Source organism: Citrus sinensis, chromosome 2, assembly GCF_022201045.2.
Source record: "Citrus sinensis cultivar Valencia sweet orange chromosome 2, DVS_A1.0, whole genome shotgun sequence".
NCBI lineage: Eukaryota > Viridiplantae > Streptophyta > Magnoliopsida > Sapindales > Rutaceae > Citrus > Citrus sinensis.
In genome coordinates, this window is record NC_068557.1 from 2646553 (window position 1) to 2932186 (window position 285634).

At 33.9% G+C, this 285634-nt stretch overlaps 31 protein-coding genes, 3 long non-coding RNA genes, 1 other non-coding gene and 2 pseudogenes across 46 annotated transcripts; 19 read left to right on the top strand and 18 right to left on the bottom strand.

Moving 5' to 3' along the window:
• Positions 1-6147: 6147 nt before the first annotated feature.
• Positions 6148-8785, top strand: LOC127900244 (probable leucine-rich repeat receptor-like protein kinase At1g35710). The gene is made up of 3 exons (XM_052434828.1): positions 6148-6766; positions 7026-8144; positions 8368-8785. The coding sequence occupies exons 1-3, from the start codon at positions 6340-6342 to the stop codon at positions 8724-8726; spliced, it is 1905 nt and encodes a 634-aa protein (XP_052290788.1). The 5' UTR covers positions 6148-6339; the 3' UTR covers positions 8727-8785.
• Positions 8786-18030: 9245 nt separating this feature from the next.
• LOC127900246 (uncharacterized) lies at positions 18031-19648 on the top strand. Its single transcript, XR_008052337.1, has 2 exons — positions 18031-18270; positions 19184-19648. It is a non-coding gene; the product is annotated as an uncharacterized LOC127900246 (long non-coding RNA).
• Positions 19649-26421: 6773 nt separating this feature from the next.
• LOC127900245 (MDIS1-interacting receptor like kinase 2-like) lies at positions 26422-29390 on the top strand. The gene is made up of 3 exons (XM_052434829.1): positions 26422-26852; positions 27113-28596; positions 28800-29390. Exons 2-3 carry the CDS (start codon positions 27642-27644, stop codon positions 29156-29158), a joined length of 1314 nt encoding a protein of 437 aa, XP_052290789.1. The 5' UTR covers positions 26422-26852; positions 27113-27641; the 3' UTR covers positions 29159-29390.
• Positions 26495-27636, top strand: LOC112497241 (LRR receptor-like serine/threonine-protein kinase ERL1). Its single transcript, XM_025095044.2, has 2 exons — positions 26495-26852; positions 27113-27636. The coding sequence occupies exons 1-2, from the start codon at positions 26495-26497 to the stop codon at positions 27634-27636; spliced, it is 882 nt and encodes a 293-aa protein (XP_024950812.2).
• Positions 29391-32353: 2963 nt separating the features above from the next.
• LOC112497184 (probable leucine-rich repeat receptor-like protein kinase At1g35710) lies at positions 32354-35255 on the top strand. The gene is made up of 3 exons (XM_052434827.1): positions 32354-32917; positions 33179-34516; positions 34719-35255. Exons 1-3 carry the CDS (start codon positions 32467-32469, stop codon positions 35075-35077), a joined length of 2148 nt encoding a protein of 715 aa, XP_052290787.1. The 5' UTR covers positions 32354-32466; the 3' UTR covers positions 35078-35255.
• Positions 35256-37804: 2549 nt separating this feature from the next.
• LOC112497185 (probable leucine-rich repeat receptor-like protein kinase At1g35710) lies at positions 37805-50582 on the top strand (annotated as a pseudogene).
• LOC102617925 (MDIS1-interacting receptor like kinase 2-like) lies at positions 48000-50136 on the top strand. The gene is made up of 2 exons (XM_052434830.1): positions 48000-48373; positions 48609-50136. Exon 2 carries the CDS (start codon positions 48995-48997, stop codon positions 49958-49960), a length of 966 nt encoding a protein of 321 aa, XP_052290790.1. The 5' UTR covers positions 48000-48373; positions 48609-48994; the 3' UTR covers positions 49961-50136.
• A 3148-nt stretch (positions 50583-53730) lies between the features above and the next one.
• LOC102619069 (zinc transporter ZTP29) lies at positions 53731-61041 on the top strand. Its single transcript, XM_006470519.4, has 12 exons — positions 53731-54215; positions 55031-55089; positions 55297-55389; positions 55493-55582; positions 55719-55800; positions 57026-57081; positions 57792-57848; positions 58405-58445; positions 58900-58967; positions 59812-59868; positions 59965-60082; positions 60732-61041. The coding sequence occupies exons 1-12, from the start codon at positions 54152-54154 to the stop codon at positions 60775-60777; spliced, it is 831 nt and encodes a 276-aa protein (XP_006470582.1). The 5' UTR covers positions 53731-54151; the 3' UTR covers positions 60778-61041.
• Positions 61042-63776: 2735 nt separating this feature from the next.
• LOC107175922 (uncharacterized) lies at positions 63777-64232 on the bottom strand. Its single transcript, XM_015527827.1, has one exon. The coding sequence runs from the start codon at positions 64230-64232 to the stop codon at positions 63777-63779; it is 456 nt and encodes a 151-aa protein (XP_015383313.1).
• Positions 64233-78191: 13959 nt separating this feature from the next.
• On the bottom strand, positions 78192-80893 carry LOC102619365 (zinc finger protein WIP2). Its single transcript, XM_006470520.4, has 2 exons — positions 80173-80893; positions 78192-78931 (listed from the first exon to the last, which is right to left on the bottom strand). The coding sequence occupies exons 1-2, from the start codon at positions 80740-80742 to the stop codon at positions 78485-78487; spliced, it is 1017 nt and encodes a 338-aa protein (XP_006470583.1). The 5' UTR covers positions 80743-80893; the 3' UTR covers positions 78192-78484.
• An 11019-nt stretch (positions 80894-91912) lies between these two features.
• On the bottom strand, positions 91913-97728 carry LOC102619664 (outer envelope protein 80, chloroplastic-like). The gene is given in 15 exon segments (XM_015527867.3): positions 91913-92365; positions 92514-92587; positions 93707-93854; positions 94045-94160; positions 94234-94316; positions 94445-94515; positions 94877-95013; positions 95113-95266; positions 95788-95823; positions 95942-96023; positions 96370-96463; positions 96978-97047; positions 97137-97234; positions 97377-97459; positions 97581-97728. Coding segments are annotated over 15 exon segments (1398 nt in total). The 3' UTR covers positions 91913-92361.
• On the bottom strand, positions 97580-98458 carry LOC107175945 (outer envelope protein 80, chloroplastic-like). Its single transcript, XM_015527866.3, has one exon. It carries the CDS (start codon positions 98456-98458, stop codon positions 97781-97783), a length of 678 nt encoding a protein of 225 aa, XP_015383352.1. The 3' UTR covers positions 97580-97780.
• A 1030-nt stretch (positions 98459-99488) lies between these two features.
• LOC102619955 (mitochondrial protein pet191 homolog) lies at positions 99489-101722 on the top strand. 2 transcript variants are annotated; one of them, XM_006470521.4, is made up of 4 exons: positions 99489-99646; positions 100170-100259; positions 100388-100492; positions 101463-101722. In XM_006470521.4, the coding sequence occupies exons 2-4, from the start codon at positions 100191-100193 to the stop codon at positions 101502-101504; spliced, it is 216 nt and encodes a 71-aa protein (XP_006470584.1). In that variant the 5' UTR covers positions 99489-99646; positions 100170-100190; the 3' UTR covers positions 101505-101722. The 2 variants fall into 2 exon arrangements, with proteins under 2 accessions (XP_006470584.1, XP_006470585.1); XM_006470522.4 differs by having other exon boundaries at positions 100388-100487.
• Positions 101723-105525: 3803 nt separating this feature from the next.
• On the top strand, positions 105526-111592 carry LOC102620411 (copper-transporting ATPase HMA4). 2 transcript variants are annotated; one of them, XM_006470523.4, is made up of 9 exons: positions 105526-105815; positions 105973-106277; positions 106540-107285; positions 107412-107883; positions 107966-108133; positions 109140-109394; positions 110079-110201; positions 110478-110963; positions 111084-111592. In XM_006470523.4, exons 2-9 carry the CDS (start codon positions 105978-105980, stop codon positions 111492-111494), a joined length of 2961 nt encoding a protein of 986 aa, XP_006470586.1. In that variant the 5' UTR covers positions 105526-105815; positions 105973-105977; the 3' UTR covers positions 111495-111592. The 2 variants fall into 2 exon arrangements, with proteins under 2 accessions (XP_006470586.1, XP_006470587.1); XM_006470524.4 differs by having other exon boundaries at positions 105976-106277.
• A 1840-nt stretch (positions 111593-113432) lies between these two features.
• On the top strand, positions 113433-115856 carry LOC102621074 (uncharacterized). 2 transcript variants are annotated; one of them, XM_006470527.4, is made up of 2 exons: positions 113434-113717; positions 114281-115856. In XM_006470527.4, the coding sequence occupies exon 2, from the start codon at positions 114397-114399 to the stop codon at positions 115639-115641; it is 1245 nt and encodes a 414-aa protein (XP_006470590.1). In that variant the 5' UTR covers positions 113434-113717; positions 114281-114396; the 3' UTR covers positions 115642-115856. The 2 variants fall into 2 exon arrangements, with proteins under 2 accessions (XP_006470589.1, XP_006470590.1); XM_006470526.4 differs by having other exon boundaries at positions 113433-115856.
• Positions 115857-117284: 1428 nt separating this feature from the next.
• On the top strand, positions 117285-119820 carry LOC102621533 (ADP,ATP carrier protein 1, mitochondrial). Of its 2 annotated transcripts, none has more exons than XM_006470528.4 (4): positions 117285-117406; positions 118266-118786; positions 118880-119251; positions 119342-119820. In XM_006470528.4, exons 2-4 carry the CDS (start codon positions 118271-118273, stop codon positions 119636-119638), a joined length of 1185 nt encoding a protein of 394 aa, XP_006470591.1. In that variant the 5' UTR covers positions 117285-117406; positions 118266-118270; the 3' UTR covers positions 119639-119820. The 2 variants fall into 2 exon arrangements, with proteins under 2 accessions (XP_006470591.1, XP_052291202.1); XM_052435242.1 differs by lacking the exon at positions 117285-117406 and adding an exon at positions 117445-117694.
• Positions 119821-120086: 266 nt separating this feature from the next.
• On the top strand, positions 120087-124472 carry LOC102621837 (pentatricopeptide repeat-containing protein At2g22410, mitochondrial). The gene has a single exon (XM_006470529.4). The coding sequence runs from the start codon at positions 120272-120274 to the stop codon at positions 122255-122257; it is 1986 nt and encodes a 661-aa protein (XP_006470592.3). The 5' UTR covers positions 120087-120271; the 3' UTR covers positions 122258-124472.
• Positions 124473-127892: 3420 nt separating this feature from the next.
• On the top strand, positions 127893-134390 carry LOC102622125 (E3 ubiquitin-protein ligase BIG BROTHER). Its single transcript, XM_006470530.4, has 9 exons — positions 127893-128428; positions 128907-128991; positions 129078-129232; positions 129501-129738; positions 130682-130716; positions 131767-131811; positions 132585-132712; positions 133658-133766; positions 133874-134390. Exons 3-9 carry the CDS (start codon positions 129092-129094, stop codon positions 133946-133948), a joined length of 771 nt encoding a protein of 256 aa, XP_006470593.1. The 5' UTR covers positions 127893-128428; positions 128907-128991; positions 129078-129091; the 3' UTR covers positions 133949-134390.
• A 1717-nt stretch (positions 134391-136107) lies between these two features.
• Positions 136108-137565, top strand: LOC107175921 (extensin-2-like). Its single transcript, XM_015527825.3, has one exon. The coding sequence runs from the start codon at positions 136151-136153 to the stop codon at positions 137225-137227; it is 1077 nt and encodes a 358-aa protein (XP_015383311.2). The 5' UTR covers positions 136108-136150; the 3' UTR covers positions 137228-137565.
• A 3793-nt stretch (positions 137566-141358) lies between these two features.
• Positions 141359-142988, top strand: LOC102616260 (extensin-2-like). Its single transcript, XM_052435453.1, has one exon. It carries the CDS (start codon positions 141385-141387, stop codon positions 142606-142608), a length of 1224 nt encoding a protein of 407 aa, XP_052291413.1. The 5' UTR covers positions 141359-141384; the 3' UTR covers positions 142609-142988.
• Positions 142989-160071: 17083 nt separating this feature from the next.
• LOC107175920 (extensin-2-like) lies at positions 160072-161653 on the top strand. The gene has a single exon (XM_015527823.3). The coding sequence runs from the start codon at positions 160097-160099 to the stop codon at positions 161306-161308; it is 1212 nt and encodes a 403-aa protein (XP_015383309.1). The 5' UTR covers positions 160072-160096; the 3' UTR covers positions 161309-161653.
• Positions 161654-170067: 8414 nt separating this feature from the next.
• Positions 170068-170679, bottom strand: LOC102616550 (putative F-box protein At5g55150). The gene has a single exon (XM_006470689.1). The coding sequence runs from the start codon at positions 170677-170679 to the stop codon at positions 170068-170070; it is 612 nt and encodes a 203-aa protein (XP_006470752.1).
• An 11815-nt stretch (positions 170680-182494) lies between these two features.
• Positions 182495-183306, bottom strand: LOC102616847 (hypothetical protein). Its single transcript, XM_006470690.3, has 2 exons — positions 182954-183306; positions 182495-182863 (listed from the first exon to the last, which is right to left on the bottom strand). The coding sequence occupies exons 1-2, from the start codon at positions 183108-183110 to the stop codon at positions 182676-182678; spliced, it is 345 nt and encodes a 114-aa protein (XP_006470753.1). The 5' UTR covers positions 183111-183306; the 3' UTR covers positions 182495-182675.
• Positions 183307-189692: 6386 nt separating this feature from the next.
• LOC102617156 (extensin-2-like) lies at positions 189693-191212 on the bottom strand (annotated as a pseudogene).
• An 11681-nt stretch (positions 191213-202893) lies between these two features.
• LOC107175926 (extensin-3-like) lies at positions 202894-203595 on the bottom strand. Its single transcript, XM_025095045.2, has one exon. It carries the CDS (start codon positions 203593-203595, stop codon positions 202894-202896), a length of 702 nt encoding a protein of 233 aa, XP_024950813.2.
• A 3663-nt stretch (positions 203596-207258) lies between these two features.
• On the bottom strand, positions 207259-208278 carry LOC127900457 (uncharacterized). The gene is made up of 4 exons (XR_008052620.1): positions 207954-208278; positions 207754-207871; positions 207545-207640; positions 207259-207444 (listed from the first exon to the last, which is right to left on the bottom strand). It is a non-coding gene; the product is annotated as an uncharacterized LOC127900457 (long non-coding RNA).
• Positions 208279-215252: 6974 nt separating this feature from the next.
• LOC107175928 (disease resistance protein At4g27190-like) lies at positions 215253-217539 on the bottom strand. Its single transcript, XM_015527833.1, has 4 exons — positions 217380-217539; positions 215746-217273; positions 215387-215606; positions 215253-215297 (listed from the first exon to the last, which is right to left on the bottom strand). The coding sequence occupies exons 1-4, from the start codon at positions 217537-217539 to the stop codon at positions 215253-215255; spliced, it is 1953 nt and encodes a 650-aa protein (XP_015383319.1).
• Positions 217540-219125: 1586 nt separating this feature from the next.
• LOC102622737 (xanthine dehydrogenase 1) lies at positions 219126-230424 on the bottom strand. Of its 5 annotated transcripts, none has more exons than XM_006470532.4 (14): positions 229849-230421; positions 228829-228928; positions 228635-228743; positions 226913-228421; positions 225840-226082; positions 225219-225533; positions 224400-224639; positions 223382-223666; positions 223043-223264; positions 222059-222220; positions 221218-221352; positions 220870-221106; positions 220047-220220; positions 219126-219534 (listed from the first exon to the last, which is right to left on the bottom strand). In XM_006470532.4, exons 1-14 carry the CDS (start codon positions 229985-229987, stop codon positions 219292-219294), a joined length of 4113 nt encoding a protein of 1370 aa, XP_006470595.1. In that variant the 5' UTR covers positions 229988-230421; the 3' UTR covers positions 219126-219291. The 5 variants fall into 5 exon arrangements, with proteins under 5 accessions (XP_006470595.1, XP_015383350.1, XP_052290780.1 ...); XM_015527864.3 differs by having other exon boundaries at positions 228833-228928; positions 229849-229899; XM_052434820.1 differs by lacking the exon at positions 220870-221106 and having other exon boundaries at positions 229849-230424.
• Positions 230425-234469: 4045 nt separating this feature from the next.
• On the bottom strand, positions 234470-238023 carry LOC102623223 (hypothetical protein). Its single transcript, XM_006470534.4, has 3 exons — positions 237772-238023; positions 236892-237090; positions 234470-236257 (listed from the first exon to the last, which is right to left on the bottom strand). Exons 1-3 carry the CDS (start codon positions 237947-237949, stop codon positions 235465-235467), a joined length of 1170 nt encoding a protein of 389 aa, XP_006470597.1. The 5' UTR covers positions 237950-238023; the 3' UTR covers positions 234470-235464.
• A 468-nt stretch (positions 238024-238491) lies between these two features.
• On the bottom strand, positions 238492-242055 carry LOC102623515 (1-acyl-sn-glycerol-3-phosphate acyltransferase 3). 3 transcript variants are annotated; one of them, XM_015527824.3, is made up of 12 exons: positions 241704-242055; positions 241475-241576; positions 241170-241292; positions 241034-241073; positions 240850-240923; positions 240489-240548; positions 240133-240210; positions 239889-240047; positions 239711-239806; positions 239197-239289; positions 238937-239023; positions 238492-238839 (listed from the first exon to the last, which is right to left on the bottom strand). In XM_015527824.3, exons 1-12 carry the CDS (start codon positions 241791-241793, stop codon positions 238591-238593), a joined length of 1251 nt encoding a protein of 416 aa, XP_015383310.1. In that variant the 5' UTR covers positions 241794-242055; the 3' UTR covers positions 238492-238590. The 3 variants fall into 3 exon arrangements, with proteins under 3 accessions (XP_015383310.1, XP_006470598.1, XP_006470599.1); XM_006470535.4 differs by having other exon boundaries at positions 239681-239806; positions 241704-242050; XM_006470536.4 differs by lacking the exon at positions 241475-241576 and having other exon boundaries at positions 239681-239806; positions 241704-242051.
• Positions 242056-243544: 1489 nt separating this feature from the next.
• On the top strand, positions 243545-247644 carry LOC102623992 (polyadenylate-binding protein RBP47B'). The gene is given in 9 exon segments (XM_052435328.1): positions 243545-243746; positions 244209-244692; positions 244869-244942; positions 245038-245168; positions 245538-245571; positions 245573-245623; positions 246001-246159; positions 246901-247001; positions 247123-247644. Coding segments are annotated over 9 exon segments (1272 nt in total). The 5' UTR covers positions 243545-243599; the 3' UTR covers positions 247214-247644.
• A 394-nt stretch (positions 247645-248038) lies between these two features.
• Positions 248039-254939, bottom strand: LOC102617445 (origin of replication complex subunit 1B-like). Its single transcript, XM_006470692.4, has 16 exons — positions 253959-254939; positions 253739-253874; positions 253167-253316; positions 252929-253069; positions 252688-252839; positions 252514-252613; positions 252276-252398; positions 252026-252187; positions 251870-251927; positions 251577-251755; positions 251320-251434; positions 251092-251162; positions 250321-250416; positions 249723-249799; positions 249037-249120; positions 248039-248497 (listed from the first exon to the last, which is right to left on the bottom strand). The coding sequence occupies exons 1-16, from the start codon at positions 254777-254779 to the stop codon at positions 248434-248436; spliced, it is 2529 nt and encodes an 842-aa protein (XP_006470755.2). The 5' UTR covers positions 254780-254939; the 3' UTR covers positions 248039-248433.
• LOC112497370 (small nucleolar RNA snoR28) lies at positions 253179-253256 on the bottom strand. The gene has a single exon (XR_003064168.1). It is a non-coding gene; the product is annotated as a small nucleolar RNA snoR28 (small nucleolar RNA).
• Positions 254940-256644: 1705 nt separating the features above from the next.
• Positions 256645-262674, bottom strand: LOC102624275 (aldehyde dehydrogenase family 3 member F1). Its single transcript, XM_052432938.1, has 10 exons — positions 262370-262674; positions 261661-261729; positions 261436-261527; positions 261099-261310; positions 260132-260256; positions 259896-260000; positions 259586-259758; positions 259148-259238; positions 257858-258007; positions 256645-257128 (listed from the first exon to the last, which is right to left on the bottom strand). Exons 1-10 carry the CDS (start codon positions 262553-262555, stop codon positions 256874-256876), a joined length of 1458 nt encoding a protein of 485 aa, XP_052288898.1. The 5' UTR covers positions 262556-262674; the 3' UTR covers positions 256645-256873.
• An 879-nt stretch (positions 262675-263553) lies between these two features.
• On the bottom strand, positions 263554-266517 carry LOC127899436 (uncharacterized). The gene is made up of 6 exons (XR_008051279.1): positions 266166-266517; positions 265810-265874; positions 265336-265704; positions 264807-264906; positions 264240-264345; positions 263554-264099 (listed from the first exon to the last, which is right to left on the bottom strand). It is a non-coding gene; the product is annotated as an uncharacterized LOC127899436 (long non-coding RNA).
• A 4764-nt stretch (positions 266518-271281) lies between these two features.
• Positions 271282-278360, bottom strand: LOC102625125 (hypothetical protein). Its single transcript, XM_015527868.3, is given in 14 exon segments — positions 271282-271751; positions 271942-272188; positions 272473-272623; positions 272937-273130; positions 273533-273694; positions 274387-274569; positions 275205-275257; positions 275260-275291; positions 276175-276314; positions 276720-276971; positions 276973-277014; positions 277171-277255; positions 277488-277556; positions 277873-278360. Coding segments are annotated over 13 exon segments (1611 nt in total). The 5' UTR covers positions 277490-277556; positions 277873-278360; the 3' UTR covers positions 271282-271683.
• Positions 278361-278450: 90 nt separating this feature from the next.
• LOC102624843 (uncharacterized) lies at positions 278451-284395 on the top strand. Of its 2 annotated transcripts, XR_008052352.1 has the most exons (11): positions 278451-278911; positions 279162-279236; positions 279593-279646; positions 279957-280035; positions 280121-280248; positions 280739-280822; positions 281610-281693; positions 282203-282354; positions 282642-282792; positions 283121-284028; positions 284155-284395. XR_008052352.1 is itself a non-coding variant. In XM_006470540.3 (10 exons), the coding sequence occupies exons 1-10, from the start codon at positions 278594-278596 to the stop codon at positions 283571-283573; spliced, it is 1578 nt and encodes a 525-aa protein (XP_006470603.1). In that variant the 5' UTR covers positions 278451-278593; the 3' UTR covers positions 283574-284395. The 2 variants fall into 2 exon arrangements, 1 of the variants encoding a protein (XP_006470603.1); XM_006470540.3 differs by having other exon boundaries at positions 283121-284395.
• The last annotated feature ends 1239 nt before the right edge of the window (positions 284396-285634 follow it).

A 285634-nucleotide genomic window follows, 5' to 3' on the forward strand; every position in this document is an offset into this window, starting at 1 on the left:
TCTCTACTTCAATCTGTGGAAAATTTTGATACAATTAAGTTCTAAATTTTTCCACAAGATAATTGTTGTTGGTGGTGTCTGGCTCGTTTTAGACGTTTAGAAATTGTTAGAAATTGTTAAGAAAAAAAAAAGAATATTCTGGATTAAACCAACTTGGAGAGTTTGCACTTATGTAATATCTATCCTTAAAAAATTTTAAAAAAAGATAAATTATATAGCCCGAAAAGACCTTGACTCCAAAAGTAGTCTCTACTTCAATCTGTGGTGTACACAAAATATAAATTATTAACCAAATTTTTTATTTTTTGATTATTTTTATCGCCAGAATGACACAAAATATAAATTTATAGGGTAGAAAATAACAAAACAAATAAAAAATTATAGTACTAATTATTTTACAATGGTAATTCTGTCAATTTGATAGATAATTGATACAAATAGTAAACTTAAGGTGAAAAATAAAAAATTGAATAAATTTAAATTTTCAAAGTATTTTTTTCTGTGTGAATTGCAAGTGCAAATAAGGTCAGCAAGTTTTGCTATTGTGCTTAGGAAATCTTCTTCCATCCACATTATTTTTATAAATTAATATCGTGTGCAATAATTATTGTAACTCATGAGTTCTCAGAACTGTAAATAAGAGTGGGAATATTTCCATATTGTGGCATGACATGGGCTTTTCTTCCCAATCAAATTTTAAAAAATTTTGAATTCTCTATTTCACTATTTAATTGAGTAGACTGCAGATATAAATGTAGACAAATTATTAGCCTAACTTCACAGAAGTTTCATTGCAAGTCGTTTTGCATTGGCGCATAAGAGTGATCAATTGAATAGGAACGGCAATGTTGAAGTTGATATGATAAAAGTGAAAATGGCTAGATATTCCGCAAAGTCTAAAATTCAAGAAATTGAAGCACCAATCAAGTGATCAAATTCTCTCATGTAATTAATTATCATCAATTGGCTTGAAGGTCATCAAGAGTTACTGGATTGACAAATTAAATACATTGCTTCTTTCATAAATGGTAAAGAAATAAAATATAAGACTTAGGTCATGTTCAGTATTTAGGTATTGTAATTTCTAAGTTATAACCATTGTGAAACAAAAGTTGTAACTATAAAATAAAAGGTGGGAGTGTATAATCAATATAACTTTTAACTATAATTTTGATTAAAAAATTATAAAGATATTATAGGCTTCTCATCATATAAGTGTGGGATCAAATCAACTTAACTTTTATACCACAATTGGCAGTACTGACTATATAATTTTGTGCTATAACTTAGAAAATTATAACTACCCAACATCGATACCAAACAAGACCTTAGTCTGCAAGCATCTATCATTTCCTTCCTTGTTTTAAAATACTAGTCGTATTAAGTCTTGAACTTGAATCAATCTAACGGTACAGAGTTTTTTCCAAGTTCCATCAGCAGCAAATTTTCCTTTGCTTCCTCTGTTTCTTCAGATAAACGCCACTAAAGATATCAAAATTATTGCTTGTTTGTTTCTGGATTTTAGCTATCGGTATGATACATCCGCTGAGACCCCGGGTGCATTTTTTCCTGCTCACTAACCAACCAATATGAATTCTTGAAAAAGAACCATAAAAAAAAATGATTCTTTTATTCATATTTCTCCAGAGAGAAAGAAGAAACAAATAATTAAGAGCTGAAATTATGTAACAGTAATTATCAAGAAGTTAAATATGGCAATACCTAATATACAAGTTACCTACGGTTGATCACTTGTAATATTATGATACAATTATCTACGGTTAATCCATGCATGGTTCACTTGTAATTTATTGTCTTTTTATTTTAGTTTTTCAATTATTATTATTAATAATATTTTAGTTTCTTTAGTAAAAGAGAGGAATTATTTAGTCCGGAATCCTAGAATTCGGACGCACGGTGGGTTCCAACATATATGCAGTAGATAAATAAAGAGAGCAAAGGCTGTTGGATTGCAATACAGAGTTTTCTAGATAATTTCCTAATAAAGTATATTTATCTCATCATAATTAGTTTTGGTGGTTTATAAATGTTGAAAGTGTAAATTTTGAAATTTCACCTACTTTTAATTAAATTTTAAATAACCTAAGATAAATTTTCATGATCGAAAAAAGCAGATAATTATTTGAGGAACCATGTTATGATACATTATAATGTATCATATATTAACCTATTCCAACAATGTAAAACTTGATTCAATAAAACTACGATTGAATTTACAAAAATAACTTTGGATTTGATGCATCATACATTATCATTATAAATTATCCTAGCAACATCCTAATTTAATAATCACTTTTAGAATAAGTTTACTATTTATTTTTTGTAAAAAGATTTTTTTTATTCCTTTACATACAATAAATATATAATTTATTCTAGCTCAACCAAAGATGTCTATTCTTAAATGAAATAAGATTTCATAATGTCGTTATCTAAAATTTCTGAATTATTTAAGAGTAAAATTAATAAAATAATTTACACAATTGAATGCCAATAATATTGTAAGGTTATATTTATGATAACGATTAATAATCTCATTAATTTCTGATAAAGTTATAAAAAATTATTTAAAAATTTAGAAAAGCTATTACAAATAGTTTTGTTTCTAAAGTTAAATTTATTTATTTTTAAATTAAATGTAAATTTTTAGGGAGATAATAATAAAGTAATTTAGAAAGGAAAAATGAAAAGAAAAGGAAAGACGACCATAACCGTTTGGACCTTAGCGGCTAGTTTGTCAGTAAAGCAACTGAGTCAAAATTTTCTTTAATCAACGAAACAACAGCACAACGACTTTTGAAGAAGGTAAGTGTAAGTTATATTACATGTAACTTAAGGCTTCCATTGAAGAATTAAAACTCACTACTGTGCGCCACGTGTCGGCCTATGTTCCTCTTTGTCGGTTACGTCGCTCTGCTCTCAACGATCTTTGTGTTTTTCATGTTTTATTTTTTCGAAAGACTTAACGATCTTTGTTTACTTTATGTCTAAAGAGCAAGCTCTCCTCAACTCACAGCCGTTAGATTAGATTATTTTAGCTATTCGACGGCCAAAAAGGTAACAAGACTAAAAGTAAAGGGAGACGTTGTGGGATCCGCTTGAATGATGGAAACCCGACACGTCGCTATCAAATTTCTTTTTAAAATATGTGGTGGTAGTTAAGTCCCTAAATTTTTGAAACATCATAAGTAAAGACATATCTTGCAAAAATATTCATAGAAGTCCTATCCTTAGAATTTGTTAAAGAATCACAAGTAAAATCAATCATTTAACCGTTAAATATTCGAAAATCGGCTTACAGATAAACTTATTTATCTCCATGTTTTGAGAAACATATTAGTAAACTTTCAACAAAACTTGACAATATATACGATATAATTCATAACATAACTTACTAATTCAACATGAAAATGATATAAATTAAATTAATAAATTTAAATTAATCTCAAATTACACAAGTATTAATCTTATAAAAAATATATAATTTATTTACTAACATGTTTGGCTTTAGATTTTTTTTCAATATTATATATGACATGATAACTATGGTAATAATCATATAAGTCCTCAATAATATTTAAATAAAAAATATTAAACGGGTGAAAATTAAAACAAAATCCAATTTAAAGATATGTTAATCATGCTTTTATCAATCGTGTGCTAAATTAGTGTTTTAAGCTTTTTAGCTTGGCCGAACTTGTGCCGCCCAAAATTTTCACGAGGAAGAATACCATAAATAATCCAACCTAAACTACTACAACAGGGACTCTGCAAAAATATTATCTTTCACTTATAACCTTTTATTTAAATTTTTGTAGACATTAGGGACCTTCTTGCTATTATCTCAAAAGAAATCAGGTTCTTCAAGCCTATAAATACAAAACCAAAACAAGATATAATTTGGAGAAAAGAAGATTCATATCACAAAATCAAAATCTCTCACACTCTTTAAGTTCTAATACAGCGATGGCGCAGGTTAGTATTTGCAGATCTGTGGCTTTGATTCTCTTCATTGCAGCAGTTCTCTTAATGACAGCTATCGTCAGTGCACAGGATGTCGACCTGGCACCGTCGCCGAGCATGGACGCCAGAGCTGCGTTCCCCGTGACTGTTTCCGCTGGCTTTGTTTGCTCCTTACTCTTCTTCTCAGTCATTACTCTACTATTGCAGTAATAGGTTCTTGAGAGACTTGAGAGACTCAGATTTTATATTTTATATTTTATATTTTATTTTTATTATTAGGATATTTATTACTTTTGAAATTTTGGGTATTTTTTTAATTGCTATTTGGTGGGAGTGCCGAGTCCATGTGTTTGAGTTGCTGTGAGTGAGAATATTAGTTTTAATAATTCGATTATTTTTCCTCTAATCTTTGGTTAGGATTGTATTTTCTTTTTATTTTTTTTACGGTCTTGATATTATATTATATTTTAATTATAAAAATTGGATTTATTATTTATCATTTTGCTTCTCTCTTTAAGTATATTTAGATGGTTAAAATCTAAAGTTAATTGAAAATCTATTGCAAATTAATAATTCAAAATCCGTGTCATTATTTTAAGGCAAAAATTTATCAAGAAAAATTGAACTGGGATAGTTTTATGTAGTTTCATACTTTCAATTTCAAATGGGCTGGTTTAATAATTAGACCATCTACTTTCATCATACTTATCTTGAAATTCAAATCTTTCCACACATACTTTTTGTGCTTTTTCCAAAATCTGATTTGGATTCAACCATATCTGTTTTTCTTTTTCTTTTTTTTTTTCAGGTTTCATTTACACCAAATTTTCTCCATTATCCATTCGCAAATGAATATTGAATCACCTTAGGAATGTGCAAAACCTGTGAAGTTAACAAATCTTGGTTTGCAGACAATTGATTGTAATCAGTTCCCAACTCTTTTCATTATCTTCTGAAAGCAACTTGCATCTTTTGAGGTTAACTGATGAAGAAGATACTCAAAAATACAAACAAGAAATTAAAAACAAAGGCAACAAGCAAGAGACATGCAAATTTACAGTGCCCTCTCTGTGTGGGGCTAATGGTCAATTTTGGAATTATCGTTCGAATAGTCAAAATTGATTGTTTGAAATTAACTACAAACGTGCTGTTCGGTAAATTATTTTATTTGACTTCAGCCCGAGATATATTAATTTGGCACTTAAAAATTAAGGAAAAAAAAGAATATTCTGGATTAAACGAAACTTGAAAATTAAGAAGCTACACTTGTAAACCAATTATATAGCCCGGAAAGACCTTGACTCCAAAAGAAATCTACTTCAATCTTTGGAAAATTTTGATACAAGTTCTAAATTTTCCACGAGATATCCCAAAATGTAATTTTCAAACAATTGTTGTTGGTGTTGTCGAGCTCGTTTTAGACGTTTAGGAATTGTTAGAACTCGTATAAGGACAATGACTTCTTGAGTCATGAATCAGTCTTCGTTTACTGATTATTTGATTATTTTTATTGCCACAATGACACAAATTACCAATTTATAGAGTAGAAAATAACTTGTCATGAATAGAAGAAGACCATTTATTTATACATGGAATTATGGATTAATAAAAGTCTTTGCTCCTCCAAAACCAATTTTTATTGATTATTTTATTATTTGATTATATATGTTGGACCAAAAATAAAATAAGCCTAATAAAACCCAAATAAATTTAATCTCAATAAGGCTCATTTAATAAATTTTCTCTCAATTAAACGCACAAAGTGCTGGACAAATCACCTAAAATGATCCTCCTAATTAATAAGATTTTAAAGCCCAAAAGATGTCAACAATAATAATAATAGTATTTAATTTTTTTTTTTTGGTGGATGATTGATACCAATTATAAACTTAGAATAAAAAAATTGAATGAATTTAAAATTTTATATTACTTTTGATAACAAGATAAATATAAATAGATGACTAATAATTTTTCTACAATTAATCCTAATTCTTCATTTTTGAATTTGAGTGGCCAACAAATAAAATTATTTGAAAACTACTCTATCCTGAGAGTTATTGGTAGATGTGTGATTGCTAACCACCAGAAAAAATAACAAAAAAGAAATTTAATTGAGGAAAATCAAATATCTATAAAGATTTGTACCAATCATGTACACAAATCAAACTCCCTCAGTGTTCTAAAGTGTAAAGGCCAGAGAAGACCTTGACTCACTATTGTGTTTGAAAACGAGTGTTGCTATTCAACGCGGGAAGAAGATGATTATGGGCCTGCTCATGGTGTCCTTTTCCTGGGTTAAAGTGTCTATATGAACTTTATAAGAACTTGCAGAATCCAATCAACCGAAAATTTACAATCATGGATCCGACTTCCTTCATTTTCAGATTGGCGGCCCTTGTATGGGCTGTAATATTTACATGCGATAACGCTGCTGTTAGAAGTGGTACAATTGTCACAGCATCTGCTTTGTCACCCATACAGTTAGAAAAGGAAGCTTTACTCATAACAGGCTGGTGGAACAACAGCTTGGCACCGGCCGACTACTCTTTGGACCATTGCAAGTGGGATGGCATCACTTGCAATTCAGCAGGAAGCATATTCGAGCTATACTTATCAGGGTATTATGCTGGCTTCAATTGGCGGCTTAGCCAATTAAACTTCTCTTGCTTTCCGAACCTCGAAATTCTGACAATCCAGTTCTTTCGTCTTACTGGAAGCATACCACCAGAAATTAGTGCTCTTTCAAAACTCCAACTGCTGGACTTGTCCTCGAACGGACTTACAGGTAACATACGAAATTAACTTCATTACTGCATATTATTTGAGCAATCATATTTAAATGGATTAAGTTTGAGAGAATACTGACAAAAACAAAGGTAAACCAGCCCTATTTTATCATATTAATTGAAAAAATGATAATAATAATTAACACGGTAAATACATCTGTTTGCCGTTGTTTTTACTTATGTTCTATCAGCGTTTAAATTTCTTTAACATTTTTTTTCATTAATTTCGTAAACTAATGAAATAAATGTACAAAATAGGTATAATCCCTCCAGAGATTGGGAATCTGAAAAATTTAATCAAGTTGGACGTGGGCAGCAACAGCCTAATTGGGCCTATTCCTTCAGCTCTAGGGAGTTTGACCAATCTGAGCAATTTGGATCTTTCCTCAAACAAACTTTCTGGGAAAATTCCTCCAGAGATAGCAAGTATGAAGTATCTAACCCAGTTGGACCTATCAAATAACAACATACAAGGTTCAATTCCCGGTGAGATCACCAAGTTATCTCGACTTGATTATCTAAATCTTTCCTCAAACAAACTTTCTGGCCCAGTACCGTTTTCAAATAATGATCTCTCAAGCATGCATACGGTAGTAAGCCTCTCTCCTAACAACGGTTTATGCGGCAATATTCTTGATCTTCCCTCATGCGATACAACCAAACCTGCCACACTCTTTGTTGAAATTTTTCTTCCCCTCACCATAGTCCTCTCAGTCATAGTCTTTGCATGCTTACTACTTGCTAAACGTAAGTACAAGAAACCCAAACTCGAGGAAAGAGCAACCAATAACATAGATGTATTTTCAATATGGAATTATGATGGTAGAATTGTCTACGAGGATCTGATTGAAGCCACGGAAGATTTTGACATTAGATATTGCATTGGTACCGGAGGCTATGGCAGCGTCTACAAGGCACAGCTTCCCAACGGCAAGGTATTTGCATTGAAAAAGCTTCACACTTCAGAGGAATTGGCGTTCATCAAGAGTTTCAAAAACGAGGCTCAAGTGCTTTCTCAAGTACTGCACCGTAATATTGTTAAATTATACGGTTATTGCTTGCACAAAAAATGCATGTTTCTCATTTACGAGTACATGGAGAGAGGAAGCTTGTTCTGCAATTTACACAATAATGAGGACGCCGTGGAGTTGGATTGGGCTAAGAGGGTGAACATTGTAAAAGCCATGGCACATGCTTTGGCGTACTTGCATCATGACTGCTCACCATCAATTATTCACCGCGACATATCGAGCAACAACATTCTACTTAACTCAAAATTGGAGGCATTTGTTGCTGACTTTGGCACTGCCAGGCTTCTACACGCTGATTCGTCCAATCGAACTCTATTAGCAGGAACATATGGATATATAGCTCCAGGTTTACCCTTATGATATCTATTCTTCTGATGATCGATCCTTTATTTGGTTCAATTTTATTTTCTTTTACTTTATATTGCAGTCATATCCCATAACATCTCTCTTAAATAGATAGCCAGCTGGCTAGAGAAACTCACATATGGAATTATGTCTTTTATTAGTGGGAAGCTACATTCTATGATTACTTTGCTTCATTTAAATCTTCATTTTTTTGTTTGGGGCAGAACTTGCCTACACCATGGTTATGACGGAGAAATGTGATGTTTATAGCTTTGGAGTAGTGACACTTGAGGTATTAATGGGAAAGCATCCAAGGGACATTCTTTCATCATTGTCATCATCATCTGATCCAAAAATCATGCTGATTGATGTTTTAGACCAACGTCTTCCACCTCCAGTTGATCGAAAGGTTATTCGAGATATCCTTCTTATTTCAACAGTTTCATTTGCATGCTTGCAATCAAACCCAAAGTCTCGACCTACAATGCAATCAGTGTCTCAAGAATTTCTCATCACTCGCAAGACTCCATTGGTAAAGCATGCTGCTATTCAAGATATTTCCATCTCAGAACTTAGAAACTAATAAAGGATGTATTTGATTGAACAATGTGATTTGCTAATCTTAAATGTATTTCATTGATAGATTTTTGGTAGATTATTTTTATTTTATAAAAAAATTTAATGTATAAATAAATTAAATCACAAAAATGAAAAAATGTTGGATAAAATATAATTACCAAAGTGCAGATTTACGAGACCATGATGGAATGGATATTTTACATTTAGATGAAAAATTAGGGGTATTATTGGTATTAAGAGTTAGGTATCTAAGCAAATCCGTTGAATATGTGCGCGGAGTGATGTAACAGGAATTAAAAACGTGACAGTTGACAGTTACCAACTGATTGAAACTATTAAAATGACTCATTTATAACTGAAAATGGCCGCTCAACTAATTTGATAACAAACCATGGTTATCAAATTATATAGCCCGGAAATCTACTTCAATCTTTGGAAAATTTTTATACAAGTTTTAAATTTTCCACAAGATATCCCAAAATGTAATTAATAAAAGTCTGTGCGGCTCCAAAACCAATTTTTACTGATTATTTGATTATTTTTATTGCCAGAATGACACATATTACAAATTTATAGGGTAGAAAATAACAAAACAAAAGTAAAAAAAAAATTATAGCACTAGTTATTTTACAAGGGTAATTCTGTCAATTTGATTGATGATTGATACAATAAAGTTAAGGTGAAAAATTAAATAAATTAAATTTTTTGAAGTATCTTTTACAATAAAGCAAGCTTAAGGTTGACAATCGATAATTTTTCTATCATTATTAGTCCAAATCCTCCATCTAAACTAGCCAAATAAAGTTATTTAGAAGCTACTCTACCAAACCGTTACTGGTAAATTATAGAGCCTTACTATGGAATGCTCAATGTTGACTTGGGAAAAGGGTTTGAGATCTATTTTGAGTCTTGATCAAGCTTACAATTTCAGCATAGAGATTACACACATATATGGTAAACTATTAAGAGTAAATGGAAGGTCTAACAACAATTTGGAATTTTACAAAACTGGGGACACATGCACCAATTAATTAGACTCCAAAACAAGATTATTTGGAAAAAAGTAGAAGAGTTAGAAAAATTAGAGATAATAGGTAATAATCCAATTATAAAAAATAAAAAAGTATACAAATAACAAATAATTAACCTACAATTTTACATACATAAATAAATATCAAAATTGTTAATTGGATTAAGCTTCAGATTTGGTACTGGTTTGTGAAAATTGAAAAAATTGAATATTACATAGTATTCCAATAGTTACTCTAATAAAGTGTGTTTGGAACACAATATTAGTATTATAATACTATCCACATTAATTTATTGTTAACTTATGTTTTGGTAATTTTAGAAGTTACGTCGCAGTGCATAATGCGCCAACTTTTGCTTCAATTGAGGCATTAAATATTTTTTATTATTATTTAATTTTTACTATAAAACAGTGGCCCAACACTTGGCATGTCAAACAAAAAAACTGTTCACGTTCTTGGACACACGCTGGTGCCACATCATCACTCATTGTAAACTGAAAAGAAAATTTTTGAATAAGAAAACAGTTGAGTAATTGTATTTCGAGTCTTTGGTAGACATTATTCGTTTATACTGGGGCCAGTTTTTCATTTAACTACAAAATTACTTTTATGGAAACCCATAAAATAATTTTTTTTATTAATTAATTATATTACGTCTTCAACGATTATCAAATTCTTATTCGAGTTCATTATTTAAGTGGTAATGCGTTATCTAAATAATCTCAAATGATGTGTTAAACAAATATTTTGAGGAACAAGACTTATCATGTTTCCTCTTATTAGTTGTATTTTTAATTTCTTATTAAAAAAATTCTCTCATATTCGATTTAAAAAAAAAATTCAGCCACCCACATAAAGGTTGTTAGCTTCGCAGTTGTATTTTTGGATCCCTTATTCTAACTTTTATCATGACATGGCAGTGGTGACAGCAGAGCTTGTTCATATTGGTAGAAGTGAAAGCAAATTAAGGAGAGAAAAAGAGACTAATTAAGGTAACTTTCATCCTATTACGTTTTCTTGAAACCCATCCACATAAAATAACTGCTTAGTTAAACTCTTATCATATCTGCCAACATGCTGCTTCTGGATCCCTTTATTCTGACTTTTATCATTTACATGGCAGTGATGGGAGCAGAGCTTGTTCATATTGGTAGAAGTGAAAGCAAATTAAGGAGAGACAGAGAGACTAATTAAGGTAACTAAATACATATGTCCACTAAGTTTAATATAGCGAAGTCCTGGATCAGTCGATTTGCTGAAATGATTTCAAGTAATCGCCCACTGTGATTGGCAATTTTCTCTTATTTAAGTTTTGGTGAAATGAAGCCCATCCACATAAAATAATTGACAGGAAGTGTTAAGGAGAAAAGATCAGTCTGATTCAATGCCTAGGGATGTTACAATCATTTTTTGTTACTAAATATTTTTAAATTAGGATAATGTATTAATGTAATAAAACTTTTCATAATCTGACAATTGATATACAAAAACCAGAATCCTAATTAAATTCAAACAATCATTATAATCAACATCTATAGGAAAAAGAAAAACGAGAAGCATATGCAATAAAAATCAATTCGTGAGGGAGGAAAATTTACCTTAATTATTGATGTGTTCTCTTCTGGAATTTTAATCTCTTGGTACTGAACTTAATTTTTGCTTAATTTATTTCTGCCTCACGAGAACTTACTATCATAGAACATATATATTTTGAGGTCGGACTATTGGCACCCCTCTAAAATTCTATTGAAATCCCTTTTTTAATTATATTCCATTTAAAACCAAAAATACCTTTTTTAATTTAACACTCTTTTCATTTATGAATTTTTTTAGTTTCCTCTCTTCAAACTTTCTTTATTATTTAATTTCTAAAGCAAAAAATCTAAAAGAAAAACTAAAAGAAAATAATGAATATTTTATGGGTTTAATACAATTATCCTACCTATAAATTTTGGGTTCGTTGGGTTCAAAAATTAGTTTGAGAAGCCTTAAGAAATTAATTAAATTAGGGTAAAATTTTATTTAATTTATTTTTCCACTATGTTGTATCTTAATTTAGTTTTTTTTTTTTTTTTGGTTACAAGAACTCTATTTTGGCTTAGAGGATTACTTCTTAAATTCAAATTATTTTAATGATAATAAAAAATTTGTGCAAGAAAAAAAATGAGGAGAGAAAGAAAATATAAATGATTTTAATTCTATTTATATTTATCCTTAAACGTAATTATAATGTAGCAAGGGTTTTATGAGATTAATGAAGGAGTGCCAATAGTCCAACTCATATTTTGATGGTAAACTTGATCAAATTTTTTAGCGGGAAAAAAAAAAGATTTGAAATAATAATATTATATTACTGCAGGAAAAAAATGTCGGTAATTTTGATTTGGTATATCTTGGGCCAAGTACGCATTTTGGATTGGAGCCAGTATCCGGACAAGGGAAGTGAGGGTAACAATAAAATTATATTGTTGCAGGAAAAGAGATTTTCCAAAATCTGTCCTCTGACCGACCGATCCTATATGATCATTGCTCAAATTGGCCCCCGAATGTGCCACGTCAACATGTCAAAACTCCGCCACATCATCTCTCAACCGGTTATAACGGATGATAATTTGTATAAGCAAAATAGTTGAATTGAGTCTCTTCACAAGGTGAGAATACTAAAGAGAGACCAAAATAGCGTGAGCTCCGCTTATTTGCACCAACCAAGTACTTGAATTTTAGTTGAAACAAAAGTAGGCCCATAATTATAAAGAAAAATGGCCCATTACTATTCACATCATTGACAAAACTCGAAGCAGAGCACAGTTTCAAACTCGAAACAAAACGCCAGCATTTTGGTGGTGCAGCCATTGCTCAAGAGTTTTTTTTCCGCAAAAGTGCTTATTTTCCAAATATATATCCCTTCTTTCCATTTATTAACCTGCATTCAAATACCCCCATTTGTGAATTACAGGTTAATTTTCATTTCTGACTCAAAATTTTCCTCCCGCTTTCCCAAAGTTAAGGTCTCATTGTTTCATTGCGTGTAATAAAGTGAAGGTGATTATATTGATTTAGACTATCCCAATATTTATTTTGATTCCTTAAAAAATTAATTTAATGGGTCTTAAAATTATCTTTTTAATTGTCGTAGTTCTTGTAAAAACTATTCATCAAGTATGGCGGGGTGAGATTTTGTGTAGTTGAAAATTTACTCTACCACAGTCATGTACAAATAAAGTAATAGTCAAGTTTTTGAGAAATTATTCTGTCATAGTCACGCACAAGTCGGGTGATCATCGACTAATTGAAATGGTCAGGCACAAGTCAAGAGTATAATTGGGTATGAATCCAAGTGTCATAAGAGTGAGATTAAAATGGCCATGAGATCCTAATTTATAATATTGTCAATTTGTCATCAACAAAAACATGCGATAGATAGCGTACACGATAAACGCGTCTGCCTTGGACAGGTTTGTGGAAAAACTTGGTGCTCTAAGTCTAAAAGTATTACATTTAATTAGATTCCCCCTTCAGTGGTGTGAGTAAAGGAGATGGCTACAAAAAGCTTTTTTTGGGTATAAGGTGGACTCTTAATTTGGAGAGTCTTACATCAATAACTTTCAACTTTTTCTTAACCTTCCCACGAGTTTCGTTATCATAGCCGCGGAAAAGAAGTCTAGACTTTTACAGAATTGGTCAAAATATTAATTAAGATTATTGCTCCTTAATTTAAGACTTGTGCTCAAAGTCTAAAAGTATTATGAAGATCGACTTGGTGCATACTCCCAAGTCTAAAAGAATTATAATTAATTAAGATTATTCTTATTGGTCAAGCTTTCAAGTAGATCACCCCCGGGTCGCTGGTAGATTTGTGATTGCTAATCACTAATAAACAGAGAAAATAACCAAAAACAAAAAGGAATGTTATGAAGGATAATCAAAATATACATGCAGACTTATGCCAATCATATATAAAAGTCAAACTTCGTCAAAGTCTAAAGGCCGAAGAAGACCTTGACTCACTATTGTGATTGAGAAACGTGTGTTGCGATCAATGTACAGGAGGAGGATTTAACTGGGGAAGAAAAATAGAAGATGATTATGAGCCTGCTCATGGTGTCCCTTTCCTGTAGTTAAAATGTTTATATAAACTTTACAAGAGCTTGCTGAATCCAATAGCTCAATAAACCTTGACTCACTATTGTGATTAAGTTATAAGCATGATTCCGGCAGCCTCCATTTTCAGATTGGTGGCCCTTGCATGGGTTGTAATATTTGCGACAGCATTTGCTTTTTCACCCATACAGTTAGAAACGAAAGCTTTACTCGATACAGGCTGGTGGAACAGCAGCTTTTGGATGGCCAACTACTCTTCGGATCATTGCAAGTGGATTGGCATCACTTGCAATTCAGCTGGAAGCATAATCGGGCTAAACTTATCATGGTATGATGTTGACCTCAATGCGCAGGCACAGCTTAGCCAATTAAACTTTTCTTGCTTTCCGAACCTCGAAAGTCTCAGAATCCAGGCCTATTATTATGGTTTTACTGGAAGCATACCATCAGATATTAGTGCTCTTTCAAAACTCCAACTGCTGGACTTGTCCTTGAACAGGCTTTCAGGTAACCTACAAAATTAACTTCATTACCGCATACTATTTAAGCATGATATTTAGATGGAAAATTTTGACACAATAATGAGAAATACAAAGGTGAAACTTGGTCCATCTTGCCATGTTAAATGAAAAAAAATGACAATAATTAACACAGTAAATGCATCTGTTTACCATTATTCTTATTAAAGGGCTCTCAGCGTTCAATTTCTTTATAATTTTTTTCATTATTTTCGTAAACTAACAACATAAACATATAGCAGGTACCATTCCTTCAAATATTGGGAATTTGAGAAATCTCGTTCATCTTGATCTAGGTAATAACAACCTTACTGGGCCGATACCTTCAACTCTAGCTCGTTTGACCAATTTGAAGTATTTGGATCTTAGTTTTAACCAATTCAACAACTCAATTCCAAATGAGCTCAGCCAGCTAATTAAAATTTTTCATCTTGATCTTTCCTCTTAACAAACTTTCTGGAAAAATTCCTCCAGAGGTGACAAGTATGAAGAATCTAACCTGGTTGGACATATCAAATAACAAGATAGAAGGTTCAATTCCCGGTGAGCTCACCGAGTTATCTCGACCTGATTGCCTCAGTCTTTCCGCTAACAAACTTTCTGGCCCAGTACCATTTTCAAATAAACAACTCTCAACCATGTATATAGTAAGACTCTCTCCTAACAAGGGTTTAGGCAGCAATTTTAGTGCTCTTCCTTCATGCGATACAACCAAACCTGTCACTCTGTTTGTTGAAATTTTTCTTCCCCTCAGTTATAGTCTTGGCATGCTTACTAGCCGTCAAACGTAAGTACAAGAAACCCATACTCAAGGCAAACGCAACCAATCGCATAGATGTATTTTCAATATGGAATTATGATCGTAGCATTGTCTACGAGGATCTGATTGAAGCCACGGAAGGTTTTGATTACTTGATTCAGTTTCCAAAATTCGAATCTTTTGCTTTGTCATTTCTCTTCCGCTCTTCGACTGGTACGTTTCTTATTATTATTTTTTATTTATAATTTTGAATTATTTCATTTTTATTTTCATTTATACTTTAATTGATTTAATGCGGTGGTACTATGTCTATCCTTACCGGTACTTCAGAATTTAAATCAATTTTTGTGATTATTTTTGCACGCGAGTTTTCAGTTTCGATATTTGTAATCACCCTCTTAGGGTTTCTGATTCGTGCATTGATGTTTCAATTGATTCAATCAAGTAGATTTCTGTTATAGTGTTTTTTTCCTTTATGAAATCAGAGAATCAAATGTAGGTATCATTTTGTAATGTAGGTATATTTGGGAAATGTTTTTAAATGAATTTTTTTAAATGCCCGAGTTATCAATGTATTTCATTGATAGTATTTTGTAAAACTTTGGTGAGGGTGAATTTTGGTTTCATGAAACCGTTACCTTTCTTGAATAAAAATGAAAGTAACGCTTCTAAAGTGAAGTTGGTGCTTCCAATCTAAACGATTACATCTTTATTTATTTTTTCTGTGCGAATTGCATGTGCAAATAAGGTCAGCAAGTTTTGCTACTGTGTTAGGAAATCTTCTTCCACTCACATTATTTTTATAAATTAATATCGTGTGCAATATCTGCCTCTCGTTATCATCTTTCAACCGGACAAATAAATAATCATAACAAATAGCAATAATTATTGTAACTCATGAGTTCACCGAACAGTAAATCAAAGTGGGAATATTTCCATATTGTGGCATGACATGGGCTTTTCTTCTCAATCAAATTTTAAAAAATTTTGGATTCTCTATTTCACTATTTAATTAAGTAGACTGCAAATATAAATGTAGACAAATTGTTAGCCTTGCTTCACAGAAGTTTCATTGCATGTCGTTTTGCATTGGCGCATAAGAGTGACCAATTGATTGGAACGGCAATGTTGAAGTTGATCTGATAAAAGTGAAAATGACTAGATATTCCACCATGTCTAAATCCAAGAAATTGAAGCACCAATCAAGTGATCAAATTCTCTCATATAATTAATTATCATCACTTGGCCTGAAGGTCATCAAGTAGGTACTCGGTTGACAAATTAAATTACATAGTTATTTCATAAATGATAAGGAAATATAACCTAAGATTTTGGTCATATTTGGTATTAAGGTATTATAACTTTTAAGCATAGTCATTGTGGAACAAAATTGTAATTATGAAAAAAATTAAGAGTACATAATTAATTTAACTTTTAACTAATAATTTTGACAAAATAATAAAGATATTATGGACTTCTCATCATACAAGTGTGTGATCAAATCAACTTAACTTTTATACCACAATTGACAGTACTTAGTAAATAATTTTGTGCTATAACTTAGAAAACTATAACTACCCAACATCGATACCAAATAGGACCTTAGTCTGTAAGCATCTATCATTCTTTCCTTATTTTAAAATACTAGTCGTATTAAGTCTTGAACTTGAAATCAATCTAACGGTACAGAGTTTTTTCCAAGTTCCATCAGCACCAAATTTTCCTCTGCTTCCTCTGTTTCTTCAGCTAAACGCCACTAAAGATTTCAAAATTATTGGCTGTTTGTTTCAGGATTTTAGCTATCTGTATGATACATCCGCTGAGACCCCGGGTGCATTTTTTCCTTCTCAAATATTGAAAGGCTCAACGATCTTTCTTGAGTTTGTGTCTAAAGAGCAAGCTCTCCTCAACTCATAGCCGTTAGATTAGATTCATTTAGCTATTCGACGGTCAAAAGGTAACAAGACTAAAAGTAAAGAGAGCCGTTGTGGGATCCGCTTCAATGATGAAACCCGACACGTCGCTATCAAATTTCTTTTAAAATATGTGGTGGTAGTGGAAATAACATTAAGTCCCTAAGTTTTTAAAACATCATAAGTAAAGACATCTCTTGCAAACATATTCATAGAAGTCCTATCCTTAGAATTTGTTAAAAATTCACAATTAAAATCAATCATTTAACCGTTAAATATTTGAAAATCGGCTTACAGATAAACTTATTTATCTCCATGTTTTGAGAAACATATTATTGAACTTTCAACAAAACTTGACAATATATAAGATATAATTCGTAGCACAACTTACTAATTCAATATGAAAATGATATAAATTAAGTCAATACATTTAAATTAATTTAAGATTACACAAGTATTAATCATATAAAATATGCATCATTTATTTACTAACCTGATTGGGTTTAGATTTTTTTTAATATTATATATGACACAATAATTATGGTATTAACCATATAGGTTCTCAATAATATTTAAATAAAAAATATTAAATGGGTGAAAATTAAAAAAAAATTAATTTAAAGATATGTTAATCATGCTTTTATCAATCGTGTGCTAAATTGGTGTTTTAAGCTTTTTAGTTTGGTCGAACTTGTGCCGCCCAAATTTTTCGCGCTAAAAAACATGATAAACAAATTTTTGTAAAATTTTTGGACTATTTTTTGTAAAATTTTTGTAAAATTTTATATCATTTTTGTAAAATTAAAATTAAAAATTTTGTAAAATTTTTGGCTACTATAACAGGGTCTTTGTAAAATATATTATCACTTATGCCCCTTCATTTAAATTTTCGTAAACATTAGGAACCTTCGTGCTATTATCTCAAAAGAAATCAGGTTCTTCAAGCCCATAAATACCAAGTGTCATTCACACTCTACTCATATTACAAAACCAAAACAAGATATAATTCGGGGGGAAAAAAAAAATCATATCATAAAATCAAAGTCTCTCACACTCTTAAGTTCTAATACAGAGATGGCGCAAGTTAGTATTTGCAGAGCTGTGGCTTTGATTCTCTTCATTGCAGCGCTTCTCTCAATGACAGCTGTCGTCAGTGCACAGGATGTCGACCTGGCGCCGTTGCCGAGCATGGACGCCGGAGCTGCGTTCCCGGTGACTGTTTCAGGTGGTTTTGTTTGCTCCTCACTCTTCTTCTCAGTCATTACTCTACTATTGCAGTAACAGGTTCTTGAGAGACTCAGATTTTTATTTTATTTAATTTTTATTTTTATTTTTATTATTAGGATATTTATTACTTTTGAAATTTTTGGCTATTTTTTTAATTGCTATTTGGTGGGAGTGAGAATATTAGTTTTAATAATTCGATTATTTTTCCTCTAATCTTTGGTTAGGATTGTATTTTCTTTTTATTTTTTTACGGTCTTGATATTATATTATATTTTAATTATAAAAATTGGAATTATTATTTATCATTTTGCATCTCTCTTTAAGTATATTTATCATTTGGCTATTATAAGTATTGTTGATTTTAAGTATATTTAGTACAAAATCTAGCTGAAGGAAATTGACTTTTAAATAAGAAAAAAAAATCTATTTGGGTGGTTAAAATCTAATAAAGTTAATTGAAAATCTATTGCAAATTAATAATTCAAAATCCGTGTCATTATTTTAAGCCAAAAATTTCTCAAGAAAAATTGACTTTAAATAAGAAAAAAAATCTAATTAGGTGGTTAAAATCTAATAAAGTTAATTGAAAATCTATTGCAAAATAATAATTCAAAATCCGTGTCATTATTTTAAGCAAAAAAATTTCTCAAGAAAAATTGAACTGGGGATAGTTTTATGTAGTTTCGTACTTTCAATTTCAAACGGGCCGGTTTAATAATTAGACATTTTACTTAAAATCATCATACTTATCTCGAAATTCATTTTTTTTCCTCGCATACTTTATATTATTAATCAACATATATAAAAATTTTAATAGAAACACGATGCTTTTCCAAAATCCTAATGGCATACGAAGTCTTCATCTCGATTTGAAATTCAACCATATCTGTTTTTCTTTTTCTTTTTTTCAGGTTTCATTTACCATTATTATCCATTCGCAACTTGCATCTGTTGTGGTTAACTGATGAAGAAGATACTCAAAAATACAAACAAGAAATTAAAAACAAAGGCAACAAGCAAGAGACATGCAAATTTAGAGTGCCCTCTCTGTGTGGGGCTAATGGTCAATTTTGGAATTATCGTTCGAATAGTCAAAATTGATTGTTTGAAATTAATTACAAACGTGTGTACCTTGCTGATCGGTAAACAAATTATATAGCCCGGAAAGATCTTGACTCCAAAAGAAATCTACTTCAATCTTTGGAAAATTTTGATACAAGTTCTAAATTTTCCACAAGATATCCCAAAATGTAATTTTCAAACAATTGTTGTTGGTGTTGTCGAGCTCGTTTTAGACGTTTAGGAATTGTTAGAACGTGTGTAAGGACAATGACTTCTTGAGTCATGAATAAAAGACCATTTATGGATTAATAAAAGTCTGTATGGGGCTCCAAAACCAATTTTTACTGATTATTTTTATTGCCACAATGACACAAATTACCAATTTATAGAGTAGAAAATAACTTGTCATGAATAGAAGACCATTTATTTATACATGGAATTATGGATTAATAAAAGTCTTTGCTCCTCCAAAATTAATTTTTATTGATTATTTTATTATTTGATTATATATGTTGGACCAAAAATAAAATAAGCCTAATGTGAAGGCAGCTCATTATTCAAGTAGCTCAATAAAGCCACGTCAGCAGCAGATTGAAAGTGAAGAATGACAGCTCAGCATGATTGATTAATAGTCAATAATCCAGCTCATGTAAACTGTGATGTAACGAATTGTAGTTGGTTTTGGTTGTTAAGAAAGTTAGTTAGTCACGAGTTATTCTCACGTGTAAGTGATTGTATATAAGCTTGTGATTGACTTATGAATTAATAAGAATTGAATCTTTTGGAAATCAATCTTCATTTTCTCTGTAATTTTCTTCCAAGCCAAACAGCATAGTTCTGTTTTCTTTCATGGTATCAGAGCCACAAATGGCTAGCTCAAGTAATACAACTTCAAATCAACCAATCATAAACTCAATTCCAAACTCGCAAACTTCATTTACCTTTGCTGCAACTGTGAAACTTGATCGATCAAATTTCCTACTTTGGCGTAAGCAAGTATTAACGTCAATCAGAGGAAATCGTCTTGAACATTTTATCTCGGAGCCACAAGTTGTTCCAGATCAGTATCTATCTGGAGGATCTGGTGAGAGCATTGAAAATCCAGCTTACATCAACTGGAGAGCGCAGGACCAAACACTTCTCGGCTGGCTACTGTCAACTGTCAGTGAAGGTATTCTAAGTTATGTTCTCAACCATGACACCTCCTTTGATATGTGGAGATCTATTGAAAAACAGTTTGGAGTTCAATCTGAAGCTAAGATAATGCAACTTCGATATGAAATGAATATTCTGAGAAAAGATTCAATGAATGTTGAGGAATACTGTGCCAAAATGAAATTGCTTGCTAACAAATTAGCTTGTGCTGGTGATATAATTACTGAGAAGGATCTGTTAATGAGAGTGTTAAATGGTTTAGGTCCAGGATATCTAGATTTAGCCTCAATAATCACTGCAAATAAGATGAGCTTTGATGATGCTTATGCACTATTGTTGACACATGAGGCTAGGCTTGAGCAAAATCACAGTACCAAAACTATGTTTCATGCAAATTACAGCACAGTGAATGTGAGTCATCCCTATATGAGAGGAAATTTTAGAAGAGGTGGTTTTGGAAATGGACATTATGGTCGATCTATGAATAGAGGTTTCAATACTGGCAGAGGCATGTTTCATAACCAATATCCAAGAGGTGTTTCAACTGGTTTTGGTAACTTTGGGGGTTATGGCAGAGGACAAATGATGCAATCTTTTAGGCCACCTGTGAAAACAAATCCCTCACTTAACATGCAAGCAGATGAATCAACAGTTATATGTCAGATATGTCACAAAACAGGACACACAGCAGATGAATGTTAGCATAGATATGATGATCCACCATTACCTAAACAGTTTGGAAGAGGCAAATCCTTTGGACCTAAAGCTGCTTATGTATCTAACTTTGATCCATATACCAGTTATGCTGCTCCTCCAATTGAAGAACAATATGCTGCATCTTATCCATGCTACAATCCTATATCCTATTCATCATTTCCAGCAGCAGATTCAACTGTTGCTGAAGCTTATCTTTCCAACTATGATGGACCTGCTGATGAAGGGCGGTACCTTGACAGTGGTGCCACACATCACTTGACCAACAGTATGGCCAATATGAATGTCAGAGAGGAGTTCAGAGGAGCTGATCAATTGGTCATTGGCAATGGACAAGGTTTGCCTATAACTCACATTAGTAATGCATGCTTTACTTATAAAGGGTCAAATAATGCATATAAACCAGCATATATCTTGCTTAAAGACATGCTATTAGTGCCTGATATCACAAAGAATTTGCTAAGCATATCAAAACTGACAACTGATAACAATCTTTCTGTTGAATTTGTTGGTAATGTCTGTTATGTGAAGGATTCTCTGAAGAAAGGATTGTATAAGCTGCTTCTAAAGCCATCTGAGTCTTCTCATTGTGCTTACCTGTCTCATTTCTCTCCTGTTCAACCTTTGTCAATGTTGTCTGCATATTTCTCTGAATCAATTGTTCCCAAAAACACTCAAAATAATGATTCTAGTTGTGTCTCATCTTGTAATGCATCAATCAATAAATTTTCCAGCTACATTTCATCTTGTGATGCATTGAATAATAAAGTTCAGCTTTTAAACAGACGTTTTGGGCATCCAAACTCTCAAATTCTGATGCATTTGCTAAAAAGTGTTCCCTCTGTTACTCTCTCCCACAATACCATAAAGCAAGCACTTGAAAAATTATGTGAAGCATGTCAAATGGGTAAAACTCACATATTACACTTTCCTAGCACAGAAACCAAAACAACAAAACCCCTGGAACTTATCCACACAGACTTATGGGGGCCTTCACCAACACTTTCTAGAGATGGATATAACTATTACCTAAGTCTTGTTGATGACTTTAGCCGATATACTTGGATTTATCCACTTAAGCTGAAATGAGAAGCCTTAGATGTCTTCAAGTTATTCAAATTGCAGGTTGAAAACCAATTTGACACTACTATTAAGAACCTGCAATCTGATTGGGGGGGAGAATATAGATCATTTACACAATTCTTAAACCAATGTGGAATCATTTTCAGACATTCTTGCCCCTATACACACCACCAAAATGGGTTGGTAGAGAGAAAACATAGACATATTGTTGAGCTAGAACTTACTCTGTTAGCACAAGCCAAGCTACCATTTAAGTTTTGGTGGGATGCCTTTCACACAGCTGTTTATCACATCAATCGATTACCATCAACAGCCTTGAAACTACTCACTCCTTATGAGAAAATTTTCAAACTTAAACCTGACTACAGCATGCTCAAGTGCTTTGGGTGCATATGTTATCCTTACTTAAGGGATTATAACAAACACAAGTTTGATTATCACTCAAGCAAATGCATTTTCCTTGGCTATAGTCCAGCTCATAAAGGATACAAGTGTCTACATTCATCAGGAAAAATATACATAGCTAGACATGTGGTATTTGATGAGTCAACATTCCCTTATTCCATTGACTCAGCCTTTAATTCCAATGAGTCATCACTCAGTTCAAGTTCATCCTTGACACCTCAACAAGTGTACCAGTTATCTACATTGTCTGTAACCCCAATGTCAGATGTGAACAGCTTATGCAATTCTCAGCAAGCAATCCCTACCAGAAGCAGTTCACAACATTCAGACAATTCTTCTCACATTGACAATCAACATTCCCAGTTGCAAACACATCTACCAGCCATTGAACCATTTGTTGAGCCTCAAACTTCATCATATCCACCTCAAACTGTACATCCCACATCAACTTCTATTCAACCTAATACACATCCCATGACCACCAGAAGTAAAGCTGGTATTTTCAAACTAAAGCTTTATACAGCAACTCTTGTTCACAAAGAACCTGACTCTGTGTATGAAGCAATGCAAAATCCAAAATGGCTTACTGCTATGAGAGAAGAATATGCAGCATTGATGGAGAATGGTACATGGTCTTTAGTCCCCAGAATAGCTGACCAGAAAGTTGTCGGAAATAAGTGGGTTTATAGGGTGAAATATAACACTGATGGAAGTGTGGCTAAATACAAAGCTAGGTTAGTGGCAAAGGGATTCCAACAGATTATGGGAGTGAATTGTTTTGAAACCTTTAGCCCTGTCATAAAACCAGCAACTGTGAGAGTAGTCTTAAGTCTAGCTGTGATGAGTAATTGGAAGATAAGACAAGTCGATGTGAATAATGCTTTCCTTAATGGAGAGTTATCAGAAGAAGTATTCATGGATCAACCAGAGGGGTTTATTAGTGCTGAGAAACCAGATTATGTGTGCAAGCTTCATAAGTCTCTTTATGGACTCAAACAAGCTCCAAGAGCTTGGTATGATAAGCTGAAAGGATGCTTGCTGCAGTGGGGTTTTACAAATTCCAGTTCTGATACTTCCTTGTTCTTAAAAAGAAGCAAATCCTCAATGATTTTAGTACTGATATATGTTGATGACATCTTAATAACAGGGCCAAATAGTTATGAGTTGGAAAACTTCATTGCTGAATTCAGTACAAAGTTTGCTTTGAAAGATCTTTGAACACTTTCTTATTTCTTAGGCATAGAAGTGCTATATGGTACAGACTGTATCTTCTTGTCTCAGAAGAAATACATAAGGGATTTACTGTTAAAGGTTAACATGCTCAGCTGCAAAGACATTGATACTCCCATGAGTACAGGGATGAAGTTGCAGAAGGAAGCTCAAGGAACCCTTGGTCATTATGTTGAAGATGCAACACACTACAGAAGCTTGGTTGGTGGAATGCAATACTTGGTATTAACAAGACCAGAGATTGCTTTCAGTGTGCATAAACTGAGTCAATATGTATCAGCACCAACACTGCAACATCTTATGGCTTGCAAAAGGGTACTTAGATACTTAAAGGCAACACAAGATTATGGACTCAAGTTTATTAAAGATGGTCATCTAAAATTAACAGGCTTCACAGATGCAGATTGGGCAGGGGATTTGGATGACCGAAAATCAGTTGGAGCCTATTGCATCTATCTTGGTCATAATCTAATTTCTTGGTCTTCTAAGAAGCAACCAGTTATTGCTAGATCTAGTACCGAGAGTGAGTACAGATCTTTGGCATCAGCAAGTGCAGAGATAAGTTGGCTGCAGTCATTGTTTTCTGAACTAAAATTACAGTGCATGGAAAAACCTATTATTTGGTGTGATAATCTTAGTGCTACTGAGCTAGCTCATAATCCAGTGTTTCACTCAAGAACAAAACATATTGAGATTGATATTCATTATGTTAGAAACAAAGTTCTTACTGGGGATTTGAATATTCAGTTCATACCAAGTGAAGAGCAGGTAGCTGACATCATGACTAAACCACTCTCATTCACTCAATTTAGCTACCTAAGAGCCAAACTCAATGTCATGCCATGTCCCTTGAGTTTGAAGGGGGCTGTGAAGGCAGCTCATTATTCAAGTAGCTCAATAAAGCCACGTCAGCAGCAGATTGAAAGCGAAGAATGACAGCTCAGCATGATTGATTAATAGTCAATAATCCAGCTCATGTAAACTGTGATGTAACGAATTGTAGTTGGTTTTGGTTGTTAAGAAAGTTAGTTAGTCACGAGTTATTCTCACATGTAAGTGATTGTATATAAGCTTGTGATTGACTTATGAATTAATAAGAATTGAATCTTTTGGAAATCAATCTTCATTTTCTCTGTAATTTTCTTCCAAGCCAAACAACATAGTTCTGTTTTCTTTCACCTAATAAGACCCAAATAAATTTAATCTCAATAAAGCTCATCTAATAAATTTTCTCCCAATTAAACCCACAAAGTGGTGGACAAATCACCTAGAATGATCATCCTAAGTAACAAGGTTTCAAAGCCCAAAACAAGTCAGGTCCTAGATTCCTATCCTAAGACAAACCACCTACGATAAATCAACTAGGTGGCAAGGATTTGAAGTCTAAAACGTGTTGAGATTCTAGGCTCTTATCCTAGGACAAACCTCCTAAGTTTGAGGGCTCTTATGATCACAAGGTTTTAGTAAAAATAACCTAAGGATAAAACTTTTCTTCCTTTAATCCGTAAACAAGTCTGTATATCCATGTGTCAATCAACATACTAGAGGGCAACTGTTGCAAAATGTCATAAGAATAATGACATTTGTCATCAAAATAACTAGGACCCAAGTCAAATTAGTTTGGCCGAAAAATACGTCTTTCATTCTCACTAAAAGATAAGAAAAAAAAGAGACTAAAAAGGAGAAAAGACTAACTTTCTCCCTCTAATCTTTCTCTTTCTAAATTTATATTTCCAAAAGTCCGGTTACTGACTTGATCGTCGGAGGGCCCTATGATCATTTTCTTGTATTTACAGAGTATCACTAGACGAAGACATTTTGATTGCCTAAGGAAGTGAACTGAGAAGAGCATATATAAAGGCCCATTAAGATCAGCCCAAAGGATAAACTCACCATCATCAAATCTAAAAAAGAGGAACCCATGTCCTAAGGGGGCTATCCTCAGTCAGAAATTTCCACATCATAAGTTGGGACAAAATTTGCACCAACAATATATATTGCCAGAATGACACCAATTGAAAGAAAGCTTAGGTCGAAAATGTCAATAATAATAATAGTATTTAATTTATTTTTTTTGGTGGATGATTGATACCAATTATAAACTTAGAATAAAAAAATTGAATGAATTTAAAATTTTATATTACCTTTGATAACAAGATAAATATAAATCGATGACTAATAATTTTTCTACAATTAATCCTAATTCTTCATTTTTGAATTTGAGTGGCCAACAAATAAAATTATTTGAAAACTACTCTATCCTGAGAGTTATTAGTAGATGTGTGATTGCTAACCACCAGAAAAAAATAACAAAAAAGAAATTTAATTGAGGAAAATCAAATATCTATACAGATTTGTACCAATCATGTACACAAATCAAACTCCCTCAGTGTTCTAAAGTGTAAAGGCCAGAGAAGACCTTGACTCACTATTGTGTTTGAAAACGAGTGTTGCTATTCAACGCGGGAAGAAGATGATTATGGGCCTGCTCATGGTGTCCTTTTCCTGGGTTAAAGTGTCTATATGAACTTTATAAGAACTTGCAGCATCCAATCAACCGAAAAATTACAATCATGGATCCGACTTCCTCCATTTTCAGATTGGCGGCCCTTGTATGGGCTGTAATATTTACATGCGATAACGTTGCTGTTAGAACTGGTACAATTGTCACAGCATCTGCTTTGTCACCCATACGGTTAGAAAAGAAAGCTTTAATCAATACTGGCTGGTGGAACAGTATAATCGAGCTACACTTATCACGGGATGATGCTTACTACTTCAATTGGCGGCTCAGCCAATTAAACTTCTCTTGCTTTCCGAACCTCGTAAATCTGACAATCCAGTTCTGTCGTCTTACTGGAAGCATACCACCAGAAATTAGTGCTCTTTCAAAACTCCAACTGCTGGACTTGTCCTTCAACAGTCTTACAGGTAACATACGAAATTAACTTCATTAACGCATATTATTTGAGCAATCATATTTAAATGGATTAAGTTTTGAGAGAATACTGACAAAAACAAAGGTAAACCAGCCCTATTTTATCATATTAATTGAAAAAATGATAATAATAATTAACACGGTAAATACATCTGTTTGCCGTTGTTTTTACTTATGTTCTATCAGCGTTTAAATTTCTTTAACATTTTTTTTCATTAATTTCGTAAACTAATGACATAAATGTACAAAATAGGTATAATCCCTCCAGAGATTGGGAATTTGAGGAATGTTGTCCATTTGGATATATCTGATAACTTCCTTACCGGACCTCTTCCTTCAACTCTTGGTCGTTTAACCAAATTGAATTATATGAGCCTCTCTCGCAACATGCTCGGTGGTATACTACCTCAGGAAATTGGGAACCTGAAGAATTTGATCGAGTTGAATGTGGGCAGCAACAGCCTAATTGGGCCTATTCCTTCAGCTCTAGGGAGTTTGACCAATCTGAACAATTTGGATCTTAGTTGTAACCAATTCAACAGCTCAATTCCAATTGAGCTCACCCGTTTAACTCAACTTTTTCATCTTGATCTTTCCTCAAATAAACTTTCTGGAAAAATTCCTTCACAGATAGCAAGTATGGAGGATCTAACCTCGCTGGACCTATCAAATAACAACATAAAAGGTTCAATTCCCGGTGAGATCACCAAGTTATCTCGACTTGATTATCTAAACCTTTCCTTAAATAAACTTTCTGGAAAAATCCTTCACAGATAGCAAGTATGGAGGATCTAACCTCGTTGGACCTATCAAATAACAACATAGAAGGTTCAATTCCCGGTGAGCTCACCAAGTTATCTCAACTTTGTTTCGTCAATCTTTCCTCTAACAAACTTTCTGGGCCAATACCATTTTCAAATGAACAACTCTCAAGCATGCATTCCGTAAGCCTCTCTCCTAACAAGGGTTTATGCGGCGGCAATTTTCTTGATCTTCCTTCATGCCCTACAACCAAATCTGCCACTCACTTTGTTGAAATTTTTCTTGCCCTCGCCATAGTCCCCTCAGTTATAGTCTTTGCATGCTTACTAGTCGTCAAACGTAAGTACAAGAAACCCCAACTCAAGGAAAGAGCAACCAATAGCATAGATGTATTTTCAGTATGGAATTATGATGGTAGGATTGTCTACGAGGATCTGATTAGAGCCACGGAAGATTTTGACATTAGATATTGCATTGGTACCGGAGGCTATGGCAGCGTCTACAAGGCACAGCTTCCCAACGGCAAAGTATTTGCATTGAAAAAGCTTCATCCTTCAGAAACAGAGGAACTAGCGTTCATCAAGAGTTTCCGAAACGAGGCTCAAGTACTTTCTCAAGTACTGCACCGTAATATTGTCAAATTATACGGTTTTTGCTTGCACAGAAAATGCATGTTTCTGATTTACGAGTACATGGAGAGAGGAAGCTTGTTCTGCATTTTACACGATGATGATGAAGCCGTAGAGTTGGATTGGGCTAAGAGGGTGAACATTGTAAAAGCCATGGCACATGCTTTGGCTTACTTGCATCATGACTGCTCACCATCAATTGTTCACCGCGACATATCGAGCAACAGCATTCTACTTAACTCAAAATTGGAGGCATTTGTTGCTGACTTTGGCACTGCCAGGCTTCGACATGCTGATTCGTCCAATCGAACTCTATTAGCAGGAACATATGGATATATAGCTCCAGGTTTACCCTTATGATATCTATTCTTCTCACGATCGATCCTTTATTTCGTTCAATTTTATTTTCTTTTACTTTATATTGCAGTCATATCCCATAACATCTCTCTTAAATAGATAGCCAGCTGGCTAGAGAAACTCACAAATGAAATTATCTCTTTTATTAGTGGGAAGCTACATTCTATGATTACATTTTTTTTTTTTGGGCAGAACTTGCCTACACCATGGTTATGACGGAGAAATGTGATGTTTATAGCTTTGGAGTGGTGACGCTTGAAGTATTAATGGGAAAGCATCCAAGGGACCTTCTTTCATCATTGTCATCATCATCTGATCCAAAAATCATGTTGATTGATGTTTTAGACCAACGTCTTCCACCTCCAGTTGATCAAAAGGTTATTCAAGATATCCTTCTTGCTTCAACAGTTTCATTTCCATGCTTGCAATCAAACCCTAAGTCTCGACCTACAATGCAATATGCGTCTCAAGAATTTCTCATCACTCGCAAGACTCCATTGGTAAAGCATGCTGCTATTCAAGATATTTCCATCTCAGAACTTAGAAACTAATAAAGGATGTATTGATTGATCAATATGATTGCTAATCTTAAATGTATTTCGTTGGTAGTATTTTGTAAAACTTTGGTGAGGGTGAATTTTGGTTTCATGAAACCGTTGCCTTTCTTGAATAAAAATGAAAGTAACTCTTCTATAGTGAAATTGGTGCTTCCAATCTAAACTATTACATCTTTAATTATTTTTTCTGTGCGAATTGCAAGTGCAAATAAGGTCAGCATGTTTTGCTATTGTGCTTAGGAAATCTTCTTCCATCCACATTATTTTTAGAAATTAATATCTGTGCAATAATTATTGTAACTCATGAGTTCTCAGAACTGTAAATCAGAGTGGGAATATTTCCATATTGTGGCATGACATGGGCTTTTCTTCTCAATCAAATTTTAAAAAATTTTGGATTCTCTATTTCACTATTTAATTGAGTAGACTGCAGATATAAATGTAGACAAATTATTAGCCTTACTTCACAGAAGTTTCAATGCTTGTCGTTTTGCATTCCGCAAAACGACAATGTTGAACCATCAATTTAAGTGGAACGGCAATGTTGAAGTTGATATGATAAAAGTGAAAATGACTAGATATTCCGCAAAGTCTAACATTCAAGAAATTGAACCACCAATCAAGTGATCAAATTCTGTCATGTAATTAATTATCATCAATTGGCTTGAAGGTCATCAAGAAGGTACTGGATTGACAAATTAATTGCTCTACTATTGCAGTAATAGGTTCTTGAAAGACTTTAGAGACTCAGATTTTTTTTTTTATTTTATAATTTTATTTATTATTAGGATATTTATAATTTTTTAATTTTTGGGCTTTTTTTTTTAATTGCTATTTGATGAGAGTGCATGTGTTTGAGTTGGAGTGAGTGAGAATTATTAGAGCATCTTCAAAAGGATCTTTAAATTTACTCTTTAAATTTTACTCTTCAAATTTTAATTTGCTTACTGATATGGCAAATAAGTGTATAGAAAAATATAATTCCCTCCAAAAGACTCACCAAATAAGAATAAATTAATATTATTTTAATCAAATCTTTCCCACTATCAAATTAAATTGTTATTATATTTTTTAAAAGAAACATAAATAATAATTATTGCAGTCTTATCTTTTCAATAAATAATAATAAAATATTAATAGAAGAGGGAGAAACTCACTCGGCAATATTGAAGAGTGAGAAACAAATCTTATTTGAAGAATCTAAATTAACGTGTTTTTTGGAGTGTTTAATATTGATATGACTCTTCAAATAAGAAGTAGAATCTTATTTGAAGAGTCTTTTGGAGATGCTCTTAGTTTCAATAATTAGATTATTTTTCCCCAACCTTTGGTTAGGGTTGTATTTTCTTTTTTCTTTTTCTTTTTTTTTACGGTCTTGATATTATATTATATTTTAATTATAAAAATTGGTATTGTTATTTATCATCTTGCATCTCTCTTCTTCGCTTCCAAATTCTGCTAGTGCTATTTGCTTGGCGACTAAACTGAAAAACTCCCAGAGACCGTTTCTATTATAAGTATTGTTAATTTTAAGTATATTTAGTACAAAAACTAGCTGCAGGAAATTGACTTTAAATAAGAAAAAAAATCTATTTAGGTGATTAAAATCTAAAGTTAATTGAAAATCTATTGCAAATTAATAATTCAAAATCCGTGTCATTATTTTAAGGCAAAAACTTATCAAGAAAAATTGAACTGGGGATAGTTTTATGTAGTTTCGTATTTTCAATTTCGAATGGGCTGGTTTAATAATTAGACCATCTAATTAAAACATCATACTTATCTTGAAATTCAATTTTAGTCCTCACATAGTTTCGGTGCTTTTCGAAAATCTTAATGGCATTCGAAGTCTTCATCTTGCTTTGGATTCAACCATATCTGTTTTTCTTTTCTTTTTTTCAGGTTTCATTTACACCAAATTTTCTCCATTATCCATTCGCAAATGAATAGTGAATCACATAGGAATATGAAAAACCTGTGAGGTTGATACAAAGTAATTAACAAATCTTGGTTTGCAGACAATTGATTGTAATCAGTTCCCAAACTCTCTTCATTATCTTCTGAAAGCAACTTGCATCAGTTGAGGTTAACTGATGAAGAAGATACTAAAAAATACAAACAAGAGCAATAAATTAAAAACAAATGCAACAAACAAGAGGCATTAAAATTTAGAGTGCTAGCTAGGTCTCTCTGTGTGAGGCTAATGGTCAATTTTGGAAAAATTGTTCGAATAGTCAAAATTGATTGTTTGAAACTAACTACAAACGTGTGTTTCGGTAAATTATTTTATTTGATTTCAGCCCGAGTTATATTAATTTGGCACTTTAAAAATTAAGAAAAAAAAAAGCATATTCTGGATTAAACAAACTTGGAAAGAAGCTACACTTGTAAACAAATTATATAGGCCCGAAAGACCTTGACTCCAAAAGAAATCTGCTTTTCAATCTTCAGAAAATTTTGATACAAGTTCTAAATTTTCCACAAGATATCTCAAAGTGAAATTTTCAAACAATTGCTGTCGGTGCCGTCTAGCTCGAATTAGACGTTTAGGATTTTTTAGAACTTCTATAAGGACAATGACTTCTTGAGTCATGAATAAAAGACCATTTATGGATTAACAAAAGTCTGTGTGTGGCTCCAAAACCAATTTTTACTGATTATTTGATTTTTTTATTGCCAGAATGACACTAATTACAAATTTATAGAGTAGAAAATAATAAAAAAAGAGTTAAAAAAAATCATAGTACTAGTTATTTTACAAGGGTAGTTCTGTCAATTTGATTGATGATTGATACAATAAACTTGAGGGTGAAAAATTAAACAAATTTAAAATTTTGAAATATTTTTTATAATAAAGCAAGCTTAAGGTGGATAACCGATATTTTTCCTGTCATTATTAGTCTAAATCCTCCATTTTTTTTTTTAATTTGGAAGCTACTCTACCAGGCCCAGGGTTATTAGTAAATTTGTGATTGCTAATCACGAATAAAAAGAGAAAAACAACAAAAAAAGCAATGTTATTGAGAATAATCAAAATATATATGTAGATTTAAACCAATCATATTCACAAACCAAATTCCCTCAAAAGCCTTAAAGGCCAGAGAAGACTTTGACCCACTATTGTGATTGAAAAACGTGTGTGGCGATTAATGTACGGGAGGAGGATTTAACGCGGGAAGAAAAATAGAAGACGACTATGAGTCTGCTCATGGTGTCCTTTTCCAGGGTTAAAATGTTTATATAAACTTTGTAAGAGCTTGCTGAATCCAATAGCTCAATCAACCGAAAAGTTAATTATAAGCATGGATCCGGCATCCTCCATTTTCAGATTGGCGGCCCTTGTATGGGTTGTAATATTTACATGCGATAACGTTGCTGTTAGAACTGGTACAATTGTCACAGCATCTGCTTTGTCACCCATACAGTTAGAAACGAAAGCTTTACTCAATACTGGCTGGTGGAACAACAGCTGGACGACGGCCGACTACTCTTCGCGTCATTGCGAGTGGATTGGCATCACTTGCAATTCAGCTGGAAGCGTAATCGAGCTATGCTTATCAGAGTATATTGTTTCCTACTTATTAGGGTATGATGTTGACTTCAATGGGCAACTTAGCCAATTAAACTTCTCTTGCTTTCCGAACCTCGAAAATCTGACAATCCAGTCCTTTCCTTTTACTGGAAGCATACCACCAGAAATTAGTGCTCTTTCAAAACTCCAACGGCTGGACTTGTCCTCGAACGGACTTACAGGTAACATACGAAATTAACTTCATTACCGCATATTATTTGAGCAATCATATTTAAATGGATTAAGTTTGAGAGAATACTGACAAAAGCAAAGGTAAACCTGGTCTATTTTATCATATTAATTGAAAAAAATAATAATAATTAACACGGTAGATACGCCTGTTTACCATTAATTGTTTTTACTTATGTTCTGTCAGCGTTTAATTTCTTTAACATTTTTTTTTCATAATTTTCGTAAACTAATAACATAAATGTATATAATAGGTACAATCCCTTCAGAGATTGGAAATTTGAGGAATCTTATCAATCTTGATCTATCTGCTAACAACCTTACCGGACCTGTTCCTTCAACTCTTGGTCGTTTAACCAGCCTGAAAAATTTGATCCTTGCTTACAACCAACTCAGTGGGCTGCTACCTCAGGAAATTGGGAATCTGAGAAATTTAATCAAGTTGGACGTGGGCAACAACGGCATAATTGGGCCTATTCCTTCAACTCTAGGTCTTTTGACCGATTTGAGCTATTTGAATCTTAGTTGTAACCAATTCAACGGCTCAATTCCAAATGAGCTCACCTGGCTAACTGGACTTCTTGGTCTTAATCTTTCCTCAAATAAACTTTCTGGAAAAATTCCTCCAGAGGTAGCAAGTATGAAGAATCTAACCTGGTTAGACATATCAAATAACAAGATAGAAGGTTCAATTCCCGGTGAGCTCACCGATTTATCTCGACTTGATTATCTAAATCTTTCCTGGAACAAACTTTCTGGCCCAGTACCGTTTTCAAATGAACAACTCTCAAGCATGTCTAGAGTAAGACTCTCTCCTAACAAGGGTTTATGCGGCAATTTTATTACTCTTCCTTCATGCGATGCAACCAAACCTGCCACTCTGTTTGTTGAAATTTTTCTTCCCCTCGCCATAGTCCCCTCAGTTATAGTCTTTGCATGCTTACTAGTCGTCAAACGTAAGTACAAGAAACCCAAAGTCAAGGCAAGAGCAACCAATAGCATAGATGTATTTTCAATATGGAATTATGATGGTAGGATTTTCTACGAGGATCTGATTGAAGCCACGGAAGATTTTCACATTAAATATTGCATTGGTACCGGAGGCTATGGCAGCGTCTACAAGGCACAGCTTCCCAACGGCAAAGTATTTGCATTGAAAAAGCTTCATACTTCAGAAACCGAGGAATTAGCGTTCATCAAAAGTTTCCGAAACGAGGCTCAAGTACTTTCTCAAGTACTTCACCGTAGTATTGTCAAATTATACGGTTTTTGCTTGCACAAAAAATGCATGTTTCTGATTTACGAGTACATGGAGAGAGGAAGCTTGTTCTGCATTTTACACAATGATGATGAAGCCGTAGAGTTGGATTGGGCTAAGAGGGTGAACATTGTAAAAGCCATGGCACATGCTTTGGCTTACTTGCATCATGACTGCTCACCATCAATTATTCACCGCGACATATCAAGCAACAACATTTTACTTAACTCAAAATTGGAGGCATTTGTTGCTGACTTTGGCACTGCCAGGCGTCTACATGCCGATTCGTCCAATCGAACTCTATTAGCAGGAACATATGGATATATAGCTCCAGGTTTACCCTTATGATATCTATTCTTCTCATGATCGATCCTTTATTTCGTTCAATTTTATTTTCTTTTGCTTTATATTGCAGTCATATCCCATAACATCTCTCTTAAATAGATAGCCAGCTGGCTAGAGAAACTCACAAATGGAATTATCTCCTTTATTAGTGGGAAGCTACATTCTATGATTACATTTTTTTTTTTGGGCAGAACTTGCCTACACCATGGTTATGACGGAGAAATGTGATGTTTATAGCTTTGGAGTGGTGACGCTTGAAGTATTAATGGGAAAGCATCCAAGGGACCTTCTTTCGTCATTATCATCATCATCTGATCCAAAAATCATGTTGATTGATGTTTTAGACCAACGTCTTCCACCTCCAGTTGATCAAAAGGTTATTCAAGATATCCTTCTTGCTTCAACAATTTCATTTGCATGCTTGCAATCGAACCCAAAGTCTCGACCTACAATGCAATATGTGTCTCAAGGATTTCTCATCACTCGCAAGACTCCATTGGTAAAGCATGCTGCTATTCAAGATATTTCCATCTCAGAACTTAGAAACTAATAGAGGATGATCAATATAATTGCTAATCTTAAATGTATTTCGTTGGTAGTATTTTGTAAAACTTTGGTGAGGGTGAATATTGGTTTCATGAAACCGTTGTCTTTCTTGAAAAAAAATGAAAGTAACTCTTCTATAGTGAAATTGGTGCTTCCAATCTAAACTATTAAATCTTTAATTATTTTTCTGTGTGAATTGCAAGTTTTGCTATTGTGCTAAGTCATATTTGGTATTAATGTATTGTAACTTTTAACAAATAACTATGTTAGAACAAAAATGTAATTATAAAATAAAAGTTGAGAGTGTATAAACCAACTTGGAGAGGTTGCACTTATGTAATATCTATCCTTAAAAAATTAAAAAAAAAAAAATTATATAGCCCGAAAAGACCTTGACTCCAAAAGTAGTCTCTACTTCAATCTGTGGTGTACACAAAATATAAATTATTAACCAAATTTTTTATTTTTTGATTATTTTTCTCGCCAGAATGACACAAAATATAAATTTATAGGGTAGAAAATAACAAAACAAAAAAAAAATTATAGTACTAATTATTTTACAATGGTAATTCTGTCAATTCGAGAGATAATTCATACAAATAGTAAACTTAAGGTGAAAAATAAAAAAATTGAATAAATTTAAATTTTCAAAGTATTTTTTTCTGTGTGAATTGCAAGTGCAAATAAGGTCAGCAAGTTTTGCTATTGTGCTTAGGAAATCTTCTTCCATCCACATTATTTTTATAAATTAATATCGTGTGCAATAATTATTGTAACTCATGAGTTCTCAGAACTGTAAATCAGAGTGGGAATATTTCCATATTGTGGCATGACATGGCTCATATCAGTGACTGTTTCCGCCGGCTTTGTTTGCTCCTCTCTCTTCTTCTCAGTCATTGCTCTACTATTGCAGTAATAGGTTCTTGAAAGACTTGAGAGGCTCATATTTTTTTTTAATTTTATAATTTTATTTTATTATTAGGATATTTATAATTTTTTTTTAATTTTTGGGCTTTTTTTTTAATTGCTATTTGATGAGAGTGCATGTGTTTGAGTTGGAGTGAGTGAGAATGTATTAGTTTTAATAATTCGATTATTTTTCCCCAATCTTTGGTTAGGGTTGTATTTTCTTTTTTCTTTTTCTTTTTTTTTACGGTCTTGATATTATATTATATTTTAATTATAAAAATTGGTATTGTTATTTATCATCTTGCATCTCTCTTCTTCGCTTCCAAATTCTGCTAGTCCTATTTGCTTGGCGACTAAACTGAAAAACTCCCAGAGACCGTTTCTATTATAAGTATTGTTAATTTTAAGTATATTTCGTACAAAAACTAGCTGAAGGAAATTGACTTTAAATCAGGAAAAAAAAATCTATTTAGGTGGTTAAAATCTAATAAAGTTAATTGAAAATCTATTGCAAATTAATAATTCAAAATCCGTGTCGTTATTTTAAGGCAAAAACTTATCAAGAAAAATTGAACTGGGGATAGTTTTATGTAGTTTCGTATTTTCAATTTCGAATGGGCTGGTTTAATAATTAGACCATCTAATTAAAACATCATACTTATCTTGAAATTCAATTTTAGTCCTCACATAGTTTCGGTGCTTTTCGAAAATCTTAATGGCATTCGAAGTCTTCATCTTGATTTGGATTCAACCATATCTGTTTTTCTTTTTTTTTTCAGGTTTCATTTACACCAAATTTTCTCCATTATCGATTCGCAAATGAATATTGAATCACCTAGGAATATGAAAAACCTGTGAGGTTGATACAAAGTAATTAACAAATCTTGGGTTGCAGACAATTGATTGTAATCAGTTCCCAAACTCTCTTCTTTATCTTCTGAAAGCAACTTGCATCAGTTGAGGTTAACTGATGAAGAAGATACTAAAAAATACAAACAAGAGCAATAAATTAAAAACAAATGCAACAAACAAGAGGCATTCAAATTTAGAGTGCTAGCTAGGTCTCTCTGTGTGAGGCTAATGGTCAATTTGGAAAAATTGTTCGAATAGTCAAAATTGATTGTTTGAAATTAACTACAAACGTGTGTTTCGGTAAATTATTTTATTTGGCTTCAGCCCGACATATATTAATTTGGCACTTAAAAATTAAGAAAAAAACAAGAATCTTTTGGATTAAACGAACTTGGAAAGAAGCTACACTTGTAGACAAATTATATAGCCCGGAAAGTCCTTGACTCCAAAAGAAATCTACTTCAATCTTTGGAAAATTTTGATACAAGTTCTAAATTTTCCACGAGATATCCCAAAATGTAATTTTCAAACAATTGTTGTTGGTGTTGTCTAGCTCGTTTTAGACGTTTAGAAATTATTAGAACTTGTATAAGGACATCGACTTCTTGAGTCATGAATAAAAGACCATTTATGGATTAATAAAAGTCTGTGTGTGGCTCCAAAACCAATTTTTACTGATTATTTGATTATTTTTATTGCCAGATTGACACAAATTACAAATTTATAGGGTAGAAAATAACAAAACAAGAGAAAAAAAAAATTATAGTACTAGTTATTTTACAAGGTTAATTCTGTCAATTTGAGGATAATCAAAATATAAGTGTAGATTTAAACCAATCATACTCACAAATCAAACTCCCACAAAAGTCTAAAGGCCCGAGAAGACTTTGACTCAGTATTGTGATTGAAAAACGTGTGGGCAATTAATGTACAGGAGGAGGATTTAACGCGGGAAGAAAAATAGAAGACGACTATGAGTCTGCTCATGGTGTCCTTTTCCAGGGTTAAAATGTTTATATAAACTTCGTAAGAGCTTGCTGAATCCAATAGCTCAATCAACCGAAAAGTTAATTATAAGCATGGATCCGGCATCCTCCATTTTCAGATTGGCGGCCCTTGTATGGGTTGCAATATTTACATGCGATAACGTTGCTGTTAGAACTGGTACAATTGTCACAGCATCTGCTTTGTCACCCATACAGTTAGAAACGAAAGCTTTACTTAATACTGGCTGGTGGAACAACAGCTGGACGATGGACTACGATTCGGATCATTGCGAGTGGATTGGCATCACTTGCAATTCAGCTGGAAGCATAATCGGGCTACACTTATCAAAGGATAATGTTAACTTCAATGGGCGGCTTAGCCACTTAAACTTCTCTTGCTTTCCGAACCTCGAAAGTCTCAGAATCCTGGCCTATTATGATGGTTTTACTGGAAGCATACCATCAGAAATTAGTGCTCTTTCAAAACTCCAACTGCTGGACTTGTCCTCGAACAGGCTTAGAGGTAACCTGCAAATTTAACTTCATTACCGCATGTTATTTGAGCAAAGATATTTAAATGGATAAGTTTGAGAGAATACTGACAAAAACAAAGGTAAACCAGGCCTATTTTATCATATTAATTGAAAAAAAATTAATTAACACGGTAACAACACATTTCTACTATTGTTCTTATTAATATCAACGTTTAATTTCTTTAGTATTTTTTTTTTTTTTGTTATTTTCGTAAATGGATAACATAAATGTATAACAGGTACTATCCCTTCACAGATTGGGAATTTGAGGAATCTCGTCCATCTGAATGTATCTGATAATGTCCTTACTGGATCTGTTCCTTCAACTCTAGGCCGTTTAACCAATTTGAATTATATGAGCCTCTCTCGCAACATGCTCGGTGGTCTACTACCTCAGGAAATTGGGAACCTGAAGAATTTGATCGAGTTGGATGTGGGCGATAACAGCCTAATTGGGCCTATTCCTTTAACTCTAAGTCGTTTAACCAGCTTGAAAATTTTGATCCTCGCTCAGAACCAGCTCAGTGGTCTACCTCAGGAAATTGGGAATCTGAAGAATTTAATGTTGTTGGACGTGGGCAACAACGACATAATTGGGCCTATTCCTTCAACTCTAGGTCTTTTTTCCGATTTGAGCTATTTGGATCTTAGTTGTAACCAATTCAACAGCTCAATTCCAAATGAGCTCACCCGTTTAACTCAACTTTTTCATCTTGATCTTTCCTCAAATAAACTTTCTGGAAAAATTCCTTCACAGATAGCAAGTATGGAGGATTTAACCTGGTTGGACCTATCAAACAACAACATAAAAGGTTCAATTCCCGGTGAGATCACCAAGTTATCTCGACTTGATTATCTAAATCTTTCCGGTAACAAACTTTCTGGCCGAGTACCGTATTCAAATAAACATCTCTCAAGCATGCCTACGGTAAGACTTTATGCTAACAAGGGTTTATGCGGCAATATTCTTGATCTTCCTTCATGCCATACAACCAAACCTGCCACTCTCTTTGTTGAAATTTTTCTTCCCCTCGCCATAGTCTTCTCAGTCATAGTCTTTGCATGCTTACTACTCATTAAACGTGAGTACGAGAAACCCAAACTCAAGACAAGAGTAACCAATAGCATAGATGTATTTTCAATATGGAATTATGATGGTAGAATTGTCTTCGAGCATTTGATTGAAGCCACGGAAGATTGACAGTAAATATTGCATTGGTACCGGAGCCTATGGCAGCGTCTATAAGGCACAGCTTCCCAACGGCAGAGTATTTGCACTGAAAAAGCTTAACAGTCCAGAAACAGAGGAATTAGCTTTCATCAGGAGTTTCCGAAATGAGGCTCAAGTACTTTCTCAAGTGCTGCACCGTAATATTGTCAAACTATACGGTTTTTGCTTTAACAGAAAATGCATGTTTCTCATTTATGAGTAGATGGAGAGAGGAAGCTTGTTCCGCATTTTACACAATGACGCTGAAGCTGTGGAGTTGGATTGGGCTAAGAGGGTGAACATTGTTAAGGCTATGGCACATGCTTTGGCATACTTGCATCATGACTGCTCACCATCAGTTGTTCACCGCGACATATCCAGCAACAACATTCTACTTAACTCAAAATTGGAAGCATTTGTCGCTGACTTCGGCACCGCTAGGCTTCTACATGCTGATTCGTCCAATCAAACTCTTTTAGCAGGATCATATGGATATATTGCTCCAGGTTTACCCATATGATCTATTCTTCTCACGATCGATCCTTATTTACTTGGTGCAATTTTATTTTATTTTACTTTATATTGCATTCATATTCCATAACGTCTCTTTTAAATAGCTAGCTTCCTGGCTGGCTACAGGAACTCACAAATACAATTCTCTCTTTTTTTAATGGAAGCTACATTCTATGATTACTTTGCCTCATATAAATCCTCCACTTTCTTTTGTTTCCCGTTCAGAACTTGCCTACACCATGGTTATGACAGAGAAATATGATGTTTATAGCTTTGGAGTAGTGACACTTGAAGTATTAATGGGAAAGCATCCAAGGGACCTTCATTCGACATTATCATCATCATATGATCCAAAAATCATGCTGATTGATGTTTTAGACCAACGTCTTCCACCTCCAGTTGATCGAAAGGTTATTCAAGATATCCTTCTTGTTTCAACAATTTCATTTGCGTGCTTGCAATCGAACCCAAAGTCCTGACCTACAATGCAGTCCGTATCTCAAGAATTTCTCATCACTCGCAAGACTCCATGAAGCATGCTGCTATTCAAGATATTTCCATCTCAGAACTTAGAAACTAATAGAGGATGTATTTGATTGATCAATATGATTGCTAATCTTAAATGTATTTCATTGATAGTATTTTGTATTACTTTGGTGAGGGTGAATTTTGGTTTCATGAAACCGTTACCTTTGTTGAATAAAAATGAAAGTAAAGCTTCTAAGGTGAAGTTGGTGCTTCCAATCTAAACGATTACATCTTTAATTATTTTTTCTGTGCGAATTGCATGTGCAAATAAGGTCAGCAAGTTTTGCTATTGTGTTAGGAAATCTTTTTCCACTCACATTATTTTTATAAATTAATATCGTGTGCAATATCTGCCTCTCGTTTTCATCTTTCAACCGGACAAATAAATAATCATAACAAATAGCAATAATTATTGTAACTCATGAGTTCACCGAACAGTAAATCAAAGTGGGAATATTTCCACATTGTGGCATGACATGGGCTTTTCTTCTCAATCAAATTTCAAAAAAATTTGGATTCTCTATTTCACTATTTAATTGAGTAGACTGCAGATATAAATGTAGACAAATTGTTAGCCTTACTTCACAGAAGTTTCATTGCTTGTCGTTTTGCATTGGCACATAAGAGTGATCAATTGAATTGGAACGGCAATGTTGAAGTTGATATGATAAAAGTGAAAATGACTAGATATTCCGCGAAGTCTAAAATTCAAGAAATTGAAGCACCAATCAAGTGATCAAATTCTCTCATGTAATTAATTATCATCAATTGGCTTGAAGGTGATTAAGAAGGCAGTGGATTGACAAATTAAATTACATTGTTCTTTCATAAATGGTAAATAAATATAATCAAAGACCTAGGTCATATTTGGTATTAAGGTATTGTAACTTTTAAGTTATAACTACTTTGGAACAAAAATGTAATTATAAAATAAAAGTTGAGAATGTATAATCAATATAACTTTTAACTAATATTTTTGCCAAAAATAATAAAGATATTATAGGCTTCTCATCTTACAAGTGTGGGATCAAATCAACTTAACTTTTATACCACAATTGGCAGTTCTTAGTCTAAATAATTTTTTGCTACAATTTAGAAAACTATAACTACCCAACATCGATACCAAACAAGACCTTAGGTGGCGTTTGTTTTTTTGTCTGAAATCTGAATAGATCTGAATTAGTCTGAATTCTGAATAGATCTGAATGTCTGAATCTGAATAATATGTTTGTTTTTTCTTCTGAATCTCAGAAAATAAGTATTAAGTTGTTTGTTTTTTTCAACTTAAAAAGCTAAAAATATGTACTTTTACATTTGTATCCTTATTAAATTTGAATGTCAAATAAATAATATATTAAATACCACAATATTTTAACATTTATAAGTAAAACTATATTCACGTGAATACATAATTATTTTGAAATTTTAATATATAAAATACCATAAATTTTAAATTTTATCGTATATAATATAAGAAAGAAAAAATAAGGATATTTTTATGTGGGGTAAATGTCTATGGGTGAGTTTGGGATAGACATGAAAAATAAATTATAAAGCAAGGATATTTTTGACATTAGCAAGTAATTGACTTAATTCATATTTCTCCATTAAATAAAAAGCCAAAAAAATTGGCTTATTTTATTAAGTCAAAATTATCTAAAAAGTCTCATTAAGTTATAAAAACAAACACCTCTAATTAACTTAATTAATTAAATTAAGTCACTTTAAGTCATTAAGTTAAAAAACAAACGCCACCTTAGTCTGTAAGCATCTATCATTCTTTCCTGTTTTTAAAATGCTAGTAGTATTAAGTCTTGAACTTGTAATCAATCTAACGGTACATAGTTTTTTCCAAGTTCCAGCAGCACCAAATTTTCCTCTGCTTCCTCTGTTTCTTCAGTTAAACGCCACTAAAGATATCAAAATTATTGCTTGTTTGTTTCAGGATTTTAGCTATCTGTATGATACATCCGCTGAGACCTAGGGATGGCAAAATTCTCCACGGGTTTGGGGCCCCATGGAGCCCCACCCCAAATGGGGAAAATTTTTAATAATTTTTGGGAAATGGGGTGGGAAGTGGGGGAAAAATAATCCCCAAATTGTTAATGGGGTGGGGTTTGGTATTGCACTCCCCACCCCACCCCCACCCCCACCCCAATCCCCATTATATATAAATATGTTTTTAATTCTTATTTAGTCATTTTTATTTTATCAACTATAATGTCAATTAATAATTTTTTTTTTAAATTTTTATGTAATATAAACAAGATATGAATAAAAGAAAATCCTAGAATATTTTTCAATTCTAAAACATTATAATGTTTTCTTTTCTCTTTTAAGGTGTTGCTCTCTTTAAATATTTTTCACTTTTAATATCATTTTAAGATATTGTTTCAAACTTTTAGAGATTTTTAAAAAAAAATTAAATACTTCATAATATGGTGATGATTTTATTTTAAGTTTTTAATTTTTAATTTACTGAAATCATATATTTATATTTACTATAAAATAGGTAAATGGGGAATGGGGTGGGGATGGGGAAATCATTCCCCATGTGGGGATTCCCCATCCCCAACCCACTAAATTTATTGGGGAATGGGGTGGGGAATGGAGGCAAAAAATTTTAATGGAGTAGGAAATGAGGTAAGCCTCCCCACCCCACCCTACCCCATTGCCATCCCTACTGAGACTCTGGGTGCATTTTTTCCTGCTCAAATACCGAATAGTCACTAAGCAATATGAATTCTTGAAAAATTCCTCTTTAAACAACGAAACGACAGCACAACGGCTTTTGAAGGATCAAAACTCATTGCTCTGCACCACGTGTCGTCCTATGTTCTTCTTTGCGGTTAGATTAGATTCTTTTAACCATTCGACGGTCAAAAGCTAACAGACTAAAAGAAAAGCGAACCGTTGTGGGATCCGCTTCAATGATGAAACCCGACATGTCGCTATCAAATTTCTTTTTAAATATGTGGTGGTTGTGGAAATAACATTAAGTCGCTATTCATAGAAGCCATATCCTTAGAATTTGTTAAAAATTCACAAGTAAAATCAATCATTTAACCGTTAAATATTTGAAAATCAGCTAGATTAACTTATTTATCTCCATGTTTTGAGAAACATATTATTGAACTTTCAACAAAACTTGACAATATATACGATATAATTTGTAACATGACTTACTGATTCAACATGAAAATGATATAAATTAAGTTAATAAATTTAAATTAATCAAAGATTACACAAGTAGTAATCATATAAAATATGTGTCATTTATTTACCAACCTGTTTGGGTTTAGATTTTTTTTTAATATTATATATGACATCATAATTATGATATTAACCATATAGGTCCTCAATAATATTTAAATAAAAATATTAAACGGGTGAAAATTAAAACAAAATCTAATTTAAAGATATGTTAATAATACTTTTATCAATCGTGTGCTAAATTAGTGTTTTAAGCTTTTTAGTTTCATCGAACTCGTGCCGCCCAAAATTTTCATGATGAAGAATACGATAAATAATCCAACCTAAACTACTACAAGTTTATAACAGGGTCTCTGCAAAAATATTATCTATCACTTATGCCCTTTCATTTAAATTTCTGTAAACATTAGGGACCTTCTTGCTATTATCTCAAGCCTGCAAATACCAAGAGTCATTCGCAGTCTACTCATATTACAAAAACCAAAACAAGATATAATTCGGGGGGGAAAAAAATTCGTATCACAAGATAAAAATTTCTCACACTCTTAAGTTCTAATACAGAGATGGCGCAAGTTAATATTTGCAGAGCTGTGGCTTTGATTCTCTTCATTGCAGCGCTTTTCTCAATGACAGCTGTCGGCAGTGCACAGGATGTCGACCTAGCGCCGTCGCCGAGCATGGACGCCGGAGCTGCGTTCCCGGTGACTGTTTCCGCTGGCTTTGTTTGCCTCTCACTCTTCTCTCAGTCATTGCTCTACTATTGCAGTAATAGGTTCTTGAGAGACTCAGATTTTTATTTTATTTTTATTATTAGGATATTTATTATTTTTGAAAATTTTGGGTATTTTTTTTTTTAATTGCTATTTGGTGGGAGTGCATGTGTTTGAGTTGCTGAGAGTGAGAATGTATTAGTTTTAATAATGCAATTATTTTTTCCCCTAATCTTTGGTTAGGGTTGTTTTTTCTTTTTATTTTTTTAATGGTCTTGATATTATGTTCTATTTTAATTATAAAAATTAGTATTATTATTTATCATCTTGCATCTCTCTTTAATATTCATCGGGCTTTAAACTTAAAAACTCCCAGAGATCATTTCTATTACAAGTATTGTTAATTTTAAGTATATTTAGTACAAAATCTAGCTGAAGGAAATTGACTTTTAAATAAGAAAAAAAAATCTATTTAGGTGGTTAAAATCTAAAGCTACCTGAAAATCTATTGCAAATTAATAATTCAAAATCCGTGTCATTATTTTAAGCCAAAAATTTCTCAAGAAAAATTGAACTGGGGATAGTTTTATGTAGTTTCGTACTTTCAATTTCAAATGGGCCGGTTTAATAATTAGACCATTTACTTAAAATCATCATACTTATCTCTTTTGTGCGTAGATCTGCGAACGCCGCTGCCCACAGTGTAGCTAGGGTGGGGGGTTCTATGTCAGGTCCTGGAGAGTGGAGAGATGTTCCACCTCTATGGTTATGTCCCATGTTGGCTATTCCTCTTGTTTAATGACATTTCCTTCATCAAAAAAAAAAAAAAAAATCATCATACTTATCTCGAAATTCATTTTTTTTCCTCGCATACTTTATATTAATCAACATATATAAAAATTTTAATAGAAACACGATGCTTTTCCAAAATCCTCTTGGCATACGAAGTCTTCATCTCGATTTGAAATTCAACCATATCTGTTTTTCTTTTTCTTTTTTTTTCTTTTTTTCACGTTTCATTTACCATTATCCATTCGCAAATGCATATTGAATCACCTTAGGAATTTGCAAAACCTGTGAGGTTGATACAAATTAATTAACAAATCTTGGTTTGCAGACAATTGATTTTAATCAGTTCCCAACTCTTTTCATTATCTTCTGAAAGCAACTTGCATCTGTTGAGGTTAACTGATGAAGAAGATACTCAAAAATACAAACAAGAAATTAAAAACAAAGGCAACAAGCAAGAGACATGCAAATTTAGAGTGCCCCTCTCTGTGTGGGGCTAATGGTCAATTTTGGAATTATCGTTCGAATAGTCAAAATTGATTGTTTGAAATTAACTACAAACGTGTTGTTCGGTAAATTATTTTATTTGACTTCAGCCCGAGATATATTAATTTGGCACTTAAAAATTAAGAAAAAAAAAGAATATTCTGGATTAAACGAACTTGGAAATTAAGAAGCTACACTTGTAAACCAATTATATAGCCCGGAAAGACCTTGACTCCAATAGAAATCTACTTCAATCTTTGGAAAATTTTGATACAAGTTCTAAATTTTCCACAAGATATCCCAAAATGTAATTTTCAAACAATTGTTGTTGGTGTGGTCGAGCTCGTTTTAGACGTTTAGGCATTGTTAGAACTTGTATAAGGACAATGACTTCTTGAGTCATGAATAAAAGACCATTTATGGATTAATAAAAATCTGTATGGGGCTCCAAAACCAAATTTTACTGATTATTTGATTATTTTTAATGCCACAATGACACAAATTACCAATTTATAGAGTAGAAAATAACTTGTAATGAATAGAAGATCGATTATTTATACATGGAATTATGGATTAATAAAAGTCTTTGCTCCTCCAAAACCAATTTTTATTGATTATTTTATTATTTGATTATATATTTTGGACCAAAAATAAAATAAACCTAATAAGACCCAAATAAATTTAATCTCAATAAGACCCATTTAATAAATTTTCTCTCAATTAAGCCCACAAAGTGGTGGACAAATCACTTAAAATATTCCTCCTAAGTAACAAGATTTCAAAGCCTAAAAGAAGCCAAGGTCCTAGATTCCTATTATAAGACAAACCACCTAGGATAAATCAACTAGGTGGCAAGGATTTAAAGTACAAAACGTGCTGAGGTTCTAGGCTCTTATCCTAGGACAAACCTCCTAAGTTTGAGGGCTTTTATGATCCCAAGATCTTAGTAAAAATAACCTAAGGATAAAACGTTTCTTCCTTTAATCCGTAAACAAATCTGTATATCCATGTGTCAATCAACATACTAGGGGGCAAGTGTTGTAAAATGTCATAAGAATAATGACATTTGTCATCAAAATAACTAGGACCCAAGTCAAATCAGTTTGGTCGATAAATACGTCTTTCATTCTCACTAAAAGATAAGAAAAAAAAAAGAGACTAAAAAGGAGAAAAGACTAACTTTCTCCCTCTAATATTTCTCTTTCTAAATTTATGTTTCCAAAAGTCCGGTTACTGACTTGATCGTCGGAGGGCCCTCTGATCTTTTTCTTGTATTTACAGAGTATCACTAGACGAAAACATTCTGATTGCCTAAGAAAGTGAATTGAGATGAGCATATATAAAGGCCCATTAAGATCAGCTCAAAGGATAAACTCATCATCATCAAATCTAAAAAAAAGGAACCCAAGTCCTAAGGGGGCTATCCTCAGTCGAAATTTCCACATCATAAGTTGGGACAAAATTTGCACCAACAATATATATTGCCAAAATGACACCAATTGAAAGCTTAGGTAGAAAATGTCAATAATAATAATAGTATTTAATTTTTTTTTTGGTGGATGATTGATACCAATTATAAACTTAGAATAAAAAAATTGAATGAATTTAAAATTTTATATTACTTTTGATAACAAGATAAATATAAATAGATGACTAATAATTTTTCTATAATTAATCCTAATTCTTCATTTTTGCACCAACAATATATATTGCCAGAATGACACCAATTGAAAGCTTAGGTAGAAAATGTCAATAATAATAATAGTATTTAATTTTTTTTTTGGTGGATGATTGATACCAATTATAAACTTAGAATAAAAAAATTGAATGAATTTAAAATTTTATATTACGTTTGATAACAAGATAAATATAAATAGATGACTAATAATTTTTCTACAATTAATCCTAATTCTTCATTTTTGAATTTGAGTGGCCAACAAATAAAATTATTTGAAAACTACTCTATCCTGAGAGTTATTGTGAGAGTTATTGGTAGATGTGTGATTGCTAACCACCAGAAAAAAATAATAAAAAAAAATTTAATTGAGGAAAATCAAATATCTATAAAGATTTGTACCAATCATGTACACAAATCAAACTCCCTCAGTGTTCTAAAGTGTAAAGGCCAGAGAAGACCTTGACTCACTATTGTGTTTGAAAACGAGTGTTGCTATTCAACGCGGGAAGAAGATGATTATGGGCCTGTTCATGGTGTCCTTTTCCTGCGTTAAAGTGTCTATATGAACTTTATAAGAATTTGCAGAATCCAATCAACTGAAAAATTACAATCATGGAACCGACTTCCTCCATTTTCAGATTGGCGGCCCTTGTATGGGCTGTAATATTTACATGCGATAACGTTGCTGTTAGAACTGGTACAATTGTCACAGCATCTGCTTTGTCACCCATACAGTTAGAAAAGAAAGCTTTAATCAATACTGGCTGGTGGAACTGCACCTGGACGACGGCCGACTACTCTTCGGACCATTGCACGTGGGAACTGGGAAGGCATCACTTGCAATTCAGCAGGAAGCATAATCGAGCTACACTTGTCCTCGAACGGACTTACAGGTAACATACGAAATTAACTTCATTACCGCATATTATTTGAGCAATCATATTTAAATGGATTAAGTTTGAGAGAATACTGACAAAAACAAAGGTAAACCAGACCTATTTTATCATATTAATTGAAAAAATGATAATAATAATTAACACGGTAAATACATCTGTTTGCCGTTGTTTAAATTTCTTTAACATTTTTTTCATTATTTTTGCAAACTAATAACATAAATGTATATAATAGGTACAATCCCTTCAGAGATTGGAAATTTGAGGAATCTCACCAATCTTGATTTATTTGATAACGTCCTTACTGGAACTGTTCCTTCAACTCTTGGTCGTTCAACCAAATTGAATTTTATGAGCCTCTCTCGCAACATGCTCGGTGGTATACTACCTTAGGAAATTGGGAACCTGAAGAATTTGATCGAGCTGGACGTGGGCAGTAACAGCCTAATTGGACCGATTCCTTCAACTCTAGGTCTTTTGACCGATTTGAGCTATTTGGACCTTAGTCGTAACCAATTCAACAGCTCAATTCCAAATGAGCTCACCTGGCTAACTGGACTTCTTGGTCTTAATCTTTCCTCAAATAAACTTTCTGGAAAAATTCCTTCACAGATAGCAAGTATGAAGAATCTAACCTGGTTGGACATATCAAATAACAAGATAGAAGGTTCAATTCCCGGTGAGATCACCGAGTTATCTCGACTTGATTATCTAAATCTTTCCTCTAACAAACTTTCTGGCCCAGTACCGTTTTCAAATGAACAACTCTCAAGCATGTATATAGTAAGACTCTCTCCTAACAAGGGTTTATGCGGCAATTTTAGTGCTCTTCCTTCATGCGATGCAACCAAACCTGCCACTCTTTTTGTTGAAATTTTTCTTCCCCTCGCCATAGTCCCCTCAGTTATAGTCTTTGCATGCTTACTAGTCGTCAAACGTAAGTACAAGAAACCCAAACTCAAGGCAAACGCAACCAATAGCATAGGTGTATTTTCAATATGGAATTATGATGGTAGAATTGTCTACGAGGATCTGATTGAAGCCACGGAAGGTTTTGACATTAAATACTGCATTGGTACTGGAGGGTATGGCAGCGTCTACAAGGCACAGCTTCCCAACGGCAAGGTATTTGCATTGAAAAAGCTTCACACTTCAGAAACAGAGGAATTGGCGTTCATCAAGAGTTTCCGAAACGAGGCTCAAGTACTTTCTCAAGTACTGCACCGTAATATTGTTAAATTATACGGTTTTTGCTTGCACAGAAAATGCATGTTTCTCATTTACGAGTACATGGAGAGAGGAAGCTTGTTCTGCAATTTACACAATAATGAGGACGCCGTGGAGTTGGATTGGGCTAAGAGGGTGAACATTGTAAAAGCCATGGCACATGCTTTGGCGTACTTGCATCATGACTGCTCACCATCAATTATTCACCGCGACATATCGAGCAACAACATTCTACTTAATTCAAAATTTGAGGCATTTGTTGCTGACTTTGGCACTGCCAGGCTTCTACATGCTGATTCGTCCAATCGAACTCTATTAGCAGGAACATATGGATACATAGCTCCAGGTTTACCCTTATGATATCTATTCTTCTCACGATCGATCCTTTATTTGGTTCAATTTTATTTTATTTTGCTTTATACTGCAGTCATATCCCATAACATCTCTCTTAAATAGATAGCCAGCTGGCTAGAGAAACTCACAAATGAAATTATCTCTTTTATTAGTGGGAAGCTACATTCTATGATTACATTTTTTTTTTTTGGGCAGAACTTGCCTACACCATGGTTATGACGGAGAAATGTGATGTTTATAGCTTTGGAGTGGTGACGCTTGAAGTATTAATGGGAAAGCATCCAAGGGACCTTCTTTCATCATTGTCATCATCATCTGATCCAAAAATCATGTTGATTGATGTTTTAGACCAACGTCTTCCACCTCCAGTTGATCAAAAGGTTATTCAAGATATCCTTCTTGCTTCAACAGTTTCATTTCCATGCTTGCAATCAAACCCTAAGTCTCGACCTACAATGCAATATGCGTCTCAAGAATTTCTCATCACTCGCAAGACTCCATTGGTAAAGCATGCTGCTATTCAAGATATTTCCATCTCAGAACTTAGAAACTAATAAAGGATGTATTGATTGATCAATATGATTGCTAATCTTAAATGTATTTCGTTGATAGTACTTTGTAAAACTTTGGTGAGGGTGAATTTTGGTTTCATGAAACCAAAACCTTTCTTGAATAAAGATGAAAATAACTCTTCTAGAGTGAAATTGGTGCTTCGAATCTAAACTAATACATCCTTAATTATTGTTTCTGAGTGAATTGCATGTGCAAATAAGGTCAAAAAGTTTTGCTATTGTGCTTGGGAAATCTTCTTTCAAATGGACAAATAAATAATCATAACAATAGCAATAATTATTGTAACTCATGAGTTCTGTTAACTATAAATCAAAGTGGGAATATTTCCATATTGTGGCATGACATGGGCTTTTCTTCCCAACCAAAATTTAAAAAATTTTAGATTCTCTATTTGACTATTTAATTGTGTAGACTCGTATATAAAGGGAGATTGTCAATTTTCTCCATATTGTAATCAATATATACCATTTGTCTCTTTACTGTTTTTATAATAATCAATAATCTCTTGACAACATAACTTTATAATATTACCCTTATTTTCAAATACACTTTTATTCATATTTATTATAAATTAAATAAATCACATGAATTGAAATTAAAATAAAAAATTAAGTATAAAAAATAAAAAATATATATTTTGATGTAAAAAATTAATAATAAAATAGTTTTCTTGTACTTTTTACATTTAATTTTAAAATATTTTAAATTATTTATTATAAGAAAATGTTTACAAAATAAAAAAGTACAAGAAAACTTTTATTATTTATTTTTTTGTTCAAATTAGAACATATATTTCTTATTTTTAATATTTAATTTTTTATTTAGTTTTTATTCATATGATTTATTTAATTTATAATAAATATAAATAAAAGTGTATTTGAAAATAGGAGTAATATTATAAATTTATGTTGTTATGGAGGTTATTAATTATTATTAAAAAAATAAATAATATATATTGATTACAGTAGGGGAAAATTGACAATCTCCCCCAATATAAATGTAGACAAACTGTTAGCCTTACTTCACAGAAGTTTCATTGCATGTCGTTTCGCGGTGGTGCATGAGAGTGATCAATTAATTGGAAACGGCAATGTTGAAGTTGATATGATAAAAGTGAAAATGATTAGATATTCCACCATGTCTAAATTCAAGAAATTGAAGCACAAATCAAGTGATCAAATTCTCTCATATAATTAATTATCAATCACTTGGCCTGAAGGTCATCAAGAATCGGTTGACAAATTAAATTACATTGTTCTTTCGTAAATGGTAAAAAAATATAATCTAAGACTTAGGTCATATTTGATATTAAGGTGTTATATCTTTTAAGTTATAGTCGCTGTGAAACAAAACTGTAATTATGAAAAAATTGAGAGTGTATAATCAATATAACTTTTAACTAATAACTTTGACAAAAATAATAAAAATATTATAGACTTCTCATTATACAAATGTGAAATCAAATCAACTTAACTTCTATACCACAACAGTCAATACTTACCAAATAACTTATTGCTATAACTTAGAAAACTATAACTACCCAACATTGATGCCGAACAGGACCTCAGTTTGTAAATAGTGTGTCATTCTTTCCTTGCTTTAAAATACTAGTAGTATTAAGTCTTCAGCTTGAAATCAATCCAACGGTACATAGTTTTTTCCAAGTTCCATCAGCACCAAATTTATGCATGATCCACGTCTAAAATGAATACTGAATGTCTGTGGAATCAACCAAAATTACCAACACAAGAGAATGATTTAACACCATAAGTTTCCAATGATTCCACACCAGTATTAAAAGAACAATCCAAAGTACTCCATAGTGTCATCACTTTTTATTCATTGTCAAATGCCAACTTGTAACAAGCTCCATTAAGGTCTATAGCAAAATTTTGTAGAAGCACTTTTATTTTTTTGGAGAGCACTGATATTTGAAAGAAAAATTAAATAAATATGACAAAAAAAATCTAACTCCATGTGCGTTTAAGAGTGTGTTTACTTACTAGAATAAGAGTAAGAAGCATGAAATTCTCTCACTCTAGTGTTTACATGCTTATTTAAGGGTAAAAGTGGGAATCCTACTTCATGACTCTCACCCACTTTTGGAGTGTGGAGTGAGATTACCACTCCAATATTCCCACTTTCACCTATTCTTTTTTTACCATTCCCTTTAAATATAACATAATTATATTTATTAAAATAAAATATTAAATAAAATATAATTGTATTTATTAAAATAAAATAATGTTACATTTATTCAAAAATAGTAATATCATATCTACTTAAATAATATCATTATATTATTAAATAATATTATATTTATTTATTTACATTATTTATCAAAATTATTTATTTATTAAGACAATAATTTACATTGATTCTAAGTTAAAATTACTTAAAAATAATATTATAATATTCACATAGAATTAATGATATTACTAAATAATATCTTTATTTGAAAATATAATATTATTATATTTATTTAATTTTAATAATTAATAATAATAAATATTTTATTCTAAGAAATATTAATTTTCTACTATATTATTTATAATAAGGTTTCATTTGTGTTGCTCTTATAAATAATTTTTATTTTACTTAATTGAAATTAAAATTAATACAAAATTTGTGATTTACATAATTGAGAATGTTAAAAATAATTGCTAAGTCATATGATTAAAATTAATAATAAAATAACTAGTTTATTTTAGAAATATATTTTTATTCAATTTTTAATTAAGAACTACAATTCTTTATATAAGGGTAAAACTGTAATTAAAAAAATTCAATCCTAATACAAAACAAATTAAACACATAAATGAGATTCTAATTTTTATTCCACAATCTCATTCCAGTGTAAGTAAATAACCGACTCCCACTCCAACTCTACACTCACAATCATAAGATTCTCACTCCTCAAGATTCCAATTTAATCTAAAAAATAAACGTTACCTAAATACTTTGTTTACAAAATTGTAATAATATCATATGGGATTACTATCCATTATATCACCCTATGGTCTGCTTTCATTTATCAATTAATCTGATGGGTTCGCCTCAATCTGAGATGTAGAAATATGGGCCTCGTCCTAGGTCCAATTTGAGTTTAGAATCGGGTTGATCCATTAAGGCCTGTTCCTGCCGAGCCCCATAAATTACAAAAATTACATAAAATATAACTAGAAATCTTAATAACACTTCTCAAACAAAGTGCAAACGTTAGGTATATAAAAAAGAAACGCAAATGAAATGAAGAAAGCAAAGGAAAATGAAAGGAAACGAAATGGTGATTGATGAGTGATGATTGATGATTGATGAGCACAGCTGATAACATCTACTTAGCTTAGCGCAGTTGTTTTTGTCATTGCTTGCACCCCGCCATTGAACAATCTCTTTCTTCCACTGTACATATTCCAAATATGCTCTCAAATAACGTTTTATTTAGTGTTATTAATTAATTAATTAATTCAGTGGAGTCGACAAAAAACCAAATCCAATTTGTTATTTTGATTTGGTCAATTATTTTAAAACCCAAAACCCTATAAATATTATTCGCCAACCTCAAATACCCACTACAGTTTTTGAGTTTTTGAAGGGAAATATAGGACAGCCTAGAGGAAGAAAATGGTTTCTCAGGTTTTGGTAGCTCTTGGGCTTTCACTTGTGGGTGGATTGAGTACTTCTATTGGTGAGTTTTATTGGAAATTTAGAAACTTTTGGTTCATTTTTTGGTTAAATGTTTCTGGGTATTTGCTACCTTTCTGTTTTAACTCTTTGGCGTTGCTAGTTTTTCTGCTTAAATTCATGAAGTTGACTTTTTAAGGTCTTGTGCTTAGAAGCGTCTGATTGAAATTTAAGGTCTTTTACTAATGTGATTGTGTTTGTTGACTGCTAATTATTGATTGTTTTTATGTTTTTGTGGTATTGGGTATTTGTTGAGTTTGTATTTTACGTCAAATTTAGTGGATTCTGCTTGTTTATATGGAATTTAGAGGGAGTGAATGTGGTAGAGCTGAGCCGAGTTAAGCTGAGTTGTGATGACTAGTTGAGAATAATGTGATTAAAGAATTGTGCATTTCAGTTAAATGGAAATCTGAATTTGGCCTTAAAATTTTAACTTATGATTTGTTTAAATGGATTTTTGATTAAAAGGACAAACCATGGTTATCAAATTAGATGGCTGGTTATATTCATCGGAATAGTATTAAAAAGTCCTTGCTTTATAAGAGTTTATGGGTGATGTCTATGACTGACAAGATAACTAGAAGTTAATAGATGAGGGAATAATTTGTCCTTTTTCTATTTCTCTTCTTTATGATGGTAGTCAAGGGGACTGAGTGATCTATGGTATGATATTCCTCTTCCCAGATTCGTGTAGCTAGAAAATGGCATGAATGAGAAGTTGAGATAAGTCTTAGAATATATCATGCATAATGTTTGTAGAGAGTGATTCCAATGAGGTCTAGTTGATAATCTGGTTCTACATGCTTGATATTGTTGCAGGTGCACTTTTTGTTGTTCTTAATGAAGCTCCCAATTTGAAGGTGCTTGGGCTTTTACAGGTAATTTATAATGTTGTGTCTTCATTTCTGTTGTAAAAAACTGAGTTTTTGTTTTTAATTTTATTTTTTTGTTTTGAGAAAGTGCATGTCGCTTGTGTAGTGTTGATGGATTTTTTGAAGTATAGTTTACTGGGGCATGAGATAAAAAGATGAATGATAACACTCTGATTAATGACATTGTCTAAATCATAGTTGGCTTATGTGCAGGGTTTTGCTGCGGGTCTGATGCTGAGCATATCGTTTCTAGATTTGGCTCATAATGCCATAAACTCCATTGGCTTTTTGAAAGGGAACCTTTGGGTCGGCTGTGCTCCCTGTATTTATGTTTTTATTGTTTAACTTTTAACTACACTGGCTTATTCCTGTTGATTCTAACAATAATTTTAACATCTTGGCAATGTAGTTTTTTTCTGGTGTTATATTCTTCGCAATCGTTGCCAATTTTATCCCTGAACCATCACTTGCTCAGGGTTCTGATCTAACAAGTAAAAAGGTTTCAAAGTTCTATCCTCCTAATAAATGATTATATTCATGATGTTCTTGCATATGAGATTGACTTTGGAGCTTCTGTATTCTGCTGATATCTTTACAAGTATATTAACAGTTTTTTACATTGTGCTTGAGAACAGAAAAACAAGGATGAAGGGGGTAAGGACATTATGAAAAAGCATCGTCGCCAAGTTCTTTTTAGTGGGATTATTACAGCCGTAGGTATGACTACATTGTCGTTATGGTTGAGCTCTTCTAGTCTGAGATTATCCTTTCAGTAGGTTCAGTCATTACTTGCGATTTCTGTGCTAGAGTAATGTAGGCAAACACCAAAGGTTGAATCGATGATGCAGCCTATTACTTGTCTAATTAGTTGATCATTGACTGCACTTCCTCAAAAGTTTGCGAAGAGAACACTTAGTGTTTATAGCTTCATTAAGGGCTAAGAAGGGTTTTATTTTAATTTTTTCTTTATTTTTAATGGCATCTAAGTTTGTGGAAACTGAGAGAACTGATAGCATATTGTGGCGCATTGGCTATTTTAAAGATTTGGGAAATGCTGGAGGTGTCAATAACATTTGGCTATTTGAGCTGTAAAAAGTGGTTTTTGTAGGGCTTAGGGTGGGTTCAATGATGATAAGAATCGAAGTTGAGGAGGAAAAAGGAAAAGAGAATTGCATTGCAGAAATGGAAATTCATATCTGCTTAAAATTTATAATCTTAGTTTATGCATACATTTGAAAGTTCCTGGGGATTTTGGTTCCACAATAAATGGACTAATAAATTTGAAACTTAGAAGTAGAAACCTGAATGTTGAACCAAGCTAAAATTCACGCATGAAAGCTCGAAAAGAAGTTAAGTTGTTAATCAAAGAAGACACATGAGAACATAAACGCAAGCCATACAGAAAACCTTGTAGATCTTCAAACATTGTACTATTAAGATTGAAGAGATCAAAGGGAAAAGGAGAAAAAAAAAAGCATTTACTGCTAGGAACATGAAGAGTAATGATTAATAGTAGCTAATTTTGATAAAAGTTCCTAGTAGATCAAGGAACTATTTTGTCAATGTTTGCAATTTTTATTTACTTTTTAGGAAAATTCATTTGTCGAAGTTAGATAAAACGAGACAAAACCCACTATAGGCACTATGTAGTTGAGCTGGTAGTTCTCTTTTAATTTTACAAGAGGTCTTGGGTTCCAGTCCAAGAGAGAGGAGCGTATTGAGTGAATTTTCTACAATGACAAATTAAATGCTATTTTTCTTGGCCTGATAATGATAGATAATCTCAATTCACAATAACCTTCACAACGCTTCAATATTTCTATGCATAAAATTAGGAGAAACTCTTATCAATCAATTGATGTGTAATAATACAATCTCCAATTCTGGATAAATCGAGTACTTATATTGGGTTTCAACTGATAAATTTCTCTCTGGGTTGTAGGCATAAGCTTGCACAATTTTCCTGAGGGAATGGCCGTATTTCTTGGATCAATGAAGGTAGCCTTCACTGTTTATATTTTGGTAACAATTTATCATGTTAATGATAGGTTAATTCACTATGCAGTCATATTAATGAATAGACTTGTGGCAGCCCATTGCAGTGTTTAAGTTAACATCATAGTTGTAATAAATTACATAGGAAACCAAAACAAACCAATTTCATTTTATATGGATGATCCTGCTTTGGCATAGGCCAATATTGAATAATGACCTGTACTTTTATTCTGTTATTTCGCTTGACATAACCAACTCAATATGCTAAACAGAAATTCGGAAACTATGTGCTCCATGAGTTATGATACCCCTTTTGGCGTACCATGTGGGACTGGATAAGCTCATAAGATAGAATAATATTTTATCTTATATTTGGTGTAGGGTTGAGTAAACTGATCTAATTTTGAAAACCATAAAATGAATATGATGAAAAAAGGAAAATAAAAGAAAAAAAAAATTTCGTTAATGAAATGTTCATTATACATAATGTTATTGTCATATGAGTTTGATTTGGTTGAATGCTGATATTTCTTATTTTAGTTGCAAGTTAACCTACTAATGGGTCTACAAGCATAAGGAATTGATGCCATATTGTTCAACTGATACACAAAATTCTAAATGAATATTCCATTAATGGTATTGGATTAGTGATATGGTATCACAAGAGCTTGTGCTGATAATTCCAGTTTGTTTGCCACTTGCTTCTCATGTAGGGCCTTCGTGTTGGCCTTAATTTGGCAGTTGCCATTGCTTTGCACAACATCCCTGAGGTATATATTCTGAGATCTCGTACTATGGAATTTTTAGTTTTCTTCGTTCATTGCTTTACAATATGTCACAGGTTATTCAACTACATTACTTTCTACTGTAGCTGTATTTACATATACTTGGCTGAATCATTAATTATAAATGATAAAAGTCAAGCCAAGTTTAAAATCATTGCTATATCTCTCTTTTTTTTTTTTTTTTTTTTTTGTGAATCAGTTTGGTCCATGAAAGCAAATATCATAATATTGGAGAAGAGAATTTGCCATCTTAATTTCTTATTAAAGTCATGCCAGATTGCTAGCTTTTCGTAGCTTCATAATCAACATCATTTCTTGTCTCTTTCTGGATACTAAATTAATTGAATTTGATCACATGTCAGAAAATTATTTACTATGGTGACCAAGCTTTTTGAAAATTAAAAATTATGAGAAAGTGATATTTCAGTAAAGGGATACTATTTATTTTAAGGAATACAAGTCATCTATTGATATATTAATGATGTTGAGCAATAATGAATATCCTTTTATGTTGGCATTCATTCTAGTTTTTCTTATTCAGGGTGTTGCTGTTGCTCTTCCTGTTTATTTTGCAACACAGAGGTAAGAATCCCCAAGGCACTATTTAGCACAGCATTTTCAAAGCACTTAATGGAACAAGAATAAGAAAATAATAGGAGAAAGATTTATGCATTTATCACATTTTCGACATGATTGAATTTGATTTTTATTACTCTCTGCTCAATATGGGTTTTCTCAACCTGATCTAATTTTGGCATTGGAAGGTCTACCCAACTTAACACACTTTTTTGGCTCTTGCTGAATATTATTGCTTGTTCCAAGATAATCGGAATACGTGCTTAAGATGCTAGCTTGAACAAAACAACATTTAATCATAGTTTTATCATGCATTGTGTGTGTGCATGCGTGTATGCCCCAATTACCTCCTAACTGTAATTTTTTAAGTATTGCTAGTTGTTATTGTGATACCATGTGATGCAAATAAAATTCATTTATAGGATTACTATTAACTTTTCATTGTATTTACATGTCTTAGCAAGTGGCAGGCATTCAAATTGGCTACTCTTTCTGGTTTTGCGGAGCCTCTTGGAGTTATAATTGTGGGTATGTTTACTATCCTTGCGGAGCAGGTGATATCTGATAAAAAGGGGAAAAAATTAATTTGTCCTAATTTTTGGCTCTTTTGTCTTGTTAGTTTGTAAAGAGTAAATGAGTAGTGGGGTGTCATTATTTACACAACTTGGCTAAATATTCTGCTTTGCTGGTAAATGGTTGCGAGGTAGTTGTTACTCGAGTAGACTGTTAGACCAATGAAAACTTATGTTAGGCGCAAATATAAAGAGGCAGAGGCAGTTTAGTAATTTTAAGGGCGGGGGCAATTTTATTATTAATTAGGGTTCAGGTATAAATAAGAGGTTATGGAGTCATTTAGGGTTTATGTTGAATTTTGTCTAGTATTAGGAACCATTAGGAGTTTTGGGAGAGATTGACCTACCTCTCGAATTGTAGGTGAGGATTGATTGTTTGTTTTCTTTTGATTTAATCAATAAAAGTCAGCCCTAATTTAGCCCTAAGTCCTATCATAGACAAGTGTTAGAAGGTGCAGTAAAATACATTAAGGAGCAGTTTAGCTTATTAATTATGATAAATTTCTGACAAAGTCCTCTGTTGAATATTATTGATAACTTTTATGAATATTATAGAAATGTTTAACTTCACAGATATATGTATGCCGCAAAGTGTCTATTTCAATACTGTAATTTGTGAAATATTAGTACTTGTCAGTAGAAGTATTATAATTATGTGTTTTTTGTAAGAACAAGTTTTAACAGTATATATGATGTCTTTATATTGAATCTTAGTCTCTTTGCTTGCAAGAATTTGTTTTAACTGTTGATGAAGTGTATTTGAACTGCTTACAATGGATGCCTTTTCTTTTGTTTATCAGCCTACTTATTTCCAAGCAGTTTAAGTCCTGAAATTCTCGAGGGTTTGCTAGGATCAGGTTTGATTTATTGTCAATTGTTTGACATCTCTAGTTAATAGAAAATTATGTTGAGTTACAACGACTTTCCCAGCAATTCTATTTTTATGATTGCAGTTGGGGGAGTGATGGCCTTCCTAACTTTGCATGAAATGCTGCCGTTGGCCTTTGATTATGCGGGTCAGAAGCAAGCCGTGAAAGCTGTATTCGTTGGGATGGCTTTCATGTCTGCAAGGTAATTAAATTTATGACTAAGAAACTCTGTTTTGGTTGCTACATCCGAAGCACTCTCTCTAGTTAGGAGGATAAATCAGGCTGCAGAATCTTGCAGTTACATGTCTACTTTGATTACGGAAAAATGTTATAAGAAAATATCTTTGTTTTGCAAGTTTATGATTATATATATGAGCACAAAGTCATCAGACTAGGCCAATTATTTTGGCAAGAGAACGCTTGATATCCATTGCTGAGTCAATGTCTTGGCTCAATCCTATCTTCCCACCTGTAGAGGGAGGAGGAAAAAGATGGCATTTGCCTTTGCATTTGTTTGGGCATTAGCTTGGATTATGGTTTATTCACCTTCAGCCAAGCTTGTTAAGTTGGTGCGGTCAATTCGGCTGATACACGAGGTCTAATGATCAGTTTCACTCTCACCAAATGAGTAAACAAAGAACAATGATAGAACTTCTTTATTTGTTAGAGAGAATGCAAAGTAGTCATCTTCCAATTGACATGAATAATAAGCACACAAGTATTTCAGACTGTCCTCACTTGAGTTGTATTCTGCTGTAAAAGCCCTTATAATACAGACCAAGTCTTCATCAGTTTGCTTAAATTTTTTCTTTGTAAGGATATTCTTACATGAATCATTTCTGCTTTTGCAGCTTATATTTTCTTGAAATCAGCTTGCCGGCAGAGATGAGCTTGTAGCTGCCACATGTCATGACATTTGTACATTCCTGAACTGCCTCGATGGTTTCTATCATAAGGTTGCTGCCTGCCTTACTGTTCTTTAGCCAAAAAGCCAACCTGTGGAGCTGCTATGAAAAATAGTAATTCTTATGATTCAACTCAAAATTGTACGCTCAAATGGAAAATGTATGTGACAAGAAAAAGACCCCAAAGGCTTGTGTATTTTTTATTATTGTCTTTCCTCCCTAAGCTTCTTCGATATTACGCTGATCGATCCATTTATTTTCTTGCCTTTGATTTTACTTTTTATCTTTTTAAAGGTTCAGCCGGAGATGAGAGTCCTCACCCATTAAATACCAATATTTATCCTCGGTTATTACTCGAACTCGAATGATAATTTGTGTGCAAAGCGCAGTGTTGAGCTCCCCTAACGGGCAAGCCATTGATTTTACTTTATTTGCTGATTCAAAATGGTTCCGTTGAATTTTCACACTCATCTCTTGTTCAAATCTAGCCCACTGACTTCAAATGATTTTGGTCAGGGCTTCCCCCAGCTTGGGTGATAAAGTTTTTGGGTGTGCATTCAGGTTCTGCAGAAGACAAAACGGAACCACTCATTTCGGCTTTTCATTCTGTTTTTATGAGTTACTGCTACTGCAACAGTTTTATGACATTTAATTTGTTGTCTTCCTAAAGAACAAGATCTCTTAAGTACATATTCCTTCAAACCTTTCATTTTCCTACAAGCTCCTCAGAAACTTCACACATAATGCCTAATAATATTCTAAACGCAATGCCCCGACTTGATCATTCCGTATAAAGAGGTGGGTTGGGTGACAATAACCAGTACAAGATTAATTGAATATTTTGTTGTCAATTGTCATACACACTTATGTGGGTCCTCAGATTAAGAGATACTCTTAAGTCTTAATCAACTCAATATTATTCGGCCTTTATTAAAGATATTGGAGGTGGCTTTTTCTCATTAGGAAGTAAACGATGTCCATTTATATGTATATGTTCATCCAATTGAGGATAGAGCTGCAGCACAACTATTGTCAAATAAAACGTTCATCTACTCTTCTCTATTGCAAATTCTAAATTCCTGGTTAGAGCCTCAAGTCACAATCCTCAAATTTTGGGAAATTTACGCAACTAACTATAAAATTTTATGCCGTTTCCATTTTAACCCCACAAACTAATTTCTATCAACATTAGCAAAAAAAGAACGTTTTAGACCAAAATGCCCCTCTCACATCTCTCCCCCAACAATCTTTCTTTCACGTAATCTCTCCCAAAGCCAAGAAACACCCATAGTCGGCGGCAACTTCAACCCTCGTCGGCGGCGGCTCCACCCATCATCGGCGTCAGATCTACCTTCTACGGCCTTCAACAAAACCTAGGTTAGTCATTTTATTTATATTTCATTAATTTAAAATGAAATTTTAAAATAATAGTGGTGGTGGTGCTTGTAGTGGGGGTTGTTATTTTGGGAGTGTGTTATTTTGGGCGTGATTTGTCATTTTGTTGTTTTGGGGAGAATGGTGCTTGCGGGAAGTGCTGCCCAGCGACGGGCGCTAGAGCGTGCGTCGCTGGGCAGCAACATGCGCGCTCGAGCTGACAGCAAGGTGCGCGCTCGCTCGCGCGCGCGCCTGTCGCACTAAGTTTGGTGCGACAGGCAGTACAGTTTTATTTTTTGTTTTACCAAAAATTAATTTCCTTGTTATTGTATTATAAATGCAATCTAATAATGTTAAAAATATTATAGATACATGGCAAAATTAGAAGTGTCAAGAAACGAATTAGGCAAGATGATATTTGCTTATGTCGATCACTTCCCGGGGCGAATTTCGAGTATGTGTAACTTATCTCCGGTCGAAAAGTCATCGAGCGAAAATTAACAAAACGGCAACCGCATCTATTCAAAAAAGACATATTTGGGCATTTTTTGGAGTGCCAAAGTTTTCCGTTTAGTGATGTAATTTTGCACAATACTTTGCTTAGGCAAGTGGCTCATGGAGAATACGAGCGAGATGATCAATCATGGTTTCAAATTGGTGAGCATTTGATACGCTTGTCAATTGGAGAATGGTGCCTAGTTATTTGACTTTCCTATGGCGCAGATACCACACTGGGAAATAATAAATCGGGCCATAGGTTACTGAAAACGTATTTTGGTGCTGATTTATTTTGCAACATCACTGTTAAGCAATTCGATGTATTATTTGAGAAGTTGAATTTTTAGGCTATGGACGACATTGACACATTAAAGATCACGCTCTTTTATTTTGTGGATAGAGTTTTAAATGGAAGAAAGGGCCACTGTCAAATCAATTTCGATTGGCTGAACGAAGTTGATGATATAAATTACTTCTGAAATCGTCCATGGGGTTGTTTATCATAGGAAACGATATACGAGAGTCTTGACAATGCACTGTATGAGAAAGACGAAAAATTTATTTTGTGGATAGAGTTTTAAATGGAAGAAAGGGCCACTGTCAAATCAATTTCGATTGGCTGAACGAAGTTGATGATATAAATTACTTCTGAAATCGTCCATGGGGTTGTTTATCATAGGAAACGATATACGAGAGTCTTGACAATGCACTGTATGAGAAAGACGAAAAATTTAAGACGACTTAGTTGGAAAATCCATATCATAAGATAGAAAAGTACAATCTATACAGCTTTACGTCTATGGTTTAGGTGCGTTGTTTTTTTTAGTAATAAGTTCTGTAACATTAAATATTTAATGATAGTTTTAATAGCTTTTTCACTTTGGTTGTTACAGGCTTGGATTTACGAAGCGATTGGAGGTTTGTCGTCAGCATGGGTCGTGAAAACGAAGAAGAAGATTCCCCGCATCGTGCAATTGATGCCCATGGCTTCTTTGAAAATCAACTTTGCTGAGGTTTATTCATTCTTCAATGACGACCAGCTTACGGTTATGTCTATCTCATTCGACTCGACGCAATGAGATTCTTACATCGCTTACGGTTATGTCTCGGCTCATTACATTACCCACATCTAACAGTCCGCCGGTTAATGTCCTCACCAGCCGAGGGTATTATGAGCTCTTTACGACGACCAGGTGGTGGTGCCTCAACTGGTGGATATACGTGCATCTCTTGAATTTCGTTTGGAACTTCCGAATCATCCACGTCGCCAACCAGCTCCACTGGTTGTGCATAAACTATCGCCAATGATTCTATGGTGTAAAAGTCCGAACAAATGTTAATGAAATCCACTCGGACAATTAGACACGCCGCAATTGCATGAGCGCATACAAGTTGATCAAGCTGAAATACTCTGCAGGAGCAAGTTTTCTTTTGTAGGTCAAGTAAATATTCCTTAATCTTATCACCTACAACTTGAAATCGATGCGAAGACACCGGCCGAACGATCATTCTTTCAGCTATAGTTTTTCTCTCAGTGACAATTTCATCCGCCCATGTTGTTAGCTGAATACTCATTAATTTAACTATAATTTTTCTATCATAAAACCATTACGGTAATATTTTCCTAAAATAATCAACAAGATGAGTAACATGAAATCTTCGCGAATCCCTCATGAAAGAATTAACACTCTCCGCGATATTGGTGGTAAGTATGTTGTACCTCCTACCTTCAAACTGAGACCTTGCCCATTTACACGTACCCACATTATTTTCTAAATAATCAGCCGCACCCGAGTGGATCATCCACAACCCTTCAAGTCGTCTTTTAAATTTCTCGTGTCCATATGTTTTTGCTGCATTAATAAAGGCATGCTCAAATTCATCCCAAAAAGCTTTGGACATCTTAAATTTTGACTTAATGTTACCTTTCACATGGTAAAAACAAACGACATGAGTTGCATTGTGAAATACTTTCAGAACGGCTCTCCTTATGACAGTGCATCGATCAAAGATAATTACCAACTCAGGTCTATCGTCAATCACTCAGTGTAACTTCATCATAAACCATTCCCAAGCATCATTATTTTCTGAATCCATGACCCTAATGGCTAACGGATACAATTGATTATTACCATTTAGACATGTTGCTACGAACATGCTTCCACAATATAGCCCCTTTAGATGAGTACTATCTACAGTAATGACAGGCCGAATGTACTGCATAAAACCCTTGATGAAAGATCCAAGTGCTACAAAGTAGTACAAGAAATTACCATCTCCATCCCGCTCGAGGTGAGTGACTGTACCCTCATTCGCTTTAGTCAGTACGTGAGAGTATTTAGGGAGCAAGTTGTATGACTCTGCAGGGTTGCCTCAAATTATTTCAAGATCAACTTCTCTGACCCAATATGCCTGCTAGTATGTTAACTGAACATCGTATTCCTGCTGCATAACTACTCTGATGTTATTCAGAGTATAAATCCTCTTTTTTTGAATATATTTATATGTGATAATATGACCGACAACTCGGCTTCTTACTTGATGACGACCATCAACCAATACCTCGTTATGATAAGTGTGTACATTGTCAATTCTACTAATCACCCAAGGCACATTTTGCTCGTTCGAACTTCTCATTACTCAAATACGCCATTTACATGATTCCGAACAACAGTGAGCCTCGAAACGTGTCGTTGTAAACCGTGCAATCTTGAAATCAAACTTATCCCTAAAGGCAACCTTGCGCAGTTGTAATATTAACTCATTCTTCTCAGCAAATAACTTACCCACACTGATATCATTTGAGTCATAACTACTAAGAAAGCTTGGAGCAACCATGTTTGAAGGCAAAATTGGAGCAAGACTTATGAGGGAGTCAATCCTCCTTCTCGATCGAATCATTGGAGGAATAGATCTATTGTCTCTGTTATTCACAGGAATATTGTCTTCACACTCATCCTCATGCTGAAACGACAGAATATTGGAAGGACCGGCTTCTCCATCATCACCAGCATTATTGAAATGAGTGCCCCTCATGCTATTAGAAGGTTCTGCATAAACATTATCCCCATCTGTCTCATCATGAAGATCATCATTGTCCCGAAAATTATTATTGTGATACGGAGAATATCATTGCTCCAACGACGTCGTTAGTGGTAATACATTTTCTCTAACATCCTCTAACGTAATGTCATTGTCATTAATGTTGTCATAATTATCGCGGATTGGAGAGTAATATTACTGCAGCAATATTTTCCTTAGCAACACCTCTTCTTCATTATCGAGGCTAGACATATTTGCTCTAAAGGAAGTTTCTGTTTCGATATGTGGCTCAATATCTTCGCTCGGAACTCGAGGTGATGTGGTAACGAGTATAGGAATGCATCCATAGTTGGCCACATTGGATGCCATATGCAACACAACCCTCATCATTTCATCATCAAATATATCTATGGGCAGTATACATATATAATATAATGTGTTACTAGACCTCAAAGTTGTCTTCATTGTGATACTATATTCATTAGGATTTATTTGTAACACCTCGTATACTCTTGCCAAAAATTGATAAAAAAGACAATTTTTTTCCAACCAAAAAAGCTCTATTTTTACCATTCACATACTCCATACGGCCATCCTCTAACGTCTCCCACCAACCATCATAACACAATTCAAGCACAACTGAATCCATTAACCCTGAAATTATATAAAAAAAATTAATTGCACACTATCAAATTAACAAAGAGTCAGTTGCAATGAATATGCCTTTTGGTGCGACAGGCTGCTTGTCGCACCAAAAGGCAGAGTCGGTGAATCTGTCTCTTGGTGCGATAGGCTAGCTTCGTGCGACAGGGTGCCTATTGCACAAAAAAGGCAGATTGTCCACGAAGCCTGTCACAAGAAATTTGTGCGACAGGTGCATGTCGCACCAAGCAATCGCACTGAAACTCTCTCGTAAGTTCAGAAAATAACTCATACCACTCAGTGATGTGGATTAGTGTTGGATTCGGATGGATTATGATCGGATTTCACTTTTACCGTTCGCCGCCAGCGTCTGCTGTTGCCTTTTGTCGTCGTCGGTGATGATTCAAGAGTGCAAAGCTGCGTTTGGTTTAATAAAAGAAGAGAAAGAAAGTTGTTTTGATTTGTAAACAAGGATAATTTAGGGAGAAAAACTTGTGTTTGGCTAATGTTGATAGAAAAACGTTTAGAGGGTTAATTGTAAAAATAACAAAAATTTAGAGAATTAATTATAAAAATAATAAAAGTTTTATGGTTATTTTTATAAATTTCCCTCAAATTTTCGTGTAGTATATATCGTATATCATTCCAAATGCACTAGTACCACTATAAAGAAAAAATTTGGACGTGCAATGAAGAATTTCTCTTCAATTAAAAAGTATTGTCTTAATTAATTTTCTGTAGAGAGTGCAAATATGAACGAGTGGGGTCGGGCTGTAATGCAGTGCTGCATGTCATGCAGCTGCCTTTATTATTTTTTTAATAATGCGGATGTAACCGGCCACCGATTCGCTCCTTTTAATCGCTTAAAGCGGCAAATGTTAAAAGAAACTATCATAGAACTCCCTCATTTTAGGAAATATTAAGATAATCAATTCAAAACTAGTAAATTATCAAAGACCCCCTCAACTTTACACCAAAAAAATACTTCCTTTTTCTTTTGATTCATGGAAAATATAGTTAATATATTTAACTTATATCCTAAAAGAAACATAATTAAATAAAATTAATTGGACTAATATATTTAAATAAAAATAATTATATTATTTTTCTTAATATTACATTATAAATTTAATGATATTTTGCCTTAAAAAATGTAACTTATGTACTAATGAGAATACTATTTAAATATAATAAATGGAAATAATTATATATTAATTAAAAAATTTAATTTATTAATTGCACTATTTTTAATATTATGTAATAAATATAATGATATTTTGCTTACAAAACTATCAAAATAATTTTATCAACTTTTAATTACATTAGAATCCGAGTATCTAAACATATAACGAAATCGATTTATTTCCAGATATTTAGAAGAAATCAATTCCAGGATCTCACGATTCACATTCAAGGACTTAAATCCCTACCTACTAAAATGAGGACAATATTTATCCAACTATCAAATAATTATCATTCCAAACATCGTAATTACCCCTCAAATGTTGTTGTTGTTATTATTAGTGGCCAATATTAGTATGTTTTATGTATACCCTCTAAAACAAATATTCATATATTACAAAAATATAAAGCATCTAATATTTGATATTTTTAAATAAAACTCATAATCAATCTCTTGTGCAAATTAATTCATACTATCTTAAGTGAGATTAATTATTTTATTTAATCCTTTTTGCTATAATAATTTTTTTGTTAAACATTAATCAAATTCATAATGGTACATAACATGGATAATTACAATTTGAATGCAACTAATATTGAATAATGTTGTATTATGTTATACTTATAGTTATATAATTTAAGCATGACAGTTATATTTCTAAATTAAATTAAATTATTTGAGTAACATTGCACTCACTATATGGGTACATGATTTGTCTACTAAATGATGTGCAAGTATTATAAAATATGTTCAATCTTAAATTTATATCTATATTTTTTTGAAATTAAGTTAATTTATATCACAACCAAAAAAAATTAAATTATTTAAAAATATGAAAAATATAAATTCATTTTCATAGTAAGCAGTATGTTTTACTAAATTTACTTTTAAAACATTTTATGCCATTGGGGAGAAATATAGTCTTTTAAATTCATTTTTATTTATACGTCTTAAGCTTGTTATAATCTTTGCCACATGAAATATGTTTTCACTGTAATTCTCGCTAAATTTAATTTATATACTTTTATTCTAGTGGTAAAAGAAATTGAATTTGAATATAATTTTTTCAATTTAGTTTTTTTTAACTGATTAAGCATCATGTTACTGTATTACACAGATATTTACAACTGTTATAACAGCAGATTATTACACTGATATTTACAATTAGATATACAAACTGAGACTTATATTATTACATTTTAAATTCTATGAAGTAAGTGCCCAGACAAATAACCCTCACGGAGGAGGAGTGTCTCCACTCCACTTGTATTTCGTAAGGGAGAAAAATTTTACAAATAATCTCCATATAATTATGTTTAATTAAGGGAGTTTGAGTCTATGAGGACTCGAATTATTGCCCTCATAGTCATGTTTTACTTTAATGGTGTGTTTACTTCATGGAATGAGGAATGAGAATGAAGGAATAAAAATGAAACATATATTTACTTGGCAAAATGTAATTTGGGAATGAGAATAAAATGTGTGGGTCCCACACAATTTGGGAATAAGGAATGGGAATCTCATTCCCGGGGGTTGGGAATGTGAATGAAATATATGTTTACTTTTGTATTCCTCTAATTTTTTCATATTTTCTAAATTACCCTCATTCAAATCACAATTAATTTTATTATTTTAATTTATCAAAAATTTATTATTATTTTAAATGTCATTAATGATAATTATTATTATTATCAAATTTTATTAACTTTATTATTTTAGTTATTATTAATTATTTTTATTTTTATTATTAATATTATCATTATTAACAATAAAAATAATGATAAAAATAATAATTAATAAAAATAATTAATTTATCATTATTTTTATTATTATTAATAAAAATAATAATAAAAATAATTAATAATAACTAAAATAATAAAGTTAATAAAATTTAATAGTAATAATAATCTAATTTTCATTATCTAGATATAAAAATGATATTAATTAAAAATAATAATAAATGTTAATAATAATATTAATAAAAATAATATTAACAATAATTAATAATAATTAAAATAATAAAGTTAATAAAATTTAATAATAATAATAATAAATGTTAATAATGATAATATTAATAAAAATAATAATAACAATAATTAATAATAACTAAAATAATAAAGTCAATAAAATTTAATAATAATAAATGTTAATAATAATAGTAATAATAAAAACAACAATAATGATAATATTGTTAATAATGATAAATTAATTATTTTTATTAATTATTAATACTATAAGTATTTTGGTAAATTGATTTTCATTCACATTCCTCATTCCCATTTATTTTGTCAAGTAAATACATCAATGACATTTCAGCACATTCTCATTCCCATTTATTTTTGCCGAGTAAACATTAAAATCGCATTCTCATTCCAACTCATTCTCATTCCCAGCCCATTCCTATTCTACCACATTCTCATTCTATGACGTAAACGCACCATAAGGTCAATGGTTCACCACTGGGCTAAAGCCTAAGTGGCTAATTTAGCTTAATAACAACTAAATTTACTCCCATGGATTCAAACATCAACTATTTTGTTTTTAATTCAAATGATTTACAACTGCATTAATTAGTACCCACAACGTGATTATTAATATACTTACAAAGTAATATATCTCATCTATATTAAATTATCAATATATTTGTAGAAAATTAATTTTATATTAGCACAAAAGTTTAAAATATATCTTTTTTATGTAAAATTTATACATAGAAAAATTTTGGCAAGTAAAACTACCGCCTCAATGAAAATATTATTTACAAATTACAAAAATGAATTTTTAGATTTTGAATGGTCACAACAAATTTATCCGTGGAAGTTTTGTCATACATCATCACTCTTTTGTAACTTGCAAAAATCAATTGCATAATCAAAATGTTAATGATATCCATCGAGTGCAAAAATAGCGTAGGACATATGTACATTCTTATTATATTTAATTATAAATCCCACAGGATATGATATTAATAATAATAACTGTAGTAATATCCAACAAGCACACAGAAAAAAAAATAGAGATGCTCAACTAAAATAGATTAACTAAACTTTAATCTTGTAAATTAAAGTATTTTTGTAACTTAACTTATATCATCATAGCTTTAGAAGCATAGCAATTGCAATCCTTCTTACTTGTTATTTATTTATTTACCGTTGACGTTATGAAAAACTAAAGCAATTAATTTGAAAAGTAAAGAGAAAGATGAAAATAAATGCATAGATTTATTTTTAATATAATTAAACGCTATTAATTAAAATGATTACAATGAGAATAGATATGTATAAAAGTTAAAAGCTCAAGTATACATACAATCAAACTCAAAAGATTGCATGAAGTAATGAAGATGAAAAAAAAAAGGACTTAGATTATGGACTCAAAATGTTGAAAATGATGAAGGGTTGCAATAAAAAAATTCTTAGTATTATGTGGTAAATTGATATTTGTTAAAATAGTAAGGGGTCAACCATAATTTGCCTTATTGATATTATTGTTATTTTCAACAAGTAATTTATTATTAGTAAAAAAAAAGAACCTGAAACATGTACTGGTAGTGTTGGAATATAATAAAAATAATAGGAACATAAAACCATTATTAGAGTTTAACAAGAGTTGAGGAGCATAACTTAAAAGTTTGAAGAACTTAACAAAAATATGATAAAGTTTAATAATAAGTCGAGAACTAGAAAATAAACTTGAAATATCTAAGTAAAATGTTAGAAATCAATAAAAAGAGTTGGAATACAGAACCAAAAAGTTGTGGGAACAAGAGTAGAAGAAGTTAACCTAAAAGTTGAAATAACTTATCATGAATTTGATAAATTCAAACACGAAATAGGGATCTGAAAAGTAAATTTGACATATTTACCCAAAATTTGAAATTCAATGAAAAGAGTAGAAATATTGAACAAAAAAGTTGTGAAAAGATAAGTTGGAATAACTTAGCGATAACTAGATAAAGTCTAACAGGATATAGAGATATAAAAAATAAACTTGAAATGTTAACCTAAAAATTTGAAATTTAATAAGAAGAGTGGAAATATAGAACAAATAACTGGTGGAAAAATGAATTGAAACAACTTACCAAGAATTTGATAAATTTTAATGGAAAGTGGGGATCTAAAAATTAAACTTGAAATTTCCAAACAAAAAGTGGGAATTCAATAAAAAGAGTAGGAATATAAAACCAAAAAGTGGTGGAAAAAAGAGTTGAAGAGGTTAACCTAAAATTTGGAAAGAGTTACCAAGAATATGATAAATCCAACAATAATTAGGGATCAAAAAATAAACTTGAAACATTCACGAAAAATACTTAAATTAAATGAAAAGAGTAGAAATATAGAACAAAAAAAATGGTGAAAACAAGAGTTGAGGAGCATAACTTAAAAGTTCGAAGAACTTAAGAAAAATATGATAAAGTTTAACAATAAGTTGAGATCTATAAAATGAACTTGAAATATTTAACCAAAATATTAGAAATTAATTAAAAGAATTGGAATACAAATACAAAAAGTAGTGGGAACAAGAGTGGAAGAAGTTACCCAAAAGTTGAAATAACTTAACAAAGATTTGATAAATTCTAACGCAAAGTAGGGATCTAAAAAGTAAATTTGACATATTTACCCAAAATTTGAAATTCAATAAAAAGAGCAGAAATATTGAACCACAAAGTGCTGGAAAAATAAGTTGGAACAACTTAACGATAACTAGATAAAGTCTAACAGGATATAGAGATATAAAAAATAAACTTGAAAAATCAACCTAAAAATTTGGAATTCAATAAGAAGAGTGGAAATATAGAACGAATAACCGGTGGAAAAATAAATTGAAACAACTTACTAAGAATTTGATAAATTTTAATTGAAAGTGGGAATTTAGAAATTTAACTTGAAATTTCCAAATAAAATGTTGGAATTCAATAAAAAGAGTAGGAATATAAAACCAAAAAGTGGTGGAAAAAAGAGTTGAAGAGGTTAACCTAAAATTCGGAAAGAGTTACCAAGAATATGATAAATCCAACAATAATTAGGGATCAAAAAATAAACTTGAAACATTCACGAAAAATACTTAAATTCAATGAAAAGAGTAGAAATATAAAACAAAAAAAATGGTGGAAACAAGAGTTGGGGAGCATAACCTAAAAGTTCGAAGAACTTAACAAGAATATGATAAAGTTTAACAATAAGTTGAGATCTATAAAATGAACTTGAAATATTTAACCAAAATATTAGAAATCAATTAAAAGAATTGGAATAAAGAACCAAAAAGTAGTGGAAACAAGAGTAGAAGAAGTTAACCCAAAAGTTGAAATAACTTAACAAGAATTTGATAAATTTTAACAGAAAATAGAGATCTAAAAATTGAACTTGAAATTTCTAAACAAAATGTTGGAATTTAATAAAACGAGTAGGAATATAGAACAAAAAAGTGGTGGAAAAATAAATCGAAATAATTTACCAAAAACTAGATAAAGTTTAACAAATTGTAGAGATATGAAAATAAACTTGAAATATCTATCAAAAAATATGGAAGTTGATGAAAAGAGTGGAAATATAGAACCAAAAGCTAGTGGGAAAATGAGTTGAAACAACTTACAAAAATTTAGATAAATCATTACTAGAAATAGGAATTTGAAAAGTAAACTTGAAATATGCATTATAAATATTGGAATGTGACAAAATAAGTAGGAATGTAACCATTTTGTGATATGTTTATATTTTTTGTACTATTTTTAAATTTTAAATTATTACAATCTTTTTCCTTATTTAATTAAAATTTTACTCTTTTTTTTCCAAATTTTTTCATAATTTTTTCACATTAAAAACAAATAAAAATATAATTTTCATTATATTATCCGGTTAAAAACCGGTTGTACCGGTTGCATGCATGTGCTGTATGAGATACAGCGCTGCATGGTAGGTTGACTCGAACGAGTGATATGGGGAAATAAAAATCTTATCAAAAGATCCATTCATGGGACTAAAGCTGTCTAGTCCTATCTTTCGTTATTACACAGAAATAGGGAGCTTTTGATTAGATTTGTGAAAGTTGACGTGAAAGAAAGGGGAATGAATCAAGTGATACAGCTAGAGGGAGACAAAAGAGACCCGTATTTTCTTAAAGCAAAAGAGAAGAAAAGTTATTTCATCAACCAATGAGGAAATTAATAAGAAATAAAAACAAGGCCTCTTTCAAATTCTCTATTGGAAAGAGAAGATCAAACTTGTTAGTTGTTAGATGTACGCATGGACTGATTGAAGGAACATATATTTGATAATTTGAAAGCTTGAATGCGTACATGCATGATGTCCTTATTGCAAGAAAAAAAATAATAATAATATAAATGTACTTAACAATATAGTATTCCGACAATAAATTTGTTTCTTTCAAGAATTTACATGGTTTAATTTTTTTTTTTTAGAAGAAAGTAAACCTTTCCAATTAAAACAACACTAAACCAGAACATTCATCACCTCTGCTGGAATATAATCTATCCAGACAGCAGACATATTTGCTCCCACAACAAATTTTGCTAGGGAATGAGCACAAACATTACAGGTTCTAGGGATATGATTGACAGTTACATTACATGGTTTAATTAGCTTAAGGAATATGTGTTTTCTACTTTATTATATCTTTATTTTGTTTTTTTTTTCAAAAATTAAATATGGCTTTTTATATATCTTCACTTTAAATAAAGGTGATTCGTGGGTCAAGATTAGTGTTACCTTTTGTCGCTTCTCTTGGTTATAGCAATCACTGGAGCAAATTAATTAAAGTTACTTTCGTCACTCCGAAAATACAAACAGCCTTATATTTTTCAGTAGGTAGATCTTTTCATGGATTTAGATACAAGGATTTTGCTCGTCCAAGACATCGTTCTGCTTGTAGATTTTGAAGTTTCTAAGCTTCAAATTTGACGAGAAATACCAAGTATAAATCGGTTCTTATAGAAGATCTAGAACTCCCATTAGTTGTTAAGAGGAGATTCTTAAAAAGAATGTTATTAAGGACTATTCCAGGCGGTGCCCTGATATATTATTTGCCTAGTTAGTGGGGATATCCGTTATTTATATCTAGTGCTCTAGTTTCGATCCTCCCAATTTAACAGTAATCAATTAATAGTTCAGTCAATTTGTTTATCATAATAGATGATGTGTATATGTATTGATATAAATATATATAATAAACCTCTTTATACTGTTATCTTTTATGATAGAATGTAATTTTTATTTACTTTAGGGTGCATTTGATAACTTGTATTATATTATATTATATTGCATTAAAATATTATTTCTTATGTAAACCCATCTTTGGCCATAACTTTTAATTGCATTGCACTGCATTAAAAAGGTGGTTAGAATAATGAAAGGAACAAAATCATGGCGAGTAGGGTTTATGCTGGCTGTATTGTGTTAATACTATTCATATTTTAAACGTAATCTTTTACTTTCTTTACTCAATAATTTATAATAAATATAAATTTTGTTAAAAATTAATTTATATTTATAGTCAAATAAAATTTAATTTAAATAAAAACATAAAATAGTAATAAACCTAAATATTTAATAAATAAATAAATGATAATGCATTATTTTTACTTTTATTAATAAAATCACTTTAATTATTTTACTTTAAATATGTAAAAAGTATTTTAATTATTGAAACATTTATTATTTACCAAAATACCGACTTTAAAAATAAATCTAAATTAAATAATTATATTCAACATTAATATATAAAAATTAATTTATAAATGAAATTGAAATTTTAATATTAGACTATATTATAATATAATGTAATTTATATTATATAATTATATCATATTGTAATTCAATATAATATTAAATTATAAACTTCATTTATATAATGATAACTAATTTATAAAAATAAATTATATTATGGTATAACATTGTAATAATATACTATAGTATTTTATTAATTGATAATATTATATTTTTAATTTATTTTTAATTTTTAGTGTTATTAAAATTCCTATATAAAAATAATTGTTCAGTAATTAATTTAGAAAATTGATATTATAACACAAAAATATTAATAAAATTAACAATACTAATTTAATTTTAATATCAATAAAAAATAATGTCACTAAATAATCTTATATATAATAGAATCCATACTACATAAGATATTGTACTGCATTAGAGCTTATTACAATATATCCTAATATAATACATCATAATACAATAACAGTTAATATAATATAATACAACACGGGATGCTAAATGTACTCTTATCAAAATAAAATTACAATACCATCCACTAAACCAAACGTGGTATAGGGTCATTTGAAAACCATACAGTAATACAATATCCATCCTGTGTACTACAGTTAAGTGGCAGGCTTAAACTTTTAAAGGTCATGAGTATCAAAGAAGATGATGATATGATGATGATGATGAATTGGTGTGACAATTCACTACTGTGCTGTGAAAAAGAAAACGGAGAGCAAGAAAAGAATCACCTATACATAAATTTAACTGTAGATCTTTTTGTACACAGAAACACACCAATAACTATCAAAGCACTGCCAAAACTTACCTCTCTATAAAGTGGACCTGCATGAACAGCAACAGCTCCGAGATAATTAGATAAAGACATGAAAACGTGGAGCCCCAGCTGTGGGGCTCTGTTGGCTGGGGCTCTTTCCGAAGCAACGTAACAGTACATGCACATACTCTGAGTTATATTGTAGCTTGAGATGACACTTCGATGGCTTCTTTTACTTTCCTTGAGTCTTTTCTCTCTCTCTAGTCACACCAATTCTCTCTCAGAAAAAGCTGTCGCCAAGATCCATTCCTTTCCAAATTTTTTTTTTAACATTTTCCTGCGAGAGTTTAAGTGCTATAATAAAGTGGGGGTTAATGACATTAGGATCTCGGAATTTTTTTAATTGTATAAATTGCTGTATAGGTTATAGATTTTAACAAATAGGTCCACAACGAGTCACTGTTGCAAACTTGCATTTTGACTATCAATTTGAAAAAAGAAAAAAAAAACAATATAGTGGCATAGTTTCTCAACTCCCTCCCCTTCTATGAGGCAATGTAGTTAATTTTTCTCATGAATAAGTAGAAGGTGTTTTTCTAAAATGCTATACAAAGCATCTCATCATAAATACTAGATAAAATCTTTATTTTTTCTTGTAAAGAGCATTCTAGATATTTTAACAGTAATTACTAATTATCAATAGGCCTTTGGTCCAGTAGGAGAACCCTTACACTTAGAATAATAAGTGCAAGGGTTCGAGCCTCTATAAAAGTATTTATAGGGCTTATTTACAATCCTTCCTCAATTATCCAATAATTGAATGAAACCAATATATTCCTCACGAAATGTGAGTAGAGTGGACAACCCTTGAATATTTGAGAGGGTTTGAAGAATTTGAGCAGCGCTTCAGAGGAGTACATGCCACGAAGAAGGTCTCAATTATAGAATCTGTTTGTAAATATTAATTGTAATACCTACAGTCCTGTATAACAGTACTAAAAAAAACAATAATTACTAATTGAGGACCTATTTGTTATAAATTGAAAGCTATGTCTTTATTTGAAAATTACTAGCAACTGATTGATCCAAATTATTTATTTGAAATATGCCAAGCTAGATATCTTCCACAAAGAGAGAAAGAGGGAGAGGCTAATCATTTGATTTTATTTGATTTTTTTTTTCTCATAAACATAGTATATGTTCTGTCCATAGTATATGTTCTGTCCATCAACTGAAAACACACTCCCTACCACACGGTAAGAGGGGAAAGAATGGCATTAAGTGCAATACGTACAAAAAGGCCAAAGCCGAAGCATTAAATTTACAGGTTGAAAAATCATCTAAAACTGAAATCTGTTAGCCAGCTCCTCAAAGTGAAAATGCTCACCTATATCTCATTACTTATTGTCTTTAATTTTATTCATCCAAGAGGATCCAAGCTAGCTAGCTAGGCAGCCTATATGCTACCTAGTAAATGCTAAATGCTAAATGCTAAATTGCTAATAGCATACCAACCCTTCAATTGTCCATTTGCTTTGGACCTTACAAAAGGTTTTTATCTGCTGATGATCATGACAAGAAGTTGACAATACCCAAATGGATAGTAAATGCCCTTGCATTAACTATTACCTCTAGCTAATTCAAAGCGGTAGTGCTGACCTTTCTCTTCCAGTTCGTCAGGAGGTAGCATTCTCTTACAAACATCTTTCAAGTTGTTACCTCCTACTTGTACAGCATTTAAAGAAGGGGTGTGTCTGTAATACAGCCATATATCACATCTGAGAAAAAAAAATGTTATAATAAAAGTAGATGATATAAATTACTTGATAATAATTATCTTGAACATTTACGAGTTTCTGGGTTCGTCATATCCCTTTTGCCTAAAAAATTAACTCTCTCAACTATGGATGTCTGTAATTTAAGAAAATATGGGCGAACAACTCTTCATAAAAGAAAAAACTTTCTAACTTCTTACATAGAGAATTAGAATATGAATGCATTGAAATTGATCATGATTACCTATATCAATTCTTTAAATAGAGGGTGCATTTTGAGAAAGTGCAAACTAACGTATCACACATGAGAAATAGGGTGCATTTTGAGAAAGTGCAAACTAACATATCACACATGAGAAATGTTCACTTACATAAAATTAGAGAGAAAGATTGAGTGCACATAATATTAGAAGATATGGAGTGTAATTGACATTGATCTATTAAAGTTTTAAAAATAATAAAAGACATCTAAAGTACAACAGAAAGCAAAAGGGGAAGAGGAAGGGGCCGGATATAGATCATAGAAAGCAAGAAGAAACACAAAAACAAAAAAGAAAAGAAAAGAACTACAAATGGCTCTCAAAATACTTTTTTTGCTTAGTATAAGTTTTACTTCTAGAGCCATGAAGAGTACTGAAACTCAGTGTTAACAAAAGGATCTAGAGAAAGGCCTTATTTTAATCTATGTCCCGAGATGATTCATTATTATCTTGCTCAATTTCAGAGGCTGGCTCGTCATCTTCAAAAGTATCTATGCCACAAGATGCATGGCCATTCCCAAATGCCTTGATATGATCTTTGAGTGACCTTTTGTGCTTGAAATCAGAGCCACAAGTGCAATACCAAAGCTTGCCGCAATTCTTCTCATGGGTTCTCCAGTCGCCTCTTACAGCAAAGGCCTTGCTACATTTTCTGCACATGAAAGGCTTGATTCCATGCTTTCTCTTGTAATGAGTTTGTAGGGTTCTAAAATCTTTGAGAGGCTTTGATCTTGGATGGTCAATGTTGTTTCTGCAACCTGGAGCACAGCAATAACATGGAAGCCTAAGCATTGCTGTTGGTTGTGATCCCCTTAAAGATTCTGGCCCTTTTCTGTATTGAGATCCATGCCCCCACATATGCATCTACATGTATTCATAAATTTAAGCGATATTACCCATTATTAGGGTTAGAAAAAACCCAAAAAAAAAAAACAAAGATTAAATCTAGTGTAGGCAAAAGGAAAAGTACGCAAAAAATAATGATAATAATTACCCATTAATTAATAATACACAGAATCGAGTTTAAGGACCTTCACAAGTTAAAGAAAGAAAAAGCAAACAAATGTATCGATTGAATTAACCAAGGAATTATGGTATATGGGTTGGGGTCTATGCATTGTCTCAAAATAAGAGGTATATTTGAGACTTATCTAAATTTAAAAAAAAAAAAACATTTGGACCATTTGTGGATTAAGGGTGCCTTTAAAGAGAAAAACACAGCAGAAATTAGGGGTTTTATGTGCATATATATTGCATGAACATTTTAGTAACGGCTCTTCTAACAAGTTTCCTTAATTATAATTAATAGCATTAGAAATTTTGTTGGCCTTTTCCATGTGAATATAAACAATTTTGTAAGCCTAGAAGAGAAAGGGTGTATCGATAATCGTTCTTTGCCCTTTAATTTGCATGCATTTTCTCTTCACACAAAAACAAATGGAAAACAAACAGACATGTGTTATTTAACTTCACAAACTAAAAGTTTCAAAAAATTTGTTTCTATTTATTGAACATAAATCTATAAACAATTTTTTTATGGAGCCAGGGAAAATTGGGTGGTTTCATCCTTGTTCATCAGAAGAGCATTAATTGATGAACAGAACTCCGATACACTCAGTTTTCAAGCCTGACAATACAAAAACACAAACTTCAAGGTAATACAAGAACCTATTGGCTGAGTAGTTCAATCACATAAACAGAGAGACTGACTGATCTTATTCTCCGTTTGGACCATGTTGATTTATTTTTATTTTTCAAATCCCAAGACCCAAAATCATGCAAAAGAAAAGGGTGCATAGGCTTTGAATTTTTTTTAATAAAAAAAGGAGAAATGGAATTAAAGTCCAATAAAGGAAAAGGGGAAACCCTAAGGTCCCATATACTCCTCATTTTCAAATCAGTCCAGCTTGTAGTAAAAGTGAAAGATTGAAATCAAGCTAGAAAATTAATAAAGGATATATAGGAATGAGATTAATTTTTTCGTTTTTGCAAAAATCAAAAAGGGAGAAAAAAAAAGAAAAAAAGAGAAAGGGATAGATGGAGTTATCTAAAGGAACCCTTTATAGATCAAAGGAGGTATTATATCAAGTAATTAATTAAATTACCTGCATGTTGTTGTATCTGTTGAAGGTTTTGAAGCAAAGAGGACATGAAAATTGTGTAGGACCAATCAATATTTGAGCTGGTGTAGGGATCCAATATTGGCCTTTGTTGAGGCTGCAGCCACCACCACGACCAGAAGCAATAGTTACTACTTCTTCTTTATTATTGTTATCATTATTATAATCTGAGATCAAATCAGCAGAACTTGATTCGGCGAGCCCCAAATGAAGAGACACTGTCAGAGAAGCGCTTTCATGATGATCATCACAATAAGCAGCAGAGCTTTCTTCGGTGTCCATGACACTGCATGAGGATTCATCAGCTTTTACTATTCCGTCATGCCTTGCTGGGCTCAAACTGAGGAGGGGAAGTGCTTCTTTGAGAGGGGGAGATGGAGGTGATGAATATTGATGGTAGTGAGTGCAAAAATTGTTATTGTTATTGTTACTTGAGTAGATATTGAAGGCAAAAGGTGTATAGTAATTAGAAGAAGAATTATTAGAAGAAGATGAATGTTGAAGAGCGGCAAAGTTTAACCATCCATTGAAGTAATTTGAGTAGGGATCAGCCATGATTGATGGAAAGGAAAGAGAGAAGAGAAAGTTTTGGTAGATGGGGTAAGTTATAACATATTTGGGGAGAGAGAAAGAGCGTGTGAAGGGTGAAAGTGAGAAAAGAAAATTTTAAACAAGATCAAGGGTTGATAAAGTAGAGATCCAATATTGAGTAAAAAAGGAGGGACAAGATGTATGTATATCACTTATGAAATGTGACTAAACGATAGAGGGAAAAAAATAAAAATATTATGCTAAAGCAAAGGAAGAGAAGATGATAATAATCTTATCGGGACTTGAAAAAACAAGTTATTTATTGAATAGTGTGTGTGAAAAGATTGATAACATCAATATATGAAAACTAAATATTATAAAAAAAAAATTAGGGCAAAGACAAAGCTTGTAATTAGGGCTTTGGGGATTTGTCTGTTACAAGATGAATCCCATTATCCAGCAGGACAAGACTAGAACAAGTGCAATATTACATAGAGGGGAGCAAAGGGTATGTGTTGGATTTATTAGAAAGCTCTTGTTCACATATTCATGAGCATAATTTTCTCTTCATTGGGAAATAAATAGATGCAATGACACCCAGCAGTTGCTTTGGTGGGCGCGCCTTGGTCGGCTTGGCTCAGTACCACAGCTCATGAGACTGAGACTGTTGTTGTTGTGTGTGTTGTGTGTTGTATGAACAAGTAACAACAGCAGTGTCTGTCGAGTACTCACTTACTACGCTTATCTTTCTCTTTTCTGTTGCTTTGCTCACCCTTTCAATCTGCTGAGCCGTCACATGGCTTCCATTCATTGCTTCTGCGAGTGTTGTGAGGTCTCTAGTGTCAATATATGGAGGCAACAGACTTGTAAGTTCATATCATTCTTAATTTTATCATAAAATTCTTATGGTACAAACTTGTATCTAGTGTGACCCAAACAAATTGATTGTAAAAGAAAATCGTTTCATAATTCCAACCAGATTTCTAGTTCCCTCATAATATTTTTTTTTTAATTTTGTGAACATCCGGCTTTGGATGAAATATTAAAAAAATCCAAATGAGTTTGGATCCAATATTGATCTTTTAAAAGTACGATCAAAATTTAATTACATATACTTTTGCAATAAAAGTTTGACTTTGTATAGAAGGATAAATTTCATAAGTCGAAAATAAAGAGTTAATTTCGGATGATGGAGAATCCCAAGGATATAATAAGGAAAATCAAGATTAACAATTTAACGATTCAACAGCATATGACTTTCTTGAAAAGTGATTATGTTAGTTGTAATATAAGGATAGTAAATTATTAGTATTCGGTTGAAGTCTTAACACCTATAGTTTTGATGATTAACCGCTATCATTATTTGAAAAAGGTTATTGTTTTATGACTAATTAATGATTTCTATTAGCTTTTGGTGGGTCATAATTTGACTAGCAATTTTTAGTAAATTATGATTAAAGATCTCACAAGTCATTAAGATACAAATTATTGCATTCGGTACATGTGGTTCAATACCATGAAATATAACAAATTATTACCATTACATTTTAACTTCTTTCTTTTGCACCTTAATTATGATAAAGAGGGAGAGGGATGTCTTATTCTTGTTGCATGTGTACAGATCGAAAATAAATTGCGATGGGGTCCTCCAATTTGGAGAAGAAGCCATGAGATTTATGACAATATGTGTTAGCTATACTAGTTTTAATTTCAGGAGACAAATTGGAGGGTTGGGAAATATTTATAAGTTGGCCAAAACAACAATGGTACCATAAAATTAGGCTTTACTCAGCTTTATAAAGTTGATCACCTGCAATGTGTACAAAACATTCAATAGTTGTGCTAATAATCATGTGTAGGGGTCCTAGGGGAGATGGAAGCCAGAAATTTTTGCTGTGGGGCTAATCCATCTTGAAAATAAAAATAATCATTATAAGAATATAACATTGATAGTTTTTCTTCATTAGAATACTTAATTTCTTCCTTGATGTAATTTTCTTTTCAAAGATTTGTGTGATAACTTTATTAGTATTAATACATTTAACTCATTGGTAACACACATGCTTTTGAAAAAGTAAGTATTAGACAGGCTTATTTCCTCTCCTAATTTAAGTCCCATTTGGATTTGAGGTTAAAACCCAACAAACTGCTTATTTCATAATTTTTGAAAAAAAAAATATTTAGTAAATTTTAGAAAAGCAGTTTATTTTATAATTTTTCCTATTTTGATAACAGCTTTTAAAGGCAAGTGGGGTTGCTTTCCATAGGCAACATATTAAACAAGTCACTACATCTTTTTAAAGTTTATATTATAATCTTAGTATTTTAACAAAAAGATAATTATATCTTACTTTTACATAATCCCTGATATATATACACCATTAGATATCATATTACTACCGCAATCAAACTACCGCCACAATTATTGTATATTCTTTCTAGTATCAATGTAATGAAAATGTAATATATATTACTTTTTATTTTATTTGGATTATGTACAAGTATGAATTTTTATCATATGTTATGTAACAATATGTAACAAATTATGAAATTCATTAGATTTTATTTAATTGAGTTTTTTTTCACTTTATGTAATTTTACGTATTTAAAGAAAATGTATGTCTAAACAATTTTTTAAACATACTCTAAAAGACAAAAGATAATTTGAGCTTATGTCTATTTGTTCATTGTATAATAAAACAACACTTTCATAATAAAATTTACCAAATATATGTACTATACTTTTCAAACTCACAGCAATCGCAATAACACAGTTTATCAAACACCAAACTGTTTTTTTAATCTGCATCTTATTTAATCAGCCACCATAATATCAAATTGGCCCTTAATTGGGTAGAGATAGATATCTCCTCTACCATTGTGTAAGATATCCCTCCAATATTAAGTGAGGATAGAAATCTGAATTATGTCATAATAGACTTGATCCAATCTAGTTCTAAAATATATGTAAGTATTTTAGTCATTCAAACCTAGGGATGACAATAAACTCCGGATCCGCAAAGATTCAAAATATCTGGATCTACATGTTAAAAAATACGGATCCAATTCTTAAAAACCAAGATCCGTGCGGATCCGGATCCGAATCTGCATTCTTTTATAATTAAATTATTTATTTATTGAATTTCAATTGAAATATATAAATTAAATTATTTACTTAATATGTATAAGCATAATTTACTCTATAATCTTCATTGACTATGAAAAATATGTTAGAAACCAATAATAATAATATTGTAATGAATCAGTTTACCTTAGATTTTTTTTTATGTTTGATTTATGTTGTGAAATTATCGTTTGTGAATTTATGGTGTTGTACGTTATTTATGTTGAATTGTTGATTGTTAAATTATAATAGAATTTTTTTTATATTATTTGGTAAATTATTAAATTTAAAATTAAAATTAAAACTATTATTATGTGAATTCAGATATTCAGAAAATCCACCCGCAATCCGTGCGGATATTACCTGCATTTGGATATGCAAAAAAGTACGTGGATCCAGATGCCAAATGTTCAATGCGGATGCAGATTCGGATGCCAAATGTTCAATGCAGATCTGGATCCGAATGCACCTACATCTAGATCTGGATTTGAATTTTACCATCCCTATTCAAACCTCAATATACTAAATTAAGATCAATCATCTATTGATCTAAGCTTAATAATTGTCTTCTTCTTTTTTTTGTTAACTCTTTGATCATATGATGGTTCAAATTCTAATTAAAAGAAAATCACGGATTGAAATACTAGCATCAAGAACGATCTAATCAAATAAATCAATTAATACCCAAGAAACAATTACTTAATCTAATAAAGTGACACTTGCTAGTGTGAATTGTGGAATTAGTTATATATACTCAGTAAATCTTTCTTTTCTTTTCATATTGTTTAATAGGAGAGAGCATAGAGGCAAAAGGATGGTAAGTTGGACCGATAGAAGGAATAAGAGGTGAACTGGTGAAAAGGGTAGGTCTCTGTTTTTCAGATTCAATCTGAGCAAGTTCAGCTTTTAATCGCCTGATTTCCCTTTCTTTTTGGTCAAATTCGGGACCATTGTATCTGTGGGCTAGCATGGCTCGTAACTCTGAATCGAGTTGGCCAATTCTGGACTGGAGATTTTGGTGGATCTGCTGCATCTGTGCAGAGATGGAGTCAACCTTTGTCTCAAGCTGTTCAGTTCGTAAACTGATTTTCTCAACTTTGGAATTGATATTGACCAAAGTATCATTCTGTGCTCTAGCATTTTGGGTTTGCCAGTTGAGGACTGATTCAAAAGGTTTGGGAGGTTCTAGGTGGCCAGTGGAGGTAATAGGTGAAGGGATAAAGGGTTTGGACACAACATTTCGTTGAGAATCTGTATGGGGTTCCAAAGGAGGAAAGGAAGAAGAGTAATCTGAAGAAGTAGAGGAAAACATCATACAAGCCAGTGGTTGGACGATAGGTGTTGGGTGTGAGAGTGGTGATGGAATCTCAGATTTGCAATGTTTGGCAATCCATGTGAGTTCTTTTCGGTAGATGGGTAATGGAGCCGGTGGAGGTGGAGGATCTGATGGTGGTTTAGGGTTACAGTGGTGACATGGGACAGGAGGTTTTTTCTTTTTGGGTTTCTTTTTCCTTGTGGTTGCGTAATCATCGTCTTCTTCCCAATCATCCCAGCAGGGACAATTTGGGTCACACATGCCGGAACCAGGGGCATCCCATAGGAAATGGCCATTGTGCTTGGCTGGATAAACAGGGTAGCCTTGAGAATTAAACCCTGTAATGGGCAGATCTTCCTGCGCTGTCTGAACAGCTGTGATCATTGAAGAATAGGTAAAGGAGAGCCTAGGAGGCTCTTGTGGAGCACTGGGAGGTGGTTTAAAAGTCATTCGGACTGTTCCATCATGTCGTCTTTCAAACATGCCTTCAGAGGTCTGAATTGGAGCTGTATTGTTGTGGAACTGTTCATAGTTGGAGATCCATTCAAGAGGCATAAGCTTGATGAGCTCATGACGGGGAATTTGTCGGGGAATCTGGATGATTGTCGGGATCTGGTCAGATTCTGCTAACACCATGAGGGTGTCAGAGTGGTGTTCTGGAGCGGGTAGATCTAAGGCATGATTTTGAAGCCTGTAGACCAGTTGGTGATGTAAAGTGGCAATTTTTGCAGAAGAAATTTGTTCAGCACCTTGAATCTGAACTTGGACTTTCAAGGTTGTGGGCAAATTTGGATCTTGGAGAGAAAGATTGAAATTGGGATAGAAAGTGAGTAAAACACTTCCTGCATGAAGGGTTGTGAGGACAGTACCGATAACAGCATCTTGGTACTGTTTAAACCGGGTATCAAGCATAGCAAGTCGAGCGGTAACCGGTAATCCTTTTCTCCCATGAAGGGTAAGGATTAATCTGATGCCGCCAAGATGGAGATGAGTATAACCTTCTCGTTTCCAGTTGGAGAGCAACTCGGAGGGAATCTCCAGAGTGACATATTGCTCAGCAGAGGTGGCTTGAAGAGCACACTGATCCAGGCGGGAAGACTGGATGTATTCTTTAGGGTGAGGGCGTCTGGTAGAGATAAGGGTGCGGATACTGCGGGTAAAGGAGCTAGGTCGTCTATACAACTGATAAGGGCTGAGGAGAGGGTAAGAAGATTCACTGATTTGGGCGGATTCAGGGATGTAGGAGTATTCTACAAGATTTTCAATTTTATTAGTAGTATGAGAAGTGCAAGATTTCGGTAAAGAAAGAGTGGAAGAAAGAGTAACAGGAGGTGAAGAGGAAGTGGATGCCATGAAGGAGAAGTTCTCTCTGCGCCTGAAAATGGTATAATTTAAGGCTTTTTCTATTTTGATCTCTAGAACTTCAGGCGCAGAGAGAACTTCTCCTTCATGGCATCCACTTCCTCTTCACCTCCTGTTACTCTTTCTTCCACTCTTTCTTTACCGAAATCTTGCACTTCTCATACTACTAATAAAATTGAAAATCTTGTAGAATACTCCTACATCCCTGAATCCGCCCAAATCAGTGAATCTTCTTACCCTCTCCTCAGCCCTTATCAGTTGTATAGACGACCTAGCTCCTTTACCCGCAGTATCCGCACCCTTATCTCTACCAGACGCCCTCACCCTAAAGAATACATCCAGTCTTCCCGCCTGGATCAGTGTGCTCTTCAAGCCACCTCTGCTGAGCAATATGTCACTCTGGAGATTCCCTCCGAGTTGCTCTCCAACTGGAAACGAGAAGGTTATACTCATCTCCATCTTGGCGGCATCAGATTAATCCTTACCCTTCATGGGAGAAAAGGATTACCGGTTACCGCTCGACTTGCTATGCTTGATACCCGGTTTAAACAGTACCAAGATGCTGTTATCGGTACTGTCCTCACAACCCTTCATGCAGGAAGTGTTTTACTCACTTTCTATCCCAATTTCAATCTTTCTCTCCAAGAAAAAGGATTGCGATTGCAGTTCAAAGAAAAAACGGCATTTTCGGAAATTCAAAACTCCAGAATTTTCATCCAAACCTCGCAGATCCCGAAAGCCCTACCGGTTCTTCAGAAAGAAATCTTCCTCCTCCAGAGAATTCAAACGAAAGCAATCAAGCAGATGTTTCATCTGCAAGAGAAAAGGCCACTATGCCAAAGATTGTCCCAACAAAAGAGAAAAGGCCATCCGGTTGGTTGAACATCTTCAAGCAACTACAGACTACTCTCCTGCCAAAGATGAATTGGAATTCTATTTCTCTGAACAAGATGAACCCAACGATGAAACAGTGTTCGCACTACAAAATTCCTCTGACTCAGATAGTGACCAGTCTCAAGTGATTTTCCACCAACAGTTACTCTCCCTTGATACTACAGTTCCTATCCCATCCATCAAACTCCAGATCTTGCCCTCAAAATTCCAAAGGCCCATTCCAGCAATTGGTCTTATAGATACTGGTGCCCAACGAAGCATGTTGAACCCCCATATTCTTCCACCAGAATATTGGACCCAGTCTGAAGAACATTTCAAAGCTGTCAATGGCAAACTCTTCACCACCTCTTTGATTACCAAAAAATCCATTGGTATTCAAATCTTCCCAAACTGTGTCATTTGGACCAAGGTTATTGGTTCCACTCTTCCTAATAAGGATATCTTGTTAGGATTTGACATCCTTCACCAAATCAAACACCTCCAAATCATTCCCACTGGAATCCGAGTCAAGTCCATGTTCAAACCATTCACAGACATTCTGAAACTCTACAATTTGTCTGAAACTCCCCAGTCTTACCAGGATATTTCAACCAAACTTTTGAGTTTCTGTCCAGAGTCCCATTCTGAGTTCACCCATCCAAATCCATTGTGGAAAAATAAGTCTTTCTTCATTAAGTTACCCTTCAAACTCAATGAAGACATTAACCCAACTAAAGCTACCCATCCAGGAATGAGTCCTTCTGACTTACTCCTAGCCCAACAAGAATGTTCACAATTGTTAGCCCAAGGTTTAATTGAGCCCACAAGTTCCCAATGGGCTTGCCAAGCCTTTTATGTTGAAAAACATTCTGAAATTGTCCGAGGAAAGAAACGCCTAGTCATTGATTATCAGCCCCTAAACATGTTTTTACAAGATGACAAGTTTCCATTACCCCGCAGGCAAAGCATGTTTACTTTTCTCAAAAATGCCCAGATCTTTTCCAAATTTGATTTAAAATCTGGTTTTTGGCAACTCGGCATTGAACCCTCCGAACGTTACAAAACCGCTTTTTGTATTCCCAATGCCCATTTCCAATGGACCGTCCTACCCTTTGGCCTCAAAACTGCCCCCTCCATTTTCCAAAAATCCATGGTCCAAATCTTCCAGCCCATTTTGCATCATGCATTGATTTACATTGACGATATTTTGCTTTTTTCAGGATCGCATGAAGAACATCGCAACCTATTGTCCCAATTCTATGATATTATCCAAAGTCATGGAATCATGTTATCGGCCAAGAAAAGCACCATTGCTACAGATAATATTGAATTCCTTGGTATGATCATTAAAGATGGACACTACCAGCCAGGAAAGCACATTGCCCAAGAATTGCTTCACTTTCCAGATCAGCAACTTTCCAAAAGGCAAATCCAACAGTTTCTCGGCATTATCAATTACATCCGTGATTTCCTCCCACATGTGGACCATCACACTCATCATCTCTCAGCTTTATTGAAAAAGCAGCCCCCAGAGTGGAATGCTGACCACACACGTGCTGTCACTACTCTCAAGCAGATTGCGCAAAATCCGCCTCCTTTAAAGTTGATTACTGATGGCAAGCGCATATTACAGACAGACGCAAGTGATGAATCATGGGGTGCCATCCTCCTCGAAGAACTCAATGACAAGGAACACTTTATCGCTTACGCTAGTGGACACTTTTCTGAAACACAGAAGCACTACCATAGCGTGTTTAAAGAAATCTTAGCGGTAAAGAATGGCATCAAAAAGTTTGAGTATCATCTGATTGGACACCATTTTCTCATCCGAATGGACAGCTCAGCCTTCCCCAATATCTTTCATTTCAAAGGTAAAACTGTTCCCGAAAAAATGTTACTCAGATTAAAAGATTGGTTTTCCAAATATGACTTTTCAGTCAAGCATATAAAGGGATCCCAGAACCTCATCCCTGATATGCTCTCCAGACTCTCTAAACCACAAGACCCTCTCACACTGTTTTCCACCACCTACCATTTTCCAATTATCTCCATGGCTACCTCACTACCCCCAGAAGCTCTCACCAAGAAAACTTTTCCCTTCAACAAAACCTTCTCTTCTGTTTTTGATATCCAAGAATTTGCAAGAAAAGCTCTCTTTCGCTTTTTCATGAAAGCTTACCTTGTCACCGACCCTTTTCCTTTTTCCACTTTCCACCCAGAAAATCTGTTCCTTACAGGTTTAACCCTTGATCCGACCAGAGACACCACTGAAGACGTGTTATGGTACATCTGGTGCCTAACAGTCCTTTACGCAACCAAGTTAGTCCTCCCCATTTCTCCCACTCTGGACCACCTCCTTAATCCAGATAACGCCACCTCCCTTACCTGGACCCTACTTGAATGGTTCTCCCCCATCCCATGGTGGAGAAAGAAACTGCAACAACTGTCCGAAATTTACAACCTTGACCGTATGCCTGCCCCTGAAGCACAAATGTTCACATCAGTTTTTATTATTCACAGGCCATACTTCCAACATCCAGACACCCATCTCTTTTGGACTCAAGATCAGGTATATGAATGGTTCACTGCACCACATATAGCTGTGATTGAAAATGACATCCAAGACGTCCTGCACAATTACCTTTGCCAATTAAACCACCAACCTCCGCCACTTAAAGATATCTCTCACACCTCCTTAGGTCCACAACATGACCTTCTCATGATACCCACTCCATCTGCTATATCTAAACCTAAGTCCACTGGCATCATCATCAAAGAAGAACGACCAGACTACACTGACTTTCTTTACCAAGACTCACAAGATCCATGGGAAGATTTTCTTCCTCTGAGCCAACACCTCCACCAGTTTCCCCAACCAACAATGGATGAACCTGGCCCCTCCGTACCAGGACCCTCAACCCAATCTTCCAAACGACCAGCTCAACCATCCCAAGTTGACAAAGCCACCCAAACTTCCCCTAAGTATACTCCGAAGTGTACTCCCAGAGACTATAATTGCCCTTATCCACCATGCCGTGGTCCCTCCTGTAAGCATCCAAAGCTCTCCAAAACTTTCTTCCAAAAGCATCCTCACTCTGGTGATACGGACCCAGATGAGACCGAAAGCTCATCCGAAGACGAGTACATGAATCTCCGCTCTCCATAAAGTTGTTTGTCTTGTTGCTTTCAATAAAGTAGTTTGTCTTGTTGTCATAATGATGTTTCGCTTTATGTTTGCATAATTATTAAAGTTTGCTTTTACTTTAATACTTTTGTCCAAGTCATGCTTTAATTATTAAAGCACTTTTGTCTTTTGTAATAATTAAAGTTGTGCAATTATGTAAAAGATAGGGGTCCTGTCCTATCTTCTCAAGAATCCTCCCCTATATAAAGGATTCTCCCCTTGCTTGTAAGATATAGAAGTTTGAAAGAAATAAACTCGTGTTTTTCTCTTACACCATGAATCCCTAAAACTCTTCTCTCTCTCTGCAAATGAAGCTCTAAGAAAGAAAAAGAATAAAGAATTAAATTTGTTCATTTTGAAAACCTAAGGAAGTATGCTCTGCACTTGCCTTTTCTAAGGATCCTGTGCATCAGAAAACTTTTGATCATTTCTTATCTGGTTTGGTACCCTGTTTTAGACTAAAGGAAAGTCTGTTTTGGGTTGTATAACCTGAGAAAAATGTTTTAAAGGTTTTTGATTACAGAGGTATATCGGCTGGAAACCCGAGCTTGCGGACTACTGGTCCAAAGAACAGTTTTAACTGTTGTAGTTCTGGTATAACAACGCCACGTACTTCACCATAATTGTTAAAAGTGTTGTAAATTTTTTCCTTGTACACAATAGGTTGAACAACTTGGTAATTGGTTATGCATTAAGGTTTGTCTTTTGTTTCCTAGAGACTACAAGTAGCTTGCTTTAGAAGTTGTTTGTAAAAGCAAGAGGGACTGAATGTAATAATTCTTATGTCATTCCTTTGAGTGTATTTGATATTTCTTGATCACTTTTTGAGCTAAAATACAGTAAAATCTCCAAGAATGCTTAATCAGTTGGGTTTATATGATTCTTTGTTTATCAAAACTCAAAGCAAATAGAATAATTTATTGCTATTTACAATTTATGTATGTAATATGTGAGTCTTATGTGGATTCCCCACAAACAATTTATTGTTCTTCATCTAGATTAGGTACATAATTTCTCCAATGATGGATTTTAACATAAAAATAAGAGTTAAGACCTTACACAAGAGCAATCAGATAAATAAGAAACAATTTATCTTGTCCATTCTCCTCTCTCCCTTCTTTAATAAGACAGGTATATACTTTATCAGCCAAGTCAAAGAGGGCAAAGCAATTGATTTCATGTTAGCAAAACTTTTCTAACTTGATACCCCTGCTCATAAAATGCTTTTATATTTCTGGTCATTATGTGGCAAGATACAATCAATATCATGACCCCTAACAGAAAATAATGAAAATATAGGCCATGTCAAAGTCACGCTTTTCCAGAAACGCATCAGTAAACTTAAAAATGTTTAATTGAGATTTCAATGTATCAGCACGACACTGATACTTGGATAACATAGGTGTGCATATGAGATTATGCCAATAAATGCCCGAAAGCAATGCAACTAATTTTTCGTCGATGAATAAATCAAGATGCCGCTAGGTGTTCATCACTTCAGCAGTGGTTTTATGAAAATGAAGTTAAAAGATACTATTTCACCAGAAACTGTACACGTCCCCAACAGCACAATAAAGTTGGTTAAACAAGTATAACTAACATCTAGAACTGAAAATAATCATGCAAAAAAGACTTTAGTTCGGATGACCAACCCCAAAGTGAAATCTCCTTGTCTGCCTGTCATTAAATGCATACTCAAGTCCCAAAGGTCCCAGAGGAGAATCAACACGGATGCCAAACCCATGTCCATACCCACTTCCAGGCTTCAACCTTGCTCCAGCAGGATCACCTGATGAAGTTGAAAAAAGAAAGAAAGAAAAAAAGGGGACAAGATAAGGCCAGCCAGATTTAAATAAAAAAACATTTTGAAAATAAGTCCTTTCACTCATTAAACTGCAAACATAGAAAACAAGGGGCCCAATCATTAAGAAACCTACCGGGCGGGCACAGTAGGGCCTGATCCAAGTTCTGTTCCATGGTCAGAAAAGATAACTCCTTCTGCTGGCCCCAACTGCAAAACAGGAAGAAACATTAGAGGAGCAATGTGCAAAATACATTTTTTTTCCCCCAGCATAAGAAACATGAGCACATTGACAGGGGAACATGTAGTCTCAAATTCGTAGAGTGATCATCATCAATCCCTTTTGATCACATCTACATGCGTTCTCCAAGTGCTTCTTCACATTCCTCTTGTAGAAGTCTTCAATTTAGAGTAGCTCAGTAATAATTGTTGCTACCAGTGAGGAAAGTAGAGTGGGCCCATATAAGGGGGGAGACAATGGCCCCGCCCTAGAATAGAGAACTTTTGCGTCTATATTTGCAGATAGGCTCCTCAGAAGTCTATTAATATGTCAGGTCCTCCAAGAATTTTTCAAAGTATTTTGAAGACTCTGTCATAAACAAATATATTACATAGTCCTCAAGTTGCCCCATTTATTCAAAACTGTTTGTGACTGTGCTTGTTTCAACAAGTACCTTGCCCTCAAACAATGTTACCTTTAACTTCTAACAAATGTGTACTTTTATTGCCTTATTCTTTCTTCGTCTAATCACCCATTTTTCCCCCCAAAATTCTCATTTCAGCAAACTGAATACCGTAAAAGAAATTGTTGGCCGCCCACTGCTCAAACTGAGAGCATCAAGGCCTTGACTAGATCATGTGAAAGTGTCCTTGTAACTTAACTAGATCAACACCAGCCGAATCATTTTCCCACAACTGTAATCACCACTTCAACTTTTCCAATTAAAAATGAATAATCAAGAAAATGGAAAAAAATCTTCTTTGTCAACAATTCTCATTTTTGGAGCTGTAAACTTGCAGCAAAAGTTGTTTTTCTGAGCACTAATATTACTTTTTGTAATATAATCTTCGTTCATTTCTCTAAATATATTCATAATGTTTAAGTCACAGATTAGGTGTGATCTGCCTGTCTCTGTATTTGCCGGACTCTCTACCCAGCCTTTATCTGGAGTTATAATATCTGTCTTGCCTTCACACAATTCCCCTTGAATCTATGAGGCACAGTTGCAAGCAGACTTAAGCATCATGAACAAGCAGTGTTAAGCTTCAAAATATTATTCTCAGCTTTTTATCTAGATAAGACAAAAAGATTGGGTTGTCATCACATACCATCGGAAAAGTGATCTCGCCAGAGCCAACCACGTAAGATCGACCAGAGCCCACTGCACCTTCTTCATAACCTCTCACACTATTTGTTCCGCCAATGGCAAATGCTTCATGAGGATAGAAATTACCTATTACATGTCCACCAGACAAACTAGCCATAAGAAACAGTGCGCATTAGCAAACTGATCCAAAAAATCACTTGTTTGGTTATCATAAATGGCAACTTAAGCATGGAAGAAACTTTCAACATGCTAATCATCGTCTATATTATGCATTTCGAAACATGTTTGAATTCCACTTTTGCACAATAAATAAATAAAAGAGAGGAAATGGTAGCTTACTTTAAACGAAGGCGAGCATGACTTATATCTACACCCTTTCTGGCATGAGCATTCACTCTATTGAAGAACAACCACTTTGGCAAAACAGGAAGCCCTTGTTCCATGTCGAATACAAACTGCAGGGACAGCAAGAATGAGGGTCCAAGAAGCCAGTAGATAAAAGAAAATACAAAAGGCTAAATGACTAACCATTGAAGAACCGTGATTGCCAGAACCAGTATATACACTCTCAAATTTAGCAATTAACACATCATCATGGGTCTTTCCACTGCCGAACAGAAAAATTGAACAAGCACAATATCAAAAACATGCACAATGGACATTGAATAATTGAAACCAATAACAAATAGAAAGCAAAATAATGAAGTTCATCATCTACTTTCAGGAAAGCATACCTTCCTGTAAAGAGGACTGCTATAGAAATCCTTGATAATAGGATTTCCTTTTTCATCATGAGAACCAGCACGCTGGTAAAAAGAAAATATAATCACAGGAATTCACAGCTTACTATAAGACAAAGCAATAACTCCTCGTAAATAAATTGTCAAAGAAGCTTATTCAAAATACCTACAAAGTTTTGCTTTATTGTTTAATTGACTGACCACAATATTCATATGACAACAAACTCCCAGTTATAAATAACAGACCAGCAGTTAAAAAATAAATAAAAATAGGTGAAAACAATCTACATTTTGCCAATTCAGGTCTCGATAGAAAAAATATTTCATCCAGAAAAGATGTCTCAAGCTCATATTCATTGCCTGACCAATTCTGCTTGGTGCCAAAGGTCAGACAACTGGTAAAGAAAAGAATGGTTCTGCCGAAGCACCTGAAAAATAATCATGCCGTCCCACTCCATTTTGGCCTGATTGGTCGACTGAATTCTATACTGGCTGTCACACGTCCAATGGTCTGACTACTGTTGTCAGGTTGGTTCCTATGAACAAGCGGTCCAGGGGTTCTTGAATTCTAGTTAAAACAGCATACAAACAGCATCAGTTCAAGCAATTATCAGTTGGCACCACCAAGAAAGTAATTGTTCTTGATAAAGCAAAAACCATAGCACACCTGAACCATCATAGTTCTTGATGTTTGTTTGTCATCTCCTTCAATCCAAGGGTCAATGTAATTTATGCGCAATATAGAATCAATTTGGCCCCTCTCTAAGGAAATATTGAGTTTTTGGTTTCTTCCAAAAACATTCCTATGAGAATAAACAAAGCTGCAATGGAAAAATGATATAATATTATGCAAACTGCAAACAGAATGATCATGCCATGTCACAAGAATACCGTACAATAATATATTATAAGAAGTGCAAGTGCATGCCTTGCAAGAAAGATTAGTACAACATCCTACACAAAAAGATCTCATTAGCATTAAGAAATCCACTGTCATTTAATTGCAAGAGAATCTTTTAATCTTCATATGCGAGTACCTAAAAATCCATTTATATAATAACTTGCTGAAACTATAAGGAATGTAATCTTCTCAAACAAATAATATTCATTAGCATTTAGGAACGAAGAATTTGTTAATTACAAGAGAACATTACATAATAGATACAGTTCTGTATTACTAGAAAATTATACATTTTTAGAAAGAAGCATCGTAAGGTTTGAACTAACAAAATAATGATCCACAGACAATTTTTTATCAAATACAGCAATGTAATCGATCCAACAATAAAAAAAGAATTAAATGATAGAAGAAAGACCAGATAATTTAAGACTGTAACCACACCTTCCAATGAGTCCGGATAAAGGGCCACTTGTGATCCTGTAAATCAAAAAACATTTAGTTTATATAGTTTCCACAAATGACTTAATTTTGATGTACAAGTACAACAAAATTTGGCAACAAAAGTAACCAGTGCATTTAATTTAATGTCACCTACCCACTTGATATACCACCACCAGCAGAAAACCCTCCACTTGGCCGCTCAACAACATTCAAAATCAAATCAACCATGCTAGTGTCTTCAATGTTGCCAAAACAAACGATCTTGCAATCCAAACACCATAAAGGAGGACATCCACATGCATACATCTTCATGTTGCCAAAACAAACAATAGTGCAATTCAAACACCATGAAGAAGAACATCCACAAGCATAAAACTTCCTGAATAGATTATGAACAATACTTTTTCGAAATGTTTCCAAACGGAAGAAACTCCCCAAAGACCAATTCTTTTGGTACACGAGCAACATCTTCTAGAAAATAGTCAACTTATTTGAAAACTAACTAACTTAACATATCTTACCACATAACATGTAAACATAATTCATGTCATAAGATGATTCAAATGTTGCATCTTGCTTTACCTCCTGCAGGTTGAGGAATAATGCTAACATCTTCCATGATTCCCATGGTCAATACAGTCTCCACATCTCTTTTCCCTTGAAGCATGCTGTAGACCTACAAAAATTATATTAGACATATAAACTTTAACTTTATGAGCATAGAGGAATGAATAGTGGAGGATATCTATAAGCCGGCACATAGAGGAATGAATATCTACATAAAGGAATGAATATATAAGCCGGCGCATAGAGGAATGAATAGTGGAGGATCATGTCACATAAAAAAATTACATAAAACCACCGATTCTTGTCTTAACTTTATGAGCAAATAAAGAATTCAAAGAACCAAGCAATAGGAAACAGTAATGTTGCGAAACTAAGAAAATTTTAAAACATCTTCTTTCCTAAGAGAAGGCATTATTATTATTATTATTTTGAAAAGAAAAAGGAGGAAAAAAGGAAGAGAGGAAAATAAGATAAGCAAAACAAAGAAGCCAAAATTGGAATTCACATTTTGCTCTGCCTCAAAAATTAACATCATAGACCTATTTTAGATACTCGATAAGGTGAGCATACACCCATCCTCAGTATTACAACTCAGAAGTCTTTAAAAGTTTCAAAGACCATACCTGTCCCTTCTTGGTAGTAAGTTGTCTAAGAATTGTTTCAGGCCTCGTCTTCCCTTTAGTTGGCTCACCACTGACAATTGCAAATACAATATATATCATACGAAAATCCTATGATTACTGTTTCTAAAGGCAAAAAAGCTAAACTAAATATAGGCTTACGTCTTCCTGTCAAGGAAACGGATGGAAATATTATTGACCTCAGCTTCTGCAACTTGTAATCTAATTACTCCTCCAGAAAGAATTTCAACACCAGAAACCTACAGAAGATATCAGAACACATTACCTGATTAGCAAAAGCAGCTGTGATGACAAACCAAGGTAAACTCTACGAAACGAAACTCTAAATCTCTATAAAATGGAGCATGAATGTGAGACATAGACAAAGATAAAAACACCGACCAAGCCAAATAGACCATGCTCCATATACCAGCCATTGATTGAAGTTATCACTTCATCCAAACGCCTTATATTGATAATTTTTCCTGCACAGCTTGACACCAAAATTCAAAATCAATGAATGTTCTCCGTGAACCATTCCAAAATGGCACACTATAGAAATGTTTTTTAAACATAATAGATATGCAGAATAAGTAAGAAGTCTACCATAACTATTGCGAAAAGCATGCTCTAGAAACTTTGAAGGAAGAACATTTGCTCCTTCACATACCATCCCGTGAAACTCTTGATTTGGCTCTACCTTGTGCCACAAGAAACCACAAAAAGTAATCATCAAAGAAATTAAATACAACATAATGTCTAAGGCATAATTTTACAGAAAAGTTAATTAATTTTTTCTTAAAAGATTATTTTAAATATAGCTGAAATATCAATCTGATGCCATCACGCGTTGCGATGGGCATACACGAGCAGAAGTAACCGCCATCGATGATCCTGTTAACGTCCTCTTGGACCTCGCGAACAGTCAATGCTGAGTTGGCATGGCAAGCTTTTAACACAGTTAACGCCTCTGTTCCGAGGTATTTTCTCTCAAGTTCTTCACCGTCTTTATTTCTCACCAAAACTTCACTTATCAACACCCGCTCTTCGTCGCTTCGGCTCACCGAGTGCGGCTGCTGCTGCGCTTTCTGTTGCAGCTGAGTCGACGACACCTCGGGCAAAGCTGCCGACTCGGACGTCGTCGACTGACTCAGGGACATCCACGCCGAGCATAGAAGTGGTAAATTCACTAACGTCTCGCCGGCGCCAGTTGTTGACGGGTACATTGAACAGACGCGAGCCGAGTTTCCGTACGCGCGTTCAGCAAATAATTGGAGCTTCCGAGTGAGTGACTCCGGCTGAGTTAACTCAGTTGACTGAGTGGACTCATCAGAGCGAGTTCTGAGTGAGTGAATTTGATGAGAGAGAGAGTTTTTGGATTCCGTTAATGTTTCGGCGAAGAAAGGGAGAGGAGGCTGAGGTTGAAAGCGAGGGATTTTGAGAGGAGATGATGTGAACCGAGCGTCGTCGTTTTTCTGAGCCATTGTCAGAATCGGGCTGCCTCTGTTGCAAAATTAAAAGCAAAAAAGGATTGAAATTTCGGTTAATTGAATGATGAACTGAAGCTGAATTTAGTGGAACGCATTGGAGAAGAAGAAGCAACAGCAGATAAACCCGTAGAGGAGAGTGACGTTTCGGCTGAGTAATAATAATATCAGAGTCCATAAACCCGTAGAGGAGAGTGACGTTTCGGCTGAGTAATAATAATATCAGAGTCCCTCAATTCGAACAAAATTATAACCAAGGACATACATTACCATCATTTTTATTTAAGTGCATATTTGGATTATGATAAGATTTTTAAATAATCACTTACATTTAAGAATTTATTCTCCAAATAATGTTTAATCATCACATGTCGATTAAGTTTTAAATAACATTTCAAATCAACTAAATTTGATAAAAATAATTTAGTAATTTAATTAAGTGAAATATAAATAATTAATATTTTTTATGGAATTTATTGTGTTATGAAAATCATGTGTTTTCTTTGTTTTATCTTAAATGTACTAATTTATTCACACATTCTTTTATTAAGTTATTATTATCCAGGTAATATGGATAGACAAATTCCAATTTACGTCATCTTGATTATTAAAAAAAAAATTCCTCTACAACATGCTCCAAATATTGTTGTTTTTCTAGCACTCTTCTTTAATTTCATGAGTTAAAATTAACGCTAATGTTCCCATTGAAGAAACTATTAATAAAAGGTGGCAATATATTTTAAGATAATTAAATAAATTTTAATATAAATAAATAAATAAAATATTATAAATATATTTTGAGAGAATTAAATATACTTTGATATAAATAAATAAATAAAAATATTCTAAAACTAATAATCTCCAACAAATTCATGTGATAAAGGAATTGATTCAACATGAATTAACATGATTAGAGGGTTGAAATCCGAACACAATCAATTATTGAACTAAGAGTAAAGAAGAACTGGGCCTATGTAAATAAATTACGAACTATGCATCCATTTGTGATTTTTCTAAATGACAACGACACAGGTGATAATAACCTAAATTCAAATATATTTTTACTGGAAAAGGCAGTTGGCCACTTCGACCACTCCAATCTAAAAATTTTGAGCCGCCACGAGGCGGAGCTCAGACGTATTCACACGTTACCAAATATTTTTCCTTTCCATGGACTCTGAGTCTGTAAGTATCCTCATACGTCCCCGTTTCATTCATCAAATTTATCGATGCTTATTTGTGCTTGTTTAACATCTGATTTGGGGTGAAAGCTAGGGTTAGGGTTTAGGGAATTTAGGGTTTTTCCAAAAGAAACAATTTTTTGGGGAAAGAAATTTGGGATGTTCGTGATTGGGTTCTGAGATTAGCATGTTTACAAAAAGTTTCTATCTTTCGATCGGTTGCTTAGAAAACAGGAAGAAGAGAACAAAATTTTTGTGTGCTGTCCTCTGCTTTTTTTTTCTTTCTTTCTTTCTTTTTTATTTGTTTTTTCAGCTAGTATTTCAAATTAGATATTCATTAGACACTTTGTATTTGGATCCATGTTTATCTGTTTATAATTTTCTTTCTCCTAATGATCCGTAAGCGCACCCAGAGAACCATGGCATCATTACTGTAATCCATTGTACATGTTATTGGGGGCATTCTACACTTTCTTTGCAAACTCACTTTTTTCGTGCTAACTAACCATGTGTTATCCATTTGTTAGTTTATCTAGTTGAAACACAAAATGTCAAAATCTTGCAAGGGCCTTGCTATGGAACTGGTGAAGTGTCTTAGCGAATCTGACTGTGTTAAGGTCAATCCTACTCTTTCCTGATCTCTGGTTTTATCTCAATTAGCCTCTGTTCACTGAAATGTTTTGTTGCCACTTAGTCAATTGGATGATGACTTTTGTTGACTTTTTTTTACAAATTGTGATTATAGGTGGAGAAAAGATCTTTTAGGGAATGTGCTGGAGAGAAGAGCCCATGTATACCAAGTGAATGTGTGGGACTAAGGGAAACTTATTTCAATTGCAAGAGAGGCCAGGCTTGTTCTCTTTTCTCTTCTTTTCATATATGTTTTCTTTTTCTTTTGACTTCCTCTGAAAACTTGTAAGGCTACAAGCTCTGATTTAATTGGAACGAGATAATCAGTGATAGCTGGTGAAGTTAAATTCTTCTACATTATATTGTAGAAACGGAATGATACGTCCTGTAGAGACACCATAAACTGTAGAAGTACATGTGCATCTATGGTATTTTTCATATATATGGTTTCTGGTTTTGTGTATAAGCATGACTACATAAATAGCATGAAATGGGTCTTTGCATTCATTTAAGTCTACCTAAGGAACTTGCCTGTTAGTATCAAATTTTAAAGAAACCTGGTGGAGCTGGAGGATAGAGAAGATAATTTGTATTTTGTGACATGAAGCCAAACTCATCTTTTTTCACCTTGATAGTGTGATGAAACTCAATAGATAATCCATATCTGTGTGAGCACACATGACTGATTAAGGAATAGAATTATGAAAATCTAAACTCCTTTTTGTGATAAGTTAACTAACGCAAGGAACTCAATACAGAAAATTGTAATCTGTATGAGTACGATTGATTATAGGATAGAATTATGAAAATTTGAACTTTTTTTCTTGATATAAGTTAACTGAGGCTTTATTACTTCAGTTTATGTCACTTGGTTTATCTAGAAGCCTATAACCCTACAGGGCAGCTTGAGCACTTTAAACTAGGCATATCTCATGTATTGGAAAAACTTAAATTTATGCCTATATATGAGGAGGGATATTATGATTTTACACTTACACTTTATATGCAATTTGTAAATTTATTCTTGAAGACTTCTCAAATGTTGAAGTTTTAGCTATGTTGAACAATGAATACTGGTTATCATATGGTCAATTCTGTAACATAACAATTAGACTTTCTATAATATTTGAGTCAACAAGATCCCTTCTTTTAATGTGTCATTCCTTTTCTTCCCCTTTTTGGTTGGTCAGGTTGACATGAGAGCTAGGATACGTGGAAACAAGGGTTACTAAAAGCAACTGCAGGATCAAGCTGTTGGCATCAACATTATACTCTCAGACAATTGATGCTCCAATAATAATCAAAAGGGGATTACAAAGGAAAAAGTATTCAGGCTTAAGAGACTTGAAGGAATATTTTGATATGTGAGCTTCTGGTTGCAGTTTTCTTAGGCTTTGTGTACAAACAAAAATTTGATTGGATAAAAAATGACATTTTAAGTCATTTGAGATTTTTTTCCTCCATTTGGACAAGAATTCTTCAAAATAATAATAATAATGATGATGATAACAATAGATTTAGCTAAAATAGAAGCAAATGAAATTAGATGCGCATGTATGGTACTGATTGTAGTTGAGCATATCAGTGAAAGAGCTATTTCCACATTAACTTGTTTGAGTTGAAGCTTGATGCATTCCACAAATTTTGATTGTGAACAGAAGAAAGTAACGTGATAAAACCTGTAATTGCACTTGTTTAATTTATAATTTTAATTTTATGAAAATTGGAAAGCATCAAATATTTGTTTGCTTTGCAGCGGTGCTTATTTGGGCAACTTGATATTATGTCCCTTTCGTTACTTGCATTATTCGGTGTTGAAAACCAGAATTGGAACATCATATTTTTGCTTCTGCTGTCATTTGATGAGCACAGGTGTCAAATTCATATTGTTGTTCATGTTATCTCATGTAGCTCGAGAATGCAGGAGTATAAAGAGATAAGACACGAGAATGGTGGAATCCAAAGTGGAAGCCTTAAAGGCAAAAGATGGAATATTTACCTAAAAGTTAGGAATGATGGAGTCCTTTTTATCTGTTTTGGATCTTATAAAGAATAACACAATGGTGGCCATGACTCAACATGCTAGCTTGTATTCTTTGGAATTCGAAGGGATTAGCCATAGTGGTAGTGTTTATATAGGCAAAAGTATCTCAGTTGCGAAATCTGAAACGTAACACTATCGTTGTATTATAACATTTAGGTTTTTAAGTTATAAATTTTGTGGTTAAGATTACCAAAATTATGCACTTTAATAATATTTACGCTGTATGATATTTAATTCCTCTTTAACATCAACGGTGGAGTACGAAAAAGTGTGTGTGTGCGCCCCTTAAGATATGGTACACCCTTACACGGCACATGAATTGAGGAACAAAGTGAGCACGAAGTAGACATTAAATGGCAAAAAGGATTTGATTGCAGTTGAAATCGAACAACTTGCTTATTTTAGCAAACCCATTTATTTGGGCTAGTTAGAAAATGATGACCATTTTGTTTACTCTTGTATTCTGGGTTAAAGCGAGAAGCAAAACATCATTTTAGTGCTTAGGTTGTCTTCTGGAGTGAGTTTTGCTATAGTTTTGTTCATTTAGTATCAAGTACCTAGCCATGATTTTGATCGAGCCGGGACACATTTAAAATCAAACATGACTCGTGATAAGTCCTCATTTGGGAAATTGTATTTTGGGCTCCATAAACTCCAAATGGGAGTTTGCTACTTGTACAATTGTGCTCCTTATAGAGTGCGTCTATATGATTGAAACTCTATTTAAAATATAATACATTTCTAAAAATTTAGATAGCAATATATAACATTACAACTATAATATTCATTGATAATAAATTTACTTATTACAATGGTTCTCCGTGAAAATTCATCAATGAGATTTTATGAGTTGAAAATAATACATTATCAATATAAGCAAAAATATATTTTTCAATATACAAGACTAGGTTATTACTTAATTTACTCTTAAAATCTTTTAATAATAACAAAAATATTCATATATTGCAACACACATAACAAATATGAACTGCATGATAAAATTATAAATTTTAAAACTAGACAAAAGATTAATTAGAAAATTAAAAATTAGAATTAGGTAGACTTACAACTTATGGTTCAGTGTTGAAAAACTAAATAATTGATTTTACTTGAATAAAAAATAAAAAGATTAAAGACTGGTCCATTAACCATTATACTAACATTTTGTTATGATTGTTTTTTATTTTAATATTTGTTCTCGTGTCTTTAATCAAGTTTCATGAAAATGTTAATAACTAATTAAATCATTTATAATTAGAAATTTAAACTAGGGACAGTATGAAATATTTTAAAATTATTGGAGTCAATTTTAAATTTTACAATTCAACTGGAGCATTTTTCATAAATAGCAAATAAAATACAATTTTTTAGTATAATTATCAAAAAAAAAATTAAAAGCCAGCTGGGGCCTGTGCCCCACCTTGTCCCATGGTAGCTCCGTCCCTGTTTAGTATTGCTCATTTAAACAAAAAAAAAAAAAAGGAAGATGAACTTTAGGTTTGTCACAGCATGATGATATTACAAAGTTTTAAAAATATTAGAACGTGGGTTATTGTATTTGAAGCAGCTGTGCGATGGTAGAGTCCGGATATCTGAACTTAGAATTGATTAAAATTTATCCAAAAATAAAATAAAAAAAGTTATAAAGATGAAAAAAGTTGATGTAAAGTTTTGCAAAGCTATGGCTCGCTCACTTGGAATTTTGAAAGAATGATGAGACAATTGAGTATTAGAAAGTGAAAGTCTCAACAAATTTGTAAAATTTGGTAGCTTTTGGTAAATTTGATTAAAAGATATGCTAAATACTGAATTGAATATAATTAAGTGAAACATAATAATTCGATTTATGTTTTGTTTTATTTTTCTAGCTTTAATATGTTCACGTAGTGATATCTTGTAAAATTTCTAAACCAACCTACCGCCGATAAATGATGAAGCCATGATTTATGAATGTCTTTGCTGATAATAGCTATCATCATTACTCATTATGTCAACACTTCATGAAAATACGTAACCAATTACAAGTCTCCACGTATTAAACTTGTTATTAACTAAAATGTTTTCAAAGATTAAATAAACTAAATGACATTCCAAGAATCAGGCAAAATGGTATCATACATGAAATTTCGAAATTAGGAATCTATCGCCAATAACAAATTGATTATTTATTTTATTTATGAACGTTTTTAGTCGACCAAATTGGAAAAGAAACAAAATTGCTGTCTATAATTTTTTAAAGAAAGACATAATCTATCTATTTGGTATCAAATCACGTAAGTCCTTTGCCATAATATTACAAGAGTACACTTGTAATATAGATTTTTGTAGTCATAAATTACATGCACAATGAAATTTGAAACATAAGAATAAGAGAGAAAATGGTCTAAAACAATAGGGAAAAAAAGTACACATACTTCACTGTTGTATATAAATATTGATATTCCAAAATATAATTACCCCAGAATAGTGGAAAGGAAAGAGAAGAATATTTGATTTACATAAGGAAATCAATTTTAGAGTTGTAAAAAACCCACAAGGAGGAAGTCTAAATGCATGAGAACAAACCTAAATGAGGACTCACCCAATTCAGAAGCCTCTTATTCACACTTTTTTTTTTTTTTTTGCATAACTTGATCTTTAGAATAATGTTTTGGGCACACCTTTATGTCTTTTTTTTTTCAATATTCTTTGCCATTATTTTGTATCTATGCTATTACCATTCGTTATATTCATTGTTTTCCTTGTTTATTTATAATTATTTTACTCATTATTCAAACATATATGTGAATTTTTCATACACACAACCAACAAAGAATTAACACCCTTAAATATGAGTAACATCATAAAATAGAATGACATGTAGCACTATTTATGTGGCACAGTGGCAGTGTGAGTCCACTCAAATTACAACATTTTACCATTGTTAGAATACAATCTCGCATCATGGACCTATTTGACGCAACTCAGAAAACTATGAACTTATCGGAAAATTACAAAAATGGTAGGGGCCAGGTGTAATTACAAATAAAACAAAACCAAAAAGAAAAATAGTGGTTCGCGTCATGCTGTCCTGGTCCTCATTCGAAGAAAGTGGGCCCACGAACGCGTAGTCAACGGTTGTCAACACGTAATCACCACGATGTTTAAAATCAAATCAAACGGTGGTGATTACGATGAAACCAAAGGTGGGAAAGAGATCAAAGACGTTAAGGATTCAAAAATTTAAAAAGATGTTAAAATAATACAAACAAAAAAAACTCAACTGTATACATACACCACCAAGGATTCTCGCGCACTCTGGACTCTCTCTCTCTCTCATTCCTCCGCCTCTTTCTCTTTGACCAAACGCCGTCGTTCCGCACTCTCTCTGGCGCGTCGCAAATTTCACAAACCCTAACCCTAAAGTTTTTATTTTTTTGTTTTGTTGCTTTTCTATCTGATCGCTCTCTCTGTCACGTGACGTGGTCACTGATCACCGATAGCGACCTCGCAAAAAAAGGTAAGGTACCTGCTTGCCGCTTGCTAATTGCTATCTATGTAATCTCGAAATATGTGTCGGTGATTATTTGGATTTATTTATTTTGATTTTAATACTTGAAATATTTAATCAAATATTTGGTTTTTATTTGGTTTTATTGTTTATACGGTTGTTTTAGAAGGGATGAATTTGAACTCTGTGAATGGAGAAATGGAAGGGGAAAGGGGGGATGATGGCCTTAAGGAGCCTTTATTACTGCAGCATGTAAATGGTGTTGCAATTGATATCCCACCACAACAACAGTTTAGTTATGATGGGAGTAAGAAATTGAGGACGGTGAAGTTCAAAATTAGGGAGATCAAATGTGCTTCTTGTGCAACGTCTATTGAATCCGTGCTGTCGAACCTCAATGGGGTTGAGAGTGCTGTGGTGTCACCCCTTGAAGGCCAAGCTGTCGTTAAATTTATTCCCGGGCTTATTACCGTAAGTGCTCTTCAGGAACTTGCTTGATTTTGGATTACGTTGTTTTCCTGTTAGAGTTATTTCAACATATGCACACGGCACACATGAAGAGAGTTCGTAAATTCATGTACCTTGTAAATGCTTGTGCTTGAGCTCTTTAGCTTGTTCTGTTTCTCATTATTATTAACATACATCTTTTACAGAAATGAATTTAATATTTGCCTACTCTATCTAGTATCTATAGTTAAAAAATGGAATTATTTACAATTAACTACTATTTTAGGCAAAACGAATTAAGGAAACTGTAGAAGAAGCAGGATTTCCAGTTGATGATTTCCCTGAACAAGACATAGCAGTATGCCGCCTCAGGATTAAAGGAATGATGTGCACCAGCTGCTCTGAATCTGTAGAACGTGCCATTGAAATGGTTGATGGAGTTAAAAAGGCTGTGGTTGGTGTAGCTCTTGAAGAAGCAAAGGTCCACTTTGATCCAAATCTCACTGACACAGATCACATTGTTGAAGCAATAGAAGATGCTGGCTTTGGGGCCGACCTAATAAGCTCAGGGAAGGATGTAAACAAAGTTCATCTAAAACTTGAAGGATTGAACTCATCTGAAGATGCTACTTTTGTTCAAAACTTTCTTGAGTCAACTCAAGGTGTAAGTCAGGTTGAAATAGACCTGTCAGAACATAAGGTGACAGTTAGCTACGACCCAAACCTCACAGGTCCGAGATCCATTATACAGTACCTTGAAGAAGCCTCTCACGGCCCTAATATTTATCATGCAAGCTTATATACCCCTCCAAAACGAAGAGAAACAGAGCGGCTGAAAGAAACTCAGATGTACAGGAATCGATTTTTTATTAGCTGCCTCTTTTCAGTTCCTGTCCTTTTATTTTCCATGGTACTTCCAATGATTCCTACTTATGGTAACTGGTTAGACTACAAGGTTCACAACATGCTCACTATTGGGATGCTTTTAAGATGGATCCTTTGCACGCCAGTGCAGTTCATTGTGGGCCAAAGGTACTGAGTCTAACTTTTATCTCATCTTCTCTTCATGTTTACTGCTGCGTGCGACAACCTAGGCATTTGAATTTTCGAAGAATTTTTATGAGATAATTTATGAGATCGCTTGATTGTATTTTTCAGGTTCTATGTGGGAGCATATCATGCATTGCGACGAAGGTCAGCTAATATGGACGTTCTGGTCGCATTAGGCACTAATGCTGCTTATTTTTACTCTGTATACATTGCTGTAAAAGCATTGACTTCCAATACATTTGAAGGGCAAGATTTCTTTGAGACTAGTGCCATGTTAATATCCTTTATCCTCTTAGGGAAGTATTTGGAGGTTGTGGCAAAAGGGAAGACTTCGGATGCTTTAGCAAAGCTGACAGACCTTGCTCCTGATACTGCACATCTCTTAACATTAGATGGTGAGGGAAATGTAATTTCAGAAATGGATATTAACACTCAACTGATGCAGAAGAATGATATAATTAAGATTCTTCCGGGAGAAAAGGTTCCAGTTGATGGGGTTGTTACAGATGGTCAAAGCTATGTGAATGAAAGTATGATCACAGGAGAGGCTAAGCCCATTGCTAAAGGTCCTGGGGACAAGGTACTAACCATTTTTCTTTTACATTTTAATGTATGTGGCATTTTAATATGTAAAGTGAAGGTTCTTTTAATGTAATCAACAGGTTATTGGTGGGACCATGAACGAGAATGGATGCTTACAGGTTAAGGCCACTCATGTTGGGTCAGAAACTGCACTTTCCCAAATTGTTCAACTTGTGGAAGCTGCTCAGCTTGCCAGAGCACCAGTTCAGAAATTAGCTGATCAGATCTCAAGGTTTTTTGTTCCTATGGTGAGTTCGTCTGTTTCTATATACATTATACTTTAAACAGTATTTGTCCAGATTTAGTGGAGGACAACATTATTTTGTTGGGATTGCAACTAGATAACATTTCGAGAGAAAGAAGAGCTAACAACAAGTAAATTAATAAATATAATATTTTATGGGGTAACTTGAAGAGGATTTATTTGAATATATCAAATGATTATCAGAAATCAAATTTTTGTTTTATATGTATATGGTTTGTTTCAGTATGATCTTATTAGTGTCACATTCCCTAGAACGTAAGTAAAATGCCTCGGTTAGAGGGGAATTATTGCTTTTATGTTTTGTAAAAGGTGACAAATTCCTCATCCACTAGTTCATTAGAGTGCTATAAGTGTGCAGTACATATTTTATTGTTCCAATGACACCTTCTCTCACTGGTATATGATTTCTTTAGTTAGAGAACAAATGACTAGACCCTTAGTAAGGGCTGCAAAAAGAATCCATACCGCATGTCAACTGCTCATGTTTCGGTCAAGCTTATTCATGAACTAAATGATCCAAAGTATAACTTGGCATTAGCTCAATTGGCAAGAAAATAAGCTTGAACATACCCATGCATGACTTGATTTGTTTGTGAGGATGGATATATACCTTGTAACATTTAACCCAAAATAAATATGTTAAGAGAGAAGAGTTTTACTTCATGTTTAGCAAAAATTATTTATCAATGGTATTAAAAAATTTCCTTTTAACATATCACACTGTAAGAACATCGAATGTTATTATAGAAGGCATGTACTTAAGTGAGAATTGTTCATTCTCTGCCTCATAGAAGTAGTAAGCTTGTCAACAAGCATAAACCTGTTAAAAGTTCCAATGAGTCTTATTGAATAGAAAGTTGACCTTGATTTGGATCTCAGTTAGAGGCAAAGGAATCTACCATTAATTGTGCTCTGGTGCATGGATCTTTTACAGCCTGTGCATGGCACTTGGTCAATAAAACAATCATTTTGTTTTTACCTCATCTCAGGTTGTTGCTGCAGCATTCATAACATGGCTGGGATGGTTTATCCCTGGAGTGGCTGGGCTTTACCCTAAACATTGGATACCAAAAGTCATGGATGAGTTTGAGCTTGCACTGCAGTTTGGCATTTCAGTATTGGTTGTTGCTTGTCCATGTGCTCTAGGACTGGCAACCCCTACTGCTGTCATGGTTGCTACAGGGAAGGGTGCTTCTCTAGGTGTGCTCATTAAGGGTGGAAATGCACTTGAAAAGGCACACAAGGTATGGTCTTTATCCCCTTGTAAACAACTAAGGCTGAGTAACTTGAGTTTGGGGTTGATGTACAAAATTTCGCTATACTCTGGGTGTATTAAGCAAGTTGCCTTTGCTGCACACACATGTACACGTGCGCTCAAGACATGTAAGCGTGCAAATATTTGCCCATCATCTTTTGTGAAATAGATCTAGATTTTCTGGTTTCATTGATCTCATATGATCAAATAATTAAATAAAATAGCCTATGGACATTTTTAATCTGATTAATTCCTGCTTCATCTACAGACTATATTAGAGTATATTTTGATATTGTGATTTGTGAGTCTCCATTTGAATGTCACATTTTCCTTGAAACAAATAGAATTTAAGTTTTTATTATTTTGAATATTTTACTAGAAAATAGCTCTTTCTTCCAGTGCAGTCATGTTACAGTAAGCATAAATAGCCTTACTTGACTATGTCATACTGTCATCATTATCACAGACAAGTTTCTTTTTCCTTTTTTTTTGGTTTTGTTTTGGGGTTTAATAGCTGACAAAGTATAATGGTTATAGTCATCTATAAGCATTATTTCTCTTTTTTATGGTTTTTGGACATGATATAAGTTGAACCTCTGGTCATGGGAAATTTGATTAATGCCCTCATTACTGCTAAGTGACTATATTGATTGCATTTCTTTTAATTCTGCAGGTAAAGACAGTTGTCTTTGATAAGACGGGGACTCTGACAGTTGGAAAGCCTGAGGTAGTCAGTGCGGTGCTGTTTTCCCACTTTTCCATGGAGGAGTTCTGTGACATGGCTACTGCAGCAGAGGTAGATATTAATAATTAGTATGATACTCTGATTAATCTGCAACCTGTCTGGGGTTGAATACTAACAGTGTTCTTGACCTTAGTTCCAATAGTTTTTGAAAACAATCCCAATGCCCTTCTTAACCCAATACTTGGCAAGAAACTTGCAATACAATGCAGGCAAACATTATATGTATACAGGCCCTGTTCATAAAAAAATTGAATTTTGCTTTGGTGTATGTGCTTGTACGAATCTGATTACACACTTTTTTTTTTCCCCTCTTTACAAAATGTTCAGGCAAATAGTGAGCACCCAATAGCAAAAGCTGTGGTGGAGCATGCAAAGAAGCTGCGGCAGAAACTTGGCTCTCCTACCGAACATGCCAGTGAGGCTAAGGACTTTGAGGTGCACACTGGAGCTGGGGTCAGCGGAAAAGTTGGTGACAGAACAGTTTTGGTTGGGAACAAAAGGCTCATGATGGCTTTTCATGTTCCCGTTGGTCCTGAGGTTGATGACTATATGATGAAAAATGAGCAACTGGCCAGGACATGTGTATTAGTTGCTATTGACGGAAGGGTTGCTGGAGCTTTTGCTGTAACTGATCCCGTGAAGCCAGAGGCTCAAATTGTTGTATCCTCTCTCCGCTCAATGGAAATCTCAAGCATCATGGTGACTGGTGATAATTGGGCTACAGCGAATGCCATCGCAAAAGAGGTTGGAATAGGAAAGGTTTTTGCTGAAACAGATCCAGTGGGAAAAGCTAATAAGATAAAAGAACTGCAGGTAAGCCTATTCTATACATGGACAATGGTGCACTAGAAAATGCTGTTTCTGTTTGTGTCATGTTGAGTCAGTGAGGCAACATTTTAGTAACTTGTCTTTTTGAATTTACAATGGATGCAGTTGAAAGGAATGACTGTTGCTATGGTGGGAGACGGAATAAATGACTCACCAGCATTAGTTGCAGCTGATGTTGGGATGGCAATTGGTGCTGGAACTGACGTAGCTATAGAAGCAGCTGATATAGTTCTCATTAAAAGCAGCTTGGAAGATGTAGTTACTGCCATAGATCTTTCCAGAAAGACCATCTCTCGAATTCGACTCAATTATGTGTGGGCACTTGGCTATAATGTACTTGCCGTGCCTATCGCTGCTGGAATTCTATACCCCTTCACAGGAATCCGTTTGCCACCCTGGCTTGCCGGGGCTTGTATGGCTGCTTCATCACTTAGTGTGCTTTGTTCTTCTCTTTTATTGCAGTCTTATAAGAAGCCTTTGCACATTAAGGACTCAAAAGACAGCTCACTTGACTAGTTTAAACTTGAACTGTACCTTCCATGGTTCTCATTATTGTGCTGATAAGTATGCGTATATGCTTTTATGCCAAGAAAAAATAAAACCATTTTGTTTCTTTCCCCTCTCTAGATGTGTTTTTGTACCTTAATATTTCTCCTCTTCGTATCCGTTTTTGTGACTGTTAGTTCAAAATTTGAAACCCTAATTTGGGTTTGAATCTTAGCGATGGTGGTATCTAAGTTTGGGTGCTTTTGTTCAAGTGATCCTATGATTAACTTGAGAAAAATGCATCCAAATAAATTACACTGTATAAAAAGAACAATAAGTGAAAGAGGTAAACAGTGAAATCCCAACAAGCAGAAGCCGCTCGGGACTTTTTCAAGAAGCTGCAGCATAAATAGATTTCTCTTGTTTTTTGAGTTGCTGGGAACTAGAAAGCTGCTACTTTTGGGGGATGATTAGTCCACGACTGTCTCCTATCTTATTATATAGTCCCCAAAATAATGCCAAAACGAAAATGTCTCCCACTAGTACACTCAAAGCCGTCTGAAAAAATTAAGCTCTTACATCAACTCTATTCATAAATATGAGTTGCTTGTTGTGGATTAAAATAGGAAAGTATCTAACATGTATGTAAATAATACAGATGATAAGAAGTTCAAGGATCATTGTGATATCAGTCAAGAAAATGGAGACAAAACTTGGTGAGAGCTTCGATTGCTATCACGTTTAATATCTCAATTGATTTCTGAATGTATTTGATCACAAATGGTAATCAATGTGCATTTAACAATGCATTCTTTGTATTATAAGATGTTATGCGAATGATATCTTATAAATTGATTAGTGTGATACAAAATTCATAATATATTGAAAAATGTGTAATACATCTATTATAAGTTATGTGGTTACTTTTACAATTCACTTCTTAAAGTTATTAAATAAATCACACATTATTTTTATTAAAAAGGATGAATAGATATATCTCATAACGTTACTAAACTTATTATAATTTCAAATTTTTTTTTAACTAGTAATAAATTTCTCACCATAATATTTGGTTTCCAATATTAAATTTACATGCAAGTTGTGAATATTAAACAAACAAAAAATCAAAAGCATCGTATCTTACAATCTTAACTCCATCAAATAGTGAAATTTTATTATCTTTCTAATTAGCTTACAACTCATCAATGCATATCGTAATTTCAGAGTATTTTAGTTGATGAACACTCTCAAATAAAGATTTTCTTAAGTTATATTTATTGTAACTAAAAATTAAAATTTATAAATATAAAACTAAGCAATAAAATAACAGGACCAGATGAATGAGTGAATAATTATATTAAATTTAATGAGACCTTACTGTCTAAAAAATAGTGTGGTTGTAAATAATAATGTAGTAGTCCCATATAATATTAAGGGTTAATTTTGTCCTGCCCCCAACTGTTTCAACATTTTTCGCCACACACCCATATGTTTCGAAAATACTCACTCCACACCCAATTCCGTTAATTTGATCGTTATGTTTAACGGAGCTATTTAAAATTTAAATAAATGTCCAAAATACCCCTTATCTTGAATTAGAGAAAAATAACATGAGATAAAATATTAATTTAATAATTAATGTTTACATTAAAAAAATTTATTTAAAGGTAATTAATAATAATTTCATCAATTAAATTATCAAATAAATTTAATTTATCATCATCAAATAATATTTAGGATATGAATTTTCAAATTTACCCTTTGACCGTTAGAATAAACGGTCAAATTAACGGAATTGGGTGTGGAGTGAATATTTTCGAAACATATGGGTGTGTGGTGAAAAATGTTGAAACAGTTGGGTGCAGGACAAAATTATCCCTAATATTAATATTAATCTGGTTGCAATATTTGTGTAAATTAAAAAAAAAAGGTACACGTGTCCTTTTCATTAGGCATGAAAAAGCATCTCATGCGTGGAAGCCGATTCCGCCATGAGTACTGACTTGCTATTCACTTTAACAATTTTCATTTGCACAGTGGCATCTCCTAGAAAATTGAAGTCCCCTGCAGCTTCCGTAATTGTCTCTCAACGGCGAACAACATCTCAACACGTCTCCTCTCTTTCTTACTTCCATGTCTTTTATCTTGTACCAACACATAAAGTCTCACTCTTTTTTTATTTTTTTTGTTAATCAGTCTCTCTCTTTCTCTGACTAAACATCTGAGTTCTTGAGTCTTGATCCCCTCCAAAAGGTAAGCTCCGATCATCTCTTCTTTCATTTTGGATCATGTTGTTAGGATCATTCAATTTGATCAAAAGGGTTTCTTTTTCTTCATACAAGTATGTGTATGTGTTTTCGTTGGAGATTTTTGAGTTTTGTGAGTGAATAGGATGGTGGTTAAAAGCTAAGAGAAGACGCTTGAAATGTTGATAAGTTAAATTAAATGTTATTGGATTTTCAATTTCCTAGCTGCCCTTTTGTTTGGCCGCCGAGAAAATGGAATGAAAATTAAGGAAGATTGGATTTTGGGATTTTTTGGTTTCTGGCTTTTTCTGTCTATTTATGGAATGATGAAGAATTCTGGGTTTTTATTCGTTTTGGCGGTTATGTTTCTAATAATGGAAGGTTCTGTTTTCTTTAAGCTCAGTCAACTGGTTGTGTCAGGTATTTAGATAGGCTCTGTGAAGTAGAAAAGAATTATTGGTATCTTGATAATTGTAATGATTGAGAGTTGAAATTTTTGGTTCCTGTTGAGAACAAATTGAGAGTTTGTTCTTGTGATTTTGGTCTGTTTTGGAATGGATAATTCTTCAGGTTTGGGAGGCAGGTTTTTGTCGGGTCAAAATGTGGGGTTATTGGACCTTGAATCATCAATTCCCAGAAACCAACAAAACCAGCTGGGCCATCCATCTTTTAGCCGGCCGCATCAAATGAATATGATGCATGGTCTTGAAAATGATCACCACCACATCGGGCTACTGGAAGTGAAAGGGTCAAGCAGGAAAGGATTACCGATGAATTTTGGTAGAGGGAAGATGGTCAGTCCAATCAATGCCTCAAATAATGGCAATACAAGTGAAGAAGATGAACCCAGTTATACAGATGAAGGAAATGGTGAAAACTCCAATGGAGGAAGGGATAAAAAGGGATCTATGTGGCACAGAATGAAATGGACAGATAATGTGGTTAGGCTTCTTATAGCTGCTGTTGCTTGTGTGGGGGATGATGGTACGATTGATGGTGTAGAGGGGCTTAAGAGGAAATCTGGAATTTTACAAAAGAAGGGCAAGTGGAAAACAGTTTCAAAGATAATGATTAGTAGGGGTTGTCAAGTTTCACCACAGCAGTGTGAGGATAAGTTTAACGACTTGAATAAGAGGTACAAGAAGTTGAATGATATTCTCGGTAAGGGATTAACTTGTCAAGTGGTGGAGAATCCTGCTCTTATAGACACAATGTCATGCTCACACCTCTCAGCAAAGGCAAAGGATGATGTGAGAAAAATTCTGGGCTCAAAACACTTGTTTTATAAAGAAATGTTTGCTTATCATAATGGGAAAAAGATCCCAAATTGCCATGACATTGATCTACAAGGTTGTTCTGTACCTTCAGACAGGTCTCCAAAAGGTAACGACGAGTCAGAGGAGGAAGAAGCCGACCGGAACAACGACACTGATGATGATGAGTCAGATAATGAAGATGATCGTAATGATGACGAGGATGAGGGGAGAATGGCTGAGATTGGCGAGAGAGGGAAGGGGAATGAAGAAGATGGCCATTCATGGCCGCAATCTGCTGGCCGGAGTGTCTTTGAGATGGAAATGGCTAGGATTTTTCAAGACCCCTCGAAGTCAATGTGGGAGAGAAGGGAGTGGATTAAGAAGCAGAAGTTGGCACTTCAGAATCAAAGAGTCAGCATTCAGGCTCAAGCTTTTGAACTTGAGAAACAACACTTAAAGTGGCTAAGATATTGCAGCAAGAAAGACCGGGAACTGGAGAGGTCAAGGTTGGAGAATGAGAGGATAAGATTAGATAATGAACAAATGATATTGCACCTGAAACAGAAACAATTTGAGTTAGATTTAAGGAAGACAGAAGTATCCTTAGAACCCACTTCTCTTGGAAACAGGGATAGGGATAGAGATCAAATTGATGATTTGGGCAGGCATCAATAATATGTCCTCTGCTAAAGCCTGGAGATCTGAAGGTTTGTGGCAGGCACCATGGTGTACTTTGTCTAATAATTCTGCACAAAAAAATTTTAACTGCTTAGTCACACTAACCTTGTTCGTCATTGGTATTTCTTTACATTAACATGCACGGTACTTGTAAGTCGTTTTTTGAGCTTTTGATGAAGTTTAAGAATTAAGCATTAGCATTTTACCCTGTACCTCTTTGATGTCCAGATTATGCGATAGATAACTCTTATGTCTATCTATGGTTTAATAGGCCTTCAGTTAATCAACCACCTGTCCGGCAATACCTTCTTAGGTTTTGGAAGGGAGGAAAAAAAAAAAAAAGGTCTATGCTCCAACAATGATGTTGGAGAGTATGGAATCACTACCACACAGATAAAATTTTTTCGAGTTTTGTGTTCATTTGTCAATTTTAGTATTGAAGGTTTCAAGATGTTATATATAATTAATTGTATGTATATTAGCTAATCCCGGGATTATATACAGTATTAGCTTATTTCATCATGCAACTATTATGGATGAGAAAATTTGATGAGCATTCTAATGGAGGTGGTATAATCGTTTTCTTGGAAATATCATTGTAAACATCTATCTTTAGCATTTTTTTTTTCAAACCCCATATATGGATGTTCAGTGGTTCACGCGTATTATATATTTGTATTAAAATCAAGGGATAATTTTGTCCTGCACCCAACTGTTTCAACATATTTCACCACACACCCATATGTTTCGAAAATACTCACTCCACACCCAATTCCGTTAATTTGACCGTTTATTCTAACGGTCAAAGGGCAAATTTGGAAATTCATATCCTAAATATTATTTGATGATGATAAATTAAATTTATTTGATAATTTAATTGATGAAATTATTATTAATTACCTTTAAATAAATTTTTTTAATGTAAACATTAATTATTAAATTAATATTTTATCTCATTTTATTTTTCTCTAATTCAAGATAAGGGGTATTTTGGACATTTACTTAAATTTCAAATAGCTCCGTTAAACATAACGGTCAAATTAACGGAATTGGGTGTGGAGTGAGTATTTTCGAAACATATGGGTGTGTGGCGAAAAATGTTGAAACAGTTGGGGGCAGGACAAAATTAACCCTAAAATCAATGGTGAATCCTTCACTCATGATAAATTAAGTGTCAAAGTTGTACTCTCCAAAAAGTATGGGCCAATTCAAATTTCAAATGGAGAAATTTCCAAGCGAAAATTAAATGTTTCCATTCTTAATCAAAATGTTGAAAAGTTTTCCATTCTTATTCGAAATGTCCAAATAACTAACTTTCTAAATAATTTTGTTCAGCCAAATCTCCATCTCTGCATACTTTTCTCCGTCAAAAACTAATACCACACATGCAATGACAAATAAATAATATGATTAACAGAGCAAAAGAAAACGAAAACAGCAACCCAATAAATAAAAAGAAAATAAAAGTAAAAATTTTAGTATTTTTCATTTTCATGCAACCAATCATATTACTTCAAATCAATGTACATGCAGCAAAAATTTTGTCGATGAAATAAAATTAGCCAATCCTGCCTAAAGTATCTTTCCCAATCACATCATGCCACCTCATACAAGCCGCGTATCTCAAAAACACTTGCTATAAAGAATCCATGCAGAGATCAATGCCTCTTTTAAGTTCTCTTCCATCTCATATTTTTCTCTTCACAGAACCAAAAGCTCTCTCAGCCCCTAAGATTATCAAAGAGCCTTTTTAGCCAAAAGGGTATTTTATTTTGTTCATTTTCGTTTTTATTTTCTATTATTATTTGACTCTATATTTAGTTCATTGCATTGGCCGAATCGCTTGGTCTATTTGTGAATTGTGATGTGTATTTCACATAAAATTGTTCTGGTCTTGCTTTTATTTCGGGCCTTTTTTTTTGTTATTTTTTATTCAACACCTTCTTTGATTTTATTATAAACCCACTTTCAAGCTTCTCCTTCATATCTCTCTTTGCTCATTAGTTTCCTAAGACCTTTTCTCTTCTTTCTTGTATATTTTTTTTTTCAGGTCAGCTTGATTCATTTATGCCTGCAAAGATTTATATTTATGTCTATTTTATAGTTAATTTTTGAAATATGCTAGTTTATATATGTTTCTTGAGATTTTCTAATATTGAAAATTTGTACAAAGCTAAATACTCGATTGCAAAATGCATAACATTTCATGTCTATAGCAAACTGAAAACTGAAAGAACAAATGTCACTTATACAATGATTGGTGCAAATAAATAGTTGTAAATTATTTTTGGTGCAAATATGTTTTATGGGTTCGTACTGGATCAAGATTCTATGGAGGATTTGATTTGGTCTTTCAGATTTAAGTTCTGATCTTAATCTTAATGATTATTAGATTTTTAAATGATACGGTAGCAATTTGATTATCTCTTGATATGTCATCTGCCACATGAATTTAGAGTAGTGTACTTGAAACTTCTGTGACGTGTTTGAGATTCTTGTTTTGTGACATGAAATTATCTCTGTCCTTCAGTTTAAAGCATTCTTGATCATTCTGCTTACAGCTCTCGTAATTTTCAATTTTTTTTTTCCCTGCATGTTGACGGTTTATATTTTGGAAGCAGTAATAATGGCTGAGAGTCACCAGCAACCATCAGTTATGCATAAGGTAACAGGACAGCTCTATCTCAAATCCACTCTTAGCCAAGACATTGTTCAAAATCGGTATGCCGGTTTCCAAAATCCTGCTGCTCTGCCTCAGAGGCATTTTGCCTATGGCAACTACTCCAATGCAGCATTTCAGTACCCGTTAGCACAAACGTGCCGCGCCTCCTCTGATCTGTCACTTATCGCCTCAACTGCGTCGCCTGTGTTTGTACAAGCCCCGTCAGAGAAAGGCTTTGCTGGCTTTGCCGTTGATTTTCTCATGGGTGGAGTTTCTGCAGCAGTATCCAAAACTGCCGCTGCTCCTATTGAACGCGTTAAGCTCTTGATCCAAAACCAAGATGAAATGATCAAGGCTGGCAGGCTCTCTGAACCCTATAAGGGAATTGGCGATTGCTTTGGCCGTACAATTAAGGATGAAGGGTTTGCTTCATTGTGGAGAGGGAACACAGCCAATGTCATTCGTTATTTCCCCACTCAGGTTTTTGTCAAGTGTTTGATACAATTGTATTTGTATCATCATTTTGCTTCGTTGCGTTTGCTTATGTTGTTATATTTGTTATTGCTTCTTTAGGCCTTGAACTTTGCATTCAAGGATTACTTCAAGAGATTGTTTAACTTCAAGAAGGATCGCGATGGTTACTGGAAATGGTTTGCTGGCAACTTGGCATCTGGTGGTGCTGCTGGTGCCTCTTCTCTGTTCTTTGTCTACTCCTTGGATTATGCGCGAACTCGCCTTGCTAATGATGCCAAGGCCGCAAAGCACGGAGGGGAGAGACAATTCAATGGCTTGATTGATGTCTACAGAAAGACTTTGAAAACAGATGGTATTGCGGGGCTTTACCGCGGATTTAACATCTCATGCGTTGGCATCATTGTGTATCGTGGTCTGTACTTTGGCATGTATGATTCTTTGAAGCCTGTGATCCTCACCGGAAAGTTACAGGTTAGTGTAAAAATCATTTAGTTACATGGCACTTGGTGGACTAATTGAACTGTCAAATGTTTGACATAAATTTTGGAAATGTGATTGCAGGATAGCTTCTTTGCTAGCTTTGCTCTTGGTTGGGTTATCACCAATGGTGCTGGCCTTGCCTCGTATCCCATTGACACCGTTCGCAGAAGAATGATGATGACATCTGGTGAAGCCGTGAAGTACAACAGCTCACTTGATGCATTCTCTCAGATTCTCAAGAATGAGGGAGCAAAATCACTCTTCAAGGGTGCCGGTGCAAACATTCTTCGAGCCATTGCTGGTGCCGGTGTGCTTGCAGGCTATGACAAGCTTCAGATGATTGTCTTGGGAAAGAAGTATGGTTCCGGGGGAGCCTAATTGGTATGATAATGATGTTGATGAAAATCTTGAGATTCATTCATTTTGAGAATTCTTCATTCAAGGGATTCATTTTCCCATACATTGTTGCTTTTACTAATGATTTTTTTTCTCCTTTGCCATAATTGTGATGGTTGAAACAGTTGTAATCTCAATTCATCAATTTTTCCAGGTTTTTATTACATGTTTAGATCAATTGATCCTTCACTTACCCATTTCTTTTTATGCCCACATATTGGTATATGACGATAAATAAGGCTCTAAATTTTTGTAAAACATCCTCAATTGCATCAATAATTGATATAATATTTCCTTGTGAATGACAAAAGAGGTAAATAACTTTAAGTTAGACTTACATTTTAGATACGAAAGCACGATGAGCTGAGATGAAAATACAAATAATTAATTTAATTTTTTAATTTAATCTAAAAATAAAAAAGATCAACAAATGTCCATAATAATAATTGTTATAAATAAATATACAATATTTATTTTAATAAATAAATAAAATGAAATAAAAATTTAAAAAAAGAGAGAAAATCCAAAGCCAAGCATTCAAAACATAAATAATCAGCAAGTAACGCTCTTTCCCGCCAAACGACATAAAAAACACGCACGAAACACAAAAATCTGATGAACATTTTCAATGCCATCAATCTCAAATTGATTAAAGGCCCTCTTTTAAACCCTCTTCGTTACTTGCTATGCTTTCTTCACACTCGCTCTCTTTCTCCTCACAAAGAGGAACCTACAAATTGGAACACGACCCACGTATTTGTTCTTCAAAACCCAGTTCTATTTTTACTAGAACAATGCAAATCTTTATCCCAATTGAAGCAAATCCAATCCCAAATGACCATCACTGGCTTGATCTCACATGGGTTTGCTCCAAGTCGCCTTATTGCGTTTTGTGCAATATCTGAGTCAAAGAATCTTGATTATTGTACAAAGATTTTGTTTAATGTACAAAACCCTAATTCGTTTTCTTGGAATGTAGCTATTAGAGGGTTTTTAGAGACTGGAAAGATGAGAGAAGCTGTTGATTTGTATAAGCAAATGTTGAGAAATGGTGGGACTAGGCCTGATAATTTTACTTACCCTTTGTTGTTCAAAGTTTGTGCTAGTTTGGGATTGAGGTTTTTAGGTTATGAGATTTTCGGGCATGTTTTGAAGCTGGGTTTTGATGTGGATATGTATGTGCATAATGCTGTGATTCATGTGTTTGTTTCGTGTGGAGATTTGGGGTTGGCATGCAATGTGTTTGATGAAAGTTGTGTGAGAAATTTGGTTTCTTGGAATTCTTTGATTAACGGGTTTGTTAGGAGTGGGTTTCCAAGAGAAGCTATTAGGCTCTTTCGAGATATGCAATTGGAGAGAGTCGAACCGGATGAGGTGACGATGATTGGGATGGTTTCGGCATGTGCTCAACTAGAGGATTTGAATCTTGGGAGAGAGATTCATTGGTATATTTCTGAAAGTGGGTTGACTTTGACTGTTCCACTCGCAAATGCGCTCATGGATATGTATGTGAAGTGTGGGAAACTTGAGTCAGCCGAAGAAATATTTGATAGCATGGTGAACAAAACGGTTGTGTCATGTACCACAATGATTGTGGGATATGCCAAATTTGGGTTTTTGGATATAGCTAGGAAGATTTTTGATGACTTGCCAGAGAAGTATGTTGTGCCATGGAATGCCATAATCGGAGGTTATGTCCAAGCCAAGCGTAGCAAGGAGGCTTTGGCTTTGTTTCATGAAATGCAAGCTACTGGCATAAAGCCAGATGCAGTGACCACGGTTCATTGCCTATCTGCTTGCTCACAACTTGGAGCCCTCGATGATGGAATATGGATTCACCGTTTTATTGAAAAAGAAAATTTTAATTTGAATGTTGTGTTAGGAACTGCATTAGTTGACATGTATGCCAAGTGTGGGAACATCGCAAAGGCCCTCCAGGTTTTTCATGAGATGCCTGAAAGAAATTCTTTAACCTATACTGCCATTATTGGGGGCTTAGCCCTTCACGGGAAAGCGCTTGATGCCATATCTTACTTCTCTGAAATGATTGGTGTTGGGTTGATGCCAGATGAGATCACTTTTCTTGGGATTTTATCAGCTTGTTGTCATGGAGGGTTGGTAGATGAGGGTCGTAAGTATTTTGCCCAAATGAGCTCCATATTCAGATTGTCCCCTAAGCTTAAACACTACTCATGCATGGTGGATCTTCTAGGTAGGTCTGGTCTATTGGAAGAGGCTGAACAGCTTATCAGAAGCATGCCAATGGCAGCAGATGTTGTGGTGTGGGGTGCATTGTTTTTTGCATGTCGCCTGCATGGAAATGTTTCAATTGGAGAAAGAGCTGCTATGAAGCTTCTTGAGTTAGATCCTCAAGATAGTGGAATTTATGTATTGCTTGCTAATATGTATAGGGATTCAAATATGTGGGAGGAGGCTGGGAAGGTAAGAAAAATGATGGAGGAGAGAGGTGTGGAGAAGACTCCCGGTTGTAGCTCGATTGAGGTTAACGGCCTTTTGTATGAATTTATTGTTAGAGACAAATCCCACCCTGAATTGGAACAGATTTATGACTGTTTAGTTCAGTTAACAAGACACTTTTGAGTTTTCTGAATATATCTCTGATGTTCCTCCCTATGGAGATGAGTTTCTCTCAAGCTTAGAGCTTGAAAACCAATTGTCTGCCTTACATTGCCTGTGAAAGCTGTAATTGCTCAGCATGATTTACAGTGGAAACTGCCTCTCTCGTATGGGAAAATGGTTAGTGCCGATAACGAGGCAGCTTTCATCAAAATCAGGAAAGACCAAGCAAAGCGAGAGAAGAAAGAGGACTATTTATCCTGGTGGGATCCATACTCTTTGGGAGTTCTGTGTTCATCAATTTTTATTAGCTGGTGCAAGTTGCCTAGGTTTTCTAGTTGTCAACCACAAAACTTTAAAAGGCCTTGCAATGGTAATAATCAAGATGGTTCACATATGAAGCTGCTTTAGTAACAAAGAGCTTGTAGATGTCACTCATGGATTCTAGGAAGAACTAAGAAGGGGCGCCTTTGGCACTGTTTACAAAATGTTCTTGGAAATGGGGTATCATAATCTTGTTCCAGTAAAGAGGTTATAGTGTATTTCAAGATAATGAGAAGGAATGCAAGTTTAAGTGAACATAACTAGCCAAACACATCACAAGAATGTGGTTCAAGTTCTGGTAGTGTATTTACCCTGCAGACTCGCAACCGAATTGAATTTGAGGATTGAAATTGAGATGCGAATTGCCAGACGTCTTTTGTGCAGAGTGCAGCACCCAAATCATCCATTGTGATACAAAGCTTCAAAACATACTTCTTAATAATCATTACACTGCCTGTATATCTGACTATGGTTTCGCAAAACTTCTGATGATGGATCAGAACCATACTATTACTGCCATCTGAGAAACAAAAGGATACGTTGCGCCCGAATGGTTCAGGAAAATGCCATTCACATTGAAGGTCGACGTATACGGTCTTGGTGTTTTGCTTATAGAGATCATTTTACTCCAGAGAAGTGCAGATAATCAAATCAGCACAGTGGATAAAGCAATTCTTACTGATTAGGCTTGTGACTGCCATCAGGAAAACACTGTAGGTGCTCCGGATGAAAATGACTCGGAGGCCAAAATTGACATGAATATGCTGCAAGGGTTTGTAATGATTGCCTTATGGTGCATTCAAGAAAGGTTATACAGATGCTCGAGGAAGTTGTTGGGGTACTCATTCCCCCATGCCCGTGGCTATTTAACTTCACAGCCACTCTAATGTAGTGTCTCCTATGAACTAGATCTTCCTGTTAAAACTATTGGGTTTGTTTTTTTGAATACTGATTACACATCAGATTACTGCATTACACAGATATTTACAACAACTGCTATTATAGCAGATATATTACACTGATATTTACAATCAGATATACATGATTGGGACTTACATTATTACATTGAATTTTGTGAAGTACATGCCCAGACAAATAACTCCTCACAAAGGAGGGATGTCCATACTCCACTCGCATTTCGCAAGAGATAATGATTTATAAATATTAAGAACATTTAACCCCCACAAAAGCGGCTTGAACCGCTGCCCCCACAATGCTTGTGAGGGCAGCAGCCCACCACTTCGAATTATATGCCTGTGTGTTGACAGCCCCCCACAATGCTTGTTGTTACTGCTATGTTGCTACTAAAAGACCTCAACAAATAAATGTAGCGTGCCTAGTTGATCAAATTATATGCCTCATAGTATGTTGATAAGTCCAATTCCCAGACGGTCTATGGATCCAAATATATTAGGGGCAGCCCCAGTCCCATAACTTCTTCAAGGGACGGTAAGGTTGCAGTCTTTGGATTCAGTTCACATTTCCCAACCACTAAAGCTTAGCAACTGTTGTTGTCCGGATTTGGAATCTCATTGAGTTTTCATGTGTCTTGAGTATATTTAACTTAATGGTATTACAATTTCTTCTTCACCTATGTAAGCAGAGTTTAAACTCCAAACTTCTTATTTTCAATACGAGATTTTATCACACGAAATACCATTATGTATAAATTTAAATAGAAATGGTCTTTTACTAACTTAGAATTAAAAAAAAAAAAAACATGATGTATTAGTAGCTTTTTCTATTCACACGAAAAAGAAAATCAAAGTGTGTATTCAAAAAATAAACTTGAAAAATGATTTCAAGACCTCATAATTTTAGAAGCCTCTGAGTAGCACGCGGGTCTCGACTCTTGAGCTTATGATGACAGCCAGACACGTAATGTCGCTCTGGTCTTTTAGTTGATGTCAAGCAATCGAACAATAGCGAGAGCCCAAAAGTGGCTCCAAAATTTACTGAGTCGATGTCAAGTGATCAAACTGTGACTATTAATTAGTCCACAGCAGTCAGCAGGTAAGATTCTCTCGTTGTTCCAGAATTCCTGGATCCGATGATCAAATGGGTGAGACTATCGCACATTCGCCGGTTAATAACATTTTTGTTATTGATGACAATGTTTTCATTCTATATATGATAAAAGAAACTAATGATCCGTAGCAAGATCGATGGTGGGTGGTTTTGTGTCATTGTGCACCCAACAATAGATGATCCATGGTGGATGATGATGATGATGATGAGAGTCCTAGTAATGGAACTTAGCCGCAAAAACTATAAGTTTATAACTTTTAAAAGGAGTAAAGACAAGGAGGAAGGAATACGAGGGAGGGGTCATGATAGGTGCTTGCTTGCACGCCAGGTTTTTAGTTTGAATTGATTCTCATGAATAATGATCAATTTTAATTATCCATGTTCATTCATGCTTTGCTTTGCTGGTTGCTTGCTTGCTTGCTTGTCATTTCATTCTCCTTCTCACATGGCTGACAGCCTTTTGCCCTTTATAGCCCCCAGAAAGCACACTGATTGCATCAGCTATGGCATACACATAGGCTTAGCTTAAAATCATTGGACCAAACAAAATTATGGGGATGTCCAAAACCACTTTTTGGCTATGTCGGGTCTTGTAGGTCTGCTTTTTTTGTTTCTCAATATTTTTTTTTTCAATAAAATACTCCACTTTTTTAATGGGTTATTTTTGTTCGGCTGTTCTGGAAAATTTTGTCTCTGAAACTATTTTAGGTCGGAATAATAGTTGTTCTAAATCTTTAAAAGCATGAAAAATTCATCCCTTACTTCTACTTACACATGAAATGAATTGAATTGAAGTTCTTTTCATATGTCTTGAAAGAGAAAATGGGTTGTCACTCCCTCGTATAGAAGATTCTAAATAAAAAATTTAATGTTCTTAGTTTCTAAAACAAAAACAAAAATAACTATCATCACATGTGAAATGATTATGTCACACACTAATTAATAGCCCACGTTTGTACATTGTAATAATTTTCTACTAAATTATAGCCCACGAGAATTGATTTTATTTAACCACTGTTTAATTAACATGATTAAAAACTCTTCATCTTATCCTTAAGATGAAGAATTCGAGTCTTCCTAATGCTTCATATCCCAACAAAACAAAATAGATTGTATTTGATCATTGTTGTTATGTATTATAGATAATATCAAAACCCATCTAAGCCAATTTTTCCCTTTTAATAAATGTGTTATTGTAGATTGATTCTAATCCAAACCAATCTCAACTGACACCAACTTCTTTTTGATGGGTTCAGGTGGGTTTGGTGATCTTTTTGCCAATATCACATGCTTCATTTTCCCATCACAACTCAACCACTAACTCTAACCCTAACCACAATTTCTAGTATTTGGTTCTAAATTTATATGGCCATGGCTTAAATATTTATTAGCCTATATTTCTAAATCTTGTATTTTTTTTTCCAGTTTGTTTAATGATTGAATGGTTAGATTTTGATTCTATTATGACTGAGTAATTATATATCCAACCCTACGTATTGATTCAAATAGTAGAGATACATTCTCTTTTGGTAATGATATGTTTGAATGTTGAGATAAATTGGGGTCAAATTGAAATCAAACATTATAACATAATTAAAAAGAAAAAGTATCAATTCCATTGTTTAGTTGAAAAACTAAGACTTCCTAATTTTTAATTGTAAATATTTCAAGGAGTGATGTAATAAAAATTAACCCTAATCATCTACCAAAAAAAATCTTAAAAAGAAGTTATATTTCGAGTAGTATGATTCTTTTATCATGATATTTAAATTGAAGTTTCCTTATTTTTTTCTTGATTTAAAGTCAAAATGTAAATTAATAAGAGTTTGGGAAATTGAAAATGCAAAAATAATAGGCCTCACAGAAGAATTTTGTATTTAAGATAGTCCTAAATGTGCAAAGTCAACATAAATAAACTATAAAAAATTAACTTTAATCCAATAAATTACAGTATTAATTAATTAGGTCAAGACTCAAGGGCTTGACTGAAATTTTTGGCAAAAATTAAATGAAGAATGAATTGTTTCAGTTAATGATATTTATTATTATACATAAATACAAAAGGTTCCATACATGTGACCAATTATACAATTTACAGCTACTGGTATTGGTTTGGTCACCTATAATATACACTCAAGCAGCTCACCTGCAGTACACATGTTAACACGCGGTTGGGTTAGGTGAATATTCATATAAAATAGTTTTCCTTTATTAAATTATAGTCATTTTCCTTGTCCAATTTGGTTTCCAATTCGTTTTCTTTTTAAATGATAGAACTATTTTGATTAAAGGAGGCAAATTAATCCCTTTTTTCACATAAAATAGTCTTAATTTTTTTTTTAAATCAAAGGTAGAGAATAGACAATACTCCAATAAATTATTTAACCAACACTTATACAGAGTTCGAACATGATTGAACAATAAAAAAACTACTTGTTCATGTCCCTTGCGACATAATATTTTTTTAAAAATAAGTTTCTCATGAAACTAATTCGTAGCATTTTTAATTCAAAAAAGCTTTTGAAGGCGAATATTTTATGAAAAATGAAATATTTTTACAGTTTTAATTTTTTTTAAAAAAGAATACAATAAGATAGATAATAAACAATAGAGATCCGGACTTAATTGAGTGGATTTCAATTTCATATAAATTTCTTTACCAAGCTACCTAAGTTCAAATCCATTAATCTATATATATATATATATATATATATATATTAAACAATTATTTTAGATTTTGCACCACCTCTTATCTTAAAAAAAAAAAAAAAAGTAGAAACAACAGAATAAACTATAAAGGTACCTACCTATCCAACTTTTAAAACCGGTGGGCTAAAGCGTATTTTCCTGCAAAATATAGGGACAAAATAGATATTATGCCACACTGATTTATATTATCCTATAGCGCGAGACACGCAATCATTTCTCATCCAACGGGGTTCGCGTGTCCTTTAGGCCACTGCACAAAGCGCCACACTTAATAAAATTACGAAAAGAAAAAAGAAAATTTTAAAAAAATAAAAAAATAACAAAAGCTGAGAAGCAGCAGCCATTCGCTTCTAAAGCCATCAGTGAGCTCTTCAGAAGTTAACCAGTGTCGGTTCTTTCTCTTTATTTTCCAAAGAATCTCTCTTTATTTTAATTTCTTTTCATTTTTTTAATGAGTTTTTTAAGATATTTTACCAAATATATCAACTAGGCCCCTAACCTGAATGGCTAAATTACTTTTTTAATATCGTATTTTAACTGTATAAATGTAAACTGTATCGTGTTCTGTTGGCTCTGACCCAAAAACTTAACTACTTAAGACTCAATGACTCATTTATGCTCTGTACTAAGTTTGTTATTGTGCCCCATTTTTTAAATTGTCAAATTCATTTGAATTTTTTATTTATTGAAATTACTGTTATATCCCTCAATTTCATGACTCCAAATAACTGACACATTTATTTGTTTGATTCATGCTACCTTGTGTAGTGTCTACCGTCTAAACTCTAAAATACGAGCTTGATTATTGTTTTAACACTTACTTTTTAGTCATTTCTATATCGGTTTTTTGGACCTATTTGATAAAAATGAAAATATTATTCCTTATATGCGAAATGGAAAAACTGTAGGGACTCATTATATTTCTTCATTAATTAATTGTTTATATATATTGACTGTGTTCCATTTATCGCCCTCTTGATCCATTGGTCCATTGTTTTATCTCTCTCTCTCTCCCTCTCTCCTTTACATTTTCCCGAGAAAATTTCTCACTCACCGAAAGCGAAATTTTCTCGGCGTGGATTTTGTTTCATTTGACTCTTATAACTTCTGGAGTTCCGAATTTGTGCAAATGAGGTACTTGAACTGTTCATTTTCTGTTTGGCTTTGAGAAAAAAAATTGAGATAATGAGATCTCTTTCATTTCAGATGCTAAGATAAGAGCAAAAACTCACATTAAGTAAACCTAAATTGTGTTTGTTTTGAACTTCTCTTGTTTCTTTTACTTTCCTTGCATTTTCTCGGCTACCAAACTTAAGATTAGTTTTCTGTTATGGATTCTAAAAGTGAAAAAAAAAGTCAGCTTAATTAGTCAAAATTTTAATTTTTTTTAACTTCTTTAATTTATTTTCTTTCATTTTCTCGAGAACCAAACAGGATAAGTCTTTTGATGATCATTATGTGCTAAATTGCTGAGATTTGTTAAATCAATGTCTTAAGCAATGCAAGATGGATAAACTTCTGTGATTTTGTAATGCTGTAGTGTTGAAGTTTAGTCGTATAATAAGCTTCTGGAATTTACATTAATTTTTTTTTTTGGACATTTCTTTTGCAGGTCGGAAACTAATTGAAAAACAATTGATTGATGTCCGAATTCGTGTTTTGAGCAAATCTCAACTATTAAATCTGTGAAAGATCAGGTTTTTACATTCAATATTCTGTTTATTTTTTCACCTTTAGTGTAATTGTGTTATTTTTGTAACTGTTAATTTGATGCTTCCTGCAGTTGGTGGTTTAGAAATGAGTTGGAATCCGCATATTGAGGTTCATTACTATAACACCAGCTATCCTTACAACAGTGCTGGAAGCTTTATGGAATATTTTGAAGGTCTTACATATGAACATGTTAATTTCATTTTTGATGGTGCTTCGCATGTTCAGGTACCATTTTTATGATGATCACTGATTTTTATTTTTGTAAACATGGTCGGAATGATTAATGATACTGTTTCATTTGCTTTGAAAAGTAACTAGATCCAACTTTTGTAAATTTGTGCTGTTAGTTGATAAGGGTTGTTACGTTTTCTTAATGTAGATGTGTAAGAAAGCACCGCTTATTTGAATGAATGGTTTGGACTATTTGTATTGTTACAATATTAAAAATTTAAAATTGTGTTAGTTGAAAAGGTGTTTTTCTTGTCTTGTGCAGGAGAGTGTTTACCCCTCGACACATACGAGTTTTTACAAGTTCGGATTATCTGATTACGGAAGTAATTCATATTATGACTATGGTCATCCTTATGAGGTCAATTATCATGAGCCACGGAATGATGAATACAGAAGGCCGTCAGAGAACACTTCTAGATCAAACAATGAGCAGACTGCAGCTGTAAATGCAGTACCGGAAAGAAATATGAATACTACCACACGTGAGAGCCCCATAGAATGTAAGTTGTGAGGTTCATTCTGGTGTGAAGTTTCAGATAGGATAATCTGTTTTCTCCTATAGTCCATGGGGCCTGTTAATTGTAGAAGATTTTTCTTTTTGAATGACTATGTTCAGGCGTTCATACCAATTAATTGTATATATTAAAAGCGAGAAGATATTAACTGAGTGTATAAAATCACTGCATGAGGTAGTTCTCTCCAAAATAGTAGTATGCTGTCCCGATATTTAACAAATGATTTGTGTGTGTAAAGAATTAAACCCCAAGATTGGGGTCCAGTCATGAGTCACAATGACACAACCCATGAAGGACTTCTATACAACTGACCCCGAGAGAACAGAAGAAAATGTAACCTTAAGACCTTGACCAAGGACTTAGTAGGCTTTGCTAAGGGAGAAATCCTCAAAGAATGTCTATTGCTCACTAAATCATACTTAATGCTGGTATAGCTTTTTAGTGAGATTGATCACTTTTAAAACCTTTGAACTATTATTGCATTTTTTATTTTTCTAGATCATCATGTTTTTCTTTCGTGCTTTTTCTACACTTCAAATGGAGTTCTTGAAAGTGCAACTTTGAAAAACATCAAATTTTAAGCTTTCATGCATTTACTTTTTATGCATTTAAGAATCAATCTTTGTGCTGCTGATCTTTTGCTGAAACATTCTAGTTTAATTGGAACTAGAAAGAAATAGCAGCAGCTTTAAAGTTGTTTTGCCATTTCTTTTATCAACAATCTTAATTGCTTTCCGCTACTGAGAAGGAAGCTGGCAGAAAGTAATTTGTTTAGCCAATTTCTTTTGTTCAGGGATAAAGGATTTGTTGAGTTTGTTTTAACTTAAGTTGTTTTTGCCCACTTGTTTGGTGGTATTTTTTGTATTTTAAAATTACTTATCTCCTATGTGGATGACTTTTTCCCTCAGCACTTACTTTCTCTTTTCAGGTCCACGGAGACATCAAAATACTCATGAACATCAGGTATGTAGCATGTTAATGGTCTCAGTTGAATACAAGCTGTTGATGCATGATCTGAATTTACAAATTTCCTCGAATTTCTAGCTTGAAGAGTCATTTTCCTTCTTTTACCCCCTCCCTCGGCAGACCTTCATGTTGATATCAAAATGGTTGTTCAATGTCCACGTAGGTGCTTCTCTAATTAGAAGGAGAGGTTAGGAATTATAAGGCGAGCACTTTCCAAGAAGCCTCTTGTTTCTTTCCAGTCCACTTAGTAGAGTAGGCTGTACTTATTCTGATATAACATAATAATCCATTCTTTTTGATTGTTGATTTTGCGTGGCCGTATAATAAAACAAAAATTCGACTAAAATCTAGCATATCTTATCAGATGACCTTTTGGTTGCTAATGTGTAAAATTAATACCTCTTTAAGAATTTAGTGTGCAAGTAGGAATAGGGTTGTTCGAGTTGGTTGATTGGATTGTGAAATAACTTCTAGTTGGTTGATTGGATTGTGAAATAACTTTTGTTTAATACTGTTTTTGGAAACCCTTGCAATGATTAATAAATAACCATGCATGGAATCTGTTAATGAGCCTTTAATTTTTCCACTAATTGCAAATATGCTTTGTTTCCCTATCTAAGTGAAATTTTAAGTCATAATAACATAAACCTGCATAGATGCATGTTTGTGTGCCTATATATGCATGTATCTATGATTTGATTATATTAAAATAATGAATATGTTTTATATACATTTCTAGCAAGTGTGCACCTTATCTTGCTCTAGCAAGTGTGCACCTTATCTTGCATAGGCATACATCTTTGCATTACACCTAGGCTTGAGGAGAGTTTTGCGTCATAACATGTTTCTTGACATTGATTGCAATTGACATGGATAGCAAAATTAATCAATATGCCTTGAATCCTTGGTTTTCTATTGCTTGTAGCATACATTTTTGGAGATATTATATGTTGAGTCTTTTTATTTTAGATTAGAAAGACTGAATGATACTTGGAAATAGATTCTGGAGGTTAGTTAAATCCCTTTTACTCTATCTGAACCATGCAGGTGGTTTGGCAAGACAATATTGATCCTGACCAGATGACTTATGAGGTAAGTGGTTTCTATAATTTTTCCTTGTTTACAGGTGGCTGTCCTTATAGATGTTGCACCCAGAACTTTCATGATTTTTCAACCATTTTTGGTTTTCCTGTCATTCTACAGTTAATTTATCTGCCTTGGGCAGAGCATCTTGTTATTATTAGAATTAGAAATTTGCTGTAAGCATCCCAATTGCACTATAGCTGATTTATTTTATCATTTTGCTTAGTGCCACGTATTTCTTTCTTGAAGCACTTTTGATCATGCTGACCAGATTGTTTTATGCCCTGGATTGTTGGCTGAAATAGTTCCCTAACTCGTTGCATCCTGAATAGAATTAGCTAGATCCGTAGCTTGCACCAATTTATATGCCAACCAGCAAAAGTGCTTAGGAGGACATCAGTACTTGTCTGCAATTAACATGATCAGCCATATTGTATTTTGTTTTTTGATTTACTTGTGCTCCCATATTTCCTATTTATGGAAGGCTGTAGTTCTCCTGGAGATAATTATATGTGTTAATTATATAATATATACAGTTTTCTTTTATAAAATAAATTCTCCATGTTGACTGATTCTTCAAGTTTTAAAGTTTTGGTTTCTGAACTGCAATCAGTGGTCTCTAGTTAAACCAATTTTAATTGTCTCTGATGTGAGGCATTGGTCCCTCTGAAGTTGATCATTGTGCACATTTGTCCATGAAAATTTAGCTTATTACTTTATTTATGTTACACCTAGTAATTTTGTTCTGGATAGTTGCTCATGACTAGGTTTATCCTGTGCAGGAATTACTTGAGTTAGGTGAGACAGTTGGGACTCAAAGTCGTGGTCTTTCCCAAGAACTTATAAGTCTGCTTCCCATCTCGAAATACAAGTGCGGCTTCTTTACAAGAAAAAGATCAAGAAATGAGAGGTATTATTTGGCTTTCTTCTTTACAGGTATCTTGTAATTTGTGTTGCTCTTGTTTTAAAATGTGCTATCCTTTCTATTTAATGGCCTTAATTGATCTCCTTTTTCTTCCCTGCATGATGTAATATATCACTCTTTTGTTTGCATTTGTTGTATTTTTACCTGAATCTTAAACATTAAATCATGCTTTTCTTTATCCCTCAGTTTGGAGTCACAGGACTTGTTTGGTTCTTTTACATAATTAAATAGAAAACATGCTTCAAAATTAATCTATTTTCATTAGCATCCTAAGAAGGGTGTTGTATGGAACATTGAGGGAAGCTTGGACATGGTACATGCTATTCTGGATAAACATGTGGAAGGTTAATTAAGTTTTTGTGAGGTTGCAGAAATCCTTTATTCTTATTAAATAATTGGAATGAATCTGAAATCCATTGGACACCATACGTGGGCAGATAATAGATGCTAATGAAGGACATTTCTACTGAGTTGCCGTGAAAATTCTTTAAGAAATTGATGATGGGTTTCAATATTTTGCAAAAGCTAATAATAAATTGACTTTGGAATAACTACTGCACTTGTCTCTATTATTATTTTCTTTAGTCAATTATTGACTGCATTCTCATTTTTCCTTTGTGCGTGTGTAAACCCCCCTCTCTTTCCCTTTCTGTTATCACGAACCCCAGCCAAAACTAAACTTATCCCCTTGGAATTGAACCCTTGACTTCTTGCTTTCATGCAAGAGGCCAAACCAATTATTCTTTGGGCATTTATTATTATTACATGCTTTGCTATTGCTTGTCAAAGTATCTAACTATGCGGTGGATTTTTGGTGCTGACAAAGTCGTTAGTGCATCATTGTAACCTTTTTCTTTTTTTTTTTGACCAAGTTTGCATATTTCAATTTCTTATCTTTGAGTCTAACTTGCCACTTTGAGCTGGAAATAGATGTGTGATCTGCCAAATGGAATACAAACGAGGTGACAGGCGCATGACGCTACCTTGCAAACATGTCTACCATGCTGGCTGTGGGACTAGATGGCTTAGCATCAACAAGGTAAGCAACTTGACAGTTTCAACTTTCAACCCAAACTCAAATATTTGTTTATCTTTGATTTCTTACTTGTCCGTAAGGTCACTGAACCGCGTTTTTTATTTTCTCAGGCTTGCCCAATTTGTTACACCGAGGTGTTTGGTGATTCATCAAAGCACTCAGAAAATAATCACCAGAGAACATAAAGAAGATGACCCAGATAACCCTCACTTTTTCTTTTCTTTGTTTCTCAAGTCTGCATCGTATAGAGATGTTTGTTTTTCTTTTCTTTTTTCCTTCTCTCTTTTCACGTAGCAAAATTGCATTAGTTTTTGTAATAAATGAAGAGTATGTGCTTCATCTACGCAAAATGGATTTGTAAGTGAGGCCAGAGATTGTATAGGGGTTTTTCGCTCTTCCACATTTTACCGGTACCATATGATTGACTTTTGGTGGTGTTATTTGTTTTGGTTATAGAATTGAGATTTCGTATAGAACTTAGGATTGACCGTGTATTAAAAATGACCAAACAGTGAATTAGGTCTGATGATTTGATAGATTGGTGTAGATTTGCTTATTAAATTGTTTGATCAAACCGGTTTTGGTTGACAAATTGAGTTTAATGAGATCGGATTGTAATCACGATAATTTATTTTCTTTGTCAATAAGCGGAAAAAAAAAAGTAGAGAAGTTTTCTTTTGCAGTAGTTGAAATTTTTCTTAGGCATTATGTTTGATGGTATTTTTAGACTTTTATTCACAACATAGGCGACTTGGTAAGTTTAAATAGTCAGATGTGTTTTAATACTCCTTTAATAATAAGATTAACAGAGTAGACAAATTTTTTTGTTTTAATGTGACGTATTAATATAATGGTATCCTCATGTTGTTTTTATTCTTTTTACATTTTTAATCAATTAATAATATCTTATCACATGAGTTTGTATAAGCAATTGTGATTTTATAACTATTCTTGAAATAATTTTAATAATTATGTCTTATTTGAATTTTTACTGTGTAATAGTAAAAAAAGCTTAGTAATAATCTTCAATTTCACTTTTAAAATTCTACTTATCATCAATTTGTGAAAAGAGCAATTGCTGCTAAGTTTTATTAAACTAATAAGACCATTCTTTATCTTTAAAATCTAAAAAATAACAATATTGCAAAATAACAATGCAAAAGTTTTAACTTCATACACATCAATTTTAAATGCGTATATGAAGGGCGCAACCGCGCAAGTGAAATGTCATAGTAGTAGGGACAAAAAAAAATTTGTTATCATTAAGTAGTTACTCACTTTTACGTAGATTTCTAAGTTATGCTTAAAAATTATGTGATAATTATAGAGATTCCTTAAGAAGGTTATATTCGATACTCTCCAGTTATGATATAATTGTATGGATTTAAACTTCCTGTACATTCTATCATTAAATTCAGAAAATATATTCCAATTTCAATTGAAGCATATGCTATGTAAGCAGAAAAAAAGATTCAATAGGCTCCAAATTTGCGATATAATTTGTATGGATTTAAACTTCTAGTGTACTCTTTTATCATTAAATTAAGAAAACACAGTTTCAACCGAAGCATGCTCCACGAAGCACGAATAAGCTTTTGTCAAAACCCAAATCAACAAGATTGCTCGCAAAAACACTTTAAAAAATTTGGGCTACTTGTATAATGCAGCGACACCCTAACAACCATTTTCTGAAACTTTCAAGTTCCAGCTTAGCAAAAGAAAATGACAATCAATACCTTAAGCATTATAAATAAAAATAAATTACTCCCATTAGTTGGAAAATCTTAGTCTGCGTAGAACTCAACGGATGAACAAATTCCAAAATTTGTCTTTTCATAGTCTTATATAGCTATCACTGGCCTTAAATTTACAGCCAATTTACTTGTATCACCGACACAGTTGACTAGTCTTTAAAAACACTTAGTTGTATAATTTTAATGCAAAGTTGCTGCCTAACACAATATAATGATATAGGATATTACCGATTTGCAAAAATGGACATAATCTTTGTATACATTTTCATACACGTTTAGCATCCTGAGAAGCTTCAAAGTTTGACATTCGAGACCTATTCGTTTGGAAAGCGCTTTCATGATAATAAAAAAATTGCTGCTGGATAAGCAATTTTAACAACTCCTTTAGACTTGTTCATGTGTTTATGCGAACAAATTTGTGAGGAACTTGGTGGGGGAACCATCTTGCAAATGGTTGAACAAAAATGAAAAAAAAAATAAAGCGTGAGATTTGGAGACTATTATTATATCTATAATCCAGGCTGTTTTCTTCATTAAAGAAATATTTCAAAGTCACCAATGATTAGGAGGATTAGTATATAAAGGGGATGCAAGTATGTTTCATAAACAAGTCACAAAGCACAATTGCAAGAAATGGGAGCCTCGGAACAGCCGAGGCAATGGCCTCTATTGATTTCTTCCTTGGCATTTTTGCTCATAGCCACTACTGCCACGGCTGCTTATGAGCCTTACATTTATGCCTCACCACCTCCACCGCCTTACTATTACAAGTCACCACCACCACCAGAATATTCTCCACCACCACCTTACTACTACAAATCTCCACCACCACCTGAGAAGTCTCCCCCGCCACCTTACTACTATCACTCACCACCTCCTCCTAAGAAGTCACCCCCACCACCTTACTACTATAAGTCTCCGCCTCCGCCGAAGGAATATCCCCCACCACCTTACTACTACAAGTCTCCGCCACCACCGGAGAAGTATACCCCGCCGCCTTACTACTACAAGTCGCCGCCCCCACCGGAGAAGTATCCTCCGCCACCTTACTACTACAAGTCTCCGCCACCACCGGAGAAGTATACCCCGCCACCTTACTACTACAAGTCTCCGCCCCCACCCGAGAAGTATACCCCGCCACCTTACTACTACAAGTCACCGCCCCCACCCGAGAAGTATACCCCGCCACCTTACTACTACAAGTCACCGCCCCCACCGGAGAAGTATCCCCCTCCACCTTACTACTACAAGTCTCCGCCACCACCGGAGAAGTATCCCCCGCCACCTTACTACTACAAGTCTCCGCCCCCACCGGAGAAGTATACCCCTCCACCTTACTACTACAAGTCACCGCCCCCACCGGAGAAGTATCCCCCTCCACCTTACTACTACAAGTCACCGCCCCCACCGGTGAAATATCCCCCGCCACCTTACTACTACAAGTCACCGCCCCCACCGGAGAAGTATACCCCGCCACCTTACTACTACAAGTCACCGCCCCCACCGGAGAAGTATACCCCGCCACCTTACTACTACAAGTCACCGCCCCCACCGGTGAAACATGCCCCGCCCCCATACTACTACAAGTCTCCGCCCCCACCGGAGAAGTATCCCCCTCCACCTTACTACTACAAGTCACCGCCGCCACCAGAGAAGTATCCCCCTCCACCTTACTACTACAAGTCACCACCGCCACCACCTTATTATTAGAAGTCTCCTCCACCTCCCTCTCCATCTCCACCCCCTCCATACTACTATAAGTCGCCACCTCCTCCTTCTCCATCTCCACCCCCACCGTACTAATATTTGTCTCCTCCACCTCCTAAAGGCTACTAAATATACAATGTGTTGTTGAAACATGTGTGATCTTAGTTATGTAAGAATAAGTGTAAGTTTGTAAGCTTGTTCTATTTCTGATTTTTTCTTCATCAATGTTTTTGTGAATAAAAGGATTTGAGATGGTAAATCCATTTGTAAGAAGTGCTGCTCATTTTCGTTGTAAAAGTTATTGTAAGCAATAAGATCTCGTAATTTAAGGTTTCATAAAAGTTATATGTGCAACTACTTTCAATTTCCATTGTCATCTTTTTCACAACCACCAAGCGTATTACTTCTTTATAGATGGAAAATGCAGAGGCAAGCTTATTATTCTTTAATATTACCATTCTTGATGTGTTTGTTTATTTAGTTGAAACGGTAAATAAAATGTACATGAAGTACCGCACTGCATCCAAATTAAATTTAGGATATAGACTAAGTTCATGTAATCTCAATTTTGTCACATTATTATTGGATTTTATATAAATAGCTAATTTCTTTTCCTTCCGAATTTCGACGGGAAGGAGAATTTATTAAGTAATACAGAGAAGTGCACCTAGTAATATTTAAAGAGGATATAATGAGCACTACCTTTCATGATGATAATGCCCATGAACAAGTAAGAGAAGCTTAGAGTTTTATTCCTACTCAAATCAGATTCTACGGAGGAGTTATATTCGTACCTTTTTAACGCTTTACATATATGATTAGAGAATTATGAGGACATAAATTCCGCTATAAATTTGTTGTTATATTTAGAGGAGTTTACATGACTGGAGAATTATACACACATAAATTCTTTGATGTCCATTTTAAATTATATTCCAAAAGGGAAAATGTTTTCCGTTTATGGTTTAAAAATAGAAGCTTTGTGCTTTTTTTTTTTAAAAAAAAAATCTAGATCATTCAGTGAATATTGGTTGTTAATTTACTGCCAAAATACTCGTAAGTTTATTTATTTATTCTGTAATGCAACTTTTGGGATACATAATAATCATATAAATAAATAAACTATATTGTAATATATTTCAATTAACTTGTTGACTTGTATGAAAAGAGCGTGTCATTACCTTTTATGCCTAATTAAATTTACAATTTTAGTCCCTATGATTTTTTTTTTTCAATCATTAATTCCATGCTCTTATGAGTAGAAACATATGTAGAATTTTGATATTTAAGAGTTGGTGGAGTTTCTATGATATTTTGTACCTGTGGCTCATCATTTCACCACGGTGGGCAACTTCATGGATTTTGTCCTCTAAAAGGTAGCACTCTAACTTAAGATGCCATGTTCTTCAGAAAGTTATCAAATAGTTGAATAGTTATATTAAGTTTATTATTGATAAGAATCTTAATTAACTAGATATAGTACTTAATATACAATGTTTTATTCGTGAAATTGTTGAACTATTTTCACCATTTTTCAATGTCATTTTCAGGATGAGCTATCATTTGGAATTTCATTTTCTATGGACTCTCACTTTTTCCCATAACCACTTTTTTTGTTTATATTTTATCAGATTAATTATTCCTTGTTTGTTTAGAAGGAGCTTTCATATTGGAGAAATACATTACGTATCTTATAAATCTATGCATCTTTACCTTTTTTTTTCCCAAAATAATTAAAAAAAAAAAAACCTCACCAATGACCAATCCAATGTTCAATATGAAAAGTTTGAAGAAAAAATGGTGTGAACTAAAACAAAATATATAATTTTGTCACAATCCAAGAAAAAAAAATCATTATAAAATATAATTAAGAGGTAGCCACCTTCTCTACATCAATTTGTCACAAAACTATATCAGTGAGATATATGCAAGACTCACCCATTGGTACAAAAGAAAATGATCAAAGTGGAAGCAAAAATGTGGTGATAATTTAGATGATCTCCACTCCCCATTTAGTTTCATTTATTAAGTTAATGTTTAATCAAGAGTCTAATTACTCATTTTATTATGTTATTAATCAACTGCCGCCCCTTCCACTGGTTCATTATTTTTTATGGAATACAAAAAACAGACAATAATATTCTTTGACATAGCTAGGAATATAGCCCACTTGCAAGAGACTTACATTCCATCGCTCCCTAATTTCCCGTGTAACATCTTATCTTGCATCACATCAGAGACGTGTTCGTTTGCACAGCCATTTCGTGAATATAAAATTGCTGCCGAATAAGCATCTAATCAAAAGAATTTGTCAACGGTATAAATTAAAATATAAAAAACGAGTAAAAGAATTTGTCAATAGGATATGGGAGGCCATGGCTTCAATCGGTTTGTGCAATGGTCAATGGCATATTTTTGCTCATCGTCACCACTGAATCCACTGATCATTTGTGCATGTGAGTTGTTTTTGAGCATTTATTTTTCCCTTTAGAAGCATAAGGATAAGGCTAGTCTTCTTTTTGGGAGGACTTATTGCTTCCATTCGTTAAAATTGGGCATGTAAAATGTCAAGAAAAAATGGCCTAAGTGGCTAGCTAGATGATATAATGGATGGTTACTACTCAAACCTAGCAATAAATGAATGTCCGACAAGCATTCAAATGAATGAATAAAACCAATCAGATTAGAATATCTATTTATGATAGATTAATGAAAATACGATTCAAATATAAGGTAAATAATCTCTCCATTAATTTTTTATTGTTTCAGGCAGGGTTGCCAAGCCTCTGTCCGGGCTTCTATAAGCTCAATTCCAGCTCTCCTATATGATTGAATTAGATCGGGCTAGGCCCTCGGACTTTTTAATTAAAAAAGGTCGATTTTTAAGTTTATGAAGTTAATACACTCACGCTTATACTTTAATATTTTTATTATTTGGCTTTTAGAATATTAACGTGTAAATTACTTTTTTTTTTCAAGTGAAATAATTATCACATTTTGTCTTCTTAGTATATATTTCTACCTTTTTGTTCCTATAGATATTTCCTCATTTCATCTTTGGTACTAGAGCGTAGTAAAAAAACACATGATTAAAGATAAATATGACATTTTAACTAACAAATTAATTATTTGTATCTAAGATCTAGCTCTAGTGGTAAAGATCAATTTTCATCGAATTCAAGTCTTGGGTTTGAATTTAAATGCATGGGTAAGTTAATAATAATAATAATAATAATAATAATAATAATAATATCAAATTAACTAGCTTTAATTTGCAAAGGTCTTAGATAATCAATTCGCTTGTAAAAATATCAAAATTTTTTTTAATCAATGAAATTTTCAAGTCTCTAGTTTTAGCACAAGGAATGAATTAAAAGAGTAATGATAAATATTTTACAATTTTATCCCAAATGATAAGACATGTCATGTGTCATGTATTAAGTGATTGATGATTTTTTTATAAATTTTAAGTGGATGAAATATATTATTTCACCAACCAGTAAATGAATATGACATCATTTGAGAAGGAATTTTATGGTACAATTTTGAAATATTTATCACTACTCAATTATATACAGTATAAAAAATCTAATAGGGACCAAAAATATAAAAACAGATTAAGAATAAAAAATATAAAAGTCAATTCCTAATTAGGAGAATGAAAGTGTCATTCCCCTGTAATCATTTCACTAGATATTATGTAAATATATTAAGGCAAAATTTTAATAGAAAATTGGTACCCAAACCTAACGTCTTTGACATTGCTGCCAAGATCACTCACAACTTACAAGAATAAAAAATTGGTATTAAATTTATTAATGTTCTCAAGGAATTTTTAGCTTGACTTTACATTTCTCGGACCCATTTGTCACATAACACCTTAGTTCGTTAACAAAGCCCTTTCATGAGAATATTAGAACTGCTGTCGAATAAGCATCTTAACAACCCCTTTTTGACATACATGCATGCCTCCTTCTGTGAACAATTTGAAACATAAAATAAAATTTCAATCGATGTGAGGGTTGGAGTATTTTATAGCTTTTGACCTCATTAATTATGAGTAAGAGAATATTTCTACGTCACTAATGGTTAAAATGATCACTATATAAAGGGTAGCAAAGTATGTTTAACATCAAGTCAGAAAACACAATTTTTAGGAAATGGGAACTCGGGGACAAGCGAGGCAATGGCCTCAATTGTTTTGTGCTATAGCATTTTTGCTTATAACCACCACCACCAAGGCATCGGCTGATGATTATGCCTCAGCACCACCACCAAAGTATTCTTCTCCACCTCCTTACTACTACAAATCACCACCTCCTCCTTCTCCCTCTCCACCTCCACCATATTATTACAAGTCTCCCCCACCACCATCTCCGTCTCCTCCACCACCTTACTACTACAAGTCACCACCACCACCAGTGCATTCTCCCCCGCCACCTTACTACTACAAGTCACCACCGCCACCAATGTATTCTCCTCCGCCACCTCACTACTACAAATCTCCACCGCCACCAAAGCATTCTCCCCCGCCACCTTACTACTACAAGTCACCACCACCACCAGTGCATTCTCCCCCGCCACCTTATTACTACAAATCTCCGCCGCCACCAAAGTATTCTCCCCCGCCACCTTATTACTACAAATCTCCACCGCCACCAAAGCATTCTCCCCCACCACCTTACTACTACAAATCTCCACCGCCACCAAAGCATTCTCCTCCACCACCTTACTACTACAAATCTCCACCACCACCAAAACATTCACCTCCACCACCATACTACTATAAGTCACCACCTCCACCTGTAAAATCTCCACCTCCACCACCTTACTACAAATCACCACCACCACCAAAGCATTCTCCCCCGCCACCTTACTACTACAAGTCTCCACCACCACCAAAACATTCCCCACCACCACCTTACTACTATAAGTCACCGCCTCCACCAGTAAAGTCTCCACCACCGCCCCCAAAGCATTCTCCCCCACCACCTTATTATTACAAATCACCACCTCCACCAGTGAAGTCTCCACCTCCGCCACCTTACTATAAATCACCACCACCTCCAAAGCATTCTCCCCCTCCACCTTACTATTATAAATCACCACCTCCACCAATGAAGTCTCCACCTCCGCCATATTACTATAAATCACCACCACCACCAAAGCATTCTCCCCCGCCACCTTACTATTATAGATCTCCACCACCACCAAAGCATTCTCCCCCACCACCTTACTACTATAAGTCACCACCTCCACCGAAGAAATCCCCACCTCCACCATATTATTATAAGTCGCCACCACCACCAAAGCATTCTCCCCCACCTCCTTATTATTACAAATCTCCACCACCACCAAAGTATTCTCCACCACCACCTTACTAATACAAATCTCCACCAACGCTATCTCTATCCCCACCTCCATCTTACATTTATAAATTCCCACCTCCACCATCTATATCACCTCCACCACCACCTCCATCACTGTCACTATTGCCTCGCTACTGTTCCAAGTCATCACCACCTCCTGAAGACTACTAAGTTCAATGTTCCGTCTTCAAACAAATTTAAAATTCAATAAGAATAAATTTGTTCCTTCAGTTGCCTTTTTCATGAATTTTTATGTTAATGTTTTTACGAATAATTTTTAAGAAGCGTTCGGTGTATCATTGTCATGTGCAATAAAAATTTTCTAACTTAATGTACCCAAAAAAAAATGTTCCACAAGAAATATTCTATTGTTTTATCACAAATGTGTTGTGGCACATGTAATGCGCCTAGATAAAGTAATATTATGTCTTGATGAACAATCATGCACAACAATGATCATGTACATAGTTCTTCCAATGTCATGATAATGTCCATGCACATAATAACAAACTTCTTCCTTGTAATATCAAAGAAAATGAATATACAAGCCTCTTATTCTCTAATCATTCACTCAAACAACATTGTTTTAATTTAGGTTTTGATCAATCTTAATGCTCATAAATGCTAACTACAAATCATATACAAGATCAACAAAAACCATATTTTAAATGAATTAGAAAAACAAACATTAGACTTAACCAAGTAGTTAACCTTTATTATTCTCCTAGGTAGATTACAAGCTATCACTGAAAAAAAAAATCATCTAAAATGGTGAACAAATGCGCTCTAAATCAGTTGCATTCATTTGTTCAGCTAAGCAATAAAATAACCCTTTTCCATTTTAACTTATATACTTTGGCATGGTAACTTTAAATAACACCCTCAACTTGACAAATTTTAATAACCAAAGCGATCAATAACTGTAAATCTTGACAAAATTTTTTACTTTAGTTAAAGCCATAAACATAGTATTAAATAAAATGAAAAAAAAGGCCATAAACATAGTGTTGAAATACCTTTATACTTGTGAACTAACTTTTGATGTTGATTAAGCTCATGTACCCTCAACTTTTGTATTATGAATATGCTTATGCCCTATCTTAGGTCTCCTCTATGAACTCCTCCATGAACCACTTTTTTTTTTTTTTTTAAAAAATAAATTCATTATGATACTAAGGTATAAGCAGAAGTAAAATTCCTTTAATATTATTGTAATCAGGATGTGGCTACCTAGGTGATACATGAATTGGTTATTTGTACATTTTACTACATTTTTTTGAGTTTGCTTGCTATTTTTCTCTTTGTTCCAATAATTCCCACACGAGGATAATCTCATTTTAACAAAGAAAGATACTACTGAAATACAACAAAACATAAATTCTAATATACTAGAAAATTTTTTTTTCTTTGCCTTTTCATATCTTAGAGTTATGTTTTTATCCTCTTGTAGTGGCATATATGCATTTTAACTAGAATATTCTTATTTGAGAATTATTAATAAGAGAGTGGTAGACAAATGATACAAAACTATGCTGCTTCACGATTAACAACACATTCAATCGAGTAACGATAGAGAGTCAATTCTAACACCACGAGAAAGCAAACAAAAGTTGAAATATTTTAGCGAATACCTTTTAAAGTTTGAATTAATAATAAAATTGTCCCAAAAAACTGCCTTAATGGAATTAATGTGGAGATTTAGTGGTAGGGTGCATCAATATCATTTTCCAGAAAAAAAATAGTCAAAATATGAAAGGTTTGTTCTGCAGGTGGTTGATATTGCTGTACATTAATATCAATGATACGTACCAAATTCTATTATAAAATTCATTAATGTATAAGTAGAATATTTAATAAATTAATTCCGGGTAAAACGTCGGTGATATGAACAGTAGCGAAGCTGCAACCGGGTTAGCTTTTTTTTTTAATAAAAAAATAGTTAATTATAATTTATGAATTTGCCTTTATTAATACTTAAAAAAATAAAAATAAATTTAATAGCCCACCCCGATGCTAGCTAAGCTAAAAATAAAATATATCGAATAAATGGTGAAGAGAAAGCTGTAATAATTATCGTAATTACAGTGAGAAGCTGTAATTTTCTTGAACACGCTTTGACGTACGATTAGCAAAAAAGTCGTCTGTCTATAAGCAATTGGCCGTACAGCATCTTAACTATTCCGTTGACATTGTAATTAATTAATTGATGACTTTTCTATAATTTCTTTGAACCAAATGCAGATATTTAGTGGGCAACCCGCAACCCTTGCTTGGCAAAATATAGGAAAGAAAAACTTGAAATTTATAAATGTTACATTTTGTTTGGATGAATAATTTTGAGATAATGTTTCAGTTTTAGATTTTGTTACCGATACCTAATTATAATAATAAAAAATATTGCATCATTTTTTTACCAACAGTTACAATACATTTTATTTTTTTTTCTTCTCAATATTTAAACTCGAATAATCAGTTAAAAGTTGCTCGAGAATGTTTAAAAGCCATTTAAGTATACCACGTCATTCATGTTTTGCAATCATTCAATTGTTAATAAGTTTCCCATGTGCTGAAAATAAATAAAAATGCACGTGCATATGTCATATTGTCTCCGAAACCTCACAGCGGAATGAGTGTAGTACTTGCAATGCATGTACTTTAGACTTTGTATTTCTCTTATTTAAATGATCAATAATTTTTCTTTGTCCTTTAATTAGACGTCAACAGTCGAAGTTGTGGGCAGGTAGTAGGCTATATATAATAATTTCCTGGAGATCTTCCGTCTTCTAAGACATTGCAAATGCCAAACGTGATAACTATTTTGATAATTCAAATACTACATAAAATATATGAAGTGTCAGACAAGTCAAAAGAATTGATTCTTCACAATTGTATATACGTATACACACACTTTGCCCAAATCCCATTGTATCCAGGCTGTAATTTTTATATTAAACGAACATATTTTATTTTATGTCAGCAATATTGATGCAGGCTGGTGGAACAACAGCTTCAGGATGGTCAACTACCCTTCGGATCATTGCAAGTGGGATGGCATCACTTGCAATTCAGATGGAACCATAATCGGGCTAAAATTATCAGGGTATGATGTTGACTTCAAAAGGTAGTCTTCGTAAAATTATCATGGTATAATATACGTATTTATTTTCGCATACATAAATAAATAACAAAATTGTAATTAATTGGATACAACTTCAGCTTTTGGACTGGTTTGTGAAAATCGGAAAAATTTAAAAATGCTCCTCTTGAACAATCAAAATCTACTTTATACGTGAACAAAGGGGATGATTCGTAAAGATAATTCATCAATGTTTGATTACTTTCAGAAAGATAGACTTCATTTGATCTCGTCCCAAAGCATAATTTCACTTTGAATTTGAAAAAGAATAATGAAGTTCATACGATGCTGTTGTGACCTTTTTTTTTTGTTTTCTTTTTTTCTCGACGTTGTTTTGTGAATCATAAGGGTTAATTTAGTACGGTGGGTTCGCTTGTATGAAGCGTACTTATTGTACCATTCTGTTGCAAGTAATGAAAAAACGCTATAATTTTTTTTAGGTTTCTACAAGTATTATGTTATCTTATATCTAACTGTGCATCTCTATTCTTTGCTCTCAGTTCAGGTTCTCTAAAAGTATATTAATTATGAAAAGCATTAAAGGTTCCGAAACTCTATTTTGCGGGGAAAAAGAACCTCCATTTTTGGTTTTTTATTATCATAAGAGGTTTTACTATGCTCGTAATAACTTAATCGAAATTAAACATATCACTGGTCTACATTTTTTTATCAGATTTTGTGCCTTGCTAATTAAGATGAGTATCACCATCAAATCAACAAGCTTATACCTTCAAAGAAAAATAGACTATAAGTCGGGAGAAAGAAGAAGAAAAAAAAAAAGAAGCTTCGCAATTTATGCTGTTGGTTGTGAGTTCATGAAACAAATAAAAATATGAAATCAAACATTTATCCAAAATTTAAAATTAAAAAAAAACTCTATATCTACAGTAATCTGTTCAAACCACATAGGTGGAGCAATAGAGTTCCAAGACGTGGTTTTAAAACATGTCTTTGTGATAAACAATATCGTGATACTTGCGCCAATTCCCATGCCAATAATTGCCTACATTTATCCAAGATCCATGGCCAGGTTTAGAATGTGCTAGTCTTCTTTCACTTTCATAAATAACCACTACTAGGTAATCAGAGTGTCGGTCTAAATTTTTCGGAGATACAACGTCAATGTATGTGCCCGGAGTTGAAGCTGAACGCGCTTAAATATGTTCGGAATTTGAAGTTGAACGCCTGGAAAAGGATGCAGACTGAAGAAAGGCAATTCCTGGAATTTGTCTTTGGTAAGAAAACATGGCTGCTTATGCCCTTTGAAAGACTGAAGAAACCAAATTGATTATTGCTGCAATTTAGTGGCACATGTACGAGGAGAGGCATCCAATTAAACTTGTTCATAAAAGTATTGCTGATAGTTGCAGCCGATCTCCAGACAAAATCTTCGTACAATTTTATCCGCCAGCAATTTCGACCAAGAGACCTTGATGCAGTTCAGACCAATTCGCCAGTTGAACATCAAGTTGCCTAGGCATTGAGAATTAGGTCAATAAAATATATCCTGGGTCACTTACAAAAGATGAAATAAGTGAAAAAGGAAAGATGACGTAATAATTTCTTAGTGAGAAAAGTTAGTTAATTTTCAATTGCTTTCATTGTTTTGATAATTTTCAAAACATTTCATTGCTTTCATTGCGTAATTAAGCTTTTTTTGCTTCAAAATATTTCAAATTGTGTTTGTGGGACTACTAAACAATTAGGACACAACAATGTTTCGTTCTGGTCTTTTTTTTTTTTTACTTTTTAATTTATTTTAAGAAAATCTTTGTCCATCTCTCATCCTGCCAAATATATCGTCTCGTCTTGTTATCTAGAATAATTCTTCATGCATCAATGAGTTTTGACAAATTTTTATCTTTTAAAAGTTGTTGTAATTCAATATAGCTAAAATCTTAAATACATACATGTAGAATAATCTAAGCATTACCTTATTCGGGGAAAATCGAGATTAGAATCAATCAAAGCAATGATACCTTATATCAGTGAGATATATGCAAGACTCACCCATTGGTACAAACGAAAATGATCAAAGTGGAAGCAAAAATGGAATCCTCAAATGTGGTGATAATTTAGATGATCTCCACTCTCCATTTGGTTTCATCTAATAAGTTAGTGTTTAATTAAGAATTTATTACTCATTTTATTATGATATTAATCAACTGCCGTCCCTTCCATTAGTTCATTATTTTTGATGGATTACGAAAGACAGACAATAAAATTCTCCAAAACTGTTGTAAGAGTAATATTGTAAAAGTTACATAAAAGTGAGGATAAGGATAATTTGAGGTATGTTTCAAGATATAAAGATTAAATAAATTCTTAACTCAAAATAAAGAGATTTATTTTTTTTAAAAGAGATTAAAATGTCATGATAAATAAATAAGGGAGGTGATATTCTGGGCTCTCCCCTGGCTTTTTGTGATAACATCTTAAATTAATATAAATAGTTAAAATTTTATTAAAAAATAAATTTTTACCTAATACTCTTTGACATAGCTAGGAATATAGCCTACTTGCAAGAGACTTACATTCGTTTGCACAGCCCTTTCGTGAATATAAAATTGCTGCCGAATAAGCATCTAATTAAAAGAATTAGGAATTTGTCAACGGTATAAATTAAATATAAAAAACGAGTAAAAGAATTTGTCAATGGGATATGGGGGGCTATGGCTTCAATCGTAGGGGTGGGCAAATTTCGGATTCCGAATCCGATCGGATTTTGGATAATTCGGATTGGGAAAAAATCCATCCAAATTCAATCCGAACCTTAAATCTGTTTCGATCCGAGATAATTTCGGATCCGGATCAGATTCGGATGAGTTTGAATTTCAGATTATATTTCAAGTTCGGATTATATTTTGGATTCGGATTAATTCGGGTTTGGGACCTTTTTACAATTCTCACAAAAAAATTATGAAATTTATAATTAATGAAAAATAATTTCCATGATGCTGTCAACAATAATTAATATTTTGAAAACGCAATAACGGAATTTTCAAAAAAAAGAAAAAGAAAACACAGGAACGGTATTGATAAAGAATTTTCATTAGCCATTTGTGACTGCTAACTAAATTGTAACAACTAAGTAAAATATAATAATAATAATAATACATGCGGGTATATTCAAAGCAACTAAATCACTTGCGAATGATCAAGACAAATCGTATAAACAAGTAAAAAATTCAAAGTTTCAAACGCAAATCGTCGGGGGCTATCGGATTAGTGGATTACCATTAACAAGACGAGGTTTATGTCGGTGTGAGTTGCTCATTGTGGGTCTGGATGATGTCGCGATGGCTGGGTTTGTGCCAACTATGATCCAGCTAGGTTTGTATCGAATCTGATCTCGTCTAGAGGACGTTGTGGCGGCTGGGTTTGTGTCGAATTCATTCGGTTTGTCTCGTCGGCGACATGGTTGTTGGTTGGCTCGTCAGGTTGTGGCCCGTGGGTGTGGTGTGGTTTGTTGTCGTGGATTGACTTATCAAAGGGCGTGCGACGATGGTGTGTGGTTTTGTCATTTGGAAATTGAGTTTTGATTTTTCATTTTCGTTTTTTTAAAAAAAAATTTTTGGATTATTCGGATTGAACTGAATCTTATCCGATCCAAATCAAATCCGATCAGATTACAAAAATTTCATCCGATTGGATTTTAAAGCAAATCCAAATCCGATCCGAACAAATTCGGATCGAATTGGATTAGATCGGATCTATCCGAATCTGATCCAATGTCCACCCCTATTCAATCGGTTTCTGCAATGGTTAATGGCATATTTTTGCTCATCGTCACCACTGCATTCACTAATCATTTGTGCACGTGAATTGTTTTTGAGCATTTATTTTGCCTTTTAGAAGTATAAGGTTTTGGGGGGGGGGGGGGGGGGTGTGGAAATGAAGTGAAATATCATTTATGAAAGCTTGACTAATTGCTTCCACTCGTTAAAATTGGGCATGTAAAAATTTCATGAAAAATGGCCAAAGTGGCTGGCTAGGTGATATAATGGATGGTTACAACTCAAACCTAGCAATAAATGAATGTCCGACAAGCATTCAAATGAATGTATAAAACCAATGAGATTAGAATATCTATTTATAATAGACTAATTAAAATACGATTCAAATATAAGGTAAATAGTCTCTCTATTAATTTTTTATTGTTTCAGGTAGGGTTGTCGAGCCTTTGTCCGGGCTTCTGTAAGCCCATTTCCAGCCCTCTTATATGATTGGATTAGATCAGGCTCGGCCCACCAGGCCGGGCTAAATCTTGAGCTCTTTTTAAATAAAAAAAAGTTGAATTTTAAGTTTTTGAAGTTAATATATATACACACACACTTGTACTTAAATAATTTATAAATTTTTTAAAAGCCAAATAATAAAAATATTGACATGTAAAAGTACAATTTTTTTTTCATGTGGAATAATTATCTCATTTCTACCTTTTTGGTCCTATAGATATTTCCTCATTTCATCTTTGGTATTAGAGCAGTAGTAAAAAGACACACGATTAAAGATAAATGTGACATTTTTACCGACAAATTAACTATTTGGATCTAAGATCTAGCTCTAATGGTAAAGACTAGTTTTTATAGAATTCAGGTCCTGGGTTTGACTTCCAATTGCGTGGGTAAGCTAATAATAATAATAATAATAATAACAAATTAACTAGTTTTAATTTGCAAAGGTCTTAGATAATCAATTCGTTTGTAAAAACATCAAATTTATTTTCAGTAATGAAATTTTCAAGTCACTGGTTTTAGCACTAGGAATGAATTAAATAGAGTAATGATAAACATCTTAAAATTTTATCCCAAATGATATGACATGTAATGTGTCATTTATTAAGTGGTTGGTGATTTTTCATAAATTTTAAGTCGATTAATTATATTATTTCACCAACCAATAAATGAACATCACATCATTTGAGAATGAATTTTAAGGTAAAATTTTAGATATATATCATTACTCAATTATTTTTTATAGTATAAAATCTAATAGGGACCAAAAATATAAAAACCAATTAAGAAAAAAAAAGTCAATTCCTAATTAGAAGAATGAAAGTGTCATTCTCCTATAATCATTTCTCAAGTTTTTATATAAATTTATTAATGCAAAATTTTAAAAGAAAATCGGTACCTAAAACTAACGCCTTTGACAATGCTGCCAATATCACTCACAACTTACAAGAATAAAGAATTTGTATTAAATTTATTAATGTTCTCAAAGAATTTTTAGTTTTGACTTTACATTCTCAGACCCATTTGTCACATAACATCTTAGCTGATTAACAAAGCCCTTTCGTGAGAATATTAAAACTGCTCTCGAATAAGCATCTTAACAACCCCGTTTTTGACATACATGCATGCCTCCTCATGTCAGCAAATTTGAAACATAAAAGATAATTTCAATCGATGTGAGAGTTGGGAGTATTTTATAGCTTTTGACCTCATTAATTATGAGTAAGAGAATATTTCTACGTCACTAATGATTAAAATGATCACTATATATATAAAGGGTAGCAAAGTATGTTTAACATCAAGTCAGAAAACACAATTTTTAGGAAATGGGAACTCGGGGACAGGCGAGGCAATGGCCTCAATTGTTTTGTGCTATAGCATTTTTGCTTATAGCCACCACGACCAAGGCATCGGCTGATGATTATGCCTCAGCACCACCACCAAAGTATTCTTCTCCACCTCTTTACTACTACAAATCACCACCTCCTCCTTCTCCCTCTCCACCTCCACCATATTATTACAAGTCTCCCCCACCACCATCTCCGTCTCCTCCACCACCTTACTACTACACGTCACCACCGCCACCAGTGCATTCTCCCCCGCCACCTTACTACTACAAGTCACCACCGCCACCAGTGCATTCTCCTCCGCCACCTTACTACTACAAATCTCCGCCGCCACCAAAGCATTCTCCCCCGCCACCTTACTACTATAAGTCACCACCACCACCAGTGCATTCTCCCCCGCCACCTTATTACTACAAATCTCCGCCGCCACCAAAGTATTCTCCCCCGCCACCTTATTATTACAAATCTCCGCCGCCACCAAAGCATTCTCCTCCACCACCTTACTACTACAAATCTCCACCACCACCAAAATATTCACCTCCACCACCATACTACTATAAGTCACCACCTCCACCTGTAAAATCTCCACCTCCACCACCTTACTACAAATCACCACCACCACCAAAGCATTCTCCCCCACCCCCTTACTACTACAAATCTCCACCACCACCAAACCATTCTCCCCCACCACCTTACTACTATAAGTCACCACCACCACCAAAGCATTCTCCCCCACCTCCTTATTACTACAAATCTCCACCACCACCAATGTATTCTCCACCACCACCTTACTAATACAAATCTCCGCCATCGCCATCTCTATCCCCGCCTCCATCTTACATTTATAAATTCCCACAACCATCATCTATACCACCTCCACCATGACCTCTATCACGGTCATTATTGCTTCCTTACTACTCCAAGTCACCGCCAACTCCTTTATCTCCACCTTCACCGTATTACTACAATCACCCCCACCTCCCAAAGACTACTACGTTCAGTATCCCTTCTTGAAACAAGTTTAAAATTCAATAAGAATAAATTTGTTCCTTTGGTTGCCTTTTTTTTTAATTTTTTACTAAGTTCAATGCCCCTTCTTGAAACAAGTTTCAAATTCAATAAGAATAAATTTGTTCCTTTGGTTGCCTTTTTATGCTTTTTTGTGTCAATTTTTTTACAAATAATTTGTAAGAAGCGTTCAGTGCATCATTTGTCATGTGCAATAAAAATCTTCTAACTTAATGTATCCCCAAAAAAAAAAAAAAAAATTGTTCTATAAGAATTATTCTATTGTTTTATCACAAATGTGTTGTGGCGCATATAATGCTCCCGGATGAAGTAATATTATGTCTTGATGAACAATCATGCACAACAATGATCATGTACATAGTTCTTCCAACGTCATGATAATGTCCATGCACATAATAACAAACTTCTTCCTCATAATATCAAAGAAAATGAAGATACAAGCCTCTTATTCTTTAGTCATTCACTCAAACAACATTGTTTTAACTTAGGTTTTGATCAATCTTAATGCTAATAAATGCTAACTACATATCAAATACAAGATCAACAAAAACCAGATTTTAAATTAATCAGAAAAACAAACACTAGACTTAACCAAGCAGTTAAGCTTTATTATTCTCCCTCAGTAAAGGATACAAAGATGTAGGTGGATTACAAGCTATCACTGAAAAAATAGAAATCATCTAAAATGGTGAACAAATGAGCTCTAAATCTGTTGCACTCATTTGTTCAACTAAGCAATGAAATTACCCTTTTCTATTTTAACTGCTTGTCTACTTTAACACGGCAACTTTAAATAACAACCTTCAACTTGAAAAATTTGAGTAACCAGAGCCATCAATAACGGTAAATCTTGACAAAAATTTTAGTTTAATTAAGGCCATAAACATAATATTAAATAATAAAAAAAAAAGGCCATAAACATAGTGTTGAAATACCATTATACCTGTGAACGAACTTTTGATGGTTATTAAACTCATGAACCCTCAATTTTTGTATTATGAATATGCTCATGGCCTATCTTAGGTCTCCTCTATGAACCACTTTTTTTTTAAAAAAATTATATTCATTATGATACTAAGGTATAAGTAGAAGTAAAGTTCTTTTAATATTTTTGTAACCAGGATGTGACAACCTAGGTGATACGTGAATTGGTTATTTGCACATTTTGCTACATTTTTGTGAGTTTGCTTGCTGGTTTTCTCTTTGTTCCAACAATTCACACATAGGATAATCTCATTTTAACAAAGAAAGATACCACTAAAATACAACAAAACATGATCAATTCTAATATACTAGAAAACTTTTTTTTTTTGTTTGCCTTTTCATATATTAGAGTTGTGTTTTTGTTATCTTATAGTGGCATCTATGCAGTTTAACTAAATGAGAATATTCTCATTTGAGAATTATTAATAAGAGAGTAGTAGACAAATGATACCCAACTATACTGCTTCACTATTAACAACACATCCAATTGAGTAATGATAGAGAGTCAATTCTATCACCAAATGAAAGCAAACAAAAGCTGAAATATTTTAGTGAATATCTTTAAAGTTTGAATTAATAATAAAATTGTCCCAAAAAACTGTCTTAATGGAACTAATGTGCGATTTATTTGTAGGGTGAATAAATATCATTTTCCAGAAAAAAATATAGTCAAAATATGGAAAGCTTGTTCTGCAAGTGGTTGATATTGATGTACATTAATGTCAAAGATACATTAAGTGCATGCCAAATTCTATTATAAAATTTATAAATGTATAAGTAGAAGATTTTATAAATTAATTCCTGTAAAACGTCGGTTATATGAATAAATGGTGAAGAGAAAGCTGTAATAATTATCGTAATTACAATTTTCTTGAGCACGCTTTGACGTACGATTAACAAAAAAGGTCTGTATATGAGCAATCGGCCGTACATTATCTTAACCACCTGATTTTGTTTTTTTTTTTTGTAATTTCAATCTTGGCCGTTGGAGTCAATGAAAAGATCGTTCAAATGGTAGAGATTTGTCTATTTGATTATTAACATTATGCTTCCCGATGGTTATCAAAAACCCAAACAAATTAAAGAGTTAAAACTTTTAGCACATAAGTCCGAATTGTTTCAAATTTATGTTGTTTAATCACTAGTGAGTCTCAAAAAATAAATTTATTTTAATATTATATATTTTATTTAAAAGAATTAATTTTTTATATCATTTATTTTATTAAAAATAAATATTATTGAATACTAATTATTCTCATTTTATTTAATATTATTTAGTTATAGGCTTATTATTATATTTAATTGTTCAAAAAACTAAAAAAATTTAAATAAAATAAAGTAATTGATGGTTGTCGAAGCCAACAAAAATAAATTCCTACTCTAAATAAATTGTGTATAGTGATTGAGCAGGGTCGTGTCCACAGAGATCGGTAATTATTTAAATCCTTTTGAAACGTAAAACGTAAAATGGGGGAATTGTTGACAATAATAAAAATCAAATTAAAATAACAAGAATGCAAATTAAAGTTGTAATTCAAATTGGAGAAAGCTCTGGTTGAAGGAATTAACTCAGCTTGATTCGACTACTGATCATTGATTCAAATATAGATTATTATTATTACTTATGAATAGACCGGTTATAGCTACTGAGACCCTCTAATAGCCAATCTCTGCTTAACTAGTCGATAACCAAGGTACGACCGTTGGTTATTTCCCTAATCAATAGACAACCCTAGATACGATCATAGAATTTAATCAATTGACAGCCTGAAAAACCAGAGAGACCCAAATCCTAATCAACACATATGATGATTCATTTAAATTAGATTGTTTATTCTCACAACACAACTCTCTGCTATGTTATTTGTCACAAACATTAAATTCTTCATACGATGAATCCTTTAATTGACAATAGATTAAGTTGATAATTAAATAGTGGCCAATTACCTAATTAACAAACATAATCATGAAAATAATACAGAGAATAAACAAATACCCAAAAAGCAATAAAACAATTAAAGCACAAGAAAGATCTCACAGTAGTGATGAATCAAAGCTTCGTTATCCTTCAACCAGAAAAATAGGTTAGTTCTTCATAGAGAGAGGAGAAAAATTAGATCTAGGGTTTCTTTCTTTTTCTCCAATCCCAAAATCCCCCCTTTTCACAATAGATTCCTCCCTTCAATACTCTCTCTCTCCTCTCTTTTAGAATTCTATTTAAAATAAAATACTAATATCTGAAATATTAAATTCGTAATTACAAAAATAACCAAAAATACAAAATACGTTAAACTAAAAACTGCAGGTCCGCAGTTGACAGCACGCGCCCACGCCTTATCAACAAAGTTCTTCTGACGCTCATAATTTCTCCAAGAGAACAATCATCCTTAAACATCATCTTATAGCTCAATTTTATCATCAATCAATAGAATTGCACCTACAAAAGTAAAACATAAGTAAATCACTATTATTAAGTGCAATAACATTGATATTAAGGGAAGTAAATAATGCAAAACTAGTGCATAAATTGCACTCTAACAGTAATCAGTAATCAGCATTAAAAATTAAATTAAATTAAATTTTTTTGTTTTTAATATTATTTAGTTATAGACTTATTATTATATTTATTCGTTCATAAAACTAAATAATGTTAAATCAAATAAAATAATCAGGAATGGTTCTTAAAAAATTAATATTATTTATTTTATTTTATTTAATATTATTTAGTCATAGCCTATTATTCTGTTTATTTTTTGAAAATTAAATAATATTAAATAAAATAGAATAGAAAATGTGAGTCCTTAAAAATAAAAATTATTTTTAATATTATTTATTTTATTTAAAAGAATAAATTTTTTAATATTTTTATTTATTAAAAAATATTATTTAATATTATCTAGTCATAGGCTTATTATTATATTTCTTCTTTTAGAAAGTTAAATAGTATTAAATGAAATAAAATTACATTTTAGAAGGTCATTAGCCAAAGCACATAAACTTATAAACAAATGGAAATAAAAAAGGTAAATAATATTCAATAAAATAAAATTACATTTTAAAAGGTCACCAACCAAAGCACATAATATTATAACAAAAATGTAAATAAAAAAGAAAGTAAGAGATTCAATGAAATTTAACATCACAAAAGACAATTTCAAAAATTGGGGGTAGCTTGCAACTGTTGCAAAGTGGCTGGTTCCATAATTTTGAGATAATGTTTCGGTTTCAAATATTGTTATCGATACCTAATTATAAGTAATAAAAAAATATTGTATAATTTTTTTACCAACATTTACAATACATTTTATTTGATTTCTGAAAAAAATAGATAAAACACAAATTAATTATTTTAACCCTCTATTCTCTCAATATTTAAACTCGAATAATCAGTTAAAAGTTGCTCGAGAATGTTTAAAAGCCATTTAAGTATACCACGTCATTCATGTTTTGCAATCATTCAATTGTTAATAAGTTTCCCATGTGCTGAAAATAAATAAAAATGCACGTGCATATGTCATATTGTCTCCGAAACCTCACAGCGGAATGAGTGTAGTACTTGCAATGCATGTACTTTAGACTTTGTATTTCTCTTATTTAAATGATCAATAATTTTTCTTTGTCCTTTAATTAGACGTCAACAGTCGAAGTTGTGGGCAAGTAGTAGGCTATATATAATAATTTCCTGGAGATCTTCCGTCTTCTAAGACATTGCAAATGCCAAACGTGATAACTATTTTGATAATTCAAATACTACATAAAATATATGAAGTGTCAGACAAGTCAAAAGAATTGATTCTTCACAATTGTATATACGTATACACACACTTTGCCCAAATCCCATTGTATCCAGGCTGTAATTTTTATATTAAACGAACATATTTTATTTTATGTCAGCAATATTGATGCAGGCTGGGGGAACAACAGCTTCAGGATGGTCAACTACCCTTCGGATCATTGCAAGTGGGATGGCATCACTTGCAATTCAGATGGAAGCATAATCAGGCTAAAATTATCATGGTGTGATGTTGACTTCAAAAGGTAATCTTCGTAAAATTATCATGGTATAATATACGTATTTATTTTCGCATACATAAATAAATAACAAAATTGTAATTAATTGGATACAGCTTCAGCTTTTGGACTGGTTTGTGAAAATCAGAAAAATTTAAAAATGCTCCTCTTGAACAATCAAAATCTACTTTATACGTGAACAAAGGGGATGATTCGTAAAGATAGTTCATCAATGTTTGATTGCTTTCAAGCGTGTCGATTACTTTCAGAAAGAAAGACTTCATTTGATCTCGTCACAAAACATAATTTCACTTTGAATTTGAAAAAGAATAATGAAGTTCATACAAGTGCTGTTATGACCTTTTTTTTTTTGTTTTCTTTTTTTCTCGACGTTGTTTTGTGAATCATAAGGGTTAATTTAATACGGTGGGTTCGCTTGTATGAAGCGCACTTATTGTACCATTCTGTTGCAAGCAATGAAAAAACGCTATAATTTTTTTAAGTTTCTACAAGTATTATGTTATCTTATATCTAAATGTGCATCTCTAGTCTTTGCTCTCAGTTCAGGTTCTCTAAAAGTATATTAATTATGAAAAGCATTAAAGGTTCCGAAACTCTATTTTGCGGGGAAAAAGAACCTCCATTTTTGGTTTTTTATTATATGAGATTTTACTATGCTCGTAATAACTTAATCGAAATTAAACATATCACTGGTCTACATTTTTTTATAAGATTTTGTGACTTGCTAATTAAGATGAGTATCACCATCAAATCAACAAGCTTATACCTTCAAAGAAAAATAGACTATAAGTCGGGAGAAAGAAGAAAAAAAAAAAAAAAAGAATCTTCGCAATTTATGCTGTTGGTTGTGAGTTCATGAAACAAATAAAAATATGAAATCAAACATTTATTCAAAATTTAAAATTAAAAAAAAAACTCTATATCTACAGTAATCTGTTCAAACCACATAGGTGGAGCAATATAGTTCCAAGACGTGGTTTTAAAACATGTCTTTGTGATAAACAATATCGTGATACTTGCGCCAATTCCCATGGCAATAATTGCCTACATTTATCCAAGATCCATGGCCAGGTTTAGAATGTGCTAGTCTTCTTTCACTTTCATAAATAACCACTACTAGGTAATCAGAGTGTCGGTCTAAATTTTTCGGAGATACAACGTCAATGTATGTGCCCGGAGTTGAAGCTGAACGCGCTTAAATATGTTCGGAATTTGAAGTTGAACGCCTGGAAAAGGATGCAGACTGAAGAAAGGCAATTCCTGGAATTTGTCTTTGGTAAGAAAACATGGCTGCTTATGCCCTTTGAAAGACTGAAGAAACCAAATTGATTATTGCTGCAATTTAGTGGCACATGTACGAGGAGAGGCATCCAATTAAACTTGTTCATAAAAGTATTGCTGATAGTTGCAGCCGATCTCCAGACAAAATCTTCGTACAATTTTATCCGCCAGCAATTTCGACCAAGAGACCTTGATGCAGTTCAGACCAATTCGCCAGTTGAACATCAAGTTGCCTAGGCATTGAGAATTAGGTCAATAAAATATATCCTGGGTCACTTACAAAAGATGAAATAAGTGAAAAAGGAAAGATGACGTAATAATTTCTTAGTGAGAAAAGTTAGTTAATTTGCAAAGGTCTTAGATAATCAATTTGATGTAAAAATATCAAAATTTTTTTTAATCAGTGAAATATTCAACCTCTAGTTTCAGCACTACAAATGAATTAAATAGAATAATGATAGATATTTTAAAATTTTATCCCAAATGATGTGATATGTAATGTATCATTCATTAAGTAGTTGATGATTTTTTTATAAATTTTAAGTGGATTAATTATATTATTTTACCAACGAGTAAATAAATGTCACATCATTAGAGAAGAAATTTTAAGGTAAAACTTTTCAAATATATATCACTACTCCATTAAATATGGTATAAAAAATCTAATAGGGACCAAAAATATAAAAACCCATTAAAAATAAAAAATATAAAAGTCAATTCCTAATTAGAAGAATGAAAGTTTGTTTCTCCTACAATCATTTCACTAGATTTTAAATAAATTAATTAATGAAAATTTTTAATAACAAATCGGTGCCTAAACCTAACGTCTTTTTTTTTTTGGTCTTATCCACGAGGTATCCTGGGGAGGGCCCCAACTGTGGGAGGCACCTTTAAGCCCGTACCACAACCCAGACTAGAAGTCCCCGCTCGAACCGGGAGGCACAGGTTCTCCCAACAAAGGCGACTTCCCCGCGACTCGAACTGGGGAGCAAACCCAGTCAAGCCACTTAAGGGGACTCCATTGCCAGTGGAGCCAACACTTTGTTGGTTAAACCTAACGTCTTTGACAGTGCTGCCAATATCACTCACAACTTACAAGAAAATTTTGGTATTAAATTTATTAATGTTCTCAAGGAATTTTTAGTTTGACTTTGCATTCTCAGACCCATTTGTCACATAACACGTTAGCAAAGACCTTTAATGAGAATATTAAAACAGCTGTCGAATAAGCATCTTGACGACGACTTTTTGACATATATGCATGCCTCCTTTTGTGAACAAATTTGAAACATAAAAGAAAATTTTGATCCATGTGAGAGCTGGAGTATTTTATAGCTTTTGACCTCATTAATTATGAGTAAGGGAATATTTCTACGTCACTAACGATTAACATGATCACTATATAAAGGGAAGCAAAGTATGTTTAGCATCAAGTCAGAAAACACAATTTTTAGGAAATGGGAACTCTAGGACAGGCGAAGCAATGGCCTCAATTGGTTTGTGCTATGGCATTTTTGCTCATAGCCACCACAACCGCAAAGGCATCAGCTGATGATTATGGCCCAGCACCATCACCAAAGCATGCAAAGCACCCTCCAAGCCATTACAAGCCACCGAAACCACCAAAGCACCACGAGTCACCACCACCATACTACTATAACTCACCACCTCCACCAGTACATTCTCCTCCACCACCTTATTACTATAAGTCTCCACCACCACCTTCTCTATCTCCACCACCTCCTTACTATTATAAATCACCACCACCACCGAAACATTCTCCTCCACCTCCTTACTACTACAAATCACCACCTCCTCCTTCTCCCTCTCCACCTCCACCATATTATTACAAGTCTCCCCCACCACCATCTCCATCTCCCCCACCGCCTTACTACTATAAATCCCCACCACCACCAAAATATTCTCCTCCACCACCTTACTACTATAAGTCACCACCTCCACCAGTGAAATCTCCACCTCCGCCATATTACTATAAATCACCACCACCACCAAAACATTCTCCCCCACCACCTTACTACTACAAGTCACCACCACCACCAATGCATTCTCCCCCACCACCTTACTATTACAAATCTCCACCACCACCAAAGCATTCTCCTCCACCACCACCTTATTACAAATCACCACCCCCACCACCACCAAAACATTCTCCCCCACCACCTTACTACTATAAATCTCCACCGCCACCAAAACATTCTCCTCCTCCACCATACTACTATAAGTCACCACCTCCACCTGTAAAGTCTCCACCTCCACCACCTCACTACAAATCACCACCACCACCAAAACAGTCTCCTCCACCACCTTATTACTACAAGTCACCACCCCCACCAGTAAAGTCTCCACCACAGCCACCAAAGCATTCTCCCCCGCCACCTTACTATTACAAATCACCACCTCCACCAATGAAGTCTCCACCACCGCCACCTTACTATAAATCACCACCACCACCAAATTCTCCCCCTCCACCTTACTATTACAAATCACCACCACCACCAAAGCATTCCCCCCCGCCACCTTATTACTATAGATCTCCACCACCACCAAAGTATTCTCCCCCACCACCTTACTACTATAAGTCACCACCTCCACCAAAGCATTCTCCCCCGCCTCCTTACTATTACAAATCTCCACCACCACCTTACTAATACAAATCTCCACCACCACCATCTCTATCCCCACCTCCATCTTCCATTTACACCGCCACCATCTACATCACCTCCACCACCATCTCCATCATTGTCACTATTGCCTTCCGACTACTCCATGTGATCACCACCTCCCGAAGACTTCTAAGTTCAATGTCCCTTCTTGAAACAAGTTTAAAATTCAATAAGAAAAAATGTGTTCCTTCGGTTGCCCTTTTTATGATTTTTTATGTTAATGTTTTTATGAATAATTTGTAAGAAGCGTTGGGTGTATCATTTGTCATGTGCAATAAAAATTTCTAACTTGATGTATCCTAAAAAAAAAGTATTGTGCCAAAAGAATTATTCTATTGTTTTATCACAAATGTGTTGTGGCACATGTAATGCGCCTGGATGAAGTAATATTATGTCTTAATGAATAATCATGCACAACAGTGATCATGTACATAGTTCTTCCAATGTCATGATAATGTCCATGCACGTAATAAATAACTTCTTCCTTATAATATCAAAGAAAATGAAGATACAAACCTTTTATTCTCTAATCATTTAGTCAAACAAAATTGTTTTAATTTAGGTTTTGATCAATCTTAATGCTAATAAATTCTAACTACAAATCAAATACAATATCAGCAAAAATCATATTTTAAATGAATCAAAAAACAAACACTAGACTTAACCAAGCAGTTAACCTTTATTATTCTCCTCAGCAAAGGATACAAAGATGTAGGTAGATTACAAGTTATCACTGAAAAAATAGAAATCATCTAAAATGGTGAACAAATGAGCTCTAAATATGTTGCACTCATTTGTTCAACTAAGCAATAGAATTACCCTTTTCCATTTTAACTGCTTGTCTGCTTTAGCATGGCAACTTTAAATAACACCCTTCAACTTGAAAATTTTGAATAACCAGAGCGATCAATAATTGTAAATCTTGAAAAAAAAAATTTAGTTTAATTAAAGCCATAAACATAATATTAAATAAAATGAAAAAAAGGTAGTAAACGTAGTGTTGAACTACTTTATACTTGTGAACTAACTTTTGATGTTGATTAAGATCATGGACCCTCAACTTTTGTATTATGAATATGCTCATGTCCTATCTTAGGTCTCCTCTATAAACCACCTTTTTTTAAAAAATTATATTCATTATGATACTAAGGTACAAGCAGAAGTAAGATTCCTTTAATATTTTTGTAACCAGGATGTGGCAACCTAGGTGATACGTGAATTGGTTTTTTGCACATTTTGCTATATTTTTTTGTGTGTATGCTTGCTGTTTTTCTCTTTGTTCCAACAATTTCCACATGAGGATAATCTCATTTTAACAAAGAAAGATACCACTAAATTACTACAAAACATGAATTCTAATATACTAGAAACTATTCTTTTTTTTTTTTGCCTTTTCATATATTAGAGTTATGTTTTTATCATCTTAGTGGCATATATGCATTTTAACTAAATGAGAATATTCTCATTTCAGAATTATTAATAAGAGAGTAGTAGACAAATGATACAAAACTATGCTGCTTTACTATTAACAACACATTCAATGGAGTAATGATAGAGAGTAAATTCTAACACCACATGAAAACAAACAAAAGTTGAAATATTTTAGCTAATACGTTTAAAGTTTGAATTAGTAATAAAATTGTCTCAGAAAACTGCCTTAATGGAATTAATGTGAGATTTATTGGTCGGTTGTATCAATATCATTTTCCGGAAAAAAAAAATTTAGTCAAAATATGAAAGGTTTGTTCTGCAAGTGGTTGATATTGCTGTACATTAATATCAAAGATACATTAAGTTCGTACCAAATTTTATTATAAAATTCATAAATGTATAAGTAGAAGATTTTATAAATTAATTCCAGGTAAAACGTCGGTGATGTGAATAAATGGTGAAGAGAAAGCTCTAATAATTATAGTAATAACAGTGAGAAGCTAGCTCATCATCGAGTTGTAAGATATATTTTTGAATTTTCTTGAACACGCTTTGACGTACGATTAGCAAAAAAGTCTGTCTATGAGCAATCGGTCGTACACAGCTTAACTAAACCATTGACATTGTAATTAATTGATGAGCTTTTTCTAATTTCTATGAATCAAATGCAGATATTTAGTGGGCAACTACCAACCCTTGCTTGGCAAAATATAGGAAAGAAAAACGTGAAATTTATAAATGTTACATTTTTTTAGATGAATAATTTTGAGATAATGTTTCAGTTTCCGATATTGTTATCTATACCTAATTATAGATAATAAAGAAATATTTTCTAATTTTTTTTATCAACATTTACAATACATTTTATTTTTATTTCTAAAAAAATAGATAAAGCACAAATTAATTATTTTAACCCTCTATCTTCACAATATTTAAACTCGAATAATCAGTTAAAGTTGTTCGAGAATGTTTAAATGCCATTTAAGTATACCACGTCATTCATATTTTGCAATCATCCAATTGTGAGGATTCCCATGTACTGAAAATAAATAGAAATACACATGCATATGTCATATTGTCTCTGAACCGCAGAATGATTGTAGTACTTGCAATGCGTGTATTTTAGACTTTGTCTTTCTCTGATTTAAATGATCTATAATTTTCCTTTGTCCTTTAATTAGAAGTCAGCAGTCAAAGTTGTGGGCAAGTAGGATATATATAGTAATTTCCTTGAGATCTTCTGTCTTCTAAGACATTGTAAACACCAAACGTGATCACTATTTTGATCATTCAAATACTACATAAAATATATGAAATGTGAGACAAGTCAAAAGAATTGATTCTTCACAATTGTATATAGTATTATTTGATTCTGCCTCCCACCTATACACACACACACACACACACACACACACACACATATACCCTGAGCAGGATTTACATTTTGTCTTTACATTTTCCACAACGCCTTTAATTTTTACAGTGATTAAAAAAGGCCAAAATATTGATGTATTACCTCCAACTACTATTTAGACTTTGTTCAAATCCCATTGTATCCAGGCTGTAATTTTTATATTAAACAAACATATTTTATTTTATGTCAGCAATATTGATGACAAGATCACTATATAAAGAGTAGCAACTAGGTTGTTTATACAAGTCACAAAACATAATTTCACTTTGAATTTTAAAAAGATTAATGAAGTTCATACAAATGCTATTATGGATTTTTTTTTCTTTGGACGTTGTTTTGTGAATCATAAGGGTTAATTTAATAAGGTGGGTTCACTTGTATAAAGCGCACTCATTTTACCATACTGTTGCAAGCAATGAAAAAACGCTATAATCTTTTTAAGTTTCTACAAGTATTATGTTATCATATATCCAAATGTGCATCTGTATTCTTTGCTCTCAGTTCCGGTTCTCTAGAAGTATGTTAATTATGAAAAGCATTAAAGGTTCCAAAACTCTATTTTGCGGGGAAAAAGAACCTCCATTTTTGGTTTTTTATTATATGAGGTTTTACCGCGCTCGTAATAACTTAATCGAAATTAAACTTATCACTGGTCTATATTTTTTATCAGATTTTGTGACTAACTAAGATGAGTATCACCAGCAAATCAACAAAGCTAATACCTTTGTCTACTCGTTCAAAGGAAAATAGAGTACAAGCCGGGAGAGGGGGAAAAATGCTTAGCAATTTATACTGTTGGTTGCGATATCATGCAACAAATAAATATATGAAATCAAACATACATCCAAAATTTAAAGTAAAAAAAAAAAATCTAAATCTTGAGTAATCTAGCTGAAATTCTGTTCAACCCACATAGGTGGAGCAATATAGTTCCAAGACTTGGTTTTAAAACATGTCTTTGTAATAAACAACATCATGATGCTTGCGCCAATTCCCATTCCGATAATTGCCTATATTGATCCAAGATCCATGGCCAGGTTTAGAATGTGCTAGTATTCTTTCTCTTCCATAAATAACCATTACTATGTAATCGGAGTGCGGTCTAAATTTTTCGGGGATAAAACGTCAATGTATGTGCCGGAAGTTGAAGCTGAATGCACTTAAATATGTTCGGAATTTGAAGTTGAACGCCTGAAAAAGGGTGCAGACTGAAGAAAGGCAATTCCTGGAATTTTTTTTGGTAAGAAAACATGACTGCTTATGTCCTTTGAAAGACTGAAGAAACCAAATTGATTATTGCTGCAATTTAGTGGCACGTGTACAAGGAGAGGCATCCGATTAAACTTGTTCATAAAATTATTGCTGATAGTTGCAGCCGATCTCCATGAAGTACAAACCCAACGCAAAGAAACAAAGTGTTCGTACAATTTTATCCGCCAGCAATTTCGACCAAGAGACCTTGATGCAGTTCAGACCAATCACCACTTGAGCATTTGTTAGGAAATTGGTGGATGAAGCAGACACGCATCTAAAATAAAATTGGAAGAAAAATAAAGAACAAGCACAAAAAGGACACCAAGAAATTACGTGGTTCGACTTTTAGCCTACGTCCACAGACGAATACAGAAGGAAAATATTTTACTAGTGAAAAGAAGTTACAAGTATTGTGATATTTTAACTCACTACCCAAAATCTCAATACACCCAAACTCTCAAAACACTAATCACTCAAGAGTTTATTAAACTCTTAATACTCTCAATTTCCTATAGGAAGGAAATGCTTCTCTCTCGATGGAATGCTTCAGCTCTTCATCTGCACTTCTATTTATAGAAAAATAATGGCCAAGAAATCAACGATTTTAGCCCAACAATTATGGCTTCAATTTCGTCAATCTGTGTGGCTTCAATTTTGTCAATCTAGCGTTCAAAATTTGTGGGTTGTGTTCTCCATTTTCTTTGATTTGCTGGCACCAAAGTCAAGTACCAAATTTGGTGCTGACTTTTAGGTGTTTGCTTTGACATTCTCCCACTTGGAGATTAAATTGAAAATTAATCAATCTCCACACCATCCTTTCTATTTCGTCATAATCATGTTGCCTACATTTCTGCTAGGCCATAAGAGGATCTACTTCAGACAAACTTGTCAATATTTATTGGCTTGGTCAAAACATCTGCTAGGTCTTCCACTACTTCTCGAATGAAGTGATACTGACTTCCTATATGCTTTGTCCTGGAATGAAATACTGAATTTCTTGCAATATGCAAGGCACTCTAACTGTCACAATACACATAAAATTTCTCTTGTTTGTACCCGAGCTTCTCCAATAACCTTTGTATCCAGATAGCTTCCTTGTAAGCTTGTGTAGCTGCCATGTATTCTGCTTCTGTTGTAGATAAAGCCACAACGATCTGCAGTTTCGAAACCCAGCATACAACTCCTCCTGCAAGTGTAAACACATAACCAGTAGTTGATTTTCTTTTATCAATGTCTCCTACAAAATCTAAATCCACGTAGCCCCTAATAGTAAATTCTTATCCTCCATAACATAATATAACATCTGAGGTTCCTCTGATATATCTCAGAATCCTCTTTACAGCTATTCAATGCTCTCCACCACGATTCGCCATGTATCGACTGACTGCTCCCACTGCTTGTGCAATGTCTAGTCTAGTACATATCATAGCGAATATCAAACTTCCCACTGTTGATGCATACGGTACTCGAGACATCTCCTTCCTCTCTGCTTCATTGTTAGGACACATACTTGAGGATAATTTGAAATTAACAGGAAGTGGGGTAGAAATTGGCTTACGATACTGCATGTTGAAGCGTCACAAGATTTTCTTCAAGTAGTTCTTCTGAGAAAGCCAAATCTTCATGTTATTTCTGTCTCGGTGAATTTACATCCCTAGAATCTTGTTTGCTGATCCCAAGTCCTTCATTTCAAACTCTCTAGCTAATTGTGCCTTCAATTCTTGGATTCGATCTTTGTTAAGGCCTGCTACCAACATGTCATCCACATACAATAGCAAAATAATGAAATCATTATCTTCAAACCTTTTGTAATATTCACAATTGTTTGAACTGAGTCTGTTGTATCCAAGGCTCATGATAAAGGAATCAAGTCTCTTATACCAACATCTCGGCGCCTGTTTGAGATCGTATAGAGATTTGTTCAACCTGCAAACCAAATTTTCCTTTCCTATTTCTGCAAAACCTTCTTATTGGAGCATATATATTTCTTCTTCAAGTTCTCTATGAAGAAATATAATTTTCACATCCAACTGCTCAAGATATAAGTCAAATGTAGCACACATCGCTAAGACTACTCTGACTGTTGTGAGTCGAACTACCAGAGAAAATATCTCGTTGAAGTCAATACTTTCTTTTTGAACATATCCTTTCACCACCAATCTTGCACGATACCGTTCCACTTGGTCATTGCCATCACGTTTGATCTTATAGACTCATTTGTTTCCAATAATATTTCTTCTACGTGGTAGTGGTACAAGTTCCCATGTCTTGTTCTTGTGTAGAACCTCAATTTCTTCCTGCATTGCTGTCATCCACAAAGTAACATCTGAGCTGTTTAAAGTTTCATGGAAATTTGAAGACTCTCCATCCTCTATTAGAAGACAGTAAGCAATATTGATCTCTGTGACATACTCCGAGTGCCACACTAGCGGTTGTCTCTCACGAGTTGACTGACGAACTTCTGGAGCCTCGGACTCGACTGGTTCTTGTTCCTCGTGCTCTGGTGCTGCTTTAGAAGAATCTGAATCTTCTGGATTATTTTCCACGTATACCTGCACAATCTCTAACTTTTCTTTTACAGTGCCATCATCTCAATCTTTCCTTTGCAGATGATCTTCTACAAAAATAACATCTCTGCTAATGACGATCTTGTGGGCAGTGGGGTCCCACAGACGATACCTCTTTACTCCATCAGCATATCTCAATAAGATACATCTTCTAGATTTTGGATCTAGCTTTATTCTTTCTTGGGCATTGTATATCACGTACACGAGACATCCAAATGCATGTAGGTATGAGTAATCAGCTGGCTTTCCAGTCCACATCTTCATCGTTGTCTTCAGCCCAATTGCTATAGATGGTGACCGATTTACTATATAACAGACAGTTTTGGCTGCTTTTGCCCAGAATGAATTAGGTAAACCAGCAGTCCTTAACATATCTCTTATTCTTTCTGTAAGAGTTCTGTTTATCCACTCTGCCACTCTGTTTTGTTGAGGAGTGTATGCTATCATGAACCGCCTCTGAATACCTTCTTGCTTACAGAAAGCAAGAAACTCGTCGTTTGTATACCCTCCACCATTATCTGTCCTCAAGCACTTGATCTTTTTACCAGATTTAAGTTCCACCCGCGCTTTGTATTCTTTAAACACTAGAAAAACATCTGACTTTTTCTTAATTAGATACACCAACATTTCCTAGAATAATCATCAATGAAAGTCACCAGTACTTTGCACCTCCTATGGACATATCCGGTGATTCCCAAACATCAAAATGAATCAAGTCTAAAATGCAGTTACTTCTAGCAACAGATCTACAGAACTTTAATCTATACTGTTTACTTATAACACAATGCTCGCAAAATGGTAAACTTACCGATTTGAGCCATGGAAGCAATTTTCGCTCAGAGAGAATCTTCAAACTTTGTTCCAACATGTGGCCAAGTTTGAGGTGTCACATCATCGTTGATTCTTCTCCATTTGACGCGACACACACATCAGCCTCCTATAGTGTTTCTCCTTTAAGCATGAATAGATTAGCATCGATCTTTTCTGCCTTCATCAATACAAGCGTGCCTTTAACGATCTTTATAATTTCATTCTCTATATGAGTTTTGTACCCATGGCTATCCATTTGTCCCAAAGACAATAGATTTTTCTTCATGCCGTTAACATGTCGTACTTCCCCAATTGTGCGAATTGTACTATCAAATATTTTTATTTTGATAGTACCAATACCAGCGATCTCCAAGGCATGATCATCTCCCATATATACAGATCCTCCTGAGATAGGTTCATATATGAGGAACCATTCTCTCCGAGAGGTCATGTGCTAGGTAGCTCCTGAGTTTATAAGGCAGACATCAGATAATTGTTTTCTGCCTTCTGAAACAGTTGTTGCCTCGCTGTAGAGAATTTTGCCATCATCTGAGGTACTTGCTACACACCCCTGAGCATTTTATAACTCGGGTTCTTTGCCTTCTTTTCTCTTCTGATTACTCCAACACTCTTTCTTGATGTGCCCTTTCTTACCACAGTTGTAGCATTTAACATTCTTCTTACTTCTGGATTTTGATCTACCATGATTGTGACTCCCACTGGGACCACGTTCCATTGATCTCCCTCTCGTCACTGATAGCGCCTCCGCTTGCTACGAACTTGCTTGTCTGTTTTCTTTATTTTTTTTGTCTGCTCTCCTCATTTAATACGGAGGCTGCAACATCGTCGAAAACCAGACTATCCGCTGGATTTTTGTTCGTCATGTTGATGATGAGTTGATCATATGAATCTGGTAGACTTTGAAGTAGAAGCTCTGCACGTTCATTTGCCTCTATATTATGACCCAACGTTGTGAGTTGTGAAAATAGAGTCTTCAAGGTGTTGATGTGGTCAGTCACTGTTGTAGATTCCGTCATTCGAAGAGTATAGAGTTTCCTCTTCAAGAAATAAATTTATCAAAGATAAAATGGAGACAAATGTAAATAAAAAAAAATGAAAAAGCAATAAATTATTGAAGTTGTTTGTGAGTTTATTCGACAGATAATGGATGCGTATGCCTTACCTGCTATTAAGATTAATTAGCTTCTTCATTAACCGAATACGAAATATTGAGGGGGAAAAAAACACATAATTGAATCTTGATTAAGCTAAAAGAAATAACTCTGTTCAACCCACATAGGGAGAGCAATACGGCTACTAGACTTATCCATAAAATGGGGGACAATACTATCATCTCGAATATCATAGATTCCCATGTTCTTACCGTTTACTTTCCATTTATCAGTGAATTGTATTTCTACTTGAGAACAATCAGTAAAGTATATGCAATTTCGTTCGCAGATCGAGGAGTCCAATATTTCAATAGAAAAAGAAGAATTAAGACCCAAGAAGAGTGCTCTATTTCCCAAATCCTTGACCTTCGTCCATGTATTAGTGGTTAAATCCACCTCAAAAACCTGAAACTTATTCGCTCTACTTCGTGTGACAACCACCAATGCCCCTCCAGATTCTACCAAATATAGTATTGAAGAGGACATAAGTAACGAGATTGACATCCGTGCCACAACAATCAAGTTATTAGGAACGTGACCAGTAAAATCACAAACAAATATATAACCGAGCCAATTTATAGCATAAAACCTGCCTTTGTGATAAATAACATCATGAAACCTGTACCAATTCCCAGTGTCTACAGTGATCCAAGTTTCTTGGCCTGGTTTAAAATAAGCTAGTCTTCTTTCACTTCCACAAACAACCATTACCGTATAATCAGAGTGTCGCTCCAAATTACTCGCAGAAACAACAAATTTTTTGAAGAAGAAGGGATGGTCGACGCAATATTCCCAGGGCATAAACGTACGTATGTTCGGAAGTTCAAGTTGAACCCATGAAAAGGATTCAAAAGACTTGCATTTAGATTTTGAACATGGAGTCTCAGAAGCCAACCCTTGGAAGAAAGGCAGTTCCTGTGGGAATTTGCTTCTGGTAACAAAATACGGCGGCTCATGCCCCTTGACAGACTGAAGAAACCACGTTGATTAATATCGCCGCAATTTAGTGGCATATGCATAAGGAGAGGCATCTGATTAAACTTGTACATAAATTTTTTGATAGCTGCAGCCCATCTCCATGAAGTACAAACCCAACGAAAAGAAACAAAATCCTCGTACAATTTTATCCGCCCAGCAATTTCGACCAACAGATCATGATGAAGTTCCGATCGACCAATTCGCCATTTCAGAGGCCACTCGACTAGAGATTAATTGAAATACCCTAACCCCTTAAGACTAATCTCGCTCTCTCTCTCTTGTTGAAAATTGAGTAAAAAAAAAAAGAGAGTTGAAAAGTCAATTTGGAAGATATCATTTGAATTCAATTTGGAGATAGTCGAGAAGTTTGATAAGCAATTAGAAGTGGTCAAAACTATTGAAATGGTGGCTATTGAATGTTGAAAAATTGGCTTGATTTTAGGCAAAATCTTGCCTATAAAAGGAAGCTCTCATTTGAGAGCTTGGCATCCCAAATCCCAGAGATGGAATCCAAGTTTTGGTGAGAAATTAAGAGGGAGAAATATTCTTAAGCATGTAGTTATATTGAAGGAGCATTTGGCTCCTCAATACAGGTATTATGGGTTTGCTTTGTTAAGGGATATTTCTCAAGATTATGTATTTGGGGCTTGGGTGAGAGAAAATTTATGAGAGTGTGGTTGTAATAATTTTCCACATAGTGAATATTTTTTTTTCTCTGGTTGTCTTGTGACAACGGCCGTGGTTTTTCTCCGGATTTAGAGTTTTCCACGTAAATCTTGTGTTGTGTGATTGGTATATTCTCCATTCAATTTTTCTTATTAATTTGTTGCTTGATAAATTGCTTGGAGAGATCTTGGGAGGAAGTTCAATTTCCTAACAGTGGTATCAGAGCCATTGATTGAAGTTTTGGTGTCGGGGTACTATTCACGTATACGGTCTGTTCACGTGAAGCAGTGGGAGCCAATCCAAATAATCTGTGGTGAAGAGAATAGGAAGCAAATATGTCAGCAGCTGGTGTTTTTCAAACTTGGTTGAAGTTTGATGTTGTTGAAAAATTAATGGGAGAATGATTTTATTGGCTTGTGGAGAATTCAAGTCAAAGGTGTATCCAATCTGGTATGCAGAAAGATTTGAAGGTGTAAACAATTTTGGCACCTCAAGAAAATTGTCAAGAAGGCGGAGTGGGCTCGGCAAATTACTCCAGAATCAGTAAAGGAGATACCGATATTCTCGCAGATGGTGAGTTTCCTTTTGATAGGAGACTGGGTTAGTTCTTTTGGCATATAGATCTCCAAGTTGCCATGAAAGAGAACATGTTATGATCAGCGAGGTCCACAAGTTTGCACGCAGGCATTGGCTTGGTATAAATGCAAGGTGTGTGATGGAAAAGTTATGTCATGGCTGAAGAATTCTCAGGGAAACCAAGCATGAGAATTGCACCATAATTTTCAGCGGATATGTTCGACATGTGCCGAAAAAAAAAAATCTTAGAATGGTTAATTCTAAGTGTTATACTCTTTATGGTGGAGTATGATAATTCTCTATGTTGAGAATTATGACTGTTGGTGAAGACAGTGCTTTGTAACATTAGTTATGAATTTTTTTTTTTAATCAAGGTGGAGATTGTTGAAAATTGAGTAAAAAAAAAAGAGAGTTGAAAAGTCAATTTGGAAGATATCATTTGAATTCAATTTGGAGATAGTCGAGAAGTTTGATAAGCAATTAGAAGTGGTCAAAACTATTGAAATGGTGGCTATTGAATGTTGAAAAATTGGCTTGATTTTAGGCAAAATCTTGCCTATAAAAGGAAGCTCTCATTTGAGAGCTTGGCATCCCAAATCCCAGAGATGGAATCCAAGTTTTGGTGAGAAATTAAGAGGGAGAAATATTCTTAAGCATGTAGTTATATTGAAGGAGCATTTGGCTCCTCAATACAGGTATTATGGGTTTGCTTTGTTAAGGGATATTTCTCAAGATTATGTATTTGGGGCTTGGGTGAGAGAAAATTTATGAGAGTGTGGTTGTAATAATTTTCCACATAGTGAATATTTTTTTTTCTCTGGTTGTCTTGTGACAACGGCCGTGGTTTTTCTCCGGATTTAGAGTTTTCCACGTAAATCTTGTGTTGTGTGATTGGTATATTCTCCATTCAATTTTTCTTATTAATTTGTTGCTTGATAAATTGCTTGGAGAGATCTTGGGAGGAAACTCAATTTCCTAACATCTCTCTCTATCTATATATATATATAGTGTATGTTAACTAGAAAACCTTTTTCAAATCGGAGGCGTACAAAAAATTAACATAGTAATTTTGTACATTGCGACAAGAATCTAGTTATGAATTCTACTAAAATCAGGAAAAGCAAGTCAATTCCAAATAGAACAAGAGTGGTAAAATTGAAATAACAAAAGTACTATTCAAATAAGAAAACTAGTATGGGCTTGTATGTATCTGTCAATTGGATTCGGCCAATAGCCAGTGCACGACCCACCAAAACTAGTGGGCAATGATCTCGTTAGCCATTATGGTTCTGTCAATTATACATTATGTGTTAGATTGAAGACGTAGAAAAGGTGAACTTAATGAGGAAAAAAGAAAGAAAGAAAGAAAGACGTCGTAATAATTTCTTTGTAATGCTGCTAACCTAAGATAAATTGAATCAAATAGAAATAGAACTGGGGTACGTGTGGTTGAGCTTGCTTTTGTTAAATGGACATCTCGTTCCCCTCTAAATATTCCCCTCTTGCCATGTTTGCTCGCGGTGAATTTTGTCAAATTCTTTGGTTCTTTTCGAACCAGAGACGTGAAAAAAGATTAAATAAATAAAAAATAATCATAATTTCATTCTGTTATTCCACATTATATTTAGTTATAGTAGGATAAGGTCAATCAAGTCAAATCAATCATGAGTTTCATTTGACTGGATACTTGAGTTCTAACCCCCTTAAAAAATAAAAATGTCAAAATATGAATAGTTTCTATATATTGCTCAAGGAAAATCAAGAGAAAAATTAGAATCAATCAAGCACGGAGAATTGCAAGGAGAATAATGGATACTTAAACAATATACTGTTTTTAATTACAATATAATCTCCAATGATCTTAGAAACAAATAATTACTTATGAAGCATTGCAAGTAGTTTATGTTGAAGTAAAATAGAAACGTAATTAAGAATGAAAAATACGTCAACATTGTAGCTGCTTCTAATTTTAGGCAGCAAAATAAATTTGAAATCAAATATACAAACCAATTTTTTTTAAAAAAATAAAATCTAATCGTAAGTAAGCTAACTAAAATAATTATGTTCAAGCCACATGGAGAGAGCAATACGGCTACTAGACGTACCCGTAAAATGTGGGACAATGCTACCGCGTCCAATGCCGTAGATTCCCATGTCCTTGCCCTCATTGGAGCCCCTTTCTACTTGACAATCATCAGTGAAATATGCCCCTCCTGATTCTACCAAATATTACCGCTGCCCCAACGAAGACCAAGACATTTAACACTTGTGCCATAACCGTCAAATTAAATTAGAATCCTCAGCACTAAAATCACAAACAACTATCCGCCCACACTTAGCTACAGCTAGAATAAAACTTATCTTTGTGACAAATAACAACAAGCCTCTCCCATTCCAAGTGTGTACACTGATCCAAGATTTTCGGCCTTGTTGGAAATAACCATTACTATGTAATCAGAGTTTTCCAGGTTACTCAATGACACAATAAATCGTTTGAAGAAAATGGATTGGTGATCTCGTTGAGGAAATTCCCTATATTATTACTACAACGTGTTCTAAATGTGGTCGGAAGTTGAATTTGAACACGTTAGAAAGGATGCAAAAGAGACTTACATTGCAATTTCGAGCGTCAAATGTTAGAAGCCAACCATTTGAAGAAAGGCAGTTCCTGCAGGAATTTGCTTCTGATAACAAAACACGGTCGCTTATGCCTTTGAAAGACTGAAGAAACCACATTTGCTATTGCTGCAATTTAGTGGCAGATGCATAAGGAGATGCATCTGATTAAACTTGTTCTTTTAAATGTCATTATATTCAGTTGTTATTTTGTTTTGTTGACAATAATTTGTTTAGGTGTCAGTTATTTAGGACCTAGTCAAGTAAGTGGTGGACTTAGTCTACGACTTGGTAGGAATTATTGCCCACTTACCTTTTTTTCATGCTTAGAGTTGCCTGTCTTTAGGAATAACCGTTGTCTTTTTGTTTATAAAGGTTCAGTAAATAAAGATGCATAGGTAACTCTGAATTTGAACAACACCGGTGTGTTTCACAGGGAGGTGCAGGGTCTCTCGAACGATTCTGATTTATTTTCTTGCTTTCCTTCTTAAATATTTCATCTTGCATCCAAAATGTTAGGCAGGACTAACAAGACTGATTCAAGCTCGCTGTACCATGTTCGTAAAGCTGTTGATAGTGCCAGCCAATCTCCGTGAAGTACAAACCCAACAAAAAGAAACAAAGTCTTCATACAATTAACTATTTGAAGAATAAATGTGACATTTTAATTGGAAAATTAACTAATTGAAGCCAAGATCTAGATCCAGTGGTAAAGTGCAATTTTTATAGATTTCAAGTTTTGCGTTTGAATTTGAATGGGTGAGTAAATTAATAATAATAATAAAACAAATTAACTAGTTTTAATCTACAGAGGTCTTAGATCATCAAATAATGATAGAACCTCGAATTTCATAAATTTTAAGTTGAATGATTACATTATTTCACCATCTAGTGAATAAATGCCAAATTATTTAAGAAAAATTTTGAAAATAAAATTTTGAGATATATATCACTACTCAATTAAATGTAGTATAAAAAATACATCAGGGACCAAAAATATAAAAATCCATTAGAAATTAAAAAAAAATATAAAAGTCAATTTCTGATTAGAAGAATTAAAATATCATTCTCCTATAATCATTTCACTAGATTTTATATATATTTATTACAGCAAAATTAAAATAAAAAATTGGCACCTAACCCTAACGTCTTTGACATTGCTACCAATATCACTCACTCACAACTTACAAGAATGAATCTAGACTTAATTTTCCCAGGGAATTTTTAGTTTGACTTTACATTTTCAGACCCATTTGCCACATAACACCTTAGTTGGTTAACAAAGCCCTTTCATGAGAATATTAAAACTGCTGTCGAATAAGCATCTTAACAACCCCTTTTTTGACATACATGCATGCCTCCTTATGTGAAGAAATTTGAAACATAAAAGAAAATTTCAATCGATGTGAGAGTTGGGAGTATTTTATAGCTTTTCTCCTCATTAATTATGAATTAAGAGAATATTTCTACGTCACTAATGATTAAAATGATCACTATATAAAGGGTAGCAAAGTATGTTTAACATCAAGTCAGAAAACACAATTTTAAGGAAATGGGAACTCGGGGACAGGCGAGGCAATGGCCTCAATTGTTTTGTGCTATGGCATTTTTGCTTATAGCCACCACCACCAAGGCATCGGCTGATGATTATGCCTCAGCACCACCACCAAAGCATTCTCCTCCACCTCCTTACGACTACAAATCACCACCTCCTCCTTCTCCCTCTCCACCGCCACCATATTATTACAAGTCTCCCCCACCACCATCTCCATCTCTTCCACCGCCTTACTACTATAAATCACCACCTCCACCAAAATATTCTCCTCCACCACCTTACTACTATAAGTCACCACCTCCACCAGTGAAATCTCCACCTCCGCCATATTACTATAAATCACCACCACCACCAAAACATTCTCCCCCGCCACCTTACTATTACAAGTCACCACCACTACCAGTGCATTCTCCCCCACCGCCTTACTATTACAAATCTCCGCCAACACCAAAGCATTCTCCCCCGCCACCTTACTACTACAAATCTCCACCACCACCAAAACATTCACCTCCTCCACCATACTACTATAAGTCACCACCTCCACCTGTAAAATCTCCACCTCCACCACCTTATTACAAATCACCACCACCAAAGCATTCTCCCCCACCACCTTACTACTACAAATCTCCACCACCACCAAAACATTCCCCACCACCACCTTACTACTATAAGTCACCGCCTCCACCAGTAAAGTCTCCACCACCGCCACCAAAGTATTCTCCCCCACCACCTTATTATTACAAATCACCACCTCCACCAGTGAAGTCTCCACCTCCGCCATACTATTATAAATCACCACCACCACCAAAGCATTCTCCCCCGCCACCTTACTATTACAGATCTCCTCCACCACCAAAGCATTCTCCCCCACCACCTTATTATTATAAGTCACCACCTCCACCACTGAAGTCTCCACCTCCACCATATTACTATAAATCACCACCACCACCAAAGCATTCTCCCCCGCCACCTTACTATTACAAATCTCCACCGCCACCAAAGTATTCTCCCCCACCACCTTACTAATACAAATCTCCATCACCACTATCTCCATTCCCACCTCCATCTTACATTTATAAATTCTCACCGCCACCATCTACATCACCTCCACCTCCACCTTTGTCACTATCACTATTGCCTCCCTACTACTACAAGTTGCCACCACCTCATTCATCTTTGCTTTCGTCGTATTACTACAAATCACCCCCTCCTCCTAAAGACTACTAAGTTCAATGTCCCTTCTTGAAACAAGATTAAAGTTCAATAAGAATAAATTTGTTCCTTTGGTTGCCTTTCTTATGATTTTTTATGTCAATCTTTTTATGAATAATTTGTAAGAAGCGTTTAGTGTACCGTTTGTCATGTGCAATAAAAATCTTGTAACTTAATGTATCAAAAAAAGAAGTATTGTTCCATAAGAATTATTCTATTGTTTTATCACGTGTTGTAGCACATATAATGCGCTTGGATGAAGTAATATTATGTCTTGATGAACAATCATGCGCAACAATGATCATGTACATAGTTCTTCCAACGTCATGATATGTCCATGCACATAATAACAAACTTCTTCCTTATAATATCAAAGAAAATGAGGATACAAGCCTCTTATTCTCTAATCATTCACTCAAACAACATTGTTTTAATTTAGGTTTTGATCAATCCTAATGCTAACAAATGCTAACTACGAATCAAATATAAGATCAACAAAATCCAGATATGAAATGAATTAGAAAAATAAACACTAGACTTAACCACGCAGTTAACCTTTATTATTCTTCCTCAGTAAAGGATACAAAGATGTAGGGAGATTACAAGCTTTCACTCAGAAAATTGAAATCATCTAAAATGGTAAACAAATGAGCTCAAAATCTGCTGCACTCATTTGTTCAGCTAAGTAATAAAATTACCCTTTTCCGTTTTAACTGCTTGTTTACTTTAGCATGGCAACTTTAAATAACACCCTTCAACTTGACAAATTTGAATAACCAGTGCCATCAATACCGGTAAATCTTAACAATTTTTTTTTAGTTTAGTAAAGCCGTAAACATAATATTAAATAAAATGAAAAAAGAGGCCATAAACATAACTTTTGATATTGATTAAGCTCATGAACTCTCCCAACTTTTGTATTTTGAATATGCTCATGCCCTATCTTATGTCTCCTCTATGAACCACTTTTTTAAAAAATTATTTTCATTATGATACTAATGTATAAGCAGAAGTAAATTTCTTTAACATTTTTGCAACCAGGATGTGGCAACCTAGGTGATTCTTGGATTGGTTATTTGCACATTTTTCCGAGTTTGCTTGTTGTTTTTCTCTTTGTTCCAACAATTCCCACATGAGAACAATGTAATTTTAACAAAGAAAGATACCACTGAAGTACAACAAAACATGAATTCCAATATACTAGAGAACTTTTTTTTTTTTTTGGCCTTTCATATATTAGAGTTATGTTTTTGTTATCTTATAGTGGCATATTTACATTTTAACTAAATGAGAATATACTCATTAGAGAATTATTAATAAGAGAGTAGTAGACAAATGATACTCGACTATGTTGTTTCAGTATTAATGACACATTCAATCCAGTGATGATCGGGAGCCAACTCTAACCCCACATGAAAGCAAACAAAAGTTGAAATACTTTGGCTAATACCTTTAAAGTTTGAATTAATAATAAAATTGTCCTAGAAAACTGCCTTAATGAAATTAAAGTGAGATTTATTGATAGGGTGCATAAATATCATTTTTCAGAAAAAAAAAATATAGTCAAAGTATGAAAGCTTTGTTCTGCAAGTGGTTGCAATTGCTGTACATTAATATCAAAGATACGTTAAGTACATACCAAATTCTATTGTAAAATTTATAAATTTATAAGTAGAAGATTTTATAAATTAATTCTGGGTAAATCCTCGGTTGTATGAATAAATGGAGTAGGGAAAGCTGTAATAATTATCGTAATTACTGTAAGAAGCTAGCTCATCATCGAGTTGTAAGATTTTCAATTTTCTTGAACACGCTTTGACGTGCGATAGCAAAAAATTCTGTCTATGAGCAATCGGCCGTGCAACATCTTAATACTCCATTGACTTTGTAATTAATTGATGAGCTTTTTCTAATTCTATGTACCAAATGGAGATATTTAGTGGGCGACCGCCAACCCTCGCTTAGCAAAATAAAGGAAAGAAGAACGTGAAATTTATAAATGTTACATTTTGTTTAGATGAATAATTTTGATATAATGTTTCAGTTTCAGATATTGTTAACTATATCTAATCATAAGTAATAAAAAATAGGGAGATTGTCAATTTCTCCCCCTACAGTAATCAACATATACTATTTCCCCCCCTATTATTTTTATAATGGCCAAAAATCTCCTTGATAGCATAAGTTTACAATATTACCCTTATTTTCAACTACTCTTTTATTTATATTTATTACAAATTAAATAAATCACATGAATAGAAACTAAATAAAAAATTAAGAATTAAAAACAAGAAATATATGTTTTGATATGAGCAAAAAAATTAATAATAAAATTTTTTCCTGTACTTATTTATTTTGTGAAAATTTTCTTATAATAAATATATAAGAAAATTATTATAAAATGATAAAAAATTATTATAAGAAAACTTGAATGACAAATAAAAATTTATTATAAGATAAATAATAAAATATTTTGTCTATACTTTTTACATTTAATTTTAAAATATTACAAAATGTTTATTATAAGAAAATGTTCACAAAATAAATTATTACAAGAAAAAAATTATTTATTAATTTTTTTGCTCATATCAAAACATATATTTCTTATTTTTAATACTTAATTTTTTTTATTTAGTTTCTATTCATGTGATTTATTTAATTTATAATAAATATAAATAAAAGAGTAGTTAAAAATAAGGGTAATATTGTAAACTTAACTTATCAGGGGGGTTTTCGGCCATTATAAAAACAACAGGGAGAAAATGATATATGTTTATTACTGTAGGGGAGAAATTGGCAATCCCCAAAATATTGTCTAATTTTTTTACCAACATTTACAATACATTTTATTTTTATTTCTAAAAAAAATGGGATAAACCACAAATTAATTATCTTAACCCTCTATCTTCTCAATATTTTTTTTTGAATACTAATTAATCATCAGATTACTGCATTACACAGATATTTACAACAACTGCTTATTGTAGCAGAGATATTACACTGATATTTACAATCAGATATACATGACTGGGACTTACATTATTACAATGAATTCTATGAAGTACATGCCCAGACAAATAACCCCTCACAGGAGAGGGATGTCCATACTCCACTTGCATTTCGCAAGGGAGAAGGATTTTTAAATATAAAGAACATTTAGCCCCCACAATGCTTTTGTGGGGGCTAGAACCGCTGCCCTCACAATGCTTGTGAGGGCAGCAGCCCACCACTTCGGCCAAGGCCGAAGTGGCTATCTTCTCAATATTTAAACTCGAGTAACCAGCAAAAGTTGTTCCATAATGTTTAAAAGTCATTTAAGATACTACATCATTCATATTTTGCAATCATCCAATCGTAAAGTATCCCTTGTAATAACAATAAATAAAAATACACATGTATATGTCATACTGTCACTGAACCGCAGAATGATTGTCGTACTTGCAATGCATGCATTTTAGACTTTGTCTTTCTCTTATTTAAATGATCAATAATTTTCCTTTGTCCTTTAATTAGACGTCAACAGTTGAACTTGTGGGCAAGTAGGCTATATATATAGTAACTTTCTGGGGATATTCTGTCTTTTAAGGTATTGTAAATATCAAATGAGATCACTGTCTTGATCATTCAGATACTACATAAATTATTGAAATGTTAGACAAGTCAAAAGAATTGATTCACACACACACACACACCATTTCGTCTTTACATTTTCCCGAACGCGTTTAGTTTATATACCAAATGCATGTATCTTACGCAGGGGCTTAGTAATGAGAGCGCCCTTGACTTGTTTGATTGATAAATTTTTTTTTTTTTAAAAAAAGGTAACAACTGGTTTTTGCAATTACCAGCTGTGCTATAAAAGAATAAAATAATAATATGCAATTATTAGATATATAAACAATCAAATCTAAAAAATGATGACTAATTAATCAAATAAAAAATTTGCGAATGAGCATTGGTTTTATGTATAACGACAGTTGTTTCGGATTTAATGAGTAATGCTAAACTATTTCGAGTTAATAGTTAAACATTTCATAATTTATGTTAGCATTAATTTCATGTTTGATGGTAAATTTATGGGATTCAGTTGTAGTAGTTTGATCTCATTTGTACTAGGTTATAGATTTGCATTACATAGCTTTAAACTTAATGCCTGGACGTTTGGTAAAGTTTCATGTTACTGATTAGATATTTTATGTGAGCACAAGTTTCATCTTTAATGGTACAAGTTATAGGATTAATGCTCTGTGTATGAAGTTAACGACATTTATTTCAGGTTAATGGTTCACAATTTCATACTAGAATTAGTTTCATATTTAATTGTGACGGTTTCACTATTGCTACAAAATATTTTTAGCGGAATTAAATTACAGTCATCAACATTTTTCATTTATAAATAATCAAAGAAACTATTTCTTCTTTTGTTTTTGGGAAGGCCAAAAATGGCATGCACACTCTTACATAGATCAGAGTCAACTTGTGAATGAGTGGCCATTCACACTATTATTTCTGCTGACAAAACGTCCGTCCAATGACAAGGTGCAGACTGCAGACACGGTGCGGTCAAGGAGATATTCAATAAATATTTAGTATGACTTACTTATAGTTTACTTAATCCTAAAAATTTTTATTAAAATTTTTAACCTTGGTTTTCTAATAAAATTTTTTAAAAAATTAAATAAATTATTTTAAACTTTTTTAAAAAAATAAAAATTTTTATAATATTAAAATATCTCAAATAAATTTTTATTTACTTAATTATTTTGTTTTATTTTATTTTTTATTTTTAAAAATAATTTTATAAAATTTATTTATTAAAAATAATTTTATAATTTTTAATAAAAATTCTCATCATTAACCGAACAATTAAATTTTTTTTAAAACACTTTCATCTAAAAAAAACTATTAAGATAAGCTCCACCCAGTCATACTTTATTTGGAAAACTATATCAAACATAGTCCTTTTCGTCTACTAACAGTAGTTCAGAACGAAAAACGTTTCAGAGCCCAGGCGAATTACACAGCACAGAATGAACAGGGGCAACATAAATTGCCTAAAATACAATTAAAAATAAAATAAGTCTTCACAATTTGCTTCTCTTTAACTTCCGCATAAGCTAGATTTGAGTTCTTGAATTTTCCGAAGACAGGATTGAGCCTTCTCAAGAACCAAATCAATCCTGTTCCTTCCCTTGAAGTTCCCTTCAACCTTCTGACACTTACTTCTTTCCTCAATGATCACTTCGTGGGTTAAAGAACCACCTTTCTTTCTCTTCTTGCTCGTTGATGCTATTACATAAACAACAACCAGAAATATTAATAAACAAAGCTATGTTAATTAATAAAAGGAAAGAAAGAGAGACAGAATGTTAAGCTGACCTTGTGTGGTAGCAGTGGAACAAGAGGGAATGTTATTACTATATTGTTGGGATTCAAGTAATAATATGAAAGATTTGAGCTCCATTTTGAGATGGCCAAAGCGATTTGGGTACTGGGTTTCAAGCATTTGCAACTCTTCCTTTGCCTGCTTCAGCATTTTGTATGATGACCATTCACTTTCCACGTCCTTATTTAATTTTCTATTGCCCTTTTCATTCTTTCTCTCTCGCTCTCTCTCTTTTTGACAGACCCTTTTCTTTCTCTTTTAATTTCAAACTGAAGCGACAGAAAGGCACGAGACATATGGAAGGTTTTCGGTTTGGTAATAAAAAGGGAGGTGGAAAGTTGTGCATTTTTTTTAAAGCAAAGATGTGGAAAGTTCAGGCAGGCAGAAAAGCGTAATTGGAATGTGTCTTATGTGTTAGCTTTTTATTATTATTATTATTATTATTTTTGGCGATTAAGACAGGGCAACATGTTTGCCACATGGAAGAAATAGACAAATAGTACTTCAAATCAATTAGTGAGCTTCTCATTAGCTCACTAACGCACATATTAATTCTACAATTAAGGGGTGGTTTAGACAAAAAGTCGAGAGCATATATATATAAAATGGATGACCTCTTAAAAAGTTCTTGTATTATATTAAGGAGAAAAACTTATATTATTGTAATTTTTAAGAGTTTTGTGTGTGGTGTTGAATCTATAAATGAGCAATGATAAATTGGTCATATTAATTTATTAAAGAAAAAGAAATCAGATATCTATATAAAAATTGTATCTGTCGGATACCCCATGAAAGGAAAAGGGGGATTTCGACTAACATGAGGGACGACCAGTCGATCTCTGTTCATCACTGGCTTTAGAGTTTTCTCGAGAGAGAATAAGAAATTACGCCGGAGAATTAATTGTATTGTCCAATCTTCTAACTTTATGCCGCATAGAGAAGAGGGAAAAGTTAATTATTCGTCAAACCTTCTTTTATGCACAATATATATATATTTTTTATAAAAAAAAACATAATCTGCACAATGATGTCTGATTTCCGGTGCTCACACTGATCAAATGATTTTGTTTTGTAGAATATATATTATAATATAATTTATTGAAAATTTTAACGAAAGTTTTAAAAGTCTAATTCAAAAATTAAATTGTTTTCAACGAAGAATTGAGAGATATACTCTTAACTTAAATTAAAAGAAAATTTAATAACACAACTCCAAATTTGATCTCAAAGATGATAAGGTGTGAACCACTAAATTAATAAATGGTTCATCACAATGATATGAAGCTGGTCGTTCAGCTTTTAAGTCATGCTAATTTTCTCTATCTTGAGTGCTCCCAAATCTTGGATTAACTTTTTTTTTTTGGGTAAATATTCATTTTTAAAGATTTACTTATTGAGAAAACAATAAGGATGTAGATTGTCTAGTTAATTTGGAGCTCCACTAAGATGATTTTTCTTTGTGGCGGCATAGCGATATCCTCCCTCGGATGTTTGTAAATTTATTTCTTAAGATGCTAACAATTTCAATCAATTAGCTACCTGGTTTTTTTGGTAGTATTTTTGTTGTTGTCTTCTCTTAAGCCTCACATGTGCTATAGTTCTTGGGTAAGACTTATTAATTATGAATGGAGAAAAAATGACTTTGGTTCAATAAGTGCTAAAAAGAAGAACCAACAAAGGTCGTAAACCAAATTTTCTAGAATTGAGGGGGATAAAACATAAAATTTTAAAGAAATTGGCTAAATTTCTATTCGGATCATCTTCACTTAACTTTGTTTCTGAATTGAGGGACCCTAGCCTCCTAGATGGGTCCACCCCTCCTTATAAACTATCTCCTCTACTTTGTTGTTGCTGCTTCTTTTTATTTTTGCTTACCGGCGTTTAATTTTTTTTTTTCCCAAAAAAATTAAGGAGATATATGGATTTGGAAATCTGATTGGGTAGTTGTTTGAATGATATGGAAAGTAAAACGTAATCAAGAATTTCTGGAAAAGAGTATGTTATTTATGGGCAAAGCTACATTGCAACGTGCGTTTGGTACCCCTCTCTTTTGTCTTTTTAAAGGTCAATTACAATAGTGTCCTGGTATTTGTTATAAAAATGAAAATGTTGAAATTTTTAAAATTTTACGCATTAGTCCTACACCTACATAGCATCATTTTTCTCATCCATTTTGCACCATCAATGACATCATTTTTCTCATCCATTTTGCACCATCAATGACATCATTTTTCTCACTCATTTTAATTAAAAGGTAATTAAAATATTTTCCATATAGAAACAAAATAATAAATTAAAATTCTTTTTCTTATTTTTAATTAATTATAAAAAGATATTTTGTATTAAAAAATAAACAATCACTAGTGACTATTGTTTATTCGTGTGCAATGATATTTTTAATTGAAAGGGGACATGAAGAGTTCCATTATATTTGAAATTGGATGATTTACATAAAGATAGTCTCAATGCTAGCAAATGGTGATATGTAAAGTTGCATGCTCCTTCTAAAATAACTGCAACAATAACTATACCACAAAAACACAAGGAGTTACATTACACTACCACCTTTTCTTTTCTTTTCTTTTCTTTTTTTTAAATTTAGAGACCTTCAATTTGGTTGTTAAAGGCAATGAACCTTAAACGTGATGTAGGAAGCATATTAGATAAAATGAATTAGAATTTACTAGAAATTATAATATTTGGGTCAATTTAAAAATTAGTATTTTATTAAATTTATCTTATTTTATTAAGCTTACTTGAGTCATATTTGTAATTCTAATCTAATTAGGATTTCAGACTATTTCTCTTATTTGAGAAAGATTAGCTACTATTTATATATATATAAACTTGTTATTCTTAATTTATGATAACATACACAAATTTTCTTATTATAATTTTTAATTTTTTTCATAATTGAGATATCTTCTCCTTGGTGAGAGCATCTTTTTAGAGTTTTCAAGACATAAATCATATTAGAGCTTTTTTCTGTACCAGGCAGAGCATTTTTGACCACCAACTCCGTATATTAGTTTCCATGAAGTTAAAAAAAAAAACCCAACAAAACCCGAAGCCACCATCACATCCGCGCCACACGGCTGCCGCCGCCGCCACTGGTTTCTCTTCTTTTCGGTCGATCCTCTCTCCCATCCGAAAGCCCTCACGCCGCCAATCATAACCCAACCCATAACACCACCATCTTGTCACCGTAGCCACGGGAAACTAGCCAAAACAGCTGCTGAACCACCACGAAAATCCACCTCTCTATTCGCCGCGATTCACAGCCTCCACCACCACCCATTCGTCCACGATTATCAGCTCTTTCTTTTCAACCCACTCACGCTGCCAACCCCCGGCTGGATCGCCGAAAACTGAAACCAACCTCCACCCGCTACTTTAACTCAACTTTTCGATCAAATCACAACTATTTGAGACCAAACCACCACCAGTATCACACTCAGCACCATCAAATCTTCCAATTCCACCTATCCTAGGCCAATTTTTCAACCACCGTCGCCGGCAACACCAACTTTTGCCTATTTATAATTTTGCCCCTTTACTTTTCTATACTTATACTATTACCTATAATTTTCTCGTTCTTTAAAAAACACCCAAAAACCAAACAAACTTATAAAAAATAAATAAATTAGAATTTAATAGGAATTATAATATTTGGGTCAATTTAAAATTCAATATTTTATTAGGATTTATCTTATTTTATTAAGCTTACTTGAGTCATTTGTAATTCTAATCTAATTAGGATTTTAGATTATTTCTCTTATTTGAGAAAGATAAGGATTAATTTAGCGACTATTATGTATATAGGTTTTTTATTCTTAATTTATGATAACAGACACAAGCTTCTCATTAATAATATTCAATGTTTTTCTCAATTAAAATATCTTCTCTTTGATGAGAGTCTCTTTCTTGAGTTTTCAAGACGTATGATAGAACGAAATCTGGTATCACTTCCGCCCTGCATTAAAACGTCAACTAATCATAGGTTTTATTATAGTTGTTTGCATTGGAAGGCTCATCTATCACCAGACATATCTATTTATCCGGCAACATTGCCACCATTACATTGATCGGAGAATTTGAATACGTCGATAGTTTTTGTTTTTATGTTCACTCACGTCTATTTCTTAGTGATGATACCGTCATTGTTGTCATTGGTGGTGCAATAATTTTTAGCAATATTATTTTGATTTTTCATTTGATTTACAAAACTTAAATATTAAATATAATACTCAATTTTAGTCTCATACACTTAATATTACTAATATTCAAGTTCGTGGTGGATATTGAATAAATCAAATTCAGAGTATTTTAGATGGATATTATCCAATCTATTCAGATCAGATACTTAGACATCCAACTTGAATGGATTGTTTGCTCTTTCTAGCTATTAACTTGATTAATAATTCTATTGGGTTTGGTTTTAAAACTCCTAATATGATAACTCATTCATGACACAATTAATTATTCAATTAATTATATTAATTGATAGATATGTGTTGAATTGCCATCTCTATTGTATCCATGTGTGATGTTAGCAAGAAAGAAGAAAGAATAGAAAATACTTATTTTAGTTTATTTTTTTAAAGAAATATTTAAATTATTTTCAATAAAGTAATTGTTTAGAATTTTTTTACCCTTCTCTCCAATAAGTTAATGACTATTTAAACAGTTGGGGTGGAGTAACAAATACCAATTTATTTAAGCATGCAATTAAATTATTATTATTTATTTAAGGACAAAAACTCATTGTTAAAAAAAAAGATTTTACAAGTTAATAAACTAGCATTTTATTATTATTAGTAAATTAACATATTTTTACTATATAATTAAATAGTTGATAGTATGTTTAATAAATATTATGTTACAAAAAAAAATAACTACATAGAATATGAAATTAAATTTATTTTTGTATATTGTATATTTCATCTACTTGAGATAATAAAATCTCTTGTGTTCAAAAAAAAAATTATGGGTTTTGAACCTTGTTCACATAGGTGAGAGATAATTGGTTGCCATTATGTTAAATTAAAAAAAAAGATCATATTTATACTTATCACTAATTATGGTTAGTAAATAATATACATGCATTGTTTAACTATATAACAAAGTAGTTAATTTATTAATTAATAAATTAATTTAAATAGATATTAATAAGTGTAAGAATAAGTCATTTAATTGGAAACCTATTTCAATGGAGTTTTAAAAAAAAAAGAGAATATTATGGACTTATATGTTATAATTTCAAAACTTTTGATTATTTTTATTTTGCATGAACAATAAGGGTCTTTGATGTTAATAACCCAATAATCACATCTCAGCCATTATGCAATTCTTAGGTTAAATCCAACGGTACGTTTGAAAAAGACAAAAAATAGGGTACCAAACCCCATGGGTATTGTAGCTGGACCCTTTATTTATTTATTTTTTCAATTGAAAGAGTTTTGTTTTCTTTTTCTTAAGGGCAAATGCTATGTTACAATTAATGTAACATACACACTCAACAATAACCACACAAATTGTGTGGGCCCATTATTTGTGTGGTTGTTGTTGAGTGTGTATGTTACATTAATTGTAACATAGGGACTCCCTTTCTTAAGTGCTCGGTAATGCTAAGCAACTTGCATTTCCAACACCAATCTTTTTTTTTATATATACAAAATGACCCTTTTTTTTTTCCCAAAAAATTAAGGAGATATACGGATTTGAAAATCTGATTGGGTAGTTGTTTGAAGATGTGGAAAGTAAAATGTAATCAAGAATTTCTGGAAAAGAGTATTTTATTTTTATTTTTTTCAATTGAAAGAGTTTTGTTTTCTTTTCTTAAGTGCTCGGTAATGCTAAGCAACTTGTAGTTCCTACACCAATCTTTTTTTTTTCTTTTTGAAACAAAATGACCCATTTACATGTACAAAATTTTTTCTTTTCAAAAAAAGCCTTATCACTTTTCGAAATGTAATGACTAGAAGAGCCGTGGATAATAATGATCCACATAAAAGAGCTGCATAGCCCAATACCATCATACTTACGTGCATTAAAAAACCCGAAGTCGCAAAGCCTTGGGTAAAAAAAGCACTTGGTGCCGTTATAGCGCTTAAATGATTTTGATTATTTTTAAAATCAAAAATCTTATGAATAATAGATAAACTCCATGAAAGATAGATGCAACTTGCAGTTTCAAAACCAATATTATTTTTATAATCAAAGATCTATTGATATTTACAATCAGAATTCTATCAAGACTATCATTACAATTTAATTTTGGCACCATCCAAAATTTTACAATCATAATTCTATTTGGACTATTGGCACAATCCACATTTCTACCATCTCATAATACTGGATGAATATCTACTCTGCCATAATTTATAGAGAGGCAATCTTACCTCTACCCAATTTTTGTAGGAGCCCAAACCCTCAAGGTGCACTCAAGCCTTGTGTATGGGCTGTGCCAATGAGCCACAAGCCCATTGGCGTTTCAACACCAATCTTGTTTTCATTTGGAAGAGGTTCATATCGATGTTGGATTAGGTCTCACGTCTCGACTCAAGAATTTTCTTTTAATTATTTATTTCACGCATGGATCGATACATATATATGCTCCATGTTACTTATGACCATTGTTCTCGATCAAGTAATTACTGATCCTATCAAAAAAATTAATTAATTAATGATACTTCATGCAGATGCATGCGGCATAATGATAGACAGTTTTCAAGAGCACGTGAATTCTTTTATTAATACAAAATGTTTGACATCTTAAACGATAATAGACAAACAAATGCAATTGAATACACAAAAGTACAAATGGAATTTGAAAAGAAGGAAACGAAAATGAAAGGAAAAAAAAACACATAAAAAACTGCGAAGCATCCACGTTTGCATGCCCTCAAGTCTACAACATAAAGCCTTGTTCGGGCTAGAAAGCCACCATATTTTATGCATTGGCGGCCTTCGTATGAATAGTGACTTTTTTAGTAAATCTTAGGAGGTGGGGGGAGAGTTGTAGTAATAAACATGAGGAGGCGAAGGTGTAGGTGGTGGTGGTGATTTGTAGTAGTAAGCAGGCGGAGGTGACGGTGAAGGTGGTGGCGGAGATTTATAGATGTAAGGTGGAGGTGGCGATGGCGAAGGTGGTGGAGGGGACTTGTAAATGTAAGGGGGAGGGGGAGGGGGGAGGTGGGGGTGGTGGTGGGGGTGAGTTGTAGATATATGGCGGAGGAGGAGATGGAGACGAAAGGGGTGGAGATTTGTAAACATAAGGAGGCGGGGTTGATGGGAAAGGTGGAGGTTGGAGAGTTGTATACATATGGAGGAGGTGGGTGACGTTAAGGGAGGTGGAGGGGACTGGTAGAAGTATGGAGGAGGTGGCGATGGTGACGGAGGTGGCGGGGATTGATAAATGTATGGAGGAGGTGGCGATGGTGATGCAGGTGGCGGGGACTGGTAGACATATGGAGGAGGTGGCGATGGCGATGGAGATGGGGGAGATTGGTAGATATATGGAGGAGGTGGCGATGGGGATGGTGGTGGCGGTGATTTGTAATTGTAAGGTGGAGGTGGTGATGGAGACGGGGGTGGTGGGGACTGGTTAACATAAGGTGGAGGAGGTGGTGAGGAAGGAGGAGGAGGCGATTTGTAGATATATGGTTGGAGGTGGTGACGGAGATGGTGGTGGTGGAGATGTGTAGACATAAGGAGGTGGAGGTGGAGGTGATGTGAGGGTGATGGTGGGGATTTTATATACATAAGGTGGGGGTGGTGATGGTGATGGTGGTGGAGGAGATGGAGAAGGTGGTGATGGAGACTGTAGATGTATGGAGGAGGTGGAGGAGATGGAGAAGGTGGTGGTGGGGACTTGTAGACATAAGGCGGAGGAGGAGATGGTGAAGGTGGTGGTGGGGACTTGTAATCACAAGGTGGAGTAGGTGATGCATGGGACGGAGGTGGCGGTGATTTATAGATATATGATGGAGGTTGGGGTGATTTGTAATAGTATGTAGACGGAGGGGAAGACTTGTAATGGTAGGGATTTGGTGACCTGTAAATGTAGGGTGGCGGAGGTGGTGAAGCATAAGTGTTATGGCTTGTAGTCAGCTGCCACATGAGTTGCCAACAAACATAATGCCAAAGCAAAAAACTAGATGGGGCCAAATATTGGCCATTTTTGGCTGAATTTGATCACTCGAAAATCCCAACGAAGAGTTGGGGTCTTTATGGCGTGGAGATTAGAGGCAGATCAGTTTTTATTAGGATGAGTACAATAGAGAAGCGTGCTGTTTATATAGTGATAGTTTCGAGCTTTAAAGCCATTTTTTAATGAAGCATGGAGCTTCCTCCATACACGTCTAATATTTTTGTACCTTTTTTATTTATTATATATATCAAGTGTATTGACATAATGGGATCCCACCAAGCCTTTGCATGTCTCTTTTGTGCAAACACCTTGAAATCGTCAAGTTTATATTCTAGAAGTCATAACGAATTAATTAAAAAGTAGGTAAAAATTTCATCCAATTATTGAGCAAATTGCAAGAACAAGGGGTTCTTGAGAAACTTTCCATCGTCAGTTGGTAGCTCATAAATTGGCTGGTCATTTAAAACCAATTGAGCCATCTGATCATTTCTTATTAAATTATGCAGAACAATTATCATTTCACCGTCCCCAAATATTAGGGAATGACTGCAAGAGAAAGGCACTTGCCCACACTTCTGCCATTTACATAATATTGTTTCTCGACTTTTCTCGTTTCTCTTGTTTGTTTTTGTTTGTTTTGTTTTGTTGGCTTTTATTTTTTCATGGCTTAGACGCTTTGGTTTATATTTCTCTCCATTTTTCTTTGCATTGATTTATTTTTCAGGTAGAGGTCTCATCTAATTCCTCACTTTATCAGTGGTTTTAATTAAAAAAAAGGAAAAGAAAATCCTTTCGTTTAATTTAGATTAAAGCTAAAATTTTATATATGTTTACATAGAATGTTTGTTTACATTATAGCTGAAAAAAATAAAAAAATCTGAGCCAGGTTAAAACTATACTTATAGACGTGGAGAGAAGATTTAGTTACCAATTACGCGAAACAAAATATAAAAGTAAATAAAAAAATCGTACATGAAAACGCGTGTCAATAATATGACCTTCTGGTTAACAGCCAAGTTCCTCTTTGTTATATGTATTTTAATTTCCTACTAAAGCTTCTTTAGATACTTTTACTCAAAGATCAAGACATCACATGTATATTTGGTGAAAGTTACAAGCAGGAATATTCAGGATAGATAATTTTATTATACATATGTCCAAAGTTATTTAATAAGGGATCTGAAGTGAAACAGTCAAAAGCATCTTCTAATTTGTTGCAGTATATATATACATAAAGCTAATGTCAATGTGTTTGTTCTCTTTCTATTTTTTTTTTTCTTTTTTAAATGATGAGATGACTGCTGATTAAGATGAGAAGTTTAAATTCGTGAACTACAGGAGAACTCCTATAAACAAATGGTTGACGAGTAATTAATTCACTTAAACAATAAATAAAATCTTTCGATTTTAATTTGGGGTTGTATATTAAATTAATAATTTTTCAAATTCTTTAGGCCCAACGAATATATAAATTAATTGTTAACTAAATACATTAAACAAACAAGTGTAAAAGGTCCTCAACAATTTATATGAATTTTATTATTGACCCAAGGAGTTTTATAAACCTTGATTTTGACGGTAACAATAACAAATAATATGGTAAGGGAAATAACGAAAAAAAAAACACTTTTAGATCTCATTAGTTCTTGAATGTCAAAATCCATTCATGTAAAATCAAGTTCAAAGAAGTCACGGACATGCTCATCAAGACAAAACTCGAATGTGAAGAACACTAGCTTAAGTGATATTTCATTTACATAATTATTGTAAAGCTAGTTTGTTGGATTTATGCATTATTAAGTATTTAAAGCTCAAATCTGATAATAATCATCACATCCAAATCTGTCTTTTCTTTATAAGTTATATTTTCTATACTTGAAGAAAATCAAAAGCTAAATGTTTTATCAAAATTAATTTCTTCGAGGTATAAGGATTTATTTGAAAATTCTTTAAAAAAAATTATGTATCAAAAAAGCTAGAGAATGCTATTTCTTCAAATCTTGAAAAAGATCTATTTGATAATACTTCAAAACTTTTTGGGCACTGTTGTCATCATAGAAAAAATTTGGGAACAACATGGACCAGAATGCTGAACTTTTAAAATTGGGAAAAGCCCAAAGCCAGCCGATTATAGAGCAGCTAACCGGTTTATTTTATAGAGACAAACCAGAGATCTGTTAGACCTAGTTTGTTTAAAAGCCCCCAACGCAACTTATCATATCAGCAAAGTGGTTTGCCCATTGTACATAGAATTTTTGTTTTATGTTTCTAACAGTTAGTGCTCTGAAATTACCCTATAAATCAAACTCCAAATCATTTTTCAAGATTGGTTTGAGTTAAAACCTAATATTTCTGAATACTCCTGAGCGTTTACTTGCTTGCCTGTATAAATTTATACATACTTGAGTTATCACTTGCTTATCTATTATATATTTTTGTGAGGAGTGTGTTCTTTGTAAGGTTCATTTTAATTTTTCAATTGAGTGATAGTAAGTGTGAGAAACACTTGTTGAAGAGATAAGGAATATATATTTCGAATTTATAACAATTCATTGACGCCTTTAGAATCAATTGCACTCATTTTTTTAGCCTCGGGATATGTGGCTTAATGTAAGTGGAATTCTCAAGTTTGAATTGTTTGGAGGCGGGGGACGTAGACGGTTTGTCAAATCATGTAAAAATTGTTATGTTTCCTTTTTCTATCCTTACCTCTTTAATTTATTTGTTGTGTTTGTTGTTGTTAGATTGTGATTTTTATTGTTGGAAAAATTTTTAAACCCAATTCACCTATCATCTTGGGTTGTTGTTAGGTAAATTTTCAATTACAATATTGTACATACATTAAATAACTTTATTTAACTGGTTATTCAAGTTCCAAAAAAATTGATTTGAGCTTTACTTACCCCTCTACCTCTTTAAAAATTAAATAAATAAGTTATAAACAAGTTGTAATCTAAACTACATATAAAAAATATTTATAGGTATTATTCGAATGGTTAAGGCAGGTGCCGGGTTGTACGTGTACCCCTTGATTTGTTAGCCAAAATCATATGGCTGAAATGTGTTGTGTTGATGATAATTTGCTGAATATTCCTTTCAAATTAATAATATTATTGATAGATAAATTGAATAAATTTATCTGTGAAAATCCCTCTAAAAAAATTATTTTGCTTAGTCCGACGAAGTTGTTCTGTAATTATAAGTTATATACTCTCTTTCACTTTATTTAGAAGTAAACACAAATTAAGAATTAGGACTCTCTCCTAAACTGATATTTTTCTGAGCAAATTTTATTAACATGATTGGTAGTTAATAAATTAAAAAGTAAATATAGTTAAATTATAATCACACACTTACACTAAAATACAAGTTGTACAAGATTTGTAAAAAATTAGAAGAGAATCCTAGTCCACAAATTAAAAGAGCCTAATGCATTAGTCTATGTGAAGAATCAATCATTTTAGGGGAAAAAACAAAAAAGGGAAAGAGAAAAGTTTCGGTCAAAGCTTTTAATATTCTCTCTTAACTACCCTGCTTTGCAAGAGGGAAAAAAAATGGGAAGAGAGAAAATAACTATGAGATGGGAAAAAAATTATGAACGAAAGAGTTATTACACTTTAAATAGAAAGCTAGCTAGCATAGTGCTGATGCAAAGACTAGATGAGGCCAAATGTTGGCCATTTTGGAGTTCTTGTTGTCACAGACCGCTCAAATTTGCCACTAATGGAGGCTAATTCCGCGCGCATGGGTACACTTAGCAAAAGTCCGCCTAAAAGTGGAGTGCGCTTAGAAGCACGGTGTGCTTAGCACAAAAGGCAGGATGCACTTAGAAGTGGGATGCGCTTAGAAATGGGCCGCCAACACAACTAGCCAACTGTGATGCGCTTAACGATCATCCAAGCCCGGCTCGAATTTTAGATTTCTCTACAATTGTAAATAAGCTAGAACTTTCTAGGTTTGAGCATTTAAGCCCTTAGGATTTTTATGCAAGTTGTATGGAAAGTTCAAGAACCTAGCACCCAACACCTATAAAAAGGGGGTAAGCCCTCCTTATTTGCTCACCACCACACCACACACACAAGCTCTCTAGCTCTTGTAAAAAGCTCTCTTGTAATTTATTCTTTAGTGTGTAATAAATTTTATATTTGGCCATATTGCTCTCTTCTCTCTAGCATTTTTCACAAGTGCTCTTGCTTTGCTAGTTTGAGAAGAATCGAAAGGCTTACCTAGCAACTTGTGTGCGAGAAGTCGTCTAAGTGTGGCACGGGTTTGCTGCGCAAAACTCTCGTCCCATGACAAGTGATATCAGAGCTAAGGTTTGCAGACACGCAAATTAGCTCAACGAGCAATGGCCAACCCTCCTAGCACAACACAAGAGGGCGTAGTCGATGTGGAGTCACTTGAGCAAAATTGTGGCCGTGAGGAGGGACTCATACAAGTTAAGTCTTGTGGCAAGTCCAAGGCCACTTCCGTGGATGCCTTGGAGCCTCACGTGGCCACGTTCGAAACCTCTATGTCTGTTGTCTAGGACACCCTCAATACTTCGGAGGTGTAGGTCGACGGTCTTAAGGGCGAGTATGGTGAGTTCACGGTAGCCATCAAGACCTTCATGCAAGACTAAGCTGACACTTTCTGAGGGGAGTTTGGAGCATCACATGATGAGCTGCTCAACTTGTGTAGCTTCGTGCAAAGTGAGCTATGAGCGGTCCGTGCAGAGGTCGATGAAGTTTGCTCAGACTGGGCTTGGCACAAGTATACACTCACACCTAGCCCGACTTCCACAAGTACAAGTGATGCGTACCACATCAACGTGCCAAAGCTTGACACCTACGATGGTGCACTCAATGCCACTATAGTGGACAACTTCTTATTTGGACTAGAGCAATATTTCGATGCCATGGGTGTTTGTAATGAAACATTGAAAATAAGCACTGCACCTACATTCCTTCAAGGCACCGCGCCTATATTCCTTTGAGGCACTGCACAACTATAGTAGCGGCAGATGCATGGCGAGATAGGCAAAAGCATATGCGCCATCAACACATGGGTTGAGTTCCAACGCGAACTCTGCGAGTACTTTACCCCAAGCAACCCAGAGAAGAAAGCACGAGCGCGCCTTCATCAGCTTAAGCAAATGGGTAGCGTCCACAATTACTCCGCCCAACCCAAGGATAAGAGGCCCAGCCATGGTAAAGGTGGGGGAAATGGCCGGAAGAACAAGGACCACAATCGGAAAGATTGAGGGCAGAAAAAGCCTCTAAATCGCAAGAGTAGGTAAAGTAAATCAGAAAAACAATCACCCAAACCTTAAAGCCTATGCTTCATATGTAATGGTTCGCATTGGGTACATGACTGTTTGAAAAAGAAGTTGTTTAATACTCTAGCGGCACAACTTAAGGACCACTTCACACCGTCAACGGAGGGAACCCAACACAGCATGGGTACCCTCCAATGCCTCGGCGCACTCAAGAGCCACCTGCTAGCACCCACCAATAAATGACTCATGTTCGTGAGTGCGACCATCAATGGCCAAGCCATGTATGCCTTGCTCGACACTGGAGCGACACACAACTTTATTTCGAAAGATGAGGCCAAGCACCTAGGCCTCGAGGTGACGAAGGAAGGAGGCACCATTGAAGGTGGTAAACTCCACCCGCCAAACGCATCACGAGCACTACATAAGGTGTGCGCGTAACACTCGTAACATGGAGCGGAAAGCTCGATTTCTCTATCGTGCCTATGGATGACTTCAAGATGGTTCGTGTCATGAAATTCTTTGATTAAGTTCATGCTTTCCACTACCAGCCACAAACTCCCTAAGCATCATCAACAGGAGTATAGAGTGTATAATTCCGACCGAGCAATCCAAGACCGCAGATAAGACGCTCTCGGCCATGCAATTCAAGAAGGGTTTCCGAAATGACCCAATTTTCTTGGTCTCTATCTGGGAGTTGAATAATGAAGAAGATTGCGGAGACTCACCAAGCCAAGTCTCTTCGCTTATCCAAAGAGTCCTCAACAAATTCAAAGACGTCATGCCTCCGGAGTTACCGAAGAAGCTCCCATCAAGACGTGAGGTGGATCATGAGATCGGGCTAGAATAAGGTCTAAAACCTCTAGCCTTGGCGCCCTACTGCATGGCGTCACCCGAACTCGAAGAGTTGCAGAGACAACTCAAAGACTTACTGGACGCGGGCTACATCCACCCATCGAAGGTTCCATTCAGTGCACTCGTGCTCTTCCAAAAGAAGAAAGATGGATCGCTGCGAATGTGCATTAACTATCGGGCACTCAACAAGATTACAATCAAGAACAAATATCTGATCCCTTTGATCGCGGATTTGTTTGATCAACTTGGCAAAGCACGTTACTTCACCAAGCTCGACTTGCGGTTCGAATACTACCAAGTGCACATAGCTAAGGGAGATGAGCCAAAAGATAGCATGCGTAACTAGGTATGAATCTTTTGAATTCCTTGTTATGTCATTTGGCATCACCAATGCACTAGCCACATTTATACGTTTATGAACAAAGTTCTCCAATATTTCCTCGACCACTTCTTCGTCGTGTACTTGGATGACATCGTGGTGTATAGCACCACACTTAAAGAACATGTCAAACACTTGCGGCAAGTCCTCCAAGTATTATACGACAACGAGCTCTACCTCAAAATGGAGAAGTGCTCATCGTTCAACGAGAGGTAGAGTTCCTTGGCCACAAGATAGCGGACAGGAAACTTATGATGGAGAACTCGAAAGTAAAGGCCATTCTCGAGTGGGAATATCCTACCAAAGTACCTAAACTCCGGTCTTTTCTCGAGCTAATGAATTATTACCGTCACTTCATCAAGGGATATTCGACCAAAGTGGTACCTTTGACCAATTTACTTAAGAAGAATCGAGAATGATATTGGTCAGAAGAGTGCCAATACACATTCAAGGAGTTGAAGAAAACTATCTCCAAGGAACTCGTCCTCATTCTTCTAGATCACACCAAACCATTCGAGGCTCAAACGGATGCCTCCGACGCCACCATTAGTAAATCCTCATGCAAGAAGGCCACTTTATAGCACTCGAGAGTTAATTGAAGGCTTAATGATACGGAACGCCGCTATACTGTGCAAGAAAAAGAAATGATTGCAATTGTCCATTGCCTACGCGTGTGGCGACACTACTTGCTTAGGTCACATTTAATGATCTTAACGGATAACATAGTCACAAGCTATTTCCAAACACAAAAGAAGTTGTTCCCTAAGCAAGCAAAGTGGCAAGACTTCCTTGAGGAATTCGATTACCGACTCGAGTACAAGCCCAGAAAAGCCAATGTCATTGCGGATGCCCTAAGTTGCAAAGTGGAGTTGGCGACTCTTAGCATGAGCCAACCAAAGTCCGACTTTGTCACACACATTAAGAAATGCCTCCAATAAGACACCCTAGCGAAATACTTATTGAGGAAATTTCTTAAGGGCAAGACAAGGCGATTTTTGGCAAGAGGAAAACATCATTCTCACCAAATGTGACCGACTCTTCGTGTCTAGGTGGGGAAATTTATGATGAGAAGTAATCAAAGTGTGCCACGACTCGAAGTGGGCTGCCCACCCCAGAGTAAAGCGCACGACCGTACTAGTCCAAGCCTCATAATTTTGGCCACACATGAGAGACGACATCGAGGCTTATGTGTATACTTGTCTTGTATGCCAACAAGACAAGACGAATCACCAACTTGCAATAAGATTGTTGGAGCCCTTGTCAATAGCATCAAGGCCATGGGAAAGTGTCACCATAGACTTCATCTCGGCCTACCCAAGTTTGAGGAGTGCGAAAGCATCATGGTCCTGGTCGACCGCTACAGCAAGTACACAACTTTTATCGTCGTACCGACCAATTGCAAAGCGGATAAAGTTGCCTGGCTCTTCATCAAACATGTTGTGAAACTGTGGGGAGTTTCGAAAACATTGTGAACGATCGAGGGCCATGATTCACTGACCGTTTTTGGACGGAGCTCTTCAAGATGTTGAGAACCGACCTCAAGTTCTCATCAACCTTCCACCCACAAACGGATGGGCAAACTGAGCGTATCAGTAGCCTCCTCGAGATGTATTTGAGGCACTATGTAAGCGCTCACAAGCGAGATTGGGCCAAGTTATTGGATATTGCCCAATTCTCATACAACCTACAACGCAGCGAGGCTATCGGTAAGAGTCCATTCAAAATCATCTTGGGATTCCAACCCATGATGCCAAACACCATAGTCTTGACATATGGAGAAAAAAGCCCAGTGGCTCACAAGCTCGCCCGCGAGTGGCACAAGGAAGCGGACATCATGTGAGCCTACCTCGACAAAGCCGCACGGAGGATGAATAAATAGGCTGATTCGAAAAGACGCCACGTCAAATACAAGGAAGGCGATCAAGTAATGGTGAAGCTCATACCCCAACAATTCAAGACTTTACAGAAAGTTCACAAAGGGTTAGTGAGGTGTTACGAAGAGCCTTTCCGAGTTGTCCAACGTGTGGGTAAAGTCTCATACCAACTCCAACTTTTGTCAAGACTCAAGATTCATCTGGTCTTCCACGTGAGTCTACTTAAGCCATATCATAGGGATGCGGAAGAACCAAACCGCGAAGAGTTAAGACGTGCCCAAATTGTCGTTGTCACTGCGTATGACAAGGATGTGGAGTACATTTTTGCCAATCGAGTAATTCGAAAAAAGGGCATACCGACATACAACGAGTACTTGGTGAAGTGGAGAAACCTCCTCGAGAGTGAAGCCACGTGGGAACGCGTAGACGACCTATGGCAATTCACAGAGCATGTCCAAAACTACCAGCACGAGAATGCAATGAGGATTGCCGTGAGCAGAAGTGGGGGAAAATTTTCACGAGCTGCTCAAATTTGCCACCAACGGAAGCTAATTCCGCGTGCACATGTACACTTAGCAAAAGTCCGCCTTAGAAGCGGGTTGCACTTAACACAAAAGGTTGGATGCACTTAAAAGTGAAATGTGCTTAGAAATGGGACGCTAACACAATTAGCCAACCGTGGTGCACTTAGCGATCATTCAAGCCCAGCTTGAATTCTAAATTTCTCTACAAACTACAATTGTAAATAAGCTAGAACTTTCTAAGCTTGAGCATTTAAGTCTCTAGGATATTTATGCAAGTTGCATGGAAAGTTCAAAAACCTAGCACCCAACACCTATAAAAAGGGGTGAGCCCTCCTCATTTTCTCACCACCACACCACACACAAAAGCTCTCTAGCTCTTGTAAAAAGCACTCTTGTAATTTATTCTTTAGTGTGTAACAAAATATATATTTGGCCATATTGTTCTCTTGTCTCTAGCATTTTCCGTAAGTGTTCTTACTTTGCTAGTTTGAGAAGAATCAAAAGGCTTACTTAACGACTCATGTGCTAGAAGTCGTCTAAGTGCCGCATAGGTTTGTTGTGCAAAACTCTCGTCCTGTGACATTATGGTCGGATATTAGAATACTAGTTTTTTATGAGTGCAACACAGAACCTTGGTGCTTATATATTGATATATATATTCAAATAAAGAATCTTTTATGATTTAGGATTAATATGGTAATGTTGTAATTTTTAAAATAATTATTGTTAGTTGTACTATAGAAATAATCAATTGTTGAAAAAAATTAGTTAAGTATTTGGTAAAATTTATTTTTTAGAAGTGCTTTAAGTTTTAAAAGTAATAATATGTGTTTGGTAAATCTTACCGTTAACCTACTGTAAGAGTACAAATGAATAAAATAAATATAATGTTTAATAAAAAAATTTACATATATAATTTTTTGTTGTATATATACAATAATTGATAACTAAAATAATTTTTTTGTTAATTTTTTTTTATTTTTTATATTAATATAATTGGTGATAATATTCTCTTTAAAATTAATAATTTTATTTTCCAATTGAATAAGGATATTTTGGAATTTTTTAATATATGTAAGGATATATATGAAATTTTATTTATCATAAAACTGATTCTTAAAATCAAAATTTGAAAAGCTACTTTTTTCCTATTTTTCAAAATTTGCTATAACTGAATGATTTTGCCAAAAATAATTTTTTAAAAAATTACCTTTTAACTTTTTAAAATTACTTTTAAACCTTTGAAAAGCAATCCTAAATGAGCCCCTAATATTTTTCTACAAATAAATACTTATTGTACCCACTATTAAAATTTAAAATTAAATTTATGCTCTACACACTCGAATACTAAAGCTAAACTTTTAAACCAATTCCCTATGTTAATAAAAAAATTTAAACAAACTCATTTAGCTAATTACAACCCCATAATAAATAAGTAAATCATAACTATACACGATTAAAAATGTACATATGTCAAAAGATCTTTCAAACTTTAAATTAGCTATCACGAGAAGACTGTTATTCAATGTTTTCGAACTTTATACTCATTTTTATAATTACTAATTTGTACAATTAATTAATTATATCATTCTTTCATTTTTTTTTTATTAATTCATATCTCTTTGCCATGTTTAATCTAAGATTGCATGAATAATATATAACTAAGCTATGTTTATTTTAACATTTTAAGGCATAAGTATGGAAGTACCCAAAAAATATTTTAAATTCAATAATTTTTATTTTAATTTTATACCAAATTATTTCTAAATGATTTATTGGTAATTAATACGTTATTAGTATGAATACCAACTCTTACTGGTTGAAGTATACAAGTGACCACAAGTCAATGGAAAAGGAGCAACAATCTTGGAATACCCAAGACTTTTTCCATACATATTCCTAAATTAATTATTTTGACATAGTAACGAATTTTTTTTTTCAATTTGATCATTTTATGTTATAAGGGTAAATAGTCAAATTGAATCTACATTAAGGCAAATTTAGTGATAGGATATGATCCATATTTTATGTACCATGTATGCTCCCTATTTTATGTAAATTTGTTATTGGAATTAGTTCCCTCCGGATAAACAATTAGGCACCGGTAATTTTCTTTCAAATACTTTCAAGTACTTGATTCTCTGTTTGCTGTGTATGAGTGAATATTATCATGATTGGTTGAAGTATACAAGTGACCATGAGTAAATGGAAAAGGAGTAACAATCTTGGAATACCCAAGACTTTTTCCATACATATTCCTAAATTAATAATTTTGACATAGTAACGATTTTTTTTATTTGATCATTTTAAGTTATAAGGGTAAATAGTCAAATTGAATCTACATTAAAACAAATTTAGTGATAAGATATGGTCCATATTTTATGTACCTTGTATGCTCCCTATTTTATGTAAATTTGTTATTAGAATTAGTTTCCCTCCGGATAAACAATTAGGCGCCAGCATTTTTCTTTCAAGTACTTTATAATCCATGCATGCATGAATTCTTTTATTTACTTCAAAATATTGATAACTCGAACAAACGTGGAGGAACGAATAATGTACAAACACAGAGACATACTAATATGGTTGATTGAAGTATGACAGTAAGAGAACATTAAACAAAATAACAAAACAAAAGGCAAATAATCACTAAGAACTGTAAAGCATCCATATTGCATGCCTTCGTTCCTGATATATAAGCCTTATTTGAGAAACGAAACTGTTGCGGCTTTATACTTTCATAACCTGCAAACCAAGGGGTTTAAAAAAAGATAACATAAATATAAGTGGATAAGAAAAATAAGTAGAAATAAATTACACAAGAAAAATTATAAAACTAATAAAGGTTTCCGCGAAGCATACATTTATTTGCTCCAAGTATAAACAGTGACTTGTTTAGTAGTAAGGTGGTGGAGGTGACTTATAGATGTACGGAGGGGGTGGGGAATTGTAAACATAAGGAGGTGGAGGTGGAGATTTGTACATATACGGAGGAGGTGGTGGGGACTTGTACACATACGGAGGAGGTGGTGGGGACTTGTACACATACGGAGGAGGTGGTGGGGACTTGTACACATACGGAGGAGGTGGTGGGGACTTGTACACATACGGAGGAGGTGGTGGGGACTTGTACACATACGGAGGAGGTGGTGGGGACTTGTACACATACGGAGGAGGTGGTGGGGACTTGTACACATATGGAGGAGGTGGGGACTTGTAGAGATATGGTGGTGGGGACATATAGACATAAGGTGGTGGTGGTGGAGACTTGTAGACGTATGGTGGAGGAGGTGACTTGTATATGTATGGAGGTGGAGGTGACATGTAGACGTAAGGAGGAGAAGGTGATGGTGATGGCGATGTGTAGACATAAGGTGGAAGAGATTTATGATCGCGTCCATAAGGTGGCTTGTAAGAATAAGGCGGCGGGGACATGTAAACATACGGTGGTGGAGGCGGTGGCGACTTATACATGTAGGGTGGTGGAGTGTATGTTGGTGGAGCATAAGTGTATGGCATGCCGTTGTCTGCAGCTACATGAGTTGCAACAAAGCATAATACCAATGCATAGACTAGATGTGGCCAAATATTGACCATTTTCGCTATCATTTTGATGACCTTGAAAATCCCAGCGAGAGTGCTAAGAGCTTTATTTCTTCGATACTAGAGGATCACTTTTGAATGAACATGGCATAGAAACACGCAGTTTATATAGTCAGTTAACCCATTTTTTTAATAGAGCATGAAGTTTCCTCTCCAACAAATCCAATTATTTTACCCTCACACTCTTCTTTTTAATATGTTACTGACATTATCGGATCTCACCAAGTCATTGCAGTTCTCCTTTCTGAATTCTAAAACATTCAAAGTTGTGGGTTAATTTCGAATTAGTCCTTTATAAATTGATTATTTTTAAATTATCTCTTATTTTTTAAAATTTTAATTTACTCTATTTTTATTAGGATGACTTAAAAAAAAATCAACCCATCTCATTTTTTTCTTATTTTTTAAAATAAAAATGAAATAATTTGAAACTTTTAAAAGTAGAGAGAGTGATTTAAAAATACTCAATTCATGAGGGGGTAATTTAAAATTTATCCTAAATTATATTATAGTAACTATAGTCAATAATCAATTAAAAATAAAAATAGATAAAACTCCACCCAAAGAGATCAAATTGCAAGAAAGAGCAGTTATGATCTGGGGTTCCTGAGAAAATTTCCAAGGTGACTTTTTGTCTCATGACAACTAATTGGCTGGTGCTTATTGTAAAGGGTAAATTAATTCATTGAATTGATCTGTTAAGAACCTACCCTCAATAGCTATTTCAAAACTCAGTCATATTATTTCTTATTACCGATATTAAATTATAAAGAACGGTGAACATTTGGAGAAACAACACAGATAGCATTTATCATTTTCAGGTTTAAAACTAGCTAACTAAATCACAACGCCAAATATCAATATTTTTTTTCTAACATGATTTGATCGAAGGAAAAGACTTCAACGCAGATTTCTCTATTTTTTTTTAAATGTAGATTTTACAGTTATATAATGTTATTTGTAGTTTTTGCATTGATTAAAATTTATATTTTTATAAAAAATGAGATGCTACGACTATCTCATTACATATATATATATAATTATATATATATATATATATATATATATATATATATATATATATATATATATATATATATACACACACACACATACATATACTTATTTGATCTCTCAAACTCGAACCACGTCTCATTAGCTGTAGAATTAATATAAATTCAAATTATAGAAAGAATGATGAAAAAGCCTTTTGAAAATACAATTAAGAAAAGGGAAAAAAAAATTATATGGTGGCTTTACCACATAATTCTTAATTCAATTTATCTTGGATCAAGTCATAACGTGTATGTTTGGTGTACGTTACATTTGACATTTTCCATGTTTAGGTACTGAAGAAATTAATTAAGCATGTAAGCACCAATCAATTAGCAAATTAACTCAGAATATAATTTAAAAACTGAATTGTGAATAAACAAACAGTACTGATTGGTCTGAAGCAGTCAAAATCACAGATTCTAGTTAATTTGTTGCTTCTTCATTTATGAAATATAAAACAAATTTAACGTCGTTGAAATTAGTTTGCCAACTTTTTAATAATATGACGATGCACCGATTATTGAATATCTTACTCTTGAAGTACCGTAATTAGATCCGGACTCATCATTTTCTAGCCACATATGCCAAATTGTCTTGTTCTTGGCTGTAGAATTACCATTTATAACTCATCAGCAATGTTACATCATTTATGAATATTCAACTTCAGAAATTAGTAGAGCGAAAAGGCTTATTTGTAGATATTCGTCTCTTAGTACAAATAGTTTGGATTTTCACGAAATATTTTTTATCGTTTATGTATAGGTATGCTTTTACAAATTATCGTGAACGATTTTTTTTTTCTTTTTTGGGTAATAGCAATTCTTACAATAATAATAATATAACAATAATAATCTAACTACGGTATATTAAGGTTATTATACCCCAACTTGCACACCATTAAATGTTTAGATTTTGCTGACTTTCTAAACATTTGATGATACTCAGATTATGAGGTATGGTATTTCTAAGATACAGATATAGTATCCTGAGGATACTAAATTTACGGCAAAAAATTAAAACAACAATAATAATACATGGATTTAGAGCATCTATAAGCTTATTCTAGATGTGTTATTGTTTTTAACTGCTACCAGGAAGGAACTGGAAGTAAATGATCTCCACGTCTGTTGATGTCGAAAAACGACCTCAACAGCTGAATTTGTTTCTTTTGGGGAATTACAGCGCAAATCCAAGCTCAATCGCCAATATGACCGTAATTTTCTGTACCTGTCAATCAGAAAACACGGTTAGGATACGCCGATGGGGTCCTGGCGCAGACCCTCCGATGCTTAAATCAGAAATTGTGTATAAAGAGATAAAAAAGAAAGAGAAGAATTGTGAATGAGTTCAAAATAAAGGAATTTTCCAATAGAGAAACCCAAAATCTGGTAGGGAATGTTAAGGCTCTTAGATAGGTCACTTGTAGAGTTTTTGGTTCATTTTGCTAACCCCTTCACCTGATGCGCTCTTTAGTTTAAATAGACTCTTAGTCGTATACGGTTACCTCCTTAACTTCAGCCCACTTTCTTCAGCAGTTGCAAGTGGTTGTCAGTTGGAGGTGGTTTAAATAGATCATGGCATACAACTTCCCTATAAATTAGGCCACGTTTTCTTAACTAGCAATTTTTCATGTCAAGCTAATTCTCAGGTCGGACGAGAGAATTTCAAGGTCAGATTACTTCACTTTCAGATCAGACGGATGAATTTCTCAGTTGCTCATATAGCGTTGAAGTTGTACTCTTAACTTAGGTCATTCACATAGATCTTAGGTCGTACTTGTAAACCAAGTCGCCAACATAGGCTGCAGGTTGCACTTATGAGGTCAGCTCAACAACAATAAGTTCTGAGTACATTAGGATCGACTATATTTTAAGACACTATCAGAAAATCCAACCCAAACACCAGTCCCCTAGTTTTCAATACCGAAAAGTCATTGCCGGTGTTGGAAACTAGTAGAAAAATTTTCTCAAAACCCAACACCTCATTGATAAAACTTGAAAACAAGAAGGGAAAAGTTTAGAGAACAAGTCAATCGGCTTATGAATTTTTTTTTCATTGATTAAAAACTTTTTTATTGCACAATTTTCTCCATCTAACTGTAAATTTGTCAATTCTAAAGAGTATTTAATAAGGGAAATTGTTATTTTCTCCTTTACTAAAACCAATACATACTAGTTACTAAAAATTTTCATAATAACCAATAATTCCCTTGCCGACATAATTTTATAGTATTACCTTTATTTTTAAATTCACTTTTATTCATACCTACTGTAAATTAAATAAGTCATATAATTAAAAATTAAAATTAAAAAAAACTGAAGTACTAAAGATAAGAAATATATGTTCACTATGAAAAAAAATTAATAATGAGATATTTTCTTATAATTTTTTGTTATTTTTTAAACACTTTTCTTATAATAAATTTATATTTTGTTTTCTAAGATAAACCACCAAGTAAATTACATATTTACCCCTCTTTTCCTTTAAAATTTTTATGTTAGGAAATTTTTTAATATTATAAAAATAATAAAGAAAAAAATGATATATATTAATTTCATTAAGGGAAAACTAACAATTTCCTTATTTAACAATTTCCGCAATGAACTGTTACACCAACTGTTGAGCATCTGAATTCAAACATTTGGGAAAGGAAAACGGCAGCGTTTTCTTAATGTTTGAGTTGCTATGAAGTCACGTGAAGGAAGCATGATCACTTAAACTAGAAACGGCAACTGAAGCTATCGTTTTGGCTGTGTTTAATTCCTAATCGTCACCATTCTCCTTCTCCTGCACAAAGCCAGGGAACAAAAAAATGCAAATTGAATAAACAATTTCAACATAGATAGCATAATTATCCGCAGAAGAATCACAACGTTTCATACAAAACCTCTTCACAATTTCCTTCATCTTCCTCCTCATCAATCTCCTCAGACATTGATGTTTCAGACTCCTCTTCATCCTCTGATGTCGCAGGGAATTCAATCTAATTTTACCATAACAAAAACAAAGACAACAAATAGTTTAAACAACCAATAAAAACACTTTTTACATAAATAACACAACTAGTTGCCAAAAAAAAAAAGTTATTAAACGAACCTCTTTGCTGCCTTCTCCATCTTCCTCGTGGTCAGTCTCCTCCGACGTTGATGTCTCAGACTCCCCTGAGTCCTCTATCTTAGGACGCTTAGCCTGATATTACCGATGACTCAGATTACTGACAGAGCAAGACAGCTTAGTGAACAAGTTATCCACTGAAACAAAAAGGAAGATAGCTTAATGAATCGATGCATATATACCATTTTTTCGTGTAACTGCTGTATGGTTGTATTCACGTCACCTGCCCAACACGCTTCATTCAGTTCCAAGTTTTGCACATCCCATAATCTCGGTGTCTTTAAAACTCCTGCAGAGAAAGTCTTCATGTTGGGGCATTTGATCACCATTAGATCCTCCAAGCATGGGAAATTGAAGGCATAATTAGCGCCGGAGCAGAAACTTCTCAGGCTCTCTAAACTTTCAAGAAACAACTCCTTCAATTTGTTGAAAACAATTTCAACTTTTACCACGTCTCCCTGATCACTTGCTATTACTTCAGTAACCATTTTGCACTTCGATATTGTCATTTTTCTCAGTTGCACCAGACACTTCGCTGTTGGGGATGTTACTACGCTTACTAGTCTTTCGCAGTCGCACACTTCCAAAACTGTTAGATTTCGGAAAGATGCTCGGGATGGAACCAAATTCATCATATTGCCACAATACTTAATCTCTAGAATTTCAAGATTTTGAAGCATTAAGTCCAGTTTGGAATCTTGTTTCCACATATGAGTCAGATCCGAGAGTTTATTTAGCTTCAAGGTTTTTATATGTGTGAGCCTTCCAGCATGTTCTTCAACCTCTTCAGAGGAACAAATTTCTTTGTATGAACCATAACTCAGTACAAGCTTTTCAAGATTGCGAGCTCTCTGAAGCAAGCCAAGTGGAAAAACAGCTGATTCATCATCATACGAGACATTAAGGACTTTGAGCTTGCTCAAAAGATGTTCTAGAAAATGGTCCTGCCATATCATGGTGATGTCCTTTTTGCTTAATGACAATTCCTCCAAGTTTCGGAAGACCTAGTGACCAAGCAGAAAAAGGCCAGCAGGAGTTGGTCTTCCATCAGACAATTGCACAGAACAGATAAAATCTTATAAAACAAATGAAAAATGAGCATCATACCTGATCATCAAAGAAGTGGGGTTGTTCTGCTGGGATCCCTTTTATTTCCTCAAAGCTAATATGTTCTGGCACGAATATACTTACTTTGTCACAACCATATGCTTTCAACTTTTTTAACACCGGCCATTCTAAAGTATACATTCCATGGTAGAAAGTTCTAAGATGTGGAAGTTCGCAGAGTGTGAGCGAGATTAAACTGGGAAAGACAAACCCAACAGTTGCTTCGGCTCTTCCTTCCTTGGCAACAATCTCCTCCACTCCACAGTTCTTAATGTACAACTTCTCAAGTTGCAAAAGGCTCCTGGCAATGGAGGCGGGAAAGAGACTTTTCAAACTCTGACATGCAAATATCCTCAGTTTCAGTAGGTTCGGAGATGAGGAAAACATTTTGTGGGGATCCTTATTCCATATGCTCTTCAATTTCGGTAGACGAGAAAGATATAATTCTCTCAACTGAGTTACTGCTCCAGAACCTTGTTCTTCAAAATCCATCCCTTCAAGATCAAATATCTCTTCTAGAGAACCACAATTTGTCACCATTAGAGATTCCAGTTTCAAGAATCTTCCACATATCTGGGGAGGAAAAATGGTCAGTAGTCTTTTGCAGGACTCAACTTTCATTAACTTCAGTTTGCAAAACGAATCATCGGCAAATTGGTTGAGCCATATCATCTTCAAGTTATCCATGTTGGAAAGTACCATTTCCTCTAAGCTAGGTAATGCAACCTGTAGTGATTATGCCATTGAGTAGAGAAAATTGAAAATTAAAAAGAAACGGGTGAAGTTGGGAAGATAAATTAATTTCTACCTTTTCATTGAAGAAAGGTTGGATCTCCACTGAGCTCATTGTTTCAACTTTTTTGCCTCCTTTCAAGTCCGTGGTCATATTTTTTAGGATGAATGCCTTTAACATAGGGCATCGCTGTATTTGCAGTTCTTTCAAGGATGGAAACTCAATATAATTTCCTGAGCAGAAACTTGTGACATTAACAAGATCTTTTATCTTCAGGAAGTTTAATTGAGGGAAAATGATGTCCTTTTCTTCCTCCATTGACTCTTCAAGTTCAAGGAACACTATCTCTTCTAAGTTCATGCAGTTGCTTATCTCAAGGTGCCGGAGTTGCACAAAGCTTCTGACTGAAGAAGAGTGAAATACAGACTTTGAAGTACCACAAACGCGCACAATCAAGCGGGTTAAGTTTTGAATGCAAGAAGACATCGCTGGAAGTTGATTGTGCCAAATCTTTTCAACATTAATGGCAGAAAGTTTCAAGGACTCCAAGTTGGGGAAGGCAACCCACAGACATAGTTCAGGTTTCAATTTACTTTCGTATAAATGTAAGAAATGATATTTTACGGTATCATAAACATGCCATAAGGATGAAGAATCTCTCTTTCTGATAAAAGTTAACATCCAATAGTACAAAGTTTAGTCTAACTTAGAAATTATGAGGAAAAAGTAGTCTCCTTCTTATTGACAATTAATATAAGAATCCCTTTTAAATAAAGTAATTATAACAGAAAAAGAAACTAATTAAGAGCTAATATTTGATAGCTATCATCAATATTTATAGCTATCATCTATATTTACATAGGAAACGGATCTTAAAATATCTCTAGGATTAAGGCTAAAATCAAGGCCTAATTTCCAACACTCCCCCTCAAGCTGGTTTGAAGATATCTTCCATAGCCAGCTTGCTAGTCAACTTATCAAATTGCTTCTTGTGCAATCCGTTTGTTAATACATCGGCTAATTGTTCATTTGTTGGAAGATATGTCATACATATTTTTCCAGTATTGAGTTTCTCCTTGATGAAGTGTTTATCCACTTCTATATGTTTTATTCGATCATGAAGAACTGGATTATGAGCTATAGAAATAGCAACTTTGCTGTCACAATAGACTTTCATAGGAGTTGAGAAAGCAAATTTCAGTTCTTCAAGAATTCTTTTTATCCACATAACCTCGCAGATTCCATGGGCAACAGCTCTGAATTATGCTTCCGCACTACTTCTAGCTACCACATTCTGTTTTTTACTCCATCATGTAACTAGGTTCCCACCAACAAAGGAACAGTAGCCAGATGTTGATCTCCTATCAGTGACACTTCCTGTCTAGTCTGCATCAGTGTAGACTTCAACTTGAAGATGTCCATGTTTTTTTAACATTAGGCCTCTCCCTGGAGTTCCTTTTAGATATCTTAAGATCCTGTAGACTGCCTCGAAATGCTCTGCCCCTGGTGAGTGCATAAACTGACTTACCATGCTGACTGCAAAGGCGATATCAGGTCGCGTATGAGACAAGTAGATCAACTTCCCTACGAGTTTTTGATATTGTTCCCTATCATTTACTTCTTCAACCTTAGCAGGTTGTAACTTCAAGTTAGGATCAATTGGGGTCTCTACCATCTTACAACCAAGCAAACCTGTTTCTCCAATGAGATCAAGAACATATTTCCTCTGATTCACAAATATACCTTCCTTGGATCTTGCAAATTCCATTCCAAGGAAATACTTAAGGACTCTCAAATCCTTAATTTGAAACTTCTTTCCAAGTCTCTTCTTGAGGGCTGCTAATTATGTTTCATCATCACCAGTTAAAATGATATCATCAACATAAACAATCAAAATTGCAATTTTACAGTCTTTTGAGTGTTTATAAAATATTGTGTGATCTCCTTGACTCTGCAAGAAGCCATAACTGATAACTGCCTTTCCAAAGCGTTCAAACCACGCTCTTGGTGACTGTTTGAGACCATATAATGACTTTTTTTAATCTGCAGACTTTATCACTACCAAGTCTCTTCTCAAATCCTGGTGGTAGACTCATGAACACCTCCTCTTTAATATCACCGTTGAGAAATGCATTTTCAACATCAACTTGATGTAAAGGCCAATCAGAATTCACTGCAAGAGATAACAATATTCTGATAGAATTTATTTTAACAACAGGAGCAGAAGTCTCCTGATAGTCAATCCCATAAGTTTGAGTGAAGCCTTTAGCCACCAGTCTTGCCTTGTACCTCTCAACGCTTCCATCAGCATTACATTTTATCGTAAACACCCACTTACACCCAACTATTTTCTTGCCTCTGGGTGGATCAAGTATCTCCCAAGTACCACTTCTCCTCAAGGCATTCATCTCCTCCATGACTGCTAATTTCCAATTTAGGTCATTCAGTGCTTCCTGTACATTTCTTGGAACAAACAAGTGTGAAATCCTAGATGTGAAAGCTTTATGGTTTTTTTACAGTCTTTGATAGGAAAGATAATTTGCAATAGGATGTTTGGTGCAGTTTCGAACACCTTTCCTAATAGCTATAGGGACATCAAGATCAAGAATAATTGGTGAATCATTGGAAACAATAAAAGGAATCAAAGCTGGAGCTGGGATTTGATTACCTGAAATTTCAGTGCCGGAACTCAGTTTTTCAAATTGGGCTTGTGTAGGATTGACATTCAAGTCTTTACTTCTCAGATGAAATCTCTTCCTAGTATAAACCTGAAGTTCAGAATTTAGATCATATTGATCTGTTTGTAGTACTTCTCTCCCTGAACGAGAATCTCCTAGACTAGGCACTAAAGAACTTGTTTTTCTCAACCGATCATTATCAGAAAAGTGTGGTCTTTGAATAGGACAAATAACTTTTGGAAGTGGGATAGAAATGTCCTAAAAATTGTCTTCTACTCCATTTGTCTCCCCCTGAAGAGAATTTTGAGTGAAATAAGGAGTTTTTGCCCAAAAACGACACATCCATACTCACATGGAATGTTTTTGTTTGAGGGTCAAAACACTTATACCCTATTTTGTTCGATGAATAACCCAAAAATACACACTTTATAGCACGTGGGTCAAGTTTTGAACGAAATTGACTTGGAACATGAACATAGACAGTACACCCAAAAACTTTGACAGGTAAATCAGAAAACAACCTTGTTGTAGGAAAAAATTCTTTAAGGCAATCAAGGGGTGTTTTGTATTTTAACACCTTGGTAGGCATCCTGTTTATTAAATAAGCTGCTGTTAAAACCGCTTCACCCCATAAATACTTAGGAATTTGCATTTAAAACATTATGGCACGTGCTACTTCAAGTAAATGCTTATTTTTCTGTTCTGCAATGCCATTTTGTTGAGGAGTGTTCCGACGTGTAGATTGATGAAAAATGTCTTTATCATTCAAAAACTCACCCAAATGCTCATTGAAATATTCTATTCCATTGCCAGAATGTAAAATATCAATTTTGGTTTGAAATTGATTTTCAATCATAGTGTAAAAATTTTCAAATAAATATTTTACGTCAGATTTTTTATGCATGAGATAAATCCAACATAAACGAATATGGTTATCAATAAAAGTAACAAATTATTTTTTACCAGAAAGGGTAGTGACCTTAGAAGGAACCCAAACATCACTATGAATCAAATAAAAAGGTTTGGAGGCCTGGTATTGTTTTGGCAAATAAGTAGAACGATGAAGTTTTGCAAAAATGCAACATTCGCAATAAAAAGAAGAGCAATCAATCCCTTTAAACAATTCTAGAAACAAGTATTTCAAATAAAGAAAACTAGGATGTCCTAGTCTATAGTGCCATTGCATTATTTTTTTCTGAACATAAATTGAACTAGTACTAATAAAGTTCTGAGCTTTTTTATTACTAATAGGTACTTCATCAAAGTAGTAAAGACCTTCAATCATCCTAGCACTTCCAATCATCATCCTCGAGTTCTGGTCCTAAAATTCACAATGTGATTCAAAGAAGGTAATACGACAATTAGAATCTCTAAATAATTTACTAACAGACAAAAGATTACAGGCTAATTTAGGGACATAAAGAACACAATTGAGATTAATTTTCCCGATCAGTTTGATAAGTCCTTTGTGAAAAACTACCATCGGCAATTCTAATTTTTTTGATTTCCAGAACAAGGAGAATATGTATTAAATAAATGAAAAGAACTAGTCATGTGATCAGAGGCTCCAGAATCAATGATCCATGGAGAAGAGTTTAAACAAGAAAGGGCTATAGGATTTCTACATGTTTGTGCCAAAGAAACACTAGGAATACCAAACGAGAAGTTGGATTTTATCAGCTTCAAGAGTTTATCAATCTGCTCTTTGTTGAAGTGGCCTGAGTTGGCTTTATTGGCAGAAGGAATCCCACGATTCTTCTCTCCTTGCTTGCTGCTTTTCCATTTTTTAGGTTTGCCATGAAGTTTCCAACACTTTTCACGTGTATGGCGAGGCTTGTGGCAATGATCGCACCAGGCCTGTGACTTATCATCAGACCTGCGTTGATAATTTGCAGTCTTGTAGGCCACTGCATCAGTAATTAAGGCAGAATTCTCAATTGACTCACCGGTACTCCTTTTCCCGAGCATTACGCTCCTTCGGCTTTCTTCTCTTCTGACTTTAGTAAAGACTTCGCCAATGGGTGTTAGAGGAGGTCTGCCAATAATCCTTCCTCGTACTTCATCAAACTCAATATTAAGGCCGGCAAGAAACTTGTAAATACGATTGTCTTCCACGATTTTCTTGTAGTGGTTGCAATCATCAACGGATTTCCATTCATATGTGTTGAAGAGGTCAAGATCTTGCCACAACCTTTTCAATGAATTAAAATATTTGATAACAGAATCATCACCTTGACGAATCTCTCCCAACTTTAAAGTTAACTAAAAAACCTGAGATTAGTTGCCCATGTCTGAATACATCTTACTAACATTATTCCACAATTCTTTAACAATAGGATAGCACATATAATTGGAGCTTATATCCTCCTCAATGGAATTGACCAGCCATGGCATAACCATGGAATTTTCAGCATCCCAGGTGGCGTACAGTGGATCATCATTAGCAGGAACCTTCTTGTCACCAATGATGTAACCGATTTTTCCTTGCCCACGGATATACATTCGGACAAATTGCGATCGGCAGAGGAAGTTATCGCCATTTAGGCAAATGGTGGTGATTTTAACAGAATGAGAGTTGGAGTGGTTTTGCAGGGTCTCAAATGTTTTTTTTCTGGAATGGCAGCAGCAGGGGTTGGAGTGGTTTCAGACATGACTTCTGACATGGTTACAGACACGATTCCCTATGCTCTGATACCAACTTAGAAATTATGAGGAAAAAGTAGTATCTTTCTTATTGACAATTAGTACAAGGATCCCTTTTAAATAGAGCAATTATAACAGAAAAAGAAACTAGTTAAGAGCTAATATTTGACAGCTATCATCTATATTTACATAGGAAACGGATCCTAAAATATCTCTAGGATTGAGGCTAAAATCAAGGCCTAATTTCCAACAGTCTACTACTTCTAATTAGAAATTATTACTTGCTAAATTATTTCCATAAAGGCAAAGCAATTGCGTGATTAAAGTTTAGCTAAATTAGAGATCAAAGTTTCATACCAAGCAGTCTGAAAAAAAAATGCACAGACGAATCAAAGTTCAACAAATAAAGAGAAGAAAAGAATAAGATGATACAGCAGAAGGTTATTGAACGCACCTTTTCACTAAAAAATGGGGCGGAAGTATCAAGCTCATCCTCCAAAATGACTTCATTAGACGATGAACCAATTGTCAATGGCGCCTGTTGCCTTTCCGGTGTGTAAGATTTCTTCAGTAAAGAGCAAAAGCTTCTAAGATGTGGTAGAGATTTTAGAGTCAGCTTCCGCAGTTGAGCAAACTCAAGCTTATCAATCACATTGTCTTTGATATCATCTTCTCTAAACAACAGCAAAAATCTCTTTCATATTCTTGCATGCAATCACTTCAATTGTTTGAAGTTGCGGAAGGCTTCTGGCAACGGAAAATGAGAAGATAAAGCTCAATTTATCACAACTTTTCACCTTTAAGGTTGTTAACTTGCAGAAAGACTCTGCCTTGAGTTTCCCATGACAGATCTTCTCCAAATTAATCAAATTGCTTAGAGACAATGACTCCAAGGCGCGGAAGGCATCACGAGGTACATGCTTCACTGAGTCAATAACATACAAGAAGTAAGGATTGTTTTGGATTTGGGGATGCTTCAATTTCGGAAAACCCTCTCTGTCTAAATCATAAACGATATTCTTCACACCCCGCATTTCATCCAAGTAGAGTTCTTCAATTCCCTTCATCTGCATGAAAACATCATCCTTCAGCCAAGTGCTGTTATTGAGTTTGAGTTTCAATATTCTGCTATTTTGAAGCTGATCAGACCAATTCCACTCATCCCCGATGAATATTTTGTACCTTTTCAACTTTTTGGAGAGCAAACCCTTTGGCAGGACGTTAGCATCTTGAATTTGAATTTCTAGATTCGTCAAATAAGACAACTGCTTCAACTCATGAAGACTAGCCTTGCTTCTCACATTGTTGAGTCCTTCAATCTCCCATTCAACGAAGGTATAACCCATGTATAACTCTTCCAATCGGGACAAGCTGGATAGGACATTTGATGGAATCACTTTTAGTAGGTTACAATAGGCTAAATTTAACAACCTTAGCCTAGTCAATTGACCGATTTCTCTTGGAAACTCCTCAATATTTGAACCTTGAAAGCTAAGAATTTCCAGTGTCTTCAGCTCTCCAATAATAGATACATCTCCAAAAACACCATAATCCAGACACAAAGTCTGAAGGTTCGATAGGAGACAAAGTGATGATGGCAGGGAAGGTAAATGCATTGCAACGAAATCTAGAACTCTGAGTTCAGTCATCCCAATAAAAAAGTTATTAGGAATTTGTTGGACAGACAGATCCTCAGTAGCCATATGGAGAAGCTTAAGTTGCGGGCATTCCAAACCTTCAAGAAGTTCATCAATTTTACAATTATGTAACGAGATTGCAGGGCAACGCTTTAGTGCTTCCTTATCTGACAATCCCCTCGGGAAAACCCCATCATTCATTGAAAAAACACCTTGGTCTCTAAATGCAATTGATATGGCAACATCCCGAACAACATCATGCATAGAAAATTCCTCACTAGTATGACCATCAAGCAACAAACAAGAAGTTTTGAGTTTATTGACCAACATATATACTCTATTCCATGCCTCTTCAATTCTATCTATTCCCCCAAATAGACCCAAACCCATCCCATAACTCAACAAATATTGAATGGTGGCACTTTGAATGTGCACCATTAGACTACAAAGCAAAAAAGTTGACTTGAGTTCCTCACCTTCTAAATGATTGTAACTCAGCTCTATTGTTGAATATGCCTCTGCCGGGACTCCTGTAAAGCTCCTTCCTGAAGGCCTTCTTAGTTCCTGCAGCGCATTCTTCCATTCGAATACGCTCTTGTTTCTTAATGCCCTGGCTATTGTTACAATAGCAATGGGCAAACATCCACATGCCTTTGCTACGTCCTTTGCAATAGACTGCAAATCCTCATTTTCAGCATAATCACCTGATATCTTTTTAAACAGGTTCCAAGCTTCTCTTTCATTTAAAACTCCAACCAAGAAATTATTTTGACAAGACATCTGGATTCCTTGCGGTCATCAGGACTTTACATCCCTTGTGATTATCTCCGAAAGGAATACCAACTTTCTCAAAATCAAGACTTGCCCAAATGTTATCTAGGATTACCAGAATCTTCTTCTCCTTCTTCAATCTTTCACATAGTCTCCTTGCTCTTCGAGATTCGCTCTCCTCATAAAATTTCAAACCCATCTTATCAGAAATTTGTCCTTGAATCTTTTTAATATCCGAAATCTGGGATACCTCTGCAAACACGACCTCATCAAAAAGCTTATTTTCTTGGCCAGCCTAGGAGCTTCCTTCACCAGCTTCGTCTTGCCAACGCCAGCCATCCCATACACCCCAATCATATTGACATTAGGATTATTTAACGCATTCAGTACATCATTCAAAGTGGACATTCTTGATTCAAAGGCCTCATAACTTTTGGTAAGTCATCAATATGTCTTCAGGAATAGTACTGTATGAAACCTTATCGAAGTTCCCTTGTTCCTGCACAACTCCAGCAATCACCACCATTCCTTGGCCGCTTTCTTGCTAAACTGATAGCAGGTTGTCAAATTAGGACACAACCCCCTGAAACATCGACTGTTTTTTGCTCTCTCCTCATCTTCAATTATCTGCCCTGCCGCATCCATGATCTTGTCGACGTCACTCAGCCACTTCTCAACTTTCTGTTCAATATCTTCCCCATTTCTTTTAGCATCATCCACCCTATGCAGTACACTCTCTCTGGCAACCCTCAGCTTACCAATTTCATTCTTGAGATTCTCAAAGTTGCTCTTGTAGTTGCATAAGTAAGTAAATGGCAGAATCATGGGAGCAACCAAGTACTCAGAAATTTTGGCAGCAACAGAAATAACAATTTCAACCATTTTCAACCTCCTTTGTTTTTGTGTTTTCAGTATCAAAAAATAGAATCAAGCAAACCAAACAAAGAAAAACAATGAAAGCAGTTGCTGGGTATTCTTGAGAATGAGATCAAAAGATGACAATAAGAACTTGGGTAACAAGGAGTTAAAGAATGAACGGTAGTCACCAATTGGCAGAAAAGAATAATACAAACACAGCAAACTCAAGAAATGCAGGTTCATAAAATATTCATGTAATCATTTAGTATATGATGATTGGTCATCTTATGATTAGCAACACAGCCACATAACGTTCTTTGGTTAATCCACATAATGAGTCTTCACAGAATCACACCGCCCGTTCCCGCTCCCATATGCTCCATAAGACAGGCAACATTGCTCACCAGATTATTTCTATATAATAGAATAACGGCAAAGAAGTGTGGTTACATCAAAGCAAAGTGATTAAAGATGCTTAACTCAGCTATAAGTTACTACTTTAAGGTTGATTATGACCGACAAAGCAAAGCATTTTCATAGAAGTGATTATATTATTTCACAAAAGCTGTTATGATTCCAAACTTTGATAATATTAGTGTAATGAAAAGCTATACCCTCCTTTAAATCGAATACCCATTACCATTGCTCCTCTCTGAAGGATTGCTATTATGTTATAGAAGTGTGTGCGACTTAATGATAACAAGTGGCCCCACTAATCAAAAAGTAATTGCAACACATTTTTGTTTTGCTCCAACACAACATTGTATTACTACACATAATAAACGCTTCAAGGCTCCAATTTGTGTTACATAATATGCGAACGTCCACAGAAGAGAATTAATCATATTACCAGCCCACATTTTAATGCTCCTCGTAATGCCTAATTCCCTTTTCAAACATAAAGCTGAATCAGTAAGGAACTAGAAATGAGAAAAAGTCTTTGGAAGTGTATACTCCATTATATTACTTCACAGTATTTACAAATGCATTATGCTAATTCCAAAAAATTAACGTGCATTTCAAAAAATATGGACCAGCAAGATCGCAATATGAAAAATTATTGTCCAAATTAATACCAATGGCTACATGCTAATCACACACTAAGCTTGGGGCGGTATTCGGAGTTTATAAATGGGGCGGTAAATTCATCTAAACAAGCCATCCTGATCCTTTCAGGTGTTGCTGGATTATCAAGAGGGAACCACCCAGTGTGCCCTGCATCCGCTCTAGCAGCAGAAATGGCATCTTTGATTGCAAAGAAGACGGATGAAGCCAGAAAAAATGGAGGCTCACCAACAGCTTTCGATGAATGGATGGCCTTTACATTAGGATGACCCTGCAATTATAGAGGACACAACTTAGAATGCAGAACGATTTAGATCCCATGTAACAAATGGATAAATTTCATCTTTTTAGTTCAAACTGTTCCTCTCTGAAGTGATGATTAACATGTCTCAGAAGGTAACAGCATCTGTATTGGTCTCTGAATATGGTGATGTTATCCACATGAAAATCATTTCTACTTGTTTCAGAAAGATATTGAAAATACAACCCTTCTTTAATCTCACAACAATCGTATTAAACGTTCACTCAATACCTCAAAAGAATAAGCTCGTTTTCCTGTTTTCTTTCTTTGCTTTTTCTTTCCAGCACCCAAAAATGCTATGACCATTTTTAAGTTCATTTTCTTCATTAAGTTTACCAGATGCAACCGGATTTCAGTCTTACTATATATTTGAGGTGGTGATGGTCATGACTACACATTAAAATGAAAATATTGTGTAATAAGTCATAGTTGGTGTGCATGTGAGTACACTTGAGAATGTATGCAGTTGGTTGTAAATATACCTTCAATAGTGAAACATTGAATTTCAAGGGGACGTCATTTAAAGATGGAATTTTGTAACTTCCAGGTCCGCATGTGTACAAACAGCCAGGTGGGATCCACTTATGAGCCGCATCTCCCCACTTCAGTTCCTCCAACGCTAACCAACCCAGACCTTGTATAAATGCTCCTTCAATCTGAATTAAGAGTTCAGAATGAAAAATTAAGAAGTATTGGCATATAATGGACTTGCACAAATAGCCTAGATTTCTATCTATCAAACATATATAAAAGTTAAGCTAGGAAGTAAGTGCCAAAACTTAAAAGATAGGAGGTAAGTGTCAAAACTAAAAAGATTATCTAGCTCTAACAAATTCCAGCATATCCTGCCAACATCTTCTATGTTTTTTTATATCCTAATCGTACCTTCATCCATTTCTCATAAATCCACCACATATTCTATTCTTTAACAGTGGCTACCAAGATAAACATGAATTCATAAATTTATCCATACTCCATATGGGCTATGAGTTATCAACCTATAAGAACCAAAAGCCTTCTGCGTATCATTTTTTTTTTCACCCCCTCATAAATGGAATAGCAAAGTATAGTTTTATGCACCAATTCTAGTTTGATGCAAAACTGTATCAACATTCCATCCTAAATAAAAGTACACGGAGTACTAAATTACTTATTGAGATCATTACAGCAACAAAAACATTTCCGAGGAAAAGCCATCAGACATTATACTGTGCAAGAAAACTATTAGAAGTATAAATCATGTAATTCATAAAGTTTTATGAAGTTCAGATCATTGGAAAAATAAAAACAGAAAAGAAAAAGCACCTGTCCTACATCTATGGCTGGATTCAATGAATATCCAAGATCTAAGATAACATTTGCCATCCTTGTGTGGAAATCTCCAGTCAATGTGTCAATCTCAACCTCAGCAAATGCAGCCCCATAGGTGAAATATCTAAATGGGTTTCCTTTACCAGTTATCCAATCAAAGTCAATCTCTGGTGTAATGTAAAATCCATGAGCAGAAAGGTCTATACGTTGAACATAACATGCACTTGCGAGCTGAGAATATTGCAAAACATAATAATTTTCTGAGTACTAGATAGATGAAAATAACTGTTACTATCAGAAGAAAAATAAAGCTGCAGGAATGAACTATTAACAGAAGTGAACCTCAGCAAATGAGTTGAAATTATGCTTAGAAGCAATTGGTTCCATCCGAGCTTTAATCTGCTCACATGCATCCAAAACTGCAGCTCCATAAATATCAGAACTTGCAGAGGCAGCTGTTGGCGATGCATTAGGAACCTAATTTATTTTGGCAAATGCAAATACAACAAGATATAAGAATGGGCAGCTACCAGGGTACTAGAAACTAATTCAAGGAACAGACCAGTGCATAACAGAAAGAGAAAAGGTTTAATACAACAAAAAGGGATACTTCTCTTAAAATGCAAGCATTAAAGTGCACAGGAAACTTATTAAGTGAAAATCCAAAGAATCAAGTAAAATTTGTCTCTTATTTCTTGAAATACTAGCAGTTAAAATATATAATGGTTATTAAAATAAACCAAAAAGAAAAAAGATCAGAGATAGTTGTTAGAACGTCGTTAAGTTGATTTGGAGAGGATTTATCTAGCGTAAACAATTGTTGGCAGTATATTTTCAGTATGTTCTCAAATTTCTTGCTTACGGCTATTCATATTGGCTTCAATATAGTTGGAGTATTGTTCTCTCGCAGAGAAAATTGAGCAACTAGTTCAACATTATCTTAACATTACACCTGAGATTGGCTTAGTTTTAGACACGCCCCTAGCTGCTTTAGCCTAATAGGAGGAAAATGACTTTTATCTGTTATTGAAGCTAATGAACACTCTCAGATGAAATATGTAAATGTTTAAATGTAATCATAAATGCAGAAAAGAGATCTGACTGGTGTAGAAAACATCTTAATTATATCATTCTACTTTCAACGGAAATTAGCCAGTCATTTCTGTGAATATTGCTCCATTACCTTGTCAGTGCTCGTCTCTGATACAAACACAGAACTCAAAGGAATATTAAAAGCAGACGCAGCAACTTGAGCAACTTTTGTATGCAAACCTTGTCCCATCTCAACACCTCCATGCGTAACCAAAACAGTACCATCTGTATAGACATGAACAAGAGCACCTGCCTAGAGTTGTAAAGAAGAAAGGTACACAATCAGAATCCTCATCAACATAAATAAATCATTTCAGATCAGAAATATGAAAAGTAAAAGGAAATAACCTACATTATAACATAGTGGGCAAATGGATAACAAGACAATAGAATGATAAAGGGCAAATGGCTAACAAGACAATAGAATGATAACCAATACCTAGTTAAGCATAGTGACAAATTAATTTAACCAAATGGCCCTTCTATGCATTAGCAAAGCAACTATTGACTTGGCCCAAAAAAATTTAAGGATACAGATTTGCATATATTTCCTCTTTCAAACATTTTGTTTTCTTTTCCAGAATAGTCTCTTTGAGTATTCCTTTCTTATACAAGTCCCTCACTGCAAATGAAGATTTCCAATTCCATATCTGCTTTCTAGTGACTCAAAGACTAAACCAAAAGGGGCATAGAGCGACATAGAATTTAAACATCATTATTGGGAATACCAATAAGCTTAACTTTTGGCATTAATGGTTGCTCAACAAAGTGACATGAGTAATGAAATTTTTTTTATTTAAACACACACACACTAGTGAGGCTCGAACTCAGGACTAAGTCCTAGGAAGGCCACTTCTTACCACTAGATCTAGACCTTGGCCTCGAGCAATGAAGTTAAAAGTGTCAGAACCTCTTTTCAGATACATCTTAACTGCCTCTTCCCCTCAACCTTCTTTACTACTTCGAGCAAATATTTCAATCATCCTTGGATAATATCATTTAAGGTAGGTAATGTCCAATTTTTTGATCAAATAAACGCCAATGCAAAACAGTACATGTATAGTTCCAACATTACCTGGTTCATGAGCTTCAATGTAAATGATATGCCAAATTTTGTCGGCACCATAGCAATACCACGTTTCTTCCATCGGTTGTTCAGATTAAAGTTGTCAACTTCTTTGCGAGCATTCAAGAAGTCACAGGATAATTTCAGTTCATTCCAAAGCGGGAACAGTGTGCAATGTTGAAGTTGTTGACCATAATGCAAAATTGATCCTTCACCTTGAAAATTAATTTCCTGAAAATGACATCAATTAAGAAACAAAAAGAAAGATCAGCAAATGAAAAATATAATATACTGGATAAAGACAGTGACTTGACATGAAAAATAGCTTAACGAGCTCATATAACTTACTCTAATCTCTTCAGGGCTTTTCCTGACTTCTACAGCAACCCTTTGAATCCAATTTTCAGTTATAAGCATACCCTGAGGACCGCCAAACCCTCGGAATGCAGTATTGCTTGGGAAATTAGTGAAGCAAACGTTTCCCATAATCCTAACATTTGGTATCTCATAGACATTGTCTGAATGGAACATAGCACGCTCAAGGACAGCAAGAGATAGGTCTAGCGAATTTCCAGCATTATTGTAGATTTCAAGATCCAGAGCCAGCACTTTTCCCTCATTTGTAAATCCAACCTAAACATGTTAATTGCATCATTATTCTGATACATTAATTAAAACTAATGATGCAAAGATAAATTCACTGAATGAAAGGTAAACTTAACAACAGAACATCACAAATTCGTAGGTTTAATTTTTTCCAAACATAAAACTAAAATGATAATAACTTAAAAAAAAAAAAAGTTGAAAGTGTACCAGTGGCAAAGGCTTTCTCTTTTAAACTCTGACTACCCCCATTTTCTTTTTTCACTATCTTCCATTTTATAACATAATAAAACATGCAAATAAATCTTTTGATTCCATCATGCTTTTAATACACACACACATATATACATAAATATACATAAAAGCTGTAGTCTAATCCAGTGTGACTGAATCATGAAGGAATATTCATAGTCTATACTATGGTCTCTAAAACTTAATTACTGCATACAAAATTGAAACTTTTTTGCCCCTGTTCCACATACCAACTTGAAGATTGTTGTTAACATAGCAGAGAAAGAGCCACATATGCAGAACGAAAACATTAAAGACTATATTGTAACCGTCTTATATTACTAATAAACTAATATAAGCATTATGTAGTTCTAAATTAAGAAATAGAAAGACAAGTCAATGACAATACACTCCTAAGAACTAACTAATGAGACACATGCCTTCAATTATAGCTTCAACAATTACTAACACAGTCATGCAGTGTAGTAATTAGATGTCGAACTCCCAATTTATCTGATAAACAAAACGATACCTTGTACTTCCCAAGAAAACTATGGCGTTGCCCAGATATCATCATGTCTATATCTCTGTCTAACGTAAGGTTCACCGGCCGATTCAGCAAAAATGAAGGGACAGCAGCCGCAGCTGCAATGAAAGCTGATCTCGTCTCCTTCCCGCCAAATCCACCACCAATTCTTTTGGTTTTACAAACCACTTTTGACATTGGAAGACCTAAAACATGAGAAACATACTTCTGGTGTTTCTGAGGGGCCTGCATAAAGGGAACGAAATTGTGATAATTTTATTACAAGATAAAGATCTATAAGGAACCATCATTGTCCACAGCAATTCTGTGAGATATCAAGCATAGCTGCAAGAACATGACCACTCTACATAAGGGAAAAATATATAGAGATAAACTGCCTAGTGAAAGGCACAAGTTCAACAAAATATACAAAGATTTTAATGCAATAATCGAATCTCAGTTGTGAAACTTCGCCATTTTTCAACAGCAAATTCAAATGCTTTCCTACTAAGAAATAGAAACTCGGAAGTTCATGAAGTTCTATCAGAATAACAAAATGGACTAGAATAACTAAATAATCACAAGACAACCCAAAGAATACGAATATTGCTATCCAGAATTGGCAGATTTTGAAAAACAGCAGGACATGAGACACTGACCACAGATTCGAAATAAATGCAAGGGAGTGAAAAGCAGGAGAGACATGGAAGGCTGAGTTTTGAACCAATCTCAAGCCAGAATTTTGAAGCTCAATGAGTCTGGAGTTAAACATTTTCAATCAAGCTGTGCACATTTGCAACACCATTTTCAAAGGCTGGAACTTACTTGAGTGGAAGAAATCATATGAACTTCGTTGCCGTGATCCATTGTCCAAACCACACTGCTATGTGGCTCTAGGTAAAAATGTTCTTGACCACCCACACGAACTTCTCCCTCTATAATTTTGTCACATTGACCAGACTGAAAACAGATATCCACATCCCCCTTTCTGAAACACCTCTCCGTGTTAGGATGGAAACTTTTAGCATCAATGGCTTCTTGTATTGATAAGATTGCAGGGAGCTCTTCATACTCAACCTGAACTTTTCTTGATGCTAGTTTTGCTTCTTCATGAGTTTCTGCAACAACAACTCCTATGACCTGCAGGTAATACATACATAATGGGAAAACCCCATTAGATAACTCATCTGCATTGTAAATAGCATAGACAATGAGTTCATTTCGTTTTTAACAGAATTAATGTTACAGTCATCTTTAGGATTTTATGAAGTGATGCTACCATGAATTTTCACTATAAAGATAATGACAGGGCCAACTTTCACCAGAATTAATATTTTACCATCAATAGCTCTTTTAAACACTAGAAGACATCTTGAAGGGGTTGTAAAGCACAGTACTAAGAAATCAAAACACACACACACACAGGGAGAGAGAAATCTTCATAACCTGACCCACACAAGTGACAACCTCTGACGCAAATAGCTCCTCGTCGGCAACGACCGGCCCAATTCTATTATCACCTTGCACATCTTCAGCAAAAAATATGCCAACAAACCCAGGAGAAGACCTGGCTCCTGAATCATCTATTGAAAGTATCCGCGCATGAGGTCTTCTGCTTAATACTAGTGCAGCATGCAAACAATTAGGAGGCATTGGTGTATCATCAGTGTATTCTGCCTCCCCTGTAACCTACAGAAAATTATCGTAAAAACAAAGTCATTAAGATAAAGTATATTACAGAACGGTAAGCAAAAATCAAAATCTGCAAGCAATTCAGGATAAAGACTAGGAAATATTGTCCTAGCAACCAAAAGAAGATTATCCAACAGATATCATTGGTGTCCGCTACCCAAACTCGAAAAATCTCATCAGTGAGAGCAATCATCATTAAAAAAAAAAAAAAAGTTACAACAAAGATATTATGTCAGCATGATATTGAATAAGTTAGGGAACTGTTACCAGAGGTCCGTATAAGCAAATAAATGATTTGATTTGTAATAATCTTAAGGAAGAAAAAAAGGCGGACAAGGATTACAATGGTCAACCATCTAGATTCAACTAACGCATGGCTGATGTCAGTTGAGACTCAAGTTAAGTCTCTCATTTGTCATGTACTCCGCACACTGCTGAAGGGAAACTATTTCCCATTGTATGTTGAAGCATCAAGACATCAAAAAGAGAGAAGGGATCTCATAAGTGCTCATGCTTGCAAACGTGCACAGAGACATATTCTCTATCAGAGGAAAACCAGAATGCATGAAGTCTTGCAATGAAAATGGTTTAATATTTGTTGTAAATAAGAAGCATCTAAAAGCAGAAGACTCTAAGTACTTATACACACACACACACACACACATATATATATAGACATTTAGGGAAGGTAGCCACCATAAAAGTTAATACCATATCCTATAATAAAAAGTACACAATTTTAACATAGAATTAATATAATACACAAAAAGAATGAACATCAACCTCCAATATCTAACAAAAACCAAAATATTGCGAGACTGGCATACCTGAAGTCTGGATGAAAGATGAACCTCAGGGGAGCCCACAGATGTCCCATGTTTTGTAATTTCATAGTCCTGATTACCTATAATTGACGGTCGATGAAATGACTGCATAGCTGACAAATGAGTTGACGGTACACTTTCCTTAATGGAATTCTTCCCTTCCATTTGATGAGAAACCCATAAGAAAAACTTGAAAAAGAAACTAAGAGTTAAAGATTTCCGAAAATCCACCATCCCACCAGGAGCATCTTCCTTAAGAATTATATCTGTTTGTAAGATTTTCAAAGCATTCTGCAAAAGCTCCTGACTCCAACTCTTACCTACGATAAATGTTTTTGTTTTCTTTGCAGAAAGAGAGAGAGGAGCCACCCCACCATAAACAAGCAATGCATCTGAAACAACCCATTCTTCATCCTTTTCCTCAAGATAGACACGCATTCCAGCATTCACAAGTGCAATATCATCATCCCTCCGATGAGCCTGCTTAAATTCCTTTACAAACTCAAAAGGCCTAGTCCAGGGCAAAAATATTGAGAGTAAAATTTCACCACTTGTGAGATCCACTTTACGATAACCCAGGAAGAATTCTTCAGCCATGGTCGTCCTAATGTTCCCTTTGCAGTCAACAATATGAAATTTTGCTCCTGAAGCCATCCAGAGAGGATTCAAGTCCGATATTGGACTAGCCGTACAAATATTTCCTCCAACAGATGCAACATTCTTTATCTGTGTGCCAGCAAACCACTTTATTTGCTCAATGAAAGCTTTGCATGATGATGTTTCATGAGCAGGTCGCTCTGTTACAACCTTTCTAAACATTTTCAAGAGTTCAGTCAGTCTCACCGCTGCACCTATCTCCAAGCCATCGTCCTTGACATTCAACACATTGAGTTCGGGCACATGTGTAACAGAGATCAAAACCTGATACTGCATCCTCTTCAATCTCATCTCAATCCCAACCTCAGTATTTCCAACCAATAACTTTGAATCTGGGTATTTTGATTTTAATTCAAGTAAATGCTGAAGTTTTAAGGGGCGATACCACTTAAGCCCTCCAAATCCACTCAAATTCAAAGGATTTGATTTCCTCAACAACAACTCTGGAGGGAAAATAAGCTCCTTTTCTGTGTAAGTACTTCCATCTATCTCACTATAAGAGACAGGTTCATATGTCTTCCCACAAGCCACACTTTTTTCACAGGTGTCTGCATTGCTTACATTTTTCATTCCACATGAACAGGGTTTGCCAGTTGAAGGGCAAACAAACTCACCTTCTTTAAGACTCATTGAAGACATGTTGGTATATAATGCATCATTAGTTTTAGCAAAAACCCGGAATGCATCAACAATTGGTCTGTAACCTGTACACCGGCATAAATTTCCAGCAAGGGATTCTTCAATTTGCTCTTCAGTAGGCGGTGTCTGACTTGATCTCAATAGAGAATACATAGACATAATAAAACCAGGGGTGCAAAAGCCACATTGAGACCCATGAGATCGTACCAGCGATTCCTGCAGAACGTAACGGAGATCCAGGGAAGTCAATAACTTATTTGCACTGCAAAAAATGAGTAAAACAAGAAATAAATAAAGAAACAAAAAGCTAGCAAAGTTTCCAAAGAGAATTAATGATTCTCCAAATCCAGGGTCACAATAATTATAATTAATACCAACAAAAACTGCCAAGCAATACAAAATGAAAAGCACAAAAGCATTGTGTATTACTTGAATTGGATGCAAGCCATGTTTCCGGTTTCCAACTCCCTCCACTGTAATCACATGCATCCCTTCTAAGGAGTAGAGAGGAGCCAAGCATGCATTGACAGCACAGTGCCTGAAATAATTTTCCACAATGATATTTTCATTTTGGTTTTTACACATGGTAGAATGTAAGAGAGAGGAAATGAGGAGAAACTCACACACATTTCTTCGATTTTTTATCATAACGAGAAACCATCACAGTGCAAGCCCCGCAACCACCTTCACCGCAACCAAGTTTTGTTCCCGTCAGACCAATATCTATGATACCAGACAAAGACCAAATTAGATTCCCTCAACCAATGAAAGATTTGAAAAAAGGAAACAACCATGTGATAATCCTATCAGCTGAATTAGGGGAAACTTGAAAATTTAAGACTTTGCAGCAAAAAAAAAATAAAACATAAAAAAACATCACTGAGCTCAAACATGTTATTAGACTAAGTTGCTGAGAGTGTAGAATCAAAGTGGAACTTGAAAGAAAACGGGAGGAGTTTACTAATTCATAATAAAACGAAGTTCAAAATATAATATCCATCCCCACTCATCACATGTTTCAGCAGCCAAATGGAGCACAAACATCTTGATCAACTGCGAATAAACTAGCTTTGAATCACAAACTTCACAAACCTATAATTGGTCCTTGAAAAAAGACATTAAAAAAGATATTCAAACACAAGAATTAAGCCTTGCCCCCATATTTTATACCCATTTCAGCTGACTTAAAATTAAAAGTGCAGTCTCTCTTTCCCTCCCTCTCTTTTAAGTAAAACTGAAACACACTCCAAAAATCAATTCCAATTTATAAAAGGAACAAGGATTGATTTATTAAGCTCAACCCACATCATCAATAAAAGGACACAACTTGGTTGTGGTGACCTTAAATTGAAAACACAACATAAATCAAATCATTCAAAACTAAGCCGAACTCACATGATATCAAACTTAGCTAAGGTGAATTAACAATCAGACACCTACTTAACCTCCGCTTCTCCTAATTCTATTCTTACAAGAAACCATACAAATTTCAGAAACTCAGTCCAGTCCAAAATCAAAAGCAAAACTAACAAAGTTTGTTGATTGATTGATAGATAGATTGATCCTAACCCGCAAAATCTTTAAGCTTGAGTGGGTCTGAGTGTAAACAAATTTTCTACTCAACCAAACAAAAGTCGCATTACCTCTAAGATACTCGAGGAGAGTCAAGTGAGCCAAGCCATCAGGCAACACCTTACGAAGTCCATTAACGTACAAAATTGCTTCCTTTGTCCATCCCTCACCCATTTGCTCCATTTCCTCTTCATTCTTCAGCGACCCCATGTTTGACTCTCAACCAAAAAACACAAATTTTCCAACAACCCGGACAAGAAAACAAAAGTACTGAACCAAATAATATTATTCCCAATCAAACAAACCCTTAATTGGAATCAGATTCTGTATCGGATCCAACAGTGATGAAAGGGAATAAAATAATAAATGTGGAAGATTTGTTTATGCCAACGGCGAAGTGTTGCACACGAGTTTTGCTGAAATGGAAATGTATATTTTATTTATTTCGATATACACATGAACGCATTCAATGGAAATGGAAATGGAAATGGAAACGGATAAGATTGATATTCCTTAATGAGTTAAATGGTCTGGACTTTTTAAAGAAATGCTGATGTAATTGAAAAGGCCAAAATTTTACGACATCGAGTGATAGATCTCGTGATTGAGGCGACAAGTCCAAGTTGTACTTTGGTTCGGTTTTCAACTCTTTTAAAGTAAATCTGGATGGAGGGCGGGCGGACATTAGCTTTTGTTAGTTGGGGAAATGAAAGATTGCAACTTAGCCCCTACTGTTTGAAGCTTACGCCAAGTAGCCCCTACCTGTCGGTCTGCACGCGGAAAATTCTGAACCACATCGTAATATATAACACGTCTACAACGACCATATCGTGGACAGAACTCTCAAGTGTAACATAACAGCCCAAACAATCACATAACCAGCAAATCAAATGTAGACACGTATGTACGACGGGGTTGATTGTCGGGGATCATCATGTAAAGCTGGTAAAGGCGGTTGCTTTTTGTAAAAGCCTTGGGCTTCTTTCTTTATTGATATTATTTTTCTCTCTCTATCAAAACTCAAAACCGAACCACAACGTTGAAATGAATGTACAAGCAATAATAATAACAATAATAATACTAATAATTTAAAAAAAAAAAAACGGAGGCGGTGGGGGCCTAAAGCTCAGACGCCAAGTAAGTAAGCAAGCAAGAAGAGAGAAGAGAGAAGAGAGAAGAGAGAAGAGGTGACGTCACTCAAGTTGATTGGACAGTGCTGTGCAGGCCGGCAGAGAAAAAAAACGTGTTAAAAATGGAGTAATTACGAGTAAGCATGACAAAAATAAATTCTAAATGAATTGGATCAAATTTAACTGATTTGCCATCAAAAAAATTCAACTGATGTAATGTATTGAGTTATGCTAAATGGACATAAGGATGAGCATAGGATGATAGAAACAAAATTGTTGCTCATTAATCGGTAACTATCTCTCTTTTATTACATTCAAATAAAATTAATTTTTGGATGTATTTTATATATTTAAATTGTTAAAAAAAATTAATTTAAATTGTTAGAAAGTTAATGGATTAAATATTTACTGGATAAAAATTTTAATTATTTATTCTTAATAAAATGTTAATTATTTTTTAGAAATGGGGAATTTAGAAAAATGATAATTCAGTTGAAGAGTTACAAGAAACTGGAGCCAACAATGTAATTGAAAATGTGCAATCGAAAAAGCATGACCCAACTCTTGGGATGTTATTTAATAGTCATGAAAAAAAAATGTTTACATCTTACAAAGCCTATAGTAAATAAGAAGGATTTTTTGTGAGGTTGAAAACTAGTACGAAACGGAATGATGTGATTATAAAATATGCGACATTTACATATGGTCGTAACGGCAAGTTAGAAAGTAAATTTGTCAATGTGTTGAAGCCAAAACCTAATGTGAAAAATGATCATGATGCTAAAATTATAGGTTATCTAAATGAAGATGGAAAATGGGTTATTCAAATTTTAAACTTTCAACACAACCATGAATTGAGTCCAGACAAAGTTATGTATTTCTCTTGCAACTGCAGAATTAGTGCAAGTGCAAAAAACTGATTCGAAATGAACGATTGTATGGAAATTAAAATTGCCGAAAATTTCAATTCGATTGTTGTTGAAGCCGGTGGAATGAAAATGTCTCGTTCTTAGAAAGAAATCTTGTTAACAAAGAAAATCAATTATAGTTTGGAGAAGGAGATGCTATGGCGATTTTAAAGTGCTTTTAAAAAAAGTAAGCAAAATATAATTTTTTTTTTTTTAACATGATTTGGATGAGCATGATTGATTTAAAAATGTATTTTGAGCAAATATGAGGAGTAAGACAGCTATTTGACACCACATATCTTAGCACCAAGTATGACATGCCATTTGCTTTCTTTGTTAGAGTTAATCACCATAGTCAATATATTTTATTAGGATGTAGATTGATTTCATATGAGGATTAAGAGACATTTACATAGTTATTGTGTATAAATTGATTAATCTAGAGCTCAATATCCATGTATTCTTCTATGTATAATCATTTCAAAATTCAATATAAATTTTTATTTGTTTTATTTACGCAATTTAAATTAAACATGTTACAGGTAATAGAATTTATAAGCCAAAGGAATGCTTCTTCCATAGATTTATATAAGAGAATGACGGGTTGACAGTCACTGCAGGAGTAACTTACAATTGCAACATGTGAACACAATCAAACTTAAAGCTATAAAAATCCATGGACTTGCACATCTACTTTTCTAATTATTCTGCGAAGAAGGCTAAAGTTTAACGAGTGATTCTCAAATTATTGTCACGTGATTTGAACATTTCAATGAACACTTAATTTTCTTTTTGACAAAGCACAATAATAACTTACAAATATTGCAATATTGCATTCCTACTTGATATTATAAGCTCAAATTGATATTTGCATTCCTAATTATAAAGTATTGCATCAACACAAAAAGGCAACATATATGCAAAATGCAAAACTAACAGGAATGTGGAACTAAGGAGTGAGATAAAACATGATCATGGCTCATAAAGATTAAAGCAAGAGCATATACAAGACAAAACAAAATTAGAGATAAGATGCAAAGTGAAGAGCCAAATATTGGTGTATTTGAGAGCCGAAAAATGAAATAGTTTTACAATTTGCAGAATTATCAAGCTTTACAATTTGGGTAAAGGCCATTAGCAAGCTTCTACAATTTGCTTTGTTACGCATCAATACAATATTTCCCCAAATCAAGTTATCATACAAAAATGATCACAAATCATGTAATTGATTTTTTTTTTTATAGAATTATCATAAATCACTAAGCCATTATAACATATATACAATATATCAGAACTTATTTAACTATTTATACCTCAATGATTTTAAAAATTATCATAAATCTCATAGAATTTATGATAATGACTCTATTCACTGCAATGACTCTATTCACTGCAGGGTTATGGCTTTTGTTCCTTTTTTTTTTTTTAATAAGAGATCGTTAGCAGTTGACCGTCGGTGGACAAATGGCCTTCTAATTTTTTTAACAGAGCAGATGTACAGAGCACTGGGGAAGAAGTGTTGCGAAATGAGAGGATAATATTAACTATAAGACTTGGAGATTTCCTGATTTTTTATCATTTTTTATTTGTTATTTATCGTCAGCCCCCATAAGTTTCGACCATTAGCACTGGGCACCCACAAGTTTCGACCATGTGCACCGCGCCCCCATTTCCGTCAAACTACCGTTAACTTAACTCGAAAAAAGGGTAAAATGATAATTTCATATAAGATTAAAATAATAAATAAAAAACACTCTTTTTTTATCCTTCACTCTTTTCCTCCTTTCTCTCTCTCTCTCGTGTTCTTTCTTTTTTCTCTTCTTCTTCTTCGCGTCTTCTTTCTTTCCCTCTTCTTCTTCTTCGCGTCTTTTTTATTTCACTCTTCTGCTTCTTTCTTCTTCGCCTTCTTCTTCTTCTTCTTTCTTTTTTTTTCTTCTTCTTCTTCTTCTTGCCTTCACTACTGTTGCCTGCCCGTGTGATCTGCCGCCGTCTCAAATCAACAACAACAAAATGGCACACGCTGCGTGATCTACCATCGTTCGAAGCCGCCGACGCCACCGCCTGAAGCAGCCACCGTTCCCACCGCCTCTATAATTTAATTTAGGGTTTTGATTTTTAGTCCCTTTTGTTAAATTTTCTTGGTTTGGGTTTCTTTTGTAATAAAATTTTGTATAATTATCTTCGGTTTCTTTATTATTGGGTTTTGTTTGTTTTGGTGGGATTTAGGGAATTATTTTATAATCTACTGATGATTTTGTGTTTGATTTTTTTCTTTTCCTTTGGAATCACCGAAGTTAAAAATGGCAGGAAAATTACAAGTCTTTAAAGATGTTTCAGTTTTGGGAGAATTTGGCAACAACGTTACTGCAGATATAGATAGGGCTAAATTAAGGCTAAGGGTTATGTATTTCAGGTAACAAAGCTCCATGAAAGAAGAGGAAAACAGAGACAGATGGACTAAGTTTGAGGAGATTGATTTAAGATGAGAGAGTGGAGGGTGACTAAAGCAAAGCAGTAGTAAAGAATTTATCCGCAAGTTGTGATGACCTGGTCTCCATAAATTAGAAACTTAATTATGATGAGCCGCATTTATCACACACAATTTGCCTATTTGAACCTTGGTTTTATGCAACTAAACACGTAGTGGTCTGATATAAGATAAGATTATAATAAGATTAACATTGCACAAATAGAAATTACAATTAGAGGAAGAGCAGATGAAATTTATTAACGTAAACGTGCTTGAACAGTTTTTCATTCAATTCGATGGCATGCCATATTCAGAGGAATTGGCGGATCCGAATATGCACCACCAGCGGTTTGTTGAAAAATGAACTTGTTAGCCACCTGAGTGAAGTGAACGCCGTCCCACACAACATAACCTGAAGGATCGTCGCACGGCTTCCCCAGTAGCACTTGCTTCCCGTCTGTCATCTTGCTTCCCCACCGCTCTGTCTCTCATCTTGAAAGTTTACTGGTTTTACAATTTTGTTATGATAATGAATGAAGAAAAAATCGTTTCAATAAAAGATATTATTATAATTAAATTTTATTTTTTAATGTAAATTTTATAAGTTGTAAGTGGTATTTTTGTATTTTAAACTCAATTCAATTCAAATTAGGGGTAGTATGGTCTTTTAAGTTAATAACAGCTTAACCAGTTAGAATTAATTAATTTTTTGGCGGAAATGGAGGTGCAGTGCACATAGTCGAAACTTGTGGGTGCGCGGTGCTAATGGTCGAAACATGTGGGGGCTGACGATAAATAACCCTTTTTTAATTGTTATTTTTAATAGTTATTGTAGGCTAAAAGTAAGACAGAAGTGCTACCGATTTTGTCGTCCTTCCCTCGTCCTTTTCGTCATTTAGCATTTTCCATATATATTTGATTTGTTTATTAAATTAATCCTAACCAGCTCTTGTCGCACAATCAACTTAAAACCAAAATGAAAAGAATAAAGTTGATATCACATCTAATGAAGCTACTTTAAGATAATTTTCTATACACTGGTAGCAGATCAGATAATTTTTCAGATGGGAGGGTAACATTATACAGCACACCAACAAATAAATGAAATTCTACAAGTGAACCAAAGTGAAAACATGGTTCTAAACTGTACTACAATAGTTACTCAAGATTCCTCCTCCCCTAAAGCAACAAGTAACTGGAATCCAAACCCAACCTTCGGAAACGGATTAGTTGATCAATCAGATAGATATAGCTATTTAAAGTTCTTCCTGGTGCTTCTACCATGTATCTTTCGTATGAAATAAGCGATTCACCCAGAGGGTAGCCCACATTATTTTCAAATCTTTTAAGTGTGTCATTGGCGTTACTGGAGCAGTCATCATAGATCCTATAATGTCCTCCTGGGAAATCACTGAACAAAGGCAACCCTATTAATCTTGTTTGAGAATGTTCGGAAATGTCAAACCTAGGAAATTCATGAATGGAGCAGCCGACACAATTACCAGCTCTTCCGAAATCCTCCCTGACGGAATTGAAGTAACCACCAACTATCTTAGGCCTTTTTCTTTGTATATTCAAGAAAGATGTGGTTGAATTTGTATGAGGATATCTTGAATACAATGGATTCTCTTGAAGAGGCCGAGATCTTTTGCCAGTATACTCATTGCAACTCATTCCACCAGACTTCTTATTTCCAGCAGGAAGGAATCCAAATATGAAGGTACTGCACTCTCCCAAGGGGAAGGGCTCATCACATCTCGGACCATCTCCTCTTTTGTTGTTGTAAGCTGGGTAGTCTTCGATTTTAAATTCAGAACACCAAATCAATGACAAAGAGCTTCCAATAGCTAGTTCCTTGATATTCCAGTTGGAAAATGGAACAGTTGTTTTGTGGCTTACATGAACTTCACCACCATCCCTTAGCATGCCACTCGAATTTCTGAAGAAGTCCCGCACAAGACTTCTATGCATCCTGCAATTACCACACGAAACAATATGATATGAGATCACTGTATTGGCACATATCAGAGGACTCTGCTTTACCTACGCCTTTTTACTTCATTTCATAATTCTTCCAAGATACATAACCAGTCATTCAAAGCAAAAACTTATAACAGAATCCTCCACAAGAATCATCCAAATAGAAAAAAAAAATCCCTTAAAATTGAAGTGGAGGTTTCCTTTTCAACTTGTATCTGAAACTAAATGAAACTATGATTCTTTACCAATTCAGCAATTCCCCTCTAGAAACTTCTATAGCATAAATTTAATCTTTTTCAAGCAAGTTTTATTATCTTCAATGAGGTCATCTTTTGAAGCATAACTGTTTAGCTACACTGCTATGAAACAACTTCAGAATCTAGAGTAAGCATTAAGAATGGCTGGAATATCGCAAAGAAATCTTATTTTCAAATCAATAATTTAGGAAGTACAGAAAATCTCTAGAACAAACTAGAGTAATGGTATATCTGAGCTGGAGATGCTTCAGTATTTAATCCACAACTGCCATTAAATAAACATGTGCGATTACCAAACACTTTAGCTATTGTACACTCAAACATTAGGTAGAAGCGTTGCAATTATAGGCACATCCTAAAACAACTCACTCAATAAGTAGGTGGTTATCTTCTTTTCCATAAAAGCCTGCATGGGGAAAGTTGAAGATAATTCGATCAAACTTCCTCGTTCGCAAATCAGGATGAAGCTCCATTGTAGTTGCATCAACTCCATGGAGAATGCATGTACCCAACTTCTTTAAATTGTCCAAATTTGATTTTGCTCTCTTGTACTTCTGAATGACATCATCTGATCATCCAAATATAAATTATGGTAGTCGCCACAATGACCAATAAACAAGATATGAGAATAATGTACACAATATACGATGTGAAAAATCTATTTATCAGTTCTCAACGGAGTCACCATTCCAGCCATTTTATCACAAAAGCTTTAAAAATGATTGATTTTCCCTTCATGTTACAATTTTTTTTTTTTTCAAAGCAAAACTGATCATTGCTTCAAGGATCAAAGTGGGGAAAGAAGATTTATAAATAGGACAAATCTGCTCACAACATAAAAAAAAATTAAGATCTTCTCCTGAACTTTAAGCTCAAAATCTCTTGATACTTGTATATTACTATTTATCATCTATAAATAGTTAAAATTTGTCCCTTTATTGTTTTAAATTTTATTAACAATCAATCACTAATTTGTATTGAGTCATATAATAACTTAAACAATATCTTTAGTGTAGACCAGACCTATCACCACCGGTTATAATTTTAAGACGGACACTTTGATTATAGAAATAATAATAAAGAGTGAATTTAAAATAAATGGTATAGTTTAATCAGATGGTCTCATTAAGTAAATTCTTAGGGAGATACTAACCCCCATAAAAGAAAAACAAAAAAAAAACCCTAAAAACAAAAAATCCAAACAACCATCATACAGTTATACAAATACTAAAAAGAGGAAAATTTTCACCATATGAATCAAGAGAAGAAGCACAGATGTTAGAAGCAGAGCCAAAAGCCAAAGCTAAACACAACGAAAAGGAAAAATCTCCTTCGCCCACTAACAGTATTTGATGATTTGATGAATAATGCTTAATCCATTTCTCTTCTTTTTCTTCGCATTGAGAAGCCATAGCCACTGAGGCCATAGTGGGTCAGCACTCAGTGTCTTTGACGACAGTGAAAAGTTTTGTGAACGGTTTGCATGATTGAACGCTTTATTTGAGTACATGACCCACAAGGGACATAACGATTGTCCTTGACGTTTGACTAAAATTACTTGAATGCCTTCAAAGTTGGAGGAGTTCAGAAGGGTGTTTTGGGAAGAAAAAAATTTGAATTTGTTGGAGCTGTTGTTGTCTCAATCTATGGCCTGGAACCCAGGCGCCCAGCCCATCTAAATGAATTCAATTTTCACTTTCAGCAACATTAATGGAGTTTATTATTTAAACTTTATTTTACTTTGAAAATTGGGGAATTTCCTCTCAAAAAGCTGTTTGTTATTTTTTTTTTTTTTAAAAAAAGAATTATCAAATATCGTTACTTCAAGAAAATGGAAATAAATTTTGTTGGAGTTTTGTTGAAAGACTTTTGCCTCTTAATCATTTTGCCTATAATTATTGTATGAATTTAGACTCTCAATAAACTCGTATTTACAATATTAAATGTAATTTAAATAACTAAATGAAAATTATGGTGATTCAACTTTGTATTACTAGCTTAAATGTTACAAGTGCTTTCATACTACATTACACTCTTTCAATAGCAACTAATTAGCTAGGAGTTGTGGTTATGAAGTAGTTAGTGTCTTGACTGATATTGGAAGAAGTCTCTCTGTTGTTGGGTCTTGATGAGGAGTAATCTTCAAGGGCGTAGAATGCTCTGACTCTGAAGATTGTATGAGGATTTGCATAACACCTACGACAAGGAGCAAGAAAAATGCAGAAAATGCAATAGCTGCCCATGAGGCAAGGATTGAAGTCCACTGAAATAACTTGACAAGGATGAAGATAAGAAGGCATGACCAAGAAACAACAACCTGTTTCAACAACCAAATGAGAATATTTTAGATGAGAAAAATGATTGAAAATGATATAATAATTTGATTTGATGAAATTATTTGTATGTTATCTTACAAACAAAGACTTTTTAGGTCGACCAATGTCTTGACGTTCTTGTAATCCGAATGTGTCCCTAGAAAGATATTTCTCCAATAGTGCATCCTGGTAAGCAATGCAGAGAGACTTAATGTATGAATCACAATGGAAAATAGCATAGAGTGATGTTTTCAACTTAGAGCCCTGGATCAAGCAAATAATTTCCCAATTACCCCCTTGGCATAGAGATATTAATATGTTTGGAGAAGCATGGATTTTTACATAAAAAACTTCTGTACCTTAGTCACAAATACATCTTTACACCACTGTGCAATGCCATCAGCTGTTTTAGGTAGCTCCTCCATTGAATGTCGCCTGATTTCCACATTTACCTAAAGAAATGGACAAATCAGAAGCATGCAAATCATGAACTACATAGATCTAGGGGGATGTTTTCCCTTCTAGCTTGAATGCCCATGTGGTCTATATAAGAGTTAGGGCGATTTATGAATGCTTTTGGCATAAATTTCTTTTGTTTTAACAGCATCTACATGAGCATACAGGTATAAGCCCTTTATATTCCAGAAAAATGTGTCATGTACTGGGAGGAAGAGTAAACACCGGAACATATTTTGTTGAGTTGTGGAATTCAAGTAATAGGGATTTTCTCATAATGGCATTTGGTATCAGATGTGCTGTCTCGGCCTAACACCATTGATTGAATTAAATACATCATCAGTCTATCAAAATCATCTATTTAATGTGGGAGTTCGGATGCTTTACCACAGAGGGTTGTCCTCTAAACATTCTCACCATCGTAGGTGGGGGCTGACTTTTGGGAACAGCCACTGTGCAGTCATATATTGCTGGAACAAATGAGCGCATATTATTTACTGCTGAAACAAAACCCTGATAACAACACAAATTAGAATGAGAAGCAAAACATGAACAATCTGCTGCTACTGCCCTTTACAAATTTCAACTACATTACCTTTGTACGAGGAATCAAAACATTTCTAGGAATGGGCAGCCCTCTTGAAAGAGCATACTCTTGAGCTGCTAAAAGTTTTGCCTCTGTAAAACGGGTTCCCTCCACATACAGAGCCAGCCAGAATGGCATGGGAAAATCTACCAGCCTTTTAAAACCTGACTGCAGAGCAAGACACTGAGATTATATGAATCAAGCAAAACGTAACTCACAAAATGCATCTGTTCTCAAATGTATTGAGCTTTACCTTCAAAGTTTGTTCATCCTTATTCCACCTTCTTTCCAGAAAGACATACTCAGAAAACCACATGGACCATCCTATGAACTGCACAGATTTAATTGAGAAAATAAAAGTCAAAAGAATTTTAGCAACGTTTTCGATGTTTTACTTCTTGATCTTTTTCCTAGCAGCCTGGCATCCCAATGGACCATCAACTTTAATGATCTACACAATATGGTTCTGTCTTTCACTTAATCAATGATGCCATTCAAATGTTTCAAAAATTAGAAAAAGAATATTCACTGTTGTGACCTTCACAAACCAATGCATATAAATTTGGAAGGAATTATTAAATGAGAATACTGTTCAGATTTCCAACTCACAGGGAGATGCTTTGCTTCTTTCTTAATGATAGCTAGCGTGCTACCGAGGCAACCTTTGCGCTGTTAATAGATTAAATTCCAGTCAGCTTCTGAAAAGTAACAAAATATTACAAATAAAAGACACTCTTACAGACTTTCATTGCACTTAGAGAATACAAATCTACAATAAATCTCTATGACAATGCATATATTTCTTGGAAGAGTGGCAGAAAAACTTCGATTCAAGTAGATTGACAAAAATGGACAAAAATTGCCTAATTCCATGAAAAAGAGAAATTAAAGGGTGAAGATTGACAGCATTTACGCTACACTAGGCAAACATCATATCTCCAAACTAATAAAGTTCACGAAGATAAGCAACCTGAGCTACAACCCATCCAACAAGCCAGTCAATGTCGCTTCTGTGATTGCATATAACAAGTGCATGTTCTTTACCTAAAACATTATGAAAGACAAACTGAATGTCAATGCGCAAAATTAATTCCAAATATTTGCCAGAATTGCACTATAACTTATACTCAAGAACACACAGAAATATATCTTACCCATCAGTTGGAACGTTTCTGCATCCGCGTACAATTCAACCTGCAACAAGCAAACCCGAAGTATAACCACTGGACCGCAGAAAGTTTATCAAAATATTATAACTGAAGGATTTAAGAGAAGTAATCAATCAAAAACCTTAATACATGCCCACCAATCAATGAGCCATATAAGCTCCAACCAGAGCAATTCTACAATTATTTTGTTGATCCGTCTATAGACACGCTTCGATGCTGGACGAACAAGGATGAAAAGAACAGCCTGATATCACAAATAAATGGTACCATTTTTTCATTATAACCAAAGTTACTCAAACGTAACTCCTGTAATTTTAAGTTCCACACACCAAATGGTAAACATATCTTTGTAATAAAATTAAGAATCAAGAAAAAAAAATTGCAAGGAAAAGCAAAATTATAAACAAATGGGCCGTTTTGAAGTACCTGGATGGAATTGACAATGAGACCAGAGAGAATAAAAAGCATGCCTATAGGAACAACTACAAGTGCAGCTGGGATTGCCATTATGGCTTTTATTATTATCACCTAAGAATTAATTAATTAATCATTAACCCAACCACTTTCACATTAGCGTTGCTGCATAAATTAAGAAGGAAATAAGAAGTGGGTAATTAATTAATTTGGCTATTAGATAGATTTGATCAGAAATTACAGAATTTGGAATTTGGCGCTCGGCAGAAACTATAAATAGCGCCAATTTTAACGTTTGTGCTTGGCAGTTGCATGCGAGCGAGTCTCCCATTTTGTTGGGGCATTTGAGATGGATATTTCGCGCCTTTTGCTCATTGTGAACAAAACCCACCTCATAGTTGCTGCCATTGTTTAGCAGGCAAGGTAACCAAATATTCGATATCTATTTAATTCTTATTATTTTTTATTTTTTATGTTTGTTCTCTCCACCCATGCTATTGGCAAACTTAACAAAATGATGACTAATATTTTTTTTTTTTTTATATTAATCATTTTTTTAACTTCTTACTTTTGAGAGAATTTGAATTAATTTGGCCAATTAAAGAATAGGAACAATAATGGTTTCAAAATTTAGATTTCATTCCGTAATAAATTTAATTGGGATAGCGATGGAGGATTTACATGTAAGAACCATTTTACTTATCCCCATCTTATTATTCATTTATTTGTTTTACAGTAAATTTTTTATATATAATTTTCATGAAATAAAAATTAAATGATTCAAAGAAAACCATCACTAATACATTGTAAAGTATGAACACTATTAAAAAAAATTAAAAAAAAAAAACACCTCTACACATATTGGAACGGTATCTTGAATCATATAAAAATGTAAAATATTTAGACAAATAATAGCTTAAAATATATGCATATGGGAATTGAGATGGGGTGATGATTATCTATGGAAGATTTTGTCATTTCCTTTAAAGAAAGTTATTTAAAAAAAAATAGGGATGGCAAAAAGTAAATTTGGGCAGAGTTTTGCTTTTATTTTTTTAAAATTTATTTTAAATTATTGTAAATTTGAAATGAGTTAATAATTAATAAATTGTTATAATCATAAATAAATTAAAGAAAATGAATATTTCAAAGTAAAATAATAAATAAAACAAATAAAAGCTTAAAAATTTAATTTTTTTAATATTAGATTCTCTAATTAAAGCACTCTCTTAATTAATTAACGTATAAGAGAGAGTTTACTATTATAATTTTAACTTTTTTGAATCATTATTGATTTATAAATTAAAAATTTAAGTTTTCTTTAAATGTTATTTTTTAATTTTAATTATATTATTCTAATTTATAATTTTTTTTTAAATAGTGGACCTGAGCCTGGCCCGAGCTTTTTTTCTTGAGCTCTTGTCAAAAACCCCCATGCGTGAGGCTGGGCCGAAGCCCGCGGGGCTAGGTCGGTCCCGGACTTTTTTGCCCACCTTAAAAAAAATTTGGCCAAGCACTATGGACAAAATAGTGATTATTATTTAAGAGTGCTGATGTCTTGAAATTTATCTCCCACATGGTACAAAGTCCAAATCAATTTTAGCTCTTACCTTTGCAAGATTCAAATTATATAAAAATACTTGATTGAGTTCTTGAAGGCAAGGTAACTGCAATATAGTTTTTATTTTAAAGAATTGATTAGTGATTACATAGGGAGGGGTCTACTCTTAAATAGAGAAAATTTTCTCTAACACAAAGATAATTGAATGTCTGAGGTCTCGATGAGGTGACAATAATTTGAAATATAGTGATAAATGAATATCTTTCACTGTAGTAACTAAAAATTCCAAAAAAAACATAGAAAGTGAAAAATTGTAACTTTTTGTCGGGAAAACTTGCTTCACAATGCAAAATTTTTTTCCAAAACCAATGGTTTACGATTGATTCAATTTAGAAACAATTTAAAAAAATTTACAAGGTAAATTTTCAAAATTGAAATATTTAAAATCCAATTTTCATATCAAAAGAAGGGCCCGTGGGCCGGCCAGCCCAGTTCAATAAATACGAAAAACCAAACCGAACAGGCGTTTATAACACAACCTACGGAACAGGAGAGAGAGAAGCAGCAGGAGGAACAATGGCGACAGCAGGGCCGCAAGGAGGAGGCTACCATCAGCACCATCATCCAATGACTTTAGAAGAAGTGAGAACGCTCTGGATTGGTGACTTACAGTACTGGTTCGATGAGAATTACCTTAGCTCCTGCTTCGCTCACACCGGCGAGGTTTCTCTCTCTCGCTTTCATTTTATTAAAATTGGAGAGTGGGGTGTATGCGATGGCTTGTCGAAATTTTTTATCGTTAATTAGGTCAAGTCAAAGATTTTACGAGTGTCCATATTATGGATTGTGGTTGAATTTATTGTAGGTGTTTGGATTTCTCTTGTTGCCATGATTCCACTGTTGTTGATATGGCTTGCAAATGACCTAACGCATTGGAAACTGCTTTTAGGAACTATTTTATAGTGCTTTTGCTTCAAATGTAGCCCGAGTTATTTTTTAAAGCACTTGGAAGTCGGAGTAGTTCATAGGTGCTTGTTTCGAAATGCATTTGTAGTGTTTTTGCATCAGTGCTTTTACTTGATATGTGGCAAATGAGTTTAAAATGAAATGTAATGGTTGAAATTTACTTGTTTGATTAGAATTTGTGGCTCTTTATTTTGTTCTGAACTAGTCTATCCTCTGCAGGTAGTTTCAATAAAGATTATACGTAACAAGATCACTGGCCAGCCAGAGGGTTATGGGTTTGTGGAGTTTGTTTCACATGCAGCAGCAGAGAGGGTTCTGCAGACTTACAATGGGACTCCAATGCCTGGGACTGAACAAAATTTCAGGTTGAATTGGGCTTCTTTTGGGATTGGTGAGAAGCGTCCTGATGCCGGTCCTGAGCACTCGATTTTCGTAGGGGATTTAGCACCTGATGTTACTGATTATCTGTTGCAAGAGACCTTTCGATCTCAATATCCATCTGTTAGAGGTGCCAAGGTTGTGACTGATCCAAATACTGGTCGCTCCAAGGGATATGGGTTTGTCAAATTTTTGGATGAGAATGAAAGAAACCGTGCAATGACTGAAATGAATGGCGTCTTTTGCTCAACTCGGCCAATGCGTATTAGTGCAGCAACACCCAAAAAGACTACTGGGTTCCAACAACAATATGCCGCTGTAAAAGGTCATTTTTCTTTCATTACGAATGACTTATCACAGTAACAAAGTTAATCCTGCTGCACGTTTGCACGCATAATTTATGGTTGTCCAACTAGTCTAATTTTCATTTTTCAGTCAATTCTTTGATGCTTTAATTTTGATCAGCCTAAAATATGTACTTACCTGTGGATTTTTCTGCAGCCACATATCCAGTTGCAGCATACACTACCCCTGTGCAGGTGTTTCCAGCAGATAATGATATCACTAATACGACGGTAAGTCAGACGTGCTTCTGCTTCTGAATTAAGACTGGAATGATTCAATGTAGTCTGTAATTCATCTCTTTCTTTTCTATCCTTGTCTACTGCAGATTTTTGTCGGTAATTTAGATCCTAATGTCACAGAAGAAGAACTGAAGCAAACATTTTTGCACTTTGGAGAGATCGTGAATGTCAAGATTCCTATGGGCAGAGGATGTGGTTTTGTACAGTTTGCGGCTAGGTTTGTTACATCGTGTGAGACCTTGAGTCTCCTAATAATTTAGAATGTTGAATGAATTTATTTTCAAAGTTCGTTTCTTTGGGAAACTAATTAAAATGATAATAATACCTCTAACCGGACCATTTTATATTCCTTCAAAAAATTTGTTTCACGGCCTAAAAGTTTTTGGGCTTTTTTAGTTTAAAAAGCCCTTGGTTTAATTTTTGTTTTTGTCAAACAGGAGTTGAATAAATAAAAATTCTGAAAAGAGGCAGAAGATATTGTAGTCAAAATGGTCAAATAGTATATATTAGTGAAGAAGTTCGGTTCAATATATTTTTTTTTATGTCCAATAGAGTCTTATCTTTCTTACTACTACTATCTGTACAGGGCATCTGCTGAGGAAGCCATCCTGAGGATGCAGGGGACACATGATAGGTCAACAACAAGTCCGTATTTCCTGGGGCAGGAAACAGGTGTTGTTTTATTAGGGCCTCAGTTTGGTCCAACTTTGAAAGTACTTTTACCATATTCTTGCCACATATTCACTTATTCTAATTATTGTTTAGAAGCCAGAAAAATCTAGGGCGATGAGTTTTTGATTATTGACATTTTATCCAAGCAATAGAAGAGAATTAGGAGCAAACCAAAATATTTATCTACGCATGCAATTAAAATCTGCAATCCTTAATTGGCTGATGGATAATGAATTTGAAAACTTTGGTCAGCCTGATGTTGGCATCTCTATTCGTAGTCTGTTACTGTTACTTATGTTATTGGCTTTTGAGGCATCTCCATGCTGTAGTCTGTTATCTGTTACTTGCCTTGACCAATTTGGTATTGATTCTTTTAGGATGTAACTGGTAGCGTGGCAGCACAAGTAGATCCAAGTCAATGGAATGCCTACTATGGTTATGGACAAGGCTATGATGCTTATGCTTATGGGGCTGCTCAGGATCCATCATTATATGCATATGGTGCATATGCAGGCTACCCACAATATGCTCAACAGGTAAATATTTTAACTTCATGTTCTGACAGTTACCATCAATGTTTCCCATTTGGTTTGCAGTATTGGTTGGTTGCATTGGTAGTATTGTTTTATTGTTCTCCTCCTCTGAAACTGTTTCTGAACTCTAAATGCATCAGACCTTTTGTATTTTCCAAATTATTCTATGCAATGCTGTTGAATGTTGTTTTTGGTAATGTTTTCTACAGCCTCTAGACAAAAATGTTAAATGCTTGATATTTATACGATCCCCCATTTTTCTACAGCCCCAAGATTCACCAATGTAGATTTTTTGATATCAGGATTCATATCCTAGTGTTGTACATGACTTGCATATTGACACAAAGAGACATACGAGTGAATATATGTGAAAATGGATGTATAATCAATTGGATAATATACTTCTCACTTCCTCATCAGCTATTTGTTTTATCAAATCTCTGATTACTTAGGTTACAATTACAAAATTATTTGCAATGTGGTTTTAGTGTTTTTATTTTTTGGGTTCCTTAAGCAATTCACGCTTTAAAGTTTTACCTTCTTTTAAAACGGCTTGCTTAATGTTTTTTGTGTTCTAATGATAAGTGAGAAATACTCATCTCTCCCGATAGGAAGGGGTAGGAGTCATGTGGAATCCAGGTTTTCACAGTGAGGGCTTTTTTTTTTTGTTTGGGGGGGGGGGGGGGGGTGGATTTCTTATCAATAAATGATACCTTACCTGATGTCTGGGCTGTTCATTTTTAGGCTGAAGGTGTTACAGATATGGCAGCTGTGGCCAGTGCTCTCCCGACAATGGAACAAAGAGAGGAGTTGTATGATCCCTTGGCTACACCAGATGTTGATAAGTAATGTTTCTCTCCTGCTTTTTTTTTTTTTTTGGGTATATGCTGCTTACAGAGGAGTTGCAGAGGAGTTGTATGCAAGTATTTTATGCACATATGTCTAATATTTACTCATGTTTTGTAGGCTAAATGCTGCTTACCTTTCCATTCATGGAAATGCCATATTAGGCCGAACCTTATGGCTTAAAACTTCTTCACTCACTCCCCAAACTTAGGCCACCAACGAAATGTCCAAAATTCATATTGTGACATTCATCTGCTTTTCCTGAGAAGACAGATTGAGGATGTGCATCTGGTTGATATATTCTAATCACAGCTGGGCACAACATATTTAAAGTAACTGAAATATGCTCTACTTGCTTTTACTGAAGTCTACATCAGAACTCATGGGAATTTGAGCTTTGTTTTGGTGCCGGAAAATGAAGCCTATAGATTTACCAATAGACTTGAGACTTCACCAATCTGCAGGCAAGAGTAACTCAGTCACTGGAAAACTGTGTACTTTGGACAGTTCTTTATATGACATATTTGTAGATTAATGGTATCTTCAAATACAGAGAAAGAGTTCTCTATATTATTTCAATTAAGTTGCTTAAAATTAACCTATCTTAAGATAATTTTTAATATAAATATTCCACAGTTTCAATCTTTGTTTGTATATATATTTTTAAGTGTGTTCTAGCTTCGAATAAGGCTCGAATCAGATAGGACTTTTCAAGATTTTGAGAAAAGTTTTGGTTCAGCCAGAAATATTCCAAATTGAAACTGCACATATGCTTTGGCAAAATTCATATTCACATTTTGATGTGAAAGAGCTAAACAAGAAAGATTCTGAAATTAATCAAGAAACCTGATTTCTTAAGCAATTTAATAGAACTGAAACATTGAAACTCAAATGATTTAACACAACCTGTGCTGGCCTTATTATTTCAGAAAAATGAAGCCTTTATCAAGTGCTCACGATTCTCCTTTTAGCAGAAAACAGTTCAAGATCTCAAGCTTACAGATAAATAATCTCTTCACGAACTTAAAACCAGACAAAAATAAATGAATGTACTATATATCTACAGATTCAAAAGTTTACAGTTTCCATTCATTAAAAGATACATCTTACGGATAAAAAATGTCCACAGAAAAATAAATGAATGAAGTATACATCTACAGGTTCAAAAGTTTATAGTTTCCTTACAGTAAAAGACACATTTTGTTCTTTTTATTCCCGGTGGTCTTCATATAGGAAAACTGCAGTATCTCAACTCAAAACAGTTTAGTTGTCTCAGTGGAGTGAACATTCTGAAACATTTTAAAGATGGAGATATGCCAAAGGTAAGATCAATATGAACTAATGGGAAAAATAAATGATAACCTAGTGATCAGAGTTGTGTCAAAATTGTTGTGGCTGTGAAATAAGATAGTGGTTGTCTTGAGTTTTAAATCATAGATACTTGGCCAACCATGGTAGATCCTTGCTGTCTTTCAGTGCAAAAGCCACATCATCACTGCTGGCCACAAGGCAAGATGAAATTGGTTAAATTTTAATGCTCAAGATATGGCTATGATTGTATGTAAAGCGTAAAGATGAAGATATTGAAGGCAAGAGCAAATTGTCACAGCCAACCATGCAGAACAAATACTGAATAGAATAAAATGCTAGCAGAGCTTCTGATCCGAATATAATCTGGCTGGACGAGAGCTATTGCTATTCGAAAGGATCTTTGCCTTTTCAGCAACAAGGCAATAGTGAAACTCCAATGACAGGTTGTTTCATGAGAAGTGAAAGTTTTAATTTTTTGTGAACTACAAAAGTTTCAACTCACTTAACCATTGGACTTGCATACAGGCAAACATGCGCACAAGTTTGCTTTCATAATTATATACTTAGATGGGTGACTGATGCACTTGATTCTTATAACACAAAGCATAATGATCTCAAAATAGTGAGCAAAACAGTTCATGCAATTGGAGGGACAAGACCATCGAACAAAAGCAGCATAATGGGGGTGGCACTCAAGCCGAATGCTTAGCCCAGGGAACTAACCTGGGAAAATTTAGCTGCAACTTTTGTAACCTGTGCCTGGATCCTGGTTCACACAGTATAATTCTGCATTCGCCAAGCTTACAGCTGCCAGAAGTGAAACAATCCATATTAATTTAGGTTAACCCATAAACATATTAATCTGAAATATGTATTTGCCCTTTTTGTTCTCATTCTTAGCTATTTAAGAAGCATTCTTAAACAAGAACATGAATCTTTCACCTTGTTCACTTCACAGCATTCATTTATATCATCAGAATGCTCATTTAGATGAGAAATATTAAGTAGCTATGGGAAATGGATTTTCTTATTAGCTTCTATATAATTTTCAAATATAGTAATTGGAACTAATTTTCTTCTCCAATTACTTTCTCAAGCATTTTTTAACCCTAACCAAATCCCCTAAATTTATTTGAGCCCTAGGAAAAAAAAGGAAAAATGAAAAATAATGATAAAATGATAAGTTAGTCCTTGTAAATGCTATGAGCTCATTATTACATGCAGAGCAAAAACAGAGTAGTGTTTCCATAGTGTTTTCAAAATTCTAGCACTAAAATTCAGTTCCTGATGGTTTTAAGATACTCTTGTTTGTGAATTAGGCATAACGTCCATAATTATTCACCAAAGAGCATACATTATATATATATATATATATATTCCTCACAATAAAGAAGTGAACGATGGCTCACCCCACTCTTAAGAGTGCGTCCCAACTGGGAAATATTTCTCCATTGCTTGTACATAAAGATGAAACAGTCATTGCCAACTGCAGTAATTCAAAAGACAAAAAGAATCTTTCAGAAAAGACTGGCAAAACAAGTGTCTAACAAGACTTTTCAAGGACTTCTGCAAATTTAAGAAGAGCATTTAATAGAAGATATGTTCAAAAGTTGGTTTACTTTCCAGGACTACCACAGTCCTTCAGATTTTCAAGTAATACTACTAGTAATACTAACTTTTTGAAAAGGAAACTGGTAATCTTAATTCTCTGTCCAAAGTTTGCAGAATAATCTTTCATGGGAAGGAAACGGATACTGATATATTTTGTATTTGTTGGTGCTTTTGTGGCTGGCGAGATCATGGATTAAAGTAGTTCCTCACTTCAGAACTGAGCCACTATTTCCAGAGCCAAACAAAAAGACAGAGGGCAAAGGAAGTTTACCAGCCCAGAAAGAAATTTTAGGGAAGAATAAATGGTTGAGGAGTTGTATGATGTTAATGCATTGATTGATGAAATGCTTGACTCATTTGTTACAGAGAAGATCGAGTGGTGCTATAAAAGCTAACCTTTTCAAAGTTGGTTTCACCCATCCCTGTTTTGTAGAGTTCATACACCATGGCTGTCAAGAAAATTTTGCTCAGTTTGGAACAACTTTTCATAACCTGCAAAAGAGAAAAGAAGGAAATGATTTCAAGAAAAGACCAGAAAATATGTGTATTCTTATCTCTTCTTTCAGACTTGCCCTATCTCAACAAGTAAATTGAAAACAGCAAGTGACTCAATATAGTGATTAAGTTCCAAATACCATTCATGTGTGAATATGAAAGAATAAAAGGAGAAACAAAATGGGAAGAAAACCATGCTATCTGGGGTAGTAACTCATTGGTCATCAGTCGCGATAGTTTCAGTTCTTGCAGGGTAGCCCCTTTGTGTCAAGGTACAATATAAATTTAATGGCCTTTATTCCCGTAGTTTATTGAGTGTGATCCAGAAAGATTGCCAGTAAAATTGACTTCTGATACTGATTTTAATAATCAGGCAGCTAATATTCAGCAATTATAGAGTTTCATGTTGTAGGTCTTGAAACATGGCAGAAATTTTGTCAGCTAATGTTTATTCCATAACCTATCTTTACTGGATAAACTATGCCCTTCTGCATTTTATATACACAGATCCCATGTGATACATTATATGAACTTCACCATTATCAATTCACATAAAATTGATATTTACCAACCATATTTCATTTCTCTGTTCAAAGAAAATGAATGTAACTTTCAGAAAGACATAAATCAGGTTATGCTCTAGTCCAAGTAAATGGCCAGCTTTTAGCTTACTTGAATGTGAGGTGCCTGAAACATTTCCTGGATGGCTGCTTCAACATCTGCCATTCCAACGAGGCTTTTTCCTGAAAATGGTCATGTGCATCAGGGCAGCCACTATAGGAAGGCATGATTTCACAATAAAATAAAAGTTTAACTTGTAAGCCAATGTTAATAATAAGGCATTACTCTACTATTTCTACACGTGAATTGAAAAAATCCATAGAGCCAACGTTCATTTACCTACAGAAGCAGAATTCTTATTTGAGGTTTGCTTCTTAATGCGATAATCTGCAATTTCCGCTGCACGCCTGCAAATCTCCAAAGCACGACGTGCATCTCCTGAAATGGCTGCAACCTGAAATGAACCATGTTCAAAGCCAATTGAGAATAAAGTTCATATCCGGGAAAGATTGCATACTTCCTGCAAACATTTTAGCGAATAAAAATGGTGGAGACAAATGAGAGTTTCAAGACAAAACCAAATCACAAGGGCTAACCTTTCTTGAAGCAAATTCGATAGCTTGCTTTTCAAATGCTTCAATTCCTTTAAGGCGACTTGAAATAATTTCTTGAAGCTGCTGATGATTATAGGGACCAAAGCAAAGCCTCTGGACACCCATGCGGCTTGAAATACGAGGAAGCAACTTCTCTGGCAAATCCATGGTATTTGCTATACCTGAAATCCATTGTTTTGTTTATATTTTGTCAAAGAAGGAAAATATTTCCTCCAAAAGCAGCTTTGTTATTGTTGGGAAACACATTATCAAAAGTGAAGGAAATAAAATGATACCTATCACAATCAATTTGGAATTTGGCTTAGTTGGCCAATCGAGAATGTTATATAGAACCTGAAAATAAAAAAGGGTCATTTGTATGGAGTTTCCAGTATCATAGATCTTTTTATGATATATAATGAGATTTTCAAGTGACAAAATGCACAGTTTACCGATTGATTTCTGGTTACAAGGAGATCAAGTTCATCAATGAGAAGAATACAAGGACGGTCATCTTCTTTTCCAATTTTCTTTCCATCCAAAAATCGCTCATTTAGTGAATGGAGAGCCTTCTTCCAGCTGACCCTGTGTCCACTTAATGCTTCATATATAACCTGCAAAAGCATAGAAGATAAATACTACAGAGGACAACCAAAGGATGCAGTTCAATTAGTGAATTGTACAAATCCCAAACTATTTTACCCTATAAATGTTCTCTGGTGATGCTAACTTTAGACCATTGACCTCCACAAAACAGTATGGTCTTATACTTCCAGATTCAACTTCAGACCTCAGGCTCCTCATTACAGCAAGAACACTCATTGTCTGAAATTTCACATTAAAAACATATAAAACTCATATAAGCTCCTCACACGAAAAATAAATAAAACTCATATAATCTCCAATGGAACTGAACAAGATTACATCAAATAGATTTTACCTTGCCAGTTCCAGGAACACCGTGAATATACAGGCATCGGCCCAGACATTGATCATCACAGGTAGCACCCTTTATAAATGCTGTTATATCCTCCATTTCTCTATAAAATAGCACATATGGCATCACAAAATTGCAAGGCTAATAAATAAAAGAAGAGGATCAACTATCACATACTTGTTTCTACAAGGTAGAAATTTGGGCAATGTTGCCAACAAAAGTGTTGCTTTCGCTCTTTCTAGTTCAGTCTGCTTATGGCATCTCACATGCTCTGGGATTCTCTTTCTCCCTATCTTTTGAAGTCCAAAGAATCGCCCCCTTTGAGAGTTCTGCATTTTACAGGTAGGTGATTATTTTAATGATTTCTAAAACCACCAATCATAAGGTCACAGTATGCAACAATAATAAATGTCCGTACGGCTGCCAACTCATGAGCTGGGGATGGTCCAGTATGTAAATGCTTTCCATCTTCATCTTCAAATTCCATGTCTTCATCTGTATCGGAGTCGGCGGCCTTGCTGGATTTCCAGTCTTCATCACTGTCAGCATCTTCAACTTCCTACCAAATGAGAACGTCCACTCGTAAATCCAACAGAACAACCACATTTGCATGATTCAGAATCCCTAATTAATGCTTCTAATTTCAAAATGTTTACCTCTTCTTTATCAATATCAGCTATACGCTTGAAACTATGCCAATGTATGTCATACTCATATTCACATAAGAAAATATCATCCCCTTGATCATTGGCCTTGACAAAATCTTTTGGACTCATGACAGAGCAATGCCTGATGATGGATTCCATCTGCAGTGATTTAAAGTTACAAGCTTTAATATGAAAATCCTTGCTTTTCTTGAATAAGGATCCTGAGTTCAAAGTAACTAAAATTAAACAGGACAAAGTCATAAGCATAAGTTCAGAGTTGAAGGTTATATGAGGACTGAATTAATACACCAACCAATCAAATACATTTGATTCCTCATCAAGAATCAGCCTATCCTTAATTCATATAATTTTCCCAAGTTTGAAATGTTCCATTTTCTTCTAGTTCGTATTGACTAAATATCAATTGCCACTCACTGTGACTGATTGTGTCTCAATTTCCTTTTCCATCTGTACTCAACACCTTATAGTGGAAGGAAACTACTGATGTCAAGTATCACAATGATATCATCTGTTACAACAGTCTATGAACCATAAATCAGAAATTAGATAACATCCAACACCTCAATATTAGCGAAATCGTTTGTTCGATAAAGCTCCCTCCTTAAATTATGCGGTTGTCTTCCAGCAGCAGTCTCTTCAGGGATCATATACCAGAACACGCGACACCAATAGTTCCCATCCACCTCTTTCCACATACTGCAATCCATCAGCAAAATAAAAATCCACAATCAAACCAAATCATAACTACCACAGCAATGAAATTATAAAAAGAGACCAAACCTTTGAATGTTAGCAGCCCACAAATCACTCGAAAGAAGCTTCTCCCTCATTGTCCTCACCCTCTTCTTCCCCTCTGGAGGCTTAGGCAACTCAATCTTCTTCCCCAATTTCCTCGCCTCGCAAAATTCACAAACCCATTCACCTTCAGGAACCTCCTTCAACGGCGGCTTCAAGCACTTCAAATGAAACCCACCTAAGCAATCATCACACTCAAGCATAACACTCCTCCCTGCTCTAAAACAAATCCTACACTCCTCCACCTCAGGATCCTCTTCATCCGAGCTTGCATCCTCTCTCCTCTTCACATACACATCATCTCCCACCTCAAATTCACCATCATCATACACCACTTTCTTATAATAAACCCTCCTCTTCTTCAAATTCTCAACTTTGCAACTCCGCGTTTTCACCTTAGACCTTGTCACCACAGCATCACCACTCCTCTCTTCGCTATAGTCCTTCCTTTTTCTCTTCTTCCCCTCCGATAATTCAGGTGACATCGGAGAAATCACCAACTCCTCCGAATGCAACCCAACTTTAGGCTTCCTTTGCGGGGTCTTATTGCTCAAAATTTCACCATTTCCTGCAAGATTTGGCCTTTTGGATGAATCCTTAATGGGTTTTTCAGTTGAACAAAAGGGTTTCTCTGGGCTGGCGAGATCTTTCGCAAGTGAGCTGCGACGCGCCGATCGGCGAAGAGTGGTGGGTGCATTTGAAGTTTGTGGGGTTTTGGGTGTCAGAGAAATTAGAGAAGGCAATTGGTGGAGATTGGATTGCTTTCTTGGAGACTGATAAGATCTCTTCGGCGTGCTCTCTGCCATGGATCGGATCCAATCTGATTGAACGGGCGGTGAAAGAGAAATGGGGACTAGATTAGGGTTTCAATGAGGGTTTGTTTATTGGAGGGGGAACAAAATTGGCGCCAAAATGTTCCCTCACTTTTCCTCTTTGAACGTTGCGGCTTTAAGGCATACACAGGGCCCATAGCCATTGGCCATAATTTTAGAAACGTTTTTACAAACCATTTTTATTATATTTTTGTTTTGTTTTTCTCTTAGAAAAATTATCTCTACACAATTTTTATTTTTTCATATGTACATCTTACATCTAATCAACTTAAAATTTTCACATATTTTTTGCACTACCTTTATTTCTAAACTTATATCAATTAATTACTTTGACAATTAAACTAACTAGTTTACCCCTAAATAAATTAAAAGACTATTTTATTCAACAAAATTTTGAAAAATAAAAAAAAATAATTATGAAAATACCCTTAAATTCAATAAAGTAAATAAATCTCAAAATCCAAGATGATAATTTTTAAATGAAATTATAATTATATAAAATTAACACGTTGTAGTTCTTTTTTAATTTTTGTAATTAAATTAAGTATAGGGAAGTTTATAAAAATTATCATGAAGAGAAAAGCTCCCTTTAATTATTGTAAACTTTCTGATAATTAATATTAAAAAACGTTCCTATACAAATTAAATGAAATTATAATTACAAAAAAATAACAAGATAATTTCATTATAAAAAAAATTAACATGTTGGATTCGAGATTTATTTATTTTACTAAATCCAAGGGCATTCTTGTAATTATAATTTTTATTTTCAAAATTTCATAGAAGAAAATAGTTTTTTAATTCATTGAGGGATAAAATGGTTATTTTTAGTGTCAAAGTGATTTATTGATACAAAACTTTAAAATAAAAGTGGTGTAAAAAACATGTCACAATTTTGAAGTGGTTAGATGTATATATGATACAACAAAAATAATATGGAGATAATTTCCTTTCTCCTTATTATCTTTAACATACAAATTATTAGATTTTACATTAAATGATAGGTCATAACATCTAGTATTTTAAGGGTATCATATCTTAAAACCTGAGTATATTTAAGTGACCCTCAGATTTTACTGACGTTGTTAATTTTCTTACTATTTAATGGTATTTAAGCTATTAGATAAGATTTTTAAGGGTATCATAATCAGAACCTAAACAATAATATTTTTTCACTTATCACGTGAATCTGCATGTATTTTTATAATATTGAATGTAAAACTTATAAAAGCCAATAAAAAATATGCATTAGTAGCCCAATTATAAAAAAATATATTTTGAATATTCTTAATAACTACTAATATATCAGGGTGAGATTAAGTTTGGAGAAACTTTTGGGCTCATTTATATTATTTTCCAAATAGTGATGGGGGATTTTTAATTACATATATTTCAATATTTAAAAATTATTTTTTTAAAACAAGAATATCCTAATACTTATACGACTCAAATGGTCGTCACTCAGGATATAAAAAATGATAATTCTTGCAACTATAGCTTGAAAATTAATTAAGTAAAATTATGTATATTCTAATATATAGAATATATTAAGAATCTTAGGTTAGAAAAGAAAAAAAAAAGAATTTAAAATGCATTTGAATTTGAATTCAAAAATGAAAAAAAAAATCTTAGTTTATTATCTAATTAAGAGTAGGATATTTTGTTGTTGGTCAATATAGAATTGATTAAAAAAAATATCGAATTCACTAATGCATATCATTGCTAGATTCTAATAATTCTTGTATAATTAATTGTTTTAGTACTCAATATCATCGCTAAACTCTACAGTTGTTTGATCAAAAATATATTTTATCTTCACTCTTTTTTCAAAACTAGTATTTAAAAATTAAAGTTACCAAACAACATCTACTTTCTATTTCAGAACAATAGCAGTTGTAGCTTAAATAAGCCAGAGCACCATAGTCTCAAAAACAAAGCCTAACTAAACATACTTGCCAAACAATACTAAACAACATGTCTTGCCAAACAATACGAAAAAGCCATGCACAATACAACTCAGGAGCCACGCACATGGCCATGCAAATCTTGCTAGCTTCTCATCACGAGTCATATTGCAACTTTTCTTGGTCTTTTCAAACCAAGAATGACGAGGAGCATTCCAAGATAGTCATAGTTGTAAACTAACTCAAAGAGTTGCAGCTTGTAATTGTTCCATGGAGGGAACCTGAACCAAATTTCAGAGAGATAGCTTCTTCTTACCACTGGCTTGTGGTGGCTAAATGCATCAAATGAGAACTTTCCATGGTAACTTCCAATCCCACTCTCTCCAATCCCTCCGAATGGCAAAGTATCAGCTACAAACTGCATTCCATTTACAAAACAATTTAAACAAATAAGAGAAGTAGTAGATCTGATTAAGTGAAAGTATTTTGGTAACCGTTCATAAAAAAACACTTTCAAATTAAAGTAAAACATGTTCTAGTGTTTATTTTACAGGGAAACATGTGGTGTAACTGTGGTATCGTGCCACAGTTGCATCCAACCATTAGATGTCAGTGGACCTCACTAATTCAAGTGCATCAAACGACTAGATGCAACTGTGGCACAGTACCACAGTTGCACCGTATCCTGATCCCTATTTTACGTATTAAAAATTTATTAGACATAAACAGTAAAAACGAATGCCAAGAGCCCTTTATTTTATATTATATTTTGTAATATCTTATTAAAGTAACCGAAAAATATCTCTTACAAAAGTATTCAAAATTCTATTTAGAAAAGTATATGATACAAATATTCAAGAGTAGGGTGAAGATACAGCTGGACATAAAAGAACGCTTGCCCTATTCCCAATTCCCAAAAAAAAAAAAAAGAGTTAAATTATTATTTTAACTATTCCTTCTCCAATATTCGAACTCAAAGTGGTTATATATATACTATATATTTATATTTTGAACCTATGAAACATAATTTTTTTTCTATGTTTTTACATAAAGTTTTAAACTTTGGACACTTTGCCCCGGATTTATGAACAAGTTTAGATGTTAGCCAAGTTTTTCTCAATAATTTTTAGAGTTACGGATAACTTACTTGAATGACTGCATCGTTGAATACAATGCTCCCAGATGATGTTTCGGATACCATTCTCCTTTGAAGTCTTTCATTTTTGGTGAAGGCATATATCACAAGAGGTTTAGGCCTTGAATTAATAAAATCTATACTGTCTTCAATCCTCTTCAACTGTTAAGGCACATAAACGTTGTGTAATGCAATTTTAACAATACTGAAAAGAAAAATGATTGGAGAACTAAACCCTCACAAAAAGAAAATAAAATTAAACTCGCTCCAAACAATGTCGTTTTAGATGTGTTTTTATCATACTTCTATCAGAGTTTAGTTTCCCTATCAGTGCTCAAGTTGAAAACCATAAATTAATTTGTTGAAATGATAGAATTTTATTATGATAGTTTCAACAAATTAAATATACCATTTTCATTCTCATGTTTCGAAACTCATTAAAACCCCATTACTGTTAAAAAAATTAATTTTAGTTTTTTGTGTTCTTTATTATTTCATTCCTATGTGATAATATATTTATTTAATCATTAAAAAAATTTCTTAGAATTAAATAGTAAAAGGCACAGCCCAAAAAAAAAAAAAGTTAGATGCTAACCATACTTTTAGTAGCAAAGGTGTTTGAATTTAAAACATGAAGGAAAAAATATATGTTTGTTTACAATAATATTAGGGATTTTAATAATTAGGTTTCAATAAGAGTCCCAATGCAATGAATGGTGGATTTCATAAATAATAAAATTATTTAACCTCCATCTAATGGATGACTACAATATTAGTTAGGACTCAAATTAAAACTTAAACATTAGAATGCCTAACATTACTCGTTTGTTGACAATCATTTAAAAGATATGTTTAATTAGATTGTTAATTGTTAATTTTTTTAAAAGGTAAAATATGAAAAGAATAATAATACTTGGCTGATATGGTAGCTAATATGATAGTGCCACATCAGCTGCCACGTCAGTGAGTGTACAAACTTAGTATAAGAAATATAATTAGAATTCTCTCTTAATATAATCATGTATTAAGTAAATAATTTAATTACTAATCAGTAGTTGATAAAAAAAATTATCCATATATTATTATTAAAAGACACATGATAAAAAAACTTTAAAAACTTAATAGAATTTAAATTAAGAGAATATCCTATGCCTAAGAAAGAAGTATATATGGCATACTACTCTTTTAAAAATAATATAGTTACTTTGATCACCAATAGTTATAGGAAAAACAAAACATAATAAATATGCGAAAGTAAAACATATATAAATAACAAAAAGGCGCAAGTCAAATAATTCTCACAGTAATTATTGGAAGCAAGGGACCAAAGATTTCTTCTGTCATAATTGCAGCTTGAAGAGGAGGATCCACCAAGACTGTTGGTTCAATAAATCTGCCAGTAAGGTTAATATCAAGGGTAATTTTATTCATTTCCTTGGTAAAAAATAAGATTGGTAATCAAACAAATAGCAATATTTAAAAAAAAATTCCAATTAATTAAACTTGATTATTATAAAGTTTTCAAGTTCAAATTCGCATTTAATGTGTAGACATTTGTATTGAATGAAGAATGACTTGCAATTTATTAGCTTCTGTAATCTCTAACTAGACTCTATATTGACCATTATTGACTCTGCATTTACACCATCTTCAGTCCTCACCAACTCTTTTTTTTTTTGAAAAACAACTCCAATGAATAATAACTTGATAAGGAAACGAAAATGGAGCAATTTCACTTACAAATTGGCTTCATCCACTGAGCCACCATAGACAATAGAATCCTTGACCATAGGATCATTTAGAAGATTCTTCAATCTTGAAAAATGATGCTTATTAATTATGCGAGCAATGCTGTTTGATTTCCTCGGATTTTCACCCAACATTTTCTTGATATGGACCTTCAATAATTCAACCTAAGAATAGGGACATTCTTTTTTTATTCTTAATAAATATTATAATGGGCACACATATATTTAAGAAAATATTATAATTAATTGGAAATTCAAAAATATAACATTAAAGAAAGAATTAAGTTTTGATAAATTCGTACCAAAGTGGAAGTAAATTTTTCTTCCACCAGAAGATAGTCAATTGCTATGCATGCTTGACCCGCACAGGGCCCATATTTTGATACAATAATTCGCTTTACCGCCGCCTTGATAAAAAAGTTAAAAATCTCTATAAATTAATAATCTCAGGAACGATTTAATTTTTCTAATTTATAGAATATTTAATAATCAAGATTCTAATATATAAATTGAAATAAGAAATATACAAAATAAATACCTCCTTATCCCAAGAAGATGTAAGGGAGTCAATAATTGCTGGGCATTTGCCACCCAACTCTAGAGTAATTGGAGTTAGATGCTTCACTGCTGCTGACATTACCATTCTCCCCACTCTTGTACTACCTAACAATTTTTTTTTTCCAAGTTGCAATCAAGAAAATAAAAAATAAAAAAGGATTAATTTAATATGGTATGAACAATAAACAAAATTTGTATGAATATCACTAATGAATTAAAGCCAGCTTCAAAATAGAAGGTATTGATAGCTAGCAAATATCACTGAGACATATGATGAAGGTATGGATAGCTGCATTCTACCTGTATAAAATTAGTCTGCAAGTATTGCAGCCTAGATGGCTAAATTTGCACTTGAAGAGATAATTCAGTTAGTTTGACTTCTCAAAACTTTCAAGGGAATTAATTTAATTTACAATGTGATTGGATGAAATGCATGGTAATTTAAGGGAAAAAAAAAAACAAGTAACTAAGACTTAATCAAGGTGAAAAATCATAATCTACAATCTTGGAGTTACTTTTTAGTGAATAAAAATTAATATGGTGGGTTTACCATAAAAGATGTAAAAACTAAGAAATTACAGCAAAAAAAAAAGTTAAAAGATAACCCTTCTTTCAAAAAAAAGTTGATATTCTTTGAAAATCAATTGTTGATTAAAAAATAAACACTAATGACTAAACCATTCAATTCAATCCTTCCATAGATTTTAAAATAGTCGTCCACCAGCATAAGACTAGCAATCCCCAATGAATTTTTTTTTTATTTTTTTTTATTTTTTAATTATAATTTATGAGATCACACTAATTAATTTGTTGCATTAATTACCAAAGGACACAACTTAATGAAAAATAGCTCACATAAACACAATTACTCCTGTGGGCCAATTTTCTGGCTCCATCCAGTTTGGTGGGAGATATGCATAAATGGCTGCATTGATGCAATTAAATACCTGTGAAGAAGATCTTATCCCATTTTTGCTGCAAAAGATGTTCACCAACAGCAGGGCCACCCTCAATAACTTTGATAGCTTTGCTGTCAATGTAAGTGGGAAGGGCATTCGCTAGCAAGGAAGAAGAAGCAGAAGCCAATTCTGAAGGTTTCAGAACCACTGTGTTTCCTGCTGCTATTGCTCCTATCAGTGGTTCCAAGGACAGCCCTATTCATTTTGTTAATTTGCAACAATATCATTAAACAATTACCTCGTGTTTTAAAAAATAAAAAAAAACTACTGTTGATTTTTTGCTGATTTATGAGCATAAGCTATTTTTTTTTTAACTCACCAATGGGAAAAATTCCAAGATGAGATTATGAGGACAAGACCAAGAGGCTCTGGAACAATTTCTGCATATGAGAGGACTGCAACTGCTGGCAATTTCGCCTATTATATGAATTAATCAACCATGTGAAAGAAAGTTTTTACATTTTGTATGATTTAGGCTTTTTTTTTGCCTAAAACATATATCGACTTGAGAAGAAAGATTTTTTTGCTTGAACAGAAATTAATTATGTACCTTTTTGCTTGACATCCATTCTTTCAAATTTTGCAGAGCAAAATTAATAGATTTCTGTAAGACTCCTATCTGTAGAAGAACGCCAATAGTAATAATAATAATAATAATAATAATAATAACAAACAAATATGTGAAATATATTCTTCTATGAACCTGATTGAGTGATTTTTAAGTAAATTTATTTAACAGATTAAAAAATTAATTGACATTTTGCTTATAACTCTAGTATGCCATTTTAGAATACTAAGTACAATAACATTGTTTGGCGCACTACCCTCCAAATTGAATGATTTGGAGGGTAGCAGTTCGAACCCCCACAAACGTATTGTGAGGGATAATTCATTTCTTAATTATAATGAATAATTAAGTAAATGTAATTTTCTCCTTTATCAAGTATGAGTGGAGTAGACATCTCTCGAATATTAATAAAAGTTAAAAATATGGGTAGAGTTCTATATGAATTGATGTAAACAAATCTTAATAATAGTTTGATTTATAAATATTAGGTTATAAATTTATGTAATATAAGCTGTAGTTTGGGTAATAATATCATGTAATAAAAAAAATTATTGTTTGGGATCGATGAGAAAGAAACATTCCAATTGCCTTTTTTGGGAAAGCAAATGATAAGTGGGGGTGTGTGTGTTTGTCCAAATATAGTTTTAGGTGCTTTTAGAGAACAAAAACCAATAGTAAATTAATTAATTACCTCATCTCTAAAAGCCTCAACATGATGCTTTCCCAAATCTTGATTAAGAGCTCTATAGATATCTCTTTCTTTCTCCTTCAAAAAAGCCTTTAATCTTTGAAGCTGAAGCTTTCTCCATGAAGCTTCTTTCGTTTTCCCACTTCTGTAATATTCTCTCATATCTTGAAGATCCCTCTCCAAATTCATTCTCTCTCACAATTTTTTTTTTCTTTTTGCACTTTAATTTTTATTGCTTTCTCTTCAACAAAAGTTCTGAATATATAGTGTTTTTTATTCAACTACTAGCCTTAACACTGTTCCATTAAAGCTGCCTCTTGATCAATCAAATTTTTATGATATGTGACCTTTCAAACAAATTTACTCAAATTTTTTATGATGTGTGTGGGTATGATGGCGTTGCATGGTCCACGAGTGATTCAAAAGAATTAATTGCAGCAAGATTTAGTTGAAGATATAAAAGTTAATAAATAAAATAGTCAAGAAGTCAGAGATGCCCAACGCTCGCCCTGCACCTCACAGTAAAGATGTCCAATGGGCAGACGGCATATGGCACGATATGGATACGGCACGTGTTTGTATAGTATGGTTTGGTAGATATATTTTAGTAGGGCACACAGCATGGCACATATGTAAGTTGGACTGGACTAAAAATTTTAGGCACGTAAATTTTAAAAGTATGTAAAATTAAAGATAGGTTAAAGCACGACATATAAAAAGACTTGTAATAAATACGTTTCATTAGAGGGTTAACATGCTGTCCGTGAGTCATAATAGTGTGTGGGACAAATATATTAAAGTAAGATTTTTAATAAAAGTAAAATTAAAATTTTATAATTTTACAAATAACTTGAATTTAAATATTTAAATATAGTTTATTAACTTAAGTTTTTTAATCCGTTTAATTCTTAATTTACGAAAATACTCTAATTATTTTATGTTTATAATTTATTAAATAAATAGATGATATAATGATTTTAATAAAAAAAATATAAATATTGTGATTTTATAAATGTATGCACTAATGTTATTATGAACTATGATCTACGATTCTATATAAGTTTAAGTTAACAATTACGTTAACCCTTATGAAAAATTTCTTAGTATTGTTATTATTAAGTTTTACAAAAGAATTCTAATATCGTAATATATAACTTAGTAGTTAATATTACATTCTATTACAATTATGAGTTTTTTTTTATTACTGAATATGTACTTGATTTTTAAGCTTTTGATTATATTAAATTTGATTAAAAGCACGTAGACCTTAGAAAAAATACACGGGCTTAAAAAAAACAAGTTAATAGCTTGACATACCCTCTTAAAGAATTAAAAAAAAAAGAAAAAAAACTTATCAGACTTTTTTTCTTAGGGAGTATGACTTTTCCATTCCTAAGAACTGATTAATTATACCGCTTGGTTCTCAAAAAAAAAAATTATTATTTTATATTTTTGTGTCAAAAACTAAAAACAGAAGTACTGCTTAAGATTATATCGGAGACATGTATGATAATAATAACTCAAGGAGGAAAAAAAAGGGGTGAATTACTTACAAATTATCTTCGTCCATTGAGCCACCGTAAAGAATAGAATCCTTGACATTAGTAGGATCACACAGAAGATTCGTCAGTCTTGAAAAATCTTGCTGATTGATTATTCTAGCAACGCTAGCTGTTTGTTTCCATAGGGTTTTCACCAAACATTTTCTTGATATGAACCTTCATTAATTCCACCTAATTAAAAAAGAAAAGAAATCTTTTCAATATATTGTTCTGCTTCAAATAATACACTTATTAAATAAATATATAAATAACGTGCTGCAAATTTAAAAATAAAAATAAAACGTTTATAACGAACTTTGATAAATTCATACCAAAGTGAGAGTAAATGCTTCTTCCACAAGAACATAATCAATTGCTATGCATGCTTGGCCAGCGCGGGCTCCAAATTTTGACAACAACAATTCTCTTTGCGGCGGCCTTGTGTAAAGAAAATTTAAAAAAAAAAATCAATTATATATCAACACTAGGCAGTAAAATCCCATAAAATAATAATCTCGTGACAGTTAATTGTTTTATTTACAGGGATTTGTATGTATAAAATTATTAGTTTATCGAAATATTTGCATCCCCGTCTGTTTTTCCTGGGAGCGAATTTTTTAAAGGCTCTGAATACAAAGATTAAGAACTTCAGTAACACTAGAAATCTCAGTAAATATTTGGGTGTGAACTTGATTTCTAACTTATGCGGTGGTTTTTGAACTTTTACCATTTACTCCATATTGTTTTCAAAATACTTTATAACTCTCTAACGTCGAAACTTTCACAATTAAATTATAGAAGAATAGGTAAATGGTAAAGCTTAAAAAATGTAGTAGGAAAAGTGTCGATTTTTCATTTATATATATTTGCTGGAAATAACATTTAAATTAGAAATATACCAAGTAGATGTAAGAGTACCGTCACGAACTGCTGGCATTTACCACCCAACTCTAGAGTAAGATGCTGCTGACATTACCATTCTCTCCACTCTTCGACCACCTACCAATATTTGTTTTTAATGCAAAAATGGAATTAAAATAAAATTATTTCAATGTCACATACATACGTGTACATGAAAAAGATGTAAACTGGAATTATCGTACATAGTGCTAAAAATCTAAGTAGAGCAAATAAATGCCACTTAATTTTACCTAAAATAATAAGAGTAGTGCTAGGTGTAGAGAAGGACAAGATAATTTTGTCCTCTCTCTCTCTACCCACTCACTCTTTCTCTATTATTTTTTTTTTATTTCTCTTGTCTTTCTCTCGTTCTTCTCTTCACCAAACATTTTCCAAATAATAAAGGGGTTTTGAAAAGTGTCTACATCAGTATTCATTTTATAGTAGGGCCACATGACATGAACGTATTATATGCTTGCATGCGTTTAAACAGGATCTTGTCCCTTTTCTGATGCCAAATTTGCTCACCAACAGCAGGGCCACCCTCAATAACTCTGAAAGCTTTAGTGTCGAGGTATGTGGGAATGCCATTTTCTAGCAAAGAAGAAGAAGCAGGAGCCAACTCTGAGGGTTTCAAACCATTATGTTTCCTGCTGCTGTTGCTCCTATCAATAGATCCGAGGACACAACTATTATTTTGTTAATTTGCAACCAAGTTATTAAAAAACTTAATTGAAGAATATCTCTTTTTAATTATTTTTTTTCTGATTTGGTATTGAACATGAATTAAATTTTCTCTCCAAAGGGTAAATTCCAAGATGAGATTATGAGGACAAGGCCAAGAGGCTCTGGCACAATTTCTGCAGACGAGAGAAGTGCAATTGCTGGCGGCATGGCCTATCAAATATCAATGAATTAGTCCTAATTTGTAATAAAGGACATTTTTAATAAATGAAAAATGGGAATTTTTTTTTTAAAGAAAAGGGACAAATTTAGGAATACCTTTTTGCTTGACATCCATTCTTCTAAATTTTGCAGAGCATAATTAATGGATTTAATTAAAACACCTATATGCACAAGTACACACCACGTTATCCGTGCACCATCAAATAAATTAAATTTTGAACATAAGTACGCTTCCATTACAAAGCTTTTCTGGTGCTTTACAAAAAAGAAAAAAAAAAAATTGAACATAAGTACACTTTCAGGTTTGATAAGTAGTTTTAAATTTTTTTACTGACCATCTGAATTTAAATTCAGAAAAAAAAAATGATTAAACAAAATTGAACTTTACCCCCAACTGGTATAATGAAATAAACGATAATTAACATCAATAAAGCTATAACTTAAATTACCACCTCATCTCTAAATGTCTCAACATGACGTTTTCCCCATGCAAGTCTAAATGAAGAGCTATAAAGATCTCTCGGGCTCTCTCTGTCAGAAAAGCCCTCAATTTCTGAAGCTGAAGCTTTCTCCAAGCAGCTCCTTTAGTTTTTTTCCAGTCCTGCAATATTCTCTCATTTCTTCTAAGTCCCTCTCAAATTCTTTCACAATAGTCTCCTCCATTTCATCTACTTCTTCACCAATTCTTTCATTTTTCTTCAACAAAGTTTCAGAATATATATAAGCAAGTCACCACTTTAATTAATGAGGTGGGTTCGATTAACGGGAGTATACCTGCTTCTTCATTGTGCACGACAGATGTATCATGTTCCACGTGTTGTGTTACCATTGATATTAACTACATGCGTATAATTAATTTCCTATATAAACTCATTTTCGTATGTAATTATTGAACACGTGTCAGCATGAAATTTCCTTGATCACCTAAGAAAATCAAAGCTATTATAACAGGACCTGGAATCAATCTGTCTTGACTCTTGATAAATATGATATTGTGTTTGCATCGAGTAAAATGGTATACACATTTGCTTTGGTCATAGTAAAAAACTAGTTTAAAAGCTAGTTTAAGAGTTCAAAGCGGCCTTTGCTGACTATTTGGGATTGTCTCATTCACAACCTCCACTACCTCTATTATGCATAGACCAGTCTTTTTTGGTAGATACTTGTTAATGCGAGTCTATTCATGGGTGAGTGTAAATCTTGTACCATATAAAAGTCCTTTGAACTTAAGTTATACTAAAAAATTGACTCAGGACTGAAGATTGTTTCATATATACTTATATACATAACTCAAAATCTATTCTCAAATGACGTTAAATTATTCTATTAACAAAAAAAAGAAAAAGAAAAAGGTTCTAATTGATAACCACTACATTAAAATATATGAGTAATTAAATGTTAACTATATACTCTTATAAATACATTGGTCCCTGGTTTTTAATACAGGCCGTTTTTAGTCATAATTACATCATATGTAATTATGTATATTCTAGAAAAGTTGCCTATCAAAACACTACTCGTAGTTAGCCTAACCACGATTTAATATTTGTGTGAGCTGAAGTGATTACAAATTAGTATTAATTATTATTTTTTTTAGAAAAGAAAAAACTACTTTGATAAAACTTGCAGCAGCAAAATGATAGAACTTGCACTAGAAACAAGTCTTTGGTCCATACAAATTCACTATAAATAAATAATTAAAAGCCTTGAACTCAAATGAAGCAAGCAGAGGTTATCCATTATCAATTAATTTTTATCTGGACAAGGTTATATATATATATACGACTGCTCCCGCTGAATCGTCCACACGCTTTTTCTGTAGAATTTTCTTATTACATAAACATTCACTTTATAATCAATTAATTGTGTATTTTCTTTCATTTAGATATTTCAGGTAATGGAAGAATTAGCTGGTAGTGATAGGGTTAGAATCCTCTCCTTCTTTTTTTTTTTTTTAATCTCCTCCTTGTCTCTCCTTGACTTTAATCTTGTTAAAAGAGCTGGCTCGATTGTAAATAAAGAAAAAAAAAAAATACAAAACTCAATCTTAGCTACTCATTGAATAAGGAGAATGAATGAAGAAAACCAAAAAAAAAAAAAAAGAGAGAGAGAGAGAGAGAAAGGGAATTCTTGTCCAGTATAATATTGTATCTTAGATAAATAATAAATATATAGGTGGTATAAAATTTTTAAAGAAATTAAAGATTGATTTATCATTAAAAAATGATATTTGAGTACCAACAAAAGCACCACTATGATAGAAATGATAGCACTGTAGTATGAAACCAGCGCTGCATGTCATTGTGTGTGCTTTGATGGTACTATATCATGAACATTACCTTATATTCTATCTTAATAGTGTCGAATACTCTATATTTTATCTTAATGTGTGCTAATAGTATTCAAATATCATTACTTTTTATCATATAAGTTCATGAGCTATGAAGCACTTTAAAAAGTTGGTAGAGGATATATTTGAATTATTATTTAGGGTGTGCATATTTCTACCCCACTATTTTTATAAACACATCTCACCTCCGTAAAATAATTGCAATAAATTCAAATTTTTTTTAAAAATTATAAATTAATAATAAGTTCAAACAATTAATTAATTAAATCATTCTTATAATTTTTTTTTCTTTTCTGACTTAGTCTTTTAACGATCTTTAACTATTTAAAGTTGCTTTAAGATAAGTTTATTTTGACTATTTTATCGTTATAATATAAAATAACAAAACTATTCTAAGAAATACACGCACACACACATATATTATTGTAACTAATTGTTTAGGTTTTATGTTTTATAATCTAACATCTTTTATATAAAATTTAATAATTTTTCACACTCCACATGTCCTAATTATATCTTGTTAGTTTAGTGGAATATTAATAATCATACTAACAAATTACTACTTATACATCATTAAAAATTATAAAAAAATTGTAAAAGAAATTAAAGTTAAAGTAAATTTTTAGACATTTTGGTACTTTTACCTTATGAGGGTAAAGTAGTTATATCAATTTATGTTAAATCCACCTTATTGATCAAATATAATGAAAAACATAGTCTTGAAAAAAAAAATGAATATCAAATAAATTACGACTTGCACATCATTAAAATATATTGTATAAAAAATAATTAAAGTGTATTTTTAGTTATTTTGGTACTTTTACCATGGGGGCAAAATAGTCATATTAATTTATGTTAAAGTAACCTTGATGATCAAATATAATAAAAAAATAGTCTAAAAATGATTATCTATTTAATTGATTAATTTTTGAATTTCTTTTTAATTTGAATTTTTAAAAAATAATGTGAACTTATTGTAATAATTTTTTGAAAAGAGTGATGATATCTCCACCCCATATTTTTTTTTGTGAATCCACCCCATTTTCAAAAATAATTATAAAAGTTGCACATTATTTTTAAAATTTTCAAATCAAGAAGAGTTTTGGAAAATTAATTAATTAAATCTATGTTAATCCACTTTTTTGTGATTTACATTTATTTAGTATATTTGATTACAAAGGTTGCTTTGACATAAGTTTAAATTGATTATTTCACCCTTATAAAGTAAAATTATCAAGAATTTACTTTAACTTCAATATTTTTCTAATTTGTATCAAACTCATTGTCTCTAATACTACTTTATTAGTGTGATTATTATTTTTTAATTAAACTAATATAGTGTTTTGATAGCACAATTCTCATGTAAATTATTAGGCTGTCAAATTTATATCATTTACATGTAAGGGTAGTGAAATAATAATTAGGTTTCATTTAAAAATATTAGATTATAAGTCGCAAAATTAAATACCTAACTTATTAGATATAATAACTCATGTTCTATGAGTGTAATTTTATGTTTTTATCATAATAGTAAAATAGTAAAATAAAACTTATATTAAAATTTATAATTAAAGATGGTCAACGAACCTAAGAAAAAAAGTTAATAGGAGGATCTAATTGATTAACTGTACAAAATTTTTATTAATTTGTATTTTTTAAGCATATTATGAACTCATTGTAATTATTTTCTAGAAGTGGGGTGAATTTACAAAAATAGTGGGGTGGAACTATCCCTATCCTTTTGAAAATGAGGTGGGTTTATAAAATTTGTGGAGTGAAAATATTACTACCCTATTATTTATTTGTATATATTGCAGTTTCCCCCTTATATTTACACTTTTCATTTATAATCTCTTTAAATTTATATGTTCTTCATTATGCCCCCGTCAAAACCAAACTCCTTGCAAGTTTACACGTACGATTTGGCCTTTGCTGCAAATTAAGTAGTTTATTCGGATCAAAAGCCTTTTCGTATATGGTATAATAAACCTATTCCTTCTCAAACATCAATGCGTATACTGTCCAAAGACGTCATTAATTATCATATTGATTTAATTCGTTGCTTACTTATTTCCTTTTCGAGTTCTTGGGGTTTACTAAATTTCTCTTTTCTCTCCAAATTTTCTTGCATTTGTAAAGATGAACAACTTAAAGTCATCACGCTCTAGAATTTTTATTGATGAAGTTGACGAGGAGGCACAATCGCTTTCGGTTCATGATCATGAGAATGAATTATTAGAAGAGCTGATGACGAAGGACTCGTACAGTCCTCGTCCTTTGCATTTCTTTTTAGAAGAACTTCACGTTCAAGCTAAGGAGAAAGCAAACCATCCACTACAAACAACTCCATCATCATCAGCAGCATGCGACAACAATTCTTCATCATCGGTTCTTCAAGACAAGAAGCTTGATCATCAAGTTGATCGTGTTCATGATCAAGATCAAGATGAACTTGATGCATTGTTGTGGGATGACTTCTATAATCCGCGGCCGCTTCACTTTTTCCTCGAAGAACTGAACAAACTGAACGATAAACAGAAGAGCACAAACGGAGAAGATTGACGAGTTGTTTGACGATTTCTACAATTCTGTTCCTCTCGACGTCTTTATACAAAAGTTGTGCAAGATACATGATGCATGATGAATAACCTAGTCTAAAGCTTTTCGAGAATAATGCTAGCTAAAAGATTCATGAAGGTTCCAAGATTCTGCTTCTGAAAAACTGCTTTGTTTACTTACTAATTAGGGTTTGCATGCATGGTATAATCAGTTGTACTGGGTACGTTAATATTATGGCTAAGTCTTTGTTGAAGGTTCTTGTATGCAGAAATTAATTAATGTTATCGTGCAAGATTTGTCTTTTCAGTCCTGAATATTTAAGAAATTTACAAGACTTCAGTTGTATTATGAGATTCAATTTGTATTGCTAGTAGCATGAATACGTAGTATATTATACAAGCCATGATCGTAGTATATTGTACAAGCCATGATCGTCAGCGTGGAATCAAAAATACAAACTTTATTGCTTTAAAGATGACGAGGCATTATGTTACCTTTCTTTCTCTTTTATTTCCCCCCAAAGTTTCGGGAAAAAAAAAACGATATATTTCATTACTTTTCTATCTTAAATTGTGAAGGTTAATTAATAATAGTTTAACTTTCCACAACGTACATATAAATAAAATATGTACATAAAATCGCATCATAAGAGCAAAAGATATGATATTCAAATCCCGCTCACATAGGTGAGAAGAAGATTAAATTGCTGTTAGATTAAATAAGAAAACAAAAAAACATGTAAATATTTTTTATTCATGGTACAATTTGCCGTGCGAAATTCATTGTATTGTCAACAATACATCTCACAAGATCACAACTATTTTTCGTACCTATTGCTGTATTTCAAAAATATACAGAGAATGGATCACTTTCCCTTCTTCTCTCTCCCTGGTTTCTGGCTAGGATCGAAATGAAACTTTGTAACAGACTAAAAGTTATGTTCATGAAGATTAATCGTAACATCCGCGCCTTTGGTTCACTTTCAGCTACCAGCACGAACCATTCCACAAAATGCACATTTTCACACAATAAAAGCTGAAGCCTTCGCTAAAACAATCAATTTATGTGCTCGATGCTACTTTTCTGTCGCGTGGCACAAGATTTGCTTGTGTTCTTGATGCTGACTTGCCTGAACACCAAAAGGAAAGACATATATCAACTAACCAGTAAATCACAGCATTCTATCCAAATATCATTTTTTTATAAAAAAATGATGGTCTTTAAAAGAAAAACACATTTAAATTTTTAAAAATTGCAAAAAATAAATTAATGGTTGATCATTATCTTGAACGATGGAAGGGCTTGCACTTATGACTAACCTTCCTTCATTTCCATTTTTCTTCTGCTGCGCCAAAGGAGTCGAATTGGTGTACCAGAAAACCCTGCATCCGCACGCAATTGCTTCTCCATGTAACGCCGATAAGTCTCAGGAAATAGTTTTGCATCATTTACAAAGAAAACAAATGTGGGCGGCCTGACAGCAGCCTGCAAAAGATCATACTTAATATGAAGTGGCCCCAATGCACCATACCGAAATGCTGAACGCACAAAAATTCCAAGTAGCAGCTGAACCCGGAAAGGAATAAGAGCGTGCCACCAAGTTACCAAAATGGCATGTGAGAATGAGTTTTCAACAATTGACTTCTACACATCAAATTAGAATGTTTTTGAATTGTAGCACACATCGGGATTTTTGGGCAGTATTAAAAAAAAAAAGGGAGTGCCCATTAAAAAAATACAAATCCCTAAACAAAGAACACATGTTAATTTCTTCTAACAACCTGAATATAGAATGACAGAGCAAGTCACAACAGGTAACATGATTACTCGACAGCTTGCATGACAAGTACCTGAGTGCAATAATATACACGTCCTCTCCGGCCACCTCTGGTCCTAGGAGGTGATTTAAAAGCTACTGCTTCCTGTACTACTTGATTTATTGTGGCAGTACTTAGCCTTCTTGATCTCTCCTTGTCAACCATTTCAGCAGCAACAATGATCCTGAGTCAAAACAACCACACACCTAATTTTTCTTTTCTTCGAAGAAAAATTATAAAAAAAAAAATAACGGTGCATAAGATCATGCAAACAACAAATCTTATCTATAGATGTTTTCACATCAAGCCAACAGAAGATATTTCCATTGACATCTATGTCAGGAGTGAAAAACTAAAGAATCTTTTCCTTCTAGGCATTATTCGGAGTGTTAGGATAACCTTCAAATAAAGATGAATTGGGGGTAATACAAAATAATGCTGCCGGGTCAGTCATTTAAAGAAGTCAAGTAAATGATGTGGCTAGATACAAAACATACTTATCGACACTTTGACCAGCTATTGCAGTTGAATAAACAATGGGTGCCCAGTCAAGAGCGCGAAGCTTCTCTCTAACATCTTGCTCATAGTATGTTGCAGTTTGCTGGTTTTTATTTGGAATGGTATCCCATTTGTTTACAACAATCAGACAGCCCTTCCCTTCTTGCTCGATCCTTTCAGCAATCCTGCAATCCTAGGACAATAAGAGGACCGGTTAGAGAAACAGCCACCAAATCATTCAATTGTCAGACCGAAACAAACAAATGGTACGTTTGAGAACTATCAGTGAGATTATCTCTTCATAATTTCCCATAAAAGGACCTCAGCTTACTCCCTACAACATCCTACATTCCCCACCTATGGTCTCTCCAATCAGCCTGAAACATAGAATTGGCGCAGTTACTAGTGTAATGAATGCTATTTTCATTTTCCAGCTTCAGAATACGAAGTGATTATATCTTCATGAACATGGTACACTAAGTTAATCAAAAAGAAGATGAAAAAAGAGAAAAGAATGCAATAAGTGCATATCACGCCAGAAATTCCCGACATTTTCATAAATAAGATTACCCCATAGAAGCTTCAAATAAAGTACCTGTTCTGTGATACAAGCCATGGCCTCAATGACAAGAGCAACAACATCAGAACGGCGAATGGCACGAAATGCTCTGTTCACTGACAAAGCCTCTGTCGTACTACCTGATGAAGCTATAGCTGCCCTTTTTCTGATTCCAGCAGTATCAATAAGCCGAAACTTCTGCAATAAAAGAGACTTTTAGCCTCTAAGAAAATGCAAAATGCCAGAGAGCAAAAACATGACTCAAATTAATGTATGTCATCCACGTCTGTGGTCCACTAATAAAGTGAAGGTTCTTATGTTGTGCATGTCTGAATTCAGCTTCATAAATACAGCTATTTCATCATAAGTTATCCACAACTAGTATAAATTTTGATAGGAACTAATGCATCCAAAAAAATCAAGAACTACACCTTGATGTGGAACAGTTGTAGCAAGATCGGATCAGCTGAAAAAGTTTGATGACAGTAAGTGGCTTCCCGATTCAATAATAGGCTATGGGTAGAATTAAGTACATAACAGTTGAATCTTATGTGAAACAACAAAGTTTACTAATTAATAATCTAAGCATATATGTTCACAAAAGAGGCCATTGGGGGGATGGTTGGCCAGTTATTAAGAAAAATGAAAAAACTGCAAAACAGAATGATTAAAAGTGACTGTTGGAGTTATGCATACACATGTTCGAATGCAAAGCTAATAGTTATTACTACCTCCAAAGTTCAACACACAACTCAATCAGTTCATGTGAAGTATCTGGAGAACTCTCAGTTCTTTGAAGTAGATCAATATCCTTTATAAATCACTAAACAATGCTGTAAAATTGATAGACAATAAGCATAAATAATACAAAGGCTCCAAACTTGTAATACCTGGCCCTCGGGTCCTGTAAATTCAGTATCAATAGCATCACGAGTAGTGCCACTTATAGGACTAACAATTGTTCTATCCTCTCCAACCAATGCATTCAAAATGCTACTTTTACCAACGTTTGGCCGACCAACAATGGCAATGGCAGGAATACGATTTTCTTCTTCAACGAGGTCTTCTGTTCCCTATAAATTGCAGCCAATCAACACTCATTCATCATGTTATAAAAGGCAAAGCACTTTTCAAATATGAGAAAAGATGTGAACACGCATTGTGCACAATAGCATAGGTCTAATTTTGAGTTGTCTAAACAAGCTCAAAGTACGATTAATTCATAACAGTTCATAAAGTATCTTCAAATGATGGAAGACAACAATACAATTATATTAGGGGAAAAGAGGGCATAGAATACCTTTAAAGTGGCAAAACGAGTTATCAGCTTGACATTGGTGATCAAGGAATTAAACTCGATTATTCCTCAAGCATTTCTATGTTGCTTCAATTTCTACATTGTAAAAGTTTTTATAACTTAAAAAGACCAGTGGATCTGAGTCCTAATTCTGAGAATAAACTCATTCATAGCAATTGGGATAAAGACTAAATAATACAAAATAAAACTGAGCTCCTTAAATTAAATGCATAACCAAAGTTCAAATATGAAAAACATCAATAAGTACATGGTCAATACGTACTTTTCCAGTAAATAACACTTCAAATAATTTGGAATTGATTAAGATGATTGCTAATTGGATCAACACCTAGGAATGATATGAAAAATCTTAGTGATTGCGTTACAAATGAGCAAGAATCCAATACAAACCTCAACTTTTTTCAATTCTGAACAAACAAGGTCTAGAAGCTCTCCAGTTCCCGTCCAGATATTGCAGAAATAGGAAGAGGTGAGAACCTGGTTCACATATTGCATATTCAAGATCTGGGTCTACCAAAAAGGTGCAGACTAATCAAAACCAAAATGTGCCAAGTAAAAGACCAACGAGGTCTACCAAATATTCAAGATCTGATCAAAACAAGTCAATTCATTTATGAGAGGATAAAAGAAGGAAAAAGAAAAAGACATCCTAACACAGAATTTCAGATATCATATCCTCTAGACAAGTATCAAAAGTGTATAAGTGTACATAAACATGTAAATCTTTGGGATACAAAAGCCAGAAAATCCACTACCATAACTAGCTAGCTCAATAATGGATGCACATACTGCATCAGTTAAATCACAAAAGTTCACAAAAAAATTACAGCAGTTACCCATGGGATTCATAGAGAAACTATGTTTAATCCTAAGACATTTTATCTTCCGTTCCTTTTTCTTTCGAGAAGTTATAAACTTTGAATTCTTAACAAGAACATTATTAATCATGAATTCATAAGATTAAGATTTTGAATCGGCAATACTCTTCAATAACGCCCAGTTTCTGGTTAAAAGAAACAATTTATGCCGAGGAAAACAAAGACAATACAAGGAAACACAAAAAGCAAGAGAAATTTGCTTTCCAAAATAGTGCACAGTCCAAAACCATAGCAGAAATAGCAAACAAATTCACAGCTAAAATATACAACAAAGAACAAAAAGAGTCAAATAATTCAGAAAAAACAAAAAGCTTATAATTAGTCAAGTGCTCTCATATACAAAGAAAACAATATCTGCCTTATAATGACTTTTGATCTAAACGTAAATTGGGGTTCATTAGACAACTACCAAAAAAGATGGACAGGCATTCATCATACAATTGAGACCAAAAATTTTCTGGAAAAGAGAATGAACATCTCACCCCAAGGACCAAAATTCTGACACTTGCATAATTCCTTTGCGTGGAGACTCACACTTGTTAACGGCAAGAATGATAAACTTATCCATGTAGTTCTTACGTAGCCAATCTGCTATCTCCTCATCAGCTGCTGTCAAACCTGCCTGCTCCATGAACATAAAAATTGTTCAGACAATGAAACAATAATTGTTCGCTTAACCAGAAGAACTTGACAAAATTGATACTGTTCAGGATGAATTGAAATTAATTACTTTTTAAATCAAAATAGGCAAGCATTTCATCATCCATTATAAAACCAAGAAGGACTGAATAAAAAAAAATGAAGTTAACACTGCACGACTAAGAGTTTACGGAAACAGATCCTAAATCACCATCATCTAATCCACTAGCATACAGTCAAAACCTTCTCCAATTCAAACTAGACTGTAAAATCACCCAGGCTAAACCTCCAAATGACAGGATGCGGAGAAAAGGTAAAGTTTCCATATATAGTTTTAAAAAAAAGGCGCTATTCATCAGCTAGAAGTTATAAAATAACAAATCTACACCTGGCCATCAACAAGGAATATAATGACACAGGATTCTTCTATAGCTGCAGTTGCTTGTCTCTCAATCATTGATGGCATCCTAGCAACAGCTGCCTCCCTGGTGGCAAGTGGAATTCCTTCCATTCCAATAGTCGTTGTGATAGCCAAATCTTCCATAATATTAGGCTGGGACTTTGAAACATTTAGCACACCACCAGTATCCACCAGCATAAATTCATGCTCTCCCCAAAATGATCTGCCATACATTCGATCCCCTAGTAACCCCAGGTTCATCCACCACAATAGCCCTGTTACCCTGCAATATATATTAAGTGTAGCAAAATATCAAATTTTGCCAATGGAGAAACTTCAAAAAGTTCCCTTCAACTTCAAATTCAGTTTCCCCAATACTGGAAAGTTAACCAACAGTTACAGACAGAATCATTAAAAGATAAAATTTATGATTAAGTACCCCAACAAGACTGGTTAAATAGTGCTGATTTACCAACATTCGGCCTTCCAACAATAGCAACTCTTGGCAGAAGATGTTCAGGGACCTGCAGAAGGAATTTTCAAAATAGCAGTAACAGTGAAATCAGACTCCCTTCAAAAGACAAAGTTCCTAAATCATTTTATCATACAAAAATATCACATCCGCCGAATTAAAAATAAAAAGACAGAAGGAAAACCAAAAAACGGCCAAATTTCTTAGCTCACTACAACAGTCGATGATAGTCTTCATCATATATAAAAAAAAAAAGGGAACATGAGAAAACGGGGATTACTAACATTTCCTATAGTAGTTTTAACGCTTTTTCTGCTTTTTGCCAGAATCCTTTCGATCATCCGTCTCATCTTCTGAAATCAATACACAGTTAAAAATCGTAATATTAAGAAATTAAATCATACAAATTAAACATGTAGCTTCTTTATAAACTTTTCAATCAAATTAATAAAAAAAACTTAAATTTTGATTCAAGGCCAATTCATCACTTTCCAGCAGTTCCTAATATTCAAATGCAAGAAAAGCAAGTTTTTTTTTTTTTCATTCTTCTTATTTCAATATGAATGGTATAACTTTAATTTCACTAAATATTTACAATTATTTTTTAACCTCGATTAACACTTTAACTATAAAGGACTTTTTAATTTTAATGAAAAAAAAGAAGCTTACGTATTATTAGTTGGCGCGAGATAACAAAGAAGAGTACTCGCGAACAGCGTCTTTGGCTTCTCGCTCAAGCGCGTCGACGTCAATGCCGAAATCCTGACGTCAGACTCATCATCGACGTCTTCATACTCGGCGTCGTCGTCCTCGTCCTCAAACGGCGAATCTTCGAAGGCGTCGTCGTTTGAGGACGAAACGGCGTCGTTGGAGGGAGATTAGAGACCGGAGGTGGCGAGTGAGAGGGAGAGGGAGAGGATAGTGTTTGTGGAGAGAAAGGGAGAGTAATTGAGGAGAGAATGAGCGAAGGATTGGAAATGAAGAGGAGAAGGAAGACGAGAAGGGCAGTTTCGGAATTGCAGAGATGAGAGAAATTGAAGAAGAAAGCGTGTGAGCTGCAGCTGCAGATGGCATTTTTGTTTTTGCGAGTGTTTTCAGAAACGGAAATGGAAAATGGAAATTGAAGATTTTTGGCGGTTTAATGGGCAACTGAGGGGAAAAAAGAGAGGAGAGAGGTTTATCCGGTTGGGGGGTTTTGGGTTTGGCGCATGTTAAGATGCCTTGTTCTAAAATACGCCAAGAGTTCGCGATACAGCGCACCTCATATGAATGCAAGCACAAACGGACACAACTCAACCGGTGTTGAGTTGAGAGTTTCTGTTTTCTTATCCTACATCTACATCTACATCTACACGCGCAGAACATCAAAGTCCAAAAGCAGGGACAACGAATGCTTAGAGTGAATCCCATGTCCATGACCTTGTCTTCAGTCAAACCCTTGCTCTCTCTCTTCTTGTCTCGAAAACCCAGAACCCTTTTTCACTCTCATAACCCAAAACTGATCTTCCTCCGTAGACCCATCTCATGTTCTGTTTCAACAGCAGCAACCCAAATTGAACCCCGTTATCTGTCTTGCAGTATGCCCCATCAAAAGGGCCTTAAAGTTGCTGTTCTTTTGAGCGGCGGTGTTGATAGCAGTGTTGCTCTTAGGCTTCTTCATTCTGCTGGCCATTCTTGCACTGCCTTTTACCTCAAAATTTGGTTTCAAGTGCGCCTTTTTCTTTCTATTTCTTTCTTTTTTTTATAAAATAACAATTTTAATTCGTATGATTCAGAGATGTATATTTGGTGATTGCCATGTCATTGTTTATTGATGAAGTTCTGTTGGAGAAATATTTTATCATGTCAGTTTGATGTTAATTAATGTTTATTCAACTCATCACACTACGCTAAAATATTAAATCTTGCAGTCGATAAGACAGCAGAGCAAGCTGTTTCTGATTTGTGGTTTGGTGTAGGAAGACTTCGAGAACTTCTGGACCGAATGCCCATGGGAAGAAGATATGAAGTATGCAAAAGCTGTTTGTGATCAGGTTACCCTATTGTTTTCAATTGTTTTTTTTTCCCTCGCGAAGCTATATAGGTAGAGTTGCTTTGAAATAGAAATACAGTGAAAAATGATTTAGGAAGTGGGATTTTTTTTTCTTTCTTTTTATGGGGATGTGCTGGTGGTTAACTAGGTGAATGATGTGTATTTATCTTTGTTAGTCTAATAAAGCTTCTTCGTTTCATTTCCTTATTTATTATCCAACAATAGCTTGAAACCTTCATGGTTTACATAAAAGTATCTAGTTCCTTTTATGATAGCAAAGTCTTGTCTTGATCTCCTTGGTATAGGTTGTGCAGAAGAAACGCCTTCACAACTGAAATTAAATGACGTTGGTTTCAGGTTGATGTACCACTGGAAGTTGTGCATTTGACAGATGAATACTGGAAAAATGTGGTATGCATGGCCCGAATAAAATAGCTTATCTAATTTATTTTAAATGAGCCCTCATTTCTATATAATTCTCTTGCTTGATGGAATTGCCATTAGTTCAACTAGGAAACTTGTAAATCATTTCTCATTTACCTTGATATGAATTAATTCAAACTATGTTTCATATTGTTGGTTGTTTGCTTCTTCTATTGTCATCATATTGGGTAACTTGAATTTGCTTCCTCTATTGTCATCATATTGGGTAACTTGAAAATGTTGGGGATAGCTAATTTTGTGTCTGGTTAGTCATGAAAACGTCTGATCTCCTGCTCAGGTGTCCTACATTATTGAAGAGTATCGATGTGGCCGTACTCCCAACCCAGATGTCCTTTGTAATACAAGAATAAAATTTGGTATGCATCAGTGTAACTTGAAGGGTGTGACTGAATCCAATGCTTTACACTTGTTTTCTAAATTTTGTCCTTTTTAACTCTTCAGGCGCATTCATGGATGCCATAAGCAGTATGGAATTTGATTATGTTGCTTCTGGGCATTATGCAAAAGTTGTCCACTCATCTGCAGATCAAGAGTATAAGCCTTCTGTTTTAGAACTATCAAAAGACAAGGTGCTATTCTAGATGAACATTTTTGTTCTTTTATATTTCTTTCCTGCATTTGTGGCTTGATTGTTCCAGTTGGCTTATCTGTCAAGTGAATTCAGCTAAGGTTTTTGCTTTCATAAATGCCCTTCTTGGATATCATGACCATTGTACACATTCTCATAGTAATTGTTGCTTTAATATGAAAATCTGCCCTATTAGTTTATCCTCTTCGGATCACTTAATTATGGCAAATGATAGGATTGAGATTCAAGCAGATTTCATCTACATTTGATATATAATTTTATAATACTTATTACTTTTATTTTTGTTTTAATTTTAAATTTTATAATGTTGTTATAAAGTGGAAAAGTGTAATAATCTGATTGTGCATCGTACAGTAAGCTAATTCATACTGTGTCAATGCCGGGACTTCTGTGTTATGCTTGTATTTCATTCTTGTTTGTTGGCCTGCATCTATTTCAGTTTTTGATAATTTGTCCTTTTTAATTTTTAGGTCAAGGATCAAACATACTTCCTTTCACATCTCTCACAGGCCCAGCTTAAACGACTTATTTTTCCACTTGGTTGTATATCCAAGGTTAGTTGTACCTAGTTTCACTGGAATGAAACCATTGCAAATAACTTGATTTATGAAAATTTGCATGTGATTCATTTCATATTTAAGAACTTGGGCTGTTGCTGTTCGTGGGTATTTGAACCGGTGAGTAAGTATTCTAGAATGTTGTTAGGAGAGAAAATGTAAAAGACTTGTGTGTTGGGTTACTGTTAGCCGCCCAAGTTCACATTTTTTAACTTTTCTTTCTCTTATTTGTGAAATTCATTCCAGTGTACTGAGGATTGGATCGTTCATAGAAAGATCCCAAGTCTTTTCTTCTCTGGGCTTATTTCATGTTATATGTTTATGTAACTTCATTTAAAACTTTCATTCATTCTTCTAGTATAAACCTCTTAATTGACCATACCCCCTGTATGTTACAAATTCTTGACTGTCATTGTGATTTGAAAGAGAATTGTAACGTTGTATAGAGAAAATCTTATAATAGTGCCGGCACTTTATCTTTTGAATGCTTGCAAGGCTGTCCCTCTTCCAAGTATGGAGTTGAAAACTTTCGAATATGCAAGCCACATTTTTGTGCAATTACACTTGGATTTCACATATTTAGAATGTGAATCTGGGACTTCCATGTGGATTATCATCCCTTGTGGTAAATGATGGATTTGAACCTATCTAGTCGCCTTGGAGGCGGATTAGGTATCCTAGATATTACTAATCATTGTGCAGACTTTTCCATACGCCTTCATTCCTTTTTTTTTTTAATTTCTATTGTTGCAACTTGTAATTCTCTGTGCCAAATTGTCTACAGGAAGAAGTTCGTAAGTTTGCTACACAATTTGATCTGCCCAACAAGGATAGAAAGGATTCACAGGGAATATGTTTTCTGGGAAAGGTATGGTCTGCAAGCTGAGATTAAAATTCCTCCAGATTTAAGTTATTTATATATAGAAGTATCCAAGCTTGTTTGAGATTTTGTTGGTGCCAAAATACACATTAATTGCAAATTTGTTTATAACTGGAAATCCAGTTGATCACTCTCTGACATGTTATTGGGCATATTTTTCTGATGTTATTGTCTTAATGATGAAGCTCGTTTTCATATTTAACGAAAGCATAAGGGATAAAAGTTGACATATTATAGATCGCAAAGGACCAAAGCATTTCATTTCATAATAACATTAAAGAACACAAAATAACCACAAAAAAAAAGGAACCTTGATTTGTATGTCTTGATATATGTCAGGCACTGATTCCCATAATGCAAATAATTGAACACTACAGAAAATCAACCACCTTATCGCAAGTTTTGCATATAATTTTTATACCTTCCAAGTGCATGAAGACAAGGTTGTAATTTGTGAGTTGTGACTGTGTTCATCTGACAACTAATTTTCTGTTTAGATAAAATTCAGTGAATTTGTTGCAAGACACATCGGAGAGATGGAAGGGGTCATATTGGAAGCTGAGACAGGGGATTTCCTTGGGAAACATTGGGGATTTTGGTTCTACACAATCGGTCAACGCCAAGGGCTACGTCTTCCTGGAGGACCCTGGTATATTGTTACTTTTTCTTGTTGTGAATGGCAATCATTTTTAAGTAACTAAATCTGTATTATGTGCCGGGATATGATCCTCTTAAATGACATGTTTCTGAAACAGATGCAATTAATATCCTTTTTCAAACCTTTGATAACTTTGTCACTTGAAGATACCTTTTTGTTATATTCTCTGCAAATATTTTAACTATTCATCGTCTCTGATTAGGATCTTCTGTTTTCTTCCATGTTTTGTTCTTCTTCGGTTTCACTGCTTAAGGGTTTATTTTGTACATTTCATGCAGGTATGTTGTTGAGAAGGATGTTAAGAACAATGTAGTGTTTGTGTCGAGAAATTATTATTCGTTTGACAAGAAAAGACGCCTATTTCGTGTTGGCTCTTTGAAATGGCTCAGTGGATTGCCTCCAGAGGAAATCAGTCGGCTTCAGTGTAAGGTAGGAATGAATGCTGTCATGATTGATCTGTGCTAATTTATGTCTTTATAATCCAAATAGCCACCTTTTTCCTTTTCCTTCTGGCTGAGCAAAAGTAATAACAATTTCAGATAATATATGCATAATTCCTTTAGGGCAATCAGTAAAACTGAAGTACATGAATATTAATGGCGCGATAGGTTTTGTAGGAAAAAATTACTGCCTTCGTTTAGCGGAATGGGGAGTTTAGACATGATAGTCTCCTTAGATGCTTGATATTATGATATGCCTTAATAACCGAGTCTTTGATAGTAGTTACGGTATGCTTATGTGCGCTGAAACTTTTCAGGTCAGACATGGTCCTGGTTTCTACAATTGCAATTTGATGATTGAACATGTTGAAGATGGTGGTGAGAACATTGCAGTTGTCCAGTTATCAGAAGACGATCAAGGACTGGCAGCCGGCCAGTTTGCTGCCTTCTACCAGGGAACAAGATGCATTGGCTCTGGTGTGATTTTGGAATCTTGGGATGATCAGGGTTTCCCTGTATGTGAAAAAGCTCTCGAGATTGCAAGAATGGAAGATAAATCAAAGCTTGGGAAACCCATAAAGATAAAGGTAAAACCGGAGACTCCTGAGGAGTTTAATTCTAATAAAGGTGTTCAAAGTAGTAGAAACTTGGTTAATGCTCAAAACAGCATAGCAGAGAAAAGCAATACAACATCTCAAGAAGAAGCAATTTCTAGATTCCCGATGAATTGGTTGCAAAAGCTTAGAGAAAAATGGCCACGTATATTGTAGCTTCCATCATTTGTAGGCTTCAGCTTTGCTATTTCATGAGATGCCTATTCTTTGATGTAAGCACTCACAAATTGAGCACAACATACCTTATTCTGTCACTTGCCATTCAATTCTACTCTGCTGCGTCAGCTTGTTACTATCTTATATCTTTTTCACCTCAATCACCACCACGTCGCCGTCACAACAATCACCGGAAGTGAGACAGACCATCTGGCACTACTTGCCATAAAGTCACTGCTTCATGATCGACGTGGTGTTACAAGTTCATGGAGCAATTCTATAGACTTGTGCCAGTGGAGAGGTGTGACTTGTACTCATCAACATCAAAGGATAAACAAGTTAGACCTCAGAAACCAAAGCATCGTAGGTGCCTTACGCCTCATGTTGGGAACTTCGGCTACCTCAGGTTCATTAACCTTGTGGACAACAACTTCCGTGGTGAAATTCCTGAAAAGGTCGGTCGTCTGTTTAGACTCGAATATCTATTACTTGCCAACAATCATTTTTCAGGTAAAATCCCAGCCAATTTGTCACATTGCTCTAATCTTGTCAAGTTCTATGCACATGGAAACAACTTGTAGGAGCAGTACCACCCGAGTTTGGCTACTTGTCCAAGCTTACGAAACTTTTCATTTGTGAGACTCACCTATCAGGACAGCTCCTGGATTTTATTGGTAATCCTTCTGCTATTCAGGTAATGATTTTTAAAGAGAATAGCTTGGAAGGGAAATTTCCGAACACCTTAAGCAACCTGAGAAGCTTATTCTATGACAATATTAATAGAAATGAATTCTCCGGATTGATTCCTTCTTTCATTTTCAACATCTCCCTGAAATGGAATTTTCTGCCAGAAAATTCTTTCACTGGTAATTTACCACTTGAGATTGGGGTCACCCTCCCGAAAGGCCGAAACTATTATATTTTGTTGCTCGCGCAAAAACTTTACTGGTCATCTCCCAGCTTCATTGTCCGATTCTTCAAATCTAGTCAAAGAAATGTTTCCAGTGGGATAGTGTCAATTAATTTCAGCAACCTGAAGAATCTAACATCGCTAATTTTGGCAAAAAAAATGATTTGGGAAACGGAGGAGCCAGTGATCTTAATTTTGTCAACCTTCTAACTAAAGGTAGCAAATTGAAAACCCTTAGTTTAGTTGAAAATGGATTTGAAGGAGTGATGTCTCAACCACAGCCACCATAATTGCCATGGGAGGGAACCAAATCTCAGGCACCATAACTCTTGGGATAAAAAAATTAATTTTTGTCAATCTTTATGCACTTACCATGGTGAAAAACAAATTAAGTGGCCCTATTCCTCATGTAATTGGTGGGCTTAAAAACTTGCAAATACTAAACCTTGCAGGGAACATTTTACAAGATAGCATATTGCCTCCTCTCTAGGTAATTTAACACTATTAACCTATCTTGCATTGGACAATAATAAATTGCAAGGCAATCTACCCTCATCTCTTGGCTATTATCAGAATTTAATGGAATTGTCTGTCTCTAGAAACAAGCTCAGCGCCTCTTTACCGCCACTAAATTCTCAGCATAACCACTCTTTCAGTTGTCCTGGATTTGTGTGATAACCACCTTAGTGCCTTTTCCTGTAGAAGTTGGCAACTAGAAGGATCTCGTTAGATTGGATGCATCCAGGAATCATTTCTCTAGTGAGATTCCTGCTACTCTTAGTACTTGTACAAGTTTAGAATATCTTAATATGGAGGGCAACTCTTTTTCAGGAATCATTCTCCACTGCGTTCTTTAAAAAGCATTAAAATACTAGATCTCTCATGCAAAAGTTTATCTGGCCAAATTACAGAATTTCTTGAAAATATATCATTCCTGAAATACTTGAATCTATCTTACAATCGTTAGGAGTTTTCAGTAATAAAATTGGAATTTCAAATTCCAGGGAACAAGAAGCTTTGTGGGGGTTTAGATGAGTTACATTTATTATCCTGCCACTCCAAAGAATCTAAAAGGCAAACAATCAAACTTCTCACAATGGCAATTTCTATGATTCTATCATTGTTTATCTTATCAGTATGCTGTATTGTTG

What these genes read in the sequence shown, in the direction of transcription:
- LOC102616847 (XM_006470690.3), bottom strand. Translation starts at nt 183,110, where the DNA reads ATGCTGAAGCAGGCAAAGGAAGAGTTGCAAATGCTTGAAACCCAGTAC. An exon ending in TTCCACTGCTACCACACAAG is followed by an intron (nt 182,864 to 182,953) that starts GTCAGCTTAACA and finishes TTTATGTAATAG; the next exon opens with CATCAACGAGCAAGAAGAGA.
- LOC112497184 (XM_052434827.1), top strand. Translation starts at nt 32,467, where the DNA reads ATGGATCCGGCATCCTCCATTTTCAGATTGGCGGCCCTTGTATGGGTT. An exon ending in GTCCTCGAACGGACTTACAG is followed by an intron (nt 32,918 to 33,178) that starts GTAACATACGAA and finishes TGTATATAATAG; the next exon opens with GTACAATCCCTTCAGAGATT. An exon ending in ATATGGATATATAGCTCCAG is followed by an intron (nt 34,517 to 34,718) that starts GTTTACCCTTAT and finishes TTTTTTGGGCAG; the next exon opens with AACTTGCCTACACCATGGTT.
- LOC107175921 (XM_015527825.3), top strand. Translation starts at nt 136,151, where the DNA reads ATGGGAGCCTCGGAACAGCCGAGGCAATGGCCTCTATTGATTTCTTCC.
- LOC107175920 (XM_015527823.3), top strand. Translation starts at nt 160,097, where the DNA reads ATGGGAACTCTAGGACAGGCGAAGCAATGGCCTCAATTGGTTTGTGCT.
- LOC102619069 (XM_006470519.4), top strand. Translation starts at nt 54,152, where the DNA reads ATGGTTTCTCAGGTTTTGGTAGCTCTTGGGCTTTCACTTGTGGGTGGA. An exon ending in AGGTGCTTGGGCTTTTACAG is followed by an intron (nt 55,090 to 55,296) that starts GTAATTTATAAT and finishes GCTTATGTGCAG; the next exon opens with GGTTTTGCTGCGGGTCTGAT. An exon ending in ATGGCTTTCATGTCTGCAAG is followed by an intron (nt 60,083 to 60,731) that starts GTAATTAAATTT and finishes CTGCTTTTGCAG; the next exon opens with CTTATATTTTCTTGAAATCA.
- LOC102621074 (XM_006470526.4), top strand. Translation starts at nt 114,265, where the DNA reads ATGGATAATTCTTCAGGTTTGGGAGGCAGGTTTTTGTCGGGTCAAAAT.
- LOC112497241 (XM_025095044.2), top strand. Translation starts at nt 26,495, where the DNA reads ATGGATCCGACTTCCTCCATTTTCAGATTGGCGGCCCTTGTATGGGCT. An exon ending in GTCCTTCAACAGTCTTACAG is followed by an intron (nt 26,853 to 27,112) that starts GTAACATACGAA and finishes TGTACAAAATAG; the next exon opens with GTATAATCCCTCCAGAGATT.
- LOC102623223 (XM_006470534.4), bottom strand. Translation starts at nt 237,949, where the DNA reads ATGGCCTCAGTGGCTATGGCTTCTCAATGCGAAGAAAAAGAAGAGAAA. An exon ending in TTCTTCTCTTGATTCATATG is followed by an intron (nt 237,091 to 237,771) that starts GTGAAAATTTTC and finishes TTGGATGATCAG; the next exon opens with ATGATGTCATTCAGAAGTAC. An exon ending in GATAACCACCTACTTATTGA is followed by an intron (nt 236,258 to 236,891) that starts GTGAGTTGTTTT and finishes TGGTAATTGCAG; the next exon opens with GATGCATAGAAGTCTTGTGC.
- LOC102617925 (XM_052434830.1), top strand. Translation starts at nt 48,995, where the DNA reads ATGAAGAATCTAACCTGGTTGGACATATCAAATAACAAGATAGAAGGT.
- LOC107175928 (XM_015527833.1), bottom strand. Translation starts at nt 217,539, where the DNA reads ATGGGTTTGAAATTTTATGAGGAGAGCGAATCTCGAAGAGCAAGGAGA. An exon ending in CGGAGATAATCACAAGGGAT is followed by an intron (nt 217,274 to 217,379) that starts GTAAAGTCCTGA and finishes AAAAGATATCAG; the next exon opens with GTGATTATGCTGAAAATGAG. An exon ending in AAGGCAGAGTCTTTCTGCAA is followed by an intron (nt 215,607 to 215,745) that starts GTTAACAACCTT and finishes GCTGTTGTTTAG; the next exon opens with AGAAGATGATATCAAAGACA.
- LOC102624275 (XM_052432938.1), bottom strand. Translation starts at nt 262,555, where the DNA reads ATGAATTTGGAGAGGGATCTTCAAGATATGAGAGAATATTACAGAAGT. An exon ending in AATGGATGTCAAGCAAAAAG is followed by an intron (nt 261,528 to 261,660) that starts GTACATAATTAA and finishes TTCATATAATAG; the next exon opens with GCGAAATTGCCAGCAGTTGC. An exon ending in CATCTTCTTGGGATAAGGAG is followed by an intron (nt 260,001 to 260,131) that starts GTATTTATTTTG and finishes TTTTTTATCAAG; the next exon opens with GCGGCGGTAAAGCGAATTAT.
- LOC127900245 (XM_052434829.1), top strand. Translation starts at nt 27,642, where the DNA reads ATGGAGGATCTAACCTCGTTGGACCTATCAAATAACAACATAGAAGGT. An exon ending in ATATGGATATATAGCTCCAG is followed by an intron (nt 28,597 to 28,799) that starts GTTTACCCTTAT and finishes TTTTTTGGGCAG; the next exon opens with AACTTGCCTACACCATGGTT.
- LOC102621533 (XM_006470528.4), top strand. Translation starts at nt 118,271, where the DNA reads ATGGCTGAGAGTCACCAGCAACCATCAGTTATGCATAAGGTAACAGGA. An exon ending in TTCGTTATTTCCCCACTCAG is followed by an intron (nt 118,787 to 118,879) that starts GTTTTTGTCAAG and finishes TTGCTTCTTTAG; the next exon opens with GCCTTGAACTTTGCATTCAA. An exon ending in TCCTCACCGGAAAGTTACAG is followed by an intron (nt 119,252 to 119,341) that starts GTTAGTGTAAAA and finishes ATGTGATTGCAG; the next exon opens with GATAGCTTCTTTGCTAGCTT.
- LOC102619955 (XM_006470521.4), top strand. Translation starts at nt 100,191, where the DNA reads ATGTCAAAATCTTGCAAGGGCCTTGCTATGGAACTGGTGAAGTGTCTT. An exon ending in GCGAATCTGACTGTGTTAAG is followed by an intron (nt 100,260 to 100,387) that starts GTCAATCCTACT and finishes TTGTGATTATAG; the next exon opens with GTGGAGAAAAGATCTTTTAG. An exon ending in TCAATTGCAAGAGAGGCCAG is followed by an intron (nt 100,493 to 101,462) that starts GCTTGTTCTCTT and finishes TTGGTTGGTCAG; the next exon opens with GTTGACATGAGAGCTAGGAT.
- LOC107175926 (XM_025095045.2), bottom strand. Translation starts at nt 203,595, where the DNA reads ATGGTCAATATTTGGCCACATCTAGTCTATGCATTGGTATTATGCTTT.
- LOC102622125 (XM_006470530.4), top strand. Translation starts at nt 129,092, where the DNA reads ATGAGTTGGAATCCGCATATTGAGGTTCATTACTATAACACCAGCTAT. An exon ending in AAAAGATCAAGAAATGAGAG is followed by an intron (nt 132,713 to 133,657) that starts GTATTATTTGGC and finishes AGCTGGAAATAG; the next exon opens with ATGTGTGATCTGCCAAATGG. An exon ending in GATGGCTTAGCATCAACAAG is followed by an intron (nt 133,767 to 133,873) that starts GTAAGCAACTTG and finishes TTATTTTCTCAG; the next exon opens with GCTTGCCCAATTTGTTACAC.
- LOC102622737 (XM_006470532.4), bottom strand. Translation starts at nt 229,987, where the DNA reads ATGGGGTCGCTGAAGAATGAAGAGGAAATGGAGCAAATGGGTGAGGGA. An exon ending in ATCTTTCATCCAGACTTCAG is followed by an intron (nt 226,083 to 226,912) that starts GTATGCCAGTCT and finishes AATTTTCTGTAG; the next exon opens with GTTACAGGGGAGGCAGAATA. An exon ending in CAGCCATAGATGTAGGACAG is followed by an intron (nt 220,221 to 220,869) that starts GTGCTTTTTCTT and finishes CTCTTAATTCAG; the next exon opens with ATTGAAGGAGCATTTATACA.
- LOC102621837 (XM_006470529.4), top strand. Translation starts at nt 120,272, where the DNA reads ATGAACATTTTCAATGCCATCAATCTCAAATTGATTAAAGGCCCTCTT.
- LOC102617445 (XM_006470692.4), bottom strand. Translation starts at nt 254,779, where the DNA reads ATGGCAGAGAGCACGCCGAAGAGATCTTATCAGTCTCCAAGAAAGCAA. An exon ending in TGGGCTGCTAACATTCAAAG is followed by an intron (nt 253,875 to 253,958) that starts GTTTGGTCTCTT and finishes GATGGATTGCAG; the next exon opens with TATGTGGAAAGAGGTGGATG. An exon ending in CACCAGAGAACATTTATAGG is followed by an intron (nt 252,188 to 252,275) that starts GTAAAATAGTTT and finishes ATGCTTTTGCAG; the next exon opens with GTTATATATGAAGCATTAAG.
- LOC107175922 (XM_015527827.1), bottom strand. Translation starts at nt 64,232, where the DNA reads ATGAGTATTCAGCTAACAACATGGGCGGATGAAATTGTCACTGAGAGA.
- LOC107175945 (XM_015527866.3), bottom strand. Translation starts at nt 98,458, where the DNA reads ATGGCTCAGAAAAACGACGACGCTCGGTTCACATCATCTCCTCTCAAA.
- LOC102616550 (XM_006470689.1), bottom strand. Translation starts at nt 170,679, where the DNA reads ATGGTTGTTTGTGGAAGTGAAAGAAGACTAGCTTATTTTAAACCAGGC.
- LOC102616260 (XM_052435453.1), top strand. Translation starts at nt 141,385, where the DNA reads ATGGGAACTCGGGGACAAGCGAGGCAATGGCCTCAATTGTTTTGTGCT.
- LOC102619365 (XM_006470520.4), bottom strand. Translation starts at nt 80,742, where the DNA reads ATGGCTGATCCCTACTCAAATTACTTCAATGGATGGTTAAACTTTGCC. An exon ending in ACAGATACAACAACATGCAG is followed by an intron (nt 78,932 to 80,172) that starts GTAATTTAATTA and finishes GAATACATGTAG; the next exon opens with ATGCATATGTGGGGGCATGG.
- LOC102623515 (XM_006470535.4), bottom strand. Translation starts at nt 241,793, where the DNA reads ATGGGAGACTCGCTCGCATGCAACTGCCAAGCACAAACGTTAAAATTG. An exon ending in TCATTGTCAATTCCATCCAG is followed by an intron (nt 241,293 to 241,474) that starts GTACTTCAAAAC and finishes TTGTGATATCAG; the next exon opens with GCTGTTCTTTTCATCCTTGT. An exon ending in AAGATGTATTTGTGACTAAG is followed by an intron (nt 239,024 to 239,196) that starts GTACAGAAGTTT and finishes ATTGCTTACCAG; the next exon opens with GATGCACTATTGGAGAAATA.
- LOC102620411 (XM_006470523.4), top strand. Translation starts at nt 105,978, where the DNA reads ATGAATTTGAACTCTGTGAATGGAGAAATGGAAGGGGAAAGGGGGGAT. An exon ending in CAGTTCATTGTGGGCCAAAG is followed by an intron (nt 107,286 to 107,411) that starts GTACTGAGTCTA and finishes TGTATTTTTCAG; the next exon opens with GTTCTATGTGGGAGCATATC. An exon ending in CAAGGTTTTTTGTTCCTATG is followed by an intron (nt 108,134 to 109,139) that starts GTGAGTTCGTCT and finishes ACCTCATCTCAG; the next exon opens with GTTGTTGCTGCAGCATTCAT.
- LOC127900244 (XM_052434828.1), top strand. Translation starts at nt 6,340, where the DNA reads ATGGATCCGACTTCCTTCATTTTCAGATTGGCGGCCCTTGTATGGGCT. An exon ending in GTCCTCGAACGGACTTACAG is followed by an intron (nt 6,767 to 7,025) that starts GTAACATACGAA and finishes TGTACAAAATAG; the next exon opens with GTATAATCCCTCCAGAGATT. An exon ending in ATATGGATATATAGCTCCAG is followed by an intron (nt 8,145 to 8,367) that starts GTTTACCCTTAT and finishes TGTTTGGGGCAG; the next exon opens with AACTTGCCTACACCATGGTT.
- LOC102624843 (XM_006470540.3), top strand. Translation starts at nt 278,594, where the DNA reads ATGCTTAGAGTGAATCCCATGTCCATGACCTTGTCTTCAGTCAAACCC. An exon ending in CAAAAGCTGTTTGTGATCAG is followed by an intron (nt 279,237 to 279,592) that starts GTTACCCTATTG and finishes CGTTGGTTTCAG; the next exon opens with GTTGATGTACCACTGGAAGT. An exon ending in TAGAACTATCAAAAGACAAG is followed by an intron (nt 280,249 to 280,738) that starts GTGCTATTCTAG and finishes TTTAATTTTTAG; the next exon opens with GTCAAGGATCAAACATACTT.